Below are 261,923 nucleotides of genomic sequence, written 5' to 3'. Positions count from 1 at the left end.
GAAGGACCGGAACCCTTTCTTTGAGTTCTTAGAGAGAGAGAAAGATGGAAGAATGGGATTTGAGAGATTTCCGATGACATCTCCATGGTAGGGTTTCTTCAAGTTCTCACAATCGTCGTCTCCCTTCTCATTCGATGGCAATGAAATATGAAGGATACGATTTGCCATTATTAAAATTATAAAAGATATTTTAGAGTTTCGGTCAGGTCTAAAACGCATCTGATCGCGTTCAATGCCTGGGTCAAAAGTTTAAGATCTGAAAGTGGCATTCAAATAACTTTAAAGACATGACTCCAAACGCCTATTACCTTCGAAAAGTAAGTTTTTCAGAGTTAAGAGGCAATAAAAGGCAATACAAAATTAGAAATTTATAGTTGGGATGGAAGCAAGAGATGGTCAACGACCCCCTCTAGCCAAAACAGTCGTGACAAACGTACTCTCAAAAACTTCATCAAAGCTACTAAAGAAGGCTAGCATAGAACAAACTCTCACAACCCCTCTCTCTCCTTCAACTTGCAGAGGATATAGGTGGCAATAGAGACAAAGATTACAGACAAATTGAAGTCTTCTTTTTCTTGTCCCAAAACTTGAAATATACACACACGCAACCCGTGCACACACACACATGAATAAACTACTTTCGTTGTGCTAAGCCATGGAGCGTGTCGTGCTGTGTCATAGGCTAAAATCCCTTGGCCCAGCCTAGCCCAAGGGTTTGTACCATGCAAGGTTTAAAGTATCGGAAATTCCAAGTGTATCGGAAGGCAATTTTAAGATACGTATCGGGATACGTCTTGGATACACATGCATATCAAAGAAAAACTAAGATACACATTAATACACTTGGAAACACTATAAATACTTTAATAAATCATAAAGATACATCAACAACACTAAATTTAAGACCTCAATAAGGAGTATATACATTAAATTAATATATTTTAATGGTTTTATGAATAAATATATTATAGCTAATTATAATTTCATTAAAAATCCTATCCTTAACTATAATTTATAAATTATAATTCTTAAGTTTTAATGTTTTATGGGATGAGAAAAAAACCAACTCTCCTATCCAACAATAAAACATGCATTGGCACAACTTCTATGTGAAAATATAATTAACAATTATTTATTGTTTAAATAATTACTATTTATTATTCATTTCCAAAAATTATAAAAAATAAATAAACATTATATAATATATTCAAAAATAGTTATTAAAGAAGAAATTTCAATTGTGGATATGATAGATCATCCATATAATTATAATATATTCAATCATTATGATCAAATGATAAAATATAATTAATTAATTTTTAATTCTAAAAATAATAATTATTATATAAGAAATTTCAATTGGTCTATGGATATGATATATCATCCATAGAATTATAATATATTCAATTGTTACGATCAAATGATATAATATAATTAATTATTTTTTATTTTTTATTTCTAAAAATATAAAAAATCAAAATAAAATAAAGAAGAAATTTCAATTGCTCTATGAATATGATAGATAAATCCATAGATCTAAAACATATTTAGTCTTTATAGGTAGAGAAAAAAACTTACATTTTCAAATTTTTTGTTAATTTATATTTTCCCCAAATATCTTCATGAAATTTCCATAAATTTACTGATAGCACAAAAAAGTTGTGATTTTGAATGTATGAAATGTAGATCAACATAAATTTAAACATTTACGGAAAAAAAAAGAAATCACAAGATATTATAAAAGATTGAAAAATTTTACCTATTTTTGCCATATTTTTTCAAAATTTGAAAAAAAAACTTTAAAAAAAATTAACAATTCACACTTGTTTCTTGCAAAATTTTGCAAATCTAGCACTATAGGAATGAAGTTTGGAGTTTTAGAGTCATATGGGGGTGAAAGAAGGCTTATTTTGGGGAAAAGAAGCTTGTTTTTCCCCTTAAATCTTTTTTAGTTTTTGATCATATCTTTTTCGTCGATACGTTACCGATACGCCTCGATAGGAGTCTGATACGCATGAAAAAAGACGAAACGTCCAATTTCCATGTGTATCCTATGTCAGTTTTTAAAAGATACAATACGATACACCCCGTATTAGGCGGATCATATCGAAATTTTAAACCTTGGTGCCATGCCTAGCATGGCCAGTAATTGTAGCTGGTGGGCTATGCCAGGGATGGCATGATCCGTGCCAGCTGCCCAACCCATTTTACACCTCTACTTACAAGACACTCCCCCCAGTGCATTGAGGATATCTACATTCATTAAAAGGAAAATGTTCTCAATGCACATCTATATTGATATGAGAAGAGTACTTTATAAATATTCTGATTTAAAAGTTGTCTTTAATTTTTTTCAAGGGTAAGTTAGGGGTATCTCAAGGGACAAGTGTAAAAAAAAATTGAAAGTGCTCATTTAACGTGCTTACAATGATGTGCCTACCTCATCTGAACTCAATAGGATATCTTTAAACATTTCTACCTGCAAGACACTCCCACAAGTATTGAAAACATCTTCAATTCTCCATTCATAACAAGGGAAATATACTCAATGTATGACTATAGTGTTATGTGGGAAGGGATTGGGAAGAATTTATGGGTAGGAGATCTTCCCACATTCCTATTTACAAAAGACTCCCACCATGAATTGAGAACATTTCCATTCTTATAACAAAAATATTCTTGATGCACAATCATAGTGTTGGGTGAGTAGGGACAAGGGAAGAATTTGTGTGTAGGAGGTAAGGTGAGCATTATTGGGTTAAAACCAAAAAGACCAACCAACAATTTCAGTTTCGGTTTTTTTGTTCAGTGTTTTTTTTTTTTTTTGGTTTTTGGTTAATTCAGTCTTTTGAAATTTTGGTTTTCAGAATTAGAAATTTGATTAACCGAAAAAACGAAATTAACTGAAATTCATTATATAATATGTAATATGTAATATATAATACATAATATATAACATATAATATATAATATGCTATATATTTATATATTAATATAGTATATAGTATATTATATAATGAAATTCAATTTCATAATATATATATTATACGTTATTAATATACAATATCTTATGTATGTTAATGAAATTCGGTTTTAACCGAAAACCAAAACGAAAATTTTGGTTTTGGTTTCGATTTTGGTTTTTATTTTTTATTTTGGTTTTTAATTTTTTAGTTTATTCAGTTCGGTTTTTAACCGAATAAGCTGAATGCTCACCCCTAGTAGGAGGAGATCCAATTGTAAGATGTACTTTCGTTTTTCATGGTGGATGTTTAAGCCACTTCATCTATAAAAAACGAAGCATGTACTTCATGGAAGGAGTTATTTTTTTCCAAAAATCATGTTTTCAAGTTTTATCGAATTTTTTGGAAAAAATAAGAAAACCTCCCCTGGGTTTGTTGGCAATTGTATAAACCTCCCCTTTGTTTTTATGGTAATAAAAAGCTCCCCTATAGATTTGAAAAAATACACATTGACCTTACTATTATGCCTTTATGCCTTTTATTTTTAGTGATCTTTTGGTAATTGAAACATTGAAGTTACAAAAATGACCTTACAACTATGCCAAGAAAATCCACTTAAATTTCTTAAACTACTCTTATGGTTTAGCTAATTGACTAACTCTACTCTTACTATTTACATATTGTCTTAAAGTACCCATACAGTTTCTAACAGTTAACATCGTCATTAAGAACTAACAAAAAACAAGGAAATGTTAAATTTACCCTCCACTATTCATTAAATTTTTAAAATAAAACCCATCAGATGAAGATGGATTTCTGTGTGATTCTAGTGCATAGAAACCATTGAAATTTGCCTCAAATTTTCTTGCACTCAAATTTACCCTCATACACTCTTTCAATCTCCATCGTCCCTATTTTTCATCCACAATCACTATTGAATCTGAACCACAGCAGCAACCAATCCCCACCGTTATAGTTAGGGGTGAGCATTCGGTTTATTCGGTTAAAAACCAAACCAAATAAACCGAAAATTTAAAAACTAAACTAAAAAAATAAAAACAAAAACCGAAACCGAAATTTTTAGTTTGGTTTTTGATTATTTTGAAACCGAATTTTAATAATATATACTCTATTATATATATTATAACATATAATATATATTATATATTATGAAATCAAATTTCAATATATTATATATTAATATATAAGTATATTATATATTATATATTATATGTTACATATTATATATTATATATTACATATAATAATAAAAAGTTTGGTTAATTCGGTTAATCAAAATTCTAGTTCTAAAAACCGAAACCGAAATTTTTGATTTTAACCGAATAGTGCTCACCCCTAGTTATGCCTTCCAGGGCATAATTTCCCTACTTGGTGGTGTTTGGGCAATTTGACAACTGGTTCCAATGACAATCCCGTAGAGAAACCTCACTTTGCAGGAACATTTGTATTGGACTATAACATTCCCATCACCTGTAATCAGTACACAATCTTCAATATGCTTGGCTTCCTTGCATCCTTGAGCATAATCTAATCTTGCCACCGGTTAGTGGGCTCTATATTATGTAATCAAAGTGGCAGGCATCAAACAACAATTTGGTTGAGGGATAAAGAGAAACAAGGGACTAAGAAAGAGAAACAACAATTCTTCAATATGCTCTTCTAGCCATTTTTAATCAGGTTTCAAGAACAAGTGTAATCGTAATAACTGATAGCCTTATGGCATAGAAAATGGAGAAGGGTTGGACAAATAATAAAAAAAACAGAATAAAAAAGCAAGAGATGCAGGGTTCTAGCACAAGTAGCAGCAATCGCCTTATATTCATATAAGGAACTTGATGATTACTATTTGCAAAATGCACATGGTCCAGGAAGCCAAACAATGGCATTAAGGGTGCTAGTAGATCAAACAACATTCTGAGCACTTTTTTGCCCAGAAATAGTGAGCATGGTTGGAGAAAGGGAGTTAGAGACATAGACAGAGTCAAAGATGAAGATGAAGATGAAGATGAAGATTGAGATGGAATGGAACAATAAAAGGGTATTTTAGGAATTTTAAAAAGCATATCAGTCATGTGATGCCACATGTGAATGGAGTGTGACGAAAAGTTAACGGTAAGGGAGGTTTTAGACGATTGTCAAAAAACTTAAGGGTATTTTAAGACAATATGTAAACAATAAGAGTGATGGTTGATTAAGAATCCAATGAGGGTTTTTCCTAATGAGAATCTGACATTAAGGGTAATAGACAAGAATCTAATGAGGGTTTGTCTTAAAGAGAATCCAACGGAGATTAAGAATGAGTCTATTCATCTGATAACTAATCTCTTTTCCGTGTTTCTCTGTCTTTGTCTTGTTCTCCTTTTTATGCTATTTTTTTTCATGATAGTTGAATGAGTTGTAGTAGGGATTTTTTTGCTAGAAACAGTAGCGATGGTTGATTCTAGTTTAAATCTTCACTTTTTTTCTTATTTGAGTTATATGAAGCGGTTTTGGTGGATTGATAAGTCGAAACAATATCTATAGAGGCTTAGAGTGGATTTGCTTCTTTCTAGATTGTTTAGGATTAATGTCGGATTTCTTGTGTAGAGTTGCAAGAGAAATCTAGTTTTGGGTCTATGTATAAATCTTAATTGAATTGAGTGCTTGTTAGAACGAAGGTAGTGATGGTCACTACAAACCCTTTGTGTATAAATCTAATGTTTGTTAGAATGAAGATTCGTCTATGATCGCTTTATGGGAGAAGAATTGATGGAGAGATGGAGGCAGGGAGGTGAAGACAGAGAAGGGCTGAGATGCAGAGGTGATAGTGATACCGTTGCAAACACTTCATAGCATGGTCAGTAATGATACCTTATCAGAGAAGAATTGATGGAGAGATTTTAGTCTTGTTGCAGGAAGCAACTCAGATAAAGCAGAGTTCCTTTCATCAAATGCTAGACTAGATACCCAACAGGGCACCAGGATTGTAAAATTTGAAGGAAAATAATGGGTAAAATAGTCTTTTTTGTCTTTTTGTCAACATTAATCACAAGGAGGTTTTAGACAATTGTTAGAAAACTTAGGGGTACTCTAAGACAATATGTTAACAGTAAGAGTAGAGTTAGTCAATTAGCTAAACCACGATGGTAGCTTAAGAAATTTGCCCTAACTAATAACAAGGGAAATCAACACTAGAGTGGAATGGGGAAGGATTTTGTGCATCAACGAGTTCTGCAATTTCAAACAGTTTGCGGGCTTAAAACTAATCGACTTGGGAATTTGAAAGTAGTGGAGTTAAAAGGTTATAAAGTCATTGCCACTACAATGGCAACACCTATTAAATAATGTATGCCCTTAGCTCTAATCAGATTGATGTACAAATACATTTATTGTAAATGAATAAAGTACATTATTGTTTCTTGTTGTAATTGGTACGTTTCTGTGAAATTACCCCTTAAACTGGACACTTATGAGACTCGTGTTAATTTAGAATGTTCTCAATATTTGGATAGACTTAGGGAGTTTATCCTGCCAAGGCTGACACTGATGTGTTGCCAATGAAGTTGGGGCAGCTTGTCTTAGTTGCTAGGGTTAGACCTGAAGCACATGTTGTGTGTGTTTGGTTGAAACACTGAACCCGGACCATTTTCCAATTATGCTATGGACCTTGGTGATTGATGGGCAAAATTGGAAAGTTGCACATAACCCCTAGACTTGATTATGGTACTACACTGGTGTCGGATTGGGCTGCCTTTGATATACCAATCAGTGAAATCCACTATGGGTCAAAACTTGGGTATGTTGGGGTAGTTTGAGAATTCACTTAAGTGGGTGATCATAGAGATTGGATCAGCCCCTTTGCCGGACAAAGTGAATGATTAGGACTGCACTCTCTCTGATGGAAACCTAAATTTCTAGCAGTGGATTTCAACCATGTTTGAGATTTGGTTTTGCAAAACACATTTATATGATATTTAAGAAAAGTGTTTGCAAAAGATTTTAATTCCCAGGATCCATCTGAGTAGAGAGTGTGACACTGTACTTTGCAGTCAGGGGAGAGGTCATTCCTTGTCGGGCAGTGTTTAATCATTGTGGGCTGAGAGGTTAAATATAAGAGACCATTAAGGGATAATTACCTAATGGGCTATATCTTACTTAAGTTTATTATCCTTGGGTCTTCATAAGATGACTGGATTCAATGATCATTTAACTGTAAATGTTAGGCCCATTTTGAGCTCATAGTGATGAGCTCAGGGGTTCACTCCGTTTGGCAGTCAATCTGGCCAGGCCTTTTCATTGTGGGATCTCACGCCATACAAATCAAACATAAATTAGCCAACAACACTCTTAGGTCATGAGCCATATAGCTAATGGGCCTAAAGCCCATGATAAATATGATTAATCAAGATGTCACATGATTGCTTAAGTTATCATGTGACATGGGTGAATTTGGGTTTGGATATGGGTATGCAGCATCCATTATCTTAAGAGGATAAGACCTATCTTTTGATAGAATCCAAATCCAAATAAATATTTGGATAAACCTCTTAATTCGATTAGGAGAGGTGTTCTATAAAGGATAAAAGAAGAAGAGATCAAACTACTCTTGATCACTCTACAATTCAACTTTCTCTCTTCTCCTCTTGTCACCCAAGAAACCCTAGTTCGATCTCAGTTTTTGGGACTGATCTTGATCAGTTCTTTCTCTGATTTTTACAAGAAAAATATAGAGAAAAATCGTGCCCACCTCCCTAGTTTGATCCAAGGTGTTAGATTGCAATTTTGCTGAAAACTGCGTTGCTGAACCGGCTTCAACTTCAAGATGTGCCATCTTCAGTGGAAGCTAGTTTTAGGGACTGGTTTGGGCATGAACTACTACCACCTTGGGAGCTACATTTGTGGAATCCGTTTCAGGTATACATCACCCTCTTGTTTGGTTTCAAATCTAATCCTATTTCAATGCAAGATCGATCCTAAAAAAATGCAGTTTTTTGAAATTTAGGGAATTCGATTCCCAATAAGTTAAGAATTTTTTTTTGAAATTTTGCCAGCCATCTTGCATGGTTCGACCATCCATATGATGGATCCTAAACTTCCTTCAACACCTGCACCACCAACAATAGCATTTTGTATGCATCACTCATAGACCTGACTCTGTTGTTGCTTCTGCTATAAAAACCACTAATTACACCCCCACCACCTCTAACACTCTCGCTCTTATTCAGGGTAGAAGGGAATGGATGACTATGATGGTGCGGATGCATCATTGTCGTGATCATCTTATGAGGTAAAGATTCAATACCTGACTCATTGCCACCAGTTCCAATATTGCTGCCCTATATGCAACAAAGCCCTCACTACCTCTACTGGTACTATGATAAGAAAATGAAACCCTATGGTTCCGCTTGTTTGAACATCACATTGGCAGAAATATTTTCTAATGGGAAAATTTCTGCCATTGTAACATAAGAAACGAGCTCAGCTTGAGGGGAAACGCTTTTCTCAAGTTATGCACAAAATTAGAAACAAAAATTTAGAAACCAAAGTTAACATACGTAGTGAATCGGGAACCTTTAAGTCTTCAAATACAGTCCTTATAGATATGGTATAACAAGTGGGGCAGGAGGGAAGTCGTAGCTAGCCAAACTAAGGACTTTAATGACTGCATTTCTCAATGTGGATTAATTGAGATGAAAATGATTGGTATGCAATTTACATGGATAAATAAAAATGTAAGAGAACGACTGGATTGGGTTTTTTTCTAATATAATTTGGAATAACTATTTCCCTGAGGCTACCCTTACAAATCTCCATTTCTTGGCTTTGAACCACTCTCCTCTTCTCCTCCAAACTAAGGAGTCCTCGAATTTGGGTCCAAAGCCTTTTCTGTTTGAAGCCATGTGGTGCATTGACTTTGATTTGGAAAATGTAGTCCAAAGAGTGTGGAACATAGACTTTGTAGGCTCCAAGGCTACTCAATTCATCAAGAAAAGAAATTTTCTAGTTCGGGATTTGAAAAACTGGAACAAAAGGAAATTTGGCAATATCTCTCAACTAAAAGAAAACATATTGAATCAAATCGGAGAGGTTCAAAATAAGATTCTTCTGGATCCTTCCAACACTTCTCTGTTTAACTTAGAAATGGCCCTTCAAAGGAACCTAAATAATGTCTTAAATCAGGAAGAGGTGTACTGGTCTCAAAAGTCAAGGATTGATTGGATCAAATTGGGTGATAGAAATAATACCTTCTTTCACGCTTTTGCTACAATCAGGAGAAGTCGGAATAGGATTTATAGAATTAAGTATGATGAAGGGGGCATGATCACTAATCAAATGGATATCTCAAATTTTGTTAGGGGTAAATTTGATGATAGATTCAAAGTTGAAGGTGTTGAGGGCACTAAGGAATTTATTGATCCTATTATCCCTTGCATCTCTAGGGATTAGAACTGTGCTATTATCCAAGAAGTGACGGATGAAAAGATCAAATCCACCCTTTTCTCCATGAAAGATCTAAAAGCCCTTGGCCTTGATGGGATTAATGTCCTAATTTTTAAAAAAATTTGGCCCATAATTGGTCATTCCTTCAGCAATGTGGTTAAAGCATTTTTCCACTCAGGGAAGATGAATAGAATTCTGAATAAAAGTTTCATCATGCTAATCCCGAAATACGAGAACCCTAACTCGATTAACAATTATAGGCCTATAAGCCTCTGCAATGTTATTACAAAGTTATTGCTAGAATTTTGGTAAACAAAATTAAACCATACTTAGCTGATATAATATCCCCCTTTCAAAGTGCCTTTGTGTCAGGGAGGCAAATTACTGGTAATGTCCTAATTACTCGCAAAATTTTCCATTCAATGAAGAAAAAGAAAGGTAAGTATGAAGTTATGGCTTGTAAGATTGATATGGAGAAGGCCTATGACAGATTCGATTGGAATTTTATTGTGAGTACTCTCACGAGGTATGGTTTCCACCCTAAATGGATTGGTTGGGTGATGGAATATGTTAGAACAATAACCTACCAAATATTGATTAATGGTGTTCCATCTAGAGAATTTTCTCCTCTAGGGGTATAAGACAAGGTGACCCTTTGTCCCCTTATTTATTTGTTCTATGTGTTGAGGCTTTAACTAAAAATCTTCAGAGACTTATGTCTACACAAGGAAGCCTGATTGGCTGTAAAGCCTCAAGATACGACTCTACCATTCCGATTCTGCAATTTGTTGATGACTGTCTAATCTTTGCCAAAGCTAATATTCAAGTTTACTGGGAAATTAAAGATGTTTTGGATAACTTTGCCAAGGCATCTGGCTAGGCTCCTAATTTTTCCAAATCAAGTATTATTGTGTCTAAAAATATTTATCCTAGAATTCAAAGGATTCTAGAAAATTAAGAGGAAACTAGCCGATTGGAAAAGAAATACTTTGTCCTTAGCAAGAAAAATCACTCTCCTTAAGTCATTCGCTAGCATGATTCTTCAATACATCATGAGGTCATTTAAAATCCCTAAGAATATCTTTGACGAAATATAGAGGAAGCAAATGAATTTTCTATGGTCTAAGCAGAATGACAAAAAGCCTCTTAACCTTGTCAATTGGGACAAAGTTTGTAACACCAAGCATTTGGGAGGTTTAGGCATTAAAAATTGGTGGTGGTCTAATCAAACAAATTTTCCCAAACTGGGATGGAGAATTCTAAATGAAAAGGATAATCTTTGGGTTCAAGTGGTGAGTAAAAAATACTTAAGGAATAAAAATTTCTTGGACATGACCAGCCAGAAAGGGTACTATTGGGCTTGGAAAGGCATTCTTTCCTCTAGGGAATTAATTAAGAGAGTGACTAGAGTTGTTATTGGTAATGACAACTCTACTAGGTTTTGGCTGGATGGTAAGGATCTTATCAGTTTAGTTGATGAAAACTTAGTCTCAAATATTGATCTAAAAGTGAGTGAGGTGATTGACAAAGAACGACTCACTTGGGATGCACCAAAAATTAGAAACCTTGTTCCCTCTTCAGTATAAAATAAAATCAAGTCCATCTTTATCCCCTCGGGTGATGTGGAAGATAAACGAATTTGGAGGCCCAATCGAAGTGGGGAATTCTCCATTAAATCTGCATATAATGAGACATGTTTAATGCATGGTCATGACTTGAGATCTATGGATGGAACAAATAAAATATGGGGCATGAAAACCCCTCCAAAATACAAGTATTTTCTTTACTTGTTTCTCAATAACAAACTTCCCACTAAGAAATTGCTAATCACAAGAGGGATGGATATTGATGGATCTTGTGAGATCTGTGGGGATGAAGAAGACACTAACCATATCTTTATAAATTTCCCGGTTGCCAAACAAGTTTGGTTGGGTAATAGAGACTCAGTTAAGGTTCCTAGCGACCTGAATGGTTCTGTCCGCAATTGGTGGAACCTCATTTCTAGTAATGAAGGTGGGGATTCAATTAGTTGCTCTTAGAGAAAGGAAAATTTTATGTTGCTTCTCTAGCAACTTTGGAAAAACCGTAATGATAAGGTTTTTAATAAAAAAAATGTGGCTCCTTCCATTATTATTGAGAGAGTGCGAAATTCCTAGGCTGAGATCTAAGTTAGTCAGGGAAGGGATGTGATTGATTAGAGAAGAAGAGAAATTATTCCTATTAGATGGTCAAGTCCTGGATTAGAGGTCATTAAAGTCAACTTTGATGCCTCTTGTATTAATGGTAGCTGTTTGATAGCTTGTATAGCTAAAGACCATATGGACCGAATATTGGACTTCAAGGCTTATAAACTAGGCATTTCTACTGTCAATGCGGCAAAGGCATGGGTTACGTTGGAAGCCCACAATGTTGCTCTTAATTTTCCTAACATGTTCATTATCATTGAGGGTGATTCTAAGATGGTGATCGACTGTCTGAAGATTGCTACCAACCCCCCGTAGAGAGTGAATCCGATTATTGAAAGTCGCAGGGTGTTGTTTAAGAGGCTTGGTGGAACAGTGGATTACCGTCATGTCTTCAGAGAGGGGAATATGGCCCATTTCCAAGGATTTAATTTCTATTTGTTGTGTTGATTTTTGGGAACCTGCTACCCTCCATTATGCGTCAAAAAAAAAAAACACACACACACAATAATACATTCACATCACATATCAAAAAAGAACGGCAGAGAGAAATGTTTCAAAGCATATTGAAGACGATAGCTCTCTTTGTTAATGGCTTACCGATTGACGTACTAACAAGGTGTTATTCAAATGTTTCAATTTTGAAAAGTTAAATAATAATAATGGATAAAGCATTGTCATTAGTGTTGTAGGAATAGGGATATAAAATTGGAATATTTCGACTGTTTGGTTGGGTGGAATAAAAATCCCAAATTCCATTCCTATTTAAACCAAGCAAATTATAGGAACAGGCCACTCCTTCCCGAAGGATTTTGTTTCCCATCCCAATTTCGATTCCAACTGCGAATCAATCAGATCCTTAGTCAATTCTCACAAAAATTAAGAATACTTAGTCTTTTCGTAAAACATTAGAAGTAATTTAAGAAATTTGTCATTCCTAAATTTGGGTTTTCGAGTTTTAACTTCTAAAAACAGAGATGCTTTGCGATCGATCACTTCAAAAAGAATTCAGAGCCCTCCATGCAACAAGCCTGTGCTCGGAGGATTATGGGATGGAAATCTCGTGTATTCGCCAGGGTTTCAGGTAATTCTGAAGCCCTAAACCTTTATACTCTCTGTTACCTCCAATCCAGTCTCTTCATTCCGTCGCATAAAACCCTAATATCCATCATAAACCTTAGCTCTCCTCCCTCTTCTACTCGACGAAACCCTGCATTATATCTTTCACATGCTCTTGGCTATTTATTTCGATCGATTTCGACCTCTTCTGTAACATCTTTTTCGTCTCCTTCGCCACTGACTGGAGTGTTCGTTAGCAACAATGACTTCCGAATCACTAATAAATGTGTGGCCACAGATTTTGATTCTCCGAGTTCCGTTAATAGTGTATACAGGCCATTTTCCACCTCTAGCTCTCTGGGAACCCACGTTTCTAGGGAAGAATCTAATCGTGAGAAATCCAATAGAAGTGGCGGTATGAAGTCTCACTCACGCGGAGGAAGTGTCAAGCGAAGAACTCCTTTTAACAAGCCAAATGTTAATCAGCTGATAGTTGCAGAAATTATTGAGCTGATTAAAGGAGGTGAAGATAACATTGAAGTAAGGCTAGATCAGTTGGGTGTAGAGCTTTCTATTGCTTTGATTAGCGACATTCTTCAGGCCCTTAACCATGATGGGGTTCCAGCTTCGCGGTTCTTTGATTGGGTAAGAAACACCCAACCAGTTATTGGCCGTAATGCAGAGATTTGGAGTCTGCTTGTTGATAATCTGGGTCGGTTAGAAGACTACGAGTCGATGGTCCTTGTGCTGAAGAGTCTTTCTCAGAAAGGAATTTGTATAACCGAGAAGGCGTTTGCTTTTCTTCTACCTCTTTGCAGTTATGGAGATTCAGCTAGAAGTTCAGTGAAACTAGTCGTAGAGATGTTAGAAAAAGCTGGAGGGTCGTGTCGTAATTCTGGCATCTATGCTCTGATCAAGATGCTTTGTAGTTCAAATTACTTTGGCTTGGCCATCTTCGTGATGGAAGAAAGAGCTAGAAAGGCGTCTTATTACAATCTTCTCATTTGGGCAAAGTGTAGGAGTGGCAGTTTTCAGGAAGCCAGAGATTTATTTGATGAGATGGTGAAATATGGCTGTAATCCAGATGCTAATTCTTTTAATTACTTGCTTGGTAGTCTCTGCAAGAATGGACGGATTCCCGAAGCTTGCAATCTTCTCCAACTAATGAAAGAATGGGGTTTTTATCCTGATGCCATTACCTTCGAAATAATTGTGCATCATGCATGTAGAGTGGGGAGATTAGATTTTGCAATTGAATTTCTTAATCAGATGAGATCAATAGGTCTTGAACCTCGGCTGACAACACATGCTGCATTCATCAAGGGCTACTTCCAAACTGGAAGATTCCAGGAAGCATATAAATATGTTGTTGACATGCATGCCAAATATGGATGTTCCAGCAATATGAATTACAGCTTGCTTGCTAGCCTTCACCTGAAGGAAGGGAAGGTTGTTGATGCACGAGAGATCCTTGTTGAAATGATTGAGAAGGGTTTCAGGCCCAATTTTCCTGTTTATATGAAAGTGATGAAAAGTCTTTATAAGTTAGGTAAGGGATATTTGGTTGCCGATTTAAAAGACAGGTTCTCGAAGTTCAATTCAAGCAAAGAAGTTGGATGAAGCTATCTGGAATTGTTCTATAGAGATGCAACCATCTTTTGTTTCTTTTGTTTTTAACTGTGTAATGCTGGAACAAGGAGATGCATCCAGCTTAAGCGGCAGATGTCTGTTGACTAGAGTGTATGTGAGCAAAAATGAATAATTTGAGAGTATTTGTTACAGAAAAAAACGTGTAACCTATTTGGATTTGATTATGGGTTTTATTAAGCTGTTCAGTAAGGGTGTGATTTCCTATGTTACTCCAATTTCCATTAGTTAACAGATCACTGGTCAATACACAACTGGTTTTTGAAATACTTCTTCCCTCGAGTCAACTCAAGAGATGATTTGGTTGGTTTAGTGCTTTAGATGACTTTGCTGTTGAAATGGTCTGGTAATTCCCTTTCCTCTTGAAATTTATGTGGGCCTTTTTATTGTTGGCTTTGACTTCCTCGTATGGTTCTATATGATTGGTTTATATTATGTTTGTTGAGCTCATGCATTTATGGAAGCTTGGAATCCATAGGTAGGTCTAATAGGAGGTTACAATGGTATTGATTCCATAGATGCTTATATTTATCAATATTATGTGTGTATGCCACCACAGCATTTTGTCAGAGTTTTATGGCTTCATGACCTGATATAGTCTTGTTTTAATACAATACTTACCTTTTTTTTCCAAAAAAAAAAAGATAAATCCCTATTTTGGTTATTCTATGCTTCTATGAACATTTCAGTAAGTATGGTTTTCCTTGGGCCTTGGCTATTGTGCCCAAGTTCGTCTACACGTTTATTCATGTGATGTGACAGAAATGCCTGCTTTACATACCTTACCTTTTTTTTCAAAAAAAAAAAAAGATAAATCCCTATTTTGGTTATTCTGTGCTTCTATTAACATTTCAGTAAGTATGGTTTTCCTTGGGCCTTGGCTATTGTGCCCAAGTTCGTCTACATGTTTATTCATGTGATGTGACAGAAATGCCTGCTTTACATGGCTTTGGACTTTAAAGCATGGACCATGCACTTCTTGTGGGAGCACCTGAAAATAGAGGAAATTTAGTCTTATTCCATGGATTTCATGCTCTTAAGTTATCAGATAAAAGCACTACCAAGTCTATGAAGACTAACAAAGGAGTAGAGGGGGCAGAAAAAGCTTCCTTATTATAAGTCTACAGAGACATGGTTATGATTAACAATTTTCTATTTTTTGATGTTTTTCTTAGATTAATTTCTTGTTCATATACATGAGGGCTTTGGACACACTACTGTTATTGTTTGTATTTCTTCTGAAATTCTACCCAAGTGAGTTCAACAGTACAATTCGTAGCCCTCCTTTTGGCTCCATCAAAAATAAGAGATTAACTCATGCTCCTAGTAGTAAGGGTCCTTTGCTTGGCAGATGGTAAAATCTTGGGCTAACAAGCATAAGAATGCCATTGAAGTCTGAGAGCAGTGACTTTGTACAAAAAATGTCAAAGGTTGGGTGTATCCATTCTACCCGTCTCAAGACCCTGGATAGTCAGGACCAACACTGGGTAATGGCCCTTAGCTCAAACTCTTCACAACAGATTAATCCACATAATAGATAATTAGGAACAAGCATTTGCAGTGTCCTGCTTAGGTGTTGAACTCATTGCAACAGTATTTGAATTCTTTTTCTAATTTTTTGACACAAAGCCTGTTTTACTTGGAGTATATTTGTATATCATAAATCATAATGTGTTTCTCTTGAAGCATATTTCACTTTTAATCCTGTTTATGGCTTTATGCATCTCTATACATATCTTCATAAGCCAAAATGGAGCTATTTGCCAGTCCAAAGAGTTCATTGTGTACATAACTCCTAAATATTAAAGTGCCAGTTGTCTTATTCAATAGATCTCCTCACTGCATGCTTCATTCCTGCCTATTCGTTCCTCAAAATCAGAAATGTTTCTCAAAACCATTATGTCTTTACAACTGTCCCACACTTCAGTTCTGCTTCAACTTTCCCTAGGGTTACTGATAACCATGATATTTTTGTTTTGCCCTTTCCTTCCAATAGGTTCATGACAGCACAACCACTAGCTGACAGGGGTATTTCATTCATCCAAGTGGTCTTTTGACAAGCTCCAATTTCTGTTGAAAATCAAACATGGCAACAGTTTGCAAGGTTATATTTTGTTTTATCGTCTGAACCATCTTCAGATAACCCTATTGACTGCCCCTAAGGGAAACTCTAGATGAGATGTCAAAAGTTTACCCACATCACACCCCAGTGCCTTTGCCAATTCCTCAAGGTTGTATACCTCAATGCCATGGGCCATAATCTTGCTAAGATTGGTCTTGAGTCCAATGGAATTGCTTCAGAACAGACAAGGGTCCATTTCAGGTACTTTAGTTGTACATGAGCCACCTTATATTATAAAAGAATATAGTCATAAGAAAATTGTAGATGAATGACGGTCTCTCTTGTACTCACACTGAGATAGTCTGGTATTACCTCTGCATTTAACTCATCTAGATAAGGCAACAAGGCCTATCGTTTGAACTGAGGGACATGATAGAGGCCTTAAGCTTTTCATAGAGATATATACTACTACCATTGTTTGCTTCTTCAGTTCAAGTATTGTACAAAAAATTAATGCTGTTACAAGCAATCATCAGTCTGATGGTGCATTTTCTTGAAACAGTACAGTACACTTAAATATTTACCTTTAACTTTTATCCTTCTTTCCAAGAAATGTCAGTAATCTTGGGTCATTTATAATTTTATGAAAGACTTGAAATAAGCAATTAATCCTGTCAGCATTTCCATTTCCAGCAAGTGATCCTACCACAAATGTCAGCCATAGCCAAGGTAATCAGGTAGCTCATTGTGTAGTAATTGGAACCTTCAAAATAGCTGATCAAGGGGATGAAGTTCTTCCAGATATCAATCCGATGAGATTACAAATCTAAATGCAATTGAAGAATTTTTTTGGATCAATAACAGAAACCTGTATTCAATAAAAAAACGCTCTCTACTACCCAAATAGCTAGGTAAAGAGAGAGGGTAATGCAAAGCAGTTGAAGGCAAGACAAGGCAAACCTTGTCAGCAACTAGAATTTTAGAAGCAGAAAAATAAAGTTTTACATATCCACTCCTGGCCTAGGTTTTCCCCACTGAAGACTTTTCTTAGTTGCCCCTACTTTAGTTTTATGATGTTTTTCTGAGTAGATGTTTTATGTTAGTTGTTAGATAGGAGGTGGGGACCACAGTAGTTATGTGAGTCCAAATTTTATTATGTTTTTGAGTGTTATATATGCTGTTTTATGTTTTGCCGCCCTATAAGGGCATAGTTATATTTGTACTGTTCTATTATTTTAGTATAAATAATAAGTGAAGGGGGCAGCCAGATTATTGCTCTCTTTTCTTTTCAACTTCTCTTCTTCTCTTCTTCTCTTCTTCTCCTTCTCTCTTTCCTTCTCTCTTCAAGAAACTACTTTCTTTCATATTTTTTAATTCAGCAGATTCCTACTTGGTATCAGAGCATCGGCTAGGGTTTCTTGAAGCATTCTCATGCAGCCCTAGGTCAGCCAATTGCATGAAGTAGTAAAGGGTTGATCGATCTACTGTAGATTGCCCAATTCTTAGAGTTTTTGGTAGGATCTAGACATTAGGAAGGTGATCTACTTTTCGACATCAAAATCAGGAAGAACTGGAGTACGGGAAAGAGTCCCAGAAAAGTTGGACTCTTTGTTTTTTATCTGATCTTGGGCGCTCAGGTATTGTTAATTTTCTTTTGACTTTCTGAAGAGGGTGGTTTGGTTACTGGAATTTTCTAGGCCTCTCGTAGTGATCGATTCACTTTTCTCTCTGTTGGGAGGCGTGGGGAGGAGAGAGATTTCCCTCTAGTTAGGGTTTTCTTCTTTCGGAAGGGTTGGTTTTTGTGTGTGAAGTAAAATGGAGAGTTGGAATACCGAGATGAAATCTACCGGTACTGTGAGATTGTGTGTTGGAGGTAGTAGTGATATTTTTTGGTCTGAGATCATTACTACAGTAAAACCTGATGGTACAAACTATTTGGAGTGGGCACAATCAACTAAGATGGCTATTGGTGCCCGTGGAAAAGGTATCTCACTAAGGAGGAGAAGAAACCTGATACAGACTCTTTTTGATGGGTGCAAGAGAATTACATGGTAATGTCCTATCTGTGTAATTCTATGTTACCTCATATTGCAAAAAAAATCCTATGGGCTAATACTGCTAAGGAAATTTGGGATTGAATGACTGAAACTTACTATCAGAAGCAAAATGAAGCCAGAGCTTATCAGTTAAGAAATAAGGTGATAAGTATGAAACAGGGAGAAAAACCTCTTGCAGTGTATTTCTCCATGCTGAAAACCCTATGGCAGGAAATGGATCACTTAAAAACTGTGGTATGGGAAAGTGTAAATGATGCAACAACTAATCACAGACTGGTAGAGAGGAATAGGGTTTTTGAGTTCTTGGCAGGGCTAAGCCCTGAATTTGACATTGCTAGGCAGCATATTCTTTCTAGGGAGGGTATGACACTCTCTCAGGCCTATGCTTTTGTCTCTGGAGAGGAGAGTAGGAGGAATGTAATGCTGAGACAGCTTGGGATTGACCAGTCGGCTATGGTTGGTACAACAAAACCTAAGCCGAATGGAAACAGGGGGAGTATTGAGACTAGAAGGGAAGATAATAAGGACTTGGTGTGTGATTATTGCAAGAAGCCTAATCATACTATGGACACTTGTTGGAAGCTTCATCCAAATCTTATGCCTGCTCGGATAAGAAACAAGAAGGGAAATGCAAATGTAGCCACTACAAGAGACTCTTCAGCCCCTCTCTCCCAAACTGATTGGGAATCCATTGTAGTAGCAGTAGTGAGAACAAAATTGGAGAGGTTTGGACAGTTTATGAGTAAGATAGATTCACCCAGCTCTAGCCTTCCAGATGGACAACAGAATGTAGGAGCCAACTACACCACTTCCTTTGCACATACAGGTAGTTCATATGCAAATGCAAATCTTGCATCCACTTCATGTAAGGAGGGACCTCCCTGGATTATAGACTCAGGAGCATCTGAGCATATGGCTAATGCCCCTACCATTTTCAGTTCCTATCAGTTGTGCTCTGGTCGAAACCGAGTCTCTACAGCAGATGGTTCACATATGCCCATTGCTGGGAAGGGGACAGAGTGACCAATGATATAACTCTGTCTTGTGTTTTACATGTCCCTAGACTTCATACCAACCTACTGTATGTTAGTTTTTTGACAAAAAAATTGAATTGTTCTGTGACCTTTCTTCTTTGTAATTATGTTTAGCAGGATCTGGAGTCAGAGAAGATGATTGGGTGTGAACGGTGATACCATCGGTACTAGAGACTAGCCTCTCCATCAAGATGGATGGAGGCAATCTGTACTCTCTGGCCGGTCAGAATCTCATGGAAATCAAAATACCGCTCTACGTGGTAGATCCAGGGGGAAGGATCGTCACCTGAGTACGTGGGGAACACCAATCTAGGGCTGTGAAGGTTGAAGGTGCCGTTCGGTTGAAGGTCGCCGCTGCTCGATCCCTCCTAGTCTGCCTCCTTGCTCGGCTGAGTTGACATCCGTTCGAGCTGAGACACTACAGCGGAGAGGGCGTTTTTAATACCCCTCAATTCTCTCTCCATCCAATCGATCCTTTCTTCTTGTGATTGATTGTGAGTGGTGGGCATGGCGGATCAGGGGCTTTGATACCAATTGATGAACACTAAGTCGATGGAGCTTCTTCGAGGGAGCTCCTTCCTCCAGAAACAGAATTAAGAGAGAGAAAGAAGAGGAAAAGAGAAGGAAATAAGGTAGTTATGCTTTTTTCGGCCCTTTCTGTTCTACCCGTAGGCCTTTTATTGGCTTTTGCACTTATCAACTCATCATGGCTACGAGCTCTGCATGTGGATGGTTATGACGTGGCCTGCGGTTATAAACAAATCGCAGGGGAGGTTTGTAACGCCTTGCATGTGCTTCTCCTACTGCATGGGCTTCACCACCTGTGTGAGCCTGGCTTTCCTGACTTGTATGGGCCCAGTGACCTGATGGCTGGTTATCCACCTGGGGTCCAACAGTGTCAGCCAAAACATTAGCAAACTGAGGCACCCACTTGAACTAGCTATTCAATTGATTACCCAAAGATTGAGCTTGTTTTACTAGTGGCCTGTAAACCCAAGGAATGTCCTCAGTAGATTGCATCCAAGCAATAACTGTTTGATAATCTCCCTCCACATCTCTATGCTTCCACCCTTGCACAGAGATTAACTCTAGTCCTTGAACCGGTGCTAGGATTTCAGCTATTAGGGCAATATCCTGCCCATTTAGATCTAAGAAACTGAGGCAAATATTGCATGTGTTGTCTCTTACCACTTGGGGGTGATCATTTTCAGCCCTACTCGGCCTGGCCTGGAAATTCCAGGTGTGGGCCTAGGTTTTCTGTTCAGGCCCGACTGGCAATTATTTATATAAGTTTAATATACTTATATATTTATGTGTCATTTTATTCTATACTTCATATCATATATACACATACATACATAATACACATTATATATAACATTTTATTTTACATAAAGTATAAGATAAATTTCATGCATATATTATTTGTAATATATTATGTATTTCATATTTCATATTTAAAGCTATAAGCCCGGAACACAGCCCAACCCTTGACCACCCGTCCAATTCTTGATTCCCCTGGGTTGCCTAGGCTGCACCCATTAAAATAGAATTTCAATCTTCCTATTTTAGGTGCAACCCATTCCACGTCTCTTCTGAATTCTCGGGTAGTAACCTGCTATAATCTGGCAACCCCTTAAACTGGTCATCCTTGGTTTCACCTTTGAATTCTTCAAATGCTAAGGCTCAATGCCCAATTCTTATATTTAAAAGGCCTATCAGGGCACCACCTCCAGTCCCTTCATCGTCAAAAAGTTTAGCATTTTTCTACCCCACAATCCCCATAATATTGCTGCCCTTGTACAATGCCGTAAAATCTTTTGCCTTTTGGTAGAAGTATAGAACATCTAAAAATATTGGTTGAGAAAAGCTCCAAAATGGACAAAGGGTCAGACAAGCTACCTCCCCAAGGGAAGGGAAAAGTGGTTCCATTCCTGACCATATTGGCAAGTCACAAGAAAGTGAGTAGTGCTTCACCAATGCACGTTGTAAAGAGACTAGGCCGAATGGGCCCTAACAGCCTCTTATGTGATGTCCTTTATTTTATCTTTTATTTTATGTTGATGGGCCTCACTTAATGGGCCTATTATTTGTTCTTATTTTATTTTCTATATGTAACTGCCAAGCTGGCCGCCCACTTAAGGGTATACTTGTCATCATCGATTTGTTTTTAGAGATTAATAAAAATAGGGTTAGAGGAGAAGGAAGACTAATTCGACTTCTTCTCTTCGACATACACAACTCTTGCACTATCATTCAGATCTGATTTGTACTGTTAATCACTGATTTTAAACCTGATATTAGAGGACTGATTCTCATCTTGGTATTAGAGCGGGTTCAGTTCCTCGTTCTTCTTTTTTTCTTTTATTCCTGTACACTCTAAAATGAAGAGAGTGTATGGAGAGATAAGTTCTCTATAGTATAGAAAATCACTTGCCTAGTTGGTAGAAGGGTTTGGAGAATTTAGTTTTGGCCAGATTTTGCCAAGAAGTGATGCTGTCTTGCTGTTGCCCGAAACCCTAGCCGACTAGAGATTTTCGAGTTACCAGGAAAGGTGAATCTTGGGTGTGGCGCTCTGTGCTTGGAAGGTGTCTTATGACTGCTAAAGGAGGGCAGTTCAGGTTTGGAAAAGTTTGGGTTACTCTGATAGGTGCGGCAGTGTCTTCTCTCTCCCACCCATCTCCTGGACAAAGCAAAACCCTAGCTTTTCAAGCACCCAAGTTCTGGTTTGACTTCAAGTAAGTTCACATAGTCAAAATTTTTTGTTCTTTAATTTTTGTTTGATTAATGGAGACATATGAAAGTGAGTTCAAGCAGGTGCCAGCTTCTGGACCTGTTACAGTAGATTCCGTTTTGACGGGTGTTACCATAATTAAGCTAGATGGGACGAACTATCTTGCTTGGGCACAGTCTATAAAAATCTATGTTTGTAGTAGAGGAAAACTCGTGTATCTCATAGGTAGCAAGGTGAAACCCGAAGAGGCAGACCCTGAATTTGAAATATGGATGCAAGAGAACTATACTGTTATAGGATGGTTAGTCAACTCTATGCAACCTCATATAAGCCAGCACTATCTCTGGATGTCTTCAGCTAAGGAGATATGGGACAGTGTAATTGAGACCTATTCACAGAAACTGAATGTAGCCAGAGCATACAAATTGAAAAGTGATGTGAAGAACCTGAAATAGGGGGAGAAGAGTGTGGCAATCTACTACTCCATACTAAAGTCCCTATGGCAGGAAATTGATGTTATGGAAACAGTGGTATGGGAGAGTAAAAAGGATGCTGAAATGTATAGAAAGCTAGTGGAGAGAAATATGGTGTTTGAGTTTCTCACTGGACTCAACCCTGAGTTTGATATTTTCAAACAGAACATTTTGGCCAGGGAGGAGGTTACTCTTTCACAGGCATATGCTATGATAAGTAGTGAGGAGAGTAGGCGGCAGGTGCAGTTGTAGAGTCCATCTACAGAACATTTTGCACATGCGGGAATGAAATCGAAGGGCCCTACTGAGAAAAAAGAGCAGTTGTGTGAATATTGCAAGAAACCATGACATACAAAGGACACCTGCTAGAAGCTTCATCCTGAACTACTTCCCGATAGGTTTAAGAACAATAATAACCCTAAGAAGGGCAGTTAGGTGGGAAAATCCAAGACTGCTAATGCTGCTACAGTGCCTGAGGGGGGAAGTAAGGAAAGTGAAGAAAAATCAACTATTGAGCAATTGGCTGCAATGAAGCTGGATTTTGAGAAGTATGGGAGGCTCCTAAATCACCTAGAAGCTACGGTTTCTTCAACTCACCCTTCCAACAGTACATCATCTTCATCGGCTTTTGCTCACTCAGGTACATATGCCTCAGCAAATCATGCTTCAGTTTTAGGTAATCATAAACTCCCTTGGATTATAGATTCTGGTGCATCAGACTATATGACCAACCTATCTAACCTTTTTTGTTCATACCATCTCTTCTCTGGAAAAGAGAAAATATCCCTGGCCGATGGGTCACTTGCCCCCATCTCTGGTAAAGGAGATATAAAGACCTCTGACACCCTGTTCTCATCTTCTGTTCTCCATGTTCCTAAGCTTAACACAAGCCTTTTATCTGTTAGTAGCTTAACAAAGTCCATGAACTGCAGCATAACCTTCTTTCCCACTCATTGTGTTTTTCAGGACCTATAGTCTCAAAGGACGATTGGGAGTGGCCATGAGGCGAACGGAATATACCTGCTGGACACACCAAATCAAGCCTTGGGATCACCTCATGGAGTTGCTTTAGAGTCAGTTGTGTTAGAGTCTGTTAACAAAATTTTGTTATGTCATTTTCGGTTTGGTCATTTGTCTTTTTCTGCTTTAAGTCATCCGTTCCCGGATATGTTTAAAGGAGTGTCTTTATCTAGTCTTCATTGCGAGTCATGTGAGCTAGCAAAGCATTGTAGACATTCCTATTCAATCAATAATAAAAGATCTCTTTCTCCTTTCCATATTGTTCACTCTGATGTGTGGGGGCCATATCACATGCCACCATGGGGGGCTATAGGTATTTTATCCTTTTTATTGATGATTATTCTCGTTATACTTGGGTTTATCTCATGAAATCCCGGGATGAAGTACTAATCATTGTGAAAAATTTTCATGAACTCATCCTCACCCAATTTAATACCCGTATCAAAATATTCTGTTTTGACAATGCTAAGGAGTATTTTGAGAAAACCCTCTCCACCTACCTTGAAACTTTTGGGGTTATTCATCAAAGCTCTTGTTCCTACACTCCACAACAAAACGGGGTGGCGGAAAGAAAGAACAAACATGTGGTTGAGGTTGCCAGATCCCTTTTATTTGCATCCCATGTTCTTGTAAGGTTTTGGGGAGATGCTGTTCATACTACTACCTACCTAATCAATCGTATGCCCTCCAGGGTCATTGGCTTTAAAACCCCCTTTAGTCTTCTCTTCCCGTATGAGGATCTCTTTTCTCTCCCTCTCTTATTTGGGAGTACTTGTTATGTGCATATTCCTAGTCACCAAAGGCATAAATTTGAACCTAAAGCTCATAAGTGCGTGTTTCTGGGATATGCCTCTACACAAAAGGGTTATTGTTGTTTTGATCCAGTTCGTGGCACCCACTTTGTATCTTGGGATGTCACCTTTGCAGAGTTGACTCCTTTCTTTAGTGTTCCTACTGAGGGGGAGAAATCTAATGAACCATTTTCTATGTCTCCAGTTGTTCCTCTTCCCATCCCTTATGAGTTTGATCATGGGGTGTCTACCTCTTCTACTGGATCCACCCCTGATCCTCCTCTTGCTTCTGCTCCTACTCTCCAAAGGTGTTACCAAAGGCGGAGATTCAGACATATGCAGGTTGTTTCCACTCCTTCAGAAGAGCATCTGGCCACTCCCACAGTTCTTGAGGAAACAGGTCAGCCCCCTATCGACCTACCTTCGACCGTCCCTGACCTTGACCTTCCTATTGCTCTTCGCAAGGGCAAGCGGAAGTGTACAGCCCATTGCATCTCCAAACATTTATCTTACAGCCTGCTCTTTCCTTCCTACTATTATTTCCTTGCTTCTGTCTCTTCACATGTGATACCCAGGTCTGTACGGGAAGCATTGTCTCAACCTGAATAGAGGGATGCTATGATGACTGAACTTGAAGCATTACATAAGAATCATACCTGGGATGTTGTGGACTTGCCGGAAGGGAAGGAACCAGTGGGGTGTAAATGGGTGTTTACCATTAAATATCACTCTGATGGCTCAGTTGAGAGGTATAAGGATAGGTTGGTTTCCAAGGGTTACACCCAAATGTATGGCATTGACTATCTTGAAACCTTTGCTCCTGTAGCTAAGATGACTTCAGTTAGGGTCTTGCTTTCTCTAGCAGCTACTTTTGACTGGCCCCTACACCAGTTTGATGTTAAAAATGCTTTCTTGAATGGAGATCTGCATGAAGAGGTTTATATGTCTCTACCTCCAGGAGTATATGGGAAAGGAATGAAAGGCAAGGTGTGTAAACTACACAAATCCCTTTATGGTCTCAAACAATCTCCTCGGGCTTGGTTTGAGAGATTTCGGGCTGCTCTTGTCTCCTTTGGCTACATTCAAACACAATTTGATCATACATTGTTCTTGAAGAGAAATGACTCTGGTGACCTTCTTGATTGTTTATATTGATGATATTGTGGTCACGGGTAATATTGAAGAGGCCAGTAAACTAAAAGCATTTCTCCACTCTGAATTTGAAATTAAAGATTTGGGAGATCTTCGGTATTTCTTGGGCATTGAAGTTGCTCGATCTAAGGATGGTATATTCATATCTCAGCGCAAATATGTCATTGATCTTCTTGCTGACACTGGTAAACTTGGAGCTAAACCCATCACCACTCCCATTGATCCTAATCATAAGCTTTCTGCCACAGATGGTGCATCGTTGTCTGATAAGGGAGTGTTTCAGAGACTGATTGGGAAGTTGTTATACCTTTGCATGACTCGGCCAGATATTTCCTATGCAGTAAGTGTTCTCAGTCAGTTTATGCATTCTCCCAGAGATACTCATCTAGCTGCTGCAGAAAGGATTTTGTGCTACTTGAAAGGTACTCCAGGGAAAGGTATTCTATTTGCTAAGCATGGTCACATGAAGTTGGAAGCCTTTACTGATGCAGATTGGGCAAGATGTATTGATGGCAAAAGGTCCACCTCTGGTTATTGTGCTCTGGTTGCTGGGAATATTGTGTCTTGGAGGAATAAGAAACAATCAGTAGTTGCTAGATCCTCAGCTGAAGTAGAATACAGGGCAATGGCTCATGGTGTGTCAGAATTACTATGGCTACGATCCCTTCTAGAGGAATTGGGGGTGGACTACGAGCAACCAATGATGCTCTATTGTGACAACCAAGCTGCTATCAACATTGCACATAATCCGGTTCAGCATGACAGAACTAAGCACATTGAGGTTGATAAGCATTTCATAAGGGAAAGAGTCTCTTCAGGAGAAGTCTGTTTACCATTTATCACATCAGAATAGCAACTAGCTGATATCTTGACCAAGAGAGTTCCCAAGGGGAAATTGACACACTATATAAGCAAGCTGGGCATGATTGACATCTATGCTCAGCTTGAGGGGGAGTGTAAAGAGACTGGGCCGAATGGGCCCTAACAGCCTCTTATGTGATGTCCTTTATTTTATCTTTTATTTTATGTTGATGAGCCTCACTTAATGGGCTTGTTATTTGTTCTTATTTTATTTTCTTTATGTAACTGTCAAGCTGGCCACCCACTTAAGGGTATACTTGTCATCATCAATTTGTTTTTAGAGATTAATAAAAATAGGGTTAGAGGAGAAGGAAGACTAATTCGACTTCTTCTTCTCTTACCTCTTCTCTTCGACATACACAGCTCTTGCACTATCATTCAGATCTGATTTGTACTGTTAATCACTGATTTTAAATTTGATATTAGATGATTGATTCTCATCTCACGTGATTTGGGATACACCAGGATTTCCACTTATTCTGGATACAATAACATGTATATCATATTAGCTACCTCTCAACAAAAAAACCATTACTTTAGGAGGTACAAAGCCAATCCACAAGACTTCAACTGGAAAAGGGTGAATGAGGTTGGATTGGTACAATGTTTCAAAAAAAGAAGCACAATAAAAATAGCCACTCATACTTGGACCCTAAACTCTCTCATCCACCCTAGAGCCAGAAGAAATGAAAGAGACCTCTTTTGAGTATCTAACAACCACACAAGCTTGGGAATTTGATTGTCTCTTAATCCCCTTCATAGACCTAGGTTCTAAGAAAAACCAAGGTTATCTTGACCAGCAAATTCAGCAATGGCCTAGTGTTTGAAGGTAGATAGATTATAAATTATTAGAAAGGTTTGGCTTAAAGGAGTCTTCCCACCAGATATAGCATCATAATGGATGTTCTGTAGAAGAGTAGGAAGTAGTGATATGATGGCTTTCCAAGGACTCTCGAAAAGGGTAACAAACCTTTCCAGAAGGAGAAAAGCCTATTCGGAGAGAAACCCCTCTTCTCCCACCGTCTCTCACCTGAGAAAAAAGTGAATCAATCACTCTAGAGGGCTCAGAAACTCCCAGAAACCATACCGCCCCTATATAAAACCTAGAGAAGTCCAACAAGGCCCAAACGCCCAATATCAGATCAAAATTGAAGAGTCCAACTTGACTATGACTCTTCCCCACACACTCCAGTTCTTCCTGATTTTGATGCCAAAACACAGATCACCCTCTTGATGACTGAAACCCACCAAAAAATCCAAGAACTGGGCAGTCTAAAGTAGATCGATCAGCCATTTATCTGATCTAGGTCTGCATGGAAGAACTCCAAGAAACCCTAGTCTTGCTCTGATAACAAGTAGAAAACTGTTGAACCAAAGAATCTGTAAAGAAAGAAATGTTTCTTGAAGAAGAAGAAGAAGAAGAAGAAGAAGAAGAAGAAGAAGAAGAGAAAGAGAAGAGAAGAAATTGAGAAAGAAAAAAGAGCAATATTCTGGCCGCCCTCCAAACTAGCATTTTTACTTTTAATTAAAAAAGGGTACAATGACTATAATGCCCTTATAGGGCGGCTAACACATAAAACTGCATATATAACTTAAAAGAACCACTGAAAAGGGACCCAACAAGAGTGTTGTGGTCCCCACTTCCTATCTAAACAATAAATAAAGAAAAACAACTACTAATTCTGAACAAATCTGCCCAAAACTCAACAAGAGTGTTGTTTCTATTTGTTACGAAATTATAGGCTATAAATATGTAGTATTAGCCCAATTAGGAATAGCTTTATTATAGGAATTATTCTTTCTTTGATTTTCTTCCTATTTAGTATCTACCTTTTTTGTATCTGCAAGGCTGTATGATTTTCTTCCTTTTTTGTATCTGCAAGGCTGTATGATTTTCTTCCTTTTTAGTATCTACAAGGTTGTATATATATGTACTACTTTCTCAATAGAAATACATCAATTTCTTCTAATTCTTGTTCTATCACATGGTATCAGAGCTGGAGACACCAATTCCAGTTTGAAACTAATTTCTGGTTTTCTTCCCTCTGCTGCCCAAATGAGCAGCTTTGAATTCTTTACGTTGCCCAAGTGAGCAGCAGCTGCGATCTCTAGGTCACCCATTCCGAGTGACATCTGCATCTCACCGCCCCTACCAGTGGAAGCGGAATCCCAGATCGGCCTACCCACCTTCACCCATCTCTTCTTCACTTCAATCGGGAGAGGGCTTTCAAGTCTGCAATAGGTCGGAGAGTAGCACAGCAGCCTCGGTGTTACTCCTGTGGTGATTGTTTGCCCATCAGGAAAGTCTTTCTTCTCTGTTCTTTTTTATACAGTTGATATTTCGGTGTTGCCAGTTGTGGTTTCTTGCTGTTTGGGTGTTGCATCTACTGCCAATTCTGTTTTATTGGCTTTGCTGGTTGTTAAAAGTTTATTTTCCTGTGTTTATGATGGCGGTTGAACAAAAGAACTTGGCTATGCCTAGTGTTATCCCCATTCTGTCTAAGATCACTGAACAAAAACTAAACGAAACTAATTATTTAGACTGGAGTAAGACTGTTCGTTTGTATTTACGGAGTATCTCTAAGGACAACCATCTGACTAAGGATCCTCCTACTGATGAGACCCGCACTGAATGGCTAAGGATTGACGCTCAATTGTTTTTGCAAATCCGCAATTCTATTTGAGAATGAGTACGTCAGTCATGTCTCTCACTGTGAGTTTGTAAAAGAACTAATGGAATATTTGGCTTTTCTGTTCTGTGGTAAAGAAAATATTTCCCGTATTTTTTATGTTTGCAAGACATTTTATCGGACTTAACAACAGGATCAGTCTCTTCAGACCTATTTCATGAATTTCAAGCGCACTTATGAAGATTTGAACGCCTTGTTACCTTTCAGTACTGATATCAAAGTTCAGCAGACTCAACGTGAACAGATGGTTATTATGAGTTTTCTGGCTGGCCTTAATCCTCAATTTGATGGTGCTAAGTCACAGATTTTGTCTAATCCTGAGATTACCTCTTTAAAAGACGTCTTTACTAGGGTCCTTCGTACATATACTGGTTCCCATACCTCGCCTGTACAACAACCTAGTGCACTTGTTAGTCAGAATAATGGATCAACTGATCGGTCTCATTCTCAGAATAGTAGCAGAGGTGGCAGTAATAGTGGTTGGAATGCTGGAACTTAGGCCACAGGGGGAGTAGTTTGCTACTATTGTCATGAACCAGGACACACTAAAAGGACTTGCCAAAAATTGCTAAAGAAAAACCAGAAGTCTTCTGGGTCTCAGTCAGCTCATGTTGTAACTACGAGTGATGCTCATCATCCATCGTCAAATCAGACCATTACAATTTCTGTAGATGAGTATGCGAAATTTACCCAGTATCAAGAGGCATTAAAGAACTCCTCTCAGTCCATCACTGCCCTTGCTGAGTCAGGTAAAACCAATACATGTCTTCTTTCTTCTTCCTCTCAGTGGGTCATTGATTCTGGTGCAACAGATCATATGACAAGTAATCCTAGTCTCTTTTCCACTTTCCAATCACACACTTTTCCTTCTTCAGTCACCTTAGCAGATGGTTCTATTTCTTCTGTCCTTGGTTCTGGCACTATCAATCCCACACCAACACTTTCTTTGTCATCTGTATTGAGTTTACCAAAATTTTCTTTTAATTTGGTATCTGTTAGCAAACTCACTCGTACTCTTAATTGTTGTATCTTATTCTTTCTTGATCATTGTCTGTTTCAGGATCTTATGACGAAGAGGATTATTGGTAAAGGACGAGAATCAGGAGGTCTGTACATTTTGGATACCCAGGAACCTCAGACCATTGCCTGTTCCAGTACTTTATCTCCTTTTGAAGCTCATTGTCGGTTGGGGCATCCATCTTTACCTTTGTTAAAGAAGTTATCTCCTCAGTTTCATGATGTATCTTCTTTAGATTGTGAGTCTTGTCAGTTTGCAAAACATCATCGTCTATCGTCTGTTTCTCGAGTTAATAAAAGGGCTAGTCATGCTTTTGAGTTAGTACATTCAGATGTTTGGGGACCTTGTCTTATCATGTCTAAGACTGGATTTCGATATTTTGTTACCTTTGTGGATGATTTTTCTTGTATGACTTGGCTTTATTTAATGAAATCTCGTTCTGAGTTGCTTTCACATTTTAAAACCTTTTGTGCTGAAATAAGAACCCAGTTTGATGTGTCTGTACAAACATTGCGAAGTGATAATGCCAAAGAATATTTCTCTGATTCCTTCCAGACTTACATGACTCAGAATGGAATTCTCCATCAATCATCTTGTGTTGATACTCCATCTCAAAATGGAGTGGTTGAGAGAAAAAATAGACATCTTCTTGAAACCGCCAGGGCTTTTTTGTTTCAAACACATGTTCCTAAACAGTTTTGGGCTGATGCTATTTCTACAGCGTGTTTTTTGATTAATCGCATGCCTTCCACTGTTCTAAATGATCAGATCCCTTATAAGATTTTGTTTCCTAATAAATCTGTGTTTTCTGTTGAACCTCGTATCTTTGGATGTTCTTGTTTTGTTCGTGATGTTCGTCCGCAGGTTTCCAAATTGGACCCCAAGTCATTAAAATGTGTCTTCCTGGGATACTCTCGTCTCCAAAAAGGGTACAGGTGTTTTTCTACTCTCTTGAACAGGTACCTTGTGTCAGTTGATGTTACATTCCATGAACATCTTCCTTTCTTTACTGCTCCATCTACACCTGTGTGTCCACAAGAGGATGATGATCTACTAGTGTATCATGTCACCAGTCCAGACGCTAGTGTTGTTCCAATACCCCCACCACCACCTTCTCAACCAAATTTACCTATTACTCAAGTCTATTCTCGACGACCTAATCCTCCTGTGACAAGTCCGGCACCGGTCTCTTCTTCGTCATCAGATCCAATGCCTAGTGATATTGATCTACCTATTGCTCTTCGGAAAGGTAAACGCCAATGTACTTATCCAATTTCCTCTTATGTTACTTATGATTGTTTGTCCTCTACTTGTTCGTTTGTTGCCTCTCTTGATTCTATAGGGATTCCCAAAACTGTTCACCAGGCTTTGTCCCATCCTGGGTGGTGTGATGCCATGCTTGAGGAAATGAATGCCTTGACTGAGAATGGTACTTGGGATCTGGTCGATTTACCTGCTGGTAAGAAAGCGGTTGGATGCAAGTGGGTCTTTGCAGTCAAATTTAATTCTGATGGATCAGTGGCTCGCCTAAAGGCTCGCCTAGTGGCCAAAGGCTATGCACAGACATATGGAGTGGACTATTCTGATACTTTCTCCCCTGTGGAAAAATTGACTTCAGTTCGATTATTTATTTCTCTGGCAGCTACATATGATTGGCCACTTTACCAGCTTGATATTAAAAATGCTTTCCTGCATGGAGTTCTTCAGGATGAGGTTTATATGGAGCAACCACCTGGGTTTGTTGCTCAGGGGGAGTCTGGGAAAGTTTGTCGTCTTCAAAAATCGCTGTATGGACTAAAACAGAGTCCTCGAGCTTGGTTTGGAAAATTCAGTCAGGCAGTAGAGGGGTTTGGGATGAGGAAGTGCAAATCTGACCATACTACTTTCTATAAGCAGTCCACATTTGGCATCATTCTACTTGTTGTATATGTAGACGATATTGTTATCACTAGGAGTGACACGAAGGGAATCTCATCCTTGAAATCCTTCTTGTAGAGCCAGTTCAATACTAAAGATTTGGGGCACCTAAAATACTTCTTGGGGATTGAGGTGGCTAGGAGTAAAAGAGGCAATTTCCTGTCTCAATGAAGTATGTTTTGGACCTGTTAACAGAAACTGGGAAACTGGGAGTCAAACCATGCAGTACTCTAATGCTTCCTAACCAGCAACTCACAAAGGATGGAGATGCTTTTGATGATCCTGAACGATATAGAATATTAGTTGGAAAGTTGAACTATCTCACAGTGACTCGTCCAGACATTGCTTACTCAGTTAGTATTGTAAGTCAATTTATGTCCTCTCCTATAGTGCACCATTGGGCAACCTTAGAACAAATCTTGTGTTACTTGAAAGGAGCTCTTGGACGGGGGATATTGTATCGGAATCATGGTCACAGTAACATTGAGTGTTTTTCTGATGCGGACTGGGCAAGTTCCAAGATTGATCGAAGGTCCACTACTGTCTATTGTGTTTTCGTTGGTGGTATTCATATTGCTTCGAATCCAGTTTTTCATGAACGAACTAAACATATCGAGATAAACTGTCATTTTGTTCGTGAGAAAATTCAACAAAACTTGATCTCTACAGCATATGTGAAGACTAGAGAGTAGTTAGGAGATATCTTTACAAAAGCTCTTAATGGAACTCGGATTTTTTATATTTGTAACAAGCTGGGCATGATTGACATCTATGCTCCATCTTGAGGGGGAGTGTTACGAAATTATAGGTTGTAAATATGTAGTATTAGCCCAATTAGGAATAGCTTGATTATAGGAATTATTCTTTCTTTGATTTTCTTCCTATTTAGTATCTACCTTTTTTGTATCTGCAAGGCTATATGATTTTCTTCCTTTTTTGTATCTGCAAGGCTGTATGGTTTTCTTCCTTTTTAGTATCTACAAGGTTGTATATATATGTACTACTTTCTCAATAGAAAGACATCAATTTCTTCTAATTCTTGTTCTATCACACTATTAAATGCAGAACCCCACCTGTTTGAGTCCAGTCCATGGATGCTTTCAATCACCAAATGCTACAATTACTCTCTCCATAGGAAACCCCCATAATCAATTCCCCAAAAAAGCTATATTTTTATCCTTTAATCACCCTAAACCTAATCCACCGTCTTCTCTACTCCTATAATACACCATATTCCAAATTGTTAGATAATATTTCCTATCATGGCCTAGATCCCACAAAATATCCCTTGTGGTTTTTTCCTTTCTATTTACCACCTTTAAAGGGGCCCTAAAAACATATAAAGAAGCCACTAACTTCTTTGAGCATCTCTCAATTACCCTGTCCCAAAAGGATGCCTCTCATGAGTTTCTCCCTAAGAGGCAGCCCCAGATATTTAATTGGCCAAGATTTAATCTCACACCCTAGGACATTGCCATGCTCTATTTTATTGTGTTGAAGAGTAGTCCCCACAAAGCTACATTTGGCCAATTTTTTTTTTCAATTGAAGAAATATTTTTTTTATCTTCTTGATAAAAAATCCTTATTTGTCTTAATGGAATCAATCTACTTCATTAATGCTTCTGTTTGCTTATTTATTCTTTATGAGTCGATTGTTTCAGTTGTCCATAGTTCTATTTCCCCAACAGGAGAACCAAATGAAGGGGCCAACTGTAGGATAACTTGCAATGATAAGCACCATAAAATACTTCCTTTTATCTTCATGACTTCACATTTTGTTTGAAATCTATTACAGCTATCCAGTTCTTTCATGGGTGTTCACCTGCCATTGTTCTTTCTGCTTCTCTGAATAAATGATATGACCCTGTTTGGAATAGATTGCAATTAGGGGTGTCAATTGGACTGTATTTGGTCCAATCCGATCCAGTCCAACGTGAGTCCATTATAAATAGATCAGGTCCAATCCAATCCAATGAATATTTTGGACCAATCCAATTCAATGTCTGGACCATTCAATCTGTTCAAATTCATTTTGATTTAGATTGGTTTCAACTCAAACCTGGTCCATTGACACCTATATTCTTATCTTATATTAATGGACCAGATATTGGCTTAATCCAACCCAATCCAATATAAATTTATTACCGATAAACCAGATCTAATACAATCTAATAAATATTTTGGACTGGATTGGTCCAATCCAATATGTCTTGTTGGTCTGTCCAAATTGATTTTGGACTTATGGGGTCCAATCCAAAACCGGTGCATTGACACCCTTAATTGCAATCCATCAAATGTGCAATCAGCGTGGTACCTTGGTGAAATCTCCTAGTACTGATAGTGAAATGTCCAAAAGAACTCAAGAAGCGGTTTCCTGTTTGGAATTGATTGCAACCCATCACTCTGAAGTACGAGTTCTGAGCCAATGATTCTTTTATGAAACTATGTTTTTTTTTTTTTTTTTTCAAAGAATAAATTCTTAGAATGAATTGAACCTAGGACAAGAACTAGTTCTGACAATTTCCATAAATCCAAACATGAAGGTGATTCTTAGAATCACAAAAGCATGCCAATGCAGCCTGAAGGTCCAGGATATTCTTAGAGCTCATACGGGACTTCCACGGTAAGTTGCTCACTTGCTATTGATGACATTCTCACAACAGGTACTTTGAATAAAAGAGGTTACCAAATGACAAGTCTGCGTCATATGTAGGGCTGTCAATTGGACGGTTTTGGGTTGGATCCAAACCGATCCAAATCTTATCAAGTCTATTTTGGACAATCCATTATAGTTATTGGGTTGGGCCAACCCAAAATAAAATCGCCCATATTATTATTGGTTTGAATCGGCCCAAAACCAAAACCCAATAGTTCAATCGCCATTCGCCAAACCCTACCTATTTGAATCAAAAATTCAAAACCAAAATCGAAACCAGACAAGAAACTTTCGGCAGTTGTCTGAAGTAACTCTTCTCCGGAAACCTGTTCGAGCGTTTGAAGCATTCTCTCCAGCGGCTCTTCTCTCTGTGGAAAGCATTCTCTCCGGTGGCTCTTCTCTTCAGCGGTTCGAGGAAACTCCAGCAGCTCTTCTCTGGAAATCTTTAAGACTGGAACAGGATTCTCTCTGTGGAAAGCATTCTCTCCGGTCGTCGTCCATCAAGTGGCTCTTCTCTTTGGCGGTTTGAAGCAAGGATTTTCTCGCTCTTCTCTCTCAGGTGGAAATAGGTAATAGTTTAGTTTTCCTTAAAAAAAATGAAATCCTCAATTTTTGTGTTTGTTACTATTGATGTTTGTGTTTGTTACTATTGCTGTTTATCCCTGAAGCTTTTTGGGTTTATTCATGGCTTCATCAATACAAATTGGTGAGAAAATGGGTTCTAATTTTCAGGGTCTAACAACACATTTGTATTTTAGGTTCAAGAATAAGACCAATTGAAAATAGCCTAGCAATCAAGGGCACTTTTTCCTCTTATTCATGAGTTGGGAATGATTCGCAGACATGACCATGGCCTTAGTGGGGGTTTATTAGCTTTGAACAAGGCAACCAGAGGCAGAAACAACTTTCGTTGCTAGCTAGATAAGATATAAAATTAATGTGCTTTAGACTCTCATGCTATGATTTATTTATTGTTTAAGTAGAAAACTAGAAATTACTGTATGTACTATGACTTTATATTTGCTTTATCTTAATTAATGGGAAACAAATCAATACCATTTAGATTGGATTGGACTAGTCCAATTTGGTCCAGGTTGGAAAGTCCAATAGGACAGTGGATTGGATTGAAGTTCTCTTAATCTTTTTTTTACCTGTGACATGCTCTCTCTGTTCTGGCTTTGAGAATCCTGGTGATATTTCCAATTTTCTCATATGAGATTTCGTTTCAGTTTGAAAATGCATCAATTTATTTAGTGGGCCAAGTGTTTACTTTTTACATGAAATTTGTATTGTAGTCTTGTTATGAGTGATGGAGCTTACAAATCTTGATTCTCTTGTTAAAATTTCCATGCATATTATCTGAAATAAGGTGACAGAACTGCCATGAGCTGAAGTAATATAACATATATGCTTGTTGATGCATAAATTATGTCAAATGGCTTCTGTATGCCTTGATCCGTCTTGGAATTTAAGCTATGATGGCCCTCAGCTTTATCTGAGTGATAATCATAAGTTATTCTCTAGTGAAAGTGTAAGAAAACTTCAATGATAAAAAAAATTAAAAAAAACTTTAGACTGAAACAGGAAAAAAATCGAAATTATTCTCTCTCTCTCTCTCTCTCTCTCTCTCTCTCTCTCTGATGTGATTTCTCTCTCTGATGTGATTATTTAATCCAAGTGATTGGGTGTAGATTATATAAAATCCAAATCCAATGTGATTATTTAAAATGTTCATCTGATGAATCTGAGATAATTGGATCTTCGACTTTCAAAGTTGCTACCCCTAATTACAAGCAACCAATTCCATCAGAAGAATTGTCTTAAGCTCATTTAAAATTGAGATATTTTGTGACTTGCCCAAAGCTTAACTCTGTCATTCATAAGTCCAGGTTGTAACAGATCGGTTTTGGATCAGATTCATCAAAAGTCGAATCCAATTCAATTAGAGAAAAGGGGTATATGAATTAACCAAAATCCGATCAAATTTGAAGATCTGCCAGTTCAAATTTGAAATCCTATTGACAGCCTTAGATCAAGTGAATGTCATGGTGTTCTGGTTTAACGGATAGAGATAAACAGAGGGAGGGGTAATATAGTAATCCTGTGGAGGTATTCAGAACTCAGGATAAGATTAAAAGAATCAGGGGAAAAGTGAGGGGAAATTTCAAATAAAAATCCAACTTAAAATAGAAGATTATTTGGACAATAATGGGTTTGTACAAGAGAGAATGAATGTCTTGTTAGTAGTTAGTTTCAAACTCTTGGACTAGGAGAGACTCTGCCTGAGAAATCCAACTCCAACTACAACCAATAAAGCTAATATAAATTTCCATTTCAGTGACGTAGTTGGACTAGTTCCGTAAGAGAGAGAGAGAGAGAGAGAGAGAGAGAGACCTAAATTTTCGTTTCAAGCTTTTCCATAATTGGGTCTTCACCAGTTTATCTTATTGACAAAAGCTGCAAAACTTTCATGCCTGAGTTATTCATGTACCTCCCTTATTCTTGTGGGTGAAATTGCTTCCAATGCACCATGGAAGTGTCAAGTGTCCACCTTCTCCTTACATTGTCCAACTCCTCCCACAAGAGGGCATGATTATTCTCATCATTAGTGCCGTAGGCAGAGGAAACCATCTTCAAGTTCCACTTCGATCAAAACAGAATACTCTCCAGTCCTGTGGATGACCTTAGTTACTTTGCTACTGTCCCAAACAACCAGCACCATTGGCATGCCTGAGAGTGGGTTTATGGGACCAATCAAAAGGTTTTTGACTCCAAACACTGGATGGTGGGGGAGTTAATGTGCTACATCTTTGTCTCCTGTATCATTAAAATGTTTGTCTTCCATTTCTCATACATGGTAACTGTTCACAATTTAATGTCTCTCCGAGCATAGCTTGATAACATTTATATTGGATCTCATGAGAAAAATTCTGATCAATATCCACCCCTTCTTCCCCTATGATTGGTATTCGTGCTTCTAGCCTTGTTGTGTAGCCCCAAGTCGAACAGTGATTTTTTGTTCTTTCTGTCTTTACCCTTGCTATGGTGCAAATTCCATTTCATTGCCTTCCAAAGTTTTGTACTGAATAACCATTAGGAATTCTGTTCTCAATATTGCCTTATAGACAACTCTACAAATAGTGAATTGTTCTACCCTTTTCTGATGTGTCTAATTGAAGGATAGTTAGTGAATCAACACCTTTTTTTATTTTTCTGCTTTCTGGAGCACTTAGATGCTGCAATTTTTATCATATTTAAGGGGCTGGATAATCACAACCCAAAGGTGAAAACTTCTTACCTACCTCACTACCTGGGCCAAGTAAGAGAAAAAGCAAAAGCCCAAAGTCAAGTAAAATCAATCAGAAAGCTTACTAGGTCACACTCTCGTTTTAACTTTGAAAGCTACATTAATTTGTTCTGTAATGCATGTTTGTAACCTAATAAATCTGCTATTCTCAAGTATTTGCTCAACCTCTATTTAGGTTTGTGGAAAACCGGTGCATCACCCACTGGCCGGCAAATGGATTCATAACATCGGAACATTCCGTAAGAATTCCTTTATATGGAAAATACTACATCAACTTCTTTCGGGTGGTTTGGAGAACGGTTAATGTGGTTTCAGATTTTTTATTCTCTGGTTGCAGCTGTTCATCCATCCTCTTGATGGTACTTGATCAAATGGCTAAGCTGGTGAAGTCCAAGTGTTGCACCAGGAATGTGGTCCTCCTAATATGAACAATTTCTTTAGGAAATGATATTCTTTTGGTGTTTGATTGCAGATGGAGATGGAAACTATTTTGTTTATTTTTTGGGGAATTAGGGAAATAATTAATTCCTTATTGAGTATTATTTTCTGAGGAAAACATTTTGTTTCCCTTCATCATTTTAGTTGTAACAAAAAATGGAATAGTGTAACTCATTGTTTGCTGATTTAGAAAGGAGAATTTTCTTAGTGAAGTAATTCACAATCTTCTACTCGTTGAAATTGATTCTGAATCAGCATATGTATCTATTTATTTTTTTAATTACCACTAGTTACTATCAAATTCCAGTTTTTATTTTCTTTTTGAATAATAGTGTGTAGTGTCCACCAAAACTACATTCACATAGCCATATATCAATTATTCATATGCATGTATCATGCATTCTTATGATTCAGAACTTACCATATGTATTGCCCTCGGTAAAGTAGAATAGCAAAATAGGATTCATGTGGTGGATGGCATTTATCTGGGATAATGTTTAGTTTTAATTGTTTGAACATTTTCATTATATTATGATTTACAGTTTTTCATTTAGTGTTTTCAAATTCCATGCTGCACCTGGAGTTTGAATAAACTGATCAATCATTCTCTGGAGCAGATTATTGGCCCTTGCTTCATGCTTGCCATTGACAACATATTGGATCTTTTTGTTCCTTTCTATAAGAAGCTTGCTTTCCATTAAAGGGTTCTCCTCATCATATAATTCATTAACAAATTTCATTTTACTTGTTTTTGGATCTATAATGTGGCTTTGGCCCCCATGTGGGGATATTGCTAGACCTGTAACTAGCAGGTTAGTGTTAGCAGGAACTCAGGTGGGGATATTGCAGGGTGCACATCAGGTCCACTGGCCATACCATGGAGAGCCTGTAATTCTGCAAGGTCAATCCCATGCTTCCATTTGGGGAGTGATGCCCAGTGACCACCTCAAAAGGAATTGTTTTTCAATCTTTAATATGTTGGAAGACCTTTCATTCAATTTTTAATATGCCCAGTGACCACCTCAAAACTGGAATAGTGTAACTCATTTTTATGCCGATCCAGGTACATTCGTATTTTGATAAAAGGGCCAAAACCCCAATGAAAAATATAAAAGATACCCATGACTCAATTGCATAGAATGATATTCAGGATTTATTTGTTTAACTTAGATAAAGAAATGTTGGAAAAGGATAAGAAAATGAGGGCATTTGAGTGAAGTTGTAATGTCAGGAGAAGAAAATTCATGTTTCATTTAATTTGGATTGGATTGGGTCCAATCGGTCCAGTCCATTTGTAAATGGACCCATGTTGGACTGGATCGGATTGGACCAAATCCAGTCCAATTGACAGCCCTAGTCATATGTGCAAATGGGCATCTTTTCATTTCATTGTACTATGAAGCCACTTTTGTAGAGCTGCTTATTTTCTTCACCAAGAGTTCAGCCAGTGCAACCAGATCATATATAGAAGGAGGTAGGAAAGCGAAATTTTTAAAGAGAATGTTTCAAAGAAAAAAAAAAGGAAAAAAAAATCAAGTGGCTGACAAAAGACATGGATGTTAAAGTACTCCTTTGCTGATAGGTTAGCAAAACAATGGGTAAATAGGGGTGTTTTGTTTTGGTCTCAACCGTAATTTTTCTGCAATGTTTTTTCTTATTTGGGGGAGATAAGAGGGGTCATTTCCACCTTTTGTATTCTTGTTTCTAATTAATGAAATCTTTTGTTATTTATAAAAAAATGTATAGAAAAGCTAATATGTACTGATACTGGTTTATAGTTCTTTTTTGAGAATTTTCAGATGTTTCTAGAAATTCTTTTGATTCCAAAGTTTGGTCAATTCTTGCAACTGCACGTGGAAGAGAAGAGGAGTGAGAGATGAATGAACTGCCGACTGAAGAAAATTAAATGGAGAGAGAAAAAGGAAAATAAATAGATTAAAATTTTCCATAATAGTCGTCTGGTGTCTGGACGTGAAGGGTTACATTTTCAGTACAAAATTGTTTTTTTCTGGTAGTGGATGTCTGGTGGGAGGAAATGACTCCTCAAAATTGCTTTTTCTTCCAAACTAAGCATAGGTTTAGGGGAGCTTCAATTTTTTTTTTTGTTTTCCAAACGATTATGATTTATTAAAAATCAGGCTGACGTAGTGACATGACATTATTTGTACTTGGCTTTGCACATTCTTGGCATGGAGATATCAGGGCTTATCACATAAATTACTTTGAAAAATCTCTCCGTGGCCGTCGTTTCCAGCCTTCCAGGAAGCTCTCTCTATTTGAGCTTGTAGAATGTTCTGAACACGAAAATCACGAATGATACAGCTCATGCTCTCTTTCTTGAGGTAGTTTGACAAATCAGCTGCTGCAGCCGATGTGGTATAAGAACACTGATAAGATGAGAAAACGGAATCTGCAAAATGGATTCCTCAATAAAAAATAAACGCATCAAGTAATCCAAGCATCGTTGTCGAACGTCATATAATAAGCGAACAACTCTTCTACGACTACACAAGGTGGAATCCATGTCCGCTTTGCCTTATGCTGTGTTTTTCTTATGTCATGTCCAATTGTCCATTCTCACCGGTTACCACACATGCGGATACCCCGGTAAGGCATATCGGCTTTGTATCAATACTGTTTTTTAATGTTTTTTTCTTTTTTTGGAAAGGAGGGGCCAGTTTAAGGCCGATTTACCCCCTGAACCACTCGCCAACCCGAAACACCTCCTGTAGGGATGTATCGGGAAGGCTCTGATATGATACGTAACGGAACTTTAATCCTTGATTCCCGTAGCCCAGTTCAGACAGGAATCAGAATGAGAACTGGAATCAACTTAAATGAGACTTCCGAGAGAGAATAGTCATTTCCTAATGTCATTCCACCAAGAATGGGAATGAGATTCCAATTCATCCAACCAAATGGGCCCATAATTCCTGGCATTGTCAACGGCGATACTAATTCCTGGCATTTTTTTGAACCCGCCTACACATTAAATATGTAGAGTTTGTAGTTTTTAGTTAGTCATCAAATGAACGGTTAGGCCGTTCAACTCGGAAATGGTCAGGGTCATGGTTTTTGAAATCGGACCGGACTGGATGGTCAGACTGGAAAACCGGGAACCGGTCACCAGTTCCATTTTACCTTAAAACCATCTTTTTGGCCAAAAACTGTTGATTTGATTAGTAAACCGCTGACCTAGGTGGCCAAACCGTTCGAACCATTCGAACCATCCAGTAATTTTTGGCCGTTTTTATTTTTTTTGTCAAAATGGGTCATTCATTCGGTTCAAACAATCAAGCCATTCAACCCGAGAACCAGACCCCTGAATGGTTCGTTATCCGGTTTGATTTTAAAAACCTTGGTCAAGGTACCAGCTGGTGAATCGCTTTTTTTAAAAGCCCAAATTGGTGAATGACCCACTGATCCGTGCAATCGAACTGTTAACCTGAAAAACGGTTTTATATGCAGGAAAGGCACGATATTGAAAGGTTTTGGCTAGGTTACTAAAAGGATTCAGGTTTTGGATAGGTTTTTAAAACGTTTATCGAGATAGCATCAGTTATCAATTTTTTGAACCCACTATGTTAAAAATCGATAGTTTACCGTTTTCAACCGATGGCATGACATCTACTTTGACAAATTATCAGTAAAAAATTATATATACAAAAAAGAGTTATCGATCAACCAAAACTCTCGATACACATTTTTTTTTCTATATCAAGAATCTCGATACTTTGAACCATGCCTCCATGGTCCTATGAGGAAAGAACAGGCTGCTGATAAAACCAAAATTCATTAGATAAGAAGAAATGGAAGACACCAATACATCACCAAACCAAAAGAAAACACAAAGAACCCAAGAGAAGAAATGATTTCATACACTAAAAACTCATCTTACAAAATTGAATATTACAGAAAAGTCTGGATGAAATGAAATGTAATAATAATGTAATAGATGACATCCTTATACACACTTGGGTCCATGATGCTACAAAACACCGTCTTGCTTTTTCAGTGCCAGGATAAAGTTCCTAGCAGCCCCATATAGAACACAACCCCACCCCAGACCCAAAGAAAAAATAAATAAAAAAAATAATTCTTCTTTTTCCTTAAACAAAATTAAAAGCTCATAAAAAGTCTTAAGCTACACTTACACAGCCTCCACAGTAGAAGCTTATCACCCTCAAGAATCCATAGATAAATTGCTTACATATTTCTCTTGATATTCCTTGCATTACCATGGATGTACACTCCGTTCAGTTGGTGAACCTGGCACAAAGGGTACAAAACCCCGACCGCCAAATACAGGACGCATGAATGCATCATCGAATTTACGCCAGTAATAGTGAACAGTGTGAGTAGGAGATGTAAAGAGCATGCGCAGGCTGCTTGGGCGGGGGATACTAGTGCAAGCCATGTCAACTTCTGAACCCTGTCCATTCTCAAGGAGTGGTGCAAAGAAGGATTTCGGACTTGATGGCTCCGATGACACAATGCTGCTCAAGTGTTTCGGTGAAGGCAACAAAATCCTTACAAGAGGTTTTGTCATCAAACCAAATACCTGAGAGGAAAGAACAAGTTTGTTTTAATGGATAAGAATAAAATTTGTTATTACACAGTAAGAAGAAACACTAACATAAAAAATATAGTTTTAAGTGAATCCAATGAGATGAACTGAATGTATTTAGCTTGAAGAATCACCAAAATTGCATCTTAAATGAAGTGTCATAGGAAATTTTGAAAATTTTATTATTGGCTATAATAAAGCGAATCCAATGAAGTGCCATATAAAATCAATGACTATGCTCTTGCTATAATTTTTTGAGTTTTCTCAAAGTAATTATTTTGTACCGCTAAAAAGGGGAGTGATTTGAGCACATCTCAATTTTGAGAAACCGGGCATATCCCTATTGAAAAGACGAAGAAACTTCTGTTTCTAATGATAAAAATCATCACGAAGAGGTATTTTTGTATTTTAAAACTTACATTTCTTCTCAAATTATTAGGGGCACCCTCCATAGACATAGGATGTGCCCAAATCACTACCTAAATAAAGTAGTTAGCAAAATGAGTTAATTAACCATCTTGGATTGCTTCTACCACTGCTACATAAGAAATTATATATCTTGAAAAGACATGTAAACTAAAACCAGTGCCTTTTTGAATAAAATATCAAAGGCCACACATAAAATATTGCTCAAGAAAAAGCATCCAAAATCTACTCCATGTAAAATATAGATATAAAGACATGAGGTATCTTACCACTGTGCTGAAAAGAACAATGGTAATGGTGCTTGTGATCATGATTGCATTCCCATGAAGTTGAGTATGACCTGATCTTGTGAACTACACAGGGATCAAAAATAACACAAGTATGTGCATGCATCACATATTCAACTATTCAAGTATGAGGTACACACTCTAAAAGCAAGAAACAGAAACATCCACACCTATAAAATTTTCTCAAGGCTACAACAAACAGAGCCATGTTAGGATACATCCCTTGAGAGCATTAACACCCTTATAATATAAGCTTCAGTAATCTCAAAACTTGGTGTGGATGCCTTCTCCTGAAGGATTCATGAAATTGAATTTTGTTAGGAGTGCACAAAGCAACCCAGGTCCCTCTTGAGTTGAAGGGGTTCTAAGAGATAAAGAAAGGAAATGTAATTGCTTTGTTTTTGGGTCCTGTGGGAGTAGGGGACTTTCGTAGGGATGAATTGCTTACTACAATACAAGGAGCGCAGATTGCAAAGGAGCTGACTCTGGAAAACTCAAAGTTGGTGGTGGGGCGGTTGAAGGAACCAGAGTCTGTAATTTGGTGTTACAAGAATGAAATTAAGAAATTCAAATGGCTAGCAAGAAATATGACTTTGAGGATACAATGGAGGTCATCTAGTGCAATGGCTGATAGCTAAGCAAGGAGTGAATAGGGGTCAACTGCATTGAGCTCAATGTAATTTGTACTTCCTTCTTATTATGATGGGAGAGGTTGCATCTTGCACCTCTCCAAGGGATTCTTGTATTGCTTGCACATATTGGTTTCTATTATTAAAATTTCATTACTTGTAAAAAATGATCTCGGAGTTAGACGTATCTAGGAATAATTTTTCTTTATGCTGATCATTTATCAATGGTTTAGTCTTTAATAGGATTCTTGATGCAAATTCAGAGGCATGGAAAGAAACTTAGAATCTATGGAGAAATAAAACAGTTTCCCAATTCCTAAACCAATTTCAGAATTGTTTGATAAGGATATGGCACTTTTGAGTTTTTTAAATTTATTTTCTAGTTGCAGGTATCCTATGAATAGAAATTTAAAACTTCTAAAAATTTACTGATATTATTAAACCAAAATTACTATTTATGGTAACTTTCTGGCTTATTCACAGTAATACTCATAATTATTATTTTTGATAAAATCGTGATTTGCTATTTTTAGTAATTTCTGGTTTTTTACATTAAGTTAATTTTAGTAGGATTAGTAAGGTGTTATTAGAGTTGTTTAGGGGTTCAAGTCCTTATTTGAGTGTCCCTCTAGGTTACCTATGGGTTTATCCTAGTTCTAAAACAGTTAGAAGTTGTTTTGGGCCATTTTCATAGTCCAAATTGGAGTCTGTAAGACATCCGAGTTCTTATGATGCCTATGAATAAAGTCATTGTAATTGAAAAAAGAGTTGATTTGATGAAATAAAGTTTGGTTTAGTGAATTATGATTGTTGCCAGGATTTTTTTTTTCTGTCCCCCCCCCCTATATCACCAATTTCTTCTTCCAAGTGATATTTGCTGTTTACTCCAATAGCAAGAGTTTCCCTCTTTCTGATATATTACTCATTTTTTTGTGGACAGAAGTAGACGCTTCTCCATACCTATTCTTCATCCTTGGTCACCCAAAGCCCACCAGAACATCTGAAATTTATAGGACTCATAACTTGTCCTACATCAATGTTCCACCTTCAGCTTCATCTTCTGGTCCCCCACCCCAAAAGAAATATTGAAATAGGTGAACCACTAAAGCTATTTGTTGTGTTCTCCTATTACTACTTGGTATAATGTGGTTGGGTTGTCCAGTTTTTTTTTTTTTTTTTACAACCTTGTTACCTTAAGAGGGCTAAGGAATCCCAGTCCCTTGAAAGATTTTCTGTATACCAATAAAATAAAATAAAATTGTTGCAATACCTGATTATAAGCAAGTGCAATAGAAACTGCACCTCGCATAAGGCCAGCCCACCATATTGTGACCTGCAGCACAAAATTTTCATTGAATATGTCAGTTGGTAGAGAAGGAACATAAGATCCCAAAAAATCCAAATTACTTACTTGCTGCTTTATGCCAATTTTGTCATTTGGAGACTTCTTGGTTAAGTTGGTTAGAAAAGAAAGGGGGAAAACAAAAGCAGCTCTTCCAACCAGAATCAAGCTCACCAATACTGAACTCACTGCAATTGAAGTTCCAGGACTGCACAACAGTAGAAACAAGATCAATGTATAAGAAAAACAATACTGTTTAAAGCAGGCAGTTCTACCATGCAACCTAAGAAATAATATACAACAAATAAATAACAGTAATTAAGCAGCCCATATACACAACCTTTTTCGTTTTTTTTTTTTTGCTTCAATTCAGAAAAAGAATTAGTTTGCCACTACCAGACATGATAGCATGAATGCTAATCATCCATGGTTGATGTTTCAGAGATATACAGACCATACCTATCACTTACAAATCTCCACTTCTCAATATCCAAAGCATCCATACCAACATATAGGAAGATGAATATTTCAGCAATAAATGACAATGTCGCAAAAGCATGCCTACAAAAAAAATATTAGCACATGCAAAAAAAAATTAGTAAAGGAAAAGTGTTTGTCTATATTCAAGAAAAATGATAATACACAATAAAAGCTTCAATCTTTTGAAATAATTCCTCTGGAAATTTGACATACTTAGTAGTGACTCTTGAACTCTCAGTGACATTATGCCATGTGTAGTGGGACATCACAATACCGCAAAAAAACACGGTGAGAATGCCACTTAAATAGAATAGCTGCAATCCACATGGAAGTAGCCAAAATTGCAGTTAGACATACTGTATTTGGAATCTAAATAGAGAGTCTGAACATGAGGCCTACAGAAAGGTATGCCAGAAGGAGAGGTTCTTACTTCAGCCAGCATGTAAGAAAGGTAAGCCATGAGTATCATAAGTGCGACTTCACGATCAGTGGAGTGCCTGGAATTTGTAATAGTTAGCTATTAGAATGTTTTGGGGAAAAAAAAATGAAACAGGCTCTGTCAAAATTTTCCCCATTTCATCATTTTTGAACAATAAACATATTGATCTTCTACATGATTAATAACATTAATTTTCATGGGAAAAGCAGAAGCCTCCACCCTGCATGTGCAGATGCCTACCGCAGATAGGGATGAGCATTATTCAGTTAAAACCGAAATTTTCAGTTTCAGTTTTCAAAATTAGATATTCAGTTAACCAAAATAACCGAATTAACCAAATTTCTTTATATAATATGTAACGTATATAATATAATATAATTATATTAAATGTATTATATAATATATTATATGTTATAATATATATTACTGAAATTTGGTTTTAAGCGAAATAACCAAGCCAAAAATTTCGATTTATTTCAGTTTTCCTATAATTCGGTTTTGATTCGGTTTTTAACCGAATCAACCAAATGCTCACCCCTAACTGCAGAAATTAGTAAAGGCAAGTATTAATGTCCTCCCACTTACAAACCTTCCAAAATATAACTTTTTGATAATGTATGCACTGAGCAGACCAGTCTGCAAAAGAGAAAAAGCAAAGCATTAAAATAACCCCATGACATGCACACCCACACACAACAGAGAGAGAGAGAGAGAGAGAGACTTACAACCACTCCTAACATGGTACTTGATACAAATAAATAAAAGAAGTTGCCAATAAATTGCAAGGCTATGGAGGAATTGATGTGAGAAAGATCAAAGCTTTGGATTGCATTAAATAGCACAACTGATGTAGCATCATTAACAACACCTTCCCCAAAAACCAGACTATAAAGTAAGGGCGTTTCATCTTGATTAAGCACCTACACACCATCAGGTGAAATAACTTTAACCGCAAATTGCTATATATTCATAAACAATATTACAATTTCAAGCACTCCCCATACCTGCAAGGTGCAAACAGAATCTGTTGCAGAAAAGATTGCTCCAATTGCTGTAGATAGAAAGGTGGTACACAGGTAAGAATACAAGATCTATGGGAATTGCAAACAAAAGACAGCATGAGATAGGAAATAGGAAGTGGATTCTAAAGAAATTACCAAGATAATCTCCAATGTCAAGCGAAACCATATTCAATCGTTTAAAAAACTGTTTAGCACCTGAGTTTAAGAACCAATGAGTTCAACCATGAATAGATAATAAAAGAATAATTATTAGTAGTAAACATTAAAAAAAGAACATGAACATAACTCAATATTGATATTAACTGCCGCTTAGAATCTTGAAGATTCACCAGCATTTAGCAACTTGGAAATTCTAAGCTAATCAATTTAATCTGCTCTTTTCTTTCTTTACATTTATTTTCCTATGTACCAACTAATAAACATTCTCAGAAAGAAATTTCACCCAAAAAAATGCCTGTGGAAGAAACAATATAAGGTATATTGGCAGCTTCATTGTGTGTATTATAATTTTCATCCTTCTTTATAAAATGAAAGAAAGACATAAGCATAGTTATCAAGGCAATGCTTAGGCAGGCACCTAAGCAACACCTACATGAAAAGGCATTTTGTAAGTAGCACCTTTATATTACACCTTTTTTTGCATACATGTTCAGCACCTTTTTAGGCAAGGAAAAGAACAAGGTAAGCACCTTATCGCATGTTGTACACCATATTGTATTTTATTTTTGCTCTATGACATACAAAATCATTGTCTGTGTAGTATACCATTCATTACTTATTCGTATGGATCCTTACTGAAATAGGATGCTCTGGGCAATCAAAAATAACATGTTCAAAAAAATTAGTATAGCTAAGATGGATCAGTGGCAAGACTAGAAAGGACAGAATCAGAAAACCATGCAACAGAAGTAGCTTCAATTAGTGACAATATGAGGGAAAGTCAGCTAATATTGATATTAAAAAAAAAAAGTCAGCTGAGATGATTTAGTCATGTGTAAAGATGACCAATGACTATACACGGTGAGGAGTGAATTGGTGAAGTCTCTAAAAGAGCAAGGGAAAGACCAAAGAAAACATGGTCTGAAGTGGGAAAAATTAATTAAAGGCTTATGATTTGACAGAAAAGAAAAGATTATATAGGAAAGCACCCCATTGGTAATTTTGTAGAATGTTTGGATGGTCGGGAATACTTGTATTTTTTAAAATAAAACATGCAGAGAGGCAATCAGGCAATTATAAAGAAAAAGGCAGTGGATACTCTTTTAATCCTTGGCTGTCAGTTCACAAAGCTTTTACACAAATACCATACAAAGCAACACATATAGAACATAAAATAAATTGTAATTCCTGACATATATCATACAATTGTATATCCCATTGTATAATGCTTTAATGTACATGGGTGGGTGCTTACTCTTTGAAATTGTGAAAACCCTATTCAGTTCTAGGTTAAAGTAGAGAAGAAGAAGAAGAAGAAGAAGAAGGGTTCGGCCAGTAGAGGAAAAAAACAGTCCTCTCTAGTCGACCCACTTGTATTTGTCTCACATAAACATAGTTACAAGATCGTCCCTCATAAGTGATGGAACACACAACTTAAACATGAATAAAACAGACCTTTCATTCTCAAATAGATAAATTCAAATGACCAAAATACCCCTATTCTGTGAACTCTAACACTCCCCCTCAAGCTGGAGAGTATATGTCATATAGTCCCAGCTTGTCACAAATATAATCTACTCTACCCTGAGACAATCCCTTTGTAAAGAGATCTGCTCGCTGATTCCCCGAGCTCACATGAGATGTGGTTATCACTCCACTTATCACTTTCTCTCTTACAAAGTGGCAATCGACCTCAATATGCTTGGTTCTCTCATGGAAGACTGGAAATGGAAGAGAGGTGAACAGCTGCTTGATTATCACAGTATAGTCTCATGGGTTTGTCAACTGAGAACCCCATCTCTTGTAGCAAGTTCTTCAACCATACTAGTTCACATGTGGTATGAGCCATAGCCCTGTACTCAGCTTTTGCACTACTCCTTGCCACCATTGTTTGTTTCTTACTCTTCCAAGTTACAAGATTGCCACCAAGGAAGGTACGATACCGTGTAGTTGATCTCTTATCTGATATAGAACCAGCCCAATCAGCATTTGTATACCCTACTATCTCAAGAGTCCCTCCACTTTTGTATAGCAAACCACGACCTAGAGCACCCTTTAGGTACCTAACAATCCTTAGAACTGCTTCCTAATGAGGAATCCGAGGATGTTGCATAAACCGACTCACCATACTCATAGCAAATGATATATCTAGCCGGGTAATAGTCAAATAATTCAACTTTCCCACCAACCTCCTGTATCTTCCAAGATCATCAAACTCTTCACCTGCATCAATGCTCAACTTGACATTCAGTTCCATAGGAGTCTCGACTGGTTTAGCACCTAACAGTCACATTTCTTCAAGTAGGTCAAGAATATTGTGGTTATAGGTAATGATACTCAGGAAGTTGTTCATCTCAAGAGTTTTCTTAACACTGAGTTTGAAATTAAAGACTTGGGAGAACTCAGATATTTCTTAGAGATTGAAGTTGTCAGATCTAAGAATAGTATCTTCATTTCTCAACGGAAGTATGTTCTTGATCTCCTTGCAGAGATTGGGAAACTGGGGGCTCGACCTGCTTTTACTCCTATTGACCTAAATCATAAGTTGTTAGCCACTGAAGGTGAACTGTTGCCTGATAAGGGGATGTTGCAGAGACTGGTTGGGAAGTTACTTTACCTTTGCATGACTCGGCCAGATATTTCCTATGCAGTTAGTGTAATCAGCCAATTTATGCGTTCTCCCAGAGATACACATTTAGCAGCTGTTGAGAGAGTTTTGTGCTATCTAAAAGGGACTCCAAGGAAAGGTATCTTGTTTGCTAAGCATGGACACATGAAGTTGGAAGCATAAACTGATGTTGACTGGGTCAGATGTATTGATGATAGGAGGTCTACTTCAGGTTACTGTGCTATGGTAGTAGGGAACATTGTATCATGGAGGAGTAAGAAGCAGTCTATAGTGGCAATATCTTCAGTTGAAGCGGAGTACAGGGCAATGGCACATGGAGTTTCTGAACTTTTGTGGTTAATATCACTTTTAGATGAATTGGGTATAGACTGTGAGAAGCCAATGATGTTATATTGTGGCAACCAGGCTACTATCAACATTGCACACAATCTTGTTCAACATGACAAAACTAAACACATTGAAGTTGACAGGCATTTTATACAAGAGAGTGTTGCCTCAGAAGAATTTTGTCTACCATTTGTTGCTTCTGAAGAACAGTTGGCTAATGTTTTGACAAAAGGTGTTCCTAAAGGAAAGCTAGTTCATTATATAAGCAAGTTGGGCATGATGGATATCTATGCTCAACTTAAGGGGGAGTGTAGAGAGACTAGGCCGAATGGGCCCTAGCCCATTAGTGTCTTTCTTATTAGTAATTTCTTGTTATGTTTTCTTATTGGGCCTTTTCTTTATGGGCCTTTAGATCTTGTTTATGTTTTCTAAGTATAGTGCTGATGTGGATGCCTACTTAAGGGCAATCTTGTAAATTATGTAATTTAAGCAAGTTTGTTAAAAGATTAGTGAGAGAAAGAGGAGATTATCGAACTCCTCCTTTCTTTCTCCTTTCTTCTCCAATCTTCCTCCTTCTTGTTGTCTCCTTCTTCCCTAATTTCTTTTGCTTTATTCTGAAATATTCTACTAATTTTATTGGTTTGAATCACATCTATATCGTATATAGATAAAATGGAAATAATTATCTATTAAAATTTTCATGCTTTTCACTGTAATGAGTCTGCATGGCCAATGACTTCAATTTTTTCCCTCTACTTATTGATATTGAATGTGGAAATTATACGATGTGAAATAATTAAATACATATAACTGAAAAATGTTACCTGTTGCAATGATGCCAAAAGATATTAATGTACCAACAGCACCAAACAACACGATTGTTGTGAAGTTGCGGAAAAATTGTTTCTTTTTCACCTGGAATCTGGTTTCAATGGACAAAGGATCAAATCACCAAGTCCTTTTAAAAGACTGTTAGGATCATTAAAAAAAAAAAAAAACATAAAACAAGGCAGAAGAAAATAAAACAAAGGAAAAAAGAAAATGAAATCCTAAGTAAAGAAGAAGTGGCATCCACCTCCAAACTCAGCCAAATTTCAAGAGAAAAAGCAAGAAATGGCCCAATGGCTATTATACCTTAAATTTATAACTAATTCATCCATGTGGTGAGAATCAACCACAATATAACTAGTAGAGAGAGAAAGAACAGAAAAGCGTGAAGATTGCAATGATAAAATTATTTTATTCGTTTTACTAAAATAAATGAAACCTACTAAGTTTACAAGCTTAGCTAAAATCATATCTGTAGAGTTGGAGGTGAGACAGGACAGATTACTAGGGAAAATGAGAAGAAATAGGAATACTCAATTTACAGAATAAGGGTCATTACTCAGTTGTAATAAATAAATGATCATGTAAAGAAAGGAGTTAAGATTATTAGGAGCTTTACTGAAAGCCGACGCATCCATACTATTAATTACTAAGAAGCTCTAAATGATAAATAATACCTCATAATAGCTTTAAACACATTATTAAATCATAGATACAGCACATTAAATCATAGAAACAGCACATACATATACATACAGAGATATGGATAATACATATAAATATGCAAATAATACACAAGGCATTTCAAGGTGTGAGGCATATGCTTTATACTTTCAAATATGAGCCTCAAGTTTGAGACTGATGCATTTTCCTTGAACCTCGCCTCAAGGTACAAGCCTCAATTTTTTAAACCATTGGTCTGAATCAGGAGAGATGTTTGAGTTGGGCATACTCTATATTAGTTTGTATTGGTTAGACTAGAAAATGAAAATGTAATATTAAATCCCTTATTTTCTAGTGACAAGTTCAGTTAATAGTGACTTAAAATCAAGATCCTCCAAGTAAAAGCAAACATCAGGACTCACTGCCACCTACCTGTTTCTAACTTAAAATCCAAAGCTAGTTTTTAGTCTGTAAACTATCTTTTGTCTTCTTTGTTCGCCAAGTCCTTTACTCACAATAAGCACACTAATATTCAATATGTGTTTTTTTTTTTTGCTAATATTCAATATGTGTTAAGATTATCCATTATTATCATTCCTTTTTTTATGAGGGCAGATTTGTCCCTCCACTGACATCATGACCATGGCATCGTAGAATAGTTGGATGACATCCCAACATCACCCAGGCGATGACTTGCCTTATCCAAAATTATGGAGTCCCATCTAGCAACCTAGCGACCTGGTGACCTAATGACCTGCCCCCGCCGCCGACCTGGCAACCTGCCTCTGCCGCCGACCTGGCGACCTACCTCCGCCACCGACCTAGTGGAAATCTAGCTGGTGACCTCGTCCACAACTCAGAGCGGCTAGCAGCACCTCGTCCAAGGCTGACCTGTGGTACCTCATCAGTACCGGTCTAAGTGACCTTGACGTGAGGAGCGACCTCCCTCGAAGGCTTGCCGACCTAATTGAGATCCAGGTGGCGACCTGCGAGATGTGCTCGCCGACCAACTCTGCATGCATCCCGTCACTCCTAGGTCTCTCGAAAGTCAGTTCTCACACCGAATGTCCCGGAGGAAACTAAGTAAGGCGCAAAAGTCGGCCTACATGCACAACTACCTCCGAGGACTTCGGACTAGTTAGGCACGTCTTCCCGGAGATCTTGGACGCAGTGCGTGATGCCCATGCCAAACAATGCCTATATAAAGGCCTTACCTCCAACATCAGAAGGTAGATGCGCAACGTAGCTCTCTTACTTTCAGCTCTCTCACAAAATCTTCGCATTCGCTAACTTAAGCATCAGAGTGCCCACCCCGGGTAAAGAAGCCCGGGCACTCTGACACTGTTTCCTTACAACTCGCACCAATAAACTATGCAGCTCGCCACCTTCAGCTAGGGCAGTTCAGCTAGGCGTCAAAGCCACCTTTAGCTAGGGACAGTTCACCTAGGAGTCAAAGCCACCTTTAGCTAGGGACAGTTCACCTAGGAGTCAAAGCCACCTTCGAGGTAGGTACAATTCAGATAGGCGTCCCAATCACCTTCCAGCTTGTCACCATTCAGCTAGGCATCAGAGCCACCTTCCAGCTTATCACCATTCAGCTAGGCGTCCGAGCCACCTTCCAGGTAGGAACCATTCAGCTAGGCACCGAAGCTACATTCCAGGTAGGGATTGTTCAGCTAGGCAACCGAGTCACCTGCCAGTCGGGAGCTGCCAAAACGTGCATCATCATTTTTTATCCGGGATAGAGAAAAAGAAGTGAGGAGGGGCGAGGGGGTGCCAGTAGAAAGATTTAGGAAAACGCTTGAAACTAATAATAGGATAAGCATAGGATAAAGATAAAAGAAATAACAGAATGATCATCCCATACAAGTACAACCACCATAACTCGGATGCAAAATAGAAAAAGATAAAGAGATTAGCCCAAAAAGAAATTAAAGCAAAAGTCCCAGAAGAATCCACATACCCCGCGTTAAATATGATAGGTGGGAGAAGATATATAAAAAAAAGATCTTCACTGAAGACTAAGATATGCGAGCTCTTTCCCCGGGTAGTTAGTAGAATAACGACTCCAGTACACACACCCTGCCATCAGTTGCAGAAATCAATTGCTATTTTCCATAACCATAATTCATGAAGACAACAAAAGAAAAGAAAAGTGATCAGTAACTCACAATCGCTAGGGCCGTAATCGATTCATTCATCCATCGGTTCTCCTCCAGTAGATGACCAATCACAATACAAGCACAAAGGAGCGCCACAAACAAATTCATAGAAACCACGGAGGCATGATCTGATGTGGACAACATCCCGAGCTTAACTAAAACAGAACCTAAAGCCATAGCCACCACCTCGATTAAATAACCAAACAATAAGGTACAAATAACCCAGTAGGCAGTAGAGTTCAATATATGAGTCAAATTCTCTTTATAGTGTGCACTTTCATGTCTCTGAACTATCCATTTGAAGAACGTCTCGAACCCAAATTCGAATCAAACTCTGCATCGAGAAGTAATACATACACACAAGGTTAAAAAAAAAAAAAACGTCTAATAAACAACAGGATCCGGTGCGACTAATAACAATAACCAGTTATTAATCTTCAAAGTTGCAGAAACTTTACAATATACTCACAAACAATCCTCGAGGTGAGTAACGCATAAACACGACTTATTTGTCTGGCTTTGAAGCTCGAACCAAGGAAAAGACCGAATCAGAGTCCAATTCTGACTTGCGAAGTCGAAAGAGCAGCCAACGGAACTGAAGGAAAGACGAAAGAGATTAAGCATAAGCGTTAGGTATCAAGTCCAGCATCTGGATTCTTCTTCTTAATTCGTAAAGCGGAAACTTAAAAATTTGAATAGCTGTTGCAGAGATGCATATATGAATTGAGAGTAAGTATCATCTATGCGAATTTCTGAAGAAATACTTCTCGGGCCACAGAGGAAGCGTTAGAGAATTAGGGTTTTCAAGGGTACCTTGGGATGCAATTCAGACTCAGAGAAGCAATCGATCTATGTTGAAGAAGAGAGAGAGAGAGAGATAGAGAGAGAGAGAGAGAGAGAGAGCAGCAGCAGCAGCAGCAGCACTAATAAGAGACAAAGAAGGAATAGAATACAGAGTAGAAGAAGAACGGAAGGGAGTCAGAGTCAGTGACCCAAAGGAATAATTACACGTATGCTTCGTAATAATTTTTGTTTTTCGTTTTTTTGGCTATTATATCACTTGCCAGTAAAACAAGTGAAAAAACAGCGTAGAGCCGTAGATTACGGGGAATCCCTTTTTCTTGGATAAAATATAAAAAACCTCTCCGGTACGATATCTTTCCGTTATTAAAGATTTTTCATTAATAAAATCTTCCCATGAGGTTTTACAATTTACACTTTAACAAAAGCAAAATCTATATCTATTATAGCCGAAAGACATGGTATCGAATAGTTTTGCACCCCCGATTTTTTTTTTTTTTTTTTTGAAAAAGTCCATAGCCAAATCATTCATTCATATCATCAACAAGTATAGGCAAAACGAAATCAAGGAGGATTCGACCAAGTAAAGGTCCTTGAGAGATTATAAGCAAATTTAGCGATCAAATGTGCTGCTCTATTGCCTGCACGAGGCCTAAAGGAAATAACTGAAGACTGAAAATCTTTCAAAAAGGTCCCTGCAATCAGTGATAATGGGAAATAACCGCCAAGGGAAATCCGGACGATCATTCAACAGGGCTTGGACTACCTTTCGAGTGTCACCTTCGACCCAAACATGAGAGATTTTTAACTCCTTGGCCATTTGATGAATACCCTTGGTCACCTTTTTTATGATACTTTACTGGTTGATTGGCTATATGTTTTACTGGCATCATGTCTTCCCGTATCACAGTCTAATCATTAACAAAAATCTCCTATATAGTTTTTGAAAAAAAATGCAGTTATTTCTTTTTCATCAATGTCCCAAATTGATAAATGTTGGTATAATACATTAATTTTTTGAAAATATTCATTTTACCCTCGATATTTAACTAATATATATATGTATCAATTCATATGAAGATTTAACTAAAATACACTTGCACCTAAAAGAACTTTCTAACTTTTAACTTGTATCACCCACAAGGGTGGATTCAAGCCGAACTGAATACTTGATTATTTGAGCTCGGCTCGTTGAAATTGTATTAGACTCAAGCTCGGTTCGACTCAAAGCTCGCAATTTCAAGCTCGTCTCGAGCTCGACTATAAGCCATTTTTTGAAAAAATAAAAAATATATATAAAAATACTTTTTATTTTACACACAAAAAATTAAGAATTATAAAAATTATTTGTTATTATACATATAAAAAATAAAAAATATAGCATATAAAAAATATTTTTATTATACATACAAAAAATAAGAATTATAAAAATTATTTACTATTATACATAAAAATAAAAAATATTATATATAAAATAAAAATTATTTATTATATGTATGTATGTATGTATGTATGTATGTATGTATGTATGTATGTATGTATGTATGTATGTATGTATGCATGTATGTATGTATATAATAAAAAAGTATTTATTTATTATACTAGGCTCGCGAGCCTCACGAGTCGAGCTTCACTGAGCACGAGCTCGGCTCGATTAGCAAATGAGCCTATATATCAAGCTTAAGCTCGGTTCGAAACTCGGTTTAAACCGAACTGAGCCAAACTCGAATAGCTCGTAAAAAGCTCAACTCGTAACCACCCCTAAATTCACCCATTTCCCTACGTCATATTGAAAAGAGATGTAACTCTATAAACTTGTAAGGTCCAATGAAATTTAGAAGGGCAATTTTGATATTTTGTATCATATTGAAAAATGTTAAAAGACAATTTTGCAACTTCCAAACAAGGACGAGAAGGAGGTAATTGGTTTAACGGTTAGTCCTTGTAGCATTTATTACAATACTTAACCCTTCTCTAATTTAACCTAATATAATATTAGAAGAAATGAGGTTGGAAGCAATGTGAGTAGGAGACAAAATATGCTGATAGCTGCATTTTTCATTATTTCGGTGGGAAATTAGGTAATTGTCTTTTTATTTTATGTTTTTGAAGAAAATTTGAAACTAAAATATGTTTGAAGATGGTCAATGATAGCGATAGTGTATTTTGTCTCATGAAAATGATGATACGTCATTTAGATGAATGAGATCCATTGATTTTTATAGATATTACTTTGATAAATCAAATCTTTGGCTTAACTTGATGCATTACTTGGATGGATGGGCAAGACTAGGGGTTCATTTGGCGTGTTTTTTTAGGAAGATATTTTAGTAGTTATAATAGTTAAAAGACATATTGAGTTTTTGTATGTGGGCAGTCTAAATTGGTTCAAATCTTGATAAAAATTGGATGGTTGACAGAAAAAATAAATAAATAATGGTCGATATTGAAAGTTTGAAACCACTTTAATGGGTTAGATCCATAAATATTGTATGGGCCGAATTAGATGAAATCCTGGTACATAATTTGGATGAATGAGACTAATTGATTGATCTTAGGAAGACGTCTTAATAGTCCAAATATTTGGCTTAATCTGTACGTAAGGCTGCATTTGTAATACAATTTTATTTGTATTAGTACAAATGCATGGGAGTGTAAATGAAAATAATGTAAATTTTAGTTTAATTTTACTCCAGATCTTATTTTACTTTATTTATACTGCAATCAAATAAAATAAGATAAAATTTGAAATAAAAATAAATCAAATTTTGCACCCAAATCATTTATATTATTATAATTTTGCATCAATACAAACTTATTTGTACTAATACAAATGCATAGGAGTGTAAATAAAAGAATGCAAATTCTCCTTTAATTTTGTTTTGGGTTTTACTTTACTATGCTTCATGTCTTAATTTACTTTATTTGTACAGAAATCAAACAAAATAAGCTAAAATTTGAAACAAAAATAGGAGACCACCCCGATGGTCTTAGTCTTCGTAAATAGGATACATCATTTGGATGCGCAAGATTAGATGAAACCTTATTTTAACATTTTTGTTTTGCAGTTAAAAAATCAGTATTCATAGGGGCATTTTAACAGCAAAAAGGAAATAAGTCTTTAAAATAATTAGGAATGCCAAATAGAGCTTTAAAGATGCAACTTTGGCAGGTTCGGGTTGGTGTTTTTGTCCAATTTTGAATGAATTCGGCCTGAATGGCTGAATGTGTGTAAAATGCTAAATCGGGCCCAATCCAAGTTGCACCCCTAAATCTGATGGCCCAAATTAAAGGTGTTATTTGACAAATCACTTTATCTGGCTTATATTTTTTAGAAATTTCTTTTTTTAGAAGCCCCATTTTTGAGAAAATTTAGCCCTTTAGTTGAATAGATAAGATTAATTGAATGTTGAAACCTTAGCACATTGTTTGGTGGCCCATGTGTCCACATTAATTGAACCTCACTGCACCTTAATCACTTTCATCACTCACATTTTTTTGGATTAATTTTATACATCATTTCACATTTATTGTAATATTTAAAAGGGAAAATTTACGATGCGGAAAAGATATAGTATTAAAAGAGTTTTGACCAATTAAAATTCATTCATAAATTTTGATAAATACCACCTCATTAGCTATTATTTTATGATTCCAATTGATTGGTCAAAAATATTTCAGATATTATATATTTTTCATATCACGTGGAATCCTATTTAAATTTTGATAATTCGGTATGTTTTTCACGATACCACTTCGATGGCCTAGATTCCTTTAAATCAGAGTATATCACTTGGATTTTCAAGATTAATTGACTAACCTCAAAACATGAGTTTCAATGGTCCAGATCTTTGGTTAGAAAAATCATTTCTAGAAATATCAATATGGACATAGATGGATAAAGAAAAGAATTAAAGGTATTTTAGGATTTTAGAAATGTCTGACAAAACACATGAGGCTTTAACGCCTCGGAGAGAATGACGACAAGACACAAGAGGGGTTATTTGTCGCCATATGACGTACAAGGGCTTAGGGGCTCCTACAATTTGCCCTTAAAAATTAAAAGAGTTAATGGAGCAAGTCATTATCATCTTTCAAATGATTTTTCTTTACTTTCCATGCAATGCCAACATTTTTTATTCAACTAAGTACTAAGGTAACCTTTTTTTTCCCTTTCATGATTTAATGAAAAAAAGTGTAAGTAAAAGCTACAATTTTAGATTTCTATGATCTTCAATAAATTTTTATTGCTTTTTCCTAAGTCTAAGGAACCATGTAATCGATATTTTATTAAAAAGGCTAGCCTCAACATCTTAAAATAGAGTTCGAAATGAATTGTGAAACGCTGAAAAGATTCCAACAGTTTGAAAAGGTATCATCAAGGGTTCAACTACGATATCGAAAAATTTACAACAATCAATCAACTGTCAATGGGTTGGGTCAGACCTGATAGATCCGAAGAAATCAGACCGATTGAGGCGATTCTGATTCTAGAACTTGTTCTGATAGGTTGGTTCCGATTTAAAAAAAAAAATTTCGATTACTAGGTCCACTTTGTCTCGAATCAATTTGGACCCACCTGACCCCTATATATAATAAGGGTATTATTAGTATATATATCAAAATCGGGTCCATCAGGTTAGACCCGATTGTCGCAAGAACTTATCAATTTGATTCTGGGTTTAGAATTACAGATTCTATAGGGTTTGAATGGGTTCTGAGTCAACGAATTCTTCTATCCGTTCCAGCACCAATTCTAACTGGTTCTAACCCAGAACTGACCCGCTGACAGCCTTAGGGAGAGGGTGTTAATTTATCAAAACCCTTTCCGTATTATATCTTTCTAGCAATATAGATTTTCCAGCCATTCAAAGTTTCTACAACACAAGGCCTTCATTGCCAAAATTATGAGCACTGTGATGGTTATTGTTATCTAAAATTTTTATCATGGGTTCGATTACGATATTAAAAAATTATCATACTAAAAGAAGCCTGTAACCAACAACCGATATCATAAAATCAGTAGTCAATTAGATTGCATTTATCAAAAGTCATGGGAAAGTTTTGATTGATTAAAGCCTTTTATGATAATATATCTTTCTAATAGCATAGATTTTTTCTTTTTTATGCCAATAATAATAAAAAAATAAGAATAAAAATAAAAAATTCTCTTTTTATGTCAGAGTTCATGAAGGGGTGGTTTTTCTTTTCTTGTAAGGGGTGGATCCAAAATTGGAGCTGATTTTAAATAAAAATAAAACTGAAAACTTCCCAGGCTAGAGAAACTATGTGCATGCACAGCTGTACGGTATACCATGTATGACTAGGGAATCTGTGTGCCAAAGCTACTTTCAAATTTCAATCCCAATATCCCACTATTATTATAATAAATTAAGTTTTTCTCATTCAGTACGCTTCATTTAACATCATGCATTAATGGAGGTGGACAACAATATTGTTTTCATCGAACCAAAGACTGCCCAATATAAAGTAAGGTCCGTTTGGTACATGGGAATAGAGGTTTGAAATACCGGATTTGTCTTGTTTGATGCCAGATTCGTGATTGGTGATTACGATGAAACTAATAAACGTAGGACTTTGGATTCGGGTCGGATTTGTCGTGTTTGATACAGGGGCCTAAACTAAGATCCAAATGATGCAACTATGCAGAATTGCAGACCGCGACCGAACTGAGGGGTGTCCTCACGTTGAGCTTTGTTTTTATTTAACCTTGACATAGCTAAAAGCCGACACTACGTGCGTGATGAAGACAGCATAATTGAGAACCTCAGCAGTGTGGCGTGGAACCTCATATTTGCTTTCTGTAGAGAATCAGAACCCCTGGACTTTAGAGCTGTCAATGAATCGGGTTGATTTGATAGAACAGAAATCATCCAATTGAGTATTTGATACCATTGTACTTGTACATTGATAAATACAAATTTTTTAATCAGACTTTTTTTATTAAATACATTTTTGGGTTGATCGATATAAATTGGTATTTCAACTCAGAGCAATATTCAGTCCCCCGGGTTTTTTTAGTTGGAACAACTCGCTTATACGGTGTTGGTAGTATATATATTTCTCCAATTTGTGTTATTAACCTCAAACTTTCATGAATAAACTACAATGGTACCAAACACAACAACCTGTTTCAATTTCATGAATAAGTCCACCTCATGGACTTATTTTTGTTTTTTTTTTTGGATTTTATTTACCAAAAAAAACTTTGATTCACTGCCTTTTTTGGATTTTAGTTCAATTTCCCACTTGTCACTTTTTCAATTATGGACTGAACAATAAAAACCCCTTTAATTTATCTCGGACTAATAATTGGTTTTAAACTAATTAATCAGACGTGACCCATTGATAACTCTAAAAAAGACCCACAACTCTCCACCAGTTTCTACAGCTTTCTATTTTTATCTATTTTACTAACAAACCAAACATACCAATAGAGAGGCAAAAGCAAACTCTCCTAGTGCCCATTTGGGAGGGCTTTTGAGATGTGACTTTTGGTGTTCTTAGCTGGGCTCCATAGAGAAATGGATGCTCAATATGAACTACTTCTTTGTAACAGCTCAATTCAAATGCATAAACCCTCTTAGAAGATAATTATGCATGACTACCCTACTCCAACACCATTTTAAGGAACTAGTAAGCATATACATACTTTGTATGTGATAATTCTAGATGATGATAATTATAATAATAACGACTCCAAAATGGGTTCTACTATATCATTGTATGTATAGAAAATGACATCGGTTCGACTATGTCATATAACTCTCAGTAGAACGGGCTTAATTGGTCACCAATTTTTAATATTTTAATTATATACTACCGAGGACCCATGCGATGCATGGGATTTATTAAATGAAAGCTAAATAATAGAAAATACCATTTACTAAAATACCCCTTATAGTTTCATAGATTTACTAAAATATACCACTTTTTATACCCGTTCTCAACAAAAAGAAAAAAGAAATGGAGGGTAATTTTAGTCCAAAAAAAAGCTTCGCACTTTTATATATAGTATAGATGTAATTAATGCCCAATGTGGTGTTTCGTGCATCTGGTCCATAATGGCATTTTTTCTGTTTGGTATTGCATAAATTGAAATACATGAAGGCGAGCACGCAGTAAGATCAAAAAAGCCAAAAACCAAGATATTTCAAATGAAGCTTTTGGTCTTTCCACGCTAAAAATAGCCTTTCCAACTGTTTTAAACAGTTCCATAGACCATGACATGAACCAAACATTCTTGATCTTTAAACACAAAACCCTAAAAGCTCGATGCGTCTTCTTGTCTACTAGGTTTGTGAAAGATCTACCTAGGGTCATTTACTAAAACACCCCTTATGGTTTTATCTTTCATGGATTTTCTAAAACCTATCCTATAGTTTGCATTTTATTAGCACCCCCTATATTTTGCAATCAATTTACTTAATCAACCTTCTATTAGATGACAATGGAAAATGATCGTTTTGACCCTAACGTTTATTTGAGTAAATTAAATCTAAAGAAAATAAAAATAAAAATATCATTTTTGCCCTTTATAAAACACACACAATCACTCTATTTTGCTCTATTTGATCAATTTTGTTTTTATACAAAGAAATGTTAGGAATACTTTTGGAATAAACAATCATGGGTCCATGCACTTAAACATTTTCCACTCAATTTAAGTAATCATATTACCATTTTTAGATGGAAAAACAAACATTTCTTAGTAAAAAGTCAATTAAATAAATAGGTTGCAAATTAGAAAGATATTTTAATAAAGTAAAAATTATAGGATAAGTTTAAAAAATTCCACAAAACTATAAGGGGGTTTCTAGTAAATAACCCTTATATAATTAACAAATGTTAATATATATATTCTTTTATGAAATGCATGCACAGTCTGAGTGCCAAGCTTGACATCCGATCTAGTTTTTCTTTTTTCATGTGGCTTATTCATCTTCTTGGGCTGTGTGCCCAGACTAAGTGAATTTGAAAGAGTTGTCTCAGAGGGAGATGGATGCTAAAAGAGGGAGAAAAAACAAAGAAGATGTCATAATAAATTACCTGAAGTTTTGTACTATTAGAGGTGGTATTTTATATTTTAATCCATCCAATATTATATGACAAGAAATGATAGTAAATAAGAGGCTCACCCATTGTTTTTTCAGCAGGGTTGTCAACCTGTTGGATCCAGATCAATTATGCATAAAGCCAAGTTAAATCCTCGGTTATTAACTTATTATGATTCAGATTGGATCTATTTGGACAAATTCAGCATTACATTTCATCAAAATGTCTTATCTCAAAGTGGAGCTACAACCTTTTACTTGAAGATATAATACGCAGGTCCAGCATCCAGATTGAATCCAACTGTAAATAAAAGGGAAAAAGACTTAAGCCTCCCTTAACTTTTCCCTTAAATACTGAAACCTCCCCTCCCCTTTTAACATGGGCTAAGACCTCTCCTGTTTAGAAGTGTCATCAAACAAAAACCTTCCCTTCGTTATCAATCTGTTAAGAACCATTACAAAAGTGACACATGCGAAAGGTGTTTTTTTTTCCTGAAAACTCAATTTTGCCCCTTTTATTCCCTTTGCCTATTTTCATTGTATGTATAAAAAATGGGTTCGATTATGTCATATAACTCTCAGTAGAACGGGCTTAATTGGTCACCAATTTTTAATATTTTAATTATATACTAGTGAGGATCCATGTGATGCACGGGATTTATTAAACGAAAGCTAAATAATAGAAAATGCCATTTACTAAAATACCCCTTATAGTTTCATAAATTTATTAAAATATACATTATAGGTAAAATTTTAGTAAAACATCACTTATAATTTGCAATGGATTTAATCAATCTTCCATTAGGTGATAGTGGAAAATGACAATGTTGACCCTAATGTTCATTTAAATAAAATTTAATCAAAAGAAAATAAAAATAAAAATACCATTTTTGCTCTTTATAAGAAATGAGCGACCACTCTATTGGCTATATTTGATTAATATTGTTTTCTGTACAAAAAAAAAAGTGTTAAGGGTATTTTTAAAATAAAAAATATGGGTCTAATGGTAAAACAAACACTCCTTAATGAAAGGTTGATTAAGTAAATAAGTTGTAAAATATATGGGATGTTTTAATAAAATAAAAACTATAAGGTAGGTTTAAGTAAATATGTAAAAATATAAAATGTGTTCTTGTAAATGACCCTAATAGAATCACATAAGAGTATACAATTGTTTTATATTTTCAACTTTTTAAATAATTAATAATTATTCATATTTTATATGCTACTTTTAATACATTTTTTATAATACAAAAATAAAAATAATTAATTTCAGTTAGGTTTATTCATCAAACTGATGAAACCAACCAACCCAATCAACTTGACCCGAGTTGGTCGGTTTTCTAATATTTTAGGTCAGTTTTGGTTCAAAAATTTCCCAATTCGACCAAGTTGGATCAATTTCACTTTGGCCATTTGTAAACCAACCAAAATCGAACGACCTATCCATGGATATATATATTAATATTTTATAATCTAAATATAATTTTTAATATGGAAAAGTGAGAAATTTCCCATATTTCTTAATCTAAAATGTTTTGTATCATAAATCTAATTTTTTTATTTATTTTATAATAATTGCACTATAATTTTTAAAACTAAATTAAATTTTTAAGTTTAAATCGTTTGAACCGATTGACCAAACCAAAAAATTGACCCAAACCGATACAACTTAAGTGGGTTAGTTTTCACAAAAAGGTCAGTCGGTTTAAGCTAACCAACTCCCCAACCGACCAGGTCAATTTGGTTGGCCAAATAGCCTATGACCAAACCGAACCAACTCATGAACACTCATAGTTTCAGCTAAATTAATAGTCTCATCTCCAATAAATAATAATAGTTTAATCTCCAATAATTATTGAAAATTTATAGCAAAAATATATAATTATCAAAAAAAAATATTGATAATGAAAAAATACAAAAATACAATAAGTACTAAAAATATATTAGCTTAGTCAATAAATAGTATAATCTCAAATAATAGTTTAATCTCTAATAAATATTAATCAATAAGTTATAACAAAAATACAATAAATACAATAATTTAAATTTAAAAATTTCACTAATAGTAGTTTAATCTCCAATAATTATTGAAAGTTTTCTATTAAATAACAAAAGAAAATAATTTTATACATAATCATTGAAAATACATTTATGACAAAAACAATAAATAATTACTAAAATACAATAAATATTAATTTTAGTATATATAATTATATAATAAATACAGATGGAGAGTTTAAAATTATTACTAATAAATATTAATTTTTTTAAAGTTATTTTTCTCAAATTATTACTTCATATAAGTGAAATTAGTTTTTTACAATATTATGTAAAAAAAATTAAATTATTATTAATTTCAATATTATGTTATAATTATTTTTGTACTTTTTAGGAAATTTTTAAATCTATTACATAATTTATTTATTTTAACTATTTAAAATCTAGTTATGTTAAATATTTTGTTATTTAAAATACCCAATTATTTAAATACTTAAATAATTTGTAAAATATTTAAATTTTAAAATATTAGTTATTTATGGAATTTAATTATCCATAAAATCATAATTTATACTATTATTACATAATTTCATTATTAATTTTGTAATATATTAAATTATTATTAATTTCAATATTATGTTATTGATGAGGGTGGATTTGGCCCTCCAGTGAAATTGTGACACATGGCACCTCATGCAAACCAAGTGCAGCCTCTTGACGACTGGGCAGCTCGGGCAGCTCGGCATAGGCAGCTCGGGTAGCTCGGCATAGGCAGCTCGGCACCTTACAGGTAGCTCGGCATAGGCAGCTCACCACAGGCAGCTGGCCACTCTGCAGGCAGCCTGGCGTCTTACGAAGAGCTCGGCACTTAGGGGCAGCTTGGCACTTACAGGCAGCTCGGCGTATCACAGGAAGATCTCCTGCCTGACAACTGTACCTGACAGATCCGGAGACCTGTGCCCAAGTCTCTCGCTAGGCGGCGCTGTGCCTGCCAATCCTGAGAGCTGTCCCTTGACTGGCAGAGCCGTACTCCATAGAAGCCGCCTGCACCCGCCACCTCAGCTCTGAGAGTAACGACTACGGCAGAGAGACAGAGGCGGTTACACCTGACTTGACAGAGGCTGTTACGCCTGATTTGACAGGACACCACTATATAAGGACTCTAACCCCCAAAGATAGGGGGGAGAGAATGAAAAAATGGAGGTAATCCTTGCTCTCTAGCTCTTTCATTTCTCTCCAAGCTCTTTACAATCAGAATGCTAACTTAGGCATTGGAGATTCCCCACCGGGAAAATACCCCTAGGTCCTCTGATTCAGTTCTCGCAGGTCCCTCAGCTCCCGCCGCCTACAAAGGAGAGGAGATCACCTCATGTAGAGGGCAGTCGGGTTGCACTACACCAGGGAGCTCCACCATCCCCTGAGTTACAGGCCACCTAGGAGCAGGTCAAATGACGAGTCCACCAAGGTAGTTCACCATCAAGGAGCCCGTCACCAAGTAGCTCTCCACCAGGGAGCTTGTCACCAGGTAGCTCTCCACCAAGAAGCTCGTCACCAAGTAGCTCACCACCAGGGAGCTCGTCACCAAGTAGCTCTCCACCAGGGAGCTCGTCACCAGGTAGCTCTCCACCAGGGAGCTCGTCACCAGGTAGGGAGTTCGCCACCAAGTAGCTCATCACCAGGCAATTTGCCACTAAGGAGCTCCACCATCCTCTGAGTCACAGGCCACTTGGGAGCAGGTCAAGTGACGAGGTACTTAGCCAAAAAATTGGTACATCTAAAAAAATTGGTACGTGACCAGAAACGGTTACATCAGTTATAATTATTTTTCTGCTTTGAAGAAATTTTTTAAATTTATTACATAATTTTGTTATTTTAACTATTTAAAATATAGTTATGATAAATATCTAGTTATTTAAATATTTAAATAATCTATACAATATTTAAATTTTATTTATTTAAAGCTATTACATATTTTTAAATGTTTGAAAACATTTAAATTGATGATCCAGAAAAACATAATTTAAATTGTTAGTACATAATTCTGTGATATATTTTGTAAAAATATAAAATTATTTATTAGATAATATCGTTATTTTAACTATATAAAATATAGTTATGATAAATATTAAGTTATTTAAATATTTAAATTGTTTTGTTATTTGAATTTTATTTATTTAAAGCTATTACATATTATTAAATATTTGATAAGCTTTTAAATTGATAATCCAATAAAAACATAATTTAAATTGTTAGTATATAATTTTGTGATATATTTTTTTAAAAATATAAAATTATTTTTAGTATTTTTAATAAACATTTTAAAGTTATTATATAATTTTGTTAGAATATTTAAATAATTCTTAAATTTTTTAATCCAAACTTTCTTTACGTAGATATAGATAAAAAGTAGGGGAGAGGATAAATAGGAATCAAAGATAATTTAGGAGAGAAACTCTCTACTAAATTAGAGATAATTGTAGAGATAAATTAGAAGATAAATAGGAATTAGAGATAATTCTGAAAAAAGTGAGGAAGGTAGTTTAGGATAAATTTTAGGAAAAAAGAATATTTAGATTATTGGGAAAGTGCATTTCATTAATTGTTTCAAAAATGACATGGAATGAAAAAACAAAAAATGAGAAAATTCGCTTTGTTATATATATATATATATATATATATATATATATATATATATTAACATTTGTGGTTACTAACCAATTCATGGAGGTTTGAAAAAATTTCCCATGACAACGAGAAGAATCATAACCAGAGATCTCCTTGTTATGTTCCGACAAGATCGTTGTAAATCTTTGTTCTCCTGTTATTGGGTTATACCTTTATTCTGAAAGTTTGAAGCATTGTATTTTTAACTTCTCAGTTAGATGTAACGGCTCATACATATGACAACAGGGGAGGTTTTAGTCCATTTTAACAAATTAGAAGAGGTTTTAGTATTTAAGGAAAAACTTAAGGGAGGTTTAAGTCTTTTACCATAAATAAAATATAGTACTTCACACAATGGTGGCAAATGGATTAATTAATTGGATTTGATGCGGATTGAAAACCAATCCATGTTCAACTGGATCTTAAATGTGTGGATGTGGATGGATCAAGTGGATTATGTTAGAAATTGTCACCCTAGTCTAGGGCTGTAATTAATTAATCGGGTTGGAGCCGGATTGAACTCAACATCTAAATTCAATCTAAGTAATGGAAACTGGAATTCGAATCTGGTTTGAAATACTATTGGATTTGGGGATCTCACATTGATTTTGAATCCTATCATATTTGGATTTAATCCAGCTCCACCTCATTTTTTAATGAATAAAATTTAAAAAATTTACATTTCAAGCTATATATATTATAATTAATATAATATATAAAATTATATATTTATATAAATTTTATATATTAAATCAATATCAGATTTGGATCTTAATTGAATCTATTGAGGTTAAATCCTCATCTAATCTAATTATTAATTGGATGTAAGTTATAAAATCTAAATCCAAGATAATTCAATTGGATGTTAGATTGGGTACTTTAGTCTATTGACAGCCTTACCTTCCTGTTTAATTTTACCCAATGCATTAACAATCTTAATTTTGAAATATACATCCATGGTTTTAAAAAATGATTTGGAAATAGAATCATTCTGCCCACTGGTTTTTTGGTCGATTGTTCTGCTTGAACAGACGACTTATTTTGGCAAAAAAATTAAAAAATAAAAGAATGACCAAAACTGTTGAACAGGTCGATAGATCAATGATTTGACCACCCGAATCAATGGATTGTTGATTTTTTTTAATGGTTTTTGGCCAATAACCAGATTTTGAATAAAACAGAATCAGTTGCTTGAACAATTCCCAAACTGAACGGTCCAACTGTCTGAATCAACGGCGATTCAAAAACTATGTATACATCTTTAAATATGCCCTTCATTTCATTCACATGCATCCTTTCTTTTAGCATGTATATACCAGCTGTATATTAAGAATATCTTTCCTACATATGTGTTAAGTTATGAAAATATGATCCTAATGTACTGCTGGATTTTCATATTTACAGAGTTTTGTGCAAAGCTTTTGTTTATAAAGAATCCCGTTATGTTGACACTTGCCATACCCTCTCCCTAACTCCCTCTCCACACATGAAAAGATTAAAAAAAATAAAAAATTGGGAAGAACAAGCAAAAGCAACCTTTAAAGCGACAACTCAAAAAGGTTGAGAGGGTTACTTCAAACAAAATAATTAGACTATAAAGAATTCAAGTTGAATGATAAGATCTTACAGTCATTTGACCGTAATATATTTTTCTGGTTCTGGAGAGTGGAGTCTGGACCACCATAGCTTGGTGCAGTTGTAAAATATTGGGCTGAAAAGCATGAAAGGACTTGAATTCTTCTGCAGCAGAAAAAGAAAAGAAATTTCAAAAAAGAAAAGAAAATGTCAAAGGTTTGGTTTGATCTGTATCCATTTCGCCCCTCCCAAGACTCAGGGTGACTGGGGCCAACATAGAGTGTGACCTTTTTACCAGTGGTATCAATTATAGAAGAAAGGTTAATTACTTTAGACAGTTCATATTCAAAACGAGACAGGATCTGTTCTTTATACCTGGTGACTTACATACACATCATATGCATTGGGAATATCTCCTATACTTATTAATTATTATTCACGGGATATGCTTCTAATGCACGGTAGATGTACATGTAAGGCGCCCGTTTGTAAAGAGCAAATCCTGTTTCATTCAAAACGCGCTCAAGATCTGTGAAACATTTATTTCTCCATGAATAACAACAGAGATATTCCTTTCTATATTTTGATACATCAAGTTACAACTTATCAATATGGACAAATTTATTTGTAATGTAATTTCATAATTGTAAAAGTAGGGAGAGTGTAAATTTAGTAAAATGTGAAGCAAAAGTGGCAAAATTTGCATTTCCATGCATTGAATTGGACCGATTTTGGATTGGACTCCATCCAAATCAAAATCAATTCGGATGGATTGGACGAACCAACCAACAAGACATATTGAATTGGACCAATACAGACTTAATGGTCCAAAGTATTTATTGGATTGGACTGGACCTAGTTCATCTATAATGAATTTATATTGGATTGGGTTGGATTGGATTTAGCCAATATCTGATATATTGATAGAAGATAAGAATATAGATGTCAATAGACCAAGTTTAGATTAGAATTAATCTAAATTGAAACAAATTTGAACAAATTAAAAGGTCCAAACATTAAATTAGACTGGTCCAAAATGATCCAAAATATTCATTGGACTGGATTGGACCTGATCCTTTTGTAATGGACTCACATTAGACTGGACCGGATTGGACCAGATCCATTCCAATTGAACCCATATAACTAGAAATAAACCAGGCTTAGATGCTTAAAACATTGCTTCTAAAGACCTAGCCTTCACATGAGAAAGAGCCACATGGTTTGGTTTTTACCCTTATTTGTTATACAAGTATCGCCACAAAAATTTATAAGCCAAAAGCTTGACCTCAAGTGGTGTCCCACAACATGAAATGAAAACAAAATTCGGAGTACAGATATTATATGACTTATGGAACATCATGGTTTTAAAAAACAACTCAGAAATGGAATCGTTCTGGCCATTGGTTTCTGGGTTCATGGTTCAACCGTCCGGTTTGAAAGGACAGCCTGTTCTGACAACAAAAATTAAAAAAAAAATAATTGAAAATAAAAAACGGCCAAAATTGTTGAATGGGTCAACGGTTCAACCGCCTATATCAACGGATCATTGACCGATTCAACGGTTTTTGATCAGAGACCGAATTTGGGATAAAACAGAACCAGTTGGTTGAACAGTTCCTAGGCCGAACGGTACGACCATCCAGGTCAACCATGTGAAACATGATAACAGATCTATCATGAAATTATTAGACGGGAAAATGTTCTTCAAACCAGTTATTACCCAAAAGAAATTAAGAACCAGCTTATTTTTAAAACGGTTTTGATTTATTTTTAGGAGCCTGTTTGGGAAAAAAGCTACCTGAGAATCAGAAATTGATTTTATAACTCATGTAAATCTATTTTAAGCTTTGCAGATTTTTACCAAACACAGCTTCATGAAATTACGGGTTTTGCCATAAGACAAAACCTCTCCTAAGCGAAACTAGAATTCAAAAAAAAATAACATTAAGATTCAACTTGGAAGGAATACAAATGCAAATATATAAAGTAAAAGACCTTATATTTTTTTATTATTTTTTATACATTTGCACTCTAGGTATTTGCATTACACTCTTTCCAAATTGAGCATAAAGAACACCCCTAATTCTTACGGGAAGAGGCAAATGCCATAGATCTTTTGTTTGACTCATGAATTGTTTGTGCATAAATGAACAATTTCATTGATTTTGCTGGCTACGTGGTCCCCGTATGTATCCATGCAATAAGGCAACAGTCCAAGCGCATATCTAGACGTATCAAACAAGAACATTAGGTGCCTGGGCTGGTTTGGTTTATACACCGTAGTCCAGCTCATCTCGTCTGATCTAAATGTTCACTTATCAGGGAAAAATAAAATACCGACAAAGTCTTCAAAACATGCCAAATAAAAATATTTGTATGTTTCATGAAAATGAAAACAGAGAATTGTTGCTTCCCCATGTGTCCATCACACCTGAATCCGCATCAACTTCAATAAAATATGTTCCAATACCTTACCAATAACATCTGCACCGCACATTTCATACTCGGCGGATCCCACTTTATGGTGGGCTTTACTTTTAAAGTTGGGATCTTTTCCTCAAAGAACTTGCTTCCATCGCAATTCACAGCCATATCTCACCTTGTATTGGAAATACCTCCCCATGATTAATAAATATTAGTATGGAAGATATTCATGATGTACAGTTACGACATGCTCTAAAGTCGTGTGAGGCATGTAGACCTGTTCATGGCCGGGTAGCCTGATGGGCCGGCTCGATCTAAGTCAGACTTAGACAAGATTTCAGGTCTGCGGGCTTGGGCTCGGGCCTAAAATATCGGGCTCAATTTTTTTTGGGCCAAGCTTGGGCTTTTTGAAAAAGCCCGGCCCGAGCCCGAGCCCGTCTTGATAATGTATTATATTAATAAAAATATATTTTATATAATAAAAAAATATATATATATATATTTTTCTTCTCTTTTTTCAAGTAATAATGAGACTTTTCATTTTTTTTAGGTTTTGAGGTCTTTTAGTATAAACAAAAAAACTTTTAATTGAATTAAAAAGGAAAATTCATTTTTTTCCAAATTTCTAGTCGGGCTCAGGCTTAGGCCCGGGCTTCGGGCTTTATAGTTGGGTCAGGCTCGGGCTCGGGCTCGGGCTCAGGCTCAAGCCTGAACATTTTCTGTTATTGTAAAGGCAAAGCCTAGCCCGAACCTGGCCTAGCCTGGCCTATGAACAAGTTTAGTTATGTGAGAAGCAGATTCGGACTCTCGGTTTTATAACAAGATATATGGTGTCATACCAAGTTGATCTTAGGGTGTTGGAACTCATTTTGTTGACAGGGGATCCCAACTCGGTACACCCTTGTGAGCACATTAAGCATTCAATGAATATTTTAACAACTGTTTTACTACTTTGCTTTAAATCATTTCAATTATGGTTAGTTGTAGGTGCTTATGGGATGGATGTAAGAAAATGTACTGAGAAATCTACATGAGGGTTTTTCTCTCTGCGTGAGGGTTTCTCTCTCACATCTATGGATGTGAGTTTTCATTTATTTCTCTTCATATCGGTGTTTATTGAAAAGGTTTTTTGGACAGATTTGAGAGACGACAGTTTTAATCCAGGCCTATGGAGCAAATTTGAGGTCTTTGGTTCTATTCATTCTAATCTTCATTTTTCCTCTGCTCTTTTTCTTATTTTTGTTGGGCCTTGGTCGAATTTGTGTGTGATATGCCTTTAGAGTTTGCCATGGGTTTCCATTAGTTTTGTAACAATGTTATCGTTCCTAGCAAGCCTTTTTCTGATGATCTTCGAATTCTCTCGGCAACATTCCTACTACTGTTTTGGTTTCTATAAGGACATGGATGGGTGGTTTTTTGCACATTTTACGTCCCTATAGTTACAAGTTACAACTTCTTTTGTGCATTTTTGGCTTTCTATGGGGCCTATTCCTTGAACGTTTGGACGATGAAGCATTAGGGAGAGTTTTGTAACATGAGGCGATTTTGGTGCGTAGTTGATCCGGACTCATTTGGTAGGGAGACACACTTGCTGGCTTCATCTTCATCTCTGTTGGAGTCATTTAACTGACCTTTTTGGCATTTCTTAAATTTGCCTTAGTTGCAAAGATTTCTTAAGTCGTTTTTTCTCCCGATGCTTGTGGTTACCTGTTTTTGTCTCAGCATACTTAACAACATGTTTTTTTTGTTGTATTTTTCATTGCTGTTAATTTTTCTATGTTTAACCAACGCATTTATGAATGAACTTGCCTTTAGGCGTAAAAAAAAAATAATAAAAAAAATAAGGAGGTGTTTGGTACAGGGGTTTTGTGTTCTAAATGCATTTTGCATTAGTTAAGATAAATCTGTGTGAGAAAAGATTTTTCTACCAGAAATGTTGACCATCAATACAAATTATTATTTTGCTTGGTACGGTGGATTTGTAATATGTGTTGTACTTAAACTTTGGGTTGGTTAGTACAAATTTGTGACAAAAAGATTTTTCTATCAATACAAATGATTTTTTCCACTTAAAACACTAAATTTGATGTTTGGCACCACATATTTTTCACAAATTTGTATTAAGACAAAATAACATTCTGTATAAACTAAAAGGCAGTGTTTCCGAACCATTGTTGACCTAGATGGTCGGACCATTCAGTTCAGGAACCATCCTGGCAGGCAGTTTCATTTCACCCTTAACCCATTCTTAATCCAAAAACTGTTGACTTAATCAGAAAATCACTGACCCAAGTAGTCGAACCGTCGCCCTGGACAGTGGTTCATGGTTAATAAGGAAGTAGGAGATTGAGAGAGGTGGAGTGACTGAGACAAAATGATCTCAAATATGAGATCACTGGAATCCCAGAGAGAGAGAGATCAAATCTGAGATTTCAGTTCTCAGATCTGAGATCTCAGTTCTCAGTTCTTAGATCTGAGATCAGAGACAGGTACAAAGGTTGCCCGAAGATCAGTATGTTTCTATTATCGTCGTCGCTGTCGCCATCACCGGTGAACCCGCCGTCACCATCTCCTCCTCGTTCTTCTTCCCTCCTTTCTTTCTTTCTCTCCATTTTTTTTCTTTCTTTCTTTCCTTCTTTTCATTCTTTCTAACTTTCATTTTTCTCTCAGCCAATAACCACTTTCTTTTCCCTCATATAAAAGAGTAAAAGGAATGAAGCCCTAACCTTAATATTCAAATCTCATCAAACCGTCTGAATCTTTCAACCCGGATGGTCAAACCACTAACCCAAAAAACTGATGGACACAATGATTCTGTTTCTGGATCGGTTTTTAAATGACAACCAATCTTTTTAATTGGGAGAGTTGTGCAAAATTTTAGAGGAGAAAAATCGTTTGGTAGTTTCTTTTAAAACTAAGGGCAATTTATGATCAAGCAATTTGGGATGCCTTTTCTAATTTGTATTTATTCACCTTTTTTAATTTGTCTCTGGTTAATGATGGTTGGCCTCTTTCATTCACGGTGGAGAAAGGGTCGTGGATCTTCATGTGCCACATGAAAATGAAATGGGCTATGTTTGATAATATTGACGTTTCCACCTGAAATGTCTTCGGTTGATAAATATAAAATTGATGAAAAATGTATTGTCACATCACATTAGAATCACTACAATTAGAAATTAGAAAGATTGCATCTATGGCATTGATATTTGAGTCCTCATTTGCTCCTCACACCACGTCCCATCCCTACATCAGAAATATCTTTTGTATTTGTGTGTTGTTATTTATGAGAGATGTTTCTAAAGCACGTGGGTGTGTTGTGAGGATGTGAGGTGTGCTTTATAAAGAGTAAATTAAGATTTTTGATATTTATACTCAGTTTGGAAAGAGTATAACTCAGTTTGTGAAGAGTAAAAATATAAATATGTATGATGCAAAACCTTGTATATTTTATTTAACCTTGTGTTTACACTGTACATATTTATATTTGTATTCTTCCCAATCTTACTTTAATTCCTAACTCCAAACTTTACTTCAAACGGAGAGACTGTCACATCAAGGGTCCGTTTGATTCATAGTCAGAATCGGAATCGAAATCCTTCAGAATCGGAATTGGAATGGTCCATTCTCATATTCTGTTTGGTTCAGACAAGAATGGGAGTGGGAATTGGAGTGAGCAGGAATGAAATTTCATTCCCAAGGGAGGGGACAGGGAATGACCATTCCCTCAAATGGGGGAATGCCATTCCAACAGGAATGCGAGTGAAATTTTGATTCTGCCCAACCACTGTTGGAATTGGAATAGCCCATTCCGATTCCAATTTCAAACCCTTATTCCGGCGAACCAAACGGGGCCTACGATTTTATTAATTATTATCAAAAGAAGGAGTAGACATAAGGGAGAAAATAACCCACCTTGCCCCAAACTGGAAGATTATAATTCTCTCCCTCACCATCTCAAACTTGCCCAATACAAATCAAAGCATTACATCTATACTACTATAAAAAGCACGAATAAGGTTTGAGATTTCTGGAATTTTACTTGACTAAAATGTCCCTTATTTTGAATTTAGACATTCTTTATTTTGGGGGTAAAAAATATAATTTCAGTACTACTATTCAATTCATTCAATTCCCTCCCATTAAATCCCATATTTAAGATATTAACTTCTATTGATTTCTAAAATTTTTCTTGGCTAAAATACCCTTCATTTTGAATTTGGACAATTTTCATTTTTGGGGCAAAAAATGTGATTTCAATAGTACTATTCATTTTATTCAATTCCCTCACATTAAATCCTGTATTTGAGGTTTTAACTCCTATTCTCTATTAATTACAAAACAAAACAAAAAAAAAACTATTCTCTATCATTGAATACTATATTTAAGTTTTTTTTGTTTTTTATTTTTAAATTCTATTAGTTAAGTCAAAAAATAATGATTTCCATAATATAAAAACTATATTTTTAAAAACAACAATGAAATGAAACCATTTTTTCATCTAGGTGGTGGGTAAGTAATTCAACCATTTGGGCCAAATGGATCAATCCAAAATGCCATAATTAAATAATAAAATTTAAAAATAGATAAATATATAAAAAAATAAAAAACAAAGAAAATCTGTAAAAGATTTTGGAAACATCACTATTATTGTATATTGTCATATTAAACATAAGTATGATATTTTTTTTTGTAAGCTAAAACTTTGGTAAAAGAGAAAAAAAAAAGAAGTTTATACAATAGAAATACCCAAATGGAGTATGCGAAAACCCGGGCCACACACTAGCAACCCAACAAATAAATATGATAAATATGAAGTATTTATCAATGATGAAAATAGAATATAAAATTTAAAATCAAGCAAAGTTGAAACAATTTTCTATCTAGATGGAAGATTAATGTTTCAACCATTTGGGTCAAATTGGTCAACCCATGGTTTCATGATTACAAAATAAAAATAAAGAAATACAAAAAAAAAATTTAAGAATGGGCACATGTCTAATATTTTATATTTGACATTTTAAAAACTACATGTGATAAATAAGAATTGTTTTTATTAATGATAGAACTTGAATATAAGAATTAGAAAAATTAATGTCTGTGATTCCACTAACTAGGTTAAATGGTCAAATTAGGCCACCCTGATGATAACCAAGTAAATGGTCCTTTGCAAGTAAATGGTTTGGTTGTAAATGGACTAGAAACCATTGTTAAGTGATGGATTTACCCATTTGACCAATTGATTTAACCATAAGATAAAACCATGTTCTAAAAGTCAATTGCAATTGCATTTCCCTCCCAATTAAATAAGTTAACTTGTAATGTCATAAAATAAATAATGAAAATACGAAATATAAAAAAGTATAAAACTTATAAAAAAGATTGAACATGTCTTTAGTATTATATATATTATTTATATCTATGATGCCAGAAGGTATGATACCAAAAGAATTTTAACCGATCATACCCCACTAATAAATTTTGATGAATACCACTTGATTGGTGGCATATGAAGGAACTTAGGATTAGCTCCAAAAGAAGAAAATTGAGAGAAAGTAGATTGAGATGGTTTGATCATTTGCATGTAAAATCATATATAAATCTCTTTAAAAAAAGTGTTCAATTTAATATTGAAGGGCTAGAAAAGCCAAGGATAAATCGAGGACTTAGGTGGAAGTAATAAAAAAATATAAGTGTCCATAATTTGACGATGGATATAGCATTGAATGGTGAAAGGGGATTCATATAGTTGATCCCATATAATTTGGACAAAGCTCTTAAATGACGATGGTAACCACCTAATTGGTTATCATTTTTATGACATCAATTATACTATGATTTGATCGCTTATCTTTAAAACATAAGCTCTAATAAGAACATTTAAATTTTATTATCATTATCATTGTCGTTGGAAATTGCCACGTGCAATGCATGTGCACATTTACTGATAGAATAAAAAACAAATAAAGGAGAAAGACATCAGGCCATGTGAAAAGTAGGAATACTTCTATAATCCTCCATCAATAATTTAGAAAGATCGTTCAGTAACCAAGAATCGCCTTCAATGATTCCAAATCTTCATCCATTCCCATATTAGTAATAGAATTGGGTTTTGTTCCTCACAATACATCCCATCATGTATTAAGAATATCTCCCCATGAATAACAACATACAAGATACAAATACGGAATAGATTTTCGATCTGCCGCTAAGACATGCTATGAAGTAGGTAGAGCTGATCCAGGCTCTTAATAAGGTCAATACACCCATTTCCCTCTAGAATAGAATGTACAAATTTAATGTGCATATTATGAGAAATATTATCACTTTTCCTCGAAGTAATTGATAATGGCTGCACCATCTTACCCTTCAATGTATCAACCATCACACTATTGCCACTTTCCACTTCCTCAGTGGTTTCTTATCCTCATAACTTCAAGCCATTGTAAAGGATAAGAAATTCAGCTTGGATCGAAGAAATAAAACTTTGATGCAAATATAAAAACTGTAAATGCGTTATGAACAGACTTGTTCAATGTCATGGGCCGGATTTGGGCTCAACCCATGAACATTTTACACTGCTTTAGATTCAGATTTGGGCCGGGCCTACTCTTATTTTAGCTAAAGATAATTCCAAGCCCGGCCCTTTAACAGGTATAGTTATGAATAATTGAACATCAGTTTATAATAGTAGGGTTATGTGCATTTTGCATACAAATGTTGATTTCATTTTCAATGCGTTGTTTCAAACAAGCTATAGTCTTTAAGTCTTCTTATGTCTTTATATTTTTATTTATAATCGACTAGTAGTGCAACTGAGTATTTTTTATGTAAACAAATCACATCAAATCACATCAAAACCAAAGCAACCTAACTCAACAATAATATAATTTTTAAGAATAAGCCTCTTAACAAATTCATTAATAAGAAACAAAATATACAAAAATAATCAAGAAAAGTTATGTCATCAAGCATCCTTCGAAAAAATAAAGTTAATTCGCCATCCAATATTGTAAGATATATACAATGTTGAAAAAATAAGTCCTCATGTCAAAGAGAGGGTTTTGAAAGATAAAACTTGCATTTTGCAGCTAACAGGGGCAATATTGGAAATAAAAAATTGGGTTATTTGAGTGAAACTGAAAAATAATTGGGGGGGGGGGGGGGGAATAGGCAATCAAGCTGCTATTTGACCATTTTACCTGCTTCTCATTCTCCTTTTTTATATATGGTCAATAGAAAGATTGAACTGTGGAATTTGTATAATATATCAAAAGGAAAAAAAAAAACTGTATAATTTGTGTTGTTGATACATTTATAAGATTTATTGGAATTTCTACTGTATCCGTGTATTTCTTAGTTATTTTACTGCGTTTTGGCATTCCTCAATCCTCAACGTTGTGTTTCGTTTGATGGGAAATAGTAGAGAAACAGAAAGCTGAAGGAAATTAAATCTGTGTTTGGTTGCAATGCAAATAAATTTGCATTGATGCAAATCTATGGCAGTGCAAATTATTTGAGTATAAATTCTGATTTATTTCTGTTTCAAATTTTAACTTATTTTGTTTGATTACATTGCAAATGAAGTAAATTAAGACAAAACAGAATAAAGTAAAATCTAAAACGAAGTAAACAAGAATTTGCATTTTTTTTTTCATTTGCACTCTCATATACTTATATTAGTACAAATAAAATTGCACTGCAACTAAATACAGCGGACTTTGTAAAATTTGTTTAGAACTTTTCCTAAATTTTCTGTCTAACCAAATTGTACCTCTTATAATGCATTGTGTCATATTGGTCCCATATGTGATATGTCTCAATCTATGCGGTTCTAATAATATTCCAGGGTGTAAGATGAACTGCGAAGGGCATAATCGTACATAGCTATAGATAACGGGAGAAAACATAATTGTTGTGGGACCCACAACCATAAGGAGGCAGGATTGGTGGTGGCTAATGGGATCAGCACGGCAGAGTGGGAATAGACAAATTGGTTGGGCCACAGTTAATATGGCTGCAGCATGGGCTGCCTGGAGGCCCATAAAATGGCATATGTAAGCCCCTGTTTGGAAGTGCTTATTTATTGGATAAATAAGTACTTATAAGATAACTGCTTATTAACAAGTACTTATCTTAGCAAGCGCTTATGAGTGCATGATGAAAAAGCACTTCTCTCAAACTGGATGATATAGGTATTTTGAAAATTATGTGATGGGCTTATTTTCTGAAACAAAAAACATGTATTTAGGCTTATTTTCCAAATGCATATAAGTGATTATTAGTGTGGTCCTGGCCTAAAATTAAAAATAAGTACTCCCAAACAGGGGCTAAGAATGATTGTAGAAGATCAAAACTTATCATTGACATCCTAAACAAAAGAGACCACTCTTCTTGAAACATCACCTCATTTAATGAAGGGTGCTTCAATATTTCATCTTCAAATCAATTGGAAATAACATGTCTATAGAGAAGCAATTACATTGTTGATTGGTTAATAAATTTAGGCCATGTTTGGGAGTGCTTACAAATAAGTGATTATTTGGGTCAGGACCACACCATTAAGCACTTATTGGTGTTTGAAAATGCTGCATTTGGCATTCCTTATTTAATGACTTATCTCCTTTTTACAGTTAAAAACTCAGTGTTCATGGGGGCATTTTAAATGCAAAAAGGAGATAAGTCCTTAAAATATAGAATGCCAAATGCAGTGGAAATAAGTCCAAGATAAGTGCTTATTTTAAAAATAAGGGCTTGTTTTTTAGGCTCAGTTTGGAAGGAGTACAAATACAAATATGTATAGTGTAAAACCTTATATTTTGTATTATTTTATATGTATTTGCATTTGTACTCCTTCCAAACTGAGCATTAAACCATAATTTCCAACTTTTTTAAGTGCTTATACAATAAGCACTTATTCATTTTTTTCTTCCAAAATTATCCCTAGTTGAATTTAAAATACCACTTATAAAATCATCCATAGTTGAATTTTATTAAAGTGCTTTTATAAAAGTAATTTCATAAAAGTATTTTTATTAAAGTGCTTTCGTAAAAGTACTTTTATAAAATACTTTTGCAAAAGTGCTTTCATAAAAGTGTTTTCATAAAAGTACTTTTATAAAAGTGTTTTCATAAAAGTACTTTTATAAAAGTGTTTTCATAAAAGTACTTTTATAAAAGTGCTTTTGTGAATAAAAGTACTTTCATAAAAGTGTTTATAAAAGTACTTCCAAAAGTGTGTATTTTGAAATTTGAGAAGAAAATGAAGGACAAAATAGTCACAAACGCTTATTTAAGTAATTATTGGAAAAAAAGACTATCAAACACCCAATATGAAATAAGTGCTTATTTTTTAAAATAAGTACTTGAAAAAGTTGGATGCCAAAGTCCTTATAAGCACTTGTTTTTAATATAAACACTCCCAAGCATGGCCTTAAGTCAAAGTAGTAATAAAGGGAGTGTCTTGGTCTTTTATCTTGTATATACTATGCAAGGGCACATGCTATACACGTGTGCAACTTTCACATTGAAATAGCTGATCTGTTGTCTGTAATCACAATAGGCTGGCTGGATGCTAGCCCCAAGACATTACAGTTGCACATTGGGGGTAGGGGTGCTCGTGAAAATCTGAGAAATTGAAAATCGACCAAAACCAATAAACCAAAATGGAAAATGCATGGGCCCATAACTTTGAACTCAATCATCCGATTGGGATGATCTATATATCAATTTTGGGTGTTTTTTTGAGATTTATGCATTCTAAGGTGGTGAAAGTGCCGTATATAACCAACTGAATGGCTTTAGTTTCGATTTAACATTTTAGAAAAAACTAGGGATGGATTCAGTTTCAAAAATGTGATCAACACACTCCTAATTAGGGTAGGGGTGGCAATTTTTCACCCAATCCGTCCATTTACTTGGCAGGTTGGAAATGGGTTTGATCACCCATTAGGTCAATTTAAATGGATTGGGTTGGGTTGGGTTGTGGATAACCATTGGGTTAACCACTAAAGATATAAGTATTAATTTCTTATCCTTTTTTTTTATTTTCTTCATTTGAATGAAATAATTTATAGTTAATGCATTAATTTTCTATTAATTATTGACTAAAATTAGTTTTGTCTTAAATCAACACACTTTACCCAAATCAACTTGACCCGAGTCTAAACCAGCTCAACTTGGTCTAAATATGAACAGACCCGATCACCTCGGTTCAATTCGTTTGGGTCAGCCAGTCCAGTCCGAACCCAACCCAACCCCGACTCAAGGCATGCCAATCTAGGTCAATCCGATTTTGAAATGGGTCGGTTGGGATGGCGCTCATACGCTAAATCTGCACAACTTGATTTGCCCGGTTTGGATCATCCAGCCCGACTCTTATCTGCACAACCTGACCCGAATCTGGATCAGACTGGTTTACTTCTCTTGACCCACTTCAGGCCAGTCGATTCGGTCCCAAACCCATGCACAAACCTGATATGGGCTGGTCCAAGTCAATTCGTCATTGACTAAACCAATCCAATCTGGTCCGACTAGACTGATCCGGATCTAAACGGTTCAACCACTCTTGATGTGATTAGTTAAAAAGCAATCCAATTAGATAGTTCAAGTTGGTTTGACCGGTTTGAACCTAAGTGATTCGATCAAATCCGAAACCCGAACATAGTCAAATGGCTTCGCTACTTGTTTGTAAAAATAACATGCATGTAATGTGATTTGAACCTTCACCACTTGCATAAATAGCAACTACTATTACCACCAAGCTATGACCAACTTATTTTTTAAGAGGGAGTTAGTTTATAGTTTTAAATACATAAATATAAGATTAATGGGTTTGGGCGGGTTGGATTGGGTTAAAGTGGGCTTGGGTTGAACCCAACCCATTTAATTTTGTAAAACTGGGTCATTAATGGGTTGGGTTGAAAGTCAACCCAAACCAAAACCAACCCGTCCAATTGCCACTGCTAACTAGGGGTATCTCCCAAAAATGACAACACACAAATAGAAATGTTCTCATAATCTCGTTGCCAACATACTGTAGTTAGCTCGAGAAACACAACCATAAATTTTGTATTAGTTAGGACAGAAGAGAAAGGGAAAAATTCCTAAATAGTACCTTGGACTTTGGGGGTTGTTTCAAGTCAGTCCTCGAACTTGTGCTTCGTACTTGATCAATAAGATCAGTTTGCAATCCTACGACAATCCTTGAATGGAATACTTTTTAATTTTGGTCTTATTATTTTTTTTTTCGGTAAACAAGGGTGGTTAAGTTGGTCAATGCGAGAATTGACTAATTCACCCTTGTTCATGTTTTGATATTAGTGGGTCCCATAGAAGAGAATGATTTTCGAGCGATTCCACTTGGATAACTAACTTTTTTGTATACGGGAAAAAAATCGATAACACAGGACAACATTATCACATATCCTTTCAATAATGACACTTTTATGGATAAAACTGTCACTGTTTAATTTTACATGTGAAAAAAAAACTAATAACTTCACCTACCCAAATAAATGTTTCCCAACGAACTAGGGGCGGGAATTGTTTGGTTAAAACTGAAAGACCAAACAAAAAATTTTGGTTTTGATTTTTTCGATTCAGTTATTATGGTTTCTAGTTAATTGACTTAATCCAGTTGGATTAATTTGGTTTTACAAAAGTTCAGTTTTCGATTTCGATTTCCAGGTTAGAAAAGCTGGTTAACCAAATTAACCAAACATTAATATTTATATAATATATGTATATATATTAATATGTTATATATTATATAAAAATATAATATTATATAGGGTAAATCTCTTAAACTACCCTTACTGTTCACGAAATTGACAAACTGTATCTTTACTGTTTATCTATTGTCTTAAGCTGCCCTTAAGTTTTCTGACAATTGACACACTAAGAAAAAGTAAATATCGAATTTGCCCTTCACTATTCATCAAATTTTCAAAATAAAACCCAACTGATGAACAAATAAACCCAAAATCATAGTGGCGACAGCTGATGTATCAAATTCAGTAGGTCGACTAGAGCAATGATGAAAACAGTTACCAGAAAACAGGGTTTTCCTCTATAATGTCCGGATCCAAATCTTCTCCTCTCTTTTCCGCAATGTGCCTCACCGGCGCTGTCTATATTGAATCAATTGGAGGAAGCATTCAACGCTCTAGTGTTGGAGGCATACATGATGACGGAGGCGTTGCATCTGATGGATACGAATCCATCGCCTGAAGACAGTGCCCACTGCAGCTCTATGAATGGCTTGCCTCCATGTGCAGAGGCCATCATGCCACAATCATCAAGCTTCTGGGTTGTTCTGGTGGCAATTTGTTCTATATTAGCTTCACGAAAATCTTCAGTCATTTTGAGGAAGCTAAGAAAGGACAAAGTGCACACTTCAGATGGCAACCTCTGTCTACACCTCTACAAATCTTCACGAGATACCTGTTGCAACTCTTTAGGTGACATGGTTATTTGAGTCCTGTTTACTTTTTTTTTGGAAGAAAACAACCCATTTAGGAAGAGAGAGAGAGAGAGAGAGAGGGGGGGGGGAGATTACGGAGGCATTTACAACCCAATCTTCAACAATCTTCAGGAATTTACAAAGAATTAGTTTGGTCGTGACCAATTGTTTAGATTACTCATCAGGAAAGGCAGAGTCATATACCAAGGACTGTTGCAATTATGTGAGCAAAATCAGGGATCAAAACCCGGTTTGTTAGTAAGCAACACTTTTAACCAAAAAAATTTTCAGATCTGGGAGGGGGCAATTCAAGAACATTTAGCTCAGCTCTGGCCTCTGTAACAGTAATGGGAGAAGGCAAGGAGACTGACGTTTTGGCTAGAGATTGAAAGTAGGGAGTTGAGAGAACGTATGCGGACTGATGAGAGAGCTAGCTCAGCTCAGCTCTGGCCTTTGTAACGAATACAACCTTAGTCTAATCACCTTCACTCAGATTCCATCTCTCTCTTCTCAGTTCAGCTTACTGTCCGTCCCTTCCCTCACCTCACAATTATCCTTCCACCACCACCGCCTACAACATCAGCAGCAGCAGGAACTATCTTCAACTACCCGCTGTCAATTTATCTCCACCCTCAAAGGCCATTCCTCTTACGTTTTCTCCCTCGTCCTCGCGAGGAAGTTCCTTTGCAGCGGCTTCTCTGATGAAGAGATCCGAGTCTGGCCACGGTATTCACCCATACTGGCAGCTGATGTTGATGCCCAAGAGCTGTCTCAGACCAACAACGTGGTTGCTGTCGGCATGGCGTAGTTAAGTCTCTTGAGGTCTTCGACGACCAACTATTCAGCGCCCTCCAGGACCACAAGATTCATTCAGAAATCGAAGAAGATCGATTAACTACGTTGAATCCACCGTCTGTCGCCTCCTCATAACCGTTGTTGCAATAGCGGCACTCTCTCCCTTTCGCCCCTATTTCATCACCACCACTGCTGCGGACCTCTCCAGTAGTGGATCCCTTTGTTCTCTCTAATAATACTCGTTCTATCGATGAATAGTGAAACAAAATTGCAAGCTATAAGATTCATTCAATCGATGAACAATGAAACAAAAATAAGAAATCAGATCCAAAAGTCGTACCCGTTTGGATTCCGCTCTGTGTTGTTCTGGCCATTTTGTTGAATGCTTGTAGTGTGTTTCTTTTTTTGTTAGCTCTTTGAGTTCACTTGTCTCTCTGGATATTAGGGCCAACAGTGATGGATCCAAAACCACTATGTGGTTTTTATAACCCCCATCCAGAGGTGACCAGGACTCTAACAATTCTTATCACTGATTGAGATTAGTTCCTCATCAAACTAATCTCAATCCAGTCCTACCACACTTAGAATCCCACTCCAAATAGGAGTCTATCTCCAACTTACAAAACACTCTCATAGATCCATACGTATCAAGTGTCAACCCAATAAATAATTTTTTTTTTGAAATTGACAAATACTATCAATCTCCCACTGTTTGTCACAGTTAAAAAAAAGTTTTGAAACAAAACATTCATTGGGTTGAAACAATTATTTTTTTGAAATCGAGTGGCCACTCATAAAGAAAAAAACAGCATATGTGTTATGAGAGTGCAAGATCAAATCAGTCCCATTTTTAATATCCTTACAAATGCCCAAATAGGACAGACTTACGCTATTATGCAGTAATGACTCATTTCCATGGTCAAAGCATCTATAAGCATACCTTCTACGGGCCAAAACAAAAGTGTGAATGGTGGTTTGGGAAGCCATCAAGGGCTTCTTCAAATATAGTCACTAAACTTTATGTGTCAATTAGTTGATCAAACACATGTCATTTGGATGTCAAACCATGTGGTCAAGAATGCTACTTTCAGCAAGAATTTCATCCGGTGAGGGCTTAATAGGTGATGTCTAGTCACCATGAATGCCCAAGCCATCAAATTTACATGGATAGTTAAACTCCCATGTGGTAAATCAAACATTCACATATATATTTTTGAACAAATTATAAAATATCAAATGAATCATCATCATTAATGAACATTAAGCGATATCAATGTCAAAACAAAACAAGGTGAACATGATGCTCCCATTAATCAAAATAATTCACTAGCATCTATTACACCCATATTGGATACATGATGTTGGAAGGGTTTGATAGGTAAACCCTTAGTCAAAGGGTCAACTAGCATGTTTTCAGTGGGCATGTAAGAGACTATTAATTCATTTTCAATAACTTTTTCTTTGACATAATGATATTGGACCTTTATGTGCTCTGATCGCGCATGATGACGTGCCTCTTTAGTTAAATGTATGGCAGTAGTGTTATCACAATAAATCTAAAGAGGTCTATGAATGAAATCCACCACAATCAAATCAATGATGAAAGTTTTAAGCCAAGAAGCATGCCTTGCAGCTTCACAACATGAGACATATTCAACTTCCATTGTAGAGAGAGATGTAGATTATTGCTTATGACTTCTCCAAGAAATAACACCACTGGCAAGAGTGAAAATGTATCTTGAAGTGGACACTTGAGTATCAAGATCACCTTTAAAGTCTGAGTTAGCATATCCCATAATCTCCAATTGGTCTACTTGGCTGAAAACTAACACGAAGTGCTTAGTTCATTGCAAGTATCTTAAAACCTTTTTAGCAGCCTTTCATTGATCCATTCCAAGATTATGTTAAAACCTACCAAGCAAACCAGTAGCAAAGCAAATATCCAGACGGGTGCAATTCATGATATACATGATACTACCAACAATAGAGGCATAAGGAATGTTTGTCATTTCTTTGCATTCTAAATCATTCTGCAGACATTGCCCCTTATGCAGTTTGTCTCCTTTAACAGCAGGAGATTCACTAGATTTACAATTTGCCATCCCAAACCTTTCTAGCACTTTCTTTATATACCCTTCTTGTGATAATCCCATCCCAGCATTCTCATACGTCTATTACGCCGAATTTGAATACCCAAAACATATGAGGCTTCTCCAAGATCCTTCATGTCAAAAGGCTTAGACAAGAAGGTCTTAGTATTAAGTAACAATGCTAGATCATTAGAAGCCAAGAGGATATCATCTACGTATAGTATTAAAAATATAATGTTACTCCCACTGGTCTTGGTGTAAATGCAATTGTCGGCAGTGTTCTCCTTAAATCCGAACTCAGTGATAATGCCATGAAATTTACGATACCATTGTCTAGAAGTTTGTTTGAGTCTATACAATGATTTGTTCAACTTGCATACCTGTCTTTCATATCCTTTGGCTTCAAATCCCTCAGGTTGGTCCATGTAAATAATTTCTTTTAAATCACCATTTAAAAATGTTGTTTTTACATCCATTTGATGTAATTCATAATCAAAATGTGCCACAAGCACTAATAATATTCTAAGAGAGTCCTTTCTTGAGACAGGAAAAAAAATCTCATTATAATCAATACCCTCCTTTTGAATATACCCTTGGCTACGAGTCTCGCTTTATGTTTTTCAATTTGATCACTTGAGCCTCGCTTAGTATTAAAAACCCACTTACAACCAATGGACTTTGCACCTACAGGGAGGTCAACCAATTCCCATACAAAATTTTGTTCTATGGATCTCATTTTCTTCTTGCATTGCCAACATCCAATCATTTGAATTTTTATGAGTTAGAGTTTCAGAAAAAACTATTTGGATCTGTAACATCATCAATAGATGAGCCAGATAAATACACTAGAAAATCATCTGATATGGCAGACATTCTCACTCTTTGGGAGCGTTAAGGTTCTTCTCTAGCAATTGCAGTAGGATTAATAGATTCAACAGATGAAGGTTTGAACTCTGAGAGTTCTTCAAATTTTACTTGTCCTCTCCCTTAGAATGTAGAAATTCCACATCTCTAGACTAAAAAATTGCACTGCTTAGGTTAGACGATTCAATCAATTGATAACCCTTAGATCTTTCAAGGTACCCCATGAACACACACTTAATTGCCCTGCTAGCAGTTTTAGGTAGACCAGGTTTGTTAATCTTGCCACTGCTTCACAACCCCAAACATGAAGATGATTTAAGCTAGGTTTCCTGCCAGTCCAAAGTTCGAATGGAGTTTTCAATGTACTTAGCCATTTTGAGTGCTTCTGCCCAAAAGGATTCAAGTAGGGTTGATCCAGCAATCATACTACGCACCATGTCCATCAATGTCCTATTTTTCCTTTATGCAGCTCCATTTTGTTGTGGAGTCCCAGATATTGTGGTTTGATGGACAATCCCATGATCTTGAAGAAATGCATCAAAACTATCATATTCTCCTCCCCTATCAGATCTTATTGCTTTGATTTGTTTTTCTAGCTGCTTTTCAACTTCAACTTTATAAATTTTGAACATTTCTAATGCATCAGACTTGTGTTCCACCAAGTATATGTATCCAAATTTTGAGTAATCATCAATAAAAGTCACAAAATATTTTTGTCCACCTCATGCAATATGCCTAAAAGGGCCACATACATCAGAGTGAATAAGTTCTAAAAGAGAGTTTGACCTAATACCCTTAGGAAAGGGTTTTCTTATCATTTTTCCTTTCAAACTGTCTATGCAAACATTAAGGTCACTGAAATCTAGCGCAAGCAAAATATCATCTTTGACAAGTCGTTCCAATATCTCCTTAAAAATGTGTCCTAACCTTCTATGCCATAATAGGGAAGAATTATCACATTGCATTTTTCTTTTACCATTTTCATTTATCAACATAACATCATTTCTAGCAAGGAAACATGCACTCGACCTATTCAAATTTAACAGATATAATCCATTATGAAGAACACCTGAACCAATAATATTTGCATCATGTAAGATTGACAAAGTACCGAAAGCAAAATGAAAGGAATATCCAATTGTATCCAATCTAGAAATAGAAAGAAGATTGCGCTTCATAGCGGGTACAAATAAAGTATCTAATAAATGTAAAACATATCCCGTATCTAAGACTAATTTAAAGGTTCCTATGCCAGTTGCCTTCACTTTATGTGCATCTCCTGTATATATTAGTATCTCCTCTCCATCATCAATTCTTCTTAGATTCTGGAACCCCTGTACACAATTAGCAACATGAATTGTACAACCATAGTCAACAACCCAGACATCAGATGGGGTGTCTAAAAAATTTACTTCAGAGATTACATAAGAAATGTCTTGTTTCTTTTTCTTCTGTTTCAACTTTTTGACAATCGCTTATGAAATGTCCAAGCATTTTGAAATAGTAATATATCACCTCATCCACACTGGTGGTTGGCTCAATGACAGTCGGATTCGGTTCAGGTTGTTTGGTGGGTGACACCTTTTTACCCTTCTTATATTTCTTTTTTCCCTCATCGTTCTTTTTTGGACCTTTCTTGAAGGGTTTCCTTTTAGGACCCAAGGAAGTGAAATGAGTAGATTCTATTTTTTTCTTTTCTGCTTTTCTTCTTCTAGAACACATTGATTTATCATCTCATTGATAGTCCATTTTGCTGCACTTGTATTAAAGTTTACCGCAAAGGTCTCAAAGGATTTTGATAACTTTGACATGACTGCATACACAAAAAATTCATCACTCTAACATTCATTCTAGGCTCAAGAGTGAAGAATTGTGTGAACAAGTTCATTGTGAGGGCTTTGGTTGATCAAGCAAACTGTGCCTCTATGTTGTCAAGTGTATCTTTGGTAGTGTTCAAAATGAGAATCCCGGGTCTACGAGGTTCAGAGATAGTGTTCTGAACTATCAAGAGTACTAATTTATTTGCTTTGTGCCAGTGGTGTATCTTGTTCTAAGTGCCTCGGAAGCATTAGGAGCAGGCTCAGATGACTCAAGTTGGGTGAGACAAAAGTCTATTTCTCGAATTCCTAAGTAGGATTCCAATTGGCCTCTCCATCTCTTACAGTTATTATTGGTGAGAAGCTGAATAGGGTAATGCTGATTAGGTCCTGCAAAAGTGTTCACATCAATTGCAATTTTAAACCATCAAATTAATCATTATTTAAAAAAAAACTAAGCAATCATGATGTCAAGGGAGTATATTTATATCTAAAGTCCATACATCATGCATCACATCTAGATGCCTATGACTTATCTACCCCTTCCTTTGGGCTAAGATAAATAGCCACATAATCATTTTCAATGAATAAATATTGCTCAAACAAGGCAAGTTCTATATATGAATGTATATGGTCTCCTCTTATTCCTTTGGGCTTAAGAAGTTCACTTACACACCATATACTTTCCTCCCTTGTCTCATTCCACCTTTATCACAATATTAGGTGTTGCCTTTGGGCTAACCATAACAAGAATAAAGAAGGAATGGTAATCACAACATACGTTAAAGTTCTTAAAATAACAATTAAGGGATTGAACTCTTGGTTATCATGTCATAAACTTCAAGCACTTTGGCACCATCAATTTACTAAATGTCCCCAAATTTCAAACAATGATGTAGTCTAAATGTATACCTTCCCTCTAAGCATATAAAACAGAAATAGAATATTAACAAATGCATCAAATAATTCATCTTAAGCTTAAGGAGGCAATAGAATTTAATGCTAAAAAGAGAAATAAAAGGAACAAATAATATTTCAGATAAATCAATTTGGGTTTACACAAGAATTCAGATAACTAAGACAAAAATAGAAGGATCTAAATCGGGTCAAAATAACAAGATTCAGTCCTATTAGAAATGCTGAATAGACTGACGAAATCCAAGGGCGTTATCTTTACCTTTTGAAAAGGATTTTGAATACTTAAATTATCTTTGCCTTTTGAATACTTAAATTAATCGAAGGGTAAAAAGCAATTCACAGCGGCAAGTTAAAATATTTCGCCCCCTTTTCTTTTATTTATTATTAATTTTTAAACCTTTTGCTTTGATGAGAAAAAAAACCCCTTCACAGCAAATTCAATACAAACAAATGGTTAAAAAACTAAGAGCGACAATCATTATTCATACCCATTGGTTATAAAGGCTATAGATGACAAGGAAGATTAATCGATTAAAAATCCAACTGGCTGTAAACTAGTCTTTCCAATTAAAATCCCAAAAGAAAGGAAAAAAAACGACGGATGTTCAAGCGATTACCCACAACTTTCAAGACAAATCGTCAAATCTAATAAAGATGAATCAATCAAGAGTCTTGTTCAGACATATCAACTAGAGACAAATCGAAATTTTGTTAAAACCAAGACGCAACAAAATTCTGATGAAGCCATTCATCAATTAATAAGTATGGCTCTGATATCAATTGCAAGTTATAAGACTCATTCAATCGATGAACAATGAAACAAAAACAAGAAATCAGATCCAAGTTATTAGACTTATTTCTTTGTTAGATCTTTGAGTTCACTGGTCTCTCTGGATCTTGGGGCCAACAGTGATGGATCCAAAACCACTATGTGGTTTTTATATTCTCCATTCAGAGATGACCAGGATTCTAACAATTCTTATTACTGATTGGGATTAGTTCTCCATCATACTAATTTCAATCTAATCCTACTACACCTAGAATCCCACTCCAAATAAGAGTCTGTCTCCAACTTACAAAACACTCTCATAGACCCATACGTATCAAGTGTCAACTCAATAAATATATTTTTTTTGAAATTGACAAATACTAATAATTTCATCACTACCACCGATAAGTGAAGATGCCCAAGACAAAGTGAGGAACTGTGATTCTCTCTCTCTACAGTGGATGTGGACAAAAGAGCTCATGATGACTGCTCATGTTAACTTAAGCTTACGAATGCTGGAGACCGAAACCACGGGTTTTGTTGTACAGGATTCGGAATCGGAAAACAACGGACTGTCATTAGTACTGGATTCGAAATTGAAAACCAGTTGCCATGGCTTGCGACAACGATATTAAAATCATCACCGCCGCTACAATAAGGATATTTTAGAAATTTTAAAATAATTACCACTCATGTGACGTCACGTGTGAATCCAGTGTGATGGGAAATTAACGTTTGTCAATTTGATAAACAATAGAAATAGTTTAAGAGATTTACCCTATTATATATTATACAATAATAATAATAATAATAATAATAATAATAATAATAATAATAATAATAATAATAATAATAATAATAATAATAATAATAATAATAATAATTAAAAAAGTTCGATTTTAACCAAAATACTGAAAACAAATAAAAAATTCCGATTTGGTTATTTTACTTTTTTTTTTCATTAGTTGGGTTTGGATTTAAGTTGTTTATTCGGTTCGGTTTTTATCTGAATAAATCGATTGCTCACCCCATTTGCCCGCCAAATGACTTCGAGAAAAACGACATAGGCCGATGCAGTTTTTCTTTTTTTTTTTCTTCTATCAAACATAGTATTTCAATCAAATGGTTCCGGACACGATCCCCAACTCCAGGAATTGAACTTCTTTCTGTTCCATAACTTCCCGCGAACTGAATACAACTTTGCATGTCAATCGACTCAATTCTTGATTGAATTCGAGCTTTTCTGGGCAACAGCTCGAGGCCGAACATGTGCTATCAGTTACCATAAACATATTCCAGGCTAAAATTACACTCTAAAGCTTCATCCTTTTCATCTATTTTTGTTTAGCTTACTTCTTCTCTCCTCTCAGATGAGGAGGGAAGGGAAGCAAGGGAAGATTTCTATCTAGGTCTAGGGTTCCTGGTTTCCTCTTTTCCTGGATATTTGATCTCTCTCTCTCTCCTCACCTTCTTGTTGAGATATCCGATTAGATAGAGTTTTAAATTGGATCTGGTTTTCTGTATTTCAACCAATTCTCTCGGTCAGTAGGAATATTTTCTTTCAGGACGATGCTGTGATCTGAATTGAGGTAATATTTCTTTGTTTGATTCGCTTATTGATTTTGATTTGCATTTTGTTTATTTTGAATTTATCGCTTTTAATTGATAGTTTATCCAAAAAGTTTGTCGAGAATTATTGCGTAACGAATGGATGAATTCCTTTCCAATTTACATAAGGAATCTATTTTGAAAGTTTCTGACTCATTAACGTGGATGGCATCCTGTGGTTTTCTTTTGTTTGCTTCTTGAGTTTATTTTGCCATATTTTCTCTTTTTATAGCATGGAAGCTAATCTAACTACTAATGTCTTCCTTCATGTTTTACTTTAGTCCTTATTCGTAACAAGGAAATCAATTCGCTTTACAAATGTCCTGAAATGCAGGTTCTTTCTGTGTCTCTATCATATTTATCTAGTGTTTAGCAGAACTTCTAAACATGCAGTCCTAAATTTTACCTTTTTCACGAGCAGAACAGGTGATTTTCTTGTTGTAATTGGAGGTGGCAATTCCAAGGCTCCTTGCTTTTGTTCATTGTTAACTCTATTCATCTCTCCATCTCCGCCACCCTCCAACCAACGAAATTCCTTGAGTTTGATTGTCTGTTGAAAATAACAGGGTGATTATAATAATGGAGTGTGGTCACGGCAGTTGGAATGTGCAGCACCATTTCTAGATTGTAGAAAGGAACTAAAGGTATGCATCTAACCTACTTATACAGCTAATCTTGCCTTGTACTACCATACTGTACTCCCTAATTTGAATATTGTTTTCTTGTTTGCGACACAAGTAAAGGTACAATTTAGGTAGTTGATTCAGAATTTCAGGCCCAAGCTCAAGAACAGTGTAGTCAAAATCTAAACTCACTTGACCTTAGGTCCTAGGCCCAAGAATCCTGAATCCAGTTACTTAACATAGTGCATCTCATGTTGGATGATCACATAGACTGATTCAGTTGGACTAGGTAGAGTTCAGCTTGGCATGCAATAATTATAAACTAAAAGCAAATGAAATATCTTCACATGACTTATACTTTGATTTCGATCAAGAGTGAAGAAGGATTGAGATCGAAAGAATGTAGCTGGTGGCGCCTGACTTTGTATTTATATGTTAGGGCAACAACATAAGAAATAAAAATAAAAGAAAAGACAAAAGTGCCCTTGTGGCGCATAACTAAGATTACATCATAATTCTTTCTACATATGATGTTAACCATTGAGGTAGAAATGCATGCATATTTTAACTGTATTTTATTAATAAGAGTACATGAGATGATGCACAGTTGGGAAATATAAACAAACAAACACAAAGCTACATAGGAAGAGATCAATCACCATAAAGAAACTCCAAATGAGCACCAGATTTGGCTAGGCCATCTGCAATTGTGTTTTGTTGCCTATGAATCCAGTACAAGTTTGTAACCATAGAATTCAGAATATCCCTGGCTTCAATCAGATAATGTGCTAGTCTCCTAGGGTCACCCTCTTTCTTACCTAGTGATGCAGTACGTGATTCGACCCAATTGAGTAAACACTTACTAGGTTGGCTTTTGATAACCCATCTCAGTTCTTATTTACCAAGATAGCTTCATTGTAGGATTTTTGTATCTATCTATCTTGATTCACATTTACTAAGTTAGCATAATATCGGGATTTTCAAATTTGTCTTCAATTAGGACTTTCTTTTATTGAAGAGATTTAGTAGGATTCTAATAAGGAGTGTTCAATTAGATTAGGAAACTTTCTTGTAGGAGGTATAAGGGTGTAACGAAGTCTATAAAAAAAGTAGCTAGGCCAAAGCTAGTGGAGTTTTTGTTGATTTTCTCTTAAATTTTTAGTGAAGAATTGTCCTTCCTGTTTTTCAGCTTTAGTTATTTTCTTTAAAGCTTCTTTGAACGTGATTTGTTTCCGAAGGTATTAGAGCACAAGTTTGATCCTTTTTTGGATTTTGCCTCCTAAGAAGAAACAAGTGACTCCCATCATGGAGTAGGAAATCAACAACAAAACACAAGAGGTGGCATAGTTGAGAAGATAAGTCGAAGCACTTGCTAAAGAGTTGAGATCATTGCGTTCTTGTTCTGAAACAGGGGACAACGACTTCGACGCAAGTGCCTCCACTTGTTCCTTTTCATCACTAAGGCAAGCAATCGGATCGGATGTAGTTGTGGTTGGTGACTTGATATTGGTAGGAAACAAGTCTCAAGATTGAGATCCCAAAGTTTCATGGAGGTTCTTTTACCTGTTCTTTATCATCATTAAGGCAAGCAACCAAGCTGGTTGTAGTTGTGGGTGGTGAATAGAAGCAATGGGAAATAGATCTCTAGATTGACTTCCTCGAGTTTCATAAAGGTATAGATCCAAATGAATTCAAATTTGATGACTTTATTGATCAGTTTAATATTGTTGTTGATTGTAACGAAAATCTTATGTGACCATTCTCCTTAACAATATGTATTGTAGAAAAACTTGTTGATTGGAACAAACCTCCCATCTTTGATGAACCAATTGCTAAGGAGGAATCTTCTATCATTCATAATGAATTTCAAAATGATGGAGATCCTTATTGGGGGTTTTGATCACATTGTCTTCATACAAGCCTACGAAGATCCTTATTTGCAAGCAGTTTTTGCAATGTTCAAAATGGTCATTAAAGGAAAAATCAGCTTATGTGAAGTGCAAGAAATATATTTCAAAATAATAAGATATATAGTGCAGAAATCTTAATTTGTATTGAAGGTTTACACCACCAATTATCTATCAGAGGATTAGAAAGAAAGAAGCACAACGGAAGTGCAACAAGATATGTTGGCGGCCTCTCAATGGTAACATGAATCCGAAGTCGGATTCTCTCTAACCCAGGGAGGATGATGTAGTACGGGGTTCAGCCCAACTAAGTAAACATTTACTAGGTTGGCTTTTGATTGTAAAGACTAACTTGAAAGAGCTAGAACTGTTGCTGTGTAATCAGAAAGGAGATACACAGGTTCGAAGAGAAGGAGAGAGAGAAAAGAAGAGTGGAAGGAAGAGAGGAGGAGGAGAAAGAAGGGGATCGGTAGTTGATATATCTGCCGCCCCATACACTTCTTTATTTATAGCTTTAGGCTCCTTACAAGAATAGGAAATAAACATAAAGTCCTAGTTCTAATAAAATAAATAAAAAAGGATAAACATAACATAGATAAGGCCAGCCGGCCCAATCTTAAAAGAAATTAGAAACAACTAGGTGTGGGTATGAAACCACACACACTAGAGCCTGAGTGTAGGTATGGAACCCCACACTCGTGGCTAACTAACTATTTCTTCAGACTAATTTATATTGCTTGGGAGCACCCTTTTATGTTGCATCTTATGTACATTATTCTTTCTTTATTTTCTTGTAAAGTCACAGCTGTCCTTTACAGTTGTCCTTTCTATATTTGTGTTATTTTATTCTTTATTGTAAGAGAAGGACACAACTATCCTTTCCATATTTGTGTAAACTACTCTTTTGTATAAGAAAATCCTTTTGGGCGTGTAGATTGTCAAACACACCCTTTCATATTCTCTGTGCAGTTTGGACTGTCTCTGTCATGGTATTAGAGCAGGATTGATCCTAGATTTGCTAAGTTCTTTCTCTTGGCTACTGTCTATTATGAATGAAGTGCATCAGAAGTCATATCTTCTTTGTAATCTCTAAGATTGATTTGGTGATTCTCTAAGGACTGTTTCGATCAGTCTTCTTCTAGGCTGTTTTCTAGTAAAGGACGAGTACCAGGTTGGTGTTTGCTTCAGTTCTCTCTCCTGCTTTATTGGATAGCCTTAAAACCCTAGATTTGGTGTTGCCTAGATCTACTCTTGCTTCTCATATCATTGCTTTGTAGTTTGGTTCCTTGCTGGTAGTTTTTTTTTTTTAAACTTCATCTTCTTGGAGTTGGCCGTATACTTTCCTTTCCTGGACTGTCAATATTTCAGCAACTTATGGGTGGCTTTTACTCGATAAAATCTGTTCTCACTTAGTTATATCAGATCTGTAGTGTTTGATCTAAGACTTGCTCTATCAGTTTTACTTGCTGGAACTTCAGTTCTTGTTGTTTTTCTTACTGAAATGGCTTCAGACAAGAGAGATTTATTGTTAATCAAATTCGATGGAAGTAATTATGCCCTATGGAAGTTTCACTTCCAATTTTATGTTGAAGGCCAAGGACTTTGGGGCTATGTGGATGGTTCGGTTGCCAAACCTGATGAATCTGATAATAAAGGGCTGAAGTAGTGGAAGATAGAAGCAAGAATAGCTTCATGGATTCTTGGTTTGATAGATGCTGACATAGCTATTCCAATGAGGAGCTTCAAGAGTGCAAAGGAGATGTTTGAGTAAATGGAAAAGGTCTACCAATAGTCTAACTTATCTAGAGATTCTAGACAATATCAAATTGAAACAAAAATCTTCTCCTACACCCAAGGGGAGAAGAAGATTCAAGAGTACTTTGCTGGTTTCATTAATCTGTGGACTGAATATGAATTGGTAGATCAAGACAATGAACGAGCATTTTGATAGAAGGAAGACTATGCATTTCCTAATGCATTTACGGCCTGAATATGAAGTGATTAGATCAAATATTCTGAGTAGAGACACTACCCCAAATCTGGATGCTATATTGGGAGAACTCCTCAGGGAAGAAACAAGATTGGTTACTTAATCCACCATTAATGGGAAGAATGAACCTAGAACTGAAACTGTCTTCTTTGCAAACAAACCAAAGCAAAAGAAGGATCTCTCTAAGGTACAGTCATACGAGTGTAAGGAATATGGTCATGTTGTCTCTCATTGCCGAAAGAAGAACACTTGTAGTCTTGTACCTATTGCAAGCAACATGGACATATAATATCTGAATGCCCCACTAGGCCATCCAAGGGAAACTCCTAGGATAGAAGAAAAATCAGTATAGAGCTTATTAGACTTCTATGGATGCTTCAAATGGTGGTATAGATTCTTCTTCTCCTGCACCAACATCAGTCAAAAGTGAGTCTTTTGGAGGTATAACTGAGGAAAAGATGCGCAGCTGGTGTCTTCAGCCATTTCTTCTGCATTATCTGCTATTGGATTGTCTGGTGAGTCTTCCCTTTACTGTTCTTTTCCTAGTCATCTTTGGGTAATTGACTTTGGTGCCTCTAATCATATGACGGGGGCATATTCTGGTCAGTATTTTAAACCTAAAGCCTTGAATAAGCATTTCATTGCAGCTAATGGTGAGAAACTTGAGATTCTTGGCTATAGTGATTTGACCATACATACCTCTTCTTCTTCTCAGTTTCACTTTCCTAAAACTTTTCTTGTTCCCAAGCTTACTACTAATTTAATTTCTGTTGATTAATTAGTAGAAGATGGTAACATTGTTTCCTTTTCTCGTGATGGATGTTTGATCCAAGACCAACGAACTGGACGATGAAGGGGAAGGGACATAGGCTGGGACAGCTATTCGCTTTGGAGTTTGAGAAATCACAGTCTCCGCCAACTTCGTCATGTTTACTTTCTGCACCTAGTACTGATCTTGTTTGTAGAAATAATGAGCGGCACCTTTGGCATAGACGCCTTGGCCACCCTTATGTTAAGAAACTTGAATCTTTGTTTCGTTTTGGTTGTTTATCATCTACGCTACTTCTTTTGCTCATATTAATAAATCTTGCGTTTCATGTGGTTTGTGTAAAGGACATGTCTTACCCTTTCCGTTTACGAGGTTTGGAATTGTGGGAAGAATTGGCGGATATATGAGGTTTATGGCAAGACCCATGGTGTTTGGGTGGGGACTTTAATGTGATTTGATTTATAGATGGGTCCAGTAACCCAAGACAATAGATTACCACAAGCACGAGCAAGTTCAATAGATTCATTGGAACCTTTGAACTTAAAGAAATTGGGTTGGGACAGAGGAGATATACTTGGTCAAATTGCTAGGAGAATCCCATATGCTCTAAATTGGACAGATTTTTAGTATCTTTAGATTGGAAAGAGCATTGGGAGGGGATAATGGGCAGGGTTTTGCCTAGACTCACCTCAGATCATTGGCCAATTTGTATCTGGAAGGGGTTAGCTGATGAGGGTGTAATACCTTTTAGATTCGAGAACATGTGGCTAACTTCTCTTGAGTTTATGAAGGAAATCAAAGAATGGTGGGAAAGGGACACTCCAAAGGAGGAATCTGAAGGGTTAAAATTCCATAGGAAGCTCAAAAATCTAAAAGCAAAGATCAAAGAGTGGAATATCAACCATTTTAGGAGAATGGAGGAGAGAAAATCCGACCTAATCAGCCAAATTGAAGAGATTGATAAGAAAGAGGAATTGGGCCAAATGCTGATAGGGGAAAGTTGAAAAAATATTTGGAAGTAACTTTTCTTAGGGAGGAGATATCATGGAGACAAAAATCTAGGGTGAAGTGGATTAAGGAAGGCGATGGGAATACAAGTTATTTCCATAAGGTGGCGAGTGGAAGAAAGAAAAAGAACCTAATTACAATGCTGGAGTTGGAGGAATGAAGAATCATTAATCAAGGAGATATTGCAAGGGCCTTTGTGGAAGCTTTGAGGAAATGGAAGTGTGAAGGTTTGGAATGGCTTGTGTTGGAGAACCGTTTATGCAGGAATCTTGAGAGAAAATTTTAGGAGGAAGAGGTTAAAGAAGCTATATTTTCTATGGACCGATCCAAGGCCCCAGGCCCTGATGGTTTTTTTTTTTTTTTTTATGAGTAATAGTAATTTTTATTAATTCAAAAACTGATTTAGAGTTGTGAATTCATACAACATCCCAGGGAGAGGAGCGAGCTGCAGCCCCTCCTTGAATCTTACAAGTAAACTAGGAAAGAAATACAGGAATCATAGCTGAGCCCAAAACAATTCTTTCCTATTTACCCCTTGCTTGGCTAACACACCGGACAAAGTATTTTATAATCTCCCCACCCACTATAAGGAGACCAACATATTCCTTGTCAACCAATTGAATTTCTTCATTTCGTTCTTGTACCACCATATAGCATCTTCAGGATTTTTCAACCAGCCCACCACGACCTTGGAATCCCCTTCAATTATTAGATATTGTACCCCCAGCTGGTTTGCAAATTGCACCCCTTGTGCAACAGCTAATAGCTCTGCCCTGATAGAGTCTCCAACTCCTAAAGGACCTGAGTAGAGCAACACAATCTCTCCATTCTCATTTCTCAAAAACACCCCCCATTTCGGATAATCCTGGATTACCCATGCTACTTCTATCAAAGTTCAACTTCAGTGTGCCTTTAGATGGAGAGACCAGCTTGTAATTAACTTGTCCTTTAAGGGTGAACACCTCGCTACTGTTGACCAATTTCTCCAAAGTCTTCAGCCAAAGTATTGCCCTATGCAACACACAGTCTTTCAATTCCTGATTGCTCCTTTCCTTTTCTTGAAAAATTCTAGCATTCCTTTTTCCCAAAGAGTCCAAATCAGGGTAGCGCGAACACATCTCCCAGGCCTCGATGGTTATACAATGGCTTTCTACCAAGATTGTTGGGAGTGGTTAAAGGAAGACTTAATGAGAGTTTTTGTAGAGTTCTACCACAGAGGAGCTATAAGCAGGGGAGTTGATGCAACCTTCATTGCTTTGATACCGGAAAAAGCTATTGCTGTCACCCTAGGGATTTTAGACCAATTGGCCTGGTGATGAGCCAATATAAGATTTTAGCTATGGTCCTTTCCCTGTGGTTGAAAAAGCTTCTTCCTACAATCATTTCCCATTTCCAAGGGGCTTTCATTCAAGAAAGGTAAATCTCGGATCAGGTACTCATTGCTAATGTGTGCGTGGAAGATTTTCACTGAAAAGAGCAGATCTAAGAAGGAAGTAATTGAAACAATAAAAATCAGATATGCTCATTGGGTAAAGACAGTAGATTTCTTCAAAGATGTTTCAATAAATGACATAATAAGAAAATGGAAGGAAGTGGCACAAATGGATTTGCATAAAGAAATAATCAAAATGGATTGGAAACCACTAGAGCCAAACAAATTGAAGCTGAACTTTGATGGTAGCTCCTTTGGGAACCCAAGGAGGGCAAGAATAGGGGGAGTATTCAGAAACCATCATGGAGAAATCGTGGCGCTGTTATGGATTGGAAACCACTAGAGCCAAACAAATTGAAGCTGAACTTTGATGGTAGCTCCTTTGGGAACCCAAGGAGGGCAAGAATAGGGGGAGTATTCAGAAACCATCATGGAGAAATCGTGGCGCTGTTCTCAGGACCAATTGGGTATGGGGACTCAGTTTAGGCAGAGATGTTGGCACTCCTGTAAGGATTGAGATTAGTAGTGCTGTTAGAAGCTAGAGAGTTGGAACTAGAAGGGGACTCACTTTTGGTCATCTCTTGGGCAAAGCAAGTAAGCTCAGCACCATGGAAGTGTAGATTTGCTTTCAGGGAGATTGACTCACTAGATAAGAACTTTAACTCTACTTTTGGGTGGACTAAAAGGACAACAAATGGATTGGCAGACACCCTAGCAAAATAGGGAGTTGATAGGCCTTCTCTTTTTTGGGACAAACTGTAGCTGGCTGTATCAAAAAAAAGGGTTACCGATCCTTGTTTTATGGGAAATTTCAATTTTTTTATACTCTGGAAAGTACTTGTAATCTGTTATTAAATTAATAAAAATTCTTCTTGTTGATAAAAAAAAATAAGTGTTTCGACTTCTGCTACAGTAACCCGAACCAGCAAGAGGAAGAAGAGAAGAAGGAAAAGAAGGGACTGTCGAATCTGATGGGTAAACCCTATCAGTCGACCCCTTAATAGTAATTAGTCTCTAATTAATTTCTACAAAGACTAAACTGCCCTTACTTAAGTGTGGGGTAGAGTGTCTCTAATAAAACTGCCACATAAGCATACAACTTAACAAAGATGAGATGACTAAACTACCCTTATTCAGCTCACTTTAACACTTCCCCTCAAGTTGGAGAATATATGTCATATAATCCTAGCTTGTTACATAGATAGTTCACTTTCCTCGAGCTTAGAGCTTTTGTAAACAAATCTGCCCACTGATCATTCGAGCCCACATGTTTTGTGCTCATCTCTCCAGCAAGAACCTTCCCCCTCACAAAGTGGCAATCAACCTCTATGTGCTTCGTTCTCTCATGAAAAATAGGGTTGGATGAGATATGGAGTGCAGCTTGATTGTCACAGTACATTTTCATAGGTTTATCCATGTGGAACCCAATTTCTTGTAGGAGATTCCTCAACCACACTAATTCATAGGTAGTGTGTGCCATGGCCCTATACTCGGCTTTAGCACTGCTTCTAGCCACAACCGTCTGCTTTTTACTCTTCCACGTCACAAGATTTCCTCAAAGAAATGTGCAATAGCCTGTAGTAGATCTTCTGTCATTCACTGAGCCTGCCCAGTCTGCATCTGTGTATCCAACTACTTCAAGTTTTCCTCTTGGTTTATACAATAGTCCACGGCCTGGAGCTCCCTTCAGATATCTTACAATTCTAAGAACTGCATCCTAGTGAGGTATACGAGGGTTCTGCATGAATTGGCTCACCACACTGATTGCAAAGGAGATGTCGGGTCTCGTGATAGTCAGATAGTTCAGCTTCCCAACTAGTCGTCTATACCTTCCAGGATCTTCAAATACTTCCCCTGTATCACTACTCAACTTAACATTTGGTTCCATAGGGTTCTCAGCCGGTTTTGCACCTAATAGTCCTGTTTCTTCCAGAAGATCAAGAACATATTTTCTTTGGACAGATTTACACCTTGTTTTGACCTGGCAACTTCTATGCCCAAGAAATACTTCAATGTCCCAAGGTCTTTTGTTTGAAAATGATTTTGCAGAAATACGTTTAGTTTGTCAACCCCAATTTGTCACTGCCAGTATTAATAATATCATCCACATAGACCACTAATAAAATCTTTCTAGCCTCTGAGTCATAGCTGAACACTGAGTGATCAACCTGGCATTGCTTCATTCCAAAACTCTTCACCACTTCACTAAACTTCCCGAACCAAGCATGTGGCGATTGTTTCAACCCATAAATTGCCTTCTTCAGTCTACACACCTTACCAGGTGGTTGCTCCATATATACCTCCTCCACAAGGTTACCATGAAGGAAAGCATTTTTGATGTCAAGCTGAAACAGAGGCCAATCATACATAACTGCCAGGGAGATTAGCACACGAACAAAGTGAATCTTAACCACCGGAGAGAATGTCTTCATGTAGTCCACTCCATACAACTGTGAGTAACCTTTAGCAACGAGTCTGGCCTTCAGACGCTCCACACTACCATCTGGCAAGTATTTAACAGTATACACCCATTTACAACCCACAACATGCTTACCAGGTGGGAGAGTAGTGAGCTCCCACGTTTGAGTATGTTGAAGAGCAGAGAGTTCCTCCTCCATTGCCTGCCGCCACCCAGGTGTACTAAGAGCTTCTTGGACATTGTTAGGTATGGAAATAAATGACAAAAGTGAAACAAACTGACGATGTGAGGCGGAAAGGCGAGATAATGAAACACAATTAGAAATGAGATTATAACACTTGTACCCTTTTTGAGTCCGAGAGTAGCCAAGAAAGACACATTTATGGACAAAGCACACACAACCAAAGACACGAGGAGTTAATGGAAATGGAGATAAAGTAGGGAACAAGATAGAGAAGGGGGACCGACCATGAAGAATGAAGGAGGGCATCCGATTAATGAGGAAACATGCAGTGAATACAGCATCACTCCAAAACCGTTTAGGAACAGTCATATGATGAAGAATAGACCGAGCAGTTTCAAGGAGCTGACGGTTCTTTTGTTCAGCCACCCCATTTTGTTGAGGAGTGGATGCACATGAGGTTTGATGAATAATGCCATGCTGTTCTAAATATTGTTGAAATGAAGTAAGAAAGTATTCACGACCATTATCTGAACGAAGGACTTTGATTGGAACACCAAATTGTGTACGTATTTCAGCATGGAATTTTTGAAAAATGGAAAATAATTCACTTATTTCTTTCATTAAGTAAATCCATGTCATTCTTGAACAATCATCAATAAAAGAGACAAAATACTTGTACCCATTATGAGACTCTATTTTGATCGGGCCCCAAACATCGGAATGAAGCAAAGAAAAATGACTCAACATATGACTTTTAACTCTAGGACTGAAGGAAACACGACGATGTTTCCCAAACTGATATGACTCACACTGTAAAACTGACAAATGACTCAAAGACGAAACTAATATCTTGAGTGCCTTAGAAGGATGTCCCAGTCGGCAATGCCACTGTAGAGGAGTAAGTGAAGTCTGAAGAGCAATTGAGGATCCACCACCATCAAGATAATACAATCCACCAGCTTCATGCCCCCCATCAATCTTTTTCCCCTTCTTGAGATCCTGAAAAACACAAGAGGAAGGAAGGAAGGTAACAAAACAGTTAAGAGTCTTGGTTAATTTACTAACAGACATAAGATTGAATGGAAACTTAGGTACATATAGAACAGATGATAAAGGAAGAGAAGCCATGTCAACATTACCAACACCACAGATGGGAGATGAGGAGCCATTGGCAAGTGTAACAGTTTGTGATGTGGAAATTTCAGAAAGAGAAGAGAACACACCTGGAGTCCCGGTCATGTGATCAGAGGCTCTAGAGTCAATAATCCAGGGAGAGGTTTTAGATGACATGCAAGCAATACCTGAGTGAGCAAGAGTAGCAGTGGTATGCTGTGAAGTGGTTTGAAGGAACCGTTCATACTCATCACACAGTACACTCACCATCTCCCTCCTAGAAGCAGATGTAGATGTGGAAGGAGTTAGGTTTGCCTGTTTACTGTCACTGATATCAACCTCACCAGCTACAGCATGATTAGCCCATTTAGAGGGTGGGCCATGTAGATCATAACAGAAATTCATCGTGTGTCCTTCCCTGCCACAATGAATACACTTCCTTGCAGAGTTACTCTTTCCTTTGCCACGGCCTCCCCCTGAGTCACGATCACCACCCCGACCAAACATGGAACTGCCACGGCCTCCTCGGGAGGCATGTCCTCCCCCTCTTGTACCATGTCCACTTCCTCTAGCTGTCACAAGTGCTGATCTATCAGATTGTGTGGGATTCTCTGTCTGTCCCAAAGAAATCCTACGAAGCCGTGCAAATACTTCCTCAAGAGTAGGAAGGGTAGAGCTGCCTAATATTTGGGCTCTAACTGGTTCATACTCCGATTTCAACCCCACTAAGAATCTTGTAACATCTAGTTGTTTCCTCTGTTGTTGCTGAACTTTAACATCTGGAGTGAGGGGATGATAGACATTGAGTTCATTCCTTATATTCTTCATGCAGGCATAGTACTCTTCTAGGTTTTTGTTTCCTTGTTGCAAATCAAAGTATTCCTGATAAAGTTGATATACCCTTGTAGTATTATCTTATCTAGAATACAGCTTCTTAGCTTGTTCCCATATATCCTTAGCCGTATCTAGGAACATGAAATTGGCACTAATTTTGGGTTCCATACTATTCCATAGCCAGGTCATGATTTGAGCATCCTCTTGTTCCCAATCATCAAACCTTGGAGAGTCAGCCGGTGGTTTATCTTCTTTTACATGCTTCACTTTCCTCTTTGCCTTGAGGAAAACTTCCACTGATTTGGCCCGTGGGACATAGTTCTCTCCATTCAGTTTAATTGAGGTCATCTGTACACCTAGGTAGTCAGAGGGAACCACCACACTAGGTTTTTGATCATTATATCCATCTCCCATTGCTGCCATGGACTCTTTCACCGTTGCCTCTAACCTGAATTCTCAGCTACAAACTGAGTGCTGTTATTAGGAGTTTGATGTTCCAGCACCTATAGCAGCCCCTAAACACAATAATAGGTACACAAGCCTTGTTCTTGTTCACACTACTACTGATTTCACAACACCACGAACCACATAAACATCAATTCAACACTTACTAATCACATGCAAGCCCTCTTACAACCACTCAGTAAAAATTGTGCATCACAAGCACCACCACATAGTCATATCTGTTACACCCGGTATAGACCTGTTTAACACCTTTAAGGGGGCACTACATGACCACAAGGAACTCGGCTAGGTCACAGCATTACACTTTACGCCACTCGGCCACTTACAGCAGCCCTTACACCACTCTGCAACTTACAGTAGCTCCTACACCATTCGGCTACTGTACACACAGCCCGTTCTTGGGATTTTCTCCAAGAACTAGGGCAACAATTAACCTAGTTCTCTAGGTTCTGATCAGTACTAGCAGGTTCTTGAAGATTTTCTACCCAGAAATACCAGTAGCACAAGGAGAAGAAATAACCGACCTTCTTTTGAGAGTCTCAACCAACCATTCACTGCTGAGGTCGTTTTTCTTAATGAAGAAGGTTATGTGCAGCAGAGAGAGACGAGCTGAGATGTTTCAGACCTAGGACGAACCAGTTTTCTCCATTGACAGCCCAGAAACGAAGAAAGAGAGGTCACGAACACTGCTGAGATGTTTCACGAACTGAAGTAGGTCAGTAACATGGCTCTGATACCATGTTTTGACTTCTGCTGCAGTAACCCGAACCAGCAAGAGGAAGAAGAAGAAGAGGAAGAAGAAGAGAAGAAGAAGGAAAAGAAGGGACTGTCGAATCTGATGGGTAAACCCTATCAGTCGACCCCTTAATAGTAATTAGTCTCTAATTAATTTCTACAAAGACTAAACTGCCCTTACTTAAGTGTGGGGCAGAGTGTCTCTAATAAAACTGCCACATAAGCATACAACTTAACAAAGATAAGATGACTAAACTACCCTTATTCGGCTCACTTTAACAAGAAGAAAGCTTGAGAAAAGTCTGAAGATTTAGGGGGAGAAATTTAGGATGAGGGAGTCCTAGAAAAGTTCGGTGAGGTGGAAGATTGACATGTGCCTAGCATCTGCAACGCTTTGTTGTTGCGGTTGTTGTGTAAAAGTGATGTGGTTCTCTTGCTTTCTTGTCTTTTGTTGATGTTCGGCAGTAGTAGTTTGGGTTTGGGGGGTGTTATCTTAACACCTGCCTTGAGGTTGTATTCAGTTTTTTTTTTTTTTTTTTACCTATAAAAAAATGAGTGTGTGGAAGATTTTAGAAGATTCGGGAAAAAAGGGATTGTGTGTAAATTGGACTTGGAAAAAGCCTATTATTTTGTGGATTGGGAACTCCTAATTGAAGTCATGAAGAACTGTGGGTTTGGAACAAGATGGTGCAAATAGATAAAATGATGCTTGCAATCATGCCACTTCTCAATTTTGGTGAATGGGGTGGTGAGAGATTTCTTTGGGGCCTTTAGAGGAGTAAGGCAAGGAGACCTGTTGTCACCTTTTCTTTTTACCCTCATAGCTGAGATTTTTAGCAGGCTGATTCCTAAAGCTGATGAAATGGGAATTATCAAAGGATGGAGAATAGGTAGGGAAGAAGTGGTGGTTACCCATCTACAATTTGTAGATGATATCATCATATTTTGTGAAAATGAAGGAAATCATAGTGCAAGAAACCTAAGGCTCTTAATAAGGTTTTTTGGGAAAGTGATAGGGTTGAAGGTGAATTTAAGCAAAAGTGTGGTGGAAGGGATTAATTTGGGGCAGGAGGGGAGAGATTTATGGGCTAGGGAATTGGGTTGTGTATCAAGTGATTTGGCCATTGAAATATTTAGGACTTCCTCTAGGTGCCAACCCTAGGTCTTTGAGTTTTTGGGATCCGGTGGTGGAAAAATTTGAAAAGAAGCTGTCCTTGTGGAAGAGAAATTACATCTCCCTAGGGGGTAGGATAATCCTTATCAAATCTACTTTAGCTAATCTCCTGGTGTACTTCTTTTCAGTCCTCAAAATGCCTCGAGCCATTGGTAATAGGTTAGAAAAGATTATGAGGGATTTTTTTTGTGGGAACTGGGGGAGGAGAACAAGGATCATCTAATTAGGTGGGATGTTGTGTATAAAGCAAAGGAGTTGGGTGGTTTGGGTTTAGGTAGGCTGAAGGAAAAGAATGAGGCCTTGCTAGGAAAATGGCTGGGATGCTGGGGTGTCAAGCAGGGCTTCAAGTGCCTCTCCATGGAAAGCAATACATAAGGTCCTCCCACTCTTTCTCAACCACATTAGGTATGATCTTAACTTGGGGAACAAGGCGAAGTTCTGGGAAGATATTTGGGTGGGTGAAAACCCTTTGAAAATCTCTTTCCCATCCTTGTTTGCTTTATCTTCCTTCAAAGGTAAACCGGTTTGTGAATTCTTAATTCCTTCTCCTTCACAATCGGGGTTTGGGTGGAACCTAGGGTTCTGTAGAAATGTTAGAGACTCAGAGATGGATCTGATTTCTAATCTCCTTCAGTTACTCGATGGGAGTTTTCTTGATCCTAGTAGAGGAGATAATAGGGTTTGGACTGTACAATCCTCGGGAGTTTTCAGTGTGTCTTCCTTTTTCAATGCTTTGACTGCCTTAAATCTCCCTTCTGTACCTTTTCCTGTCAAAGAAGTTTGGAGTCGGCCTATACCCCCCAAAATGGGTGCTTTTTGTTAGGAAGTCTTCCATGGTGCAATCAACACCTGTGACATGTTGCAAAGGAAGAGACCTGGCTGGTGCCTCTCCAAATAGGTGTATCATGTGTAATTCTAATGGTGAAACTGCTTGCCATCTTTTCATATCCTGCCCCTTTGCTAATTGTATTTGGGAGAGAATTTTTGTGCTGTTTGGTTGCAGGTGGTCTACTCCAGGCAGTTTGGGCAGGCTCTTCAATTCATCCACATTCAGGTGCTCAAGAAAAAGAGGGAAGATACTCTGGAGATGCACAAGGGCAGCAATGTTATGGATGATCTGGAAAGAAAGAAACTTCAGAATTTTCAAGGAAAAAAGGAGTGCAGAAGCTGTGTTTCAAGGCATTGTGGTTAAAGCAGTACATTGGGTCAAGACTATGACTGTATTTTTGGATTTTACTTTTGATGATATTATCAGAAATTGGGGGAGGGGGTGATTGAGCTACCTCTTCCTCCAAGAAAAAAACTGGTAGGACAATGGGCCCCATCCACAGCTGATTTCCTCAAACTGAATTTTGATGGCAGCAGCTTTGGCAATCCAGGTCCGTCGGGAATAGGTGGGGTGTTAATTAATGGGAGGGGAGAAATTTTGGGTTTGTTCTCAGGACCAATTGGGGAAGGGGACTCCATGAGAGCAGAGCTGAAGGCTGTAATGTTTGGCATACAGAAAGTTGTGGAGTTACATTTTCAGAAGCTGATAATTGAAGGTGATTCTATGGTAATTCTAGGCTGGCTGAGAAAATAACAGCACCCATGGTGGTTCAGAAATGAGATACAAGAATTTAGAAAATTGTCACAAGACATGCAGCTATTAATTCATTGGGTGCCAAGGTCAGCCAACATTCTAGCTGATCAGTTGGCAAAACAAGGTGTGAACAGAGAACAAGTTTTTTGGGCACAATTGTAACCTTGAAGAGCAAAGTTACTGGGGTTTTTCTTTTTTTGTTGTAAGGGGTAGCCGAGGCTACTCAATGTTGTAAAGACACCTTTCTATTATTAATAAAATTACTCTATCTTTACTAATAAAAAAATCAAAGAGTTTGATAAAAAAATTAAGAAAAGATGGAAAAACTATTTCGGAAAATTATTAAATTAGAACAAGTATAGGGTGCTAATGAAGGAGGGATTAGTAACTATAATTAGGGGTGAGCATGGGTTGGTTTGGTTTGGTTCCAAGGCAAAACTTGGAACCTACCTTGTAATGGTTGATTCCAAGTTTTTGGAATTTGAACCTACCCTGTGAAGGTTGTTTCTAGTAGGGGTGCTCATGGTTTGGTTAACTGAATCATGGGGCATTTTTTGGAACTGAACCGGTACTACTGGTTTTTGGAAAACTGGTAATCAGAACCGAACCGAAGCCAGTCGGTTAACCGGTTGACCGGTTCGGTTCATTGGTTTTTTGGTTTTTTAGTTTTTACAATATATATTATAAAAAATATAAATATATAATAAAAATTATAAATATATATAAATATTATATTTTAAATAATAAATAATAAATAATGTATTATAAATATATATACATTTATATATATAATGCATATTTATTAATTTATAATATATAATATATAAAAAATATATATATAATATACATAAATATATATAAAATATATATAATATACATAAATATATATAAAATATATATAATATACATAAATATATATAAAATATATAGAAATATATGTATACCGGTCGGTTCGGTTAACCACCGGTTTTCTATATTGGTTAATCGAAACCGAATTGGTACCTTTGGTTTTTTAAAAACACCGAACCGAAACCGAACTGACTAGTTTGGTTAACCGATTTTTCGGTTCGGTTTTTTTTGCTCACCCCTAGGTTCTAGGGTCTACCTATGGAACTTGTTCTTTCTTTACCCCTCCTGCAAAAAAAAGGAACATGTTCTTTAAAAGTTTGATTTTCAATAATAATAAAATAATAGTTCAAGACTTACATTATCTTTATTGATTAAATTGAGTAATTTAATATGTATATTATCATAATATATTACTATATGGTTCATAACATATCATTATGATTTAAATTTTGTAACTATTACCTTTTACATTACTTATTATACACATTCAAATATTAAAATGAAAAAAAAATTAAACCACTTAAGTGACTTAATGGTCAAGTGAGACCCTGGCCTTTCTAACCAATAACCATGAGTTCTTGGGTTCAAATCTTCACACGCTCAAAGTACTTTGGGATTTATTTCAAGGCAAGTGCGGTTCTTCAGGCCATTTGGTAGGATAAACCCCTAGACCCTGGAATTAGCTTGGTTGGGGGTTCTACTTGTAACAGATTGCGTAGGGTCAGTTCAAGGTCGGTTCCAGGTAGAACCTACCCATTTGCTCACTAGTACTAAAAATAACATATACCTTTGCAAAATTAGAATTACCAAAGTGAAGAGGCGTTAAACAAGATGAAGAAGGAAAGTTGTTAGGACATGATGGTATCCCAAATTCCCAATAGAAGTGTCAAAAGGTATGGGTGAGTGAGGCTTATTATGGCTAAATAAACTATTTAATAATATAATCATAGCAAAAAGGATGCCAAATGAATGGGGAAAGAGCATTATGATGCCTATATTTAAAAACAAAGAAATATACAAAGTTCTAACAATTATAGTAGGATTAAACTCATGAGCCACACTAAAAAATTGAACAGAAGTTACAACATGAGAAAAGTAATATCAAAAAATCAATTTGGGTTTAATGACATGGAGATCAACCATCGAAGCCATCTTTCTGTTGAGATTATTGGTAGAGAAGCTAAGGGAAAAGAGGTGAGATCTTCATATGGTATTCATTGATCTAGAGAAAGCATATGATAGAGTCCCTAGAGAGATAATATGGTGGGTTTTGGAAAAGAAGCGAGTTAAAAATAGGTACATAGATCTAATTAAGCATATAAATGAGGGCGCAATAACTAATGTTGGAACACTTGTGGGAGAGACATTAAATTTCACAATTAAGGTGGGTCTTATGTGATAGGTGAATGCTACTTTGGCTAAAAGGAAAATTCTATAAAACATTTTAAGGCCAACAATGTTGTATGGAGAGGAGTGTCGGACAGTCAAGAAACAACGCATCCAAAAAATGAGTATGGCAGAATGAATGAATGAATGAAAGAAAAAATAGAAAGGACACGGTAAAAAATGAAGCCATTTGGACGAACCTAGGAGTAGCTCCAGTAGGTGATAAAATGAGAGAAATTAGGCCAAGATGGTTTGCTCACATGTATAGAAGACCATCTACAACACCCGTAAGAAGAAATGATCTATTACACCTTACAACTTGAAGGGGCTAGAAGAGCTAGATGCAGACTGAAAAGGACATGGGTTGAAGTGGTAGCAAATGATTTAAGCGCCCATAATTTAACAATAGATATGGGACTGAACAGAATGGAATGATGAAACAGGATTCATGTAGCCAACCCTATATAGTTGGTACGAGGATTGGATGCTGATGATGATCTGCGTGTATGTAGATTATTTTTTCTTTTTTTTATTTTATTTTTATGAGGGATAAAGGACTTGTGCATTGGGTGGATAGCAGTTTATTTTTTATGATTATTTTGAACTACTACTTCTTGTCTGAATCTATGTGATTTCATAAACTGTTTACATATTTGTTTAAATTTATATTATGTCATTTACATACATCATGGCATTTTTTATTTCTTGATCATGGCTGCTTTCAGATTGAAATATTTGATTGGTTTTCTTGGTAATCTGATGTCAATTTCTATCCTGTTATTTTCTGGAATTTGTTTAATCATTTGCTTCTTTTCTCCGGTTGTGCATATAGTTCTTGAACTTGATAGATTGTCTGACTTTTGAGCATTATTCTTGGTTGTGGAATTTGATATCCTTTGCTTTTCCTATTAGTGTATAGGTTACTCTGGATTCAATGGTATGTACACTTGGAAGAGGGAGAATGGCTGCCATCGTGAGGATTTTGGAAACCAGAAAATTCTCAGAAATTACAGCAGGTACCATAGGAAACTTTGAACTTTGTGTAAGATTATGTTTTGTGTGCTTTCTTTGTGTAACATGAAAATGACCATCACAAAAAACTCATCAGCTGCCTAACATAATACTCGCAAAGACCAAACTGTCACAGCCAAGCAAGCTAAGACCAATCTGAAACTTCTTAAAAGAGTCTGCTCTCACCCTCCTCAATATTCCAAATCATCAGATAAATCAACTCTAGCCTGCAATATGGATTCCTCCAGAATAGTATCAATTTATCAGAATATTTAGTCCTTAGATAATTTGAACTTCTTTATCAATCAATTTACTTACATCTGATTTTTTTTCTTATCCTGACAATCGTTCTCCTTCCAAGCACTATGATTTGGCTTATGCTGCTCCTTTCCTCTTCCATTGGTACTTCATCTACATCCATACCTTCAACCCCTTCTGAACATTCACCAAGTTGTACGAACATCAGAGAACAAAGGCAATCTTTGGCTACTTCAAACAATGAAACTTCCATCTCAATTTTCTTCAAGCTTTCTGTAGAGAACACTGGTGTGGTCCCCACAGTGTTCATATTGGCAGCAATATTTCTGTTAGTTATGACAGTTTTAATTGGTAGTTTTTTCAGTTAGTTATTTCAGCTTTATTATTAGTTATTTTTTTGTTCTATTTTCCATGTAACCAATAAGGGCAATTCAGCCATTTTACAATTAGTCAATAGTTATATAAATATTAAGAGTGGGTCGGCAGATGTTAAGACCTTCTCTCTCTCTTTTCTGAAACTCTCTTCGTGTGCTTCTTCTCTTCCTCTCTTCTCGTCTTCTCCTCTTCAATTCTTGCATCTTTTTTCTTTTTAAACTCAAGACAGATTGTAGTCTTGATTGACTACTTTGTATCAGAGCCGACCTAGGAGCTCTTATGCTAGTCTAATTAGGTCGACTACATGAGAACCTCCTAGGTTTGGAAGTTTTTCAACAAAGGAGGATCGGCTGATTCTTGGAGGTTACTGGTAGTGTGCGGCTGCTACTAAAGAAATTGTAGAAGTCTGGGAGAGTTCCAGTAGTCAGGAAGAATCAGAAGAAGCTTCGGATCTTCAAGATTAGGGTTTTGCATCAGCCAGAAGGTGGCGGCCAGAGATTTTTTCATAAAGTAAGTTTTTTTTCTTGCAATTGACTTTAGAAAAGATCATCTTGGTTTAGTCTGATAAGTGAGGCTGGAAAATCTTTGTTTTCCCCTATGTTTTCTCTAGGGTTTTGAGAGAAAACCCTAAAAATCAGAACTGTGGTTGGTTTCAGATAAGAATTTGAACTGGTTTCGTTCAGAATTCTCTTTTTTTTGTTCTTTGGAAGACCTAGGCCAGCTGTTATCAATTGTTTGGGTGTTGTTTCTCCTATTATAGTAGTTAAAAAAGGTTTTTTTATTAATTCTTGATCAAGAATGGAGTTCAAGAATCAAGGGGAAGGTGTTTTTGGGACTAGCAATTCTGGTAACATGTCTGAGAATACCTTTCAGATTACAACTGTTAAGTTTGATTTATCAAACTACTTAGAATGGGCTCAATCGGCCATGATGGCCATTGGGGGTAGGGGAAAACTGAGCTACTTGTTGGGAGATGTGAAAGAACCAACTAAGGAGGACCAAACTTATACCGAATGGGTTCAGGAGAACTATTTAGTTATGACATGGCTGTGCAACTCTATGCAGCCACATATCAGCCGAAACTATTTGTGGGCAAAAACAGCTAAGGAAATCTGGGATGTCATGAAAGAGACCTACTCCCAACTCCTTAATGTTGCTAGGGCTTATGAATTGAAATGTGGGGTTAACAACCTTAAGCAAGGAGAGAAACCAGTCTCGGTTTACTTCTCTACCTTGAAATGTTTGTGGCATGAATTTGACCACCTAGAAACACTTGAGTGAGAAAGTCAGAAGGATGCACAAACTCATAGAAAGCAGGTTGAGACTAATAGGGTTTTTGAGTTCCTAGCTGGTCTGAATCCTGAGTATGATATTGTGAGACATCAACTACTGACAAGAGACAGTGTGACTCTATCACAAGCTTACTCCTTAGTGCATAGTGAAGAGACTAGGAGAAAGGTTATGATGCAACATCAGCCCTTCCCACCAGCCTTGGCAGCAGTTAAACCTAAGTCTGGGGGTGATATGGAGAGGGATATAAAGAAGGAAGACAAGCGGGATCTAGTATGTGAACATTGCAAGAAGCCTAAGCATACTAAAGACATCTGTTGGAAGCTGCACCCTCATCTAGTTCCAACAAAACTCAGGAACAAAAAGGGTAATGCTAATATGGCTGTTAATACTGATTGTGCACCCTCATTGGGCACAAAAGGCACACCTTTAGACACCCTGGCTACTATCCGGGCTGCCCTGATTCAGTTGGAAAAGGAAGTTGGCAATTTAGCTCAATCATCTCAGTCGCCATCAGCTCCCACATCAGCTTTTGCTCATTCAGGTACTCGGGCCTCAACTTATCATGCTTCAGCTCTAGGTAATACTGAACATTGTTGGGTAATAGACTCAGGTGCATCTGATCATATGACTGGCTTGCCATCACTATTCACTACCTATCACTTATCTTCTATCAGAGATAAAGTGTCCATTACTGATGGCTCCCTTGTTCCCATTTCTGGCAAGGGAGACATCAAGTTGTCTAATGCCATTTCCTTATCTTCAGTTCTGCATGTTCCTAAGCTTAATACTAACTTGCTTTTAATCAGTAGCATTACAAAACATCAAAATTGTTCAGTAACCTTTTTCCCTGACCGATGTGTTTTTCAGGACTTGGAGACAAGGAAGGTGATTGAGACTGGTCGTGAGATGAATGGGATTTATCTGCTTCGAGAGAGTTCTCATCGGGAAGATAGTGAAGATAGGAAGTCTTTTGTTTCTCAGTCTGTTAGTCAGGTTATGCTTTGGCATAATCGGTTGGGTCATTTATCCTTTCGATCTTTGAAGAGTTTGTTTCCTAATTTATTTGAGTCTGTTTAGATGTCCAGTTTGAGATGTGAGAGTTGTGAGCTTGCAAAGCATTGTAGAACATCTTATTCATTGAGTAATAAAAGAAGTAATAATCCTTTTGATATTGTGCATATCGATGTTTGGGGTCCTTATCACATCACTGCTATGGGGGGATACAGATATTTCTTGTTGTTTGTTGATGACTATACCCGTTTTTCTTGGGTTTACCTTATGCATTCTCGAGATGAGGTTCCTGCTTTGACCCGAATCTTTCATCAGATGATTTTAACCCAATTTGGAGTCAAAATCAAAATCTTCAGATCCGATAGTGCGAAAGAATACTTTGCCAACCAATTAGCCTCTTATTTGCTTAATCATGAGATTCTTCACCAGAGTACTTGTCCTCATACACCACAGCAGAATGGGGTTGCTGAGAGGAAGAATAGGCACATATTGGAGGTGGCCAGAAGCTTCATGTTTAACTCCAATGTGCCTATTTGTTTTTGGGGAGATGCTATTCTTATAGTAGTATATCTCATCAACCGAGTTCCTTCACGGGTTCTTGACATGAAGCCTCCATTTACCATTCTATATCCTGATAAGACTTGTTTACTGTTCCCTTTAAAACCTTTGGTTGTTCTTGCTTTGTTCAGATTCTTGGACCTCATCGTTCCAAATTTGATCCTAAGGCCTCCAAATGTATTTTTCTCGGTTATGCACAAACTCAAAAGGGATATTACTGCTATGAACCCACTTATGGGAGAAGATTTGTCTCTATGGATGTTACTTTCTTTGAGGATGTACCCTATTATCCTAGAGTTTCTCCTCAGGGGGAGAGTAGTGAGTGTGGGGTTAACTCATCAGAAGTTCCTTTACCTATTCCATTGAGTGATGAGGAATGTAATGGGGAGGGTTGTCAGAAGTGCCGGGATTCAAGAGTCTATCACAGGTAGTGGAGGTAGGTTGATTTCGGTCATCAGCAGTCCAGGTCAGCCCCAATTCCTTCTGCGGATCCAGATCCAGGTACTACAATCCCGTTATCAGATCCAGGTTCCACTGAGATACCTTTCATTGTTGAGCCCTTACCTCCTTTGGATGACCTTGACCTCCCCATTGCAGTCTGTAAAGGCAAACGGCGTTGCACCACATCCACAGCCCACTGCATTTCCCAGTTCTCGTCCTATGATCACCTGTCCCCCTCTTATAGGTCCTTTCTCACATCCATTGTTGATATTTCTATCCCCAGAACAGTGCGGGAAGCCTTGTCAGTTCCTGAGTGGAAAGATGCAATGAAGGTTGAAATGGATGCTCTTTTGAGGAATAATACTTGGGAGCTAGTTGACCAGCCTAAAGGGAAGAAATCGGTTGGATGTAGATGGGTATTTACTGTGAAACATAATGCTGATGGTTTCATTGAAAGGTATAAGGCTCGACTAGTTGCAAAGGGATTTACTCAGACTTATGATATAGACTACTTGGAGACTTTTGCTCCAATAGCAAAGATGACCACTATTAGAGTTTTATTATTCCTTGCAGCTAGTTACTCTTGGCCCTTGTTCTAGATGGATGTTAAAAATGCCTTCTCAATGGAGACTTGCAGGAAGAAGTCTACATGTAGTTTTTTTTTTTTTTTTTTGGAAAAAGGTAAAGTAATTTTATTTCAATGAGAAAGCAAACTTCAACAAGACTCAGGCCAACTAGATCTTCCTGGGCCGAAAACATATTACAAGAACATTCATGATTTAGTACAAAGAAGGAGAGAAACATTATGACTTTTAAACTCCTCATTCACCGACACCCAGGAGCAAATCTTCCCCACCACTTTCTGCACAATCACATCCGGACTTTTTAATTGATTACAGAAAATTCTATGTTTCTTTCCATCCAAATGGACCAAAGAACAGCCTGTGGAATAGTATTCCAAACAAGCCTACCTTTCTTGCTAAGACCCTCCAATCTCCAACTCATAAACAGCTCCTTCACAGACTTAGGCATGGCCCAACACACCTCTAGTTTCTTGAAGAAATGTCCCCAGATTGAAGAGGAAATCAGACAGTGAATGCACAAATGATCTATAGATTCAGCACCCATGCTGCATAAAACACAGGAGGGATCAGGAATCTAAACACCCCTTCTCTCCAAGTTGACCCTAGTTAAACATTTATTCAAAACCATTGTCCAAACTAGGAAATTAACCTTGGAGGGACAGGTGGAGTTCCAAATCTGCCCATCCGGGAAGTTCTCCTGACCTGAGCTGCACATCTTAAGGAAAAGGGATTTAATTGTGAATCTACCATCTGCATTCCGCTTCCAAGTCCATTCATCTTCCATACTCATGTCAATTCTCTGATTTTGAATCTGCCCCAACAGACCTACATACTCCTCCACTTCCCAGTCTAGCAAATTCCTCCTACATAGGGGAGTCCAAGTAAAGGAGCCCCAGAGGTACTAATGTTATCAGCAACTGAAGAATCTTGATTCACTGCAATTTGGAACAGCTGGGGAAAAGCATCAGCCAAGGGACCTTCCTCACACCAGGAATCCTTCCAAAACTTAAATCTATCCCCTTTTCCAACTTTAAACTTGACCCCGTTCATGAAAATAGTACTGACCTTAGAAATACCAGCCCAGAGAGAGCTACCCCCAAATGAAAGGGGATCAAGAGTTTTCCAATTTCCCCAATCCACACCATACTTAGCCGCAATGAGGCACCTCGACCAAGCATTTCTCTCATAAGCAAATCTCCATATCCATTTGCTAAGAAGAGCAACATTGAAATTTTTCACTTTCCTAATTCCCAAACCACCCTTCTCCTTAGGCTTACACACTTGCTCCCACTTAACAATGTGAATTTTCTTCTCATCCTCCCAACCCCTCCATAAGAAGTTCCTTTGAAGCTGTTCCAACCTCTTTGCAATTTTATTTGGAATTGGAAAAAGAGAGAAATTGTGTTGGGAGGTTGGATAGGGAGCTCTTAATCAATGTAACCCTACCACCAAAAGATAAATATTTAGCCTTCCAAAGAGCCAACCTCTTCTCCATTCTCTCAATGATTGGGCACCAGATTGAAGAAGAGGAACATTTAGCCCCAAGAGGCAGCCCCAAATACTTAACCGGAAGGAGCTCCATATGGCAGACCATTATCTGTGCACAATCCTCCAAATTTAAAACTTGACCCACTGGGATGATCTTACTTTTGCTCAGATTGAATTTGAGACCCGTAACCACTTCAAACCAACTCAGAATTCCAAGAACTGTTTCCAACTGAGGCAGAGATGCATCCGTAAAGCAGAGGGTATCATCAACAAACTGAAGAATATTAACTTTCTCTTTACCTGGAGAGATAGCAAACCCATTCCATAATCCCGATTCTGCAGCCTTCTTACTAAAAAGAGTGAGGATTTCCATAACACAGATGAACAGCAAGGGTGACAGAGGATCTCCCTGTCTCAGCTTCCTTGAACTACCAAAGAAACCCGTGGATTGCCCATTAATTAGGATTGAAAATTTAGAGGTCTTAGTACAAACACTAACCCAGTTTCTCCATTTCTGGCTTGCCTCTTGGATTTTATGATGCAGAAACAAGAAAGAAGGTTTGCCGGTTGAATAAAGCCTTGTATGGACTAAAACAGTCCCCCAGAGCTTGGTTTGATAGATTTAGACAAGCCCTTGAAAAATTCGGCTATGTATAGGCCCGGTCAGACCATACATTGTTCATTAAGAAAGTGGACTCTTCCTTGACCTTGCTTGCTGTATATGTGGATGATATTGTTGTGATAGGGAATGATAATAGTGAGATTGAGTCTCTCAAACAACTCCTTCATCAAGAGTTTGAGGTGAAAGATCTGGGAGAGCTACGATACTTCTTGGGTATCGAGGTAGCTAGATCTAAACATGGGATTTTTGTTTCTCAAAGAAAGTATGTTCTAGATCTATTGGAAGAAACTGGAAAGTTAGGTGTTAAGCTTGTAGATACACCTATTGAACAGAATCACAAGATCAGTGCAGAGGGTGGAGAGCCACTTGAAGATAAAACTATGTTCCAATGGTTAGTTGGAAAACTCTATCTTTGTCTCACACGACCGAACATCAATTATGCGGTCAGCGTTGTCAGCCAGTATATGCACTATCCTAGAACTACTCACTTACTTGCAGTTGAGAGGATATTAGCATATTTGAAGAGGTGCCCAAGTAGAGGTATACTATTCAAGAATAATGATCACATGAAGATAGGGATTTATATAGATGCTGATTGGGCTGGAAGTGTTGATGATAGAAGGTCTACCTCTGGATATTGTGCTTTTGTAGGAGGTAACCTGGTCTCCTGGAGGAGTAAGAAACAAAGTGTAGTTTCTCGTTCTAGTGCAGAAGCTGAATTCTGAGATTCTATGGTTGAAATCACTATTTGAGGAGTTGGGTATTGCTTATGAGAAGCCCTTGATGCTGTATTGTGATAATCAGGTTGCTACTAATATAGCTCATAATCCAGTACAGCAAGACAGAATTAAGCATATTGAAGTAGACCGACATTTTGTCAGAGAAAGGGTTTCATCTCAAGAAGTGTGTCTTCTGTATATCACCTCCAGCATGCAGCTCGCAGATCTTCTCACCAAGGCTGTTCCAAGGAAGAAGTTAGAGGCAGACCTATGCAAATTGGGAATGACAAATATCTATTCCCAACTTGAGGGGGAGTGTAGAGAACATTGATGTGGACCCCACTGATGTGGTCCCCACAGTGTTCGTATGGCAGAAATATTTCTGTTAGTTATGACAGTGTTAGTTGGTAGTTTTTTCAGTTAGTTATTTCAGCTTTATTATTAGTTATTTTTTTTGTTCTATTTGCCATGTATGCAATAAGGGCAATTCAGCCATTTTACAATTAGTCAATAGTTATATAAATATTAAGAGTGGGTCGGCAGATGTTAAGACCTTCCCTCTCTCTTGTCTGAATCTCTCTTCGTGTGCTTCTTCTCTTCCTCTCTTCTCTTCTTCTCCTCTTCAATTCTTGCATCTTTTTTTTTTTAAACTCAAGACAGATTGTAGTCTTGATCGACTACTCTTTCTCCTCTGGTTTTGAACTCCTGGAACCTAACCAACATTAACAAAATTTGAGGCTTCAAAAGAATTTCAACCTAAAGGCATCTCAAAAGCGTCTTCTGCATTGTTTCCTGAAAGAAACTCAGGGTTGTGTTGCTACCTTTTAACCTCTTCTTCTTGTATACCCTCTTAAAACTTGCATAATGGCCAGTTCTCGATAATCTGATCTTCAAGTGGTCAAAAGCATTGGATACCCACATAGTTTGCAATTCCGATACTAATGGACATTTTGTCATGTAGAGATGGAGAAATTTTGGAGTTATTTTGCTAAGATATTTGGAAAATCTAAAATAATCAGTTAAGTTATTTTTAGAAACATGGAATTAGTTATCAAAGCCTTCAAGGGACAACCTTTTGCGTTAAGGAATGTTGTTGGACTCAGCAGACCGTGTTTTGTGTGAAGGGTACTTGGAATCAGTAAAGCATCTTTTGTTATTGTTAGAATCGACAGTACAGGGGCAGTTTGGTCATTTATCTATTTAATTAAGGTTAAGTTGTCTGGATTTAAGTTATGTGTCCCATACTTAATGAGGGACAGATTTGTCTTTTGTAATCTAATACAAAGAGTAAATATAAGGTGGGTCGGCTGAGAGGAATTGACTTTTCCTCTTCTCAGACTGAACCCTTTCTTCTTCTTCTTCTTTCCTTCTTACTTATCTCAGACCTAGGACTGAACTAGTGTTAATTGAATCATTCACATGGTATCGGAGTACTAGAAAATCAGTGTAGAACTCAGTTTTTTTTTCTTCTTTCCTTTCTCCTAGGATTGCCATATCACAACTTTTTGAAATAACTCCCAAACTAATTGAGGGATTGATAAGGGACCAAAAAAGGAGTGGTCATTTTTCCTTCTTGGAGGTAACTATGCCTCCAGTTGCTGTGATGGTGGTCGTTGTGGTAGTTTGCTAGAAACCCTCTAATCGATGACTCGAAGAGGGCTGGTTGTGGACAGGTGTGAACAAAACCCTCTAGTCGGCCGTTAGTGTAGTCTGTTCTCTCTCTTTTGGACTGCATTTCATCCATGTGGCAGTGTTGATTGATAGGTATGCGTATGGACCGTTTTTCTCTCTGTTTATGTCTGAATATGTGTGGTAACAGTAGGGTTTTCTGGTGCTGAACCTATGACAGCAACAGTGTCGTAACAATAGTGTTTTATTGTGTCGTGTGTGGTGTAGTGCTGAGTAGTGAAGGGTGACTTTTGTATCTTGTAGTTGGACTTTTTTTTATAGTGTGTGGTGATTTTGTTATAATAGAAATAGCTGGAGAGGGATGTGATAATAAGACTGGTGTTATGATTTCCCCTGATTACCTAAATGTTCAAATGACCTCTATCAAATTAAATGTATAAATGGTGAGAACTATGTGCCATGTGCTAAATCAGTGGAAGTGTTCTTGAGAGACAAGAAGAAGGTGAAACATGTGAGGGAGGAGAAACCCTCTTTGACTCTCCAGGTTTAGTGAGCGGGAATAGGAGGATGCATAGATTATGACCTAGTTATGGAATAGCATAGAGCCTAAAATTAGAGTGAATTTTATGTTCTTGGATATAACTAAGGAGAAATGGGACCATGCTAAGAAACTTTATTCTGGCCAAGATAACACTACTAGAGTGTACGAATTTTATCAGGAGTACTTTAACCTGAAGCAGGGAAATCAAAGTCTAGAAGAGTACTATGCAAGCATGAGAAACCTTCGTAATGAGCTTAATGTATATCACCCTTTTACTCTGGATGTTAAAATTCAGCAGCAACAATGAGAACAACTTGATGTGACAAAGTTTTTAGTGGATTTAAAATCTGAATATGAACCTGTTTGAGCAAAAATATTAGGCGGATCTGCTCTCCCCTCTCTTGAGGAGGTGTTTGCCCATTCTGGAGGATTTCTATTGAACCTACGAAGCCTTCTTCTCTCTCGGACAGGTTTGGTTTTGTGGTGGCGAGAGGGGGAGGCGTGGATTTTCAGGGACCCAAGTGGTCCTATGTTCAATTGTACTGGTGGTCGTAGTGGAGGTTGAGATTCAGGGGGAGGTCGTGGTAGATGACGGAGTACTAGTCCTAGGAGGTGCACATACTGCGGATTAGAGGGGCATACTATTAACTTCTGTTATGATTTACATGGTCCACCCAACACTTGGGCCTATCATGCCGTGACTAGTGGTGGTGGTATGGTCAGTGAGAACCAGTAGGCTGATCAGACACTCTCCACATCTATAGGTGCTTCTGGGAAGGAAATGGTGAGTGTCCCACATGAGGAGTATGAGAAGTTTCTTTAGACATCATCTCAGTAGAACACCACTACTCTTGCACATTCAATGATGGCTTGCTTGGCATCCAAACCCTCACCATGGATTATTGACTATGGAGCCTCTGATCATATGATTGGGATTCCAGGTGTGTTTTATTCACTTTCTCAGTCTTCGACATCCCGAATAGTTACCCTTGCTAATGGTTCTACCTCCTTTTTTTTTGTTTAATACCTCTCCCATTTGTGGTGTTGGTGATGTTGATCTCACTTATTTAACTTTATCCTTTGTCTTATATGTACCCAAATTTCCCTTTAACCTCATGTCTGTTAGTAGATTAACCAATTCATTTAGTTGTTCTTTAACCTTTTATCCCTCTTCTTGTGTGTTTCAGGATCTCAAGACAGGGATGAAGATTGGTGGAGGGCATGAGGCAGGTGGATTGTATTACCTTGATGGTGGTGGTTTGAAAGTAACTCTTCAGTCCTCTCTTACTCCTCTTCAGTGGCATTGCGGACTTTGTCATTTGTCGCTCAAGGCCCTAAAGTTACTGGTTCCGTCTTTAAGTCATCTTTCATTGTGGGATTGTGAGTCGTGTCAGCTTGGGGAACACCATAAAGTCTCTTTTAGTTGTGTCAACAGGTGGGTTGTATTACCTTGATGGTGGTGGTCCGAAAGTAGGTCTTCAGTCCTCTCTTACTCCTCTCTAGAGGCATTGTAGACTTGGTCATCCGTCGCTCAAGGCCCTGAATTTACTGGTTTTGTCTTTAAGTCATCTTTCACCGTTGGATTGCGAGTTGTGTTAGCTTGGGAAACACCAGAGTCTCTTTTAGTCCTAGAGTTGATAGTCATGTTTTGAATCATTTTTCTTTAGTTCATACAGATGTTTGGGGTCTAAATAAAGTAGTGTCGTACAATGGCTACAAGTACTTTGTAATTTTTGTTGATGATTATTCAAGGATGACACGACTTTATCTTATGAAAGACAGAAGTGAATTGTTATCTATTTTGTAAAAGTTTCATGCTGAAATTCATACCCAGTTTGATGTTCATATTAAAATTCTTCACTCGGACAATGCAAAAGAATACACCTCAACACCATTTCAGCAATAATTAGAGCACCACAGGTTAATTCACCAAACTTCTTGTTCTTATACCCCACAACAGAAGAACCGACACTTACTTAAAGCTGCTCGGTCTATTATGCTTGATATGAATGTTCCAAAGCTTTTTTGGAGTGATGCTGTACTTACATCATGTTTTCTCATCAATCGGATGGCCCATGTCTATCCTTGGAAGTTGGTCAATAGTAATGGAAGTTATTTGAGGCTGGATGAGGCAATAAGGGAAGGTAGAAGACAGGTCATTTGTTTCCTAGAAGGAAGAAAAAAGGAAGAGTTGGGTTGCAGTCGCTGAGGCGTTGCAGGAGTTTGAAGTGAGATGTTGGATGAAAAAAGAAAACTTGAAGGGGCTGGGGAAAGAGAAGATGGTTCAAGGCACAAAGGGTCAAGAGAAGAAGCAGGAAGTGATGGTGGGAGGTTTTGATTGTGTTCCTAGGCTTGTGGTGGGAGGTTGGAAGGGGACTGGAATAAGAGGATGACTGTGGAAGCGAAGAAGAAAGTTTCTGATTGGAATAGGGTCCTCATTGATGCAGAATCCCAATGAAGGAACCGGCTATGCTCATACCTTTTAAAGATAGTAAAGCTGTGCTGGATTTAGGGAAGTTTAAGGCAGAGGTTTTGAATGTTGAAACGATGGAAGGTATGGTTACTATGACGAACTGGACACCATCTTGCAATGAAATATTAATCTGTGAGACCCTGAAGATATTTGGTCTTCCTTTTAATATGTGGCTGGATCACGTCTTCGATCAGTTAGCAGCAGTTTGTGGAGGAACTGTTTGAAGATGTTTACACAGTTGACCTCTGTGCGGTGAAGATGAGAATTGCTGGCACCTAACCAGATAGGCTTCCTCGTTTGATTGATATCTTTGATGGAGGGAGATGGTGGAAGCTTTGGGTGGAGTTGGAAGCTGAAGAGTCTTGTTGGTCTGGACGGAAAGAGGTTGAAGACAATGCTGAGTGGATTTGGTGGAATTCACATTGTACAAATAAAGTGGAAGGGATGAAGGAAGTGGGAGAGAATGAAGTGGCTGCAGGGGTTAAGTGGTTGAGGCTAAATAAATTGCTGGTCATGTTCCAAAAAAGATTTTAATAATGCTGAGATATAGCAGGGGGAGTCTGGAAAAAAAGGAAGAGAAGGTGAACAGGCGTCTTGGAAGAAAGAGGGTCATTTACATTTGGCTAGGCCCGTTGATAATTGCCCAACACGTGATGGCATTGGGGAGCACGTGGGCAAAATAGAAGAGGATAACCCGGAAGAGAAATATTCAAATTTAGGACAGGTCTTTAATGGTGGGCCCAAGAGATTCAAGTCTATTAGTTTTGGGCTGAAGAATGGGCCCAGTGATATTGGAGGGGTTGTCCAAGATTTAAAGAATTCTTATTGGATTGAACAAAATGATGGATACAAAACTACTAAATCAGGTAGGTCGATAGTGATGCAAGGGACGAAGAGGGGTTGATAGAGAAGGAGGTCATAGAAGAGGTGGTTCACGATGCCGATGAATTCTTCTGGAAAAAGCAATGTTCTTCCCTAAAAAGAATATTTTATCGATTACAGAGAAGATTGACAAGGAAGAAAAGAGATCTGTGGAAGAGAAGGAACAAGTTCACGTTGATTCTGAAGACAAAGTTCCTCAACAGAAGAAAGGAGAGAACAAACCGTCAAGAAGTAGAGATGATTGGAGTTGTAGGGTCAGATGAAACAAGAGAAGAGGAAGAGTTGGGAAGGGACAGAGGAGGAAAAGGGAATAATGGTTTAGTGGAGGAGAAAGAAAGGGAGAAAGGAGCAGGGAATGAGGGAGGGGGAAGTAAGAGCTGGGGTGGGGTTAGAAAGTACAAAAGGAAAATATAAAGAACTTTTCTCTTGGAAGAAAACAGAGAAGTAGGCTTCAAGAAATACAAGGGCTGAACCCTTATTTTTGTTATAGGAAAAGAAGAAAAAAAGTAGTAGTAGAAAATGTGTTGATTAGACAAAATTTTAAGTTCTTCCTTGCTTATTGGTTCAGGTTTTAAAGTCTTTGAGGGTTCAATACAGCATTTAGCAATGTTTGTATTGATTAAACCCTAACAAATATGAAAATAATAAAAAGAAATTAGTATATAAACGCACAAAATGAATATTTTAGTTTAATAGTGCCTGTTTTATAATTATAATGTAAAAAAATAAAGAATAAAAAAGTATTTTATAATACATAGTACAAAACTGCTTGGTGATTAGGCGAGGCGAGCCTCAAAGGGCGCCTTGTCGCCTAGGCGTCGCCTTGACAACTATGGTATCAATATTTACTGTTGCTTATGAACAAAGTAATTAAGTGCTTTCTTTGCAATGGAACTTCTTATTAAATTCTCTAGAGTCGACTTGAAAAGTTATACTTTATTTCCTATAATATAAATGATTTCTTTTTTATTGATATATACATCTGCTCCATTGTCTTGCACCTCTTTTACAGAGGAAGCTAGCCATGAGAAATTAGCTGCTCAATCCATTCATAGAGAGTTACGTGAGGCAGATGAGGCAAACTTGCTTGAAGAAGAAGGTAATGTTGCAATTCTTTCTTCAGATGACAATTTTCTTATGCATGATTAGTGCTGTAGAGTGTTTGTTGAGAAGGATTGCAAGTGCTATATTTCATCACATATAAAATCTAGAAATATGGTAATAAATATCCTGGATAACTCAAAATATCATCATCATCCACACCTTATCCCAACTATATAGGGTTGGCTACTTGTGTCATGTAAATATCCTGGATAACTCAAAAATATCTTATATGATTTATCTTCTATAGTTCTAGGAGTCATGTCTTGGAAACAACCTCTCTGTATGTGCAGGGGTAAGGCTGTGTACATCTATCCCTCCTCAGACCCCACATTGGCGGGAGCCTCGTGCACATGGCAGCCCTTTTTGGTTCTAGGAGTTTTGTGAAGAAACTCAAATCATCACATATGGGGCCTACATTAATTCATGGTTATGAATCCTTTTTGTTGGAAGTTCTGTATTGTTTTTGCATTTTCATAGTCATTTTCTTGCAAGACCTTCACTATTTTGATGAGTTAACATCATTTCATTATAGGGCATTCTATTTTAGTTGCATGTGCTTTGACTAAGATTCTCAAGTAATATCTTCGGGCATTAGGTGTTTGAGTGGGACTCTTACACTAGGGGGATCTAATGACCCATTTCCTTATAAACCTGAGACATTCCAAATCATGGGGAACCTGGTTATCTCATTTATATGGTTGATACGTGTATGATTACTATTAGGTAGGGTGGTAACATCTCAGCCATTGGTATTGTTACTTTATACCTACATGTTGGTATGTGCTGGATATATACCAATGCTGTGTGGTACAGTGAGACATTGATAATGTTAATTATCGGTAGCTGTTGTTCACTCGTGCAAAAACAACATTTAGTCCTTAGGTGGAAGTGATCCTAAGGTCTGGGCCATGTTGCATGGCACCCCACCATTGAGGGGACTTGTGTCCAACTCTCCAAAATATTATGGGACTCGTCTATAGTATAATTCAGGCAGATTGCTAAAATGCCTGCCACATTGACTCTCCAGAATTACTAATGCTTGCTTTAAATGCTTCTGTGTAACAATAATCCAACCATTTAGGGGGTCTTCTTTTCATGGTTATGTTTGTGTTTCATCTGGTTCACAAACACAATGGCATGGTTCAAAAAGAATGCTGATGTGGCCAAGTAATCCTGTGCATCTTGGGCCATATTCCTATTTTGTATAATTTTTTTGATCAGTAGGTCCCATATTGTATAAAATGCAACATATATTTTCTACATGTGACAAAATATATAATTATATATATTTCTTGACATATTATATATATATATATTTTCACATAGTGAATATTTTTTTACATATTATATTTTATTTTTAACATATATATATATATCTTTTAACATGTTACATATTATTGTTAACATAGGATAAATAAATGGCGGTATGATCAAGGTTGAATGTTGGTAGATGAATTGCTTCTATACATGTGAGCCACACATAAAAGCTGACAATGTGTTGAGTTCGAAAAAAGAACCATGAGCAGAGTGGTGGTTCTAGTTCTCTGTGATTCAGAACACAACCACAACCATTCTTAGTAGAATGCCTATGATGGTTCAAAACCAATATTTCCATTTTCAAAAAAGAGGTGCTATGGTTCTGAAACACAACCACCCTTTTCTTGAACCACGAACTGAGCACCACCTTAAACTGTCCAATAGGGCACTTTGGTATTTGCACTTCTAATTTATACATAGCTTAGGTTCCTATTTTTTGTTGGGCCTTTCCTAATTGACATCAGAATTAGGGGAACAATGAAAAACTAGTATGGCCAGTGCAAGTAGGCATTGACTGAGTTTAACTTGTCAATTAAAAAATAATTTAACTCTTTAAGTTGTTATGCTTGTATAGATCTATAAATTATAAAAATAATATAAAAAATCATAATATTTAATATTTATAATAAATGTTATTTATATGAAATGTGTCCATGCATCCTTCCTTTGTTGGGTTCACTGAGTTGGACTCCTAGACATGTTTCAGATTCCAACTCCGTGACTGAGTCCATGAAACAATGGTTTTGGGAATGTTCAATAAGAAACCAAGTTGCCACATCATTTTGCACGAAACGGTTGCTCCAGCACTTTGCAAGAAAGGATTGCAAATTTGTTATTGGGTCTTTTTGCAATTAGGAAACTACTTCTAATCCTGATCCTTGGTTAGGAGTACTTTTTAAAGATTCCAGTCCATGGCTTAACAGAAGAGCTTTCTTATGCAAATGGACACCTGAGCTATTAGAAACTCTTAAGGGAATCTCACACTCTCATGCATCTATTATGTGGCTTTTATACACCTAGAAAGCCAATTGCTCCCGGAGATGGTGAAGAGCAAAAGAAGTTCAGAAACTTTTTTTTTTTGGTTTAAGAGCTACTAATAGACATTGCCTTCAAAACTTGGGAGACCAAGGAAGCAGAGCCATTTCTTCGACCAAGTGTGTCATATTTCTGGTTTGTTTAGATCCAATGGAAACATAGGGAGTGCATGTTAATTGCTTTGCAATTTTCACTGGTCTTATCAAATCTCCTATAGCTTCCTTTATTTATAAATTATCATATGGTAAAAGAAGAATAAAATATTGTCACACAATTATAATTTATGTTTTTATGTACATTCAGAAGAAATTAAACATCTACCATATCCCTTGTGTTTGATATGTAGTTGGATTTCCAATATGGTGAGCTTTCTAAGTATCCTGTATCCATGTCTCATGATGCTTGCTGGGATTTTGTTTCATGGTTGGTTTCTTCATTTGAGTGGAGTGCCATTTTGACTAAAAGTGAAGAATGTCATAAAATGAAGTGGGAGTTTCTCAATATGTAATAGAAGCCATTTTGCCATTGTGCATGCATGCTTGTGTGGCACTAGTAATTTGTATTCATGCTTGTAGTACTTTTAGTAATTCATTATTTGATGTTGATGGCTTGACGTCTGTGAGATGCATATATGATACCTCAGTTATCAATCGCTTTACAAAATCTTCTGTTTCTGTTTTTCTTTCTGTCAGATATGCATGTATTTGATTGTAAGCCAATGGCAGATCCTCTACATCTGGTAATGTTTGAAGAAATTTAATTTTTGACATACAAAAAAAGAGAAATTTATTTTTGTTGGGTTCATTAACACTTTCAACCAGTCATTTGGCACTTATTTTTTCCCAGCATCGTGTTCTTCCATGTGTCCATTATATGATATTTTCCCTATGTTACTAGGGATCTTGTTAGTTGTTTCTATCTATTCTGTCACTACCCTGTTAGAACATCTTTTTGTACAAAATTCCAAGTGGGGATGCAAATGGATCGGTACGAATTCAGATTGGGGTATATCTGATTTGATTTGATAAGAAAATTGTATAGATCCGAATTTGATAACAACCTAATGGATATTATATTTAGATATTTGAATTCAATTCAATAACATTGTCAGATATCTGATTTGAATTCGATTCGAATCCATGATTGATATTTTTGTCAAGAAATTGAAACACAATTTTAGAAAAAAAATGAGAAGTGACATCTAAAACAGAGAGCCTTTTGAAATTTGAAGCAAAGAAAAACTCATTAATAGAGAACCTTGTAGCTGGAAATGGGCGACGGTTGTAGACCTCACCTGCAATAGTCTGAAATAAAGAAAAGATAAAAAAAAAGAAAAGAAGAAGAAGAATGGAGAAGATGGAAGAGAGAGGAAGTAATGGAGGAAGATGATGGAAGAAAGGGAAGGAAGAAGAGAGAGTCGTTTGATTCTAGGGTTCTTAACCAATGTATAACTCTAGTTTATATACTCATTTTTCCTTTGTTGACTTTTGGAGAAGTTAATAACATGTCCTCTAAGAAAAATAAATTTGTAGCAGTTTGGGCACCTCCTCCGGAAGGTTTTCTTAAACTGAATTTTGATGAGAGCAGCTTCAATCTGGGATTGTTGGGGATTGGAGTCTTGAGAACTGAGGTGAGCAATATCTTATCACTTGTTTCAGGCCCGGTGGGAGTAGGTTGTAGAGAACATTGATGTGGGCCCCACAGCTGTGATCCCACTCTGTCCGTAGGGTAGAATGTATCTAGTCACAGCTGTGGTTATTTTACTATTCTATTATTTCTACTTTCAGTTCTATATTGTTTGTTATTTGTTAGTAGTTATGATGTAAACACCAAGGGCAGATATGTCCTTTCATGTAACTAGCATAACCTATATATATTAACTTAAAGTGGCGGCGGCAGAATATTGACATTCTGTTCTTCTCCTCAAAACTGTGTTCTATTGCTCTTTCACCACTCTTTCTTCTACTTCTTCACTTTCTCTTCTCATCGAACCTGAAATCTCTTAGCGGTCAAGACTGAATAGCAGTCTTGAAAACCTACATGGTATCAGAGCCAAGTTAGGGTTTTTCATGTGAGTCTAATACCAGCCGACCACATGAGAATCTCCTAGGACTGAAAGCTAAAAAGGAGGAGTTCGCAGACTGATTCTTGGAGATCGCCAGAGGTGCTAGCAGCTGTTGGAAACTTGCTAGGGTTGTAGAGTGTTGGTGGTCAGGAAGGATCAGAGAAGACTAGGGTTCAGGTAACCCTAGAAGGCAGCGAACTATTTTTCCTTGTAAGTTGTTTACTTTTTAAGAGAAGTTCTTTCAGAGAAGATAGGTTGGACCTATCTGGAGGGGAAGGCCGAACCATTCTAACTTTTTCTCTCTTCGATTCACTAGGGTTTTACAGCAAACCCTGGACCGAACTGTGTTTCTCTCTACTCTAGGGTTTGAAAGTGATCTGCGACAAGCCCTAGTGTTTGACTGAACCCTGTGATCTACCTAGAGCTACTCTTAAGTTGATTGGTAGGTCCGATCAGATTCTAGGGTTTCTTATTAACTCTACTGCAAGCTCATCTATACAGTTTGGACTGTGCGACTGAATTGCTTCCTTTCAGGACTGATTAAAACCCTAACTTTTCCTAGCATATCAGTTTTTTTTAAAAGCTGTTCTCAGAGTTCTAAGGGAGTTAGAGATCTACGGACAGCTACTGCTGTGTTGGCTAGTTGGTTTCAGATCAGAATTATTTCGGTTTTGTGCACATACACTGAGAATACAGATCAGGCCTATACTGTTTTGATTGTGATTGGTGCTTCAAGTGTTGTTTTGAGACTTGACAGAAATGGAGTCTAAAATTCAGGCAGAAGGTAGTCCTGGGAACATCAGTTATGGTGGTATTTCTGAGATGGGTGGTCAGATTACGACCGTAAAGTTTGATGGATCAAACTATTTGGAATGGGCCCAATCAACCATGATGGCTATTGGTGGAAGAGGTAAATTAGGGTACCTCCTGGGAGATATGAAAGAACCTTCCAAGGGAGACCCGACATATACCAAGTGGATGCAAGAAAACTACTTGGTTATGACATGGCTGTGTAATTCTATGCAACCTCATATTAGCCGAAATTATTTGTGGGCAAAGACAGCTAAGGAGATATGGGATGTTATGAAAGAAACTTACTCCCAACCCCTTAATGTTGCCAGAGCATATGAATTGAAATGTGAAGTGAACACCCTTAAACAAGGAGAGAAACCGGTGTCGGTCTACTTCTCTACCTTGAAGTCCCTGTGGCATGAGATTGATCACTTAGAGACTCTTGAGTGGGAGAGTCCCAATGATGCTCAGACCCATAGAAAGCACATCGAGACAAACAACGTGTTTGAGTTCCTGGCGGGACTGAACTCAAAATATGGTATTGTGAGGCAGCAGATTTTGACTAGAGACAGTGTGACTCTCTCTCAGGCTTACTCATTTGTACACAGTGAAGAGACCAGAAGGAAGGTTATGATGCAACCCACATCAGCCTTTGTAGCGGCTACACCCAAATCAGGGGGTGATTCAGAGAAGGACAAGAGGAAGGAAGACAAGAAGGATGTAGTATGTGAACATTGTAAGAAACCCAAACATACAAAAGAGACATGTTGGAAACTGCATCCCCACTTGGTTCCTGGGAAGTTAAGAAACAAGAAGGGCACTACTCATGTAGCCATGAACACTGATTCAGCATCCTCATCTGGCACAAAAGGAACATCTTTGGAGACCTTAGCTGCAGTTCGGGCTGCCCTAATACAGCTAGAAAAGGAGGTTGGAAATTCAACTCAGCCACCGCAGCCTCCATCAGCCCCTGTCACATCTGCCTTCACCTATTCAGGTACTCGAGCTTCAGCCTATCATGCCTCAGCTCCAGGTACTACTGAACCTTGTTGGGTAATAGACTCAGGTGCATCTGATCACATGACTAGCTTGCCTTCATTGTTTACTACTTACCATTTGTCTTCTGGTAGGGATAAGTTTTCTATTGCTGATGGCTCCCTGGTTCCTATTTCTGGGAAGGGTGACATCAAGCTTTCAGATAGTATCTCCCTATCATCTGTTTTGCATGTTCCTAAGCTTGATACTAACCTTCTTTCAGTCAGTAGTATTACCAAGCATATGAACTGCTTAGTAACCTTCTTCCCTGACCGATGTGTTTTTCAGGACTTGGAGGTGCAGAAGGTGATTGGGACTGGCCGTGAGACGAATGGGATCTATCTGCTCGGGGAGCGGTTTCGTTAGGGACAGTCAGTAGAGAAGTTGTCTTTTGTTTCTCAGAGTGTGAGTCCGGTTATGCTTTGGCATAACTGATTAGGTCATTTGTCTTTTCGATCTTTACAGAGTCTGTTTCCTACTTTATTTGAGTCTATTGAGTTGTCTCAGCTACAGTGTGAAAGTTGTGAGTTTGCTAAGCATTGTAGAAAGCCTTATTTATTGAGTAATAAAAGGAGTGATAATTCTTTTGATATTGTGCATACTGACGTTTGGGGGCCTTATCATATCCCTTCTATGGGTGGGTACAGATACTTTTTGTTATTTGTTGATGACCATACCCGTTTTTCTTGGGTTTATCTCATGCGTTCACGAGATGAGGTACCTTCCCTGACCCAAAATTTTCACCAAATGATCCTAACCCAGTTTGATGCCAAGATCAAAGTTCTCCGATCTGATAACGCAAAGGAATACTTTGCTAAATCATTGACATCTCATCTTCTTCATCATGGGGTTATCCACCAAAGCTCTTGCCCTCATACACCTCAGTAGAATGGAGTTGCCGAGAGGAAGAATAGGCACATTTTGGAAGTGGCTAGAAGCCTCATGTTTACTTCCAATGTCTCTATTCGCTTCTGGGGGGATGCTATTCTCACGACGGTATACTTATTAATCGGGTCCCTTCCAGGGTCCTTGATATGCGATCTCCTTTTTCGCTTCTACACCACGTGAGGACTTGTTTTCTATTCCCCTTAAGACATTCGGTTGCACTTGCTTTGTTCAGCTTCTCGGACCCCATCCCTCCAAGTTCGAACCCAAAGCCTCCAAATGCATCTTCCTTGGTTATGCACAAACTCAAAAGGGTTATTGTTGTTATGATCCCGTCTCCGGGAGGAAGTTTGTCTCCATGGATGTCACTTTCTTTGAGGGGACACCCTATTATCATCGGGTTGCCCCTCAGGGGGAGAGTAGTGAGAGTGGGGGTTTGAGTTCTTGTCTTCAGAGGGAGAGCAGTGAGAGTGGGGCAGTTCCTTTACCTATTCCATTGGGTGATGAGAGCTGCAATGGTGAGGGTGGTCAGAGGGATCTGGAGTTGAGGGTTTATCACTGGCGGTGCAGGCAGGTTGATCCTGATCATCAGCAGTCCAGACCAGCTCCAATCTCATCTGCAGCTCCAGGTTCAGATACTTCAGTCCCAGAGCCCACAGAGACTTCCCCTACAGATGATCTTGACCTTCCAATTGTAGTCCGTAAAGGGAAACGACATTGTACCACATCCACAACCCACTGTATTTCCCATTTTTTATCCTATGATCGCCTATCTTCTACCTACAGGTCCTACCTTAGCTCCATTTCCAATGTCTCTATTCCAAGAACAGTGCAAGAAGCTCTATCCATCCCTGAATGGAAAGATGCAATGCAAGTTGAGATAGATGCCCTGTTGAAAAACAACACCTGGGAGGTAGTTGATTTACCAAAAGGAAAGAAACCAGTTGGATGCAGATGGGTATTTACGGTGAAGTATAATGCAGATGGATCTATTGAGAGGTATAAGGCTCGGTTAGTTGCAAGAGGGTTTACACAGACTTATGGCATAGATTACTTGGAGACATTTGCACCGGTAGCCAAGATGACTACTATTCGAGTTCTATTGTCCCTTGTAGCAAGTCACACTTGGCCTTTATACCAAATCGACGTGAAAAATGCCTTTCTGAATGGAGATCTGCAGGAAGAAGTTTACATGTGTTTGCCTCCTGGATTCTATGATGCAGAAATAGGTAAGAAGGTCTACCGGCTCAACAAGGCTTTGTATGGTTTGAAACAGTCACCTAGGGCTTGGTTCGATAGATTCAGACTAGCACTTGTGAAGTTTGGATATGTACAGGCCCAGTCAGATCATACCCTATTCATCAAGAGGGTGGAGTCCTCTTTGACACTATTGGCAGTATATGTTGATGATATTGTGGTCACAGGGAATGATAGCCATGAGATTGAGTCTCTTAAACAACTTCTTCACCAAGAATTTGAGGTGAAGGACCTTGGTGTATTCCGATATTTTTTGGGTATTGAGGTTGCTAGATCCAAACAGGGGATCTTTATATCTCAGAGGAAATATGTCCTAGACCTGTTGGCAGAAACTGGAAAGTTAGGTGTCAAGCCTGCAGATACACCAATTGAACAGAATCACAAGATTAGTGCCGAGAGTGGGGAGCTTCTTGAAGACAAAGTTATGTTCCAGCAACTGGTAGGAAAGCTCCTATATCTCTGCCTCACTCGGCCAGATATTACTTATGCTGTTAGTGTTGTCAGCCAGTACATGCATTCTCCTAGAACCACACATCTTCTTGCGGCAGAAAGAATCTTAGCCTACTTGAAGAGATGCCCAGGTAGGGGTATACTTTTCAAGAACAACAATCTCAAGAAGGTGGAGGTCTATACTGATGCAGATTGGGCTGGGAGTGTTGATGATAGAAGGTCTACCTCAGGATATTGTGCCCTTGTGGGAGGAAACCTTGTCTCCTAGAGAAGTAAGAGACAAAGTGTTGTCTCCCGGTCAAGTGCTGAAGCAGAATACAGGTCCATGGCCAATGGAGTGGCTGAAATCCTATGGCTAAGATCTCTACTTGAGGAGTTGGGTATTGAGTATGAGAAGCCCTTGATGCTTTACTGTGATAATCAAGCCGCCATTAATATAGCACATAATCCAGTACAGCATGACAGAACCAAACACATTGAAGTTGACCGCCATTTTGTGCGAGAGAGGGTCTCATCTCAACAAGTATGCCTCCCTTACATCACATCCAGTATGCAACTAGCAGACATCCTCACTAAAGCCGTATCAAGAAAGAAGCTAGAGGCAGATCTATCCAAGTTGGGAATGATGAACATATACTCCCAACTTGAGGGGGAGTGTAGAGAACATTGATGTGGGCCCCACAGCTGTGGTCCCACTCTGTCCGTAGGGTAGAATGTATCTAGTCACAGCTGTGGTTATTTTACTATTCTGTTATTTCTAGTTTCAGTTCTATATTGTTTGTTATTTGTTAGTAGTTATGATGTAAACACCAAGGGCAGATATGTCCTTTCATGTAACTAGCATAACCTATATATATTAACTTAAAGTGGCGGCGGCAGAATATTGACATTCTGTTCTTCTCCTCAAAACTGTGTTCTATTGCTCTTTCACCACTCTTTCTTCTACTTCTTCTTCACTTTCTCTTCTCATCGAACCTGAAATCTCTTAGTGGTCAAGACTGAATAGCAGTCTTGAAAACCTACATAGGTGATTCAACAAGGGCTGAGCTATTGGCTGCTGTACAAGGAATTCAGATTGCCAACCAAGTTGGGATTGAGAAATTACTAATTGAAGGGGACTCTAAGGTGATTGTGGGTTGGTTGCTGAACCCTGATTTAGTTACTTGGAGCTATAGGGATCTTATGAAAAAAATTAAATGGTTAACAAGACATATGACAATTAGAGTCCAATGGGTGGGTAGGTTGGCAAATGCTTTTGCTGACTTAATTGCCAAACAAGGGGTATCTAGGGAAGAGCCATTTTTGGGCAAGTTTGTAAGTTTCCTCTTGTTTTCTTGTCTCACTGTAATGTCTAGGAGAGGCTGCACCTCACGCCTCTCCAAGGGATGCTTGTAACAACTTATCTTCTTTGATTAATGAAATTATCTTCGAATTATAAAAAAAAGAGAGTCGCTCAATCCTCTCTTCAGCCCTCAATAATATCTTTTATTCTTTAGTTGTAATGATGAGGACAATTACATGAGTACCCGTAGTAGGGTGGCCAACACTAAACCCAAGCAAGGGAATAGGGAACATTTCACTCTCAGGGAACAAGACAACAAAGGGGGATTTGAACCGTAAGACTTGAGAATAAGGTAGATAGTTGTCATGATTGCATCACCCCAAAATCTCACTAGAACATGGGAGGCAAAAATGATGCTCCTGGCAACTTCAACAACATGTTGATTCTTTCTATCTGCCACCCCATTCTACTATGGAGTCGGGGACACGAACTCTGATGTATAACCCCAAGCCTCTCAAAGTATGAAACAAGATCCTTCTCAAAATATTCCTTAGCATTATTTGATCGAAATATCTTGATGTGGGTATCAAATTGGGTAAGCACAAATTCATTAAATTACTTTGCAAGTTTGGGTACTTCAGCATGAGAACACATAAGGTATAGCTAGGTTTAACGAGTAAAGTCATCAATAAACAGAATAAAATATTTATAACCACCCTTGCAAGGTAAATGGAATGCCCCCACACATCAGAGTGAACAATATGAAAATGAACTATAGATCTTTCATTACTTGCAGAATAAGAACTACAATGCTTTGAGAACTTGCATGACTCACAATGTAAACTTGGCACCTTAGTTTCCTTAAACAAAGCTAGGAACAAAAGACTCAACGAAGAAAAAGAAATATAACCCAAACGATAATGACATAACATAATATGACTGATCGACTCTAGCACATTTGAACCAAAAGTTGCTCTAGGAGGTCATACTTGACTCTGTCCAAGCATGTCCAACAAGTATATTTCATTTGCTTCATTGCCACTCCCAATCACCTCTTAAGATTTCATGTCCTAAAAAAACACAATAAGAAGGGAAAAAGGTCACACTGCAGTTCAAGGATTTTGTCAAATTACTAACTGAAGCAAGTTAGTATTTGGTTTAGGAATGTTGGATCGAGTGGTTAAGTGTTGGTGGACTTATCTATCTTTTTTGTTCCAGTTCTATAGTCTGTTATGGGCCTTTAGTTATTGGGCCTAAACCTGTTTTATTTTATTATGTGTAGGTGTCCCATCACTAATCAGGGGCATTTTAGCCTATTCCTATAATATCTTATTGTTAATATATATAATAGCTTCTAGGGCCAGCTGAGAATACATTGCTACCTATTCACAAGCTTCTTTTCTTCTCTCCTCTTCTCCTACTGCTGTACTTCAGCAAACATGGTATCAGAGCACCAATTGGCCTGACTGATTACATCTGGTTTCTTTCCTTTTTCCTTTTTCCTTTTTCCTTCTTCTCTCTTCTATTTTTTTTTCTCTTCTCTTATCTCTGCTACTGTGAAGAAGCCCTAGGACTGTTCGTAGACTACAGAAGGGTCTATGTCTAGGATTTCTCTTTGGGTGTAGGGGCCAAGGAGAGGTTTTCCCAGCCGTTTATGCCCTACTAGTGGTTCTGCAGCAGTTAGTAGCCATTTGGCTACTAGAGAGATCTGTGTAGAAAAGATCTAGGAAGGACCGAGTGGACAGTCCTAGTTGCTGCTTGGGAGTTAGAATAGATTGCAGGGGGTGGGCACAGTCCAGGTTTGACTTCCAGAAGTGGTGGTTTTGGCCATAGAAGCTGCTCTCAGCCTAGAACTTGTTACAGAGAGTGTTTTTAGTCCATTTACAGAAGTTTTTTTGCCAAGATTTGAGTTCAGAGGTCTCAGTCCATTTACAGAGAGTGTTTTCAGCCTAGTAACAGCTCTGGTAAGTCTGAAATATTGTCCCTCTTATTGAGATTACAGCTGTAGGTTGCTGTCAGAGGTAGAATATGTCTTCAATATTAGGAGAGGTGTCCTCTAAGGACAATAGGACTGGTGGGAGGTCTTCAAACCTGGAAAACCAAATCTGCATAGCTTGCAGATCACTAGTGTGTTGTTAGATGAATACAACTTCAGAGAATGGTTTGTTTCAGCCAAGCTTTTCATTACTTCCCGGGAACTTATGGGTTATATAGATGGACAGAAGGAACCTAAAGAGGACGATGCTGATTACTCAACCTGGCGTAAGGAGATTGCTATTGTTATGTCCTGGCTTCTTGCCTCAATGACTCCAAGAGTAGCAAGGACTTTTCAGCACTTCCCTATAGCCTCTAAGATTTGCGAGAAGGTGTCTAAAACCTATGGACAGCGGAAGAACAGTGCAAGAATTTATAGGCTAACCCAAGATATTGTTGCATTGAGACAAGGGTATATGTTTGTTGCAACTTACTTTGCAACTTTAGGACCATGGGAAGAACTGGACCACCACCTTGTACTTGACTGGGAATATACAAGAGATAAGGAGAGGCATGATAAATTGAAGAATCATAGCTTTTACGTTCTTGGCTGGCCTATGTCAACACTCTTGTCTGAATAGAGAGAAGAACAAGAATAATCTTAGAGGTGTCAAGAAGAATGACCCCCACCTCAAAGAGTCTCGTATATATTAAAAGATATGTACAATTACAAGAATGCCCATATAGGGCTGAAAGAGAAAAGAAGAATAAGAAGTATAAGTAATGTACGACAAGGACTATACTAATAAGATACATCAAGTTATAGAGTCTCCACACCCCCTCAAACTGATGCCTAGACATAAGCATCAGTTTGTCTATAAGAAAGAGATGTCGAACTCTAGTCATAGCTTTGGTGAAGATATCAGCAATCTGCATGCCTGAGGCTACATGAGGAAGCAATATAGACCCAATAGTGAAGAGATCGGATAAAGTGGCAGCCCACTTCGATGTGCTTGGTCCTCTCATGGAAGATAGGGTTAGATGCAATCTTGATAGCACTCGTATTGTCTGTGTTAGAGTTAGCCGAATAAGGGTAGATTAGTCAACTCACCTTGGTTAAGTTATGAGCTTATGTGGCAGTCTTATTAGAGGTTCTTTGTCCCATACTTATGTAGGGGCAGTTTAGTCCTTGTACATTTAATTAGAGCCTAATCACTATTAAGAGGTCGACTGATAGGGTTTAGGTATAAGGTTCGACAATTCTTTCATCTTCTTCTTCTTCTCCTTCTCTTTATTCTTCTCCTTACTGGTTCGGACTACTGTAGCAACAGTAGAAACATGGTATCAGAGCGTGAAAACTTCAGTTCGTGACCTGTTTCAGTTCGTGACAACTTCAGTTCGTGCTTCAGTTCTCTCCTTCTCTTCTCTGGGCTGTCAATGGAGAAAAGTGGTTCATCCCAGGCCTGAAACATCACAACTCTTCTTTTTTCTGGAGCACAGAACATGTAAGCTCAGGTGATCAGTGGGCAGATTTGTTTACAAAAGCCTTAAGCTCAGGGAGAGTGAACTATATATGTAACAAGCTGGGATTATATGACATATATTCTCCAGCTTGAGGGGGAGTGTTAGAGTTAGCCGAATAAGGGTAGATTAGTCAACTCACCTTGGTTAAGTTATGAGCTTATGTGGCAGTCTTATTAGAGGTTCTCTGTCCCATACTTAAGTAGGGGCAGTTTAGTCCTTGTACATTTAATTAGAGCCTAATCACTGTTAAGAGGTCGACTAATAGGGTTTAGCTATAAGGTTCGACAGTTCTTTCATCTTCTTCTTCTTCTTCTCTTCTTCTTCTCCTTCTCTTTCTTCTTCTCCTTACTGGTTCGGACTACTGTAGCAACAGTAGAAACAGTCTGCATAGAGAGGAATAGGAGTAGGAAGCTGAATGCCAAGATCCATAAAGAGAGACTGTAACCAAACAATCTCACTACAAACCGAAGACATGGCCCTATACTTTGCTTCAATGGAAGACTTGGAGACTGTTTGTTGTTTCTTACTATAAGAAACATGGACTGTGGTGATCTTTGCAATAGGAGCAAAGGTTTCTTCATAGTCAATACCATACTCTTGATTATATCCGTGGGCAACTAAACATGCCTTGTATCGATCAAGAGATCCATCAGACTTCAGCTTAATGTTGTAAACCCAATGACTCCGAACAATGGATGCATCTAGAGGAGCATGCACAAGATCCCAAGTGTCATTCTCATATAAAGCATGAATCTCTGCATCCATGGCTTCATTCCAATGAGGGCTACTATTAGCTTCTTGGTAAGAGCGAGGAACATCTGTGGAGGATAGGATAGCAGACAAAGAGACAAAGAGCTATAGTTTAAAGGAAAACCATATCAGTCAGGAGGTTTAGATATACGAGTAGAACGACGAAGAGGAACAAAAGTATGAAGAGTGTTTGAAGTAGAGGTATCACTTACAAGAGCAGTGATAAGATGATGATCTGAACTGGGAGGAAAGAGAGTTGCAGGCACAGGGGCTGGAGCACGTAATTGCTTGCGAGAGATGACAAGAAAGTCCTTCTTAGCAGAAGGAGGTGGAGCATCTTGTGAATCAAAGTTTGGCAAAATAGAAACAGACGATGCAGGTAGTCTAGCAATTCCAGCAAAAAATCAAATGTGCTCAAGGAAAACAACATTACATGATATACGAATGCGACGAATAGAGGGATCATAACAAAGAAATCCTTTGTGGTCAGGACTGTAATCCACAAACGCATACATGACAACTGTGTAGACAATTTAGAACGTTCACGAGAGGGAAGATGAACAAAGCACACACATCCAAAAACATGAAGCATAGATAAATCTGGAGAACGACCAAATAACTTTTGAAAGGGAGACATATTACCAAGAACTGAGGAAGGAATATAGTTGATCAAAAATACAACTGTACTGGTTGCCTCTACCCAAAAGGAAGGTGGAGTATAGGACTCTTGCAATAATGTCCTCACGACACTAAGGATATGTCCATTCTTGCGCTCGGCCACACCATTCTGCTGAGGAGTATCTGGACAACTTCGTTGCACTTGTATTCCATGGGCCTTCAAATAGGATAAAAAATCTCCATCAGTGTATTCTCCCCCTGAATTCGAACAGAGAATACACACTTGTGATTGAAACCGAACCCGCACCATAGCATGAAACAACTTAAACGTTGGGAACACCTCAGACTTGTGGTGAGGAAAGTATATCCATGTGTACCTGGTACAATCATCAATGAACGACACAACATATTTGTATCCAAGCCGAGAAGAGACAGAAGCAGTCTAGACATCACTATGTATAAGCTCGAAGGGAGGGGTAGCATGCTCAGATATGTGAGGAAATGGTAAGGTACGACTCTTACTTAAGCAACAAGAAGCACAAGATGTATCAAAGGTGTGCAAGGAAGGAACTTTATTCTTAGTAAGGCCTGAATCAAACAAACATTATAATTTTTTAGAATGTAAATGACCCAAACTTTTTATGCCATAAGTCCCAAACATTATTTCTATGACTCAGAAAGGAACTAGAAGTGGTGGAACTGAAATAAATTGATGATGCTGCTGTTTGAGGCTTCTCGAACTCCAATGCAAACAGACGGCCCAACCTGTGCCCCTTCCCTTTCACCTTCCCAGTGTTCCGGTCCTGTATCAAACATCCATCCTGAGAGAAGATGAGAATGTTACCTTCATCAATTAATTGGCCAACAAAAATCAAGTTTGTAGTGAGATTAGGAATAAGAAGGGTCTTGGTAAGAGGGAAAGATACAGTGGGTGAAAGCTTAAGAGACAAATCACTACTACCAATGATGTTTAACTTTTCACCATTGGCAGTAACAATATGTTTGTGGTGGGTTTTAGTAAGTTTACTTGGTTGGTTAGGGTAGGCTCCTGTCATGTGGTTGGTAGCTTCAGAGTCAATGATCCAAGTATGAGAAGAAGAAGCACAATAACTGGAAAACTCACCAGGTAAGCCAATAGCAGAAAGAGCAGAAGTTACCAGTTGTCAAATGTTTTCCTCAACCATAGATGCCAGAGAATCACCTTTAACAAAAGAATCACCACCAGTAGTAGATTTCTTACTCCCATGTGCTACAACAGCTGTGTCAATTCCATAGGTTGATCCTTCCTGCTTCATAGGAATAATACCTTGTCTATTGGAGGCCATTTCAGCAAGAAAACAGCAGTCCAGGCACAAGGATATCAGAGACAACCAAATTCAGCAATCAAGAACTCAGGATGACAGCCCAGAAAAGGCAAGTTTTAAGACTGTCAAGTCTAAAACCCTTCAAATATGAATCTGAAGTCTGAATCAAATGAATGGAAAGCAAGAAAACCCTAGGGCGACACCAGGTCAAGGGTTATAGGTTGATCGAGTCAGACGATTGAGAGAAAACTGTGATTTACCAACACATCAGGCGTCTTTTTCAAGAATATGAAGATATCTTGTGCTGATCGAAACAGTCCCTAGAAATCTCCAAGCCAGAAATTGAGTGTAGGATTAAGAAGAGCTTGGGAGGATCCTTCAATCTGGAGAGAAAAACTCAAATCACAGGCTGATGTAGAAGGCCAAAAGTCCAAAAAAAGAGTTACAGCCCAAAAAAGGAAACTGTACAGTGTTACAGCCCCAAGAAGAAGATCAAAACTCCTTCGAGAACTTCACCAAATTAGATGTTGTTTGTAGGTAGAATAGATCAGGTCTAGACGACACCAGATCTGAAGTCCAAAGCTGTTGCAGTCCAGAAAAGGAAACTGTACAGTGTTGCTGCCCCAAGAAGATCAGAACTCATTCAAAAACTTTACCAATTCAGATGCTGTTTGTAGGAAGAGTAGATCAGGTCTAGGCGACACCAGATCTGAAGTTTGGCCTCGAACCAATGTCTCACAAGAGAGATCTAAGGAAATCTCTCCTACTGGTTGCGCAAAGAAGACTGAACAGAAAAAGGGTTGATCGAAACAGCCCTAATATGACAGGATTACTGCTTCTAGTGAGTTTCACGAGAGAGAAAATAGATCGGAGAGCAACCTACTTTGATACCATGTCAACACTCTTGTTTGAATAGAGAGAAGAACAAGAATAATCTTAGAGGTGTCAAGAATGAATGACCCCCACCTCAAAGAGTCTCTTATATATTAAAAGATATGTACAATTACAAGAATGCCCATATAGGGCTGAAAGAGAAAAAAAGAATAAGAAGTATATGTAATGTACAACAAAGACTATACTAATAAGATTCATCAAGTTATAGAGTGTCCACAGCCTAGACCCAACGTATGAAACCATAAGATCCCAAGTTTTGGGAAGGGATGAGCTTCCAGATTTACATCATGTTTACTATCTTGTAAGGAATGAAGAGGTTAGAAGGAAAGAGATGCAAGTAGCCATCCAAGTGCAGCCTGCTGAGCATTCAGCCTCGATTTCTTCAACCCAAAAGGGGGGCAAGCATTCAAACAAGAGGCATTTCAAGTGCTCTCATTGTGGAGGAGACGGACATTTGAAAGAGACTTGCTGGATTCTTTATCCTCACCTGAAACCAGCTGCATTAAGGAAAGACAAGAAGCCTCAGAAGGGTCAAACAACAAGTTGAAATGTTGTGATAAGTAATAGTGGTGAAAGCCCGAAGAACACACCTATAGTTGCACCTCCTCCAATGGGACAGACCACTAATTCCCACAAATCAGGGTCTTACTTTGATTTCACAGTTGATGAGGTAGAAATCCTTAGCCGAGCCATGGATCGTCTAAGAAACAATTCCCTTGCATCGACCTCTCTTGCCAAATCAAATCTTGTCTCTGCTCACAGTGTGGCTGGTCCTATAGTGTCTAATTCTTGGATTATTGATTCCAGTGCTATTGACCACATGACACACATGTTTTCTTCATTTTCTTTTTATCATTTGATGTCTGGCCAAGATAAGATGAGAGTTGCTAATGGTTCCCTCTCCACCATATCTGGAAAAGGGAAGATTAACCTAAGCAAGGATCTCTCTCTTAAATTAGTTCTTCATGTTCCCAATGTTGCTTCCAACCTCTTATTTGTTTCTAAGCTTACCAAAAATTTAAACTGTAGCATAACATTCTTTCCTACTCATTGTGTCTTTCAGGACAGATTGACGAAGATAACGATTGGGAGTAGTCATGAGTCTAGAGGTCTCTATTATTTTGATGCAGACATCAGTTCAGCCTTACAATCATCTACTTTTAGTGGTCAGGATAATGAGGAGTCAGTAGCTAGGTTACATTTGTGGCATGTTAGACTAGGTCATTTACCTTTTTCTTTAATGCAAGGGTTGTTTGCTGAGTTGTTCAAGTGTGTTTTGAGTTAGAGTTTGGTTTGTGAAGTGTGTCAATTGCCAAAACAATGTAGAACTCTATCCAATTTCTAGTAATGAAATGCAAGCTCCTTTGATTTAGTTCATTCTGATGTATGGGGCCCTTCACCTCTTGTTTCTATAGATGGCTTTTGTTACTTTATCAACTTTATTGATCACTATTGACGATGCACATGGATCTACTTGTTGAAAGGGTGTGATGAAGTACCACGGATAACCATGGCATTTTGTAAAATGATTGAAACTCAGTTTGGCAAGAAAGCTAAGCAATTTCGTTCAGATGATGCTGTTGAGTATTTTGAAAGCTCCTTGAATATATTCATGGAGGATGCAGGTATTTTACATCAGTCATCTTGTGCTAGTACCGCTCAATAGAGTGGGGTTGCTGAGCACAAAAATAGACATTTATTGGAGACAGTTCGAGCCTTATTGTTTCAACACAAGGTTCCCAAGCACTATTGGTCTCAAGCAGTCCTTACAGCATCATATATGATAAATAGAATGCCATATAGGGTGTTGGGTATGAGAACTCCTTTCTTTGTCCTTTGTCCTAACCTTCTAGATTTCCCTCTTCCTCCAGAATCTTTGGCTGTGTTTTGTTCATGTCAAGGATCCTAAGAAGACTAAGTTGGATCCTAGGGCTACAAAGGGGGTCTTGTTAGGGTACTCTCCCACACGAAAAGGTTATAAGTGTTATGATACAATTACCAAGAAAAAATGTCACCAAGGATGTGGTGTTTTTCGAGTATCAGTCATATTTTCAGTCCTGCAGGAATCCTCTTCAGGGGAAGACTAGTAGGATGGAAGGTTATTCTTCTTTTCCTTTCTTCTTTGTGCCTCTTTCAGCCTCGGGTCTTCCATCTCCTCTTAATCCTCCCAATTTTAGCTGCCCAGGTGAATCTAGTGAGACTCCCACTAAACCTGTTACTACTAATGATGTTGAGGATGTGACTGATAACAGTAATAAAGAACATAAAGATATGAGAATTGCCTACAGAAGAAGAAAAAAAAGATCCCCCAACTTGTGGCAACAACCAATCAGACTCGGATCAATCTGTCTCAATGGTTCCAGGTAATCCTATCACTCCTACTTTTGACTTGGATCTTCCCATTGCTCTTCGTAAGTCTACCCACTCTTGTACTACTTGACATCCCATTGTTGAATACATTTCTTATTCATGTTTATCTTCTCGTTATTATTCCCTTGTGTTTGCTCTTTCTTCTGTTCATGTTCCTGCTAGGTACTTAGAGGCAATGCCTGACCCAAGATGGAGAGAGGCAATGAAAACCTTAATGATGGTTAGGACTTGGGAATTAGTGGATCTAACAGAAGCGAAGAGCATTGTGGGATGTAAGTGAGTGTTCACTGTGAAGCATAAGGAGGATGGTTCCATTGAAAGATATAAGGCCAGACTATTGGCAAAAGGGTTTACTCAGAAGGAAGGGATTGACTACAAGGAGACTTTTACTCCAATTGCAAAGCTTAATACAATCCGGGTTCTATTGTCATTAGCTACAAATTTTTCATGGGAGCTACATCAGTTGAACGTGAATAACGCTTTCTTGAATGGTGATCTACATGAGGTATTCATGAATCCTCCACCTGGTTATGATTTTCATGGGAAGGTTTGTTGGCTAAGGAAAGAATTATATGGACTTAAGCAATTTCCTCGAGCTTGGTTTGAAAGGCTATGTGGGGGCATGAAGAAAGTGGGATACACTCAGAGTGGTGAAAATCATACCTTGTTCATAGAAAACAGGGTAGTAGGCTTACAACACTCATATTCTATATGGATGATATGGTGATTATAGGGAATGATCTGGAAGAGATAAAAAGATTGAAGGAGTTCTTAGCGTCTGAATTTGAGATCAAAGATTTAAGCTATCTGAGATAGGAAGTATGCTCTTGATTTTCTAGAGGAGATAGGTATGATGGGGAGTAGACCAGCAGATACTCCAATAGAGCAGAGTCATTGTCTCCAGGAATCGGTTGGAGAGGACTACCCTGATAAAGAAAGATACCAAAAGCTGGTGGGAAAATTGATATATCTATTTCTTACTTGACCTGATATAGCTTATGCAGTGCATGTTGTCAGCCAATTCATGCACTCTCCCAAGATTCCTCATATGAAAGTAGTTGAAAGGATCCTCAGGTATTTGTACACATGTCCAGGGAAAGGAATTTTGTTCAAAAAGCACAATAAAATTGAAATTGAGGCATATACTGATGCAGATTGGGTTGGATCAATTGGAGATAGGAAGTCTATTTCTGGATATTACACATTTATTGCAGGGAATTTGGTTACTTGGAGAAGTAAAAAGCAAAATATGGTTGCAAGATCAAGTGCAGAAGCTGAATATCGAGCTATGGCGCATGGTGTTGTAGAACTATTATGGCTTAGGACCTTCCTTGGTGAGCTCGGGATGAAGGTTGATGGTCCTCTCAAGCTGTATTGTGACAACAAGGCTGCCATCAACATTGCGAATAACCCAGTACAACATGATAGGACTAAGCATATTGAGATTGACCGACACTTTGTAAGAGAGAGAATTGTCTCAGGCGAACTTTGCATTTCTTATACACCCTCTGAGATGCAAATTGCTGATGTTTTGACAAAAGCACGGTCTTTAGTGAAGTTCCTAGGTTTACTTGGCAAGCTAAAGTACTAAACATGACTGGCATGCTTAGTTTGAGGGGGGGGGGGGGTTGGATCGAGTGGTTAAGTGTTGTTGAGCTTATTTGTCTTTTATGTTATGGTTCTATAGTCTGTTATGAGCCTTCAGTTATTGGGCCTAAACCTGTATTATTTTATTATGTCTAGGTGTCCCATCACTAATCAGGGGTATTCTAGTCTATTCCTATAATATCTTATTGTTAACATATATATTAGCTTCTACTGCTATACTTCAGCAAACAAGGAACATGAAGAACTGAGGATAAAGTGAGGGTATCTGAAGCTTTGATGTTTTCATTGCTAGAGATAGGAGTAAGGGTGACATCAACAAGGGAGATCTTATCTTAGCTAGATAAAAGTTGGTAAGTAGAAAATAAATGGGACACACTAGTCATATGGTCAGAGGCACCATGATCAATTATCCAAGGGATCCTACAATTACTTGAGATAGAAGCATGATTTGCAGTAGCACAAATACTTGAATGGGCATATGCAGATGAGGAGCCATTTCCTAAAGATGTACTAGCTGTAGTAGTAGACTTTAAGTGATTGATGAGTTGTCCATACTTCTCATACTCTGCTCTAGCAGTTGCAAGCTGTTCCCCCACTGACTTCTCATCACCAAAACCCTTTTTAACCTCAGAAGTGGTGGCTACATTGGCATTGCCACTCTTCCAATCGCACTCTTCTTGCCATTGTTGTTGTTCCTGAATCTAGGAGGTATAAGCTCGGGATGTAGTTTCCAACAAGTATCCCTCTTATGCTTAGGTTTCTTGTGATACTTACATACTACTTCTTTCTTCTCCATACCAGCCCTTGGCTTCATCCCAACATTTGCAAAATGATCCGTTGGGACCTCTGTAACTTGTACCTGTCTCCGACTTTCCTCACTGTTAACCATGGCATAGGCTTTGGGACAAGGTCACTTCATCTTTTGCTAGAATATTCTGTCTAACAATGTCATACTCGGGATTGAGTCTAGTGAGGAACTCAAAGACCTGATTTCTCTCCACTAACTTCCTATGAGTCTCAACATCTTTAGTACACTCCCACACAATAGTCTCCATCAAGTCGAAATAAATAGCCAAAGGTTTTTCTCCCTATCTTAAATTATTGACATCACTCTTCAGCTTGTAGGGCCCTAAAACATTCATCTTCTGGGAATAGGTATTTGTAACACTGTTCCTCACCTCTTTTGCAGCCTCCACCATAGGTAATGCTGACTGATATGAGGTTGCATGGAATTCACTAACCAGCCTACTATAGTGTAGTTCTCTTGCATCCACCTCTCATAGGTAGGGTCATCTTATGCAGATTTCTCCTTGGTTCCAATGATGTACCTCCATTTCCCTCTACTACATACATGAATCTTTATAGACTGAGACCAAGCCAAAAAATTGGTTCCACCCAACTTTACTAAGGTTACTGCCCCTAACAAAGTCTCCACAGATCCTCTTGGACCATACCCAGAATTTGTGGAGAGTTTCATCTCACCTCCAATTCACTCCATTAGCCAAGCCAAGACAAACAAAAATAAAAATAGGGTGTTACTAGTCAAGACTTGCTGTCTTAAGTCCAAAACTGCTCTTCAAATAGCCAAATTAGGGTTTTCACTAGAACCGACAAAATGGGAGAAAGGGAGAAAGTTGGTGGCTCCTACCAGAGGCTTCAGAAACCTTTTCAACCTGGATTGATCTCAAAGATAGTCAGAATGCTTCTATTCTATCCCCAAGTGCCACTTCCAGACTCCCTCTATACCTCATAATCAAAAGGCTCTCTAGTTAGCTAGGGTTTTCGGGAAACTCTCCAAGAACCAGCCTTGGGCCCCAAACCAGCACTGCAATCTTCTCCAAGAACCTCCTCTAACTGGGCTGTCTGCTTGTTAATCTATTAACCAATCAACTCTCCATACAAATCGTGTATGGGATTAAGGAGAAGAAAGGTAGGACCACCTGCATTGAAATAAAGAAAAGAGAAAAAAAAACAGAAAAGAAGAAGATTGAAGAAGATGGAAGAGAGAAAAGTAATGGAGGAAGAAGATGGAAGAAAGGGAAGGAAGAAGATGGAAGAAAGGGAAGGAAGAAGAGAGAAAAGTAATGGAGGAAGAAGATGGAAGAAAGGGAAGGAAGAAGAGAGAGTCGTTCAGTCCTCTCTTCAGCCCCCAATAATATCTTTTATTCTTTAGTTGTAATAATGAAGACAATTACATGAGTACCCTTACTAGGGCGTCCAGAACTAAAGACAATAATAAAAAAGAGAAAACAGACCCATAACTAAGGCCCACTACTTACAAACTTGAGTCATAAACATAATTTAAAGAAAATAAACTAAGGCCCATTTGGCCCATCATCTCTACAGCTACTTAGGTCTGTTCTCAGTCAGATCCTTCCAAAAACACTTGGCTAATTCAGTAAGCAGCTCCTTCCCTACAAGATAGTATGGAATACTGGAACGTCCAGGTCCCTTCCAATGTTGCATTCATGAAAAGGACTGCTGTCTTGGAGAAATGTTTGACTAGAGAGAAGTTGTCGAATAGAGTTAATGGATTTCCCAACTGCCAATTCCACTTGTGCAAGAATATTATCACATTTCTCTCCTACACAATCCATAAAACAACAGTTTCTCGTAGATTTGCATGCTATCTTGCCACTTTTTTTTCTAGGTGAGAAACCTAGAAAGATGGCTTTGACTAGGAAAGGAGGAACAACTTGAGGGGATTTGGTTAAAGCATGGAAGGAGAAAAAGGAAACTACTCAACTAGGGTCAATGGGTTGAACTTGTCCATCCATACCAAGATAATGAAAGATAACATCAGAGAGATAATCTATAATAAATATAATATGTTCACTCTTAGAGTCCCTAAGTTCTGTTCAAAATCCAATGAAAATCCTGATGGAGATGGGAAAACAAAATCAAAGATGGGTTTATATGGAGAGAAATGGATAAAGATTAAGAAATCTCATACATAAAGAGATTCCTCTCTTATAGAAGTCCTCCATAATCTAATCTATCTACTATAAGCTGGATCATATCGTTTAAGGATGATGGACTATAGAAATATTGAAATGATGGCCTTCCAAGGGAGAGAAAGAATAACCCTCCTTGAAAGGCTTGCTTCCCAACCAATATTGTTGATTCCATGAATGCTTAGCACAAGAGCCATAAACTATCAATCTCCAAAGCAATCTCTACAACCATTTACCTAGAAGAGAAGTGTTTCTCTTTCTTAACCAACCAATTCTTAGTCCTCTCTTTCTTGTTTCTAAAAGCACCTTCACAATTTATTGAATGGTATTTTTTAGGGTCATATCTAGTCCACTCCTCCCAAGACCTTGGATAGCCAAGAATAGGGGAGCAAATGGGTCGGTTCTAAATCTAACAACCAAAAAAAAGGGGTCAATTCTACCCAAAACCAAATGGGACCGACTTCGAACTATCCTCAAACTGACCTTACCCAATTTGTTACCGGGTAGGGTTTGTTTCTAGGGTTTGGGGGCTTACCCTGCCTGGATTGACCTGGAGAACAAGCCTTGCCTTAAAATAAATCCCAAAATACTTTGAGGATGTGAATATTTTAACCCAAGCACAAATGTTTACAAAGACGAAGACCATGGTCTCTCTTGACCACTAAGCCACTTAAGTGAATTGATAATTTTCTCCAATTTAATATTTGAATGTGTATGATAAGTAACATAAAAGGTAATATTTACAAATTTATATTATAATGATAAACTTTGAACTATATATTAAAATATTATGATAACCTACAAATTAAATTACTCAATTTAATCTATAAAGGTAATGAAGTTTTGAACTTTATTATTATTGTTGTTGTTGTTGAAAATCAAGTTTAAACATTTTCTAACAGTGCTTTTTAATCAATAATATATATTGATAGTAACATTATCAATGATACAATTTGTGATTATGTAATTATGCCACATTTATAATTCTTAAAGTTAAAAAATGCATAACTTAACATATAGTATTATTGTTATGGATTTTTTTTAAAAGAACATGCTCTTTTTTTTGGGTAAAGAAAGAACAAGTTCCATATGGGTAGACCTTGGAACCACCAAGGCCAGAACCAACCCTAGAACCGATCTTGACAGGGTAGGTTCCGGTTCCAAAAACTTGGAACCGACACCTATAGGGAAGGTTCAAGTTCTGTCTTGAAACTAAACCAAACAGTATAAATCTGCTGAATTAATAAAATATGAAAGAAAGTAGTTTCTTGAAGAGAGAAGGAGAAGAAGAGAAGAAGAGAAGTTGAAAGAAAAGAGAGCAATAATTTGGCCACCCCCTTCACTTATTATTTATACTAAAATAATAGAACAGTACTGTTAGCGTAGGGGTATTTCTGTCTTTATACCTTGATTGATGTTGCTGATCTGTAATGTTGTGTTAAAACATGTGCTCTTAACTTAAGTAAGGGCACATAGGTCTTTTCAGTTATGTTTTAATAATAATATAAATACTTACTGGCCGACTGGGAGAAGTCAAGTTGACTCTTTCAGTTCGAACCAGAATTCTCTCTTCTCTCTTTCTCTCTTTCTTTATCACTTTTTCTTCTTCTACATAACTGAACTCAGTCAGGCCGAACTCTAAGGCAGACCTGAATTATTCAGAGCTAGGTTAAATCTGCCTAGATTTCTGCTTGCCTAGGGTTCATTCTCTGCGCACCCTATCTAGGGTTTTCCTCTTTTTTTTCTGTGTTCGATTGGAGATAAGGGAAAGGGCTGAAAAGGAGTGATCGCCCTCTTCCCTTGGGGGTCTCTATGCCTCCAGTCAGGTCGTATGTGGTCGGTTGCTGTGATTTCTGAGATCGCCCTCTCCTAGTAGAGGAAGAATAGAAGGCCGAACTGTGTGTGGCTGTTTTGTGTGAAGCAGCTGTTGTGTGTGGACTGCTCTCCTGCTCGCATGGGTGTTACTTCAGCGATAAGGTAAGAGATTTCAGTGCATGATATCTGTTATGGATTAAATAGGAGGTGTGTTTCAGACCATTTGCTAGGGTTTCGGCCAGTAAGAGCTAGGGTTTATGCTGGTTTCTTTGTGCATTTTGAAGGAAGAGATATGATCATATAGTGGTGAGATTTCAGGTAGTTGTAGGAGTAGGGTTTGTGGTGTGAGCACACTTTTCAGCAACAACAAGTGCTGAAATCAGTGTGACAGGTGTGATTTAGGGTTTGTGGTGTAAAGAGCACACATTCCAGCAACAATTAGTGCTGCAATCAGTGTGACAGGTGTGACCTAGTGGTGTGTAGTGTGCAGATCTCAGTGATAATAGAATTCAGCAAGTGTGCAGAATTGGTGATAACATAATGGGAGACAATAATGATTATAAACCTAGTGTGATGGTGCCTACAGACTACCTGAATGTTCAAATGACCTCCATTAAGTTAAATTGAGAGAATTATGTGCCTTGGGCTAAATCCGTTGAAGTCTTTCTGAAGACAAAGAAGAAGGTAAAACACATCACAGAGGAGAAACCCTCCTCTGACTCTCACGAGTATGAAGACTGGGAGCAAGAGGACGCTCAGATCATCACATGGTTGTGGAACAGTATGGAACCCGGGATTAGTGTGAACTTCATGTTCCTTGATACTGCCAAAGATGTGTGGGACCATGCGAAGAAATTGTATTCGGGGCAGGACAATACAACCAGAGTTTATCAGCTGTATTAAGAGTACTTTAATCTGCAACAGGGCAATCAGAGTCTTGAGGAGTACTATGCCAACACGAGGAACATACGTAATGAGTTGAATGTCAATCATCCTCTCACTTCTGATGTCAAGATTCAGTAACAACAGAGAGAGCAGCTTGATGTGACTAGATTTTTGGTGGGACTAAAGTCTGAATATGAACTAGTACGGGCTCAGATATTAGGGGGGTCAACTCTTCTATTCCTAGAAGAGGTATTTGCTCGACTTCGGAGGATTTCTATCGGATCTACTGAGAACTCTAATATCTCAGATAGATCTGCCTTTGTTGCATCGAGAGGCCGTGGTGGTAGAGGTGGAGTTCGGGGAGCTCAGTCTGGCTGTGGTGTTGGTAGTGGTTCTGCGTATGGCCGAAGTGGCAATGTTGGGTCTACTTATAATCGTGGTGGTGGTCGTACTGGGAGCAGAGATTTAGGGGGAGCCCGTGGTAGAGGACGTAGCTCAGGTTCGAGGAAGTGCACTCATTGTGGTATGGATGGACATATCATCAACTATTGTTATGATTTACATGGTCCTCCCTCAACCTAGGCCAATCATGCTGCGACCGGTGACTCAAGTTCCAGCTTTAGACAGGAGAATCATTCATCTGACCAGTTGCCTCCTACATCCACAGATGGTCCCATGAAGGAGATGGTGAGTGTTCCCCGTGATGAATATGAGAGGTTTATCCAATCACAGCAGAACACGACGACTTTTGCTCACTCAGGTATGGCTTGTCTGGCATCTACACCCAATCCCTAGATCATTGACTTTGGAGCCTCCGATCACATGACTGGAACTCCAGGTGTGTTTTCCTCCTTATCTCATTGCTCAACATCACAATCTGTCACCCTTGCTAATGGTTCCACATCCTCAATTTGTGGTGTTGGTAATGTTGACCTAGATCCTGTATCCCTCTCATCAGTTCTGTATGTTCCTAAATTGCCTTTTAACCTTATGTCTGTTAGTAAGCTGACCAAATCACTTAATTGCTCCATTACCTTTTATCCTTCTATGTGTGTCTTTCAGGATCTCAAGACGGGGATGAAGATTGGTGGAGGGCATGAAGCAGGTGGACTGTATTATCTTGACGGTGGTGGTGGTAGAACTTCAATATCTTTTCAGTCATCTCTTTCTCCTCTCCAGTGGCACTGCCGATTTGGTCATCCGTCGCTCAAAGTCTTGAAGTCCTTGGTTCCGTCCTTGAGTCAGCTTTTTGTTTTGGATTGTGAGTCGTGTCAGTTTGGGAAACACCATCGTGTTCCCTTTAGTTCTAGGGTTGATAACCGTGTGTCGAGTCCTTTTTCTTTAGTTCATTCAGATGTTTGGGGTCCTTATAAAGTAATGTCATATAATGGATACAGATATTGTCATTTTTGTGGATGATTTTTCAAGGATGACGTGGCTCTATTTAATGAAAGAAAGAAGTGAATTGTTTACCATTTTTCAAAAGTTTTATGCTAAAATTCGTTACCAATTTGGTACCCACATCAAAGTTTTTCGTTCTGATAATGGCCGCGAATATTTATCCTCATCATTTCAGGAATACCTGGACCAACACGGCATTATACATCAGACCTCGTGTACCTACACACCACAACAAAACGGGGTGGCTGAGAGAAGAATCGCCATCTCCTTGAAACAGCAAGATCCCTAATGCATCACATGCATGTTCCCAAACCTTTTTGGAGTGATGCAGTGCTTACTTCTTGTTTTCTGATTAATCGGATGCCCACGTTCATCCTTGATGGTCAATATCCGTTTTAGGTCTTGTTTCCCACTTTGTCTCCATTCCCTCTTACGCCGAGAGTTTTTGGGTGTGTCTGTTTTGTCCATAATCTAGGTCCCGGGAACGACAAGTTTGATGCCCGTTCTCTCAAGTGCATCTTCCTTGGCTATTCTCGGACTCAGAAAGGGTATAGGTGTTACCATTCTGGTTCTCGACGGTCCTTTGTGTGTGCTAATGTCAGTTTCTTTGAGTCTACTCCGTTCTTTTTGGGGTCTGGTGATGCTTCTTCCTCCTCGTCACCTTCTCCTCTTCCACTTCCCATTGTTGATCCTCCTCCCTTTGTTCCAGTCGTGACCAATTCCTTGCCTCTAGTGCCACCACCTGTTGAACGCCCACCTATCCGTCATGTGTATACACATCGCCCACGTGCACCAGCTACTACTCCTCTAGCTACATCTCCGTCGACGGATCCGGCACCAGACCCCCACTTATTATCTGAAATTGATCTACCCATTGCTTTGCGGAAAGTTAAACGTACTTGCACCCTTCATCCCATTTTCTAATTATGTTTCTCTTACTCACATTTCCGCTTCCCATCGCCAGTTTGTTACCTTGTTATCATCAGTTATTGTTCCTAAAGATGTCCAGGAAGCCCTTGCCTCTCCAGGGTGGTGCCGTGCCATGGAAGAAGAACTCTCAGCCTTTCATCATAATCATACTTGGGACCTCACTGCTCTTCCTCTTGGGAAGCAAACTGTTGGTTGTAAGTGGGTTTATACGGTTAAGTATCTACCTGATGGTAGTGTTGAACGCCTGAAAGCGCGATTTGTTGCAAAAGGGTACTCCCAAACCTATGGCATTGACTACATAGAGACCTTCTCACCGGTTGCTAAGATAAGGTCAGTTCGTGTTGTGATCTCTCTTGCAGCCATGTATGAGTGGCCACTATATCTGCTTGATATCAAGAATGCCTTTTTGCATGGTGACTTACTCGAGGAGGTCTACATGGAGCAACCTCCAGGGTTTGTTTCTCAAGTGGAGGATGGTAAGGTGTGCAGACTAAGGAAGGCTATATATGGGCTTAAACAGTCTCCTCAAGCATGGTTTGGTAGGTTCAGTGAGGTGGTAAAGAAGTTTGGCATGAAATAGTGCAAAGTTGACCATTCTGTATTTAGTCATGACTCTCCGGGAGGAAAAATACTGTTGGTGGTGTATGTAGATGATATTGTTATTACTGGGAATGATAACATTGGTATTGACAGGCTGGAGACTTATCTGCAGGATCACTTTCAGACAAAGGATCTGGGTAAACTGAAATACTTCTTGGGGATAGAGGTAGCGAGATCCAAGTATGGGATTAACCTGTGCCAGAGGAAGTATGTGCTTGATTTGCCGGAAGAAACAGGCTTGTTGGGTGCCAAACCAGCTGAAACACCCATGGACACAAATACCAAGCTAAGCAGTGATATGGGTGAAGTGTTTGAAGACCCTGGCAGATACCGACGACTTGTGGGCAAATTGAACTACCTAACCATTACCAGACCAGACATCTCATTTGCAGTTAGTGTGGTAAGCCAGTTCATGCAAAAACCTCTGATTCCTCATTGGAATGCGGTTTTGAGAATTGTGAAGTATCTAAAAGGGGCCCCGGGTCGCGGTCTGATATACAAGAGTGGGGGAAAACTTGAAATAGAAGGGTATTCTGATGCTGATTGGGCCAGTTCTATGTCTGATAGGCGGTCTACTACAGGCTATTGCACGTTTCTGGGAGGTAACCTGGTGACATGGAAAAGTAAGAAGCAGACGGTTGTGGCAAGAAGCAGTGCAGAAGCAGAATATAGGGCTATGGCGCATACCGCTTGTGAATTAGTGTGGCTAAGGAACCTTCTACAGGAAGTAGGGTACAACATTAACACTCCAATGAAGCTCTATTGTGATAATCAGGCTGCAGTTCATATCTCCTCTAATCCAGTGTTTCATGAAAGAACCAAGCACATTGAGGTTGACTGTCACTTTGTGAGGGCGAAGGTGCTGAATGGAGAGTTAGACACTACACATGTTAATACAGGAAATCAGTGGGCTGACTTATTTACAAAAGTCTTGAGTCGGGGAAGAGTGGACTACATATGTAACAAGCTGGGAGTATATGATATATACTCATCAGCTTGTGGGGGAATGTTAGCGTAGGGGTATTTCCATCTTTATACCTTGATTGATGTTGCTGATCTGTAATGTTGTGTTGAAACATGCGCTCTTAACTTAAATAAGGGAACGTAGGTCTTTTCAGTTATGTTTTAATAATAATATAAATACTTACTGGTCGACTGGGAGAAGTCAAGTTGACTCTTTCAGTTCGAACCAGAATTCTCTCCTCTCTTTCTCTCTTTCTCTCTTTCTTTATCACTTTTTCTTCTTCTACATAACTGAACTCAGTCAGGCCGAACTCTAAGGCAGACCTGAATTATGACAAGTACAAAGACAGCTATGCCCTTATAGGGCGGCAAAACATAAAACATCATATATAACACCCAAAAAACATAATAAAATTTGGACTCACATAACTACTGTGGTCCCCACCTCCTATCTAACAACTAACATAAAACATCTACTTAGAAAAACATCATAAAACTAATTAATCTGCAACACTCCCCCTCAAGTTGGGAGTAAATGTCACACATTCCCAACTTGCGTAGATCATGTTCAAGCTTGTTCATTGCCACCCCTTTAGTGAGAACATCAGCCAGCTGCAACTCTGAAGAGACATAAGGCAAACAAACTTCTCCGGTTGTTACCCTTTCTCTTATAAAGTGTCAATCAACTTCAATGTGTTTTGTCTTATCATGTTGAATTGGATTGTGGGCAATATTGATTGCAGCCTGATTGTCACAGTATAACATCATAGGTTCCTTTGCTTTCACCCCAATCTCACTCAAAAGAGATCTAACCCAAAGAAGTTCTGAGACACCATGAGCCATGGATGTATACTTAGCCTCTGCACTTGACCTTGCCACAACCGCTTGCTTCTTACTCTTCCAGGAGATCAAGTTTCCACCTACAAAGGTACACACTCCTGATGTAGACCTCATGTCATCTAAGCATCCTGCCCAATTTGCATCTGTATAGGATTCTAGCTTCAGATTCTCATGATTTGAGAAAAGAATGCCTCTGCCAGGGTGCTTTTTCAGATATGCAAGTATTCTCTCAATAGCTTCCTAGTGTTGAACCCGAGGTGCATGCATGTACTAACTCACAACACTGACAGCATAAGAAATATCTGGTCGTGTCATACACAAATACAGCAGTCGGCCCACCATTCTTTGATATCTCCCCACTTCCTTTACCAATTCACCATCCACACCATTAATTCTGTGATTTGGATCAATTGGAGTGTCTGCTGGTTTGGTCCCTAGCTTCCCAGTCTTTCGTAGTAGGTCAAGTAAATACTTTCTCTGTGAAATGAAGATCCCATGCTTGGATCTTGCAACTTCAATCCCTAAGAAGTATTTGAGCTCACCAAGATCTTTGATCTCAAATTCTTGTTGCAATGATTTTTTGAGATCATCAATCTCCTCCAGATCATTTCTTGTCACCACTATATCATCCACATACACAATCAGAATTGACACCAAAGCATCTCTCTTCACAAAGAGGGTGTGATCAGACTGTGTCTGTGTGTATCCAAAACGGATGAGTGCCCCTCTGAACCTGTCAAACCAAGCCCTAGGTGACTGTTTCAGTCCATACAGAGATTTTCAGAGTCTGCACACCTTTCCTTTACCAACATTTTCATAAAAGTCTGCTGGAATGTCTATATATACCTCCTCCTGTAAGTCAGCATTGAGGAAAGCATTTTTGACATCAAACTAGAACAAGGGCCATGAATAGGTGGCTGCTAGAGATAAAAGAATACGAACTGAACTCATCTTAGCTATTGGTGCAAAGGTTTCTAGATAATCAACACCATAGGTCCGAGTATACCCTTTTGCTACCAACCTTGCCTTGTACCTCTCTATCTTGCCATCGGCCTTATACTTCACTGTGAATACCCATCGACATCCGACTGTCTCCTTGTCTGGTGGGAGATCAACTATTTCCCAAGTTTGGTTTTTGACCAAAGCATCCATCTCATCTTGCATGGCTGTTTTCCACTCAGGTTTGGAGAGAGCCTTAGTAACATTCCTGGGTATAGCCACAAAATCCAGGGAAGAAAGAAAAGCACGGTAGGAGGGTGATAAGGCAGTGTAGGAAAGATGGCGTGAAATGCAGTGGGCTGTACACTTTCTCTTCCCCTTATGAAGTGCAATGGGAAGATCAAGGTCAGTGGGATCAGCTGCAACAATGGTGTTAGGGACAGAAACATTATCATCAGAAAACATAACAGGCTCATGAGGAATACCTGGAACTATATTTTCCGAATCCGGAGTTTCAGAAGGATTGACAGAGAGTGGTGTGGTTTGAGGATGTGTGGAGTCAACCATCATCTCGGCGCTGATATTGCTGTGAGGCTGCTCGTAGTGGCTCATGTAATGAAACTAGAGGTTCAGGTGCTGGTTGAATCGATGCTGGCTGAACTGATGGTACAGGTGGTGGCTGAACTGATGGAGGCACCACAGAAACAGGAAGAGGAACATATTGTGAGTTCTCCTCCGTAAAACTCTCCCCCTGAGGAGAACCACTCGAGAAGAAGAATGCGGATTCAAAAAAGGTAACATCCATAGTGACAAATCTGCTCCTTGATACTGGGTCATAATAGCAATACCCCTTTTGGTTCTGAGCATACCCAAGAAAAACACATTTCTTAGCCTTAGGATCCAATTTCTTGCGATGAGGGCCAAGAATGTGAACAAAAGAAACATAGCCAAAAATCCTCAGAGGTATATGAATTATCTCTCCTTCTGGAAAAAGGAGGCTAAATGGCACCTTAAACCCCAAAGTCCGTGAAGGAACACGGTTAATCACATGCACGGCTGTAAGAACTGCATCTCCCCAGAACTGCATAGGAACTGAAGCACACACCATAAGACTCCTTGCCACCTCCACAATGTGTCTGTTTTTCCTCTTAGCAACTCCATTCTATTGCGGTGTATATGCACAACTGCTCTAATGAACTACACCATGTTCTAAGAGATACATGGTTAGGTCCTTCTCAGAGTACTCTCTGGCATTATCTGATCTAAAAACCATAGTTCTCACTCCAAATTGTGTGAGAACCATCTGGTGGAATTGTCGTACTAAGTCAGGAACCTCATCACGTGATCTCATCAAATATATCCAAGAATATTGTGTATAATCATCCACAAACAAGAGAAAGTAACGGAATCCTCCCATGGAAGGGATTTGATATGGCCCCCTTACATCCGTGTGAACAATATTAAAAGCAGAAGTACTTCTTTTATTACTTGGTTTAAAAGACTGTTTACAATTCTTTCCTAACTAACAACTCTCACACTCTAAAGTAGATAATTGAACAGACTCAAACAATTTTGGGAAAAGACATTTCAAAGAACTAAAAGAAAGGTGTCCCAAGCGATTGTGCCAAAGCATAATCTTGTTTACTGACTCTGACCCACTACTACTGTTGCTAACATGATGGCCCTGATGTCTCAGAATCTCATCCAGAAGGTAGACTCCATTCACCTCACGACCGCTCCCAATCATCTTCTTTGACTCCAGATCCTGCAAAACACAATTACCAGGAAGAAGGGTCACAGAACAATTCAAATTTTTTGTCAAAGAACTAACAGACAGTAGGTTGGTATGAAGTCTAGGGACATGCAAAACAGGGGACAGAGTTATATCATTGGTCACTCTAACTGTCCCCTTCCCAACAATAGGCATATGTGAACCATCTGCTATAGAGACTGTCTCTACCAGAGCACAACTGATAGGAACTGAAAATGGTAGGGGCATTAGTCATATGCTCAGATGCTCCCAAGTCTATAATCCAGGGAGGTCCCTCCTTACCTGAAGTGGATGCAAGATTCGCAGTTGCATACGAACTACCTGTATGTGCAAAGGAAGTGGTGTAGTTGGCTCCTACATTTTGCTGTCCATCTGGAAGGCTAGGGCTGGGTGAACCTTTCTTACTCATACGCTGTCCAAACCTCTCCAATTTTGTTCTCACTGCTACTATTTCAATGGATTCCCAATCAGTTTGGGAGAGAGGGGCTGAAGAGTCTCCTGTAGTGGCTACATTTGCATTTCCCTTCTTGTTTTTTATCCGAGCAAGCATAAGATTTGGATGAAGCTTCCAACAAGTGTCCCTGGTATGCATAGGCTTTTTGCAATAATCACACACCAAGTCCTTATCTTCCCTTCTAGTCTGACTACTCCCCTTGTCTCCATTCGACTTAGGTTTTGTTGTACCAACCATAGCCGACTGGTCAATCCCAGGCTGTCTCAGCATTACATTCCTCCTACTCTCCTCTCCAGAGACAAATTCATATGCCTGACAGAGTGCCACACCGTCCCTAGAAAGAATCTGCTGCCTAGCAATGTCAAATTCAGGGTTCAGCCCTGCCAAGAACTCAAAAACTCTATTCCTCTCTAACAGTTTGTGATAAGTTGCTACATCTTTTCCACTTTTCCATACCATAGTTTCTAAGTGATCTATTTCCTGCCATAGGGTTTTCAGCATGGAAAAATACACAACAAGAGGTTTTTTTCCCTGTTTCATACTTATCACCTGATTTCAGCATGGAGAAATACCAAACCGCACTCTTCAGGAAATCAAAAGAAAGCTAACAATACCTGGCCGCCCATGATCAAATCAAAAACAAAGAGTCCAAGTTTTTTAGGACTCTTCCCCGTACTCCAGTTCTTCCTGATTTTGATGCTGAACAGTATATCACCTTCGTGATGATTAGATCCAACCAAAAAACCCAAGAACTGGGCAATCTATAGCAGATCGATCAGCCCTTTACTACTTCATGTAGTCGGCTGAGCTTGGGCTGCATGAGAATGCTTCAAGAAACCCTAGTCGATGCTCTGATACCAAGTAGAAATCTGCTGAATTAAAAAAATATGAAAGAAAATAGTTTCTTGAAGAGAGAAGGAAGAGAGAAGGAGAAGAGAAGTTGAAAGAATAGAGAGCAATAATCTGGCCGCCCCTTCACTTATTATTTATACTAAAATAATAGAACAGTACAAAGACAACCAAGCCCTTATAGGGTGGCAAAACATAAAACAACATATATAACACTCAAAAAACATAATAAAATTTGGACTCACATAACTACTGTGGTCCCCACCTCCTATCTAACAACTAACATAAACATCTACTCAGAAAAAATATCATAAAACTAATTAATCTTCAACACAAACCAATCCATGCTCACCATTGGCCAAGAACATCATTGATTAGCGGCCTTTTCTTTTTTATTATCTATTTGTTCTCTTAAGAACTCTAATGACTTTTCAATCATCTTCATAACCTTTTCTAGTGCTTGAAACACAGAGAAGTAATAAACTGGAAGGTCTCATAAGAAGTGGCCTTTTCAGTACTGTTAATCATCAATAAAAAAAGTCGTAAATTGGAAGGCTTGTGAAGGAAGCTTAACCAATAGTGATTTTGTTTCCAAGTGAAATATAATTCCTTTTCCAACTGGAGAGATTTCTAGCAAACCTGTTCAATAGTACTCTATAAATCCTGAGCTCTAGGATTGTTTTCTAGGGGAAGTTCTAAATACATCAAAGGCAAAGTGACCAATCATAGGAGGCTGCCTCATGGCTGTCCTTCTACTCTCCTCACCTTTTACAAGGGAGTAAGCAGAAGTAAGAGTGAGAATGCTAACACTGAGAATATGTTGCATAGTTAAGTAAAACTCTAGGTTCAAGCCGGCCAAGAAATCAAAAACTTTATTCTCTTTTATGTACTTTCGATAATTCTCACCATCTTTAGGGTCCTTCAATACTAGGGCTTTCAAGTGATCAATTTCTTCCCAAATAGACTATAGAGAAGAAAAATATGTAGCCACTGATCTCTCTCCCTGACACATACTGCAAGCCTCCCTTCAAAGTTGGTGCACTCTAGCAGTATTGTTAACTTGGGAATAGGTGGCAACAACCCTATCCCAAATATCTTTAGCGGTTGGAAGAAACTTGTAGTTACAAGCAATATGAGGTTGCATTGAGTAAATCAACCATGACATTACAAGGGAGTTGTCCTATTCCCACTTTGCAAATTTCAGATCTTTAGGATTTGGCTTCACCTCCTTTCCTGTAATGAATCCTAATTTACCTCTCCTTGTAATGGTAAGCTTAGCAGAGTGGGACCATTCTAGAAAGTTGGTTCCATCAAGTTTAATAGTGGTTATCATACCACCGGAAGTATATGCATTTCGTTGGAGCATATTGGAAACCATCTATACATCCTTAGATGATTCCATATTCTATCAAAAACACTTTCTCCTCAACCAAAAGGACCCCAATATTTAACCAAACCTAAGGACCCAAGAATCACCACATGGTTAAGAGCCACAAAGAGGCCAAAAAACTAGGTTGGCGGCAAAATAGAGAGAGAAAATCTCCCAAAAATTGTGTAGGGCTTAGAAAATTACAGGACCACTTCCCATCACTCCCAAAATGTACAACAACCCAAATGGTCTAGATTTTGCAGCAGAAAACCCCATTAAACATGTTGTACAAGGCTCGACATCAGATCTGGAATTTCTGCTATTTTCTTCTTGAAAAAACCACAAAAAATCATAGAAGCTTCAAACAATTACAGGAGTCATACCAAGAAACTCCTAAAACAAGGGTTAACCAAACCATACAGGATTCATTGACTGCTGTCGTCACCTGTACGGATTGCTGACATCATCCGGTGGCAGTCTGACATGAACAGATCATCTCGCGGGAGAGGATCAACAGAAAAGGTATTCCTAAGACTATAAGAACCTCTACCTGCCATAATACCAAGTTGTAGATTTAGGGTTTGTAAAAGAAGAGAAGAGAGAAGAAGAATAAGAAGAGGAAGGAGGTATCGAACAGAGGTGTGTGTTACTGTTCTCACCCTCAAAATCACTATTTATAGCTTGAAGAAAAATTACAAGAAATCCTATACTTGGGTGCCCAAATACAAAAGATGGTGAAAAGTCTAAAACACCCTCACCCAAGCATTCTCAACAACTTTAAACAATAACCAATTGTAACTACAAATATCAAAATATGGAGCCAGACTGATAGATGTAAATGACCTAAATACCCTGTCTAAAAATACAAAAATACATAAAAATTTCAGAAAATTTCATATGTGACCACTTGGCTCCTGCATTATGATTACTAGCAAACTCCTGAACTACTTTGTTCTCAAGGTTAATTCTAGCCAAAAGGCCCAAAACACTTCTTCCTAAGTTTACTTTGAGCCTAGAGGATCTATAAAATAATATGGTCTGGTAATGCCAATAAGAAAAAGTATTTGGTTATGAAAGTTTCTAGTTGTCACTAGCCAAAATGTTTCTTTTGATTTATTCACTTTCTAGTCCATGTTATATATTGCTAAAAGTTGGCTGAGTTCTTCATTTTGTATTCCTTTTTTCCATTATGTATGCTCATGTTTGGCTATTTTCATATTACTTGTGAAGGTTTGTTGCAATGCTTGTAAGAAACCCATCAAGGCCAGTCAATATGCAGCTCATGCAGGTTGGTGCTTACCATCTCTAGCAAGATCTTTTCTTCTCTTTTTTATATGTCAAGGCCAACAGTAGCAAGGACACCCTAAGAGAACACAACAATTTGGTGGGTGTGTCACTCAGTGGTCATCAGCACCCTAAGAGCTATATTTATATTAAAGAAAGTAAAAGGACAAATCTTCCCTTAGTGTACAAATAAAATTGATGTACAAAAAAAAGTAGAAGTACAAAAATAGCCTTGTGGCTAGTTCTTCTCATTGTCTGTACGCTCCCCTTCAAATTGATGCCTAGGAATGAGCATTAGTTTGTCGATGAGAAATAAGTGTCGCAGATGAAGTGGCAATCAACTTTTATATGTTTGGTGCACTCATGGAAGACGGAGTTGGAGGCAATTTTGATTGCACTAACATTGTCTGCATAGAGAGGAATTGATGGTGATGGCTCATTAAGGATGTCAAGTAGGAGAGCTCAGAGCCATATAATTTCATTGCACACTGAGGACATTGCTTTGTATTTAGCTTCAGTGGAAGATTTTGATACAATAGGTTTTTTCTTGCACTTCCACGAAATAAGAGAGTTGCCTAAGAAAACACACCAGCCGGTGGTGGATCGGTAGGTGTTAGGGCATCCAGCCCAATCGGCATCCGCATAGGCAATAAGGCTAATGGGGGATGAAGAGGAGAAGAATATTCCATGTGATAGAGTTCCCTGCACATATCTAATAATCCGATGAACTATAGATAAATGTGGTTGTCTTGGGGATAACACAAACTAGCTCACCAGTTGGACTGCATATGATATATCTGGCTGAGTCATGGTGAGATAGATTAGGCTGCTCACTAGTTGACGATAAATAGTAGCATCTTCAAGGGGAGAACCATCATCCTTACTAATTTTCGGATTCAGTTCCAATGGAGTATCCACCATATTGGTATCGCCGAGATCGGCCGGTTTAACAAGATCAACAGCATATTTTTGTTGGTTAACAAAATAGCCCGAAGAATTTCGGCTTCAAGCCCCAAAAAATAAGTCAAAGGACCCAAGTCCTTCATCTTAAAGGATTCTCTGAGCAATTGTTGCAAGTCAACAACTCATTCTACATCATACCCTGTAATGAGTATATCATCAACATAAGGAAGTAAGATTGTCACTCCCTACTTCCTCCGTAAGGTGAATCGATAATGGTATGAAGAACTTTGAATAAAACCAACATCAGTGATAACAGATCTGAATTTCTCAAACCATGCTCTAGGAGCTTGTTTCAGGCCATAGAGGGACTTCTTCAGGCGGCAAACAAGCTATGGGTTCGTGCAATATCTAGGAGGGAGCTTCATATACATTGTCTCCTTCAACCCCTTGGAGGAATGCATTCTTTACATCCATCTGATGAATTGTCCACTGTTTGGCTGCAGATATAGCCATCAGAAGTCGTAAAGTGGTCATTTTTGATATTGGTGCAAAAGTTTCCTCATAATTTATCCCATATTCTTGTTTATAGCCTTGTGCAACCAGCCTAGCCTTGTATCTGTCTAGACTCCCATCAGACTTAAGTTTCACAGAGTAGACCCATTGGCTTCTTATGAGAGATGCCTCATGTGGAGCTTTAACCAAGTCCCAGGTGCCATGCTCAAGAAGGGCTCAGATCTCAGAGTCCATGACATCTTTCCAGTGTGGTATTGCTACAACCTGCTAGTAAAATATGGGAATGTCTGTGGTAGATAAAACAACAGAAAAGAACGATGCAAGGTAGGTGCAATAGGTTCAAGGGGAGTATCAAGTACACTTATTGGGGCAAATGGAGTGATTGGATCAGCAGCTGGTGGTAGAGAGAAGATGGGCATTGTGACTGATGTAGACTGTTACCTCCTGAAGTAAGTCTGGAGTTGCTGTGGAGGTGATGTTGGTGTGCTTGAAGTACCTGTAGAATCAAAACTATGCAACAAAGAGGTAGAAGGAGTTGGAAATTTCACAATATGTTTAAAGAAAGACACTCTCAAGAAAGATTACATTATGAGAAATTCAAATATGACGAGCCGAAGGATCATAGCAAAGGAACCCCTCGTGTTCAGAACTATACCCCATAAAGGCACACAAAGCTGCTTGTGCAGTTAACTTTGTCCGTTCATGAGGTGGGAGGTGAACAAAACAAGCACAACCAAAGACTCTGAGCATAGATAGATCTGGAGGTTTGTGAAAGAGAGATTGGAAGGGAGAAGAACTGTTTAGGATAGATGAAAGAAGATGATTTATGAGATACACAACAGTGCTGGCTGCCTCCACCCAAAACCAAGAGGGTACATGGGAATCTTGTAGTAGTGTTCTAACTACACTCAAAATATTGCCCATTCTTTCATTCTGCTACCCCATTTTGTTGTGGGGTACCTGGACAGGAATTTTGAGATTGAATTCCATGTTGTTTCAAGTAGGTTTGAAAATCCCCATCAAAGTATTCTCCCCCTGAGTCCGATCATAGCACACATATTTTGGCATTAATTTGGATAGTAACATAAGCATGAAAGTGTTTGAATACAGAATAAACTTCAGATTTCTTTTGAAGAAAGTAAACCCAAGTAAACCGAGTGCAGTCATCAATAAAAGTTAAAAAGTTCTTATAACCCAATCGAGAAATAACAGGAGATGTCCAAACATCACTATGTATTAAATAAAAAGGAACTGTAGCATGCTTAGAATGAGAAGGAAAGGGTAAAATGTGACTCTTACGTAAACCACAAGTAATGCAGTCTTTATTAACATTCTTAAAAGAAGTAGCAGAAATTGGTAAACTACCGGAGGCAAACAACTGATCAAGTTTCTTAGAAAAAGGATGGCCAAGGTGTTTATGCCATAAATGCCAATCATTATTATAGTTAAAAGACTCAAAACTAGAAGCAGTAGAAAGCAAACACAAAGTAGAAATGGGATCAGCCTTATTCTTCTCAAACTCCTGAGCAAATAGATGTCCCAGTCTAAGGCTCTAAGCCCCTTCCCCCTCACCTCCCCAGTTTTCTGATCCTGTATCAAACAACCATCAAAAGAAAATGAAACAATGTTACCTTCCTCTACAAGTTGGCCAACAAAATTCATATTGGTGGTTAGCTTGGGCACAAATAAAGTTTTGGGTAAATGAAAAGAAGGGGACTTAGAGGTAGATAAATAAAAATCATCACAATCAAGTGTATCTAACTTTTTACCATTTGTTGTAATAATATGTTTATTGGGAAGATGGGCTTTGGGATACTGACCAAAAGTGGCCATTGTCATATGGTTAGAGGCTCCAGAGTCCATAAACTAGAGGTGATTTGGTGAAGGGCAATAGGTTAGGGACTTACCAAACTGGCCAATAACAGAGAAGGCTGAAGAGATACTGAGGACATGAGCTGTTGAATCCGTTCTTCAGACATGCCACCGGAAATATCATTTTGGCCAGCCACTGAAGTAATGGAGGAGGAGGCATCTGATCCCTCTATAGTAGTCTGATAGGCCATGTAGTTTCCTTTCTTCTGATTTGACCCACCACCTTTTTGGGGCCGAGTAGGGCATTCTGTAATAATATGGCTGAACTATTTGCAATAAGTACACGTATTCTTCTTCTTGCAATGAGAGACAACATGCCCAAACTCCTTGCATTCATAGCACTGAACTCTTGAAAAGTCCTTCCCCTTTGGTTTTGTTGCTAGGAAAATAGCATCAATATTGGAATCTTTCCTTCCACCAAGAGTGGTCTATGTAGCAAATCTGGGTTCAGCCCTCTAGATTTCCCCAAGAATAGTATCTAGATTAGGAAGAGCTCCTTGACTAAGGATATTGGATCTGACAACTTCAAATTCAAGTCTGAGATGCATTAGGAAATGCATAATCTTCCTTCTATCAAAGTGCTCCTTCATATACTTCACACAATAGTCTGATGGATCCTTTCCCATATGTACTAGCTCATACTCTGTCCAGAGGTTTATAAACCCTGCACAGTATTCCTGGACTTTCCTTTCTCTCTGATAGTACGAAAAGATATCAACTTCTATTTGGTACTGTCTAGAGGTGTTCGATTACTGATATACTTTCTCAAGAGACTCGTACATCTCATAGGCAGTCTTGTATCCTCTCATAGGAATTGCAATGTCAGTTTCAACTGGTCTTAGGATCCATGATGCAATTTTTGCATTATCCATCTTTCATTGATTAAGAACCTTGATGTTTGAATCATCAGGTTTATCCACAGATCCATCTAGATATCCCCAAAGTCCCTTTGCCTCAACATGGAATTGAAAGTTAAACTTCCATAATGCATAGTTCGTACCATTGAAGTTAATAGGGAGAACATCCATCCTTTTTGATGCCATTGAAGAACAAAGAACAGCAGTGCACACTTCCAAACAAAGGATAGAAAATCAAATCAGAAGGTAGAGAAAAGTACCTTTCAGTTGATGTCTATAAAAGGAAACTGTGATGCCCTGCTGAACTCATAAGTAGATCAAAACCCTTCTTAAGCAAAGCCGATCCAAACCAAACCAAAAGGAATCAATAGATATAGATCTTCCTTGGGTGACACCAGATCTAAGGGCCTGTTTGGCAAGTCTTTTTGAGAAGATCTTGTAGCTCTAACAGTCAAAAGACGCATTGAGCTTTTGACATAAGATTTGGGCAGCCCGAAGACCGTTTGGCAGACGCGCGTTTTTCCGTGCGTCGTTTCGGGTCTTTTCGCGTGAGATTAAAACGCGAAAGACGCGGGAAGCTTCATTTGGAGCTTCCCGAAATCAGCCCAAAATGGGCTTCGCGCGTCTTTTCGGTGTCCCATCTTTTGGCAGTTAGATCTTCCGTGTGTCAAACGGAAATAGACTGATTTTCGGTCTTCCCTGCTTGTAAACAGCCGAAAGACTGTGCGAAAAGACGCGCCAAACGGGCCCTAAATTTTTAGACTAATCTGATGTCTCTACAAAGAGATCCAATGAGAAAAAGAAATCTGATGGCGCAACAGTCCAGAAATGAGATTCAAGGGCACTCGAGAGGTTCCCAAATACTGTTAGGGAGTCCTCGAGAGAACAGTAAAAGAAAGAGTTGAGAAGAGACTGAATGCAGATCAGGTTGTGACCTGCTCTGATACCATGTCAGTCATATCGAAAAGGACACACAGAGAGAGAGAAAAGAGAGAAACAGCCATTTGGTTGGTGTGTCACTTAGTGACCATCGACACCCTAAGAGAAATATTTATATTAAATAAAGTAAAAGGACAAATCTGCCCTTAGTGTACAAAAGATAGTGTACAGATAAAATTGATGTACAAAAAAAGAAGTAAAAGTACAAACATAGCCCTGCGGATAGTTCTTCCCACTGTCTCTACAGGAGAGTTATGTAGTGATGTTACTTTTCATATCTTGGATTGTTTTAATTATTTTTTTTTTGTAATTTCCATGAAAAAGCCATTGTGAATTCTTCATTGTGTAGATGTTGATATTCCTCGAATTAATTATTTACTTTCTGTGTTTAACCAGAAGTTGGGTGTGGTATTTGTGGGTATGGACATGTGTCTTTCTGACTGACTTAGATATGGGTGTTGGGCACACAAACCTCTTACTATTTGATTTATTATTGTTGTTATTGTTATTGTTTTTTTAATGGTTATCGTACCATATTTTTGGTAGAAATGTTGGTGAGAACTCACAACCAACTTAGGAAATAGATGCATCCTTTGGTGTTATATATTCCATAAAAATAAAAAAATGATAAAATGTAAGAACATTGTGAAATATCTACTTTTTGCTTGGTATGATGCCTTTGGCAGAAACACTTCAATTTACCCTTTGTCCAAAATGACCAAAACTAGACTAAATGTGGCTATCCTTGTGCATTTAGCAAGAGATGCTTACATAAGTCCGTGTGGTATCCTGTACAGTTGTCTAGATGGTATGGTTAATTCTGTCATCACCGTTCACCACTAATAGTACTTGATCTTATAGGTGTTTATAAGATGGTCAATCAATACTTCTTGGAGCCTTCTTGTTTTGCTGGTGTCTTAACTTTTTTTCCCTTGATCGGTAACAATAACCTGTTCTACAAACTGGAGCAGAACCGGACCCAAGAAAGCCTTTGTTGGGGCCCCAGTCCATATGAAACCTCAGGCCCATACCACTAACTAGCCCGGGGACCAGCCCACATTGCCTATAGAGGCCCACGAGGAGCACAACATGATGAAGGAAGCCAAACGCCCGCCCATTCGCTTTATGTACACAAGGAAGACACGTCAGCCATGAACAGTCCCATGCACATGTCGTTATCTCCTTGTAAACTTTATAAATATTTGAGAATAAACGAGTAGGGCAGACCTGGCTTAATCCATTTTCCTTCTTCTTCTCTTAGTAGGAGGTTAGGTCTCCCTCGAAGAGACCTCTGTGGTGGGCAGTATCCCATCAAGTTGGTATCAGAGCAGCCGTCGGTAGAGAAATGACGAACACGAGATCCTCAGCAATGGATGGTTGAATCGACAAGATCGAAGAAGAGCTTCACAAGGTGTTCGGGGAGCTGAAAGACTTGAAGGATTCCATTTCGGTGGTAGTCAGCTAGTTCCAGAGGTCGTCCCATTCCAACCTGCGCAAAGGGGATAACGAAGGCTCCAGTCACTTCGGCCACTCGCATGCAGGTTCCGGATTCAGAAGGATGGCCAAGTTGGTATTTCTCTCATTTTCAGGTGAGGATCCCATCTCCTAGATATTTAGCTAGAAAGATTTTTTGAGATCAATGAAATTTCGGGGCATCAGCATGTGTCGATGGCTTCGATCCATTTGGAGGGGGAGGCCATCCAGTGGCTCCAGTGGTATCGACGTTCCAACCCTTGGAATGGGTGGACGGAATTTACAGAGGCCATCTGTCACCGTTTCGGACCATCAGGGTTTGATAACTTTGATGAAGCTCTGTCAAGACTTAAAACAAATGGGCACGGTGAGGGAGTATCAGAATGAGTTTGAGAGGTTGACTTCTTGGGTTTACGGATGGCCTGAATCGGCACTGGTGGGAACCTTCTTAGGGGGTTTGAGGGATGAGATCCGGTATGAAGTAAAGGCCCTGCAACCGGTCACCGTAAATGCGGTGGCTCACTTGGCCCGCCTGCATGAAGAAAGACTGAATAAGCTTAGACGGGTAAATAAACCGGCCCTGGCCGGACCAATCATCAAGATTCCCCCGACCAAAACTGAACCGGGTCCATCCAAGCCAGTTGGACCGAATGGTTTACCCCTCAAGCGACTCTCTTGGGTGGAGATGTAGTCACACCACAAGCGTGGACTCTGCTATAATTGTGATGAAAAGTTCGGGCTCGGACATCGTTGCAAGAGACCCCAACTGTTCCTATTAGAACCGGAGGACCCTGAAGAGGAAGGTCTCGCAGTTGAAGAAGGGATCCCGGAAACTGAAGAAGAACCTATAGAGCAGGGGCCAGAGATCTCCCTCCATGCCTTGGCTGGCTCGTCCTCACCTTGAACCATGAGGTTGAGAGCAGTGATCGGAGGTAGCCCGGTGGCTATATTGGTGGATAACGAGAGCTCTCTAAATTTTGTTTCAGAGCAGCTAGTTGACCAGCTCCATTTAGCAGTGGAGCTTGTACCGGCTTTCTCAGTCCATGTAGCTAACAAACACAAACTCAAATGTGATGGGGTTTGTAAAGCAGTGAAAATCAAGGTGCAAGGGCACTTACTGCAAGTTGATCTTCACCTGTTGGGGTTAAGGGGGCTCGATGTGATTTTGGGCATCCAGTGGCTTCGACAGTTGGGCCCAATGACTTGTGATTGGGCCTGTTTGACCATGACTTTCATAGTAGACGGGCAGAGTTGCACTCTCCAAGGCCTCGACCCAGGGCCCCCATTGCAAGAAGAATTTGGCCCAAAAATCAAGCCAAGCCACCATTTCTCCCCACCTGTCATTCTCTATTTGGGAGGTGATCCAATGGAGCCCACACTCAACTATCCATTTGGGTCAGTAGGCCTAGGAAGAGATCCCACGGAGTTATCCAGATTACTACAGGCTTACCAAGATGTTTTCCAAGAACCCATGGACCTCCCCCCGAAACGGGACCAAGATCATAAGATTCCCATCTTGCTTGGGGTAGGACCAGCCAATGTGAAGCCATACCATTATCCCCATTTCCAGAAGTCTGAAATTGAAAACATTGTAACTGATTTGAAGAAGAGGGGAATGATACAACCCAGTTCTAGCCCGTTTTCCTCACCTGTCTTGCTAGTAAAAAGAAAGACGACACTTGGATATTCTGTGTTGATTACCGGGCCTTGAACCGTATCATAGTAAAAGACAAATTTCCCATACTAGTAATTGACGAGCTGTTGGATGAATTAGGAGCTTCCACAGTGTTTTCCAAATTAGACTTGAGGGCCGGGTACCAACAGATCCGGGTCCACCTGGAGGATGTGCCGAAGACGGCATTCCAGATTCACGATGGGCACTATGAATTCTTGGTTATGTCCTTCGGGCTAACTAACGCTCCGTCCACTTTTCAAGCTTTAATGAATGATATAAGTAGAAAGCTTGCTGAATTAAAAAAATATGAAATAAAAGGAGTTTCTTGAAGAAAGAAGGAAGAGAGAAGGAGAAGAAGAGAAGAAAAGTTGAAAAGAAAGGAGAGCAATGATCTGGCCACCCCTTCACTTATTATTTATATTAAAAATAATAGAGCAGTACAAAGACAACTATGCCCTTATAGGGTGGCAAGACATAAAACAACATATATAAGGCACAAAAACATAATAAAATTTGTACTCACATAACTACTGTGGTCCCCACCTCCTTTCTAACAACTAACATAAAACATCTACTCACCAAGATCTTTGATCTCAAATTCTTGTTGCAATGATTTTTTGAGATCATCAATCTCCTCCATATCATTTCCTGTCACCACTATATCATCCACATACACAATCAGAATTGACACCAGAGCATCTCTCCTCTTCACAAAGAGAGTGTGATCAGACTGTGTTTGTGTGTTTCCAAAACGGATGAGTGCCCCTCTGAACCTGTCAAACCAAGTCCTAGGTGACTGTTTCAGTCCATACAGAGATTTTCTGAGTCTGCACACCTTTCCCTTGCCAACATTCTCATAAAAACCTGCTGGAATGTCCATATATACCTCCTTATGTAAATCACCATTGAGGAAGGCATTTTTGACATCAAGCTGGAACAAAGGCCATGAATAGGTGTCTGCTAGAGATAAAAGGATACGAACTGAACTCATCTTAGCTACTGGTACAAAGGTTTCCAGATAATCAACACCGTAGGTCTGAGTATTACCCTTTTGCTACCAACCTTGCCTTGTACCTCTCTATCTTGCCATCAACCCTATACTTCACTGTGAATACCCATCTACATCCGACTGTCTCCTTGTCTGGGGGGAGATCAACTATTTCCCAAGTTTGGTTTTTAACCAAAGCATCCATCTCATCTTGCATGGTTGTTTTCCACTCAAGTTTGGAGAGTGCCTTAGTAACATTCCTGGGTATAGACATAGAATCCAGGGAAGAAAGAAAAGCACGGTAGGAGGGTGATAAGGCAGTGTAGGAAAGATGGTGTGAAATGCAATGGCCTGTACACTTTCTCTTCCCCTTATAGAGTGCAATGGGAAGATCAAGGTCAGTGGGATCAGCTGCAATAATGGTGTTAGGGATAGGAACATTATCATTAGAAAACATAATAGGCTCAGGCTCAAGAGGAATACCTGGAACTGTATCTGTCGAATCCGGAGTTTCAGAAGGACTGATAGAGAGTGGTGTGGGTTGAGGATATGTAGAGTCAACCATCATCTGCCGGCGCTGATATTTCTGTGAGGCTGCCCGTAGTGGCTCAGGTAATGAAACTGGAGGTGCAGGTGTTGGCTGAACTGATGGGGGTGCTAGCTGAACTGATGAAGGTGCTGACTGAACTGATGAAGGTGCTAGCTGAACTGATGAAGGCATCAAAGAAACTGGAAGAGGAACAGATTGTGAGTTCTCCTCCCCAAAACTCTCCCCCTGAGGAGAACCACTCGAGAAGAAGGTGGATTCAAAGAAGGTAACATCCATTGTGACAAATTTGCTCCTTGACAATGGGTCATAACAGCAACACCCCTTTTGGTTCTGAGCATACCCAAGAAAAACACATTTCTTGGCCTTAGGATCCAATTTCTTGCGATGAGGATAAAAAATGTGAACAAATGGAAACACACCCAAAAACCCTCAGAGGTATATGAAATATCTCCCCATCTGGAAAAAGCAGACTAAATGGCACCTTAAACCCCAAAGTCCGTGAAGGAAGACGGTTAATCAAATGCATGGTTGTAAGAACTGCATCTCCCCAGAACTGCACAGGAACTGAAGCACACACCATAAGACTCCTTGCCACCTCCACAATGTGTCTGTTTTTTCTCTCAGCAACTCCATTCTGTTGTGGTGTGTATGCACAATTGCTCTAATGAATTACCCCATGTTCTAGGAAATATGTGGTCAGGTCCTTCTCAAAGTACTCTCTGGCATTATGTAATCTAAAAACCATAGTTCTCACTCCAAATTGTGTGAGAACCATCTGGTGGAATTGTTGTACCAAGTTAGGAACCTCATCACGTGATCTCATCAAATATATCTAAGAATATCGTGTATAATCATCCATAAACAAGAGAAAGTATCGGAATCCTCCAATGGAAGGGATATGATATGGCCCCCATACATCAGTGTGAACAATATTAAAAGCAAAAGTACTTTTATTACTTGGTTTAAAAGACTGTCTACAATGCTTTCCTAACTGACAATTCTCACACTCCAAAGTAGATAACTGAACAGACTTAAACAACTTTGGGAAAAGACATTTCAAAGAACTAAAAGAAAGGTCTCCCAAGCGATTGTTCCAGAGCACAATCTGGTTCACTGACTCTAACCCACTACTATTGCTGCTACTAACATGATGGCCCTGATGTCTCGGAATCTCATCCAGAAGATAGACTCCATTCACCTCACGACCACTCCCAATCATCTTCTTTGACTCCAGATCCTGCAAAACACAATTACCAGGAAGAAGGGTCACAGAACAGTTCAAATTTTTTGTCAAAGAACTAACAGACAGTAGGTTGGTATGAAGTCTAGGGACATGTAAAACAGAAGACAGAGTTATATCGTTGGTCACTCTAACTGACCCTTTCCCAGCAATGGGAATATGTGAATCATCTGCTATAGAGACTCTGTCTCTACCAGAACACAACTGATAGGAACTGAAAAGGGTAGGGACATTAGTCATGTGCTCAGATGCTCCTTAGTCTATAATCTAGGGAGGTCCCTCCGTACCTGAAGTGGATGCAAGATTTGCAGTTGCATATGAACTACCTGTATGTGCAAAGGAAGAGGTGTAGCTGGCTCTTGCATTTTGTTGTCCATCTGGAAGGCTAGTGCTAGGTGAATCTTTCTTACTTATAAGCTGTCCAAACCTCTCCAATTTTGTCCTCACTGCTGCTACTGCAATGGATTCCCAATCCGTTTGGGAAAGAGGGACCGAAGAGTCTCTTGTAGTGGCTACATTTGCATTTCCCTTCTTGTTCCTTATCTAGGCAGGCATAAGATTTGGACGAAGTTTCTAGCAAGTGTCCCTAGTATGCTTAGGCTTTTTGCAATAATCACACACCAAGTCCTTCTTATCTTCCCTTCTAGTCTCACTACTCCCCCTATCTCCATTCAGCTTTGGTTTTGTTGTACCAACCATAGCCGACTGGTCAATCCCAAGCTGTCTCAGCATTACATTCCTCCTACTCTCCTCTCCAGAGACAAAGGCATAGGGTTGAGAGAGTGTCACACCCTCTCTAGAAAGAATATGCTGCCTAGCAATGTCGAATTTAGGGTTCAGCCCTACCAAGAACTCAAAAACCCTATTCCTCTCTACCAATTTGTTATAGGTTGCTGCATTATTTACACTTTCCCGTACCACAGTTTCTAATTGATCTATTTCCTGTCATAGGGTTTTCAGCATGGAGAAATACACAGCAAGAGGTTTTTCTCCCTGTTTCATACTTATCACCTGATTCCTTAACTGATAGGCTCTGGCTTCATTTTGTTTCTGAGAGTAGGTTTCAGTCACTCCATCCCATATCTCCTTAGCCGTATTAGCCCATAGGAAATTTTTTGCAATATGAGGTAACTTAGAATTACACAGCCAGGACATTACCATGTAATTCTCTTGCACCCATCGGGAAGAGTCTGTATCAGGTTTCTTCTCCTCCCCAATGAGATACCCTAATTTTCCACGGGCACCAATAGCCATCTTAGCTGATTATGCCCACTCCAAATAATTTGTACCATCAAGTTTTACTGTAGTAATGATCCTAAGACCCAAAAACATCACTACTACTTTCAACACCCAGTCCCACAGTACCGGTAGATTTCTTCTCGGTATTCCAACTCTCCGTCTTACTTCAAACAGTTCAACAATAAGAAAAAAATGGATTGGAAACCTTCTAAGAACAATTTAATATCACACATAGAAACAAACCCTTCCGGAAGAAGAAAACCCTGGTTGGAGAGAAATCTCTCTCCTCCCCATGCCTCTCAATAGGGAGAAGAGTGAATCGATCACTCTAGGAAGCTCAGAAAAATCCAGAAACCAAACCGCACTCTTCAGGAAATCAAAAGAAAGCTAACAATACCTGGCCGCCCAAGATTAGATCAAAAACAAAGAGTCCAACTTTTGTAGGACTCTTCCCCATACTCCTGTTCTTCCCGATTTTGATGCCGAACAATATATCACCTTCCTGATGACTAGATCCAACCAAAAAACCCAAGAACTCGGCAATCTATAGCAGATCAATCAGCCCTTTATTACTTCATGTAGTCGGCTGATCTAGGGCTGCATGAGAATGCTTCTAGAAACCCTAGCCGTGGCTCTGATACCAAGTAGAAAGCTTGCTGAATTAAAAAAAAAAAATGAAATAAAAGGAGTTTCTTGAAGAAAGAAGGAAGAGAGAAGGAGAAGAAGAGAAGAAAAGTTGAAAAGAAAGGAGAGCAATGATCTGGCCGCCCCCTTCATTTATTATTTATATTAAAAATAATAAAGCAGTACAAAGACAAATATGCCCTTATAGGGCGGCAAGACATAAAACAACATATATAAGACACAAAAACATAATAAAATTTGGACTCACATAACTACTGTGGTCCCCACCTCCTATCTAACAACTAACATAAAACATCTACTCATAAAAACATCATAAAACTGATTAATCTTCAATAATATATTTTGGCCCTACCTTAGGTGGTTCATCCTGGTATTCTTTGATGACATCTTGGTTTATAGTGATAGTTGGGAATCTCATTTACAACATCTGAAAGTTATGGAGGTCTTGAGGCAACACCGGCTTTACGCCAAGAAAGACAAATGTCTATTCGGCCAGACGGAGGTGCACTACCTAGGCCATATTGTCTCTCAAGGCTGGGTTAGAGCTGACCCTGACAAGATTGTAGCCGTGGTTAACTGGCCCACTCCAGATTCCATACGAGCTCTTAGGGGGTTCCTGGGCCTAACCGGTTACTATAGACGGTTTATAAAAAACTACGGCCTGTTAGCTGGCCCACTGACCCAACTACTCAAAAAGAATGCTTTTCTCTGGAATGACCAGGCCCAAGCCGCATTCCAGGATCTCAAATAGGCTCTGTCCACCCTACCCACTCTTGCCTTACCAGACTTCTCTCAAGAATTCGTAGTAGAATGTGATGCATCTAAGTCCGGACTGGGAGCAGTCCTTATGCAACAAGGTAGACCCCTTGCCTACTTCAGTAAAGCGTTGTCTACCCAGGCCCAGCTAAAGTCTACGTATGATAAAGAGCTGATGGTGGTTGTCCTCGTGATGTTGAAATGGCGATCCTATCTGTTGGGACATTCCTTTGTCATCCGTACCGATCACCAAAGCCTCAAGCACTTGTTAGAACAACCAGTGCACAGCCCAGCTCAGAAGAAGTGGTTGTATAAATTGTTAGGGTTTGACTACTGGGTGGAGTACAAGCCTGACGTATCGAACAAGGCGACGGACGCTCTGTCCCGCAGCCATGAAGTTTTCATGTTGGGTAAATCCCATCCCAATTTTTCTATCTTGGCCAGGCTCAAGGAAGAAGCCCACCTAGACGAAACCATTCAGAAGATTGTTCAGAACTTACAGCAGATCCAGCTTCAGTCCCAGGGTTCTACTTAGTGGGGCCAGATCTCTTCTTTAAAGGGCACCTAGTGATTGCAGCCCAATCAAAGTTTCTCCCAGAGTTACTTCAGTTATTTCTCGGTTCTGCCTTAGGTGGCCATTCGGGAATACTCCGAACCTACCGCCGGGTTAGCCAGCACTTGTTTTGGTCAGGGATGAAGAAGGCCGTCCAGCAGTTTGTAGCACAATGCCCTACTTGCCAACGTTACAAATCTGACTATCAAACCCCAGCTGGATTGTTGCAGCCTCTCCCGATTTCATCACGGGACTTGCAACTTCCATGGGTAAATCAGTGATCATGGTAGGAGTGGACAGATTAACCAAATACAATCATTTTATTGGGCTGGCGCACCCATATACAGCAGCCCAAGTAGCACACACCTTTGTTAAAGAGGTGACCTGACTGCATGGAACCCCTACGATCCATTGTGACGGATAGGGACCCAGCTTTCATGAGCTGCTTCTGGACTGCATATTTTAAAGCCCAGGGGACTCAGTTGAACCACACCACCAGTTACCACCCACAAGCCGACGGACAGTCTGAAGTTGTTAACATGTGTTTGGGAATTTATATGAGATGCTTCACGGGGGAAAGGCCTAAACAGTGGATGAATTGGCTTCCATGGGCCGAGCTGTGGTACAATACCACCTATAACTCATCACTGGGAATGAGCCCATTTAAGGCGCTGTATGGGAGGGAACCACCTCTTATACTCCCCTATGAAGTTGGGTCGACAGCAGTGGTGGAAGTTGAAGAAAAGCTACAACAGAGAGATGAAGTTTTGAAGTCTTTGAAGGAGCATTTGAACCGGGCCCAACAGCAGATGAAGGCCCAGTATGTCAAGAAGAATAGGCTGGTGACCTACTAGGAAGGAGAGTTCATGTTCCTGAAACTTCAGCCCTACCACCAAGTGTCAGTAGCCCATCAGAAGTGGCCTAAATTTGCACTTCGTTTTTTTTGGGCCCTTCCGGATAGTGGGCCGAGTAGGAGAAGTGGCGTACAGATTGGACCTTCCGCCATCTTCTCGCGTCCATCCAGTCTTCCATGTTTCCCTACTAAAGAAGAGCATAGGATCTCACATGGATGCTAGCCCCACATTGCTTGAGTTCGATGAGGAGGGACGCTTGCAGCCTGAGCCTATGGTGGTTCGAGATCTAAGGTGGGTAAAAAGGGGTAAAGCAGTGCACAGCCTTAGTGGTTTGGAAACACCTGCCCGAGGAGGATGCATCCTGGGAAGACTGTGACAATCTCAAGAAGATGTTTCCTGGCTTCAACCTTGAGGACAAGGTTGTTTTGAAGGAAGGGCGGGTTGTTGGGGCCTCAGTCCATATGAAACCTCAGGCCCATATGATTAACCAGCCCACATTGCCTATAGAGGCCCACAAGGAGCACAGCATGATGAAGGAGGCCAAACGCCCACCCATGCGCTTTATGTACACAAGGAAGACGTGTCAGCCATGAACAGTCTCATGCACATGTCATGATCTCCTTGTAAACTTTATAAATATCTGAGAATAAACGAGTAGGGCAGACCTGGCTTAATCCATTTTCCTTCTTCTCTTAGTAGGAGGTTAGGTCTCCCTCGAAGAGACCTCTGCGGTGGGCAGTATCCCATCAGCCTCTCCAATGAGTTGGCAAACTATAAGCAGTGCACAGGCAGAGAAATAGAAGATAAAAGGAAAGAAAAGCTGTGTAGGGGTGGCTGCTCCAATCAGTGATATAAAAGGCACATCTAGGTGCACAGGCAAGGTGCATCTTAGGGTACGTGCCCCGCGTAGATCCCAGGCGAATATTTATGAAAGGTGCACGCCTTGTGCTCCTAGGTGTGCGCCTAGTGCACGTTGCGCTTCAATCCGGGCATGCGCCTTTTGAAAATCTGTGCATCTTTTCTGTTTTTTTTTTTTTTTTTGGTGTGATTGGCAGCAGCGCTGGGGGCTTTGCCCACCCCATATTTGCTAATGTTTCTCATTTATTCATCCTAATAAAAGATATTTTTAAAAGACTCTTAAAGTTATAAAACCTTTCTTTTTTATTGGGACTAAGAATTTAAGATCCTAATATGGACTTGTTTGGGCTTGCCTTGAGGGGCTTGGTACAAAGGCAGCTTGTAGAATCAAGAATGCATAATGTTTAATATCACATTAGCTATTTGAATGGAATTGGGAAAAAAATAAAGAAATTAAGAGTTTACATGCTTGAATATGTTTTATATGTTATGCTTGATTTATTTATATATGCTTTACATGTTATGTGTATCAGTGTATGTATTTTAAAACACTGGCTCCAATACAACTCCAATCTCCCTACTCTTCTCATTGGGCTATTTTCTATGAGCTTGCAGACCTACATATTCTGCTTCTGTTGATTCTTATCATGAAGAAGATTTTTGCATTGTCAAAAATGTCTTCTGTAGTGCTTAAGTTTAACTTTGTTGGGTGTTTTTGCCATGTTCTGTTTTATTCCTTTCTCTCATCATGCTCTAAACAATTTTTTTCTTTCCTTTTTCCCCCATAAATGTTAAGCCAAGAAAAGAAAATCTTGTGTACATGGACTAGCCTGAATTGTGGTCACGGGTGACCTAATATCCAAAAATTGCAGGATCAAATCCAGTTGCAACCTTCCATTGATAGAATAAATGTATTACACCCTCTTATTGCATGCAAAGTACAGCTTATCAAATGGTAGCCCCTTGATTGCCAAGATACTGGGGACACCAACCCTGTTTAAGCTGCAAGTATAAGAGGGATAGGATTGCCTCAAGTGATTCCCTTTTTGCGGGAGCGGGAGAAGAGAGAGAAGAAGCAGCTGCTCCCTCCAGAGGCCTCCAAAACAGATGGGACTTGAACCGTCCCCTTCAGAAAACTCCAAGGAGCCCTAAAAAATTAGGGCACCACTTCCTAGGTCAAAATTGAAGAGTCCTACAAAAACATGACTCTCACCCTTTCTCCAATTTTTCCTAAATTTGATGGGAAACTCTAGACCAGCTATAGGGCAAAACAGATCCACCAAAAAATCCAAAAACTGGGCTTACTTGAGGTCTTCGATCAGCCTCTCATATCACCATGCAGTCGGCCGATCTAGGGCTGCATGATAGAGCAGCTCAAGAAACATTTGGCCCGCTTTGATACCAAGTAGAAATTGCTGATAACTGATTTAGATGAATGCCTTGTGAAGAAAAGTAGAAGAAGCTGAAAGGTTTCAGCAATAGAGAAGAGGAGAGAAGAAGAAAAGAGAGTGGGATGTCACCAGAGTTGAATGGATCTGACCGCCAACCCCTCTTGATTTATATACTTAAAATAAAAGAATGAAAGATTACAAGAATACCCTTAGTTGGGCGGCTACTTTAAGTAGCTGAACAGTCACAACTTAAAATAAGATAAACTATTGGGCCTAAGGCCCAATAACTTCCTAACTTAACAACTTAAATAAAAAAAAAACTGGGCCCAATAACTTAAACTCGGCCCAAACTCAACAAAAACGATGGGCGAAAAGGCTCCTGGTCCGGATGGATTCAATTTATCTTTCTACAAAAATTGTTGGGGCATAGTCAAAGGTGATGTGATGGCTATGATAAAGGAGTTTTGGCAAGAAAAAATGGTTGAAATAGTGCAAACACAACTTTTATATCTCTCATCCCTACGGTGGATTATACTTGCAAAGTGAAAGACTTCAGGCCGATAAGTTTGATATCAAGTCCATACAAAATTTTAGCAAAGGTTCTCTCAAGAAGGTTGAGATCAGTGCTACATGAGGTAGTGGGGCCTACTCAGATGGCTTTTGTTGATGGGAGGCAAATCTTGGGATGCGGTGATAGTAGCAAGTTAATGTGTTGATGCAAGGCTGAAGGGTGGAAGAGGAGAATTAACTTGTAAAATTGATATTGAAAAGGCCTATGATCATGTTGAATGGAGTTTCCTTGAAAAAATGTTAGAGAGAGTGGGCCTTGGAGAACAGCGGAGTAGTTGGATTGGATTGTTGCATGTGTTTCTTCAGTTTCATTTTCAGTGTTTGTGAAAGGAGTTTCAACACAATTTATCAAAAAAAAAAAGAAAGAGTTTCAACACAATTTTCTTGTCTTCGAGGGGATTAAGGCAAAGTGATCCTCTTTCTCCATTACTTTTTGTGCTAGTAGTAGAAGTGTTGGGAATATTGGTATCCAAAGGAGCTGATTTGAGGATGACTTAAGGCTTTTTAGGAAGAAGGGAAGGAGTTTCCATAACGCATTTTCAGTTTGCAGATGACACACTTATTTTCCTGTTTGCTTCAGTAGACCAAGTTCTGAAATTGAGGGCAGTTTTGAAACGTTTTGAGGTGTTGGTGAGGCAAAAAAAAAGTTTAAACAATAATGTTGTGATTGGAGTGGGTCACATATCTCATTTGAGTTTGGAGTGTGCTGTAGCATTGGGGTGTATGGTGAGGGAATTTCCATTAACATATTTTGGACTTCTGGTAGGTGCAAGGGCCGTGGTTCCACTTGGCAGCCAGAATTGGCCACAGGTTGGAATGGAAAGGGAAGTATTTATCTTTAGGGAGGAGAATAACTTCTATTAAGAGTGTTTTATCTGATTTACTAGTTTATTACTTGTCTCTACTTAAAATTCCTTATCTTTGGCAAAGTCAATTGAGAGGATGCAGAGGGAGTTCCTATGGGGAATAAAAGGAAGTACAATTTAGTGAAGTGGGAATAGGTGTGCAGAGAAAAAAGAAGGGGGTTTGGGAATTAGGAGAGTGAAAGTGTTGAACTTGGAACTTTTGGGGAAGTGGTTGTGGAGATTTGGTACTGAAAGGGAAGCTCTTTGGAGAAGGGTTGTGGCTTATGGTGTGGTGGATTTTGGTTGGGTCTCAAAGGAAGTTGTCTTATGGGGTTTGCATGTGGAAAGGAATTATGAGTTTCCAATGAGCTTTTCTAAACTTTGTATCTTTCAAGGTTGGAGATGGTTCATTCATCTATAAAGTTTTGGGAAGATGATTGGGTTGGGATTGGTATACTTTGTGATCTTTGGCCTAGATTGTATAGTTTAAGCAGGAAGAATGTGTCAATTGCAGAAAATTTTGAGATAATTCAAAGGAGGGTAGTTTGGTGCCCTGAAGTTCAGAAGAGATGAAAGGTGGTGGAAAGAATCTAATAATGGTGTTATCTTTGTTAAGTCATTTTACAAGGCTTTGATAAGAATCAAGTGGAGAAGTTGGAGGTAAAAGGTGTATGGGGAAATCTTATTCCACTGAGGGTTGAAGCTTTTTCTTGGCTGGTGGCATTAGATAGTATCCTTACACTAGATCATATTCAGCACAGAGGCATCCAGTTGGCTGATAGATGCTATTTATGCAAACCTGCTGAGAAGAATGCACTTCTAGTTCTTGTTGAAAATTCTTCTGGAAGTTCTTCTTTGGCTTATTCAAAATGGAACCCTTTGATCCTAGATCCCTGGGAGAGATATTTACTCAATGGCCTATGTTACATGGAAATTCTAAAGCAAAGATTGCATGGAGAATTTGGAAGGAGAGAATAGAAGGACATTTGAAGACATTCTGAGAAAGAGCTCAAGTTGCAATGATTTGTGGAATAAGAATTATGGATTGGGTTCTTATATTACCAGAATTTGAAGGAGCATCAAAAGAAGATCTAGGAGATGGATTTTAGTCTCTTCTTGAATTAGACTAAAGAAGTGTATTATTTGTGTTTTGTAACAAAACTTTTGTTTGGATGCTTTGCTCATCTTTATGTGCTAGAAAAGTTGTGGTGATAGCTCATCACCTATTCTATTCTACTTCCTCTTCTCTATTAAAAATTTTTTCTACCAAAACAAATCTCTATATCTTGGACAGATGTCTCCATGTTCTGTAATAATATAGGCATATGTGGCAGTTACATGTTATGAATATTTATTTATGCACACGGATTTACATTCGCATGTACATAAATACCTGCCTGCATATATTTATGTACAAAAAAAATCTTGAATAGTACAACACCTCGCGAAATAGATATAAGCAAACACTTAAAGCATTTTAGTATTAGATGTGTCCAACATGAAATATGAACTGATAAGAGTACTATAGTATTTTCTCTTGGTAAAATTGTTTGCAGCGCTGATATGTTCCTCTATGAAATGGAATTTTTATTCTGGTACCAAAATATTAAACTTATGTACTTGATGAGGTGCTCTATTGAAAATGCTTTATTTTCTACTTTGTTTTAAGAACGCTGTAGGTTGCTCAATTCAACAGAAGAAGGTGGTTTAGAGCTTGATGGTGGAACTGGGCATAAAAAACCTCCACGAAAGGGGAGGAAAAAGTTACAAACAGCTCAGGGTAGTATTCCCTTCCTTCTCATTCTCTATATTTCTATGATACCTGGATATTTGAGCTGATCAGAGCTTGCTGTTTGGGGATTGAGTTCCTGGGATGCAGCTACCAGGGAGCATATCCAGCAGCACATTTTTAATCTATTGCAATCTGTAGATCTGTGGTGTATTAAGTTGTAATACTTGTGGGGTTTGGGTTCTGTAGGTTGAACCCCCATTCTTGTATCTACTTGTTTCGTCTAATAAAATTACTTTATCTTTTTTCAAAAAAAAAAAGGGATACCTGGATACTTGTATATGTCCAGTGCACCAGTTGTTGGGCAACGATTGATACTCCATACAACACCAGATACTTATGGACACTTTTAGTGTATATTTTATAGAATTATCATTTTACAATATGTAAAATTGTATGCTTTAACAGCTCATATTATAAGCTGTATACGGTAAAAGTTAGTTGAACTTGGAAAGATTTAAGTATTGAGAAATGACACTTCAAACTAGGTGCAAAAACATGAAATAAGCATATTAAATGGGATACTTGTACCTGTTTCTGTGTCTGGGATCTTAGGAAATGGAGAATCATATCACCATTTTCCGTATCAAAGTCTGTGTTAGTGACTCTATCTTGGCATTGTAGCTGTATTTCCTACTTCATTTCTTTCTCTTTCAAAACCATTTTAATGGGCAAGGGGTAATGCATTTATACTTAACTATTTTAAAAAAAAATGTATATAAAGGTGAGCTTTTTTTCTTTCTTTCTTTTGTTTGCTAAAGGGAAGCTTCAGTTGGTGTGGAGGTAAATTAATTATTTTTAATATCTTTCTACAAATAATGTCCTGTTATTATTTAGATTATTTTATCTTTTCTAACAGATAACTTTGTCAGTTTGCCCATTTCCATTACAAATATCTCATGGGATCACCTGTAAAATTACTTATCATTTTTTTTTTGTCGTCTGCTAGATCAAGCTACCGTAATTGGGGAGCAAGAAAGGCCTGAGTCTGTAGATGCAGATGATACTGTTCCATCTGAATCCAATTTAGATGACCAAATTGGAATGGCTTATTCATTCTCTAAAGAGGCAAAAAGTAACTATTTGCTGCTTACCTGTCTTTTTTCCATATATGATCATTTTCAGTATGTACAATTGTATTACTTCACCATGTGAACTTCTCTTATGATATATGTATTAACTAGGTGCTGTTTCTGTCTCTTTTCCCCAAATGATAATGTTCAGTATGTTCAATTGTATTGCTTTACTATGTGAATTTTTTCTTGTGTGATGTGAATTAATGTTATTCATAATGTGGATCTATAGTTGATATCACTGACGATGAGAAGTGTTTTTGCAAGCAAATTTCATGTATTATTTTCTTCTGATTGCAGGTTTAAAAATTGACACATCTCACAATATTTCTTTTCGTCAGTAATGATGATGAAAGAAGTATCTCGCAATATTTCTTTTGGTTACTAATGACCAGGGGTGGCAATTGGGCGGGTTGGGTTTGGTTTGGGTTGAGCTTCAACCCAACCCATCTAACCCGCCAACCCATTACTGACCCAGTTAGATAGAATTAAATGGATTGGGTCCAACCCAAACCCACCTTGACCCAACCCAACCCAACCTAACCCAATCCATTTAGATAAAATAATGAAAATTACACAAAAATAATAGAAATTGCAGGAAATACAATAGAAATTAAACAAAAACACAAAAAATGCACAAAATTAATAGAAATTACATACAAAATATTGAAAAAACAGAAATTGTAACTTTCATTTTATCCTTTCTATACATGTGAAAAAACAGTATTACTGTGAAAATTACAACAGTTCTGGGGTGTATTCCTGAATTGCCCTTCGGAGTTTGGATTCAGATGGGATTTCATATCCATTGTAAACTTCAACAGGTTTCCTTTCTTTTCTATTGCATTGATAGCAAAGCTAACTTTGAGTTCTCCCTCCGGCCTAATAATGGATTTCCCTAACATAATTTATTGGCTGGGATCACAGCTTGTTTGCCCTTAAGGGATGCCATAGTACATTCAAGGTTTGAGCAAAAGAGGGAAGGCTGTTTGGCAAATGATCCCAGGAATTGTGTGGTGGTTGATATGACGGGAAAGGAACTCTAGAATATTTCACAACATCAGTAGCCAGGTGGAGGATGTGTGGCAAAAAGTTGTGGGCAAATTATTTTCCGGGTTTCAGCTCTCAGCTCAACTTAAACAGTGTCGACAAGATATGATTTGCGGCAAATTAAGAAAGATATGATTTGCTGCAAATTTAGAAAGATTTGATTTGATTTGATTACAGATTTGAATAAATTTAGGAAAGATTAGATTTGAATAAAATTAGGAAAGTCATATCCTAGGATTAAGGGAAAGATTTAATCAATCCCTAATTGAGAGAGATCCTAGGAGTTTGTCTCTCCTATCTTTTCTTATTTAAGTTGTATGCTCAACATGTTTTATCAACACATTATCAATACATAAGTATTTCTTCTTCTCCCCCTCTTCGTTTCTTCTTCTCTTCCTCTTTATTTTTCCACGTGGTATCAGAGCTTTAGGGTCCGATCATGAGTTTTAGGGCCGCCATGGTTGGCTCTGGTTTAGCCTCTTTGGATGCTACCAGTGGTGTGACATCTTTGGAGGGAGGTATTCAGTCAGCGGCCATCTCTCTCTCTAAGAATTCTCTTCAAATTACCATTCACAAATTGAATGGAAAGAATTATCTTGAGTGGTCTCAGTCCGTGCGGTTGGTGATCGACGGCAAAGGGAAACTCGGCTATTTGAATGGCAAAGTAAAACCGCCAACCACTGATGATCCAAAGTACAGGCAGTGGCGTTCTGAAAATTTTGTGGTTACCGCCTGGCTGATCAACTCTATGGATCATGTGGTTGGAAAACCATTCATGTTTCTGCCGACTGCTCGTGATGTGTGGGAAGCTGTTAGGGAAACCTACTCAGATCTGGACAATCATTCACAACTGTTCGAACTGAATACCCGAATGTGGAAGATGCAGCAAGGTAAGCGTGAAGTAACTGCTTATTATAATGAGATGATGGTTGTTTGGCAGGAGCTGGATTTATTTGAAGAAGAAGAATGGGAAAGTCCGAGTGACAGTGCTCAGTACAAAAAGAAGATAGAAAGAGGTTGGGTCTTTGCCTTCTTGGCTGGTTTGAATAAAGAACTCGATGAGGTTCGGGGACGTATCTTAGGGCGAAAGTCCTTGCCTACTATAAGAGAAGTTTTTTTAGAAGTGCGTAGAGAAGAAGCACGGCGGCAAGTGATGTTGAAGAATGTTAATGAAACAAAAACTGAGAATGAAGGGTCTGCTTGTGGCCCGAGGTGCAGACGTAGACGGAGATAAACGAGGAGGAAAGCAAAGGCTTTGGTGTGATCATTGTAAAAAGCCATGGCATACTTGGGAAACCTGTTGGAAGCTGCACGGGAAACCAGCAGGTTGGAAGAAAAAATCAGACAGTGACAACAAGTCAGGGGGAGATGTCCGCGTGCTTCAAGTAAGCAATTTGGATCCAGGGCAGCAATCATCCTCAGAATCTCTTCCTTTCACAAAGGAACAAATAGAGCACTTATATAAAATGTTTCAATCAATCGTTAAGAAACTCTAACCCATCCTGCTCTCTAGCCCAGTCAGGTAGTTTTTTCACTGTAGCCATTGCTTGTACCAAATCTAATGGCTCCTGGATATTAGATTCAGGTGCCACTGATCATATGACCGGCACTTCACAATTCTTCTCTTCATATACACCCTGTGCAGGGAATCAAAAGGTTAAAATTGCAGATGGTTCCTTTGTTACTGTTGCTGGGAAAGGAACTGTGTCTATTTCTCCTTCTCTAAACCTTAAAGATGTTCTACATGTTCCTAACCTATCATACAATCTCTTATTTGTCAGCAAACTAACCCTTGATCATAATTGTCGGGTTAATTTTTGGTCTTCTTGTTGTGAATTTCAGGATTTAACCTCGGGGAAGATGATTGGGGGTGCTGAACTGGATGGTGGCCTCTACCTCTGTAATAAAGGATCAACCTTTGGAAGGCAAGATCGACAGACTTGTTTCAGCTCTATCTTTGTTTCTAGTGACAGTGAAGTTTTGTTATGGCATTATCGGTTAGGACATCCTAGCTTTCAATATTTAAAGCATCTATTTCCCAAGTTATTCATGAATAAAAATCATTCGTGTTTTAAGTGTGAATCTTGTGAATCAGCAAAACATCATCGTGCTGTTTTTCCGTCCCAACCATATAAAAAATCAAAACCATTTACCATGATTCACAGTGATGTTTGGGGTCCTAGAGTAACAACTCTTTCTAGAAAGCGTTGGTTCATTACTTTTATTGATGATCATACTAGGGTCACTTGGGTTTTCCTTTTAAAAGAGAAATCAGATGCTGAAACTGTGTTTAAAACTTTCTATAACATGGTTCAAACACAATTTCAGACTCGGATTAAAATTTTTCGAAGTGATAATGGAAAGGAATTTTTTAACAATGTGTTAGGGAATTTTTTTGCTGAGAAAGGAATTGTACACCAAAGTTCGTGTAATAATACACCTCAACAAAATGGGGTGGCTGAAAGGAAAAACAAACATCTCCTTGAAGTTGCTAGAGCCCTGAGTTTTCAAACTAAGGTTCCTAAGTATCTTTAGGGAGAAGCCGTTTTAACAACCACTTATTTGATTAACAAACTGCCTACACAAATTTTGGATTTTAAAACACCCATACAGGTTTTCATTGACTGTTTTCCAAACTCTCGGCTAGTGACAAACATTCCCTTAAAAATTTTTGAAAGTGTGGCCTTTGTTCATAACCATGATCCTAAACGTTCAAAACTTGATCCAAAAGCACATAAATGTATTTTTGTAGGCTATCCCACTAATCAGAGAGGTTACAAATGCTTTGATCCAGTTTTGAAAAGGATGTTTGACTATGGATGTCACATTCTTTGAAGGAACCTCCTACTACAGACACTCCCATCTTCAGGGGGAGAGTAACACTAGTGAAGATGGTCTTTTAGATGGTTCTGATTTAATGTTTGAATTTGTCCATAATGATGTTCCTCACAACCAGTCACCGAAAGAAAGTAAGGCAAAAAATACAAAATCAGTGGAAACAAATGAGTTAAATATTGAAAATGAACAACCTTCGGTGATGCCATCTCAAAATAAAAAAGTTGAAACAACAGAGATGCGTGCGAAACAGTATAAAGGCCTTGTATATTCAAGGGAACATCTAGCACTGAAAAGGAGAGGCACTATTCCGCAGCATCAACAAGAATCTGATCTGAGGATGGATCATGAAATTCATGATAATTCTCCAAAAATACCTGAAAATATTCCTCTAGGTAATTCTAATTCTTCCAGTCAGCTTGATCTTCCTATTGCTCTTAGGAAAGGTGTTAGGTCTTGTACAAAACATCCTCTGTCAAATTTTGTATCTTACAAAAATATTTCACCTTCATATTGTGCCTTTATTTCACAAGTGTCTAGTGTTTCCATTCCTAACAGTATCCAAGAGGCTCTAAATGTTCCTGAGTGGAAAGAAGCTGTTTTTGAAGAGATGAGAGCTTTGGAAAAGAATGCTACTTGGGAGAAAGTGGATCTGTCGGATGGAAAGACAGTTGTTGGTTATAAATGGGTGTTCACTCTGAAGTACAACTCAGATGGATCCTTGGAGAGATATAAGGCTCGCCTAGTAGCTAAAGGCTTTACTCAGACGTATGGAGTGGACTACTCTGAGACCTTTTCTCTAGTGGCGAAACTAAATACAGTTCGAGTACTCTTATCTGTTGCAGCTAACCTTGACTGGCCACTGAATCAGCTGGATGTGAAGAATGCCTTTTTGAACGGAGACTTGGAAGAAGAAGTATATATGGAGCCTCCACCTGGTTTCACTGAGAAGTTTGGAACTAAGGTATGCAAGCTAGAAAAGTCTCTATATGGACTTAAACAGTCTCCCAGAGCCTAGTTTGAAAGATTCACAAGGTTCGTTAAAAGTCAAGGATATAGTCAAGGACAATCTGATCATACTCTTTTCACAGAAAGATCCACCGAAGACAAGGTATCGGTTCTGATTGTCTGTTGATGACATAATCTTGACTGGAGATGATATTGAAGAGATGAGCAGACTAAAGCAGAGCTTAGCCAAGGAATTCGAGATTAAAGATTTAGGCCAGCTAAGGTACTTTCTTGGAATGGAAGTGGCTAGATCAAAGAAGGGCATTGTGGTTTCGCAACGAAAATATATTCTAGACCTCTTGAAAGAAACTGGAATGAGTGGATGCAAACCTTCAAACACTCCGATAGAAGTTAAGGCTAAACTCGGAGAAGTTAAAATGGGGTTCCAGTAGATGCAGGTAGATACCAAAGGCTGGTAGGAAGATTGATTTACTTGTCACATACACGTCCTGACATGCCTTCGCTGTGAGCATGGTGAGTCAATTTATGCACTCCCCGTACGAAGAACATCTTGAAGCTGTGTATCGAATTCTTAAGTATCTAAAAGGCACACCAGGAAAAGGACTCTTCTTCAAGAAAAATGAGAAGAGAGGGGTTGAAGTGCATACAGATGCAGATTGGGCAGGCTCAATCACTGATAGAAGGTCAACTTCGGGGTACTGCACATTTCTTTGGGGCAATTTAGTTACTTGGAGAAGCAAGAAGCAAAGTGTAGTTGCTAGAAGTAGTGCTGAGGCTGAATTCAGATCAATGGCTCAAGGAGTGTGTGAGGTTCTTTGGCTAAAGAAGGTGCTAGCAGATCTTAAGAGACCAGTGAGTTTTCCTATGAAACTGTATTGTGATAACAAGGCAGCTATCAGCATTGCTCATAATCCGGTTCTACATGACAGGACTAAACATGTTGAGATTGACAGACACTTTATAAAGGAGAAACTTGAAGAAGGAATAATTTGCACTCCGTTTGTACCAACCACGCAGCAAGTTGCAGATGTTTTGACTAAGGGCTTGTTGAGACAGCCATTTGAACTTCAAGTTAGCAAGTTGGGCATGATAGATATCTTTGCACCAACTTGAGGGGGAGTGTCGACAAGATATGATTTGCGGAAAATTAAGAAAGATATGAATTGCTGCAAATTTAGAAAGTTTTGATTTGATTTGATTACAGATTTGAATAAATTTAGGAAAGATTAGATTTGAATAAAATTAGGAAAGTCATATCCTAGGATTAAGGGAAAGATTTAATCAATCCCTAATTGAGAGAGATTCTAGGAGTAATTGAGAGAGATCCTAGGAGTTTCTCTCCTATCTTTTCTTATTTAAGTTGTATGCTCAACATGTTTTATCAACACATTATCAATACAGAAGTATTTCTTCTTCTCTCCCTCTTCGTTTCTTCTTCTCTTCCTCTTTATTTTTCCACAAACAGTTTGAATCATAGCTTTTATTTTGATTATGTAAATCTTTTTCTTAATGCTGAAGGGATAGTGGCTTAGTTTCTTGTATGGTTTCCCTGTTACAGCCTCTAGTTGTACAGGGTATTTTGTTCTCATTTTTTCTTAATGAAATTCTTACTTTACCTCTTCTCCAAAAAAAATAATATTTGTGCTAGAAACAAAACAAATTTCTGGAATGATACATGAGTGGGGCATAGTCCTTTGAAGGCTCACTTTACTTTTTCAGAAAAAAAGGGCCACTAAGTATGTATTCAAAATTGATATTTCCTCTGGTAGTGGGTTTGCTTGGGATTTTGGGTTTTGGAGGGATCTCAAGGACTAAAAAACTGAAGTTCTTAATTTGTTGGATTCTTTAGGAAGAGCATTCTAGATACCTCTAGAGTCTAGATCAGTCTTAGAATTTTGCTAGCCAATTCATTGTGGTCCTTTATTTGTTCTTCTTTCTTTTGTGTCCTTTCTTAAACTAATCTTGTATTGTGGCCTTTTCTAATGAAAAAAATTTGGAGCAGAATAGTTCCCCCTAAAATTAGGGCATTGTATTGGGTGGTCTTTCACAAGAAAATTGACACTACGGTACCTTACAAAAGAGAAGACTGAATTGTTTGTATAACCATCCACATATGTTCTTTCTTTGTAATGCAATTGGAGAAACTACTCACCATTCACTGATCTGCTACTCATTGGTTACTAGTATTTGAGAATAGTTTCCTTTCTTTCTTTTTGACTTTGCCTTGGATGACATTGATACCTTTTCACTTTGCCTTGGAGGAGGGAAGATTATGTGCTAGTGTACAAGGGCAGTAGTCATTTGGATAATATGGGAAAAAAAGAACTGTGAGGATCTTCAAGGGGAAGGACTGCAGCAAGGAAGCAGTAGTTGGAAGTTCTGCAGTAGGTGAAGACTTTGGACATATTTGCGTCATTTTCTATGGATAACATTGATACCTTGAGAGGATGGTAATGGATAGTTGCCTCTTCTACTACAAGAAATGCAATTCAAGCACAATGCAACCCTACTGCTTCTAACAACATAAAGTTGAATTTCAATTCATGCTGCATTAGAGATCCAGGACCTCAAGTATAGTTAGAGTCTTTAGGGTTAGGGATGAACATGGTTCCATTCTACCAGTCTACTAGGGTCTGTTCGGCTATGTAGACTCTACAAGAGCTGAAATTCTAGCTGTTCTACAAGGTCTCAGAATTGGCAGATTACTGAATTTAAGAAACATAGTGGTGAGGTAGCTAAGAGAGAGTAGTCATGTAAGATGGAAATTTGGTAATATTAACACATTATGAGGTAGATAAGACGCCTGGCATGGGAGCTATGGTCAAATTTTTGTTGGGTTAAAAGATGTGCAAATAGTTTGGCCAAGGGGTAAATAGAAACCAATTATTTTGGGTTAAATTGTAAAGTGATGACTAATCAGGATAGGTGGTAGTAAGCCAGCTTATCTCTGGGATGCTTGACATGTTGTATTTATTTAATTATTTTAGTGATATAGTAAAATTCAACTATTACCACAAAAAGAAATAGGTTTCATTGAAGATTCCACTACCCTTCTCAAAGGTTCCTTGAGAAGAAATAATCTTGCACTTGAAATCTCTTATTTCTAGATGTTGCATCTAGGAAAGAAATTTGAATTGCATCTGGCCAAATCAATTGGTTGGAAATATTTAAGCTTTACACTCCAACTTTGTGATTTAGTTAGTCAATAAAGTTATAGCTTATTCTTGATGCCTAAATAAAACTGTAGTTAGACTCCATATGAAGATCCTCTCTGATTGTTGTTTAACACACCTGCAAAATGCAATAGCAGAATGACCACCCTGGTGGGGGCTGGGGATTCTCACTAAGATTCTTGCTGCCATTGACAATCTAATCCAAATGTGAATATCAAGGTTTGTATCTTTTACAATTTTATGGAGTTCATGCTTTTGACTGTTAGAAATATTTGTCCTGATTTTCTCTTTACTAGTTGATTTCATTGTATATCTTCTAGTTTAATGATGTTAAGTGAAAACAGAATTTCAAATTAGGGTCTGGTGTTTATAATCTAGATAGAGTTGCCTTACTGAAGTGAATTGCTTAGTCTTCAGTTGACATGGTTGATCCCTTTCCTCTTTCCTTCAGGAAATTCAGCTTCTATAGATGGGGTCCCTGTAATGGATGTCTCAGGGATCAGTCCCCAAAGTACAAACTACTCAGCAGGTGTAATGTCTCCTTCAAAAAAACGTACCAAGTTGTATGTTCATTCCATCTCTGACAATACATCTGGTACCTGGATTCATAGCTTCTGTGCTTCAATGCCTTAAAAATGTGGTCTTTAGTTACTTATTGCAAATTTTAGTTGCTAGTTGCTTTATAGAAGTGTGTGGACAAATAGCTGAGCAGCTCTTAATTTTTACCTTGAGTGGTTCTAGTTTTGGAGCCAACAAATGTCAATGGTTCTATTCATTGTAAAGTGTAATTGAAGTTTGCTTTTTTGCCTTTGTAGGATGGCAGCTGAGGGTTTGCTAATATCAGATGATGTAGAAACAGCATGTGGTGTAATTGGAAATTTGGGGATAAGGTGTCATGAGACACTAACATGTAAGGCCAACTTTAAATGCAGTGAAGCTCTAAACTTTCTCCCCTTAACATCCTTAATACAATCATATTAGCAGAGATTTAGGGTATGGAGGATCAATCAAAACATTACAGGAATATGAAAAAAGTAAGTACCATTGTCAAGGCCATCTAAGGTAAGGAAGCACAGGGAGAAAAAATGGCATCATACTAAGGTTAACCAGCTAGTAAACTATGTAAATATAATGTACAGAGAAATAAAAACAAAGAATCATAGAGGTCTATGTTGAGAAGGTTGACTTGTGTTACAACTAACTACTTCCCTGCCCAAACTTTCAACCGGTAAATTAATTGATCTCCAAATCCATCTGAATGAGATGTTCATTCTAGATTCCAAAGATTTAGGCTTTCTGTGATGACGATGATGATGAAGATAAAAAGGGGCCTCAGCACCCTCTGTTATCCAACCAATTACACATCTTTGAATTTCCCTCCATTTCAACTCCAAAAGTGGTCAATGAAATCGTCAACCTCATCCCCTATTATAAATCTTACAGTGATCAAAATGATGCAAACATGGAAGCAAGGATAGAAACTATGAAAGATGATTTTCAGCATAACTCAAAGAATGAAATGGAAGGCTGATGACCCAGTAGCCTGAGATGGTCACTCAGTGTTCCTCCAAAAATGGAGGGGTGGGATCAAACCTGTGTAACTGATGTCTCTCTGTGGTAAGGTCAGTGGACCTGACATGCACTCTGCTCTGTCCCCACCCCTTAATCCCCCTGTGATGTGTATTGTTTAATACCAAAAAACAAAGAAGGAAATGGGAGAAAAAGTTAGATGGAAGAAATTTGGTAGAGGTACACTCATAACAGTTATTGTAAGTTTTCAGCTGAATCAGTGAAGTGGAAGTTTCCCAACTGAAGGCTTCAGTATGACTGCTTTTCTATAGGTCATGTTCAAAATCAAACTCAATGACACTGGCTGTGTGCCTGTGTCATCCAAGTGGTAATGTGTTTGTGTCATGTTGGTCTATGTTTGTTTAGTCATTAGGGAAGTTAAGTTTCAATCTGTAGAAATTTACTATTTATTGTAACTTCAAACTTCATCCTATAATTTCTATTTATAGTAAAACTGTGAGTTTTTAGTATTTTCTGGTTTTTCCCATTGAGTTAGATTTAGGGGCTATTTGGTAACAAATGAAATGGATGAACTGAATGGCTTATTGCTTTTCCTTTTAGTGAACAAGTTATCCAAGAGGTTGAGTGCTCCTTAATGGCTGAAGCTGATGTTGGGTTGATTACTATACCCTCAAATATTTTACTATTTCATTATTTTATCAACTAAATGACAAAGCAAAATGTCATTCAATTGAGCCACTTCAGCTGATATCAAACAGCTCCTTAGTAGAGTCCTAGTTTGATTAGGAAATTTCTATTTTTTTAATGCAGCGATAGGTCTCAGCAACAAATATTAACAAGCAAATAAAGAAGAAAAAAGAAGCGGAAGCAAGAAAAGTTTCTGCTATAGTTTTTTCTTTTTTTTTGTATAGGAAACGGCAACTTCCGTTCAAAGATTAAGAAGGAAATTACAGACCAAACACTCGAAGGAGTGCTAAACCCGCCAAAACATTTTTACAAAACTACCCAAAAAAAATCACCCCTAGTTGCCCCTTGTTTAGCTAGATCATCAGTGATCAGCCAAGCCATTGGCTGACCTTCTAATCCATCCAAAGCTTACACCAATTTCTCCTGTTAAGCGCTAATTTCTCTCATAACTTGTCTAAGGGTTCATAGTCCTATGCTCTTTTCTTACATCCATCCTATTACCAAACTTCAATCTCCTTCCACTTCTATCTAATGAAGGCCTAGTGATATAGGACCAGCTCAGTTCTAGTCCTTAGAGAATGTTGAATGGTCTTCTTGGATCAGAATTTTATGGCTGTTGATATCTGTAATGGCTTCTTGAAGGAATATGAGAGAAAATAGGGTGAGAAAGAAGAGAGAAAATACCTGGAATCACTCACAGGGTGCCTAGAATCACTCTAGGGCATGGAAATCACTCACCATAGCTAGCGTAAGCTGAAGAAAACTCAAACTTCATTGCTTTTGTGTAAAACATCCATACATATTTATAGACTCTAAACTCATAATAATCCTAGGAGTCAAACTGTTAGACTCATAATAGTCTTAGGAGTCAAATTGTTAGACTCAATAATCCTAGTAGGACTCAAACTAAGCTGTTATTATCCTATTTCAATTCAAAGAAGACTCAATAACTCCAATCCTACTTATGCAATGACTTTGAAATTTTAAATATAAACAAACTATAACTAGACAAATTAAACCCTATTTGGACCCCACAGAAAATTGCAAAAATGACAAAAATACCCCTACTGTCCAAAAATACAGAAATACATAAAATATCATAAAATTCCAATTGACTCTTCATCTCCTGCATCACCTAGTTGTTTAGCCAATCTTAACCCTTGAAGGAGAGCCAACACCTCTGCTCTTACCGAACCACCCACTCCTATTGGTCTTGAGTATAATGCCAACACTCTTCCTTCTCCATCTCTTATAGCTCCTCCTACCCCAGAGGGCCCTAGATTGCCGATTGTGCCTTGAGGAGTTTGCCACTGTAAGCCAGCCCCTGGTTATATCATCAACTGGAAACTTTTTAAACAATAGAAATTGTGGTTCGGGATAATAACCTAAAGGTTTTGTTTAAACAAAAGCTTAGCATGTACTTTATTTGTTTAAATTAATATAACAGTATATTCAGAAAGTGGACCTGATTATATAGTATCTTCTGTCTAAATAACCTAATGGTATTTTTTTCTTTTTAGTTTCTTGATCATGATGCATTAACTCCTGTTAATGTGGTGGAAACAGTATCAGATGCTCCATTTCCACTTGCAACCAAAATTTACCATTCACAAAGAAATAATCGTCTGCGATCAGCACTCAACCATCTGTATTCTGAGGCATCGAGAAACTGGAGTGATTCTTTGAGCTCAAAATTAGTTCAGGGAAGTTCCATGCTACCATTACAGGATTCACCGCCCAAGAATTTATTACATGAGCAAACAGACAACATGCCCCAGAAGGTCTGCACTTCACCTCATTTATTTGACTCGTATCTTGCTACCTCCTTTACTGATTTTTTTATTTTTATTTGATAAGTAATAGAAGTTTTATTAAAGATCAATAATATAAGTACAACATGACTGCTTTCCATGCCTCAAAACAAAACACAAATTACAAATGGACCCAAAATAACTGATTCTTATGCACCCCTTGCTTAGCTAGATGATCTGCCAACCCATTTGCAGATATCCTTTCCCACTGAATTCTGACTGTTATATAACCTCCTTTACTGAATCTTGTTTTAAATCATCTATCAAAATGGTTTATTTTGTCCATAATATAACTGTAGATAGTGAAAAGATGCATTTCTTTCTTCTTTTTATTGTTGATGGTCTATTGTCTTAATTGTGAAAAAATTGCTTTAAATATACGAAAGTGTCAAACTCCCCTTTGTGTTAGGCTAGCCTCTGCTACCTTCAATCACTTTATATAAAACAATTAAGTCATAGCCTGCAAAGAGCTTTAAGTCTAAATTTGGTTGGGTAAAAAGGACAGCAAATGGATTGGCAGATGTAGAGAGACTGGGCCAAATGGGCCCTAGTACTTATTTTATGTGCTGGCCTCCCACTTAAAGGTAGAGATGTGTTAAAAGACTGGTTAAAGAGTGTTTTTTCTTATGTTTTTTATTTCTATTAGTGTCACGGGTATTATTGTAATTCCCCTTGTCTTTATGTTATGTTCAGTCGCCCTAATATAAATATTTAAAAGCTGGCGCCGCCAGCAACTTTTGATGCTCTCAAATCTCTCTCCTCTCTTCTCTCTTTCTCTCCTCTATCTTTTCTTCACTTCAGTTCTGGACAAGAAGATGTAATTAGTCTTTTTTTAAGTGAGATTAAATAAAAGATTAAAGGAGAGAGGAGTGAATCCATCAAACTCTCTTCTCCTCTTTTTCTTCTTCTTCTCCATCTTCTTCTTCCTTCTGCTGTAATCCCTTTTCTCTGTTCTTTTACTGTTGTAATCAGATTTAGTTATCAGACATTCAGATTTGAAGGACTGATTTACATCTTGGTATCAGAACAGTTTCTTCCCTTTCTTTTTTTCCTCTTTTTTCTCATACACCCTTTGATTAGAAGAGTGTATGGAGAGATAAGATTCTGGTCAATTAGAGGACTGTTTGCCTAGTTGGTAGAGGGTTTGGAGAACTAGAGTCTGGCCGAAGAGTGCCAAGAAGTGAAGCTGTTATCTTTCTACCCAAAACCCTAGCCGACTAGAGAGATTTCAAGTTACAGGAAAAGGAAAAGGGCTGGGTGTAGCACTCAGGGCTTGGGAGGTGCCTTTTGATTCCCAAAAGGGGGCAGTTAAGGCTTGAATAAGATTGGGAAGCTCTGGTAGGAGCGGCTATCTCTGCACTCCTTTCATTGAGCCAGGTGTAGTGAAACCCTAGTTCTTTGAACCTTTTGGTACTAGGTTAGCCTTAGTTAGGCCTATAAAGATTGAAAAACTAGTTTTTTGTTTTCGTTTGATCAAAGGAGAAATCTGGAAGTGAAATGAAGCAAATTCTAATATTTGGGGTTGGTCTAGCAGATTCTTTTTTGAGTGGAGGTTACAATTAAACTAGATGGAACCAATTATCTAGCTTGGGTACACTCTATATGGATTTATGTTTGTAAGAGAGGTAAACTAGGGTATCTCATAGGCAGTAAGGAGAAACCTGCAGAGGCGGACCCTATGTATGAAAAATGGATGCAGGAGAACTACACAGTGATTGGATGGTTAGTTAACTTTATGCAGCCTCACATAAGCCAACATTACCTCTGGGTGACTTCAGCCAAGGAGATTCGGGATAGTATCACTGAAACATGTTCACAAAAGTTAAATGTTGTGAGAGCCTATAAGTTGAAGAGTGATGTGAACAATTTGAGATAGGAGGAGAAGAGTGTAGCAGTTTGCTACTCAATGCTGAAGTCATTATGGCAAGAGATTGATGTTATGGAGACAGTTGTATGGGAGAGCACCAAGGATGCATAGACATTTAGAAAATTGGTAGAATGAAACAAGGTGTTTGAATTTCTTACAGGACTTAACCCTGAGTTCGACATTACTAGGCAGAATATTCTGGCTAGAGATGAAGTCACCCTTGCTCAAGCATACTCTATGGTGAGTTGTGAAGAGAGTAGGCGGCAAGTACAGCTATAGGGACCACCTTCAGAACACTTGAGAAATGTTGGGATAAAGCCGAAAGGGCCGACTGACAAGAAGGAAGTGATATATGAATATTGCAAGAAATCGAAGCATACTAAGGACACTTGTTAGAAACTCCATCCAAAACTCCTCCCGAACAGGTTTCGGAACAACAGTTTCAAGAAGAGTGGTCAGACAGGGAAACCTAAAAATGCAAATGTTGCTACAGTGCCTGAAGGTAGAAATAGAGAAAGTGAAGAAAAATCGGCTATGGAGCAGTTGGCAGTAGTAAAGGCAGAGTTTGAAAGGTATGGGAGGTTACTTAATCACTTGGAGACTATTGTTGCAGCATCAAACCCTTCAGGCAACACCACTTCATCTGTATTTGCTCACTTAGGTATTCATGCTTCTGCAAATCATACTACTATTTCAGGTAATCATAAAATCCCTTGGATTATTGATTCTGGTGCATCAGACCGTATGATCGGTATACCTAACCTCTTTTGTTCATATCAGTTCCTCTCGGGTAAAGAGAAGATATCCCTTACAGATGGGTCTCTTGCTCCCATCTCTGGCAAAGGAGATATCAAAGCCTCTCACACTTTTGTATTATCCTTTGTTCTCCATGTCCCCAAAACTTAATACCAACCTGTTATTTGTCAATAGCTTAACTAAGTCCATGAATTGTAGCATAATCTTCTTTCCTACTTATTGTGTTTTTTAGGACCTGAAATCTTAGAGGATGATTAGGAGTGGCCATGAGGCGAATGGAATATACTTGCTAGACACACTTGGTAGAAGTCTTGGACCACCTAATGGAGTTGCTTTAGAGTCTATTTTGTTAGAGTCTATTGATTGAGTCATGTTATATCATTTACGTTTTGGTCATTTATCTTTTTCTACTTTGAGTCATTTGTTTCTTGACATGTTTAAGGGAATATCTCTATTGAGTCTTCATTGTGAGTCATGTGAGCTTGTGAAACATTGCCTACAATCTTATCCAATGAGTAATAAAAGATCTATTTCTGCTTTTCATATTGTGCACTGTGATGCGTGGGAGCCATATCATTTACCTACTATGGGGGGTTACAAGTATTTTATCCTCTGTATTGATGATAAAATACTACTTTAATGCCTAGTTTAACACTCGGATCAAAACATTCCGATTTGATAATGCTAAAGAATATTTTGAGAAGAACCTTTCATCCTACTTTGATGCCTTTGGGGTTATCCATTAGAGTTCTTGTTCCTACACTCCACAACAGAATGGAGTGGTGGAAAGGAAGAACCTCCATATGGTTGAGGTTGGTAGAAGCCTCCTTTTTGCATCTCATGTTCCTACTAAATTTTGGGGGTTGTTGTCCTTATTGCTACATATTTAATTAACTGTATGCCTTCCCGGGTTCTAGGTTTCAAAACCCCTTTTAGCCTTCTCTTCCTGGATGAGGATCTCTTCTCTCTTCCTCTCATAGTTTTTGGATGCACCTGTTATGTGCATGTTCAAAACCATCAGAGACATAAATTTGAGCCTAAAGCACACAAGTGTGTCTTCCTAGGATATGCCTCCACACAGAAGGGATATTGTTGTTCTGATTTGGTTCGTGACACCTGTTTTGTCTCCAAGGATGCCACATTTGCTGAGTCTATTCCTTTCTTTGGTACTTCTCTTGAGGAGGAGCATTCCGAGATTCCGAGGAGTTGTTTGCTATGTCCCTGGCTATTCCTCTTCCAGTTCCTATTGAATCTTCTATGGAGTCATCTACTTCTATTGCACCTCCCACTGTGTCTACTTCACTTGTTCTTGCTCCCCCTCCTCCTGCTCATCCTCCCACATTTTTCCTTCACATCCTATTGTCCAAAGGTGGTAACCAAAGACAAAGACTCAAGTATGGACAAGTTGTTTCCACTCCTTCAACACAGCCTCTTGCACCTCCCATCACTATTGAGGTCATAGATTAGCCTTTCTTTGACCCATCTGCTACCTTTCTTGACCTTGACCTTCCTATCATCCTTCACAAAGGCAAACGGAAGTGTACAACACATTGTATCCCCAAACACCTATCCTACAACCTTCTTTCCCAGGTCCGTACCAGAAGCCTTATCCAAACCAGAATGGAGGGATGCTATGATGGCTGAGCTAGATGCTTTGCATAAGAACCATACCTGGGATATTGTGGACCTGCCTAAGGGGATGGAACCAGTTAGTTGTAAATGGGTGTTCACTATCAAGTATGGTATTGATTATCTTGAGACCTTTGCTCCTATGGTTAAAATGACTTTAGTTCAAGTTCTGTTATCTCTAGTTGCTACTTTTGATTGGTCCCTTCATCAATTTGATGTTAAAAATGCCTTTCTGAATGGAGACCTACATGAAGAGGTCTATATGTTTTTACCTCCAGGAGTGTATGGGAAGGAAATGCAAGGGAAAGTGTGTAAATTGAAGAAGTCTCATTATGGTTTCAAATAGTCTCTTAGAGCTTGGTTTGAGAGATTCAAAGCTGCCCTTGTTTCTTTTGGTTACACATAGACTCAATCTGACCATACTTTATTTGTGAAGAGAAGTAAATCCTTGGTGACATTTTTTATTGTTTATGTTGATGACATTGTGATTACTGGTAATGACACCCAGGAAGTGGTTAAGCTCAAAAGGTTTCTTAACATTGAGTTTAAGATCAAAGATTTGGGAGATCTCCGATATTTCTTGGGAATTGAAGTGGCTAGATCTAAAGATGGTATCTTCATTTCTCAACGCAAGTATGTCCTTGATCTCTCTGCAGGGACTGACAAACTTGGTGCTAAATCGGCCTCAACCCCTCTAGACGTAAATCACAAGCTTTCTGCTACTAATGGTGAACTGTTGTTTGATAAGGGAGTGTTCTAGAGATTGCTTAGGAAGTTGTTATATCTCTGTATGACCCGGCCAGATATCTCCTGTTGAGTGTCATTAGTCAGTTTATGCATTCTCCTAGAGATACACATTTAGCAGCTATAGAAAGAGTTTTATGTTGCTTGAAAGGCACTCTAGGGAAAGGTATCCTTTTTGCCAAGCATGGACACATGAAGTTGGAAGCGTACACTGATGCTGACTGGGCCAGATGTATTGATGATAGGAGATCCACCTTAGGATGTTGTGCTTTGGTAGCAGGGAACATTGTCTCATGGAGGAGTAAGAAGCAATTTGTAGTAGCAAGATCTTCAGCTAAAGCAGAATACAGGGCAATGGCACATGAAGTGTCAGACTTATTGTGGCTGAGATCACTTTTGAGGAAGTTGGGTATTGACTGTGAGAAGTCGATGATGCTCTATTGTGACAATCAGGCAGCTATCAACATTGCACATAATCCTGTCCAACATGATAGAACTAAGCACATGGAGGTCAATAAACACTTTATACGGGAGAGAGTTGCTTCAGGGGAAGTTTGCTTGCCATTCATCACTTCAGAGGAGCAATTGACTAACGTCTTGACCAAAGGTGTTCCAAAAGGAAAATTGACTCACTATATAAGCAAGCTGGGCATGGTTGACATCTATGCTCAGCTTGAGGGGGAGTGTAGAGAGACTGGGCCAAATGGGCCCTACTACTTATTTATACTTTATGTAGTGTTCTGTTTAGATTTTATGTGTTAATGGGCCTTTTCATTATAGGCCTGTTAACTTGTTTTGTTTCTTTTAAGTGTTTTATGTGCTGGCCGCCCACTTAAAGGGCAGAGATGTAATTAGTCTTTTTTTTTAAGTTAGATTAAATAAAAGATTATTAAGAGAGAGAGGAGTGAATTCATCGAACTCTTTTCTCCTTCTCTTCTTCTTCTTCTCCATCTTCTTCCTTATGCTATAATCTCTTTTCTCTGTTCTTTTACTGCTGTAATCAGATTTAGTTATCAGATTTGAAGGACTGGTTTACATCTGCAGATACTCTTGCAAAACAGGGAGCTGATAGGTCTACCTTATTTTGGGCAAACCTGTAGCTGATTGTAGAAAAAAGAGAGATGGTGGTCCTTGTAATCTGGGGAAAATTTGTATTCTGGTGTACTCTGGACTACAGAGTAGCTAAAACACTTGTAATGTGTTTCCGGGTTAATAAATAAAGTTACTTTGCTGATAAAAAAAGTTATAGCCCCTGAAAAAATTGATCCCTGTTCACTCCTTGTGTGGCAATTGCATCAGCCACACCGTATTCTCATCTTTGTACCAATTGAAGGTAATTCCCAATTCCCTACCAAAGGTTTGGGTTATGTTTAATTCGCTGCCATGAGCCCCATTCTTTCAATTTTTACTCATTCTGGGCAAGAATGCATAAGAATCAATGGGCCATGAGCCCCATTCTTTCAAAATTCTTGCCACGGGCCTCATTCTTTTTAGAATGAAAAATGGGCTCATGGTGCCCATTCTCATTCTTCAAAGAAGCTTTGTACCGGTGTTCATAAACTGCTGACCTAGGTCTGATAACTGCCAGCATAACTATATATGTGTAGGCAGCCAAAACTGCCAGAAAAACCTCAAAAAATGTGGTCAGCCTTAAACAAGCATAACTATAATTGCCAGCATAACTATAAGTGTCGAAGACTTAAATAACCAATTTGTCAATATATAATAGTGGTCTGACATTCTTTGGTGGCAGTTATGACCCCCATGATAAGTCCAATATAATATTAAAAAATCTTTACCAGTAGTTATAACCTCCCATATATATTAAAATATATTCTCTATAAAATTAACCTTAATAGGGTGTTTTTGTATAATTAGGTTTTGAAACATTCTTTATCTTTTCTGTATCTTGGAGGATTTCTCTAGTCATTTCATTCTACTTGGTGAAGCAACTAATTTATTCATTGATTTATAAATCCAACACAAACTTGCTAATAGAAAGAAAAAGAAACTAATTAGTTGAATATGGGTGTTGAAATGTGATGGGAATCGAGGCCCAACCCAGGCCCAAGGGCCTAGACCTCTGGTTACTCACACTTACCTAAGAAGGAATAAGAACGCCCAGGCTCGTGTAACACTAGAATCCATGTCAGATAATCCCTTTGCTTGAATCGGTTATCTTACATGCAGTTAGTGGTTGTAACAAGCCAAGCTATCATATAAGGTTGGCCTCGAGAATATCTGGGATCATCCCATTTGAGCCAAATCTCTCTCTCTCTCTCTCTCTCTCTCTCACACACACACACCTTCAATGGAGGTCGAGATTCCCTTGAAGAGACTCTTGTAGGTGGGCAGTTCTAACCAAATTGGCATCAAAGCCTTTGTCGATATGTGGAAGGAAGATGCCTAACACCCGTCTTGTGACAATCGATGAAAGAGTTGATAAGATCGAAATTGGTCTCCACCAAGTAATCTCAAAGCTAAAGGAGATCAAAGAAGCAATATTTGGAATGGTTTTATAGAAGGAGAAACCGACCTCAGCTACTAGTAAAGATAGTGATGATGGGAAGTTGAGCTAAAGGAGTAACTGTCGAGGTAATCATGCTCCTGGCCAAGATGTACTTTGAGTACCATGAAGTCCCTGGGCATCAATGGGTGATAATAGCTTCCTTCCATCTGGAAGGGGAAGCGATTTTGTAGTTCCAGTGGTTCAAGTAATCCCATCCTCAAGTCTCATGGTTAGAACTTTCGAACTGATGGGGTACAATGACTACAATAAGATGCTTTCAAGGGTGAAGCAAATAGGGTCAACCTGTGATTACCAAATCGAGTTTGAGAAGCTTGCCATTAGAGTCTTTGGTTGGTTGGAAAAGGCCCTAATGAGATGCTTCATTGGAGGGCTAAGGGGAGAGTGGAAGTTAAAGCCCTACAACTCGCGTCTCTCTTAGAGGCATCAGGGCTGGCCCGATTATAGGAGCAGTTGGACCGGCTCAAGAAGGTTCTTCAACCCATGGGACCTATATTGAAGACACCCCCACGCCAGAATGGACTTCTTTCCAGGCCCACAGCAGAGCTTGTGCGACCTGCTTTGCCCAAAATCCTAGTCCCTTTCAAATGCCTTTATTGGGTTGAAATGCAGGCCCGACATGAGAAAGGACTTCGTTATAATTGTGATAAACGCTTTGGGCCAGGCCACATGTACAAAGCCCAGAAAATGTTCTCATTATAGTTGGATGAGTTGACTAAGGACACATGACAGTGGATTTTTACTGGGATGGATAACTTTGTCACATACGAGGACAGGAGACTCCAGGCCCATGAAAAACAACTGCTTTTCATGCAAGTGGGACCAAAGGTTATCAGCTCAATTCCAAAACTCGGCAATGGCACCCAATCTACAGAGGGGAGTTACATGAATTACACTAGGTACTAGACCAGTTTGAAGATGTCTTTCAAGACCCAATCAAGTTGCCTCCACAGAAATGTCAAGACCATTGAATTCCTTTGGTAGTTGTGTCCACACCCACCAATGTGCGACCTTATTGGTACCTGCATTTTCAAAAGAAAGAAATTGAAAGAATGGTTGTTGAGCTCCTTGAGAAGGGATTTATTCAGCCTAGCACCAGTCCTTTCTTTTCTCCTGTGCTTCTTGTCAAGAAGTGGGATGGGTCATGGCGCTTTTCTGTGGACTATAGGGCATTGAACCAAATTATGGTCAAGGACCGGTTTCCAATTTATGTGTTTGATGAATGATTGGATGAACTTGGACAGGTGAAGTATTTCTCTCAAATGGACGTCCGATCTGGATATCATCAAATTAGAGTTCATCTGGAGAATGTGCCCAAAACAACTTTTATAACCCACAACGACCACTATCAAATTCTTGTTATGCCGTTTGGATTATCTAATGCACCACCTACTTTCCAGGTCATCATGAATGACATCTTCCAGCCCCATCTCAGATGATCCATCGTAGTATTCTTCAATGATATCCTTGTCTATAGTAAGGATTGGGAATCTGATTTTTTGCACTTAAGACACCTTGGAGATACTTAGACAACATTTGCGTTTTGCTAAACTTTCTAAGCGTGTTTCTGGTCAAACCAAAGTGCAGTATTTGGGCCACGTGGTTTCAGTAGGTTATGTCATGGTCAATCCAGACAAAATTGCTTGTATTTAGGCCTGGTCCACTCCCAAATCAGTCAACACCTTATGTAGCTTCTTGGCCTTGATTGGCTACTGTAGGAAGTTCATGCTAGGCGAGCATGGCACAAGCTTTTCCCTTGTTATTTTGGTCCTTTTAAGGTGACAGAGAGGATTGAAAGTGTGAGCAGGGAGGTAAGGCAACAGTATAGGTCTACCAGATGGTGGATGGCTCAAGGAGGAAGGAGATTAGGGGTTGTAGGAAGCTGCAAGGGGGTTTTAATGGAGGTTTGAGAGCACAGTCGAGTAGGGTTCACACAAGGGCTTGGTATTGAACACATGTGGAGAGCTTCAGATCTCCTTTATTTATAGAGAAAGACCTCCTAACAAAATAGGAAGCCATGTAATGGGAAATGAGACTTTTCCTAAAGCGGGAAAGTCTGTTAGTTTCACGAGTAGGGTTTTGCCACATGTCATTGTGGAGATTCCAGGATTATGGCTCCCATCCATTTCCTCGAGACCTGCATATGAGCATGAGCTTGGATACAACCCTGCTTCTAGAAACCTCTCAATATGCCTTAGCTTTTTTGATTGAAGTGTCAATCAACTGGTTCATCATCGCAATCCTTGTGTGTGTTACATATCTGCATTGCAGCACTCAGGTAATGCATTATCGCTGACCTGTGTTATACTGCTGTGTTGCAGTGTTTTGATGATTAACCATCTCAATGCAGAGAATTACTGCACTGGTGTATTAAATCACAGGTGTGTTGGCATCTGAGGCTCGGTCAATTTTTGTGTTGTGGTGATGGTTCACTGCATCTCACTGTGAGGGCGCTGGTTTGTTGTAGTTTGATTGTTGAGAGATATTGTGTTGTACGGGTTCTCTCCAGGCTATCACTCGAAGTTTATTCTTCAGTGCAGTTTGCTTGCTACCTGAGTTTGGAGGTTTGGGCTTACAGTGCGATTTGATCGCTTACTTGAGTGTCTACAATGCACTTTCCATAGGGTTTAAATCCATGTACTTATAGAGAGTGTGGCCTACTGCTTGGACCTGCCTCAAACAATCTAACTCCACCTAGTATGTCATCTATCCTTGTTGAAGAAATCTATAAGAGACCAATCTATAGTCAGCAAACATCTTCCCACATTTACAAAGGAATGGGACATTAAAATACAGCTTGAGAAGATGCTTGATTTCTGTTGGGTGCACCAAGGAAAAAGAGTTGTTCAGGAAGCTCTTGTAGAATGGACTGGGCTTCCATCTCATGATGCCAGTTGGGAGCCATATTGGCAGCTTAAATTTCCAGACATGGACCTTGAGGCCAAGGCCGATCTCATGGGATAGGGAGTTGATGGAAACCAAAGTCCATGGCTTAATGGCCTAGACCTGAGACCTCCAGTTACTTGCACTTACCTGGGAAGAAATAAGAAGGCTTAGGCTCGTGCAACACCAAAACTCACGTCAGCTGGGGAGTCAATGTCAAACAGTTAGTTGAATCTGGGTGATCCTCTCTCTCTCTCTCTCTCTCTCTCTCTCTATCTATCTATCTATCTATCTATCTATCTATCTATCTATCTATCTATCTATCTATCTATCTATCTATCTATCTATCTATCTATATATATATATATATATATATATATATATATTGGAAAACGTGGGGTTACGGGTGCAGATCTATATTTGGTAGTTGTGTAAAAATAGAATTGTATATATTCCTAGGGTTGTGGAAGGATTGATTTAGAAAGTTTTTTCTTTCTATTTCTTTCTTTCTATTCTTGTACTTTCTATTTTCTTTTCTTTCTATTTTTCTACTTTCTATTTTCTTTTCTTTCTATTTTTTTCTTCTTTCTATTTATTGCAGCAACTTACTGTATAAATATGCCGATTGGAAATACATCAGTATTCTACCATTCCAAAACATGGTATTAGAGCTCTAGGTTTGTCAACGTTGAGATTTTTTTTTGGCCTTCATTGCCAGTTTTTCGTGTCTTTCTCTTCTAGCCTTCAGTGTTGATCTGTAACTAGAAGTGTTCCTTTATTCTCCTTTATTCTGGCTAGTTCTTCCCTCCTTTATTCTCCTTTCCTACTGGCCTTATTTTTCCTCCATTAACAATGTCCGACATGACTACAACAAGTGCTCTCGTCCAAACCGATGAAGGAGCAACAAATTCTCATCCTCACACTGGTGATTTGCAGAATATTCAGACAACATATAGACTGAATGGCCAGAACTACTTGAAGTGGTCACAACTAGTGCGTACCTATTTGAAGGGAAAAGGAAAAATTAGTCACCTTCTTGGAACAGGGCCAAAGTTGGATGAGCCAAATTTTGATGCTTGGGACGAAGAGGACTCCATGGTTATGTCATGGTTGTGGAGTTCAATGACACCCGAGATCAGTGACGACAGTGGCGGCCAAACAAGGGAGCAAAAGTGTTACAGAGTATGCAAATCTGCTGCAAAATTTATGGCATGAGCTTGATCATTATCGGGTTCTTGAGACAAAGTGCCCTGATGATGCTGTGATCTTGAAGAATTTTATTGAAAGAGATAGGGTGTATGATTTTTTGGTCGGACTGAATGCTGAATTTGATCAGGTCCGAATACAAATTCTTGGGAAAGAAGAAGTGCCTCCATTGAATGAAGTCATAGCCCTTGTCAGAGCTGAGGAAAGCCGTCGTGGAATCATGCTTGAGCCTAAAGATCCCGAAGGCTCAGCCATGGTGGCAAGGGGAGGAAGTTACAATGGTTCAAAGGGTGAAAACAATCACAACTTGGCTCGTGACACAACTACCCGTGACTCTAACGATAACCTCTGGTGCACCTATTGCAAGAAGCCCAGACACACAAAAGATCGGTGCTGGAAACTTCATGGGAAACCTCCCACCTCCAGCAAGGAATGGGGAAATCGAGGAGTTTCAAAAGGAGTTCAACAGGCCCATAATGTCTCCACAACCCCGCAGCAAGAACACTCAAATCAGGGACCATTTAATGATGAAGAAATTGAAAGGCTAAGGAGCTTCCTGAAATCCTTGAAACCAAGAAGTGGTTCTACCTCTCTTGCTCTCTCAGGTGAGTCTTTATCTCTAGGATTACATGCCTCGGCTAGTGTTTTTCCATGGATTCTTGATTCTGGAGCTACTGACCACATGACACCCTCTTCACTACATTTTCTCACCTATACACCCTGTCCTAGTAATAGAAAAAATTTTTGTTGCTGATGGTTCTTTCACCACAGTGGCAAGGATTGGGAATATTCAAATTACTCCATCCCTATTGCTTAAAAATGTGCTTCATGTTCCTAAGTTATCCACTAGCCTTATCTCTATACATAAACTCACCCAGGATGTGAACTGCAATGTTGTGTTCTTTCCTTCTTACTGTGTATTTCAGGACCAGGTTTCAGGGAAGAAGATTGGACTTGCTAAGGAAAGGGATGGACTCTACTACCTTGAAGCAACTAGCAAACCATCTCACACTGTTATGCTTGTCACACACGAGTCATTCTTATCTACCTCCAATAAAGATTTAATTTGGCGTCATCACTTCCGTTTCGGTCATCATTCATTTCTTGTTTTAAAAACAATGCTTCCTTCCTTGTTTAAAGGAAATGATGTTGAAACCTTTCATTGTGATGTTTGTGAACTTGCTAAGCACAAAAGGGTTTCTTTCCCAATCAGCAATAAAAGATCTTCAACTCCTTTTTAGTTGATTCATTCGGATATATGGGGCCCTTCTCAAATTCCCAACATTACTGGTTCTAGATGGTTTGTCACCTTTATTGACGATTGCACTAGGGTCACATGGATCTTTCTTCCCAACTTTCATAACATGGTCCAAACTCAGTTTGGTGTGAGAATTAAAAGGTTTCGATCTGATAATGCTACAGATTATTTTAATCAGAATTTGTCCCCATTTTTTCAGAAAGAAGGCATTGTGCATGAATCCTCCTGTGTTAACACTCCCCAACAGAATGGGATAGCTAAGAGGAAAAATGGCCATCTTTTGCAAACCACCCGAGCCTTTCTCTTTCAAAACCGGGTGCCAAAACAATATTGGGGGGAAGCTGTCCTTACTGCTGCATACACTATAAATAGACTACCATCTAAAGTTCTTGACAACCGAAGCCCAATACAAGTCCTTTCTCAATTCTACCTTGATATTCGAACCTCAAATAATCTCACACCAAGAATTTTTGGCTGCACTGCCTTTGTTCATGTCCATAATAAGGGAAAATTGGATCCACGAGCAATCAGGTGTGTCTACAAAAGGACAACTGGCCGATGTACTTACTAAAGGGCTCAATAGTACAGATTTTCGAAGAATTATAGCCAAGCTGGGAATGGAGGATCTCTATTCACCAGCTTGAGGGGGAGTGTTGGAAAACGTGGGGTTACGGGTGCAGATCTATATTTGGTAGTTGTGTAAAAATAGAATTGTATATATTCCTAGGATTGTGGAAGGATTGATTTAGAAAGTTTTTTCTTTCTATTCTTGTACTTTCTATTTTCTTTCTTTCTATTTTTCTACTTTCTATTTTCTTTTCTTTCTATTTATTGCAGCAGCTTACTGTATAAATATGCCAATTGGCAATAGAATGAAATACATCAGTATTCTACCATTCCAAAACATATATATATATATATATACATCAGTATATAAATAATTAGGGCAGAATGGAATGAAACAGTTTTGTTGGGCTCCAATTCTTTTCTTCTCCTTGTATCTCCCTTTCTTCTTGTAGCTGTAGGAGGTTGGTCTACCCTTGAATTAGACCTTGAAGTTGAGCAGTAACTCAGCAGTATTGTACCTTTGTAGGGGGTAATTTGATTACCTAGAGGAGCAAGAAGCTAAGTGTAGTTGCTAGATCTAGTACCAAAGTGGAGTACAAATGTACAAGGCTATGACACATGGCGTTGCAGAAGTTTTATTGATAATGAACTTGTTGGTAGAGCTAGGGTTTGTTTTTGGACAGCCCTATGTCACTTCATTGTGACAATAAAGCAGCCATCAGCATAGCCTTAAATTCAGTTCTCCACAGTTGATCCAAACACATTGAAGTTAAAGTTATTTCCCAACTTGCCAACTTGAGGGGGAGTGTTGTAATTCTATCTCCCAACTTGGGGGGGTGGTGGGGGCGGGGGGGGGGGGTTGTAATTCTATTTCCCAACTTGGGGGAGTGTTATAATTCTGTTATTAGTGATGCAAGGGCATTTTAGTCTTTTTATATCATCTTGTGTATAACTGTTGTTACTCTAATATAAATAATATACTATGTGCTGCCAGCCTAGTTTTTTGAGCCTCAAAACTTATCTTCTCTCTTCCTCTCTCCTCTCCTTAGCTTCTTAATTTCTTCTTGTTTTTTACTTGTTTAAGACACCTGTTTTTAATTCATTGAATATCCTAGGAGTAACCCCAAAACATCCCTAGACCCAATATTTTAGTCATTTCAATTCCAAAACTTTACCCTTTCCCATCACCCTAAGGGGTTGCAGTACATACAGTCCACTATCAAAAAATGCCATATTGAAATCTCCAAACCGAGTTCAATGAATAGCACTAATTGATTATCAAGAAAAAGAATAGTGCTAACAAATACTACCTTTGCTATCTTATAGGATTGCTCCCTGTTTTCTGAGGATTTTAATTTTAATATTTCTTTCTAGCAATTTCCACCAAATTTTTGCAAGCGAAACATTTCCACAAATTTTTGCTTAAATACTTAAAAATGATGGTTCTGACTCTGAAAGAATTAATGGATGTCTTTAGAATGCAGTACAAAGCATGATGTTCTCTGCCACCATGCCAAGCTGGATAAGAAAGCTAACACAGAAGTATCTTAACAATCCATTTACTATTGATCTTGTTGGGGATTCTGATCAGTAATTGGCAGACAGAATTTCTCTATATTCGATTGCTTGAGACATGTATGGGAAGGCATCAACCATTGGACCCCTGATAACAGAACATGCTAAAAGGAGGCAGGTGTATTGTTTTTACTCAAACAAATTGTGATGCTGATCGGTTGGCATATGCTATGGGGTGCAGTTTTAGATGTGAAGTTTTTCATGGGGTTATCTCTCAAAACCAGAAGGACACTTTCTGGCTTCTGAGATGGGCACTTTAACATTTTAGTTGCTACAGATGTTGTTGCTTGTGGACTTGATATACCTAGTGTTGATCTGGTGATACGTTATGAGCTTCCAAGCACATCAGAGATCTTTGTTCACATATCTGATCAAACAGGTCGTACTGGAAAGAAAGTGCAGTTCTCATCTATACAGAACAGCAGGTCAGGGTTGTCAGGATGATTGAGCGGGATGTGGGATGTGGGTTTACACTTTACAGAGCTACCCAGGATTCCTGTTGACCCAGCAAGCCCTGATATGTTTGGTGATATGGGTGGTGGTGGTAGGCTTGGCTCTTATGGAGGTCTGGGAGGTAGTCGGCTAAGTGACTCAGGTTTTGGTCATGCTGGTGGCTATAGTAGTTCTGGCCCTTCTGGGTTTGGATGCAGTTCTGGTTTTGGCAGTCCATCAGATTGTATGGGTGGATATGGTGGATCAAATTCAGGGTGATTTGGTGGTGGTTTTGTCAATGATGGCCCCAGTAGATCTGGTAATTTTGGTGGTTCTGGTTGTTCCAGTGGGTTTGGGGACATTGGTTCAGGTTGTTCCATTGGGTTTGGGAAATTTGGTTCAGGTCGCTCTAGTAGCTTTGGTAATTCTAGTTCAAGTAGATCTGGTGGTAGCTTTGGTGTCTCTGGTTCAAGCTGTTTTGGTAGCTTTGGTGATGAGAAAGCTAGTGCCGATGAGGATCTGTGGTCTGGCAGGAGGTCATTTTAATTTATTTCAAGGGTGGGATTGGGTGACAGGCTAGGGTTTTGATGGATTACTGGAAAACGAAGGGCAGTCATACGATGTAAAGTTGCTTTAGCAGTGCAGTTGGCAGTGAGGGGTGGTGTCATGATTTTCTTAATGTGTTAAGTGACTCTAGATTTATAGACAGATGTTTTGCTGGTGATATTATATTACAAGTTGAGGAAGAAAATAAGCTCAACATCGAATGACAATACATGGAAAACCGGAGAGCTCTTGTAATCTATTTCAAATCATGGAATGGATGATTTTTCTCTTCATTGATCAGAAAAAGAAAGTCAATCCATGAGAAAAGAGATATTCCAGATCTTGAATACACAATTACATCGGACAAAAGAGATGGTTCATTGGATTTCCCACATTCAAGGCCCAGGATGCAAGTGTGTGGAGAAATGTATTGTGTTTCAGTGCCATCAACAATCTTTGAGACAGGTTAGAAAGCTAGCCTGGGAGATAGGGGTGATATTGGTGTAGATCCATGCATCAGCAAATGGTGTGGCAGATTTCCCTATCTGGGCAAGGGGTAAATAGGGAAGAATTGTGCATGGGACTATTAACTTAATTATCATTGCCATTGGTGCAAAGACTTGGGGTTTAGGTTGCTATATGTCACTACCTGACCTTGCCTTCCCTATTTTGTACGGCAGTTACTTGTCCCCACAAGCAAGTTAGATTTCCCTACCCAAGATCACTTTGCTTGGTGAATTTAAGTGCTAAGAGAACACAATAACACACACAAACACTCAAGACACTTAACACGTCCTTACTACAACCACAAGTTACACCTCCTTAGGTGGAACGTTGTAGAGAATATTCTAGAAAATCCTAAGTCTAGATATTTACAAGAGATGTCTACAACAGTCTATAACTCTTCTAGGCCATGGAACTCTCTACAATGTTCAATAAGTTTCATCCCAGCTCAATGAACACTCTAAAAGGCTCCAGAATGCTCCGGCCAACGTTGCTCCTAGCTATCTAGGGTCTTGGGAGAGGTGGACTGGATGCAGACCTAACCTTTGGCATTTTTTTGGCATATACGTGTAGATATAGTATGTTATGACCTGGGATGGAGCTATGGATTCTTAATTGTATGTGAGTACCTTAACTCATCAAGTGTTGTATGTTTAAATTATCATAACTATTTGATATTCCCATTGGATGGATGAAAGGTGATTTGGTGATTATGTAGTTAACTGTAGAGAGAATGGGCCGAATGGCCCATAAGATTTTTTTATTTGTTTATGTTTCTGTTTCTTTTGTTAATGGGCCTTTTATGTTTCATTATGTTATGCTTAATTAAGCTAATCACCCAATTAAGGGCCTCTCTATAACTACCAAAACTTTGTAAATTATGTTTAATAAAAAGGATTAGGGAAGGGAGTAATGTTCGATTACTATTCTCCCAAAACCCTATGGCCACCATCTTCTTCTTCTTCTTCTCTCCTCTTCTTTTCTCTTTGATTCTGATTTCTAATACTTTTTCACAACTTTTAAATCAGTCCATTCATTCTTTTGGACTGTTTTTCTTCTTGGTATCAGAGCGGGCTCTCTTTCTTCTTTTTATTCTTTTTTTCCCATACACAGTGTGTATGGAGAGCTGAATCGAATGAGTGATTGAACAAACTTTCAGCCCAGTTGTTAGTGGATTTCTGGAGAAAAGGATGCTGTCTTGGTCATCATTCTGATAGTCCCTGGAGTTTTTTGCCCAAAATCCTAATCAATTGGAGAATTCTGATTGTGGGCCCCACAGGGAGCTTCACCTTGGTGCTCAGTGACTGAGGGGGTTCGTTCTCTTTATCTTGAAGGTCAATCCAAGTCTTGTGGTGTTTTGTGAAGCCTACAAGGAGCAGTTGCTGTTTTTTGATTTCTCCCGGGTTCCGGGTGAGACATAGCTGGCAGATACGACCATAGAGGTTGGTACTTGGTGTCTGATTTTTTTCTGTCTTCCTTGCTTATCATTTGAAGCTGTTTGAAGTTCTTTTAGAGTTGTTTGAGGAAGATGGATATCTTGGGAGTTGAAAATAAGTGTGGGGCAGAATCCGGACAGGTTCCGGGAGCACTCATAGACTCACTGTTGGCTGTGACCACAATCAAGCTTGATGGAACCAACTATCTAGCATGGTCGTAGTCAGTAAAAATTCATGTTTGTAGTAGAGGCAACTGGGGGTATATCTCCGGGAGCAAGAAAGCACCTCCGGAAGATGACCCATCTAATGAAAAATGGATGCAAGAGAATTATACTATCATTTGGATGGTTAGTGAACTCAATGCAACCACAAATCAGTCAACATTATTTATGGATGAATTTAGCCAAGGAAATATGGGATAGTGTGGTTGAAACTTACTCACAAAAACTTAATGTTGCCAGGGCATATAAGTTAAGGAGTGATGTGAATATATTAAGGTAGGGAGAGAGACCTTTAGCTGTTTATTTCTCAATGCTGAAATCCCTGTGGCAAGAGATAGACCTAATGGAAACCGTTGTTTGGGAAAGCACTAATGATGCTAAAACATATAGGAAATTGGTTGAGAGGAATAGGGTATTTGAATTCTTGACATGAGGCTGGTCTAGGTTCAAGGGACCATCCCAAGTGACCACTTTGCTAATATGGGGCTGAAATCGAAGATGACTACAAGCAGTTCAGGTGGTTCAGGAAAAAGGGAAGTTGTATGTGAGTACTGCAAGAAACCAAAACATACAAAAGATAAATGTTGGAAATTGCATCCAAAACTCCTTCCACCTCATTTTCAAAAGAAGGCTAATAATGGGAAGCCAGGAAGTGCCAACACAGCCATAGTCCCAGATAATGACAGGTGCTTAACGGATGAGAGGACTGCTAGTGAGCAGTTAGCAATTATGAAGGTAGAATATGAGAAGTATGGGAGGATGATCAGTCACCTTGAGAGTGCAGTCTCTTCCAACCCTCTGCATCTGCACATTCAGGTATACGTGCTACTACCAATCATGTAACTATCTCAGGTAGTCGTAGAATCCCTTGGATTATTGATTCTGGTGCTTCTGATCATATGACCAGCCTTTCCACTTTGTTTATTGCTTCCTGGCCGTGATAAGATTACCCTAGCTGATGGCTCACTTGCTCCTATCTCTGGCAAGGGAAATATCAAGGCTACAGACTCTCTCTCTCTTTCTTCTATTCTTCATGTCCCTAAATTGAATACTAATTTACTGTCTGTGAGTAGCCTAACTAAATCATTGAACTGTAGTGTAACCTTCTTTCCTTTTTATTGTGTTTTCCAGGACTTGAAGTCTCAGAAAGTAATTGGGAGTGGCCATGAGGTGAACGGAATATACCTGTTGGATACTCCTGGACAAAGCCAAGGACAACCTGGGAAAGCTGCTTTTGGATCTACCTCTTCAGAGTCTTTCAGTCGTGTCATGTTATGTCATTTTCGTTTAGGTCATTTATCTTTTTCTGCTTTGAGTCATCTATCCCCAGACCTGTTTAAGGGAATTAACTTGTCCAATCTTCACTGTAAGTCCTATAAGTTATCAAAAAATTATAGAAGCAATTATCCTTTGAGTAATAAAAGATCATCCTTTCTTTTTCATATTGTGCACTCTAATGTGTGGGGGCCATACCATTTACCCTCTATGGAAGGGTATAGATATTTTATCTAGTTCATTGACGACTTCTCTTGATATACTTGGTTATTTTTTATGAGATCCCGAGATGAAGTTCCCAAACTTGTGAGGCAGTTCCATGAATTTGTTATGTTCACATTTCTAGTGCCCAGAGACAAATTTGAACCAAAGGCCCACAAGTGCATATTCCTTGGTTATGCCTCCACACAGAAGGGTTATTGTTGTTTTGATCCTAACACTAGAACTCGTTATGTTTCAATGGATGTTACCTTTGATGAGTCCACTCCTTTCTATGACTCTTCTCTGGGTAAGCATTGTTCACAGGGGGAGCATTTGTTACAGTTATTTGCACTCCCCCTTCTTGTCCCTGTTGAATCTCCTCTTGAGTCTCCTCCTATTCTTAATGAGTCAAGGGAGGAACAATCATCTCATGTTTCTTTCAATATTCCTATTCCTCCATTACCTCCTTGACCCCTCTTTAATCCCAGTGGTACAAGCGGCAAAAGATCAAAAGTGAGCAGATTGTTTCCTCTACATCACATGAGTCTCCTACACTTCCAGTTACTGAAGAGACAACAGGTACTGATACCATCCCTTTGCAACCACCCTTCCTAGATCTTGATGTTCCTATTGCTATCAAGAAAGGTAAACGGAAGTGTATTGTACATTGCATTTCCAAACATCTTTCCTATGGCATGCTTTCTCCTTCATATTATGTCTTCCTTTCTTCTGTTGCTTCTAACCCTATACCTAGATCTGTATCAGAATCCCTTACTTTTCCAAAATGGAAGGATGCTATGAGAACTAAAATTGATGCTCTGCACAAGAATGACACATGGGAAGTGGTTGATTTGCCTAAAGGGAAGGAGCCAGTGGGCTGTAAGTGGGTGGACACAATTAAATACAATGTTGGTGGCTCCATTGAGAGGTACAAAGCTCGGTTGGTTGCAAAAGGCTATACACAAACTTATGGGATTGACTATTTGGAGACTTTTGCTCCTGTTGCAAAGATGATATCTGTGTGGGTTCTACTATCATTGGCTACTCATTTAGATTGGCCTCTTTATCAGTTAGATGTGAAAAATGCATTCTTGAATGGAGAGTTACATGAGGAAGTTTATATGTCTCTCCCACCAGGGATGTATGGCATAGACATGGAGGGAAAAGTGTGCAAGTTGAAGAAGTCTCTCTATGGATTCAAACAGTCACCTAGGGCATGGTTTGAAAGGTTTAGGGCTGCCCTTGTTAACTTTGGTTACATACAGACTCAGTCTGATCATACCCTCTTTGTGAAGAGGAGAGATTCATTGGTGGTATATCTTATAGTCCATGTTGATGATACAGTAGTGACTGGTACTGATGTGATAGGGATTAATGATCATAAATCTTTCCTTCATACAGAGTTTGAGATCAAAGATCTGGGGGAGTTGAGGTATTTCCTTGGCATTGAAGTGGCTCGGTCTAAGGATGGAGTTTTTATCTCTCAACGAAAGCATGTGCCTGACTTGCTCACTGAAACAGGCAAGATGGGTGCAAGACCAGTGGCTATTCTTATTGATATGTCACAAACTTTCTGCCTCTAATGGAGAACTATTGAAGGATAAGGGAGTGTTTCAAAGGTTACTAGGGAAACTACTATATCTCTACATGACTCGGCCTGACATTACATATGCTGTCAGATGCATTAGCCAGTTCATGCATGCTCCCAGGGACACTCATATGGCAGCAATAGAATGAATTTTATGTTATTTGAAGAGTACTCCTGGAAAGGGAATTCTTTTTGCTAAGCATGGTCATATGAAACTGGAAGCTTACACAGATGCTGACTGGGCGGGAGACATTGATGATAGGAGGTCAACTTCTGGATACAGTATCATGGTGGTAGGTAATATTGTTTCTTGGAGAAGCAAGAAACAATCAGTTGTTGCCAGAGCTATGGCTCATGGAGTCTCTGAGTTACTTTGGCTTCGATCCTTGATGGAGGAACTAGGTGTTGAGTATGATAAGCCATTGATGCTATATTGTGATAATCAGGCAGCCATCAACATTGCTCATAATCTGGTGCAACATGATAGGACTAAACATATTGAAGTTGACAAGCATTTTATCAGAGAAAGAGTGGCTTTTGGAGAAGTTTGTCTACCATTCATTACATTTAAAGAACAGTTAGCTGACATTCTTACCAAGGGAATCTCCAAGGCCAAACTACAACATGACATTGGCAAGCTGGGCATGATTGACATCCATGCTCAGCTTGAGGGGGAGTGTAGAGAGAATGGGCCGAATGACCCATAGGATGTTTTTTAATTGTTTGTTTCTGTTTCTTTTGTTAATGGGCCTTTTATGTTTCTTTATGTTATGCTTAATTAATTTAATTGCCCAATTAAGGGCCTCTCTGTAAATACCAAAACTTTGTAAATTATGTTTAATGAAAAGGATTAGGGAAGGGAGTAATATTCGATTGATTATTCTCCCAAAACCCTATTGCTGCCATCTTCTTCTCTCCTCTTCTTTTCTCTTTGATGCTGATTTCTAATATTTTTTCACAACTTTTAAATCAGTCCATTCATTATTTTGGACTGTTTTTCTTCTTTAACCAATTAACAAGACCTTTTGGTATAATCTATGCTGAACAAGTCACCTAAAAAAGAGTTCCAGGTGATACAAGGATCTTTGATATCATAATTTGATGGTGATGTGAAAGGGCTGCATGTATTTAAAATTCTTGCATTTCCATGCACGTGAAAAATTGTGTTATACATCCCTGCTACTTGGTAAAATAAAGCCTTCATTTCATTGAATTGAAAATTTCATTCCTTGGTACTTTTCATTTGCCCCACCACCATCACCCTAACTCACCCCAAGAGAAAATTTCTGGTTCAATTCTTGAAGACATGTAATGCACTGCAAGGGGATGCTACTTGGTGCAATGGTCAGAAGTGTAAAAACATGAGTTCAAGTCTTGAGAGCAGCCACTTTATGCTAAAATTCTAGAGGTTAATCCTATTACCATATCAAGTCTACCCCCGCCCCCTTGGTACCCAACATTTATGATATTATGATTTCAACTTACTGGATATGATTGATTTCTGTTGGTGATTTGTCCATGAATCTCATGGAAGAGTCTGGATGAGGACAGCCAGAGAATAAAGCAGGAAAAATCTTGGGATTTAGGCTTGTAGAATGATTATACTGCATGATGTTGGATTTAGGCTTTTCAAGTTAAATGGAAAATTTGCATAATACAATAATTGGGTGGTAGCTCATCTACAAATTAATCAACTAAAAACCTTTTTCTCTTGGGAAAACAGAAAGACATGCATGCAGTGCAGAAACCTGATCAAATTCTGGCACAGAGTTCAGAACTATGCTTGGGAAACTCAGGAGGATATCCATCAGTCATGAATTTCTCAAATCAATTCCGTGATAATAGTTTTTCTAGCCCTGCACTCCCTGTTGATGCTGCTCAAATGCTGCTTAAATGGAAAATTTGCATAATACAATAATTGTGTGGTAGCTCATCTACAAATTAATCAACTAAAAACCTTTTTCTCTTGGGAAAACAGAAAGACATGCATGCAGTGCAGAAACCTGATCAAATTCTGGCACAGAGTTCAGAACTATGCTTGGGAAACTCAGGAGGATATCCATCAGTCATGAATTTCTCAAATCAATTCCGTGATAATAGTTTTTCTAGCCCTGCACTCCCTGTTGATGCTGCTCAAATGGACGTGATAAGAAATAGCTACCTTTCCACAACTTACTCTTTTCCAGGCAACTCTGGTAAGCTTCTAATTTCTTTTTTAATATTTACTAGATCTGGGATTTGATCCAAGACTTTGCAGATCTTAGCAAATCATATCCAGGATTTCAACTTGGATTGTACTCAGATGGATTTCGGATAACTAAATTAAAATGAAGCCATGCAACCAAGCCAACAAGCATTTTAAATATATGTTCATACTATTTTGGTAATACATAAAGAATGTTTATGTAATAAAAACACAATGAAGAAGAGTTCTTTCATAGGCTCAATAAAATAATTCACATTCATATATACATATTGTCAAATGGGCTAGGTGCATTTGGACTTCATCTGATTATAAGAGTTACCTTCTAAGGTCTGTCTTTAATCAGGTGGATATATTAGGATTTTGAACCTTCTTACTTAGACTGGTTTCTGATCAATCTGGATGATGACTCAATCCATTAACTTATCTGCAGGGAGCTCACTCATTTGGGGTGCTTCACTGTTGTTGATTCTAACATGCTTGTCTTCTTTTTTTCCTTTTTCCCAATTCATGTCTACATATAATAGCATTGTAGAGCTAGTGAGGTTCTGTTTAACTGTCAAATTTTGTCCAATTATTTATGTTTATTTAATGACTTTTGCTAATATATGATCAACGTTTTGCCCATCTTATTAAAGCTTTTTTTCATCAAAATCCAAAACTATAAATGACTAAAGAAAAAAGTGCATATGTGCATACATGCTTGCAGGCCAATTGGTAATTTGTTTTGCATCCATAAAAACTTGCCAACACACTTTTTTTCGCAGGTAGGTCTCTAGGGACTATGCAGCAATCTAATGGAAGTGTTTCAGTCACATAAGTATGATTGGTGAGTTGCTATTTTCTTTGCACGGGTGAAAATCGACATGACATTTCCCAATTTATGAATTAGAGGGTTCATTGTTGTCATTTTGGTATTTCATGTATCTGTTTTAACTTTCAAACCACATTCTTGTCACATTGAAATTGTGACAGGATAATGAAATGTTCATTCTAATTCTTTTTCATTGTATAGTAATTTATTTTTGATGGAAAGAAAGTCATGTTTCTGTATGTGCTAAACCTTGAGACTAATTCCAATGATCATTATTAGTAAAAATGGCAGGAAAAATATATTGTATTGATACAGGTAACTAAGATAAAGTTCAGGAGGAAGAAAATTACTGGTATCAACTCAAAGAATCTGGTTGGAGCTTATGTAAAGTCAGGTAGTTACAGATATATTTTTGCCTCGTTATCTCTTCCACCTTTTCCCTGTTCATAAGACCGCTGCTTGGTTTTTCAATTTAAGCTTTCTTCCTTGGTGTTGTAAAATTTGTTTTTATTGATATTTACTTTACCTATTATCAAAACTAAAAATTGTTTTTATTGTTCCCTTAAAGAACACCCTTTTCACTCTTCAAATATTTTTGTTGAATAATTCATGTTGTTAGAGTTAATATTTTTCTCATTTATTAGTGTGGTCAGGGATGCATACGTAATTTTCTTTTATTTCTTTTATTAATTAAAGAGGGGTAATGTTGTCATTTCATCTTCCATTTTAATATAAATAAATTAGGGTGGCAATTGAAGTCTGCTAAGACATCGATCTCTGCCTTCAGCCCTAGTTTTTCTTCTCCCAACTCTCCTCTTCTCTTTTCTTCCAATCATTCTCTGAACGTTTTCCTAATTTTTCTATATTGTCTCAGACTGATTTCAGGCCTGATCACATGGCATAGAGCAACATTGATTGGCCTGATCAGTCCTAGATGCCATACAGTCCTAAACACATAGAAGACTCTTTCAGTACTTCAAAGAAAGTGAAAATGACAGAAAATAAGTGATCACCCTCTAAGGTAGGAGGCTCCCATACCTCTAGTTGCAGTGTTTTGTGTGTAGAAAGTGTTTTTCTAGCATCCCTCTATTTGGTGATTTAAAGAGGGGCTGTTTCCAGATGTTATAGGCTAGTTTCTCAAGTTGTTGATTTTTCTGGTGAATAGTAAGTTTAGATAGCGCAATAATCAAGATCTGTGAATGATATTGAGATTGGCTAGTGTGTTGAGAGGTTTTTCTGTGTTTTTCCTGGATTGTGGCTACTATTTTTTGGTGCTTCAGGCTCTAGAACCTGTTTCTTTAGCTTTCTTCTTTGTTCATTTGATCTGATTTCTGGTGGAATTAAGTTGATAACATTTCAAAATTATTCTCTCTGTGTTATGGCATCATCAGGAAGTGAAGCTAAATCTAGTGTGGTGATCCAACCAGACTTTATGGCAATCCAGATGACTACTGTGAAGCTTAATGGTGCAAATTACATTCCCTGGGCAAAATCTGTTAAAGTGAATCTAATTGCCAAGGGTAAATTGAAGTATATTAAAGACAACAAACCAGATTTGGGTACTACTGGGTATAGTCATTGGGCACAAGAAAATGCACAGATTATGACATTTTGGAACAGCATGGAATTGCATATTAGTGTGAATCTGATGTTCCTAGATACTGCTAAAGAAATTTGGGACCATGCTAAAGAGTAGGATAATGTTGCAAGGATTTATCAGCTTTATCAAGAATATTTTCAATTGCAACAAGATGATAAGATTATGGAGTATTTTGCTAATCTCAAGAGTATGCGTAATGAGTTGAATTCCTATCAGCCATTGTCAAATGAACTGAAGGTACAAGAGCAACAAAGGGATCAGTTGGGTGTTGCTCAGTTTCTTTTAGGACTAAGAAGATAGTATGAGCCAGTCTGTGTACAAATTATGGGTAGTAGTGAGGTTCCAACTCAATCAGAAGTCTTTTCTAGGGTGGGGAAGTGTTTCAAACCCACAGAATGATAACTCTCCTCTATCTAAGAAGTCTGCTTTAGCTGTAACCAGGGGTGGTATTGTTAGAGGAGGTGGTTGTGGAAGTGGTAGGGATACAAAGGCTGTTAGAGGTTGAGGCATTGGATGATGTGGTAGTGTGTTAGTGTACCCATTGTGGACATGAAGGACACATTGTAAACTTCTATTATGATTTACATGGCCCACTAGGGGTGGCCATGAGCCGAGCTTTTCACGAGCTATTCGAGCTCGGCTCATGAAAAGCTCGATTCAGCTCGGTCTAAACTGAGCTTCAAGCCAAGCTCAAAGCTCGTGAGGCTCGCGAGCCTAATTGAGCTTATACATGTATATATGTATACATACGTGTTACGAGTCGAGCTCGTAATAAAATATTTTTTATATTTTTTTAGGTATAATATAATATTTTTTATATTATACATATAAAAAATAATAAATATAAAAACATTATAAATATAGAAAATAATATATTTAAAATATATATTATAAATAAAAAATAAAAAATGTTATATATAATATTTTTATTTTTATATATAATAATAACTTGTTTTTAAATTTCTTAATTTTTTAAATGTCAAATAAAAAATAATTTTTTATATGTATACTTTTTTATTTTATAAAACATTTGGCTCACAATCAAGCTTGAGCTTATGAGCTTTTGACTCAAGCCGAACTCAAACTCAAGCCTCTAGCTTGAATTGAGCTCGTGCTCGAGCTCGAACCTCATACTTTATTGGCGAGCCAAGCTCGAATAGCTAGATATTCGGCTCGGCTCGGCTCAAATCCACCCCTATGGCCCACCATCTACATGGGCTAATCGTGCTTTAGTTGGAGAAGACCATGTATATATGGTGATGACTGAATTTCTTAAGTTTTGGGAAGAAAGAGATGATACCCATTACCTAAGAGTATGAAAAACTTTGTCTATCTTCTTTTCTTTTTTTTTGATAAATAACATCAATTCCATTAAAATAATGAATAGATACAAGAAGATCCCCTTAAAGGCACGAGGAGCAACCTCTCCAAATAGCAAATACACAAACTACAACAGAGAAAACATGAATGTTGTAATTAAAACAATAGTTACAATTGTGCCCAGAACAATGTTTCCCTATTTATCCCTTGTTTTGCCAAGATATCAGCAAAAGCATTAGTTGATCTCCCAACCCATTGTACTATTATAGACATATTTCTTGTCAACTATTTGAATTTCTTTAACTCATTTTTCTAGCCCTAGGTGACATCCTTCGGATTATTTAACCAGTCCACCACTGTCTTAGAGTCTCCTTCAATCAGAAGCTGCTCCACGCCCACTTCTTTTGCAAGAAGTATTCCTTGTATTGCAGCTAGCAGTTCTGCCCGGATGGAGTTCCCAACTCCTAAAGGGCCAAAGTAGATTAAGACAACCTCTCCAGCCTCATTCCTCAGTACACCTACCACCCCAGAGGGACCCATGTTACCCTGGCTACTCCCATCAAAATTCAGCTTCAAAGAACCAAGAGGAGGGGGGACCCAGCTAGTCACTGCCCTTCCCTTGTAGGAGGAACAGCTTGCTACCAACTTCCAATCCTTCCAACAATCAGCAAAAGTAAAATGGTTAAATAATTCTAGAGTCTTTAACCAATGTAAAGACCTGGACAAAATGCAGTCCTTTAAGGTTTGACTGCTTCTTCCTTTTTCTTGGAAGATTCTGGCATTCCTTTCTTCCCATACTGTCCATAACAATGCTGCTCGTGAGCATCTCCACATTTTCCTTCCCCTTTTATGGGGCCAAGAGAAGAAAAAAGGGTTAAAGATTGTGCTTACTTCTGCTGGCATATCCCATCTAGACCCAAACAAAGATAAAAGCCAAGCCCAGAGCTCTGCAGTGACACTATGAGATAAAAATAGATGATTACAATCCTCATCATGACATCTGCAAAGAATGCACCAATTTGGTGAAATACAAAGGACGGGTCTTCTCTTTTGTAGGTTGTCCATCGTGTTTACTTTACCATGCCACACTTCCCAACACAAAGCCATAACCTTGGGGGGGACCGGCCTACACTAGACTTCTTTGAAAGGGAAACTCTGATGAGAGGAAGATTGGCAGAGGAACTTGAAAAAGGAACCACAAGAAAAAGACCCTTTGGGGTGAATGGCCCAAATCCTTTTATCAGGTTTCGAGGGATCCAACCAAACCTTATCAAGGAGATATAGAAAAGTAGACAAACACTCAATTTCCTCATCCCTTAATCCTCTACGGAAACCAAAATCCCAAGACAAAGTTGGTAAGAATAAATTCGACGGAAGGAATTTTGAGATCACCTCATTTTTATACAAGGAAACAGAGTACAATGAAGGAAAAAGGTCTTTCAAAGGGAGATCTCTAACCCAAATGTCCTCCCAAAACCGAATAGAATTACCTGAACAAGCATCATACCTGACACAGCTAAGGAACTGCGGAAGAACTTTGTGAATTGCTTTCCAAGGTGTGGCTAGGTTAGCCCTCCTTGATGCACCAGCATCCCAACCACTCTCTGAACATCCATGAATACTCTTCACTACTTCGTGCTAGAGTCTATCCCGCTCCAAAGGCCATCTCCACAACCACTTCCCTAACAAAGCTGAGTTCTTTTTAAGCACATTCCTGAGCCCTAATCCTCCCTCCTCTTTGCTTCTACCCACAACCCCCCACTTAATTAAATGGTCTTTTTTACCTTCTCCCGGTTCCTACAGAAAATCTCTCACCATTTAATTAAGAGTTTTAATTAAATGGTCTTTGTCTATCTTCTTTTGCTTTTGGTAACATTGCTACCCTTGCTAAGTTAGGTATAATTTGTCTTGCATCTTCTTCTAGATCTTGGGTTATAGATTTTGTCTGTAAGTAAACTTATTAAAACTCTTAATTGATCTGTCTCATTCTTTCTTATTGTGTGTTCCAAGATCTCAAGACAGAAAGGACAATCGGTAGTGAGCATGAAGCTAGAGAATTGTACCATTTAGATGGTGGTGGTTCACAATGTGTTTACGCATGACACTTTCACCTCTACAATGGCATTGTCAGTTGGGCCATCCATCTCTTCCTGTCTCAAGAAGCTAGTTCCTAGTTTAGTGTCTATTACTAAGTTACAACATTAGTCATGTCAGTTTGGCAAGCATAGTTAAGTGCCATTTGTTCCAACTTCCAAGAGAAAATAATAGAGTGTTGAGTCCTTTTGTTCTTGTCCATTATAAAGTTTGGGGTCTAAATTGTGTTAAATCATACAATAGGTTTAAATATTTTTTTGCATTTATTGATGATTATTCAAGAGTGACTTAGATTTACTCAATGAAAGCTCATTCAGAGTTGTTCATTATACTTCTCTTTCTATGCTGAAATTTGAACTCAATTTGGTGTTTTCTATAAAAATGTTCTATTCAGATAATGCAAAGAAATATTTTCAAGGGCCTTTTCAGTCGTTCTTTGAATCTCATTGTATTATTCATTAATCTTCTTGTTCACATTCACCACAACAAAATAATGTGGCTGAACGGAAGAATAGGCATTTACTTGATATTGCTTGGGCCCTCCTAATTCAGATGTTAATTTCTAAAATTTATTGGAGTGATACCGTACTCATGTCTTGTTTATTGGTGAGTCTCCTTCATCCCTTCTTTTCCTTCCATGTCCTTGTTAATTGTATATCATACTCACGTCTAAAATTTATTGATGTGTTTGTTTTATTCATAGATTTGGTCCCGAGCTTGATAAACTTGATGCACATGCTCATAAGTGTCTTTCTAGGATATTCTCAGACCTAAAAAGGTTAGAAGTGTTATAGTCCTACCCTTCATTAGTTTCGTCTTTCTTTTTGATGTTTTCTTCTTTAAAAACGTTCCTTATTTTTACGCAATTGAGTCCTCTTCTCCTCCACTTCCTTTCTTTGTTCTTACTACAAAGATTTCCCTGTCGGCTACTATTTCCGATGCACCTATGCAACCACCGATTCATAGTGTACACTAAAGGACCAAAGGGAGTCTTTACTCCAGCTCTAGCCTTTGATGCACCATTATCAGATTCACCATCGATAGGTCCATTTAGTTTAGATTTGTCTATTGCCCTTTGAAAAGATAAACACTCATGTACTAATCTTCCTATTTCATGTTATGTATCTTTTACTCATCTACCTCCTTCCTATCAGTAGTTTGTGTCTCTTGTCTCCTATGTTTTTGTTCATAGGTCTATTTAGGAAGTCCTTACCCCATTGGACTAGAAAAAGGCAATGATAAGGAATTTCATGCTTTTGAGACTAATCATACTTGGGATCTCATTCCCTTCCCTTTTGGGAAGAAGGAAGTTGGTTGTCGTTGGATTTACACAATTAAGCATCGACCTAATGGTAGAGTGGAACGTTTTAAAGCATGATTGGTGGCAAAAAGTTATACTTAGACTTATGGTGTAGATTACATTGATACCTTCTCTCCAGTTGCTAAGATTGACTTTGTACATTTTATTATTTCTTTGGTTACCCACTATGATTGGCCATTCTTTCAATTGGAGAGGTTGGGAATGTATATAGGTTAAAAAAGGCAATTTATGGGGTGAAGCAATCTCCTTGTCACCATAATGCTTCGGCTTCATAGCTGCTAAAACTGTTTCGATCTTAGAGTTTTGAAGCATAACTTTCCTCTTACTCTCCTCATTGTGCACTAAAGGATATGCTTGAGATAAGAAAACACTCTCCCTAGTAAGAAGCTGTCTCACTATATCATATTCAGAATTTAACCTTACAAGAAATTCAAAATCCTTGTTCTTATCCACCAATTTGTCTCCAAATGATCAATTTCATGCCACAAAAATTTCAAGGTTGAGAAATAAATCGACATAGGTTTCTCCCCCCTGTTTCAGATTTGTCACTTCAACTTTTAGGTCATAGGTCCTTGATACTAGGGGCTGAGAATAAGTTCATTTCATATTGTCCCAAATGTCTTTGACAGTCTTTGCCCATAAATAGTTTCTACTATATGAGGCTGCATTGAGTTGCAAAGCCAAATAATTTTTGCCCATGACTAAGTAATTTTCTTGAACCCACTTCGCATAGTTCACATAGGAAGGGTCTTCCTTGGCTGGCATCTTAGTACCACCATTTATATACCCCAACTTGTCCCTTCCTCCAATGGCTATCATTGAAGATTGAGCCCACTCAAGATAGTTTGCTCCATCAAACTTAATGGTTGTAATCTGGAAGGAGTTGTTGTTTGTCCCACTACCAGCCCCTACAAGTCCTTCCCCAGTTGATTTAAACTCATTTCCCATATTCCCCATCCTTGACTGAGCAAAAATATCGCCCTTCCCAGCACTTTTCTAATAAGAGAAGTGATTTCCTCTTTAAAAAATAGCAGTCAAGCTGAAACCAATTGGCTGCAGCACAAAACTGGTCGTTCCAACAAGGAAAAACCCTAGAAAACAGAGAAGAACACGAGAAGATCCAGCCGCAACTTCCAGAGACTTCAGAAAGCTCTCCACTTCCAGTCGATCTCTAAACAAGTCACAATACTACCCAGAAAATACTGAGCGCCACTTTCAGCCTGAGGTTTAACCCCTAAACCTCAATCGAAACAGGTCTCTCTGATTCTTCCTGGTCACCGGGCAAAACAGGTGCAATAACAGTGCACCGTACTCCACTGACCTCCAAGAATCAGGCAAAGAAAGGTTGAAACTCCAGCCCTAATAGAGTCTCATGCAGCCATCTGGGCTAAGCATACATGAGGCCTAAACTAAACCTAAACCTGCTCTGATACCAACTTAAAACACCGCTTTCAAGAAAGAAATAGAGGAGGAGAATATAAGAAGGAATGAGAGAAAGAGCAGAATGAATGGGTTCTGCCGGCCCCTTCATTGGCTTTTATATTACTTGAGGAAAATATATAATGACAAAAATACCCCTGTCAACTGTGACAGAAAAACTAAGTACAGCAGTCTGAAACAAAACAAGGATGGGGAGCAAGGTAACAAACATTATAGAACCAACTAGGTATCTGTTACGATCCCGAATAGGACGTAACGTAAATTTCGTCTTCCAGGGAGACGTGAGACCTCCGATAAAAACCAAACAGTTGTTTAGGTAATATTCTTTAATTCATATCCTCAAAGCGATAACACTCAAATTACCATGACTCTCTGAACTAACTAACCCCCCACAAATAAGGTATTAAACACTAAACTCGGCCATGTACTAACACAAGCACTATAGACGTATTTCACATACAATTACAGAAAATCAAATTAAACCCTACACGTCACTAACGTGTCCCACTTAATTTGTCTTACTTCTACTCACCCGATTTTACTTACCCATTAACCACCTTCAAATCTTATCACATTATTCAAAGGTACTATCTAATATCTTGACACGTGGACTCTCTTTAATAGACATGTGATATTCCCAACCCCTTAAGATTGACCTTGTCCTCAAGATCAAAGCTTTCGACCCTTATTTGTTCCTTAGATCAAGTCCTTGCTAACCCTTATTTGTTCCTTAGATCAAGTCCTTCAATCTCTGAAAGTAGATGGCAGATCAACACTCTTTGGTCCATAGAACAATCGTCGGATGTTGCAAATTCCCAAAAGATATAATTTCCCAAGGTAAGATTCTTAGTTGGTGCTTTCGAGCAGCGTGGGATAGCCCATGATGGATCTACAAGAGCAGCAGTGTGGGTCCTAATGGCGATTCCATGTGGTGGTAGCACATCTAGTCCATCCACTGAGAGAACAGGTGGCTTTGGATTCTCTCCACAAGTCATCCATTTGGTTTGCTTTGCATAAAAAACTAATTTGCTGTTATTTACCTTCATTGCAGCTTCCCCATGGTACATTTTCCTGTTTGGATGAAGAGCTTTATTTTGATCCATGTCCTTACACCCTTTTATCATGGACGCCAGTGAATTATCATCCACGTCAATGATGGCTGATGAAATAACAGGAACTGACCACAAGCCAATGAAAGTAACCAAATATACAGAACCCTCGGTATAGCCACCCCTTCTCAAAAATCTATTTCTGTAACTTCTTGTAATCTTCTGGATTAGAATTAGGAGATGAAAAGGTAGCAATTATCTTTGTTCCTTCAGTTCCTGATACTCCAATAATCTCCCCAGCATGGCCATTAACAGTAACCATAAAAGTTGAACCTTTATCTCTGTTTTCTAATGACATCAATGGTAGCGTCCGCCTCCCTAGATTTTCTTTCATACCTATGGATGCAATTCTTGACCCATACTTCACACAAGTGAAAACCTCATGACTTGAAACAACCAAGATATATCCTCTAGGCTGTAAATAAGCCATATTTGGACTCGAGTTTATGATTCTCAATTCCCTGTATAACCCAAACGGGTTTGCAATTGCTTGGAATGGATAATTGTCACCATTGTATATTTCCCTTGGAGTCTTTTCATGTGACAAGAGACAGTGAAGCAATTTTATTCCGTTCACCGTCTCAGGCATCCCTTATGTGTTCTTGTTTTCATTGCAAATAATTAGAAAGTCACGAGAGGCAGAGACCGAGATAGACATCATGAACAAACTATTTGCAATGGATGAATCTTCATAAGTTTTATACTGGGATTTCAACGGAGCTGTGGAGATCTTACCAATCTGTAACTGGTGCATAGAGTGATCACATCATTGACGGAGTAGGAATCCAAAAGTTTGAGTGATGAGATGTTAAGCGACAGGGGTGCCGAGTCTGATGGTGGGGACGTGGATACCAGCCCAATCTTCTGGAAGGAAGAATTCTAGTTTTGACAGTGGTGATTGGTCATACAACTCAAGCAACACAGACGTCTTTGGACTTCGTCGGGGTGGCACTCGTAGCTGCTCCAGTGTGTGAGGGAACTTCACCCCTCGTGAAGTATCACTAAAGAAGGTCCAAGGAGGGACATGGGCGATCGGTTTTTCTTGGATTCCTTCTCCGATCAACTTCCTTGTAATTGCCTTTTTCCCAACGTACTCCTTAGTGAGCCACCTGGTGCATTGAGGGTTCATAATATGAAAAAACAAAGCTTCTCTGGTTTCTACTTTCATGTTTTATTCACTAACAATACCCAAATATATACACTCGAGAATCTCCTACGTATACAAGGATTGGAGACTCCTGATTCAATTACAATTACAACATAGACTTTCAATCATAATTGTAATCTATTGAAATCCTAACACCCCCCCCCCCCCCTCAAGTTAGAGCATGCAGATTGTGAATGCCCAACTTGTGGAGAAAGTACTCAAATTCTTTGCGACTCAATGCCTTGGTAAAAATGTCAGCCAACTGAACGGTAGTTAACACATAAGCAGGACGTATGCAACCATTTTGAATCTCATCCCGTACAAAATGGCAATCAACTTCAATATGTTTTGTATGCTCATGAAACACTGGGTTTGCGGCAATATGCAAGGTTGTCTGACTGTCACAATATAAACGCATTGGGTTTGAATGCATAACTTCAAGAGCCAATAACAATCCCTTCAGCCATTTCAATTCACATGTGGTCGTGGCCATAGATCGATACTCTACTTCCGCTGAAAAACGAGCCATAGTGTGTTGTTTCTTAGTTTTCCAGGAAATTGGCGATTTCCCAAGCATAACAAACCACCCAAAGAGAGAACGTCGGGACAAAGGGCAGTTCGCCCAGTCTGAATCACACAATGCATATAATTGCAAGTCACAATCTGAACGCAAGAAAATTCCTTGACCAGGATTTCCTTTCAAGTAGTGCACCACTCGCAACGCAGCTTCCCAATGTCTTTCTTGCGGTTGTTGCATAAATTGGGACAGAACGTGCACACAATAAGACAACTCTGGACACGTTGCTGAGAGATAAATAAGCCTCCCCACCAAGCGTCTGTATTGCTCAGGATTAGATAAGAGGGCCCCGTCTATCAAGGCGAGATTGTGATTCTGCTCCAGAGGAAAATGAGCAGGTTTTGCACCAAGTAATCCAACTTCAGAGATAATATCCAAAGCATATTTTCGTTGTGACAGAAAAATTCCTATTGAATTTCAGGCAATTTCAATGCCCAAAAAATATTTCAATGATCCCAAATCTTTCATATGGAAGCAGTCACTCAAATATTTCTTAAAGACTTGAATTGCCATACGATCATTACCTGACACGATAATATCGTCCACATATACGAGAACAAGCATGTGCACCCTATCCTGACGAAAGGTGAAGAGGGAGTAATCTGAACATGATTGCTAAAACCCATATGTCTTCAAGGCTGCGGTTAATTTAGCAAACCAACATCTCGGCGCTTGTTTCAAGCCGTACAGAGATTTTCGCAACCGACACACCATACCTAGTTTATCTGACTAAAAACCCGAAGGCATTCGCATGTAAACTTCCTCATGTAGATCACCATGCAAGAATGCGTTATGTACGTCCATTTGATAAAGCTCCCAATTTTCTAGCTGTTGTGACTACAAGGAAGGTATAGACAGTAACCATTTTTGCAACTTGGGCAAAAGTTTCATTATAATCAATTCCCTCAACTTGCTTGTTCCCAAAAACCATGAGACAAGCTTTATATCTTTCCACTGTCCCATCAGCATTATACTTGATTCGATAAACCCATTTGCATCCTATGGCTCGTTTTCCGAATGGCAAAGGCTCCATAGTCCATGTCTGATTATTTTCAAGTGCATGTATTTCTTTTTGCATAGCATCCCTCCATTTTTCATCTTTTACGGCTTTAGCAAAAAAAGTGGGTTCAACTCCTGCAGTGATAGCTGCCAAGAAAGCACGATGTCGAGAAGAAAAATTGTTATAGTTCACATAGTTATCTATGGGGTAAGGACTACCTATAGAATATGATTGGCCGAGTGAGCTTGCAAAGGGACGCGGAGAGGGACTCAAGCGCTGTGTGGTGTGAAACACATAGTCTCTTAACCTTGTGGACTGCTGTTTTTGTCGATGCCCACGGCCCAAATGAGTATCAGAGTGCTACTGTTGCTCAACATTGCCACCCCCCCTGACGTCAGGTCTGTCTTCGCTTGCATTTTTTGTGGTGACGTCAGAAGGATGCATGGGTGCATTGGTATTCAGGTCTACGTGGGTTCCTTCTTCTACACGGACTCCTTCTTCTGCGAGTTCATCTTGTTGGTTAGTCTCCGTCTCGCCATTTGCAAGTCCAGGTGAAGAAGTGGATGGTACCAACACCTTATCTGTCCCACTTATTCCACAATCTTGTTCTTTGTTTGGCCGTGCATCCTCTTTGTGTGCATACGGGAATTCATGCTCAAAGAAAGTAACATTTTTGGAAGCAAAGAGCATGCCGGACTCTAAATCATATAAGCTCCATCCTTTCTTCCCAAAAGGATACCCGACAAAAACACATCGTCTGCTTCGACTAACAAATTTATCCCCTCCATGACCAGGATTGTGCGCATATGCTAAGCAACCAAAGACTCGCACATTATCATAAGGAGGTCGCCCAAATAACATTTCATAGGAAGTCTTTCCCTTTAAAAGAATGGACGGTGTCCGATTGATCAGATAACATGCGGTCAAGACACATTCCCCCCAAAAATCAATAGGCAAGCTAGCTTGAAAGCGCAAGGCGTGGGCAACATTGAGTATGTGGCGGTGCTTGCGTTCAACGCTCTCATTTTGTTGAGAGGTCTCGACACAAGTGGTTTGATGAATAATGCCACTTTCAGCAAAATAACCAGCCAAACAAACAAACTCAGTCCCATTGTCAGTACGGATCACCTTGACAGGTTTGTTAAATTGCCTTTGAACCATAGCAAAAAAAATTTTAAAGGACTCGTCCCACTTCCTTCTTATCAATCAGAAGATAAATCCAAACGCCTTTAGAAAAATCGTCCACTATGGTCATGAAATAATGTGCACCACAAGAAGCTGCAGTTCTATAAGGACCCCACAAATCACAATGAATTAACTCAAAAATATCGGATGCTTTATTATTACTAGGAACAAACTCTTCCCGACATTGTTTAGCTCAAAAGCATACATCACAACCCTTACTATTGTTAGTATGCTTAGTACGAAAAGGTAGCAATTTAATAATTCTATAAGAAGGATGCCCCAACCTTTGATGCCAAATATCCAACGTTCTGCTCTCTATAGTCTTCATTGCTCTTGTTGATGCAATGCTCCGGAAATAATAGAGTCCCTCTTGCTGCTTACCCGCTCCAATCAGCATCCTCGTAGTGTGGTCCTATATCACACAGAATTTGTTAGTGAACTGGACGATACAATTCGATTCCTCAATTAATTGTGATACAAAAAGTAAATTGCAATTCAAACTAGGCACATATAAAACACTAGTCAGTTTTAGGTGATCGTCCAGTGCAATTGTGCCTTCTTTTTCTGCTATCGTCGCTTTCCCGTCTAGCAGCCCGACAGAGCACAGAATGATATTCTTTATGTCTCTCATCGACTCGAGGTTTCCTGTCATATGATGAGAGGCCCCTGTGTCTATTATCCATTCTGACAATTTTTGCTTACCACTTAGTCGTTGATTCCCTTCTTTTTGTGTGTTCAAAAGGTTGAGTAACATGTTTCACTGCTCACTGCTTAGTCCATTTAACCCGGTCTTGGCTGCATCGATTGATTCTCCTTGAGACGTATTGCCTTGCGCAGAGGCTTTGGCTGTATTGGCCTTAGCTTGGCTGTCACGACCTTTTCCTCCTGCCCCTGTTCGTTGTTTCTGTCCACCACGCCCTCGGCCTGTCCCACGGGTATTATTTTTCGGCCGATCACCCCACCATTCAGGATAGCCGATCAGTTGGAAACAAGACTCTACATCGTGGCCTGTCTTGTTGCAGTGAGTACATATTGTGTTCTTGTCTCTGCCTTCGCTTTGCCTCTTTCCTGTGTGGGTTGCGAAGGCCACAGCTTCAGATTTCTCTTCCTTTGTGCGCGTCATAGTTTGAACTTGCTCTTCTTGAACCACTATGTCATAGGCTCGATTCAAATTTGGCAAGGGTTCCGTACTCAGTATATGCGAACGCACACCTCCATAGACCGTGTCATCTAGCCCCATCAAAAATTGATGAAGTTTCTCTTCATCTCGTTTCTTATCCCACGCCCTGCTTATGTTGCAGTTGCACTTGCCACATTGACAAGTGGGATATTGCTCATAATTTCCCAATTCCTCCCATATCATCTTGAGTTTACCATAGTAATTCAGAATCGTCATACCTCTTTGTTTGCAATTCACCAGCTCGGATTTGAGTTGTTGGACTCGTGGTCCATTACCAACAGAAAATCGCTCCTTTATGTCGTCCCAGAGTGTCTTCGCAATCTCTGTGTATGTTACGGTTGAACGTAAATTTGGTTCAATCGTATTCAGAATCCATGACACAAGCATGGAATTCACCATCCACCAATCTTCTAATTCCACTGAATCTTCCGAAGGTTGTTTCACCGATCCATCAATGAAACCAAATTTCTTCTTGGCTCGCAGCGCCATTCTTATTGCCCGAGCCCATTCATCATAGTTGTCACCTCTAAGCTGGATCTGTGTGATAACGCTCCCTGGATTGTCATTGGTTGATAGAAGATAGGGTGAGATCACGTTCCTTGGACATTGACTGCCGCTCTGATCCTTGTTTTCAGCCATGTCGAGTATAGTGTTGGTGCCGCTGAAGAGAAACTGCCGCAGAACGTTGATTCACCGGAAGAACTCTGCGAAAAATCACAGTGCCGCACTGATTTGGTCTGTGAAAAAACACAGTGCCGGACTGAAACAGCTCAGAGCATTGTCGCCGCTGATCACTGGTCCGAAGTGCCGCCGCTGTTCACCGAAGGAGACAATGATCACCGAAGAAGACGATGAACAGTGATACTTCAGAAACCAGAAGAAATGCTGCCGTTGTTCTCCGAAGGAGACGATGATCACTGAAGTGCCGCCGCTGGTCCGAAACCAGAAGAAGTGCCGCCGTTGTTCACTAAAGGAGACGACGATCACCGAAGTGCCGCCACTTGTCCGAAAACACAGTGCCAGATCGCTGATCCGAAGTCGCCGTTGATCACTAGTTCGAAGCCAAAGGAGACAATGATCACCGAAGTGCCGCCGCTGGTCCGAAAACACAGCGCCGGACTGAAAAGCACAACGCAGAACGTTGTCGCCGCTGATTGCTGATCCAAAGTCGCCGCTGATCACTGGTTCGAAGTCGCCGCTGATCGATTGTTGCAAAGCGTCGGACTGAAAACCACAGCGCAGAACGTTGTCGCCGCTGATCGCTGATCCAAAGTCGCCGCTGATCACTGGTTCAAAGTCGAAGGAGACAATGATCACCGAAGCGCCGTCACTGGTCCGAAAACACAGCGTCGGACTAAAAAGCACAACACAGAACGTTGTCGCCGCTGATCGCTGATCCGAAGTTGCCGCTGATCACTAGTTCGAAGTCGCCGCTGATCGATCGTTGCTGCCGTCGTTGATCTCCAGAGTGCCCTTGCTCTGATACCATGAAAAAACAGAACTTCTCTGATTTCTACTTTCATGTTTTATTCACTAACAATACCCAAATATATACACTCGAGAGTCTCCTACGTATACAAAGATCGGAGACTCCTGATTCAATTACAATTACAACATAGACTTTCAATCATAATTATAATCTATTGAAATCCTAACATAATATTAACATTCATGGAAGAACTCATTGGGGGAAGTGGATGCTCAGAATCGGTTGTCGGAACTTCAAGGACAGTACTAGAATAGGTGGTGATTGCAGCTTTATCCTTCATTGCGTGTTCCTCATTGTCAACATCTTCCATGGAATGCTCTATCTCCTCCTTGTAAGTGGCTTCTAGTCGATCAAAACGAGCCATGGAAGATTTGAACATTTGTGTAAGCACTAAGTCCTTCCATCATGTGCTCTTGGTCAGCTACCAATGATCGAAGCTTTCATTTCAGTTGAATTAATCGGTGTTCAAAACCAAAATCGATTGCCGGCTCCGATACCAAATGTTATGATCCCGAATAGGACGTAACGTAAATTTCTTCTTCGAGGGAGACGAGATACCTCCAGTAAAAACCAAACGGTTTTAGGTAAAATTCTTTAAAACCACCCCCCTACAAATAAGGCATTAAACACTAAACTCAGCCATGTACTAACACTATAGACGTGTTTCACATACGATTACAGAAAATCAAATTTAATCCCTACACGTCACTAACAACGTGCCCCACTTAATTTGTCCTACTACTCACCCGATTTTACTTACCCACTAACCACCTTCAAATTTTATCCCATTATTCAAACGTACTATCTAATATATTGACACGTGGACTCCCTTTAATAGACATATGACAGTATCCTTGTGTACATCTCTACAAATATAGCGTGTTTGTAGCCAATTGATCTGTAGAATTCGTGTTATAATAAGATTTACCACATCCATAGTTCCATACCTGTTGTAATCATTCCCCGTGTATCAGAACCATCTTTCTAAACTTTTTTATATTGGCACTTGTAACTAAGGTTTTTAAAACTGGATTGGATAAGGAACCGTTCTGGGTCTGGTTTCCGGGTTGATGAGTCCAACCATCCAGTCTGAATGGACAGCCTACTCTGATGAAAAATTAAAAATTTTAAAAAACCAAAAAAAAAAAAAAAAAAAACTGTTTTATGTCAAATGGTTCAACTGCTTGGATCAGTAGTTTGCTGACCAAATCAATGGTTTTTGATCAAACAGAATTTTTGGGGTAACAGATTTTTGGTCCGGTTTTGAAAACATTTGGTACCTTTGTTCGATGGTCATCTCCAAGTAATGTTCAAATGGTGGAGTTCAAGTATAAAACGGAAACTCTCCAATGATGGGAAATAGTAGCACCACACTACCACAGCATGCAGCTGTTTGGTCTCTTTTCCCGGTGAATATCATCTACCTACATCTCAATTCTCAACGTCCTAGAAGATACATACATACGCCCAACTTGCAGAAAAGAGTGGTTATCTTTAACGAGGGAACGTGTAGACATTTCATCCTTCCATTGCCCCCTGAATAAATTAATGTTACAACCTGCAGATGTACTGACAACATATTGTATCTTTTTCTTTTATCATCATTTTACAATACATAATTGCAAGTTGGTGTTGGTGTTGGTGGAGGTTGATTATTAGATTAAACCAATTAGGAAGACTCAATTTTCATGTTTAAAAGGATGGGGGACGGTTGGAATCTGGGTATGGGTCGTTCAACTTGTCAATCACGTGTATAGAGAGAGAGAGAGCTTTCACTCCTCTCTTTTGTCCTTTATTTTTGTGGGGGATGCCTTAGCTCGAGCGGGAAAAAAAAATAAGCAAGAGTAAAAAGAAGAGATGCTACTAGTCTTACGGGATGTTCACGGTTCGGTTAATTGAATCATAGTACTTTTTTATAAATCGAACCGGTGGTACCGGTTTTTTCAATTCTTCAAATCGAAATTGAACCAGTACCATTGGTTAACCGGTCCATCAGTTTTAGTTTTTGACCGGTTCGGTTCTTTGGTTTTTCGGTTTTTTATATTTATAATATATATTATACAAATATATGTATAATATTATATTATAAATAATAAATGATATATAATATATTATAAATATTTGAAAAATATATTTATAAATACTTCATTATAAATATAATATAAGTATATATTTTTATATATAATGAATATATATTTATATATAATACATAGAAAATATGTGACATATATTAAAAATATATATAAAATATACATAAAAATATATATCGATTGGTTCGGTTAATTGTCGGTTTTTTTGTAGGTTAACTGAAAACTAAACCGGTCTTTCAATTTTTCAAAAATCCCAAACCGATCGATTCGATTAACCATATTTTGTGGTTCGATTTGATTTTTCAGTTTTTCAAATTTTCACGGACACCCGTAACTAGCCTAATGGGAGAGGAGAGAACCCATCATTTCTACCTTTTGTTTATGGTAATGGAAAAGTAGTGGACCTGACTTTGGCTCAAAGGCTTGGTAGCAAAATACGTCTTGAAGGAAAATGCAACGAGAGAAAAAACGAGAAGAATGAAAAGTAAAGAGGGAATTTCTCCTAACCCGGGAGGGGGGTGTTTAAATATGATTTCATCATCTGACAGAAAAACTTCAACAATATGATATTTCATGATTCGTTGTATTCAAGTCTTATGATAAAAAAAAAATGCCCATGCTGTTGAATCATCCTAGGCATTCAATTTGTTGACTTTCTTAGAGATCGAGATCGCTTGGAAACTTAATTTTTAAATCCAAAAGATCTGTTGACGAGGGATTTGAATTTTGATTGAATCATGTATCCCAATTAGCCGTCTCCAGTAGCAAGTTGTCATTTGTGACATATTTGGACGCTACATGAAAGGGTGTCAGTGGACCGAAAATCAATTTGGACGGACCAACTTGGATTGAATCAATCTGGTTCAAAATATATATTAGATTGAATTAGACCTGGTTCATCCATAATAAATTTATATTGGACTGGGTTGGGTTGGATTAAGCCAATATGTGGCCCATTGATATAACATAAGAATATAGATAACAATGGACCGGGTTTGGGTTGAAATCAATCTAAATTAAAATGAATTTGAACAGGTTGGATGGTCCAAACATTGAATTGGACCAATCCAAAATATTCATTGGATTGGATTGGACCTGATCCATTTATAATAGACTCACACTGGACTGGATCAGATTGGACCAAATCCAGTCCAATTGACAACCCCACATGTAAGCCTAAATTCTGATGTTTAATTGGGCAGCATGCCTTGTGGACTTGCTTTTGAGAAGTGCATGTGCATTCTACAGTTTCATTTGGGATCCAAGGGGCAATCCAGATCTCCTACCCACAAACTCTTCCCACTTCTCTACCCACAGGACACTACAGGAGGTATTGGGAATATCTCCCATGTCATGACAGGCATTCAAGGGGAGGAAATTAGATTTGGTCCTCACAAAATTGTGTTCATACAGTTCACATAGTCCCTTGTAGTCTTGTATTGAGAATATCTCCCCATAAAAATAAAAATAAAAAATAAAAAAAAGACATGCAAGTACAAAGATACTCCTAATACACAATTGTAAAAGGTTGTGTAGATGATGTGAGCACGGGTCTCCAAGGGGAGATATTCCCAATGATCTCAAAGATGTGGGATGATTTTGTGGGTAGGAAATCCAAGCTACTTGTGGGGTGGGAGGGGGGGTACCTGATGGCTGATGCCTCTTTCCTAAAAGGAAAGTAGCATGTTCTGAGCCCTATGGTTGTTCATAAGAAGGCCCAATTCGACCAAACCAACCAATCCGGACCGACCCAACCCGAGTCTGCCGGGTTTTCATCAGCATTGGTCGGTTTCGGGTTGTACAAATTCATAAACCGATGGTTCGGCCCGAACTGAATCGACTTAGTTCCTACTTAACTAAAAACTGAAATATCTAAAAATATATATTCCAATATCTATATCTAAAAATATATATTATAAAATATGTCAGATATATATTTCCAGAAAATATATATTCCAATATATTTGTATTTGTATGTACATTTTTGTTTATATATATATATATATATATATATATATATATATATATTCTAAAATACATATTTCAGTTTTAAATATATTTCTAGAAAACTGGATCGGTTTCGGTTTCCATCTCAGATAACCCGACCAGGTCGAATCAGTTGGAAAAACCTCAATAAACCGACCCAACTCGACCCATGAACAGCCCTACCGGGCCCCTCAATTTTCCAAGGCTGGAATAAAAAAGGATTCGAGGTTTTCTATTACACTTCTTTTTTGAGCAAAATTTGCAGAGCCGAAACCCTGTAAGAATAAGGAACGATTCAGTGGGGTCGTTTAGAGGAGTGGGGACCTGAATGGAAAGTGCACGATGAATGCAGTAGATCCGAACTCCGTTTGGTTAATCAGAAAACCCTTTTTTCTTTTATGTAAAATGAAACATTAACCAGCTTTTATGCCAAAGACATGGTTTCTTACTTTCCTTATATCATTTGTTTTTTTTTTTTTCTTTACAGGGTTCTGACTTGTAGGATCCTGAAATTTTGGTCCACGAAGGACACAGAAGTAGGTGAGTATCTCTGTCTTTACCTGTTTATACAGATCATATTAAATTTAAGGCTTTTCAATCCCACTCTCATTAAATGAGGATTTAAAATATTTGAGCTTGGGTCGTTCTATGGCAAGATTGCCTATCACTTAACCACCTTACATTAATGAAAGTTTTGTTCAAGTCAAATTAATGATAAATAAAAATAGAGAAAAAAAGGGAAAATCTATGAAGTCAGAAAGATATGATACCTGAAAGGTTTTGACCAATCACAACTTCCGATGAATTTGGATGAAAACCCTATTGGTTGGTTCTATTTTTATGATACCAGTTGATTGATCGTAAGTTTTTTCAGTATTACGCCTTTATGGCATTATGGCTTCAATCAAGAAAAATTTGATCATTAAAACTAGTATTTTATAAAAAAAAATTAAGCACTATTTGATTCACAGGAACAGGGGTTTGGAATGAAATCGGAATGGACTATTCCTATTCCAACGGTTTGGTTGGGCAGAACAAGAATCCCATTCCCATTCATGCTGGAATGGCATACCCCTATTTGATGAAATGGTCATTCTCTGCCCCTCCCTTGGGAATGAAATCTCATTCCTGCTCATTCCAATTCATTTTCCTATTCTGTCTGATACAAACAGACTATAGGAATAGACTATTCCGATTCCGATTTTGAAAGATTTTGATTCTAATTCTGATTCTGACTGTAAATCAAATAAATCAAACATACCCTTATATTAATTACTGAAGAACATTTAAATATTTTTTTCACCTTGTTTCAAATTTTATAAAAAAAATTGCGCATGTCCTGATAATACATGTCCATGGGCGTCTACTACCTGTCATCCATCAACGATGGCTTTTTCCTAATTGAAAGGAAGCTGCTGCTGTGTACCATTGCTATTGCATTTTAAGAAGTAATTCTATTATCACAAGCAATAAAATCTCAAAGTATCAACACTGTTATACTTATCTGTGGAGGAAAGAAAAAAGAAGAGAAAACTTCTACTCTATGGCCTGTTTTATTATTGGCATTAAAAGAAAATGAAAAGATAAAGGATTTTTGGACCCCACATCTTCCAAGCGCTTTTGCAAATATAGTGTAGAACTGTAGATTACAGAAGTGATCTCTGTCCGATGGCACAGAACTCATAAGAGTGGAGTGGACTCCATCACCATGGCCCCATCCTTCCCCTTGCTATTGTCTTTCCACAGATCTTCCGATTTCATTCAATTTAATAAGTACTAAAGAAAGTCGACAATAACAAAAATGGTAGCAGCAGTCAGTCAACCCATCCATTTCCATTTCCCTCGGTTTCACGTTCCATGATTGTGTCTCCCTCGACGTAGTCCTCTCTCTACTTTATTATTTCTTGATCTATATTCGATCAAAAAGAACACAAGCTTTACTTTAGCCCCCTTAATTGATCTCAAAGACCATGTTTTTTAAGCTTTTTATATATCTCTGCTTTTCTTCTTTATATAAGTCCCTGTCCCTGTCCCTGTGCTTTTTCTTTATCTTTTGGTGAGACTCCCGAGTACTTTGGATACACACTCCTTGTGTTGTTTAAACTATTAAAATCATTGAGGAAATCAATTTAGGGTCTATTTGTTTTTCAATAAGTTACCTGGGTAAGTATTTCACAGGAAAGATTTACCCGAGTAAGTACATTTACCCGTGTTTTTTTTATTTTTTATGTAAATAAAGCAATGACCATTTTAGTCACAAAAATTCATTATTAAAAAGGGTATTTTTGTCCTATTCAAGTGTTGGCAACTTTCTTCCTAGATGGAAAAGTTATTTACCCACCTAGGAGATGGGTATCACTTTTAGGGGTGTAAACAGATCAAATTCAAATTGGATCAGGCAATATCCGAATTCGATTCGATAACCGACGGATATTGAAAATTAATATCCAAATTCGAATCCGATTAAATATTCGAATATTCGATTCGAGTTTAATTCGATTAATTAATTATTTAGATAATTAATAAATATATAAAATAAATATTATATTGACATAAAGTATATAAATATATAAACTATTTATATAACTTAATGATTATATATAACATTTTATATATTATATATAAGAATTAAATAATTGGTCAAATTCGGATATTTATTGAATCGAATTAGGTCATATCCGAATTCGGATCCGATTAATTATTCGGTATTATAATAGTTATTAAGCACGTGCATTGCATGTGAGAATTTTTTTCGTATTAATTACTTGAATTTTAAATACATCATAGTTAAGATAGAAATTGAAAATTAATAAATGTAATATTAAAACTAAATGTAATTGCTTGTTGTAAATGTGCATGTGCATTGCACAAGAAAATTTTAAATTATAATAACACTTATTATTATTATTATTATTATGACATTATTTATTAACTCATTTGACCCCATATGGTAGAATTGCTTACCCACCACCGGGAGGGAAGAAAATGGTTTTGTTTTTAAATTTCTTTTTTTAAAATATTTATTTTTATACTATTAAAATTAATGTAATGGATTTAATTAGTAGAATTTAATGATGAGAAATATATATTTTAAATTTAGGATTTAATTAGTAGAATTTAATATCAATAATCAATTACTCTATTTGCCCTCGTTTTTTATGAATAAATTTAAATATGGAGAGATAAATTTTGTCTTCAAAAAATTCCAAAAATATTATTGAGGTTATTCATACTTTTTAAAGTAGTGTATATATATATATATATATATATAGAGAGAGAGAGAGAGAGAGAGAGAGAGACTTACCGACCTGCCAAGCAAAGAGTAAGACATTCAGCCTCAGAATCCAAATGACTCTATACCACCCCCACCTTATATTGTTGATTTGCCTTATTTACGTAAATTTTTTTTTTCTCAAAATAATGGATGGGAGAAATTAGAAGACTCTTCAGACAGAGAGAGAGAGACTTTGTATAAATGCTTTTGTTTGAGCAATAGAGCATCCTGCACTTTGGTAGTAGGTCGTTCTCAATACAATTATTCATATGCTGAAATATCTTTAGAATATACGAGTATGCCACACATTGGCAAACCACCACTATATATTTTAAGACACATTGTATTCCTCAGTGATAATGCCATCCATGATGGTGACAAAATTAGGGTTACCTTAGAAGTTAGAAGTAGATTTGGGTTAGAATGATTCCCTATCACCCACCCATGAAGGTTTGGTATGACCCGACACTTTGTCTCCATTTGGTTTGAACACAAAAGTTAACAAATTTGAGGCATCTGACAAATTCGGTAGTTTTATATTATTAGGGGTGGATTCCACCCGAGTCTAACCAAATATTACATTATCAAAATCCGATTTTGCAGAATAAAGGAATATATGAGGTTCGAATTTGGACTCAAGCTCAATTCATTTGGCTTGATTCAAGTTTAACAGTAACTTCATTTTCATATAAAATTTTAAAATATATATGTATATAATTATTTCTTATTATATATAAATATATTATAAATAAGTTAGATTAATTTTGCGAATTTCATGAGTTGAACTTCATATTATTTGAACTCGGCTTGATTTGGATCGAGACAAATTAAGCTTTTAGTGAGTAAAGTTCGAATTATTTGTGAATAATTTGATTCATGTCTACCCTAAATATTATTTTTAAAAAAGGAGTTTGGATTTTCTGCACACAAGAATTCTATTTATGTCTACTCATATAATATTGTAGTTACACATGGAGAATATCTCATCTTCTTACAGAAATAATGTATTGTATAAAGAAATGGATAGAATTCTTATGGGCAAGAGATCCAGAATCTTAAAAAAAAAGACAACTTTCTTTGAATCGGACTCGGGCTGATCGATACCCGTATATTATAATATGTATAATATTCACGAGAACACATTGATCCTTGTATCAAGGCATCGAGTCTTACTAGAACATCCTTGGTGGGTGCCAATTGCCAAGCAATAATTTAGAGGAATTTTTTACTTTTTTTTTCTTTTTTCTCCTTTTTCAATGGGACAACCACGTGAGATGCTTCCTCGATGTGCACGTGGACTTCTGACCCATCTGTTTTTATTTTTATTTTTATTTTTTTTTTTTTTTTGCCTTTCTTTATGACTTCTGAGTTCTGACCCATCACTGATCCCATTATCCACCCGGTTTGTCTATGTGAATGCAAAGAGTGTATTGACCCGGTAATCCGACCCGAAATATGCTCCATATAATCTGGCCAATAGGGGCGTATCTATGTAGACGAGGATGATTCCAGAACGCGACTGGGATGAGTCGTCCGGTCAATCCACACAGGACACAGCTTTGGTATCCGATGTAATGGGTGTGATAGACCTTTTCTTGTTGGATTGATTCCATCAGATCCGATTCATTCAACTCTCTGCTGCCACCATCATCAGCCTTCCAAAAGATTCTTTTCCCACAACGCATCACCATCAACCTCTGAAAAGTCTTCCAAGTAAAACGAATAAAAAATCTAAAACAAAACAACATTTCCACCCTTATTTTCTCTCAGGATGCGCCTTCTGTTTGTTACAAATGCTCGGGGGAACCCGATTTGCTCCTCACAGAATGCCCTTCAAATCAATTTTACACAGAATTTTCTATCAGGAGCAAATCCGATTTCAGCTCAGCGACTCTGCTCACCGTTGAACATTATGGCTGAAAGATACAACAAAATGGATGGATTCGGATTAGTTAAACGCTTTAACTGTGTAATAGGCTGTGGAACACCAATGATACCATTAATCAAACAGCTATTAGTTCAGCTAATCCTATCTTAAAATCCACCAACTTTTTCTTCACTTTCTGTGTTTCGGTGACCCAGCCCGGATTGGGATCTGCTCCTCACAAAGTGCGCCTCACTCCGACCTCATCAAGTCATCATGCATCCGGAATATTTCTCATAAATAATTATAGGATGTACGTGTGAGGCGAGCAGATCCCGTCTCTACCCAGCCCAGACTGTTGTCATGTTGAGGCCCACTTTATTTGCAGCTAGCCATTAGCCAAGGATGAGGTGAGGTGGGGCCCACATACAGCTAATCACAACATTCACACTCAAGTTCAACGACATTTGCTTGTCACCCAAACTCTGGGACCCACGTAACCCTGCAATCACGCCGTTTATTTAAAAGCTTTTCCGCTAATACATATATTTCTTTCCATGACACCACGGCATCTGAATCACCATCTCCTTTGTGTTATCGTTGAAAGTTGAAACTTGAAAACAGATCTTCTTTGAAACGCCCACTCAACATATATTGACAAATTCGGTTGGATTTCGTCGTCTTGCATCGGGAATTATCCGTCCCTTTGTAATTTGTATATAACTCACTAGTCTCTTTCAAACATATCTTCCTTTGATTTTTACATGAGAGAGAGACTGTACTGAATAAAATTCAGAGGATTTTGAGGTAAGGAATCAGAAATGACGATTGACTATCACACCCAATTAAGTGTAGGGTACCGTGGTCGACCTAGCTACTTTTGAAGGCAAATGGAATAATTTAGGCTGGTTGGTGTTGAAATAAATAGGTGAATTACACTGTAGAAATCTGAAATTACAGTTTCCCATATAAATCGCATCATCCTTGTGAATTTGGCACAATATACGGTTGATATTAAGAATTTTGAGATGGACTGAACAGTCATTCTTCCAAAAATAAATATTAATTGAAAAATTATTTTACAAATTTAGGATGAACTTATTGTACAAACTTTGATTGTCTTCTAACAAATAAATTGTGGCAAATGAATCAATGAGTACTAATTGAGATGGTTATTCAATGTCCCTCCAAATATAGAATCAATCGATATAACTGTAAGTTCTCCCTAATAAGATCAATGGGCCTTACATACACCCTGCACTGTCCCTTCAATTCCAAATAGGGAATGTGTGAATATCAAATGGGGAGACTAATAAATATTTCTCCCACCAAAGGGAGAAAATAGCTCAAGGTTTAATGGGAGAAAAATGGAAAATCTTACATGAATGAGGAAACAAAACTTCAATGGAGGGGATCCCCTGTTGCTGCTTGATTCAGAAATGCATGCATGTAATATTATATGTGTTTTTGCAATTTTTTCCTAGAGATGCCAATTGTTCTTACTTTTTTATACTAGCCACGTGGCATCTTATAGAAAGAAGAGAGAGAAGAAAGTATATGGGTTGAATTGGATTATATGTGTGGAGGAAGGGAAATGGGCACTGAAGAAAAAAGGAAATAAGATAAAAAATATAGGGATTTAAATGGAAAGAGGAAGTTCATAACTGCATGAAACTTATGCTTCATTTAGTTTATATAAAAAAAAAGGTAATAATAAAAAGACAACTTGATTTAAAAATATTTTTTTAGTTTTTTCATATTGAAAATCAGGGTTTCTTTAGCTGTCACTTTGTCCTCTTGAAACCTTAAATTTACAATAAGTTTTTCTTTCTTGGTCTATATTATCTTCATGTTGTCATCATCATCATCATCATCATCATCTAAACCTTATTTCAACTATATGGGGTTGGCTTATTGAATTCTATTTCGTCATTCCCTTCTATCCATTGTTAAATTATCTTAATGTTAAACCAATTCCTCAAATTTTATTTTGGTCCTACCTGATGAGTTTTACTATCCTGATCAATCAGAGCATCTTCATCTCAGGGATTCAGAAGAGTTGATAAATAGATTTGAATATTATATTGTTTCTTGAATCACAGTATGAAGACCCTAATCTCATAGGTTCAATATCAAATTTGAATGTTTTTAAAAAAAAATATCAATTTTGAATTTACTCCCCTAAAAGGAATTTTTCTGACCACCTACCCTTTATCCCGGAGAAAGGGTTGAATTGGTCACTGGTTCAACCATCTGAATCGATAGATCAATGATCAAATCAACAATTTTTTATAGGACATTGTATTAGAAAAGTTATGACCAATCAACCGGTATTCTAAAAGTGATAACTAATTACGTGGTATTCATCAAAATTAAGAGAAAATTTTCATTGGTCAAAGCTCTTCCCGTATGATGTCTCTTTAGCATCATAGATTTTTCCCTTTTTATATTATTATGTTAGGATTAAAATTGTGGTCTGATCGTCCATCCAACAAGCTGGGTCATTAATCAGTGAAAAATACTGGTTTACATGAATGAATCATTTAATCTTTACTCGATTGGATTGGTTGAAGCTTGAGGCAGCAGCATCTTTGGGTTGGATTCCATTCAAAATAAAATCAAGCGTTATTTTCTAAAACACCTCCTATATTTAATGAATTTATTAAAACTTACCCTATAGTTTGTGTTTTACTAAGACATCCCTTATAGTTTACAATCAATTTACTTATTCAACCTTTCATTAGATGAAAGTAGAAAATGACAGTTTTAATCATAACATCCATTCAAATAAATTTAATCAAAAGAAACTAAAAACAAAAAATACCATTTTTTCCCTAATAAAATAGGGGCAACCACTCTATTTATCTCTATTTGGTCAATTTTGTTTTCTATAAAAATATTTTTCACTCAATTTAGGGGTATTTTTGGAATAAACAACCATGGGTCTATACCCTTTAACATTTTTCACTTAGTTTAGGTGATCATGTTACTATTTTCAGATACCAAAACAAATGGTTCATAATGAAAGGTCGATTAAGTAAATAGGTTGCAAATTATAAGGGGTGTTTTAGTAAAATACAAACTATAGGTAGATGTAAGCAAATTTGTGAAACTATAGGGGGTGTTCCAGTAAATGACCCTAAAATCAATTTAGATGGATTGAATGGACCAATAAGACATATTAAATTTGACATGTACAGACTTAATGGTCCAAAGTATTTATTAGATTGGATTGAACCAGTTCCATCCATAATAGATTGATATTGGACTGAATCAATATCCAGTTCATTGATAGAAGATAAAAATACAGATATCAATGGACCAGGTTTGGATTGGAACTAATCTAAATTAAGACCATTTTGAATAGACTGGACAGTCCAGATAATGAATAGATTGGATTGGTCCAAAATGACCCAGAGTATTCATTGGATTGGATTGAACCTGATCCATCTGGTGTGGACCCATATTGGATTGGATCGGAATGGACCACATCCGGTCCAATTGACACCCCAACCTCCAAAGCTCCAACTATCTGTTTTTAGGGGGTGTTGAGTGATTATTAGAATACACTGCTGAAAATGTTGTGAAATAAAGGAAAAGAATTGAGATGCCTACCAAGTTTGCTTTGTATGAAAGCAACTAGTAGTGGGGGACAAAGTGGTTTAGATGGAGATTGATGCAGTTCAATAATGTAAGTGTGTTATGGTTTATTGAATTGTTCGTGGTCCCAACTATTAATACTAGGCCTCCTGTTTGGGAGGTGTGTTAATGGACCGGTTTTGGGTTGGATTCGTCTAAATCAAACTTAATTTGTACAGATTGGGTGTGTTAATGGACCGGTTTTGGGTTGGATTCGTCTAAATCAAACTCAATTTGTACAGATTGGGTGTGTTAATGGACCGGTTTTGGGTTGGATTCGTCTATACCAAACTCAATTTGTACAGATTGGATGAACCAATAAATCATTGAATTAGATTAATTCAGACTCAATTTGGACATGGTCCATCCATCTATAATGGATTTATATTGGAATGGGTCGGATTGAACCAATATCAGTCTATTGATAGAAAATAGGAATACAAGTATGGACGTATCAGGTTTGAATTGGAGCCACTCTAAATTAAAACCAATTTGAACAAATTGGATAATCCAATTATTGAATTGGACTAATCCAAAGTAGTCCAAAGTATCCATCTGATTGGACTGAACCTGATCCATCTGTGATGGAATCATATTAAACCGAATTAAATTGGACCAAATCTAATCCAATTGACACACCTATTTCACATTGTCACGTAAAAGCTTCCTTTTGCAAGATGGGATAGTGAAAATCCAGAAAGCCTAAATGCACTGTCATTCAACCAAAAAAAAATGGTTTTCCGGTGAAACTTCTTTTAATTGCTTTTTTCAAAGCAGTTCAGTAAAAGTAGCTCAATCAAAGCTTCAGCCCTCTCAAGTCCCAAACAGCCCCAAGTCAAGTTAGAAAGGCTGCTTAATGTAGTTGAACCCAATGGCATATCTTTTGTCTTTCAGTAAGCTTTTTATTTTTTATTTTTTCTTTTTTCAGGTTGAAGTCTTTACTCTTTTGATGACTTATCAGGATCGAGAACTTTTATTCCGGATTGACTACTATACCCTTGTATATTTTATTATATGACTATTTTATCCTTCAAAAGATAAAGCAGTGATAACATTTTTGATAGTCATGTGGATGGATGGATGATGTTGTCATATGGAATGTTTGGTTTAAGGGTTTGGCGCTTTTCAATTCACCATGCTTGAGCGCGCCTTGATACTGATACCCCCTAAAATGACAAATAACCTTGTTTATTGTATTTCATTTTTTGTTAGTTGGGGTGGATTTGAGCTGAGCCAAATCAAATATATAGTTATTCGAGTTCAACTCGGCAATAAATTATGAAGCTCAAGCTCGAATTAGAGCTAGAAATTTGGGCTCAAATTTGGCTCAACTCAAAAACTCATATGTTTGAATTCAGATCATCTTGGGGCCCGATTATGAGCTATGCTTTTTATAAAAAATAAAATATTATTCTATATATACTAAAAGTTCAATTAGACTGACGAGCCTCATGAATTGAGTTTTATTGGGCTCGAGCTCAGCTCAAATCTTGGCTTAGACCAAACCAAATCAAGTTTTTTCACAAGCCAAGTTCGAATAATTTGTGAAAAGCTCAAGTTATTTTCCACCCTTACTTGGCACAAAATAGACCATACCATTATCATCCTCACAACCAAGCAATTGTTGCACTTGCATATGACAATTGAGACCCACATCTTAGCGGGCACTCGAAATAGACTTCCCTTTCTAAAATTAAGGGAGTGTGTTTGAGAAGTTGGTGGTGTTTTCTCAACCACACCATATATGTTCTGTACTGTGGACAAAAATGGGTAGCATAAACCACACCACATCCATATAGGTGTTTTAATTCTACGTAGTGTGGTTCAAGTGTTTTAATTCTATGTATCTCAGATATACGATACGAGATAATCTACAATGTCGACCAAGAATAATATTATTTTCTTGCTTTTTCTAAATAAAATACAAATTAATTTAAGTGGTTATCATCATTTGCTTGGTCTGTATTTCTCCATGGAAGAAGATTACTAGCTTTCAACATCTGATATCTTTCTCCAAGGTTTTACCACGTGGACAAGTTTCTTCATATGAGAATGACAGCACAGACAATTACCAACTCCACCCACTTTAGCGTAAAATCTAAATTAGATCTCCATGGATTGCTTTGGATCCAATTATCCAAATAAGCACTCATTTGGCCTGGATTTCCTCTTTGTTATCAAAGGGGCATTCCTGATGTTTTTGTTGTAAAACAAGGGCAATCATGTAAAGAGTGGGTTTGGCACTGGGCCGATGGGCCATTGGCTGGCTGGCTTACAGTCTTAGTGGGCCCATGGCCCGTGGACACAGGAGCAGGGCCGTGAACGGTCGATGAGTCCACGCCAGAGAGACGGCCCACGCATCAGTTTCTGAAATTATTATTAAAATTGGTAATCAATTATTAATACATCCTTTGCATTTCGATGACTGACATCCGTCGCGGCCCATCCAAAAAGGGACGGACTGGTCGATTTGCAGACGAAAACCCTCTCTCTCTCTCTCTCTCTCTCTCTCTCATATCTTCTCCGTTGTCTGTAACCTATTACCTATCCGTGAACAGAAAGAATTTGGACTGTAACGGAGAATTTTCAACGAAGAGGTCCATATATATTCGTGGTCGCTATTTCTGTTGTATTATTTGGAGGAGAATCTGCAGTTTTAATGGAGGTTTGTGCTTTTGAGCTGAGGAACACATGGCCAGATTCCTTTTGAGGCTTTGAAGGAACGGGATCTGTGTAATGACGCTCAAATCTGTCGCGTCCCCTCCAAGGTTGAAGATTTGAAGGAATGGAGCTAAGAGGCATTCTGGTGATCTTTGGGGGACAAGATTTATGCGATTGAGCCCGCGTTATCGGTTTCTTTTTCTGTACATATTTGCTTACTAGTGTTTAAATCGGCTGATCTGGGAATAATGTGTGTGTTTTTGCCATTTTAGAGATGAATTTATGGCGCCAATCTGTTATTTTCATTGAAGGTAGCTTTTGGGGCTTTTGAAGTTCATAATCTTCGGAGATACGTGCTTCTTGGTTTCTATTTGTATTCAAGTTCTCGTTACAAGCTCGGAAAGGGGTTCTGTTTTATCAGATAATGCTCAGGTTCTTGAAAGGGCTTAGAGTTGATAAGGATTTGGAGCTCTGCCGATATTTGGTTTTTGTCATTTGACTTTCAGAGAAGTGAGAAGAAGTGATGTCTCTCAAGAGTATTATTCAGGACATGAAGGGGGAAATCGGTAACATTTCTAGGAAGGGTTTTGAAATGAAGCGGGGCTATGGGTTGAGATCGAGGTCACATCGAGTGGTTCAGGATATTTCGGTTCCTGTCGACGCTCTGAAGCAGAGTTGTTGGGCTAACATGCCGCAAGAGCTACTGAGGGACGTATTGATGAGAATAGAAGAATCAGAAGGTGCCTGGCCTCCTCGGAGGCACGTGGTTGCTTGTGCTGGGGTTTGCAGGAGTTGGAGGGAAATGACGAAGGAGATCGTGAAGACCCCTGAACTTTCCGGCAAGTTGACATTTCCCATCTCACTGAAGCAGGTTTGACGCTTTGATCCTTATTTACGGATCATACTATTCTTTTTTGTTGTTGTTAAGACTTCGGTTTTCTTGCATTTTGGGAATTTTCGTGTTTTGGTTTATCTCGTCGCCATTATAGCTATGTTGTGAGCCTTTCAGGTTTAGCTTGTCTGAGGAACTTAATCTGGCTGGTTAAAATCCGAAAGGCATTCTATTGTTTTCTACTGATCAAAGAAATCCTAGTGTTTTCTTAAAGCTTGATATTGTTATTCTGTCTATTTATAGAGGACATAGTATTAAGAGGCACAGAAATTCCTTTAGACAGGAACTTCAGGGGGATGGGCTACCCCTTCTTGAGCCATTTGTGGAGTTCTATTGAGTAACCCGTCCTGATATGTAAACACTCCAATGGAAGGCTGTTATGGTCTTTTCCTTTTATCATCTATTGTTGGCTTTAGTTCCATTGAGGCCCGGAAGATTGAGTTTACTTCATGACTTACTTGATGTCTTCCCCTGAGTTATGTATGCTCAGTTGCCAGGATGAAGATGCATATGAACTCTTTTTTTTTTTTTTTCAGATAAGCTAGTTTCCATCCTTATGAATCTGAAGGGGTCATTCATCTCCGTCGAACTAGGCTACTCTTGTCATAGACGGCTTTAATTTCATTGTTAGTGTTGAAATCCTGGTTGTACTGACAATTTAATGTACTTTGTCTTAGAATAACTATTTTAAGGGTATAACAGTTCTACAAATATTTTTTACTAGAAAATTTTTGTTCACGATATATTTTTCTTCTGCATTTTCTGAGCATTGTGTGGCTCTTTTGCAAATTTTCTGCACACTTTCACAAAATATCCTTAATTGGTTTTCCTTTTTTACAGCCTGGCCCAAGAGACTCCCTCTTCCAATGTTTTATAAAGAGGAATCGGACCACGCAGACATATCATCTCTACCTTGGCCTTACTCAAGGTGAGCATTTCTGATCTTTGCTTTATTTGTGCGTTAAGTTGTTTTCTGAAGTTGGTGCGTGTTAAGTTGTTTTCTGAAGTTTATATATCAAAATAGAAATATTGTATACTTATGGTTAGCCAGGTTAATAAAAGAATTAAATCTTCTTGTTTTGGAGAACATTTGAGAGAATTATGGTTCTGTTTTGCCTTATTTCCTTCTTGAGTGGTAATCACTCAACTTGGTTGTGTTTTTCTATGAACCTTGCAGCATTAACTGATAACGGCAAGTTTCTTCTTGCTGCACGCAAGTGTCGACGCCCAACATGCACAGATTACATCATCTCTCTAAATGCTGATGATATGTCTAAGGGGAGTAGTACCTACATTGGGAAGTTGAGGTGTGCTCTAGCTGTAATATTTGACTTCAAATGCTCCTTAGTTTTCATGTGAGCTCAAGTTCACTCTCTTGTTTCTCTGAATAGGTCCAACTTTTTGGGAACCAAATTTACAATATATGATGCACAACCTCCTCATGCTGGGGTTACAGTTACTAAAAGTCGCTCCACTCGGCTAGTGGGTTTGAAACAGGTCTCTCCAAGAATCCCTGCTGGAAACTACCCAGTAGCACACATTTCATATGAGTTGAATGTTTTGGGTTCCCGGTAAGATGCAAGTTTATGCACGTACTTGTAGGTTTTCAGGAAAAGGGACTGTCATTATTTTCATTGTAAATTTTATTTTCTTTTGAAGCCTGGAAACTGGCTAATAACTTGCAGTATTTGAGCTTCATTGGAGTTATTAGTGTCAATTTTCTGTTTGCATGCCTTTATCATAGAACAGCCACACTAATGCATGTATTAATGAACCACCAGGGGTCCAAGGAGAATGCAGGTTGTAATGGATGCTATCCCAGCCTCAGCAATTGAACCAGGAGGTGTGGCTCCTACACAGACTGAGTTCCCACTTAGCAACGTGGATTCCTTCCCATCCCTTCCATTTTTCAGATCAAAATCAACTCGCACAGAGACTTTCCATTCAGGACCTTTAACTAACCCGAAGGAGGGATCCTTGGTGTTAAAGAATAAGGCGCCTAGGTGGCATGAGCAGCTCCAGTGTTGGTGTCTGAATTTCCGCGGCCGCGTAACAGTTGCTTCTGTGAAGAATTTTCAACTTGTGGCTGCTCCAGAGAATGGATCAGCAGGACAAGAGCATGAGAAAGTCCTCCTCCAATTTGGAAAAGTGGGGAAGGACTTGTTTACCATGGATTACCAATATCCAATTTCTGCATTCCAGGCATTTGCTATTTGCCTTAGCAGCTTTGACACCAAGATTGCTTGTGAATGACAAACAGGTGTGTCAAATTACCTTCCCATGGAACTGGACATTTACTTTGTTGAACTTAATTTTCAACTTCTGATAGTTTATGCATTGCTTGCTGGTATGCATTAAACTTTCAATCAGAACTACGAGAAAGATCTATACTGGTAACATTAGGCATCCATGATTGGTCAAGGTGCTTATTTGCTTTATACTGTCCAATAATTCGGTGCCGCTTTGATGAGATTGTAGGAAGGTAAACTGAACTAGTGATGCTAATTATGTGGTGTGCCAATGACTAGTTTTAGAGGACTGATTAAAAATAGAAAAGCTCTAGGTGGATTGGTATGCATGCAGTGAGACAATGACAGGTGGAACTAAGTACACAAAGTAGGTGTCTGTCCATCAAATGGTGTTCTAGGTTGTTGAGAATGTACTAATAATGAGAAGGTTTTGTGTGGAATAATGTCGTGGGTGGACCACCTTGCGCATGGCTAGACTGTTGGAGCCCCAAATTCATGATACGGTCAAATGCTGCCAATCTGTTGGGACTGAATGTATCACTAACAAGTTACAGGGAGTGTAAAAAATAATTTCATTCATGAGATTGATTTCATTTGTTCAACATGTGGCCTCTCTATTGGATGTATTGGCCTTGTTGAGTGGATGATCCAATTTGGGGTTATATCTAGTGGACCTTAATCATGTTTTCTCGATCATGCCCATGGAGATTTTTGTTTTGCTTGCTGATTAAGGAGATAGAAGAGGTATCTCTACCCAGATCAGTGGACATATGTAGATCTTGCTTGTGATGTTTAGGCCTCACTAATGCTATTTGTTCCTTTTGCTTGAGCAGTGAAGTGTATAAACATCGATTGTGGGCTTGAGGATGTAATAAAATATTCATTGGGAAGATGATGGTGGCGTTGTTGGTGTGTTGCTGGACAAAGTCAAAAGTGCAATGGAGATGCCGGCTGGTCAAATCAGTCTGCAATTTGTCTTTTTTGCATGTATATTTCCTCTACATCTTTTTCATTGTTTGTACATAAGAAATGTTCTGAACTTGAGGCATACTTGTCCAGTCCTGGGTAACGTCGCCATCCGACTGCAATGATTCTCGTTTCTTGTGGACTGAAACATGGACGCCTGAGTTTAAATTTATAGTTTGAACTCTCTTGAGGTGTGTGATGGCAAGATGACAGTGTTCGGACATGGTTTTGTAGGCTTGCGAGTTACTTCTCATATTGTAGAGAGCTCGTCCAGACTTTTGATCAGAGGCTTTGCCCTGTTTCCATCTTCAAGTTTTGTACAGCAAATATGCATGTTGGCTTATATGGGATGGTCTGCAAAGCCATTGATTAAGCTCAACGTTTGTTGATATTTGTGCACAACTTTTGGGCGACAGCCTAGATAGATGGTCAGGTCTTTCGTGTCAAGTCAAATGGATCCATCTGAAAATGTATCAGTTTGACCAATGTCTATCAGCTAGCTCCTATTGCAATCAAATCTGATCATTTTTTGCACGGTTGATGGTTCGTCACTTGTCATCCTTCTCTCTCTCTCTCAAGCCGAATATGAATTGCAGTGGAAAATAGACATTATCTGTTTGAGGAATGCCTGTGTGAAATGAAAACATCAAAGAAACAGAAAAAAAAGTTGAGAGAATTTTTTAGCAAGTTTTGTGAAATTTCTTGACAACTTTTCAACTCTTTGGTTCTGTCTTATTTGATCTAAAGTAAAATCGCACACAGCCTAAAGGTTTCTCTCCTTGAAACGTTCCTCAAATTACATGCTATTTTGCTAGTATAGTTCTTAAGGTTGCATTTGGATTAGAGTGGAAATCGTATTAGCGGATCTGGATTTAATAGTTACCCATTTTTTGGCCATTACTTGGCAACTTTCTCAGGTCGTGGAATTTAGAGAAACACTGAATTCATGGCCTAGTCATTTCTATTGAATTTGAGCGGAAATGAAATTCAAATCCTTTTCAGTTCTCAACATCCACATACTAAATGTACTGCAAAATTAACCGTGGGTCACTGGATCAATAGTTGATAGTTCAACCGTCTGGTCTGGACTCTGAAATTTATTGCTTGGCTTCTTTCTTCTTAAAGCCTTTTCTCCTGAATACTGACCAAGATTGCGCTTGTTGTGTTGAGTTCCTTTTGAATTGAGTTATTACTACAATGGAAAAATAAAAATGAAAGTGCTCGTTGATTTTGTTGGTCATTTGTTTCTATAACAATAATTATAGAACGAAATATGTACATTGAATCACAAATTTTAATTCACTGAATGTCACTGTTGAAGTTATCGCCCTCTTAGGGTGTATTTGTTTGCATGTAGAACGAAATATGTACAGTGATTTGGTAGAAATAGATACCTCTATCCTTACCTTCATTTGAACTGTATAATTGATCATTCCAACAGTGATTTGGTAATCCAGTTGCACATTGGAAACATTTCCCCGTGAATTTAACATACATATACAGGAGATTTTCCCAATGTGTGGTTGGATGTCATGTACGCAGAGTTTTTGTTTTGCAGGAGATTCGGGTTCATTCTAACATGCTTTCTTCACAAATATAAATGGTTAAAAAGAGAGTTTGGAGGGAGATGGTCCTAAGAGGTGCAACTTGAGCCGTTGGATGGACTCAAATTGGGCTTTTGTCAAATTTTGAATGGACCTAGTCTAAAGGCTTAAGCCCAGAGCTGTATAAAATGCTAAATTGGGCCAACCCGATTTGCACCCTATCCAGAACAATTGCTCAGAAGTCAAACTCCATTCCCCTATGTGACCTTATTATTGCACATTACAACATACATATGTTGGGTGCAACCGCCAACCAGTAAACCTAACCAACTGAAAATTGTTAGCTACAAGCATACACTCGTTAAGAGACCCGCTACTCCACTTTAGGGATGGAAATGGGGCGGGGCACCCCTCCCCATTTTCGCCCCGTGGTTAAAATCCCCGCACCCGTCCTCGCTCCGCCCCCGGTATCGGGGTAAAAATTCAACACCCATCCCCGGCCCCATCGGGGATGGGGAATCCCCGACGTATACCCGCCCCGCAATCTTCCTACTCTGACGGTCTAATTCTATTCTTGAATGGACGGGCTCTAGGGTGTGAACAAAAGAGGAAAGGAATATATATAATATATGTATCAAAGATTCAAAATATAAGGAAATTTACACGATTACAAACAAACTGGCGAAGAAGTTGGCTCAACCATGAAACAACCAATAAGCAACCTTGAAGAGCATCGACATTCACGTGTTCTAAGCAAAGCAAAAAAGCAAACTCCAAGTAAAAGTAATTCCAGTTCATGTACAATGAAGATCGAAGAACGAAGGAAGACTGGGAAACACAGTGAAGTCTGCTGCTACGGCAGCGGTGGCGCCCGGTGGTCGACGGACGAACGGAGAGCAAGAAAGGAAGAAACAGAGAATGAGAGAAAAACTGTCAGTGCCAAACTGAGAAACAGAGAATGAGAGAAAGTGAGAACCGCGGCGGTCGGCGGCAGCGGCAGCGGCACCCGGCAGTCGATGGTTGTGCGAAGGTTGAAGGAAGACTCAGTTTAGTGACTCTCTGAGTCTGTATGTGCGAAGGTTGAAGAAGACGGAATAGTAGGGAATAGGGAAACAGGCGGCAACTCGCAACAGTGTTGTATTCGAGACTCCTAACCTAATACTGCAATACCTATGTAATACCTTTATATATATATAGCGGTATATCTGTAATTTACAAACGGGGTTGGGGCGGGTTTGGGGATTTAAATGCAGACCCCATCCCAGCCCCGTCCCCGGTGCAGGGCAAAATAAAAATTCTCCGAACCCGATCCATCCCTATGTATGACCGGGGAAAATCCACCTAGGACGGATCGGGGTACCCGGTTTTATAGGTAAAATTGCCATCCCTACTCTACTTGTCTGGCCTCATTTGTTTGCGGTTATAATTTCATTTACACTGATGTGAAAGTATAGAAGTGCAAATGAAGTTCAGATTCTGATTCGTTTTTGATGATGGTGGAATTCACTGGATCCCTGCTCTCTGTCATTGACAGGTCAGAGCTCGACAGGGGGAATCAGAGCAAAATAGTGTGTGCCAATATATGAGTTTACCTTATATATAGGCCTCGAGAGTTTGTACAGAACTAGAGTGGGCAACCCGCAACTACTGCTTCCCTGGTCATATATGCTAATGGAAAACCCAATATACCATACCACCTTCTCTCCTAGATTTTCCGTTGTGCTTTCTTTGTACAGAACTAGAGTGGCTACCACCTTCAATTACCATGATTTCCCAAAATTGGTACTTAAACGTATTCTAAGCAATGCCTATCTCTTGATATCTATTGTTCATCTTGATCATTGCTACCGGTGAATGTCTTGTCAATGTTCTAAACTCCGACCCAGAACTAGAACCCTTTTGGCCACTGGATTTCGGATCAGCAGTTTTTGGCAAAAAGAGCAGCTCATGGGTAAAACGGAATCAGTTGCCTGATTGGTTTTTGGGATGAACAGTTTGACTGTCTGAGTCAATAACGGTTTGAAAACCATGTTGAAAAGTATTTGAAATTTGCATCAAACATGGACATTCATGCTATTTCTCTTGATGGTCATAGCTTTTCAATGCACTCATAAGAAGTGATCTATTGCAAGCTGAAGGGGATAGATGGGCTATGGGTAGACAAAAAGGGCATGCATCAAATGGTAAGAAATGATTTAATCCCTCCTAATTTTAAGTTTTTAACTATGGATATGTCACAAAACTAGGGGTGCAACTTTTTCGGGTTAGAGTTGGGATTTTGTCAAAATTTCATTGGGCCCAACCCAAAGCCTGAGCCCAAAACAGTATAAATTGTTAAATCAGGCCAACCCGACTTGCACCCTTACACAAAACATAATGAAATGACCAAACAAGTTGTATGTAACCAAACACATGTTGGAATAAGG

General features: G+C 38.2%; 4 protein-coding genes and 1 pseudogene across 28 annotated transcripts; 3 read left to right on the top strand and 2 right to left on the bottom strand.

The window, feature by feature from the left end:
• Positions 1 to 42,355: 42,355 nt before the first annotated feature.
• On the bottom strand, positions 42,356 to 55,511 carry LOC104585829 (sodium/hydrogen exchanger 1). The gene is made up of 16 exons (XM_010242836.3): positions 55,277 to 55,511; positions 54,933 to 55,058; positions 54,473 to 54,797; positions 54,265 to 54,383; positions 51,635 to 51,732; positions 47,831 to 47,890; positions 47,678 to 47,724; positions 47,399 to 47,593; positions 47,263 to 47,309; positions 46,665 to 46,731; positions 46,448 to 46,548; positions 46,214 to 46,315; positions 45,824 to 45,962; positions 45,683 to 45,745; positions 43,766 to 43,849; positions 42,356 to 43,064 (listed from the first exon to the last, which is right to left on the bottom strand). Exons 3-16 carry the CDS (start codon positions 54,638 to 54,640, stop codon positions 42,738 to 42,740), a joined length of 1,617 nt encoding a protein of 538 aa, XP_010241138.1. The 5' UTR covers positions 54,641 to 54,797; positions 54,933 to 55,058; positions 55,277 to 55,511; the 3' UTR covers positions 42,356 to 42,737.
• A 37,244-nt stretch (positions 55,512 to 92,755) lies between these two features.
• LOC104585839 (uncharacterized) lies at positions 92,756 to 238,491 on the top strand. 23 transcript variants are annotated; one of them, XM_088903670.1, is made up of 16 exons: positions 92,760 to 93,308; positions 93,662 to 93,753; positions 93,894 to 93,971; positions 112,710 to 112,813; positions 126,695 to 126,781; positions 129,831 to 129,877; positions 164,947 to 165,004; positions 185,391 to 185,501; positions 186,460 to 186,585; positions 195,062 to 195,173; positions 195,426 to 195,520; positions 198,394 to 198,608; positions 221,577 to 222,048; positions 222,824 to 222,885; positions 223,186 to 223,264; positions 237,479 to 238,491. In XM_088903670.1, exons 4-13 carry the CDS (start codon positions 112,732 to 112,734, stop codon positions 221,769 to 221,771), a joined length of 1,128 nt encoding a protein of 375 aa, XP_088759796.1. In that variant the 5' UTR covers positions 92,760 to 93,308; positions 93,662 to 93,753; positions 93,894 to 93,971; positions 112,710 to 112,731; the 3' UTR covers positions 221,772 to 222,048; positions 222,824 to 222,885; positions 223,186 to 223,264; positions 237,479 to 238,491. The 23 variants fall into 23 exon arrangements, with proteins under 23 accessions (XP_088759815.1, XP_088759811.1, XP_088759812.1 ...); XM_088903668.1 differs by lacking the exon at positions 237,479 to 238,491 and adding an exon at positions 227,801 to 228,092; XM_088903671.1 differs by lacking the exon at positions 237,479 to 238,491 and adding an exon at positions 227,801 to 228,092 and having other exon boundaries at positions 223,162 to 223,264.
• Positions 201,040 to 214,628, top strand: LOC148800810 (uncharacterized; annotated as a pseudogene).
• Positions 236,421 to 237,482, bottom strand: LOC148800809 (uncharacterized). The gene has a single exon (XM_088903847.1). The coding sequence runs from the start codon at positions 237,480 to 237,482 to the stop codon at positions 236,421 to 236,423; it is 1,062 nt and encodes a 353-aa protein (XP_088759973.1).
• Positions 238,492 to 253,611: 15,120 nt separating the features above from the next.
• LOC104585847 (tubby-like F-box protein 3) lies at positions 253,612 to 258,640 on the top strand. Of its 3 annotated transcripts, none has more exons than XR_733364.3 (7): positions 253,612 to 254,717; positions 255,579 to 255,666; positions 255,916 to 256,045; positions 256,130 to 256,309; positions 256,520 to 256,998; positions 257,821 to 257,974; positions 258,188 to 258,640. XR_733364.3 is itself a non-coding variant. In XM_010242857.3 (6 exons), exons 1-5 carry the CDS (start codon positions 254,370 to 254,372, stop codon positions 256,989 to 256,991), a joined length of 1,218 nt encoding a protein of 405 aa, XP_010241159.1. In that variant the 5' UTR covers positions 253,612 to 254,369; the 3' UTR covers positions 256,992 to 256,998; positions 257,821 to 258,640. The 3 variants fall into 3 exon arrangements, 1 of the variants encoding a protein (XP_010241159.1); XR_016085644.1 differs by having other exon boundaries at positions 258,047 to 258,487; XM_010242857.3 differs by having other exon boundaries at positions 257,821 to 258,640.
• The last annotated feature ends 3,283 nt before the right edge of the window (positions 258,641 to 261,923 follow it).

The sequence above is a fragment of the Nelumbo nucifera genome, chromosome 4, assembly GCF_055504915.1.
Source record: "Nelumbo nucifera cultivar China Antique chromosome 4, China Antique-T2T, whole genome shotgun sequence".
Classification (NCBI taxonomy): Eukaryota; Viridiplantae; Streptophyta; class Magnoliopsida; order Proteales; family Nelumbonaceae; genus Nelumbo; species Nelumbo nucifera.
The sequence above is the reverse complement of the archived record's forward strand: the minus strand, read 5'-3'. Positions and strand labels throughout refer to the sequence as shown.

What these genes read in the sequence shown, in the direction of transcription:
- LOC104585847 (XM_010242857.3), top strand. Translation starts at nt 254,370, where the DNA reads ATGTCTCTCAAGAGTATTATTCAGGACATGAAGGGGGAAATCGGTAAC. An exon ending in CTACCTTGGCCTTACTCAAG is followed by an intron (nt 255,667 to 255,915) that starts GTGAGCATTTCT and finishes TGAACCTTGCAG; the next exon opens with CATTAACTGATAACGGCAAG. An exon ending in TTGAATGTTTTGGGTTCCCG is followed by an intron (nt 256,310 to 256,519) that starts GTAAGATGCAAG and finishes ATGAACCACCAG; the next exon opens with GGGTCCAAGGAGAATGCAGG.
- LOC104585829 (XM_010242836.3), bottom strand. Translation starts at nt 54,640, where the DNA reads ATGGCTTTAGGTTCTGTTTTAGTTAAGCTCGGGATGTTGTCCACATCA. An exon ending in AAAAAGTTATATTTTGGAAG is followed by an intron (nt 46,732 to 47,262) that starts GTTTGTAAGTGG and finishes TACAAATTCCAG; the next exon opens with GCACTCCACTGATCGTGAAG. An exon ending in TTTCTTACATGCTGGCTGAA is followed by an intron (nt 46,549 to 46,664) that starts GTAAGAACCTCT and finishes TGTGGATTGCAG; the next exon opens with CTATTCTATTTAAGTGGCAT.
- LOC148800809 (XM_088903847.1), bottom strand. Translation starts at nt 237,482, where the DNA reads ATGGCTGAAAACAAGGATCAGAGCGGCAGTCAATGTCCAAGGAACGTG.
- LOC104585839 (XM_088903670.1), top strand. Translation starts at nt 112,732, where the DNA reads ATGGTATGTACACTTGGAAGAGGGAGAATGGCTGCCATCGTGAGGATT. An exon ending in AAACTTGCTTGAAGAAGAAG is followed by an intron (nt 126,782 to 129,830) that starts GTAATGTTGCAA and finishes TCTTTCTGTCAG; the next exon opens with ATATGCATGTATTTGATTGT. An exon ending in TCAAAAAAACGTACCAAGTT is followed by an intron (nt 195,174 to 195,425) that starts GTATGTTCATTC and finishes TTGCCTTTGTAG; the next exon opens with GATGGCAGCTGAGGGTTTGC.